Raw genomic sequence first — 283,298 nt, 5'->3', positions numbered from 1 at the left:
TTGACTACTACAGCAATGTACTGATCTGTCGCTTTGAAAAATCTCTTTAACAAAATACGGCCAGGGCCGGCAGGTGTTGGTGCCTGTGTGGGCCAGCCCTACTGTCTGGGGCACCTGTCCCATACCAGACCAAACCACAGCTGATGCTGATGTGCTTGCAGGAACTGGTGGAGCGTCTTTAGTGCACTTTGATACTGCCTGAATTTGGCATTTTTGTGGAAGAAAACGAGAGATTCCTGTCAGATGCTCACAAGAGACCCTGCGCTGGTGCTGAGGCAGCCAGGCCTGTGCGGCGCTGGTGTATCAGGGAACAACGTGGGTCTGCCCTGAGCAGTCCGTCCTGACTGGGAGGACCCTTGCTAATATAAGGAAGGACTCTTTATATTATATTATTTTATGGGGTTTTTTTCCCCCTCGGTTCCCGCAGGCACGGCCCGGGATAGAGCTGCAGAGGGCACTGTGGGAGAGGGAAAGCCCGCCCAAGATGGCGCTGCGGCCGCGCGCTCCGGCACTAGAGGGAGATAGCGGGCTGAAAACCCGGCTTTTTGGGGTCGTTTGGGCGGCTTTAACCCTCGCACGGATCCTGCCTGCCAGGGCTCCTCTGCCGGCTCTTCTGCCGGCTCTTCCCGGCGGCAGCCGCTGTCCCCCGGGCGGCCGTGCCTCGAGTTCTCCACAGGTCTCGGCATCTCCCGCTTCCCATGTCAGAGCTGCGCGGTGCTGGGGTGGCAGTCGGGGTGGGAGTCGTTTTGATAAAGGCATCTTGAGAAACACCTTGAGAAACGCAGCAAGTTGAAGTAAAGGATGGGAAAAAACCGCACCGTCTGTAAGTTCATGTGTCGCCTGAGGTGATGGGAAAATTAAGTGGGAAAAGGAGCAAGTGCGACAGACTGGGGTTTACATGCGTTCATTTACTTGTCATAAAATGAGTCATCAAACTCGTTTCTTTCTCTGCCAGCACCTCTGAACGATGGCCCCGGGCTTTGGTCCCTGGTGCCCTCGGCCCTCGGAAGGACAAACGAAACGGCGGCAGAAGAACAGGGGAAGGTCACTATCGTGGGCTGCAGCTCCACATAAATCTGGTTAAAAGTAAGAATTAAAGAACAGAAAAAAGCTTGTTTAGGGAGGGGAAGGAAACCTACAAATCCTCTCCCTCTTTTGGAATTTTTGTCACCCACATTCACCTTGTGGGTGAATGCCTTTTCCTCAATAACCTGTGTAATTTCCCACTTTTAACTTAAAAAGAAAGCAAGATGCTGGGGCATAAGGGAAAACCTGTGAGGATTTATTTCTCCACCTCAGTTGTGTTTCGTTAGAGAGGTTTGAGTTGAATTTTTTTTTTTTTCCTGAACACCATCCTGACACATTCAGACAGTACTCCTGGGCGTGCTGTGACTCTTGGGGATGGTGCTGAGCAGGGCAGGATTCTGATTCTTGTGGGTCCCTTCCTACCCATCAGATTCTGTGAGTGTGTATTAAAGCCTAATGGTTTGCAACCAAAATAATTACTTATATTTGAAGCTTGGGGGTAACTGGTTTTTTGACTCTTTACTGTAGGAGCTGAACTGGATGATCCTGATGGGCCCCTTCCAACTCGGTGTATCCTGCAATTCTGTGACAGGGACTCAGCAGCTGAGGCAGAGTGTGGGGCTGGGTGGGCAGCAGGACAGCAGGAACAGGCAGTGGTCACTCATTTCTGACCCAGGCTGGGCTGTATCCTCCACCTGGGGTGGAAGAAACCAGGACCTGCAGCATTTTTGAACAGAAAATTGTGTGTGCCCCAGCGTTGTGTACATTTACTGTGATGGTGGGACTTGTGAGCACTGGTATCACGGGGATACAGCCAGACTCTGTGGAATTAGACATAAAATTTGTTCTCACTCCAGTTGTGAGGAGGTAAATTAAGTGTGTATTGTTCTGTAGTACGTTTATTCGGATGATTGCATGTTTTAAAATTTGATTTCAAAGCAAAGGACCAGAGGCTTCAGGTTTGATATCTGCTTCTGTCTTAAGAGAAATATTGAGAATCTGTGCTTTTGTTTTTTTTCCTCTGATAAGACTCTCCCCCCGTTTCCTCTTGTTAAAACTTTTCCATCTATTACTAGGAATTCTACATGAGAGGTTTAATCATGATCTTTTTGGTTGTTTCTTTTTTTCCCCTCAGTTACAATTTCTAATGCTCATTAGCAATGTAGTAAGTCTATTCTGGAGATTATTTAGTTTCATCTTGAATTTGGAGGGATTACAATCAAAGTGGGCTTCGGATTTTAAGAATTATCCTGTAATGAATGCAAGAGCTCTATATCACTGCTAATTCTAAACTCCATCAACTTGTTCCCTGTCTCTGTAGCTTTGGCTTAGCAAACTTTGCTCTGAATAGTCCCATGACTACTTGATGAAACAGAGAACAGTCTATTTCTAGTAAATCTCACATAGAGTAGCTGGATCTCTGTCTAACTGATCATTTACATGAGTTTCTATAAAATTCTGACATCTGGACTACTGTGGGATCAAACTGGGCTTTGTTTTTGTGCATGTCCCTTTGACAACCTTCTCCCCAAATGTGCAGGACTGAATTTGCCTGTCACTGAAGGGCTAAACCAGGAATGCCCTTGACTTTCCCTTTCAATATACCTTGCATACAAATGCCTGCAACATTCTGGTGTGTGAGCTCAGCACTTTGCCAAACCTGGGAATCCAACTGAAAAATTAGAAGACAGCTCTGCAATGCTACACTTGGTGATTCATGCTTTTGATTTTCATTTTAAATGTATCCCATCAGGGAAACTTCACACCTAACTCATCAAGATAGCAAAAGACCCTCACAAATATATATTGGTGGGGACAGAGGACAAAATGTGATGATTAAGTTTGAAATTGTAGGGTTTTCTTTTATCTGGAATACTAGATTCGCATTTTGGCTGTATAAAGGAAGATTGCTTTGCTGTTATCTTGTCTTTTTGGCATGAGGCTGTCTTCAGGAAGTTCAGGTGGATTCTTTGGATGGATTTTCTGTTGGCAAGTACAGAGTTAGCACCTGTGTAATATCTGATGTGTAAAAAACCAGTGCCATAACTTTAGCCCAGGGAAGATTTTGTGGGGGGATGTTTATGCTTCAGAGGAAGGGACACAGGATGGAGATGAACAGAAGATCTAAAAGAAAATTAATGGGGATTCAGTTGTAAAATAAAAAGGTTTTCATGTGAATTTTTGAACCTGCAAGTGTTGTAAAGACAGAGGCTGATAGTGTGTGTTGATCTTTTCTTCCTGTAGGTAGCTGGAAACCTGTTGAACGTAGTCATAAACTTTCTCCCTGATGAACATCAGAGAAATCCCAGGAGTTCCTGAATTTGTCACAGGTATGGAAAAGTTTATTAGATATCTTTTGGGAAAAGTTAGGGCAAAATCATCTGTATAGATTGATTCAGTAAAGCTGAACAGGCTGTCTGGCAAGGGCACCATTTTGGGGTTGTGATGCTCTATTTTACCTTTGCAGCTCAGTAAGAGACTCTCAGATTTACATTGTTTTTCCAGTACCAAAATGAGCCTAATTATCCAAATTTCCTCATGTGTATTATCCATTGTGTTATATCTCCATCCTGCAGATCTATGAAAACAGTAAACAAGAAAAGTCACTCTTCTGGGTGGAGAATGATATTCTCCTGATAATTTTTAAAGACTAAGCAGCAAATGTCATTTTGAAATGTTTACCCAAAGTGAAGTAATAGTTTCTATTGCCCCAGCACAGCCACAGTCTGAGGTTGTTTGCCAACAGGGCAAACAGAGAGCTGGGACCGTAGCAGCTTCAGGAAGCAGAGCTCAAGCTCTCTGTGGATCCCAGTTTTCCTGACTGTATTCCAGAGCAAGCCAAGCCTCTCTGGGCTGTTAAGTCAAGAGCTGGGTCTTTGCAGTAACCAGACTTTGAGGTTCCCAAAATGCTGACATGTATCAGTCCAGAGGATCCCAAAGAAGTTTCTGCTGAGAGCATTTTCCTTTGAATTATGACCAAAGGCTCCCTTCTCATATTTTCCCTGAAGGGTGCACAGACCTTGAATTTGAAAGTTCTGCCAGCTTCAGTAGACACAACTTTCCTAAGGCTGCTGGTGCTGTAGAGTTAAACCAAAAGCCCTTCAGGTGATTTATGTGTCTGCTCTGCCTGTGATGTTGTGAAATCCCTGCAGCCTGAGAGTCTATGGGGAACTGGCCCCTGTTGTTGGGAGAGAGTACATTCCAGGAAGCATTTTCATTTTGGTTCATTGCCTTTTTCCAGTGTTTTCCTGGAAAATTTTCATCAGCTCTAATTCTGCCTTGTGTGCTTTGGTGGCAAACACCTCAGGGCCCAGCCTGGCACATGGAATGTGTGCATGTGGCACTCTGCCCTGGTTTGGGCAAAGCCTAAAGGCCACCACAGAGCTCCAGCTCCTCAGAGAGCCCAGTGTGCCTGGCTGAGGGTTGTCTTCCACCACAGGTAGCACATCATATCTAGCTGAAAGGGTTTGGTGCTGTGCTTAGGCTCACAGAGCTGCAGAAATGGGAGGTGAAGGGGAATTGCTGCCTACCACAGCAGGAGGGGGCTTCACCCCAGAGCAGCTGCTGCATGTTGTGCCATGGTGACCTCAGCTGTCCCTGTGGAGCTATTGGATTGTTTAGATTTGCTTGGTTTGGGGTCTGGGTCAGCTGTGCTGGGTTCTGTAATGCAGGAAAAGGTGGCTCACTAACCAGGTAGGGAACAGCCAAGACTGTGCAAAGACAAGGGTACAGCTGTGTCGTAATGGGATGGGCTTTGGTGCCAGAGTTTTTTCAGTGGTTTAAGGGTTGCAGTTTTTTCAGGCAGAAGCACTTTAGGGGGGGATTTGATGGATGCTCAAACCAATAGCTTTCAAGGGAGCTTCTCCCACAGGTGGAAGGTGATGGTAGGGGAGGAAGTGTGCAGGTGTTTGCTCTTAGGCTGCAGTTCAGGCTTGGAGGGAGCGGGGCTGGGGGGTTTGCTTTGTTTCTTCTCCTCCTCCAACCCTCCTAAACCAGGCCAGGGTACAGTTGAATAAATTTAGTATCTCACTGAACCAGGAGAGTAGTTGAAGCCTTGCAGGTACACACTGAGGACAGAGCTTTGTCCATCTTGTGGAGAGTGTTTTTATTCCCAAGAGTCCGGTAGATCATGGGCTTTGCCAGTACCTTGTGTGTGTTGAGCTGATTGTTTAATGGTCAAAGTGGCCCCTGTTTGTTTAGTATCTCTGTGTCTCACAGACTAAAATATTCTTTGGTTGTTTAGTTTGTTTTGGAATTTGGTCATGTCGCTAAGAGCAGTTTATAAATGGGGAACCTAGTCACAGAAACATGAAGTTACCAGAGCTGGTAAAGGAGGAGGGGATGAGCCCTCACCTGTGGTTCCCCCAGGCCATCCTTGTCACCAGCCTGGCTGGCACCACTGCAGTGTTGATATTTTAAGTACCCAGATGACTCAGGAGTTAGGAAGGAGAGGAGGGATGCAGAGTGATGGTCCAGCCCCAGAGCTGGTCACTTCAATCCATGAATGATTTTAGCATTTGAGGAATTCCTTCTAACACTGCAGGTGCTTAGGCTGCTCTTTACAGGAACAAAGACTTATCCCTTCTGGGTTGCACTGTAGCATTTTTGCCTGCCCTAAATTCACTTAATTTTAACCGAGTTGCTCTGTATTTTTTGTGAGAGTACCACATTGCTGTCTCAGCAGTAATAGTGAGGAGTTGAAAGGAGTTAATCGTGCTGTGTAGCTTAATGCCTTATGGTTTATTATTGAGAATAAAGACAAGCGCTCCACTATTTTATCTCTAATGTGCAGTTAACTTAATTCCTAATCCTCTGAAGAGATGGTGTTCTTGCCAGCACTTTGGCTTCTGCCTTGCTTTCAAGCTGCACGTGAAACTTAAAAGCTGAAATGCTCAGTGCAGAGAGAATTTTAATACGTGCATGCATAAATCAGTCTTCATTAGCTTGCCCTTAACCTAGGGAGAGTTTTCCTTTTCCTCTGTGCTTACTTGGAATTATTGCTTAGCAGGCTGCTGTCCTGTTCCTTTTGTGTGCAGTGGCCACTGAGTCGTGGTGCTGTGCAAACATGGCCATGGACTGCTGGGATGGTAGCTCAGTTCTTCTCTTTCAGTGTTGGGGACGGTCTGAAATTCCCCTTCCTCCTCGGCTGCGAGTTCTGTGCTTAGCGTGGCTGCTGCCTCCTCCCCGTTATTTCCACAGTTCCTTGCTCAATCCGACTGCTGGAATATTCACTGAGGACAAGGGGGCTGTGCTAGGAATTAATAAGCTTTTGCAAGCAGCTACAGTGTTACAAGGATGGTTTTATTCCTTGTCAGTGTATTACAGTGCAAAGGTATTTAGCAAACAGTTTAACAAGCAGAATTTTGGCATTCTCCTGTTTTCACTTGTGGAGAAACTTGTCCCTGCTCGCTCTCTGGGATAAGCACTCCAAAAATTCCAAGATGACGTCTGTGCTTAGGTTCAGTTTTCAAACTGTACATAATCACCAAAGCCCATTGTTTTAGAGGATTGTTTTCACTGCCCCTCTCTTTTGGGTACATTTAATTTTAGTCTCTTGCAATCTTTCTGTTGCACCAGCACATTGATCTTGTTCCACTCAGATAATTGGATTAACTCATTTGCTGTATTTATTGTACAGTATTGATTTGATAATACCAATCTTCCATCTCAGTGTAATCTCATATTTTCTCTGGCCTCAAAGCGCCCTGCTAAATGCCTCTCCTGCCCCACCTTTGCACTTGGACTTCATATAAAATCACAGCAGCAATTTAAAGCCCTGAGACTAATCATACTCTTCCCTGCAGGCCTGGTGTGCCTTGCTGCCTTCATAAGCACTGAAGGCTGAGATAAAGGTGTTGGATGATGTTCCCCCATCTCTTAGTAGCTGCTCCATGCTGACAGAAGTGATCTCCCAAAATCTTGTGTTTCTGCAAGTGTTCAGTCACTTGGGTGCTTAGCTTTGGTACCTTTGGGGGAGACTAAATAGCTCAAATATTTGTTTGCCTGTGCTCAGTCCTTAAGTGTTCAAACTTCTGGCAAGAGCTCAACATCCAAGTTCCCTGGTGACCTGTGGAAATCTCCCGGTGTCTAAAGCATATAAATCTTCAGCTTTCATAAAGTCAAGAAATGTTAGCAGTGAGGCAAAGTTTGAATCACTGAAATTAGCAGCAGCTTTTCAGGAATTGTGGCAAGACAGAATCTGTGCAGATCCTCTCTGTAAAGAAAGGATTTTGCTGCTTGACAGGTGAGCAAGTTCAAGTACTTATGGATTGTGCAGAGTTTGAAGCTTCATGTGCATCTTTATTTTGATTCCTGAAAAAGCATGTTTGTTATATAGACTGCATGCTCTGAAAGCCTGGAATTGTGCTCTGGGCTGGTCGGTGAATTTTCAAATGAGCTGAGATTTTCTCCAGCCTAACCTGCCTTTGCTTGTCTTTGGGTGGCCTCATGGTGTGGGAGGCTCCAGCCACCTGCCCCTGGTGAGGTGGGGACAGTGAGCCCAAGGCTGATCCTTCGCAAGGAGCTACCTGGGATCCTGCAGTTCTCCTGTGTCTTCCAAAACAGGACTGCAGTAATGACTTATTTTGGCACAGGGGAAATGGTCTGCCTGTCCCTTTTTGCTGTTGATGTACAGGGCTTGTTCCCACCCAGACTGGCTGTAAAATCCAGAGCAGAGGTTGATGTGCTCACACACAGGGACTGCAGTCTGCAGGTGTAGGCAGCTTCATTTTCTGTCTCACTTTGCAATTGTCACAGGGTTTTAAAGAACATTTTCATTATTCTCTGGCAGTTATGAGACACTTCCATGGTTTGACAGCTTCTATGCCAGATCACTGCTCATCACACAGATGAATTTCTCTTTCACGTTCAGTATCAACATTTCACTTTCGTGAGATGCAGAGCCTCAGCTTAAGCAAGGAGAGGACAACCATCAGAAAGTAACAGGCTGTAGACATGAGGGGTGTGTTGATGCTGTCGCAGGGTTGCCAATAGAAGATGTGATTGTGAGGGACTGAGGGGTTTTTTGTGCTATTTGACATTACGTTGACTGAAATTTTGGTTATTGCCTTTAGAGCTTGGGTGAAAACAGCTATCCTGCTGAGAAGGGTGGGGGAAACACAGCAGAAAAATTGCTAGTTGTACCTGCTCAAACTTAGCCATTCCTTGAGAAAATAAACCTTTTTCACTTCCTTCCCATGTACAGTTTATCTCTGACTGAGGTTTTACTTCTATTTATTAATAAAGAAATAACCTTACACCTCAGAGTAAAGGATTATTACTTACTACTCTAACTTGCTAGTCCCTCTCACTTCTTTGAAGAAACAGTGCAGTAGCTGACAGGAGGTTTTGGGAGGCCCAGCCCTGGGCTGTGGCTGGCTCAGGGACTGCAGACAAAAGTGTGTTCAGTCTGGGGTTCTGTCTCCAAACATCAGTGCAAGGCTCTTGAAATGGGAATAGAAGTTATCTAGGGCAAGACTTAAAAGGAGCAGCTGAGGTCTCTTGTCTTGGTGAGCCTGGATAGGAGAAGGCCGAGGGGGATTTCCTGGCAGGCTGCACCCTCCTCGGGGGTCAGTGGAGGGGAGGTGCTGATCTCACTCTGGTGACCACAGCAGGACATGAGGAAGTGGAGACTGGACACTGGGAAAAGGCTCTTTGCTGAGGGGTGCTTGGTGCCTGGAACAGGTTCCCCAGGGAAGTGCCCATGGCACCAAGCCTGCCAGAGTTCAAGAAGTCATGGAGGACGTGTCTTCATATGGTTTAGATTTTGGTAGTCCTGCAAAGAGCAGGGAGTTGAGTCATCCTTTTGGGTCCCTTCTAACATGAGCGATTCTGTGATTAAGGAACATCCCATTCTTTTGTTTTATGGAGTAAATACTTTGCCAGACAAGCAAGCACCTCAGACCAGCTCAGCTGCCTGCACCCAGTGCAGGTACATTTGGGTGGAAGTGTCAGTCAGGTGGTCCTGAGCTGTGTAGAAACAGCTTGTTACGGCCTGGCAACATTCACATCATGAGACAGAAAGCCTCTGCTAAGCAGGTTGCCATGCAGTGGGTAACTTTGTTTTAAAAAAACCTAAGCTTGTGAATTTGGGTTTGTTTCTCATAGTAGCTTCTCTAGAATTAAGTCCTTCTTGGCAAATACCTGAGAGGCATGGATGTCCTCTGGTACAATTTAGCCCTGTCCAACACAGCGTGACAGGGGACTATTACTTCATCTCAGAGCAGCTAACAAGCAGAGAGTACTTGGCAGTGTTTGATCAGGGCATTGGTGTTAAAGGCAGATTGTTATAAAAATGGGGAAAGTTTTATAGACGTGGAAGTGTCTGCTTGAGCCAAAACAACAGCTACCAGGTGGCTTGTGCTAACCAGGTAAATAGGGCTAAATTATGGTTTCGATGCAGAGCTTGTGGAGGATATCCAGCAATTTAATAAGCTACAGGAGCACAAGAAATTCCTAAGGGCCCAGTCTTGCAATGCACTGTGCAAATGGACTTAATTGAGTTGTAATGAGGCCAGTTACGGGCAACTGTTCCACCTACATGCAGCACATTGCAGGACTAGGTTCAAACTCACGAGTGTAACATATGTTAGAGCAGTGTTTAAAAATTTCAAGTTGACAGAAAGCATCAGAACACCTTCTTTCTGCTTTTAATTCACATTGCCTTGAAATGAACCTCCCTGCAAAGGGACAGCTGAGAGGAGCTGGCTAAACCCAACCTGCACTGGGAACGTTTGGGATGAATCTTCTAAGTTGTTCATGTTATGATCTGGCACAAAGTGATCCTGTTGAGAAATGAGGTATCAGTCTGTAACTAAAAATTACCTGAGAAGGAATTGCCATAGGAAAAGGTTTGAGGGGGGCTTCTGGTCTTCAAAAGCCACGGAGCCAGTGGATTACTGAAAGTGTGGCACACTTGTGTGTTCCTGCTGTAAGCAACTGGTTTTATTAATAAAAAGTAACATGTTCTTACATCCTTAAATATTAATAGCCAAATTTCTAAGTATAGGAGAGAACATTCTGATGAAGATTTAATTTTTTTTTTAATTCCTGACAGCATTTACACACTGACAGTTGAAAAGAACACCAAATCCCTTCAAACGTTTATTTAGAAATAAAATTGGTTATAGGACTGACTAATACTGCTGAGGATTGGGTTCCAATTATGGGACATATCAGAGGGGCTGACAGGCACAATTCCCTGAATGGATCTTGGAGGAAAGATGTGCTGCTGCAGTGATAGCTTGTGCCTTACAATTTTCATCCTAAGATGCTTCCTCTGGAGGTGAGAGAACCATGTCTGACTAAAATGCATGACTTGATTTCATCACATTTGGGGTGGAAGGTAGGCAAAGTTTGAGGTTTCTTTATTAAAAGCAAGTTGAAGTTATTTAAGCTGCATCCCACACATCACATTCGTCTCTCCACACTGTACTTGTCCCATTCTATTGAACTTGCCCTGAGGCTTACATGTAAGTCTCTGCTGAAATATAGTAATTGCTGTCTAACCATGTCTTAAATAGGTAAAAATGATCTATCGATACATAATAAACAGAGATAACAAAATATTTTATTCATGTTTTCTGAAAGTCTCAATTATTTATATTTGGGTATCAATTAGAGTTTGCATTTAAACAGAATTGAGAGTAGTAGCATTCCATTCACTTACTCTAAATTAGATGGCAGTATGTTTCACTTAATATAAATTGTGTGTGATTACTTACAATCAGTTTAAATCAATAAGTTTGTGATGGATTTTTACCCAGTGCTGTGGTTTCTCAGTAATAAATTCCTTGTTTAGTCCAGAAGGCACCGCTTCTTTTGGCAGCTTTCCATGCATTTCAGTAATGAGTATTGGATAGGCACAGTTTCAGCAAATCAGCGTTTAAGAAGGAAAAAAAAAAAGCCCCTGTAGAGGATAAACGCATTAAAAAAATCAATTTACCTCAACTAGTCCCAATTCAAATTAATAGAATACTCAGCTCTGAGAATCTTAGAAGTCTGTTCCTTGTAGCAGAAATTTGCGTATATCCTGGCTTAATAATGTGAAGGCAGGGAATGGGAATGTACGTGGTCTGTGATTCAAGGGTTGGAAGCTTTGTTACAAAATCCTCAGAGGACAGGTGTAGCATATTATGTTGTTTGGCTGAATGGAGTCACAAGCTGGCTTGACTTGTTGCTGAGGTCATGCCTCCCATGTGCAGAAACCATAGTCTCTGCCCAGAAGAACAGACTCCCCTGGACTACAGAAGGATGCCCTGGAGAATTTGCATGGTGGTCACAATGAGCAGTAGAAGATATCCCAGCTTCAAAGCTGTTTGTGGTTGGTTTTTAACAGGAGTAAGGAAAAGAGCCCCAAGAGGTGGTGGCAAGGCAGCAGGCACTTTGGGATGGTGACATCCTTCCTGGATGTTGCTGATCACCTTGAAATACGGCTTGTTGCTGAGATGGGTATGGAGGTTGTTGGTGAGTTCCTTGAAGATGAAGGAAGATGTCAGAGAAGAGATAAGTGAGGGGGGACCTCAGCAGGGAGGGCTCAGGGCAGGGCCCAGGCTCTGCTCCGGGGCCCGGCAGTGGCACCAGAGCACCGGGCAGGGCCTGAGCCCAGCAATTGCCCTGCCCAGGAGGCAGAACTGCTGCCCTGGGCAGGGCCCAGCCCTGAACAGGCTGCCCAGGGAGGGGCTGGAGTCTCCCTCAGCGGGGATATTGCAGAGCCCTCTGGGCACAATCCTGTGCCCTGTGCTCTGCGATGGCCCTGCCTGAGCAGGGAGGTGGCACCAGGGACCCTCTGGGGTCCCTTCCAGCCTGGCCCATGGGGGGATTCTGTAATGTGGGCTCTAGGGATGATGGAGCCCAGTGACAGCCAGCCTGGCTATGGCACTTCATGGGTACAAGGGACAGTCTTCACCCCACTTACTGGTGAACTTCTGACAGAAAATCTCTTAGTCTAAAGCATCTCCTCTACTCAATCTCATGGGGATGGTGGCAGTAATTAACTGAGTCAGTGTGGAGAAATTGGTTTTCATCTTCCTGAATGGAAAACTGCTCCTAGGCCAGGAGGCTGTTCCCCATCTCTCCTGTGAGCTCTGTTCCCCACCTCATTCCTGCTCAGGTGGGAGCATCTGGATGGTTGGGCTCTCTCCCATTTCATGCCTGAGCTCCCGGTTAGAAAAGGCACACACACTGACACAGTGCTGCTTCCTGAGCCTGAGCAGGCTTCACAAAGGAATTCTGAGAAGAAATAAAGCATGAAAATTAATTAGTGAAATCCTGAGCTTCAAAGAGTGCCAGAAAGTCAGGGAATGTCAAGTATTGCATGGGGTGTCAGCAAGGGAGGAGCGTAGGGAAGGATCTGTGAGAAGAGAGCAGTACAGTGTAAAACAAGCCTTTGTTTTGGTGCAAACACAGTAGTTCAGAAATGACTTGCACAAAATCACTGAACTTTGATGCAAGCCTTGGAGTTAAGGGTATGTGCTGTCATTTGCTGGGTGCTCTGTTTTTGTGTACAAATTGTCTGTTTTCGTTCTTTTCTGGGTTGTTTGGGAATCAGGTTGGCAACTGTGGGGCTCCTGCAGCCAGAAGGGTGGTAAAGGGATGTTTAACAGCATGGCTTGCCTTTTGTTGTTTCAGGTTCTGCACATCTGCTGTCATTTTGGTAAGAAATAGCAGCAGTTGGTGGTTATTGCTCTTAAGCAGGACAAAGTGTACTGGGATGGGTGTGGTGGTCCTTCCCCTGCTTTCTCTGTGATGGCACAGAGGTGCTTCAGTCATGTTTGTTAACGCTGACCTGTGACCTCCATGTATATGCTCTGTGTGTGCTGGCTGGACTTGTGCCCCAGGCCTTTCCCTGCTGCTTTTTCAGAAATAACATTATTAGTTCCTAAAGGTGAAAGATTATTTTGTGTCTGGGCTGCCTGAATACTTCAATTTTTAAAGTCATCTCCCCTGGATGCAGGCCTTGCATCAAGGCTGGCACCAGAAGAACTATTCAAGGTGTGCACACAAGTGTGTGATTTTGTGGTTTAAATTTATTTGCTTTAGAAGATCATAGAGTGGTTTGGGTTGGAAGGGACCTTCAGGATCATCAAGTTCCATGTCCCCACAGCGTGACCCAGGTGTCCCCAGTCAGTCCTTCAGACTTGCAGTGTGGGAGTCAGTCACTTCCACTGCAATGGAAACTACTGAGAAATCCTTGCCTGTGAGCCCAGCTGAAAGTGTAATTATAGCACTGGAGAGACAGGGTGCTGTAATTGAACTGTTGCTGATAGGCAGTGAAAAATGACTGTCCTTTGAAGACTGTGCCCATCCTTTTCTCTCTGTCATGGTATCTGTTTTGAGATCAGTTTGTGGTAATCAAACAGTTGGCATTTCTCATCCCTGGAGCCTTTCAGATCTCATCCCTTCAATGTCATCACTTGGACTTCTTGACCTGTGCTTTAAGCCACTCTGAGGTGCTCCAAGGAGACACTTTAGGGAAGAAGTATGTTCACTACAGTCACTAGCTCCCTTTTCTCTGCATGTGGATACCACAGCAATTGCACAATAGCAGGAGCTGCAGATAAGGTGCCCTGTCATTGTGAGTGAAGGCTCTGATGTTCCAGTGCTGGGGCACACAAATTGCAATGGTGCCTCAGGGTCTGTGGTTACCTCCAGCATATTTACCACATCCAAAGCAGGGCAGATGGAAATGGCTTTCTGTGAGGAGTATTGCTCTGGCACAGAGCCATGCACCTTCATCTGATATGTATTACTACTAAAGACCATTTGCCAGTGCATCACAGTCCAACATGCTTTTTAAATTTTTTTTCCTGCTTTTTAGACAAATATTTGGGTGCCTGCAAAGATTTTGCATAACTGCTGGCAAAATCCCTCCCCATAACCACCTACACTCCTGCTGAAGCCTCTGGCTGAGCAATCCTACTGTCTTTAGTAGGAAAGGGTGCTGCAGGCAGTGGCTGAATCCTGGGGTTTGTGGGGTGGTTTGGGGTGGGGTAGGGAAAGACATTCTCAGCAGAAGCAGTTCCTAAACCTTCCCCTCAGGAATGGGAGCTGGTGGTGCAGGATGCTCTGATGGAGCATGGGTTTTCTCTCCCATCTCCCAGTGCAAACTGGTGCAGAGCAGTGTAATTAGCATGTTGCTAATCACTTAAGTCACACACAGCTGGTCCTTCGCACTGTAAAGCTGTGTGAACAGACTTGGTTTTCCCCCAGCCCTTGCATGTGAGGTGTGGGTGGTTGTGGTGTAGGTGTGTTTGAACACCTCGAGGTTTGCCATTTGGTAGTGTGGTTTCTCCCTGCCTGCTAGGGCAGCAGTGCTTTCCTGCAGTCATCTGTATGCTGCTGTGTCACCTCCCAGGTGCTTTTCATCTTTGGGTAGCTGTGCCCTCTGCTTCAGCCTTGCTGAACGTCTTTGCCACTGTTAGAGCTGATTTGTATTCCTATGGATGATGATGATGCAGTTTAATGTTGTGAAATTTTGGAGGGGACTTTGACTTACCTTGGCCTTACCTTGGCCTTACCTTGTGCTCCTGAGCAATTTCTGAGAAGATACTGACTGAATGATGCTGAACCCTGACAGGTAATGAGGCTGCAATCAGAGAAGGCAAAAAATGTTCTCTGCAAAACTCCTTCCCGTTGTGCTCATTTCTCTGAGGAAAAATGTGTGAGTTGATAAAACTGAACAGCAGAAAGTTTTGCTCCCTCTCCTCTCCTTGAGAGAACGGGGAGTGTCAGTCCAAACTCCCCTGGCTTGCTGGGGAGTGGTATGCAGCAGCCTGGTGTCACAGGGAATCCACCCAAATCCTGCTCATCACATCATCTGACCTGAAGTGTTCTTGTAGCTGAAGTTTGTGTGAAGGCAAACTGCCTGCAGAAAGGACTGGGAGCAAATGGAGGTGTTGCTCCACCAGGACCAGGAGGTCCCCACTCACTGCTTTTATTTCTTTTATGTTTTCAAGGAATGGACAGGGAAAGTGAGTGAGAGAGAGGGACACACTCCACTCATAAATAAAACCCTGCTGTAGTTTGGAAACCCAGACAGTTACAGGTGGATTCATTTTCTGCTGGGCTACTGAAGAGTCAGAGAATTAGTTGCAAGTGCATTCAGATTTCCCTCTCTCCAGTGCTAAGCTCTTTCTTCTCTCTCCATGAAGACCTGGAGGCAGTAGCTTCTCAAAATACCTGCTGGTGAACTGAGCCATCTGCTAAAGACAACAAGTTTCTTTCACAATTCTATTTTCCATCTTCATGTACTGTTGTGTCAGACTGTTTTCTGCAAAGAACTTGTGGTTCTTTTGGCAAGAGAGGACCCAACAAATGTGCAGTCATCTTCAACAAAACAGCTTTTTAGAAGCTGAAGACTTTCTATGCATAAAGGGACAGATTCCCAGCCCGCTGCATCCCCACTGCATTCTTAGGTTAAGGGATCAACCATGGACTTCGAGCAGTGTATACTAAAAGGGATTGCGAACATGTTTCTTTTCCTCTCTCTCTCCCTTTTTCCCTTTGACTCCCTGTCGAGGTGATGGTACTAAATTTCTATAGCCAGTAAAGATGTGGCAAAGGACTTTACCAGCATGTAATGACCAATGAACTCATATTGAATGCAGGAGCTTTGGGAAGCTCAGGTGGGAGTTTGTAGGTTATCCACAGACAAAGCTCCTTTTCATAGCAGCAGTGTGCTCAAATAAGATGCTGGGGGTTTGCCACGGCTCTGCTGCTTGACATTTAGCAGCTTGTATCCCATCCCTGCCCCCTGACTTACAGAAAGGGTTGTCTGCATGGTTGCTGCTGCAGCCTGGCTTCATTTCAATTGCAAACGGGGGCTATTAGTATTCCATAGTATTCCACAAATACCCAGTTAGGCACTTGTGTTTCTCAGCAGAAGGGGAACTTTAAACAAGAAGAAACAAGAATGGGCATGAGACTCGGGATAGATGTCTCCAGGAGAGCTCGAGGCTTTGCCCAGAGTGACCAGATTTTGTCACTGACCTGGGCTTACTTCAGAATTGCCCCCCTCTCTTCCCCCCCTCTCCCCCCCCAATATTCTTCCCACACGTTCTTTCCCTTTGTACCAGAGGCAGGCTTTGAACTGGTGTTTTATTCTACGCCTCTTTTCTCTGCTGGGCACAGGGAGGATTCCTCTGCTGCACTCCCAAAAAGCAGAACAGAATGGAGAGCTGTGTCCCGAAGGAGCTGAGGCAGTGCCGGTGGGGACTCTGGGAGTGAGCTGGGTGTGAAGCGGGGGGTACTGGGAGGGATCCCGCTGCTCTCGGGGAGCCTCTGGCTTTGTCCTCCCGTTTTCCCTCCATCCTATCTTTGGCTCCACTTCAGTCATGTCAGATCAGCAGAGATAAAGCTGCAGTACCGAGTCCCTGGACCGCAGCAGGGTTGGGATGGAGCGGCGAACTCTGCCGAGGAGAGGAGCGGTTGGCTCTTGCCGCGGCTGAGTGCAACTGAAGAACATAAAGGATTTGGGATGCACAGCCTGTGATGGCTTTCATCTTGCCAGGGGATGACCCTGCAGTGTCCTTTCTGGGTGCTTTGAAAATTTTCAGCATTAAATGGTGCTCTCCTCTCTCTTCACTTGCCCTCCCGTTCCAGTGAGTGAGGGAATTTTGGATCTCTGGACCCTTAGCATGACAATGCTTTTCATGCAGAAAAGTGGCTTGATTTGGTTTTTTCCCTTTCTGTTTTCTTCTGGTAGTTGATTTGAGCTGGTTCCAACCTAACTGTACCAAAGCCCTTCTCTCTGTCCTGAAGGGCTGAAGGCAGAACCACTACTTTCGCATTTAAATTTTAAAATTACCTTTCAAATCTTACCTTTTCATTTCTTTTTGTGAAGTCTTCTCTGGCCTTTTAAGGGATGAGCAAACACAGTTTCAGTAGTGCAGGGTGGGTAAAAGGCTAGAAATCGCTCCCTGCCATCTCGACACAGAATTTACATAATCCCAAATTGTGGCATTGCGGGTAACTTTTGACCTCTAACTACATGGAGCTGTAGAGTTGGTTCCGTGTCCAGGGAGTGTCGGTGGCTCAGACTGGGGGATGTGGTTTGCTTGTTCACTCTTCGTGGTTTGTTTTATTTTTGGGAGCTGTACTTGGGCAAAAGAGAGCAAGGTACCACTCTGTGTCCGTTCATCCCTGGAGTGATCTGAGCCATGGGGCTGATTCCTGCCTAGAGAGCTCAGCTGGGAGAGATGGAGGTACAGGGCAGCCCCCCCTGAGCAGCAACAGTGAGGGGAATGGGGAGCAGCTCTGCAGCCCAGCCCCAGAGTGGGGAGCACTGATCCCCAGAGAGGCTGAGAGGGGGATAAAGAGAGAGCTGGTTTATCCCTGCCTCCCTCCCTGCATGTTCACCTGGGAATGGCAGGACTTGTCTCAGACCCGTTTCTTTGGATCGGGCACACCTGCTGCGTTTATGTTTTTGCTGTTGCAGCATTTAATCTGCTTTGGTTTGTTTTCTCCTGAGCCAGCTCTGGAGGTTCAGTGTGCTCCTGGTATTTTTGCTGTGCTCGCTTGAAAGGGAAGGTGCAGGCAGCTCCATCTCCCAGCTCTCACTGACGCAGGATCTGTCACATAAATCCAAGCATCAAAATGTGTTTGCTGTGGAGGCAGGCCTGCTTTTTGATTATCCACCTTATTACCAAATCTATTGCTCTCAGGCAAGTGTGGGGAACCTGTTCCTTGCTAAAGGCTGTACAGACCATTCAAATAGCTTTGACAAACTATACATTAAACCACACAGTTGTGGTTATTGCCCCTTCTGCTACTGTTGGATAATTTTGCTGAGGGCTTCATGAAATAAGTAGATAGCTGTAGTCAGCCAGAGGGCTGCAGATTCACCACATGGGCTTCACAGGCTAATAAGCTTTCTCTTAATGGTGTCATAAAGCTGATGCTGCTGGAGGTGTAATGTCACTTCTCAACTTGAAGTCAGATACTTTCAGACTTGTTTCCCAGCTGAGTTAGCCCCTGCCAAGCAGCTGTACCTTGTGGGAGATGCTGGTAGCTGAGGTTGTCCTTTGTAGGAAGATGACCAGAAAATAGCCCTGGGCACCAGTCCACCCTGTGTCCCAAGGTCAAGAGCCAGGTTCCAATTGCACACGTGCATCAGGGTTTGGAAACTGGGAAAAGCAGGCATTCCTTTGTGAAGAGAAACTAAGTTTTGGCAGGTATCCTGTGTGCCTTGGAAAATCTCTTGAAAGAATTAGATTTTAGGGTTTTTTAAGAGAGTCTTGAGCAACATCAAAGGACTTAAAACATGACAAAGCTTATCTGTTAATGGCCAAGTTAATGAGGCCCTGAAATGATTTGTCTTTGGAGGTAGCAGCATCTTCATCACTGGTGGCTGCTACAGTCACATTGGGTAAACACCTTTTGGGAATGGTGGGGATTCCAGCTGACCCTGTCTGAGGCAGGAGGACAGATGAGGAGGACTTAGGGTCTTTCTGCCTCCTTGCTTAGTATGCTCCAGGAGTTCAAACTTTGCAAATGAACCATGGCCTAATGCACATTTATTGTGGTACCTGCTGGCCCTGACCCTCAGCTGTTTCCCCTTCCCAAATTGGATTTTGAGCAGTGGCAGTCCCTGCTTGTGGTGGCTGGTGCTTCATTGGGAGGGCATCCCAGGGCACATGAAGGTCAGCAGTGCTGTTTGCTTTTGGAGAGCAGTGCTGGGAACACAGGTCACAATCTAAGACTCTGAAGGGACTCCTCTAATTCTTTGAGGTTTGTGGTTTATGGGTGAGGTCTGTGTGAACCTTATCTCCCGCAAAGTTTGAAGAAAACATCCCTGAGCAACCTGGTTTAGTGGAAGGTGTTCCTGTCCATGGCAGAGGGGTTGGAATGAGATGAGTTTTAAGGTCCCTTCCAACCCAAATCTTTCTGGGATTCTGTCATCTCCCTCCCTCAAATTAGTGGCAAGTTATATAAAGGAGGGGGTGTGTAGGAAAAACCCTAATGAAAGCATATAATAGTTTTTGCAAGCAATTAAGTAGGAATAGCTTTTTGGCTCTGGAAGGAGTAAACAAGTAGAAAATTATGGTCATTTGACAGCAGGAAGTCTATTTTTTGTCATTACTGTATATTGGAGACATCAGTGAATGAGACTGTTTAAACCCTGATCAGCCACCAGCCCACACAGGATCACTTTCTTCTTTCCTCTTTCTTTTCATTTAATTTCATTGCTGAGATTGACAGGTTCAAGTATGAAAGGCTTTAAATAGGTGATCATTCTCATCTCAAGGCTTTGCCTGGCTTTTTAGTTTTCAAATCTCATTTTGGAACACATTGCATTAAATGACATGAAATTACCAAGCACTTTAATTACTTTTTTTAAAAAGCCCAAGCCATTCTTATCTACTGCTATTGCTTACAGGCTGCAGCACAGAAAAGTGATTTGCTGATGCAATACCACGTCCCCTAATTGTGTTGTGCTCCAAGAGATGAGCAGGAGTTCCCCAGCTATGGCTGTGTGAACTTTGGGAAGCACAGCACCAGAATTACAGCTGCTGCAGGACTCTGCCTCTGACAGTGAAGGGCCTGAAGAGCCAGCTGTGTCTCTTGAGCTGCTTTTGCAGAAGAGAAGAAGCCCATCATTGATTTGGAGATGGAGATGAATGGGTTGTTTTATCTTTTTAGGTGTTGCTCCTAATGCTGTTGACATTGCTGTGCTGCTGTAAAGTTTTGTTACCTGGAAAGGAGAAGTAAAGAAAAGCAGAGCAAAATGGAGCAAGGGATGAATTTACAAAGCTTCTAATTAAAAAAAATAGCAATGGGGAAAGCATTGTTGTTTGTAATTGGAACGGACTGTGGGATCTTCCCATACCAATTACCATTTCTAATTGACTTGTAGGAGAGTGCTCTCTGTGGTTTTCCTGCAGTGGTGTTGCTAGGAAGTGTTGCTAGGCAACTCCTCAATGACTGAACCGACCTTTAAGATAAATATATGTATTTTCTCCCCATTTTGATGCTGGAGAGCAAACCTCTATTTTGTCTCTGTGCTGGCCTTTCTCTGGGCAGTAGGAGCTCTTTGGGCATGGGGGTTGCTAAATAATGGTCTGCTTAAGATTTGGCAAAGCTTTTTTGTAGGCACAACCTTTTTGTCTGTAACACTCTCAGGAGCTCAATTTCTTCCTTGCAATGTGAGCAGTGAAAGTTGACAATATCTTGAATGATTTATCTGATTAATGTAGTGATCTTTATTGAATAAATCATTGAAGAAACATTTCTCACTGTTCCCTCAGGTGAGCAGGAGCAGGCAGGGCAGAAGCAGAGCATGAAATGGCTGTTGGTGCAGTGTGACAAAGAGGATTTAAACCTTCCTGTGTTGCTCAGGCCTTCTCCTAAGAATCCTGGTGGCAGAGTGCAAAGCAGCCACGGGGACCTTGTGGGAGTGGTTTGCTTTCACCAGCTGTCTTTGAAGCAAATCTCTTGGTTTATTAACATGTTCAAATGAATCGTGCTCATAATTTTTTGGAATGCTTTGGCCTCATGGAAAATGTGTCACCTGTTTTAATTTTTTTCTTTCCAGGGGAAGAACTGGAATAATCTGTAAGGCTCTAATTTAGAAGTACCTCTAGTTAAAGACAGCTTGCAGAAAGGTATAGAGACGTTCTGTGTTTTTCCTTGGATAAGGCTGACATATCAAAATGCCAGCGCTTGCTGAGGGAGTGTTGAGTGCCAGCCATGTAGGAGTTCTGAACTTTGTCTCTGGTCCTACCAGAGAACTGATATGGAGCTTTTGCTCCCCAGAATGCCCAGGCAGAGGTTGGCATCCCTTTGGGATGGGTGTGTGGTCCCTCTCCAGCTCAAAGCAGGGAGGAGGAGCAGGGTCCTGGGCAGACCAAGCTATTACAGTGCTGTTCCTCGTCCAAAAACCCTTGGCTAAAAGAAGAGAATAGAAATCAAGGTGATGGGAAGCATGAAGCACCTGCAGGTTCTGAGAAGGAGGGAGAACAGAGGAGCCATGGGCTGCAGGGAGGCAGGATTGGCTTGGCCAGTGCTCAGCAGCCACAATCTGCCACGTCCTGGGTCCTTCTGTCTCTGGCTTTCCTCCTCCAGCCAGGCCTGCGAGTAAGAACATCTCTAAACTTCCCAGTGACTTCCCAACTGTCCCTGGGCCCAAGTGTAACCAGTCTTGGAGGCTGCTGTGCTTGCTTTTTGAACTATTTCTGACAACCTGCTGAACTTCAGATCTCCTCTTCCCCATCCTTTGCCCCCCACCTCTGCTCTGTGCAGAGGAGACCCTGGTTTCTTGCAGTGTTACAGGCACCCAGCTGATTCAATGCTTGTTCTGAAATAAACCCAGTCCAAATTAAAATAAGCCCTGGATTTTGCTTTTCTAGAATTTAGGCATTCAACCACTTTGTCTCAATGTATGAAGGACAGACTGTTCCTGATGGTGAGTTATCCATCTTTGTACAACATCTCCTACAGGGGGGAGGGAGAATTCTCTCTTTCTGCTCTGGCTGCAGCCAGGTTGGAGTAGCTGTGTCTGAGACAGCAGTGGAGGTGAGAATGAGCCTGCCAGGGAGGAGCAGCAGAGCCTTGCAGTGAATAATTTCTGAAAGAAGGTGGCTTTTGCAGCTCTCTGTGCATGTAGGACCTGTTCTTACTACATGTAGCAAGGACATGGGATGATTAGCATGAAATTGAATTTCGTGTTAATCAATCTCAGGCAGGAGTTGAGCACAGAAGTGACTAGTCTGTAATTTCATTCCTTTCCATCCCTTAAATAATAGAGCTGCAATCCCAGCTCAAAGGGGAGCAGCCACTCCTGGGTGGTCATGGGAGAGTCAATGCTCTGAGTGCCCTTTGCAAGGGAACAAGATTCAGATTCACTGGAGCAGCCCGGGGCTCTCCTGGTGATGAGCTGGAGTCTGGTTCATTAGCACTTGATTTTTGTCCTTGCTCTTAGCTCAATGTCCAGGAACAACAGTTGTTTTAAATTAGGCTGGAATGGAAGTATTAAGAGGACTGGGACAGGGTATTGTATGTATTCTATTGCAGGATTTAGAAGTCTAATAAGATAGTAACCTGATTGCAAACAAAAAAACCCCCAGAACACCAAAAAAAGTCTTGCATCAGATGTACAAATAGGTATGTCTTATTCCTTGTTAAGAGTAAGTATCAAGGGTTCATGCAGCACCTTACAGAGGCATGAAGGTGGTTTAAGTTGTTTGTGGGAAGTCCAGATTCTGCAAATACTTCACTTTGGCACGTGTGTAGTCACAAAGAAATTAGGGGAAGTCATAGAATAAAATCATCTAGGTTGGAAGAGACCTTTAAGATCCTCAAGTCCAACCATTCCCTTAAAACTCTCAAGGCCACTACTAACCCATGTCCCCAAGTGCCACATCCACAAAGCTGTTAAACCCCTCCAGGGATGGTGACCCCACCACTGCCCTGGGCAGCCTCTGCCAATGCTTGACCAACCTTTTGGTGAAGATGTTTTTCCCAATATCCAAATCTAAACCTCCCCTGGCCCAGCCTGAGGCCGTTCCCTCTCCTCCTGGCCCTGTTCCCTGGCAGCAGAGCCCGACCCCCCCGGCTGCCCCCTCCTGTCAGGGACTTGTGCAGAGCCACAAGGTCCCCCCTGAGCCTCCTTTGCTCCAGCCTGAGCCCCTTTCCAGCTCCCTCAGCCACTCCTGGGGCTCCAGCCCCTTCCCAGCTCCATTCCCTGCCCTGGACACGCTCCAGCCCCTCAGGGTCTGTGTTGTCCTGAGGGGCCCAGGACTGGAGGTGCCCCGGCAGTGCCAGCACAGGGGACAGGCACTGCCCTGGTCCTGCTGGATACACTGATGCTGGTCTGAGCCAACTTACTCTTCTAAAATTTAATTTCTGGAGGAGAGAGGCTTTCACTGTTTTTCAAGTGTTCAATGCCAGTGAGTTGCTAAACATTTCAGCAAGCATTTCCAGTTGTTAACAAGCATTTCCAATTGTTTTAAAAACTATGGAAACATAGTTGATTTGAAGTTTTGGTTTGGATACTCCTATAAACTTGGACATTACTAGTAAATAAAACATGGATTTATATTTGGCTTTACAGTGTTAAGTACCTCAATCCTTCCTGCAGGCCACTGTCCTCTAAAACAGGAGGTGTTATTGTGGTGGTGTTCAGAAATCACTGAACATTTACTGTGTGTTATTCAAAAATTACTTTTAATTGAAATAGAGCAAAACTGGCAAAATTACATAGCTGGAGAAAATATTCCAAATTCCACAGCTTGCCACAGGCTACCACAGCTTTCAGAATATATTGATTTTGCCACATTAAACACGATATGTGATGCCAGGGCCTAGACTGAGAACATGTAGCATGAATAATTTACCACCTAGGTGAGTGAGCCTGTCTACAGGAGTAAGGAGAGAAGCAGCACTGTGAGCTGAGGCTCTGCTCTCAAAGCCGAGAGCTTTCTTGGAAGTTGGAGCATGTGATGCTGGAAGGCCTCTGGAGGGTGAGAAGTTGCACACAGCAAGCAAGAAATGTGTCTCACTCATCTCGTGGCTTCTCTTCCCTGCCTGAGAACATGGGAGGTTCTACAGATGCCTGACCTGGGCAGAGTTCCAGGTGCTCGTGCTTAGAGAGGGCAGAGTGCTCTGCCAGCTGCTCTGCAGGGCAGGGCTCAGCCAGGAGGGATGGAGGCTGGCACAGCCCAGGAAAACCTGGTGTACCCGGTGTCTTGTTTAGTTCTGTCAGGCTTTGGGTGCAGGCTGTTCTGCAAGCAGTGAGGAGACTGTTAGAGAGCCTTCTGTCATGTCCTGGTGTTTGGGTTCAAGGATGGATCTGGAACTGAGGGTTTGCTCACACAACTCTGACCTAGGGATTCTTCTACAGAATGAATCATGAGAACTACAAGTGCTTCCAGTTCTGTGGAAACACTAAAACTTGGTACCTCACAGGATTTCCCCAACAGAGATGATTTTCCACAGAGCTGTTCACGTCTTCTGTTTTCTGAGAGGTTTCTGACTTGCACATTTAACAATGCCAATTATTTACAATGTAACAATTCCTCTGTCCCTTTCCCTCACCCAAAACACCCAATACTCTGCCTCCCTCCATTATTCCTTCCCCTTTCTTAAGGGGAGGACAGAGAGAATGGAATCAAAGCAGGTGAAAATGCACAACTAACATAAATTTTGAATCAATCAGCAAGTTGTCACTTAGTATGACAAGTGGAGGAGGAAATTGGAAGTTGATAAACATGAATTGTTAACACTTTTCTACAAGGAAACTATGAGAAGATAAATGGTGGAGAAATGTTATTCCTTCTTTCCCATCTTCCCTGTCTCCTTAGCCTCCCTTTGCATGGGTTTATATGAAAACTCGTGGTTCAGAAGGTGTTGCATGTTCCCGATCAGATCCCCAAACCAAGGCATCTGCAGGCCTGGGCTCGTCCCCTGCTCTGCTGTTTCTGAGCACATGGTTTCACTGCCCTGGGCCTTCAGTTTCCCACTCTCTGTAAAAGGGTACCTCACACATCTGTTCAGATGCAGACCTGCTGAAATTCATAGAAAGAAATTTCTGTTAGTAAATTGTGTTTGAATCCCTGAGTGGGAACCTGACAAAATTTTTGAGGTTTTTCTAACCACAATTTTACAAAAATATTGCTGTCCTCTGAAACCCAGACACAGTGTGGGAAATTAAAGGGCCATGAAACTCTGGGATGTGTAGCAATGCTAATAAATAGTGATTGTATGGAATGGTTCAGCTGTTCCAGAATTAGCCCTGCCAACCTTTACATTGATTTGGGGTTGGTTCTAAGGTACAAGTTCTTTGTCATAACATCAAAGCACAGATTATTGTAATTACTGTTATCAGTGTGAAACTTGAGTTCATTCTTTTCCTAACTTGAAGGAAGCCTCAAATAAGTTGAAGTTCTGATCTAGAGTCATGTTCATGCCTGGATACAAAGAGCCTCTGGTTGTATCTGTTCAGCAAGAAAGGAGTCCTGACTGTGGTGAGTGATACAGCAAAAAGGTGGGATTTAGGGCATTATTCTGACAGAACAGTTTAATCAAATATTATCTTGTCAGGGCTGTCAGATTTTGTAATTTTCCCTTCACATCAGAAATCCTTGTTTTTTGGATTTCTTCCGTTTTGCTCTTCCAACCCATCTGAGAGGACAAGAGCAAAAGCTGTGCCGGGGAGGCTCAGGTTGAACATCAGCAGGAATTTCCCCATGGAAAGGGTGCTCAGGCCTTGGCAGGGGCTGCCCAGGGAGGTTTGGAGTGCCCATCCCTGGAGGTGTCCAAGGAAGGGCTGGAGGTGGCACTGAGTGCTCTGGGCTGGGGACAAGGTGGGGCTGGGGCACAGGGTGGACTCAAAGACCTTGGAGATCTTTTCCAGCCTCAGTGATTCCATTTTCCAGAAATTATTATATTTTCCATGTTTCCACCTTGGTGCTCAGTACAGGATCTCTCTCGGAGTCTTTTGAAGATGCCAGGGAGAGGAAGCTGTTCTGGGGCTGACCTGTGTGAAGCCACCCACAGAGTCACTGCTGTGTTACTGGTGGTGGCTTTGCTGCCTGGGAACAATACATGGGGCTGCCCCAAGGAGCTCTGTGGCTCATTTTTGCTCAGATTTTGAACACCCAAACCCATAACCCACACTGGGATTAGTGAGGGCTTGCACGACAGCGCAACCTTTGCCTTTTCATTTAGCCTCGGACCCGATGCAATCTCCATTCCAGCAAGGAGGTGTGTTCTGAAATTAAAACAAGCTGGTGATAAGTTTAATAAGGTGATAAGTTTAATAGGATTCATGAGTTTAATCTCTCCTGCCAAACTGAATTCACCATGATAGGGAAAGAGAGGTGTTACCAGGCAATTAAATTGTTTTAGGTTCCAGACAGGGTCTTTAATGGATGCCTGATACTGTGTTTTAATACTAGATGATAAAATTATTTCCTGTCAAAAACTTTCTAAATCTGGGAAACAAGAAAATATCTTCAAGTCTAAAAATGTTATTTATATGTTCATTTAAAAATATTGGAAAAATGCTAGAGAGCATATTGCTAACTCCACTTTTCTTTTTCAATGAGAAGTCTTGTTAGTTGGAAGACCAAGTATTCATTTTTCTGTTAAAAATCAAAGAGGCTTTTCCACATTGGATTAGAGAGGCTTCTGATTTTAGAAGTCCTTGCTGAAGCATATACTGGTTAAAACGAAGGAGCTGGCTGGGTCGAAGAAAGAATAATCGCCGTGAACAAAGAGGGAGATAGGATTCTTTAATTGCTGAATGGGACTTTTTGGTACCACAGTCACCACAGTAACATTTGAACAGTCCCCAGCAGTAAATTCAATAATGGGGCTAACATCTGTACTCCCTTATCTGCTGTCAGATTGCAGCAGTTCCTGTGGCTCGCACGCAGGGCGCTGGGTATGGCCTCGCTGCGCTACGGCCGAGGCTCCTCGCAGCGGCCTTGGGCTGCTGTTTGCTTTTGATAGACTTGTTCACAGCACTGCAGGGAGAAGGGCAGAACAAACACCTGAAGTCTGTGGAGTTCAGAAAGCACACGGGGCTGGGGCTGCTTGGATGTAGGTCTGCACCAGCCTCTGGCTCTTACCTGAGTGGCTCCTCCAAAAAGGATCCTCTCAGTAATGTCAGAAACTTCGTGTTCAAGCTGCTCATAGACACAGATCCTTGTGCTCGGGTACACAGAGAGAAGAGCACAAATGTGGGCTAAAAAGCAGCATATTCTGTGATGAGAGAGCTGCAGTTATGTCAGGCTCTGAGGGGAGAGCAAGGGTGATGCCCCCCAATGTCTTCAGTAACCTACTGAAATGTCAGTGGTGTATGGAGCCACAGCAGAGCCAATTTACAGCCTGCAGCTTCCTCCTGAGGGACAGCTCTGATCTCTGATCTCTGCTCCCTGTGACAGGGACAGGACCCAGGGAACGGCTGGAGCTGGGCCACGGGAAGTTTAGGTTGGATATCAGGGAAAGGCTCTTCGCCCCGAGGGTGCTGGGCACTGCCCAGGCTCCCCAGGGAATGGGCACGGCCCCGAGGCTGCCAGAGCTCCAGGAGCTCCCAGGGATGCCCAGGGTGGGGTTGTTGGGGTGTCTGTGCAGAGCCATGAGCTGGACTGGATAATCCTTGGGGGTCCTTTCCTAGACAGGATATTCCATGATTCTTCTGCTGTTTATCTGCCATTGAAGTGTAAGAACTTTACATTGCTTTCTTTTGCTTCCTCTTTAATCCCCAGGGAGACACATCAATGTACTGTATCCCCAGTGTATATAATAATTTACTATAACACATCAGATTCATCCTCTGGAGTCTATATGGAGAAATATTCTAGGAAGCTCTGCTTCCTAGAATAAGGAAGTTACACATGTTTTTTTCTTCTCCACAAGGGTTTCTTTGGCCTCTGGAGAGGATGCTTCCTGGGTTAAAAAAGAGACATTCTTTGGATGTATTTGGATAACGTTCATTGCATAGACTCTGTGACTTGCTTGTGAACGAGCATGAAAATTAATCTCCTTCTTAAGAGATCTATAGACAAGGGGAAGCTTGAGAGATTATTACATCCTGTTTGAGGACACAGCAAGTGAATAGAGCATAATATTATCCATAATGATACATTTCTATCTGACATTAGCATATTATACCTGTGTAGAGACTTAAAAACCTATTGCTTCATTAGTGCACATTTGCTGTAATGCTTCAAACTGTCACTTTGGGCTGTGCCTAAAAGGACAAATTAGACAGTTCTGGTTTTGACTGAAGGCAGCTGAATGTATTGTTCATAAGATCTGGTGTATTAATTTGTCACTCTGAGAATCATCCAGGGGTGCTGTTTTGAGGCCTCAGGCACACATCTGAGCTGTGGGTGGAAAAAGCAGGATGTGTCTCTGTTTGCTAAGAGGGGCTCCTTGGCTTCATGAATCAACAGAGGCTTTCTCTTAAGTAAATTGAGGATGTGAACCTTGGGATAAATGGCCAGATTTACTCCTCTGTCTATGAGAAAATAACAGGGACAGCCATAACCTTTGTCTTGTGCTCCATTGTTTGTCATTGTGGTGGTACTGTCAAACAGCCCTGAAAAGAACACCAAATTAAGAATTGCTCAAAATGCATTTGGTAAATGTTGAGGCTGTCTTGGGTATTCTGCCCTCTTTCCCAATACTGAGCTGAAATATTAATTAGCATCTCCATTCTGCCTTCCTCTCATAATTAAGGGTTTGCGTAGCTGGGAATCCACAGTTGTTGGGAAAGCAGCCCTTAGAATCCCTCAGGATTTCCATTTTAGAATCATAAACAATGTTGGTGTTGACCTACATAGCCTCTGATTTTTCTTTTTTTAACCTAAATTGCTGCAAAGGCTACTAATTAGAGCATACTCAAAAGTAAATTAGCAAGCCATCAGTAAAAATTACATTAAAAGCAACATTATTTCCCATAACATTAATAAGCCCTTTTTGGGTGTGATTTATTTTTGCAACAATTACTGTACAGTCTCCTGGAAGATGTATTTCTGTGTAGTTAATATAATATACATGTATGCAATTTTCCATTTTAGTGCCTATTGATTGCTTCATTTTTCATCTGTATTAGGCTATTCTTATAATTTCCTCTGGGCTTTCAGGAATGGCAGACATCAAGGGAAAATTGGAGTGCTGTGTCCTGTGGGAAATGCAAAAAAGCAAATAGATCAGAGTCGAATGGAAAGGACCGAGTTCAAGTGCACTTGCATCATGAGAATTTAAACTGCCTTCCAACCTTTTAGAGATCTGAAAGTATTTTACTGAAGGAACTTTGCTTTTATGTATTTTACTGGGAAATGAATTCTAATTGTGAGCCAAGTCCTTGTGCACGTAAGAGAAGCGTGTCCATTCTGCTCTGTTCGACAGTATCCAAGCTGACAAGGTGAAGATGAATGTGTTTTGTTCTCAGCTGTATCATTTGAAAATCATTTGAAAACTTAGGTTCAAGTTACAGTAGCTCAGGAAGTTTTATCATACAAGCCTAGTTCCTAAAATTCAGATTAGCTACTTCAAATGTCCAGGGTTGCAAGGCATACTGGTATCAAAATATAAGAGAAGGTAAATTCACTTTTATCCAGTACATGTGAACTGAGAAGCATCTGGTTTAGTTCAGATCAAGAATGTGTGCAATCAGAGTGAATCCAGAGGAGGTCACAAAGGTGACCTCTGCTATGGAGCCAGGCTGAGGGAATAGGGATTCTGGAGAGGAGAAGGCTCTGGGGTCACCTCATTGTGGCAGTTCAGTACCTGAAAGGGCTCCAAGAGAGCTGGAGAGAGGTTTTTAAAAAGGGCACGGAGGGAAGGGGTAAGGAGAGTGGCATCAGACTGAAGGAGAGTAGGTTTAGATGGGATACTGGGAAGGAATTGTTCCCTGGCAGGGTGGGCAGGCCCTGGCACAGGGTGCCCAGAGCAGCTGGGGCTGCCCCTGGATCCCTGGCAGTGGCCAAGGCCAGGCTGGACATTGGGGCTGGGAGCAGCCTGGGACAGTGGGAGGTGTCCCTGCCCATGGCAGGGGTGTGGAATGGGATGATCTCTAGGGTTCCTTCCCACCCAACCCATTCCATGATTCCATGGACTGCAGTCATGGTCCTCGTGGTGAATTGCTCCCCTCTGCTGTCCCCTCAGGCCTCCCTGTGGGGTTGTGCTCACAGGGACAGGCTCTGTCATCAGTCAGTATTAATTACAGATGTGAATTTATCTTCACAGCTCTCAGTGAGATAATTAAATATCATCTTAGTAAATAGCCTGAGTGCTGCAGTACCTGTTTATAATACAGTCTGGGATAATGGAGTTAATTTATGTTCCACTGGCAGGGGTAGCTATAACTTTTTGCTGGTTTAATGGTTACTTGTGCTTTTACAACCACTTGACAGAGAGAATCAGGCACAGGATTTGGCTGCAATTGCAGAATGCAGGAACAAAATTGGAGCAGAGGAGCTGACACACAATCTTCTAAGACCACATTATTCTTCTGAAATTGAAGGTGTTGAGCAGAGACATGGATGAGAGAACACCCAACCAAACTCATTCAGAGCTCAAGTTAAATCTCCATCCTAAGCCAAGTCACTGACTCCAGTCGGTACCTAGTGGGGAGAGAAGTGTTATACTGGATGGTTCACCCAAACTGTTTTAGAAAGTGCCCAGACTGGGGTGAGTGAGAGCCAGAGAGAAATCCAGTCTGTCTGTGTCCAGCTGGGCACCTCTGTAAACTTCTGGAGTTTTGTTACAGAAAATGGTAGATTTTGAATTGGTAAATTGGTCCACTTGTAAGGAATATTAGATTTTCAGAGGTGCCCATGAAAGAGTTACCAGATACCCACTTAGCCTTTTTGGAGGGATTTGCACAGCTGCCTTCTTTAGCCTGCAATCCTGGGAGCTGTGACCATTCCACAATGAAGACCTGTGCAGGTTACCTGGAGCAGGTCTTGTGCCTTTGTCATTTCGTGCATTGCTTTCCTTACTGCGCAGAGCACAACACTGTAAAGAGGTGTTTCCTTGGGAACATTTATTTGAAGGTTGTATTTATGCCCTTCCAGAAAGGTCAGGTTAAAAACTCCTGTGCAGGATTAAACACGAGGTCAAAATTGGGTGTTGAATAAATACAAAATTTAGAAGTTCAGCTCTTTTCTTTGAATGAATTGAAAGCTCCTGATTGAATTCTGTTCTCTGCTCAAGATTTGGCACTCAGTGCTTTCTACCTTTGCTAAAACTCTTCCACTGGCACTTCAAATTCACATGGGTCTTCCAGGGCCACCAGCTCCTGCTGTCTTGAGGGGGGAAAAAGACTTCAAGCACTGACACCTTCCAGCTGAAAAGGAAAAAAATACAATCTTTTTTTACTGTGGGCTCATCTTGTGTGAAAGATCCTTTTCTCCCTTTATCATGCTCGGGCCCTGCAGAGATTCTAGCAGGCTACTACCTCGGCCATTTGTCAAAAAGGATTTATTATTAGATGTTACAGCTTTTGCAGCTACTCCTCAAAAGTGTTTTGACCTGGTTTGTAGTGCCTGTACAGTCAGCCTGCTGGACTAGTACAGGTGCTTTTTATTTGAGGTACAACTTCACCTCTTGAAGCCTCAGTGAGGTGTCTTTACATAACCTTTCTGCCATCTGCAAGGATCTTGCTCTTTGTACTTCTGAGGGTTTTTTCTGAGCTTACTTCGAGTTGTTCTTGATTGCAGCACAAGTCTCTCCCTTTTCTGTTAATCCAAGATGGACCTTAAACACCAAGGGATCTGCACGAAGAGCTGGATCCTCAGTGCTGGCCAGGGCTCTGTCAGGGGTTGCTTTTCCTGTGGCTCCCTAATTAACTACTTAGTGGAATAGTCATTAGTGATATGGAAAAATCAGTCTTGGCATTACACCATTAAATATGACATTTACTTGATGCATACAGGGGTATTGGATTCTCCCTTTACAGCTGCAGGTTTTGGTTCTGTGTTTCTGTGGTCTCTCTGAGGCAGTTAGTAACAGAAATCTGGTTTGTATTTCTCTTTCTAAGGCCTTAAAGATGCTACTGCTGCCATATGTGCAAGAGTGAGTTGGTGCTGAGAACTGCAGCTGGGACCAGGGGCTGCCCAGCTCTTGGGGCAGTATCTGTGTACAAAGGATTTCTAACTCACTACACCTGAAACTTGTTCTTCATCCAGGTCCGTCAGTGCATGTTAAACACAAGTTCGTACAAAATATCAGCTGTCTTCAAGGAGAGGGATCTTTCCAGCTAAGACTGGGAGGGGTGAAGCACTGGAGAGCACATTTTGTATGTACCAGCTTTGAAATCCTGATCAAAACTCAGAATTCCTCACTCCTGGATCTCGCTGTGCCACGCATGTGATGGAGCTGGCACCTGACCCTTTTGGCTTCACCGACTCTCCAAACGTTCCCCACCCCTGCTGCAGGGATGTGCTGGTGCTCACTGCTCAAACCTGGCTCCTGTTCCCAGGTATGTCACCCTGTCCCTGCCTTGGGTGCACATGAGGAGCTTCCTGGTTTCATTCACTCCGTGGTTGGCAAGCAAGTCTCCCAGAGAATCTCACATATGTCCTGTTTGCTGAGGTTTTGGGGTGTGATACAAGTAAGGAAGGGATTTCTGCTGGGGAGGAGATAAGCCCAGAAGACCTGAGGATTAGAAACTCTAATTACATTCTGCTGCTGCTCAGCATAACCTGTTTAACTTTCAGTCACTTCCTCAAAGGTGACTACAGGTAAGAACCATGAGTTTGGTTACTTTACTGAAGCAACCAGGGCTATCAAAGCCTGGCTGGCCTCTTCATAGGCTACTGTTCTGTTTTATAAAGAGAAAATATAAATTGTCTAAAAATTTAATATGTAGGACAAAATTGCTTAACTAAACTTGGAGATAAGGTTGGAGTGTTTTAGTGATGAGTTTGGAAGAAGAACTAAAGAGGAGGGTAAGACACAGAAATGTGAGCAGGCAAACTGAGTCTTGGCTGAGCTGATGCTGCTCCCAGGAGTGCCAAGACTTTCTTTTAGCATATGGGAAGTTTTATAAGGACACAGACTGAGGCAAAAAGCAGCGCAATTCAAAGATCATCCATCTCTTCTAGTGCTAATAATTTCTTAGCTTTTATCTCTCTGTGAATCTAAAAGCACTTACACAGGAATTGGTATAAATTTTCCCCATTAGCCTGTCGTCACCTAATAGCTGAACTAGAAATTGAACTTGAGTGCTGGCTTGTCGGTCTGGTGAAACACTGGGGTCGGGGTGTGTGCCAGGCTCTGACTGACAGAGCTGTGGGGGTGGTGTTGCTGTCACCTCTGCCTGTTGCTGGGCCATTCAATCTCAGGCCATTCCAGACTGGTGTTTACAGCACACTGCCAGGGAATACAAGGAGGACAGCAGGTCTGGGGCTTTGCAGCCAATCTGCTCATTGTTTTTGGTCTGGGCAGAAGAGTGAGGGAGGCAGGTTTTGTGCCTTGGGAAAGCAAGGCAGCCTGGGAGGTGATTGTCTCAGCACTGTTATTGCCTTCCGATGGTGTAGAGTGGAAAAATCTAGGGTTTGGGGGTGTATTATTATTATTATTATTATTATTATTATTATTACTATTATTATTGTTGTTATTTTTTGTCTCCTGAATCCATTGTTAGAGCATGGATTCCTTTTAGAGGTCCTAAATGTATTCAAGAAGTCTGTAAGGGGGCCCTTGTAGCTACTCTTGTGTGTCTGGGGCGTCGGCTGGCTGGTTTTGAAGCAATGGAATATGACAGTCAGAAGCCAGTTAAAAACAAGTGATTTCAGTACAGGAGCCAATGTTCCAGTGACTCCAGGCTGATCAGCTGTCTGCTGTCCTGGGTCAAATTACTTACCTGCAAGTAAATAATTTCTGAGCCCCCCCCAACAGGTTCTGATATTATCAGAGGATTTAGCCAATGTGAAATCCTCACAGTGATCATGAAGGAGGTGTTCTGTCTGCACCCAAGCAGCAGATAAAACCTTCCCACAAATGTGTGTCATATCTGCTTTCCTTTTATATCTTCTCATTCCAGTTGACAAGAGTCAGATGTACCAGATATGCTTAATCTGGAAAAGAGTGTCAGCAGTATCAGTTTTTTCTCTGCTTTCATATTTCCTGCCCTTTTAATACTCAGAGCTGCTGATGTGATTTCTCCTGGCCATAGTTCTCTGTGTGCTCTTTTTCCTATTTCTGTTTCTCTGACTTTGGGCGACTCACTGTGAGTAACTGTGTATAAACTTGGTTCTTCCAGGAGGTACAATAATAAATGAAGTCTGGTAAGGTGGCGTGAAGGTGGAAATAACGTTGCAGGGAACATCCTGTCTGTGACTGTAGGGCACTTTGTGAAGGTCTGTGTTTATTTTAGAAGTCTCTTGGTTACTGCTAGCTTGCTTTTGCTTCTTCCACATTTAAAAAAACACACAAAGAATTTTCATGCAGTAAACAGAAAGGTGGCACTTTAATGCTTTACATAGAGATTGGAAGAGAAACCACAAAGAAAAACCACATTTTTCCACAATGCAAATATTTCATAATGACAATAATTTCATCAGAAGTAACAGTTGAGATCACAAGACTTCGATACTTTTGAGAGGAAAAATTTGTAATTTAAAATGTTGCATTTAAATTTTCCTTCTACATTTAATGCGAGAGCCTTGGTTTCCAGGTTGCTGGTTGGTGGAAGGCTGGTGTAACACCATCTCCGCTCCTGGAATTTATTCTCTTTGTGCTCTTTCAGTTAAATCTCACGTGTAAGTGAGTCTGCTCCTCAAACAGGTGTCAACCACACAGCTTCCTCAGGTGTGACTTTGCAGCAGCTTTGTGAAAGGGTGCAGGGACCTCTGCCAGGGTTGGGAAATGGGAATTGCAACAGGGAGATGTTGGTTGCTGGCCTGACCAGAGTTTCAGCCTCACTAGTCTGTCTCCATGGTGATATCCTGAGATGTGGCTCAGCACTGGGCTGTTTTCTGGAAGGTCAAACTGAAGCTGATGGCCAAGCCATGAGCCTGGCGAGGCAGGGTGGGGAGGCTGGGGTTATACTTCCAGTGGAAATGGGTCTGCCAGTCTGGGTCTGTGCTTGGAAATGTTGTCAGACAGGGAGGTCAAGGCCCAGGTCCTGCTGTGGGAGGGTGCTGGCCAGGAGTAGAAAGCAGTTCCAGAGTTCAGTGGAAGGAATTGATACTTACCAATATCTCTGCAAAAAGAGAAGCCTCTCGTGCTGATGGGCTTTGCATAAAGACACGAGACACGGCCAGAGATGCCCTAAAAGAGCAGCCCCACAGGGGGTGTGTAGGACCCCCAGCTCAGCTGTTTGGCTTGGGCAGGTTGTGCCAAAGCTCCCAGAGCAGTGAGGGAAGGCGAGGAGAGCTCCAGGCTTGCCCAAGACACCCTGGCCCAAACTGCAGTGTCACAGAACCCTCAGCAACACAACCTCCCCTCATCCCTTCCACCAGTGCTTGCTTGTTCTCCTGGGCTTGGGAATGAACCAGCACGAAAAAGGAGAGTGTTATTTTTACCTCTCTGAGCGTCTCCCCTTTTTTGCCATACTGAAGCTGGTACAAGGAATTCAAATCATGATGAATTGAGATACTCACTTCTGCTGAGGGCTGAGCTATTTGTTTCTGAATGGAGGGGAGAGGATGGATTTTTGGGGACAACTTTCTGTTGTACTGGTTTATAATGAAGCAGAACTCCTTATTTACATGAGGAGAAGGAACTAGAGCTGTTTTAACAGTGGTATTTTGTTTGAAAACTAATTTTTCATGTTAATTATACATCTGCAGAGCAAATCTTATATATGGCACTTGGTGTTACAGATGGCACAGGCTGGCCCCTGAGAGCCCTGGTTTGAGTCATTGCCCCTCTGTAATAGACTGTGAGCCAACCATGTGTGAGATTCCTGACAAGGATAAACCCAGCTGGCTCATAGTGGCAGAAACCAACATTTATTTCACTCAGCTATTGAGTGATAGTCCTTTCAGTGTTGCTCTTGTTGCCAAGTTTGCTTCCCAAAACCCCTAAGGACACTGCTGAATATTGTTGGGAGCAGTAAGTTTTTCACACTCCTGCATTTTGCCACCATCTCACACTTACCTTTACTTTCCAAGTGTAAAACTGTTTTCTTCACCATTTAGCAAGAACATTTTGACTGAATTCATATGGTTAAATAAAACTGGCCAGCTCCTCCTGTCTGTTCTGGAAAAAGCTGCATTCCAGAGGTCGTGGGATGGATATGTGAAAGGGAGAGTATTTTGCTGCATGTGATATGTTGGGATTGTTTTTTTTTTAAACAGCTGAAGAAAGTACATGAACAAGAATGTAGAATTTCAGCTCATGAGAACTGGAAACTGACATGGCTCCAGGATCTGGGTCAAGAGGAAAACTTGGTGAACTTCTGCATAGAACAGATACTTTCCTAGTGCTTCACAGTGCTTTTCAGAGAGTGCAAGAGAACCCAACATGTGCAGGGACTCTAAGGAGAAAACAGAGTGAGGTGAAGGGTGGGGGAGTCAGCTCATGTGGGCAGGGAAATGCCAGACCAGACTGTGAGGGGACAGCAGCACAGCCTGGGCTGGGCCACGAGGGCACTTCAGCCCCTGTTGGAGAGCTTAGCACTGTTGATCTCACTTGAGATTAAGAGGTGTCTACCAAAAATTCTACAGACTTGAGGAAAACGTTTTTTACAGTAACACTGAGGTATTTCTCTTTTTAAAAGGAATTTATTTCTTGAAGCAATATACTTAAATATGTAGGTAACAGTAAAATAAAGAAATGTGTATGAAATAAATATATGAAGCTTGATTTGCCTATGAACTTGTTAAATATAGGCTTTGTTTTGTGAACGTAAGAACATTGATACATTAAAGTTAGCTTAGTTGAGTTTGTTATTTCCCCTTCCATTATTGCCTGGATTTTTGTTTTCCTTACTGACACTCAGTGTCTCATTCGTTCCTTCTTGTTCAACCCCCATGATCTGTGAGCACATTCAGGTTTTATTGTGCATGCAGAATTCCTGGTTATTGCATTTGAAACACATCCTGGATGGAGCCACTGGAAATGTAAACCAGGTGCTGAAAGCTGAATTGTAGATGGAACGGGTGAGGAGTCTCTGAGCCCAGGGACATAAATCCACCCCCAAAGAGAAAGGAGCAGGATTGCAGAGGTTGTAATTGCAAATCCCAGGCTCCCTTCCATCTGCAGCAATGCTACAGGCGACAGGACGGGCAGGATGATTTCCTCTTTATCCTTCGTTCCTGTTAAAGTCTTTGCTCTTTCCTTGATGTCTCCAGGAGCTCCTGTGTGTAAAGCTGACGTTGTCTGGCTGCCAGAGGAAACTTCTGCACGGTGTCAATGTTCCTTACCCAGAGGGGAGCACTGGGGCTGGGAGCAGAAACCAGAGGGGGCAGCTGGGTGTGAGCTGAGCTCGTCAGGCACCCACCCCTGTCATTCTCTGTCCCCAAATGGCTGCTGTGGCTGCCTGGCACAGCCCTCCTGGTGCAAGGTGCATGTCCAAGTGCCAGACCTGGATGCAGCTGGCTCCACTGGGCTATGCTTCCCTAGGAAGTGCTGATGTAGTGCACCCAAAATAAATGACATTCTGCTCACTGTGAAGTTACTGGAATGGAGAAGATGGCCAGAGAAGAGTAGCTGGGAAAGGAACAGAAGCTTGGGGGGTTTGGTTAATAAGGAAAATCACTACAAGGTGTGGAGGGTGGCAGAGAGAGGAATGGATGTAATCCACTATAAATATTTGAAGACAATATTCAAGACAGAAGCGAGGTGAAAGTAGAGAGGTATGAAATAAATGCAAGGAGGAGGCTGGTGTCTGACAGCGAGATGTTTCAGGCTCAGTAGTCAATACCTCAGGGGGACACCTGACCAATGGCTTGTCTAAAAACTAAACCAAAGAGACAAGGAATGACACCTCAAGCAGGCAAGCCTTTGTGGTGAGGCAGGAGGAGATGGAGTGGCTTAGATATTCCTGTCAGGATTCAGTACTGATAATGTGGCTGGTGCTCTGATATTTCAAAGTTCAGGCATCATAAATGGGCACAAGAAAGTTGAGCAGTTTAGTGCACAGACCCTGTGGAAGGGAATAGCTGGAACTGTCAATCGTGAGATTTCTGGAAAAAACAAATATTTCTTCTGATTTCATCTTGAATTAAAGAAATTTACTCTTGTGACATATAATGGATTTTTTATTGTGAATTAGGCAGCTCTGATTGTGTGTTAGAGCTGCCCCAGTTGCTGCAGCTATGGGAGGCGTGCAAGAAGTCCCAAAAACATGCTGTAGGAGGAACCCAGGGCTCGGGTGTTTCCCCGGTCTGCAGCAGGACAGGACTAACAACCACTTGTGTCTGCTCAGAACGTGAGCAGATAAAAAAAACGATAAAAGCCATCTTTTTAAAGTGACTCAAAACAACTTCAGCTTGCAAACCAGCAGGATTGCCAAGGATTGAAACAGAGTTATCTGGCACTGTGTAACTTCTCTCGAGGGTTCGCTGCTCCTGGCTGGGGAATAAGGGCTCCTGCTGCCCTGAAGGGCCACATCTCTACTCTTCCCTCCTTTCAGTTAATCCCCCATTATCAGGGAACCCACAATGAACTGGAGAAACTCAGGTCTCTGTGATAGGTCTCTATATCAGAATGTTTCCCAGTTGTCCGAAATCCTCTGCAGGAGCACATCCCAGTAGATCTATATAACTGTCTTCTATATTTAGTATAAGTTCAATATTGTCAGCAAGAAAGATCACTTACAGCACTCCCATGGTATTTTAGTTTTAGTGAAGCCATTACTGGAGTCGTGTCTTTTATTTATATTAACATGTTGTTAACTGTAAGCTCATAAAGATGTAAAGTGCATGAAATCAATTAGGTGCAGATTTAAGGAGTGGACATAAAGGAAATTTTCTGATTTACCTTCCCATTTGTTGAATATAGACCTTGCATTACTTTGAACATGAAAGGAATCAATTGACTCTGTTTAATTCCCTTACTTAATTTCTGTTATCGTTTTTCTTGCCTCTTTACTTCCATTTAAAGCTTCCTGGATCCCAGTTAGAAAATTCCCCGAAGTCATAACAATTTGAAATTAGGAGGTTTATTTAAAAATATCATTTGAGCTCTCAGAGCTTATTAGTTAAAAGCTATGTTCCAAGATAATCTTCAACTTCACAGAAGGTTTTAAATTTTTAAAAAATATTTTTACATCTGCTTTTCATTAAGTTTTCTTTGCTTTTTTTATTGATTTGTAACTGGAGAAGTGTGGAAAGCTTCTTTCTCAATAGAAAGAACTTTTCAAATATGCCCCAGCCCATGGTTTGTTTTTTAGCAAGGCAAAAGCCTATCAACTTATTTTTTGCAGTATTTTGTCCGAAATACTGAGAGCTCTCTATATAAATGCTAATCAAATTAGGTTTGGTAGGGATACAGTTTTTTCTGTGCTGTCTACTTGTGAACCAGATTTCCATAATGCATTTTTATATCAAAAGCTGCTGCTGAACTGTAGACCCTCAGGACTGCAAATAGCAGCAACCACAAAGCTGTTGGGAAACTCTTTTGTTGGGTGGGCTTGGGTTGGTCGGTTTGGGTTTTGTGCTGACCATGGACACTGGATAAATTTGGTAACTTTAGTGACAAAAGAAGCATAAATGAGTCAATAAATCATCTGGAGATCAGCCCTGTAAGTTGTGTGCGAGGTGCTGCTGCTGCTTTGCCGCTGCTGTTTGGGTTTCGATGTAACAGGAGCAGGCTGGGCTGTGGTGCTGGGTGGTTAATTAACCTCTTACCCATTACCCAGGGCTAATGAGCAGAGCTTGCCCAGTCTGGGCTCCTGGGGCTTTATCCCTGCTGCCCCCAGGTACCTGCAGCCCAAGGGCCCCCCTGTTCCCCATGTGATGGAGCTCACTTTGCAGGAGCCTTGCTGTGCCACTCCTGGTGTGACCTTGGTCACCTTTGGAGCCAGGCTCTGCTCCGGGGCCCGGCAGTGGCACCAGAGCACCGGGCAGGGCCTGAGCCCAGCAATTGCCCTGCCCAGGAGGCAGAACTGCTGCCCTGGGCAGGGCCCAGCCCTGAACAGGCTGCCCAGGGAGGGGCTGGAGTCTCCCTCAGCGGGGATATTGCAGAGCCCTCTGGGCACAATCCTGTGCCCTGTGCTCTGCGATGGCCCTGCCTGAGCAGGGAGGTGGCACCAGGGACCCTCTGGGGTCCCTTCCAGCCAGACCCAGCCTGGGGCATTTCTTTCAGGTTCCTGCCCAGAATCATTTTGTGTCTCCCCAGATGAAGCCCCTTGGTCCCTGAGGAAGGAGTGTTGCTGTTGGTGAGCAAAACTCGACACTCTCCCAGCTGTCCACTCCTCAGGGCTGTGTGGCCTTTGTGTGTACAAGATGTGGAGTGAGGGTCAGGCCACTGGGACTTGGAGCTCTCAGGAGCCTTTTAATAAAATCCTGGAAAACTTAGATCTCTAAGGCATTGGATACTCTGCCTGAATCTCAGAGCACCTGTGCAATGTCTAAATTTAGGATGTGAGCACTTGGTTCCACAGGCTTCCCTGGAAGTGTTGAATTTAGTAAATACTTCAGTGATTGGTTAGGGGCTTGGAAACTGGGAATCCTGAACAGTCCAGCATTGAATCTCCAAGACAGCTGACAATCCTACACCACATAAGGGTCGAGTTTTACAATTAAAACCTCAAGTGCTCATGAATAATTTATGTGGGCAAATCAGTTAATCACAGAAAGGGAATGGGCTGTGTGCTACCCTTTAGTGTTCACTGTTGGGAAACAGAAGGGGAAGAGGCCACTTCTGTTCATTCTTTGAGAGGAACAAGCAGCAACAGCAGCTGGAGTTGGCTGGGGCAGAGGCTTGTGCTCTGAGATCACTCTGGAAAACAGAATTAGTTATAGATCAAAGTTGTAAAGTTGTCATCTGACCTATGCTTGTGTCACCGAGCTTTGCAAGGGAAGTGTTTTCAGATGTGCCTCTAAATGCTCATCATCTAATGAGACAGAATAAAGAGTAATTCTTTAGATTGACTGAATGGAAAACAGCAGCTATGCCCCAGCACTCAAATCACAGTACTTGGTCAGAAAAAAGGGGGTTTCTAAAAAGCACTGGGGGGCTGTGTGTTGGTGAGCTTAGGTGGGATGTGCCATGCCTGGCTTTTATGTCCCCTGGGGCTCTGAACTGGGTGAACTCTTCAGATGTTACAATGGGAACAGATTTAAGTGGGGGGTTTTGTGCGTGGTTTGGGGTTTTTTGTATTTTTGGTTTTCGAAGCTAAGTGGATTATTGGGGCTTCCTTCTGGGAACAATTTTCTAGGTAGATCTTCTTTACACTGTGACTACTCTTGGGGCCAGCTGAAAGTGAGGAACCCCACAGCTGTGGATGTTGTCTCCCATCACAGCTGGAGGCAGGGAAGTCTTTAGGGATTAAGAGAAAAATCCCACCGGGCCCTGGCTGCATCTTACAAAACCAGGCTTTAAGTGACTTTCTCAGCTTATGACTGGAAGTCCCTTGGCACAGCAGAGTTGTCATGGATACTCCAACTCCAGGACTCTAAAGCCCATCATTCATTACATTTATGAAATCTTCAACACTTTTCAATCTGCTCTCAGTACCATTGCAAACCTACATCAAAGCAGATGGTGCAGAGCTGCAGGAATAACCTCTTTACCTCCTCAGGCTTGGAGAGGGCTCTGCTGCTCAAAAAGCTCCAACAGTGCCAATAAAGTCATCACCTGAGCACCACTGGGGCAGCCTTTAATGTAAATAAAGGTACAATTTGTCATGGCTTCACTAGAGATCCCTCACAGCCGTGGATGTGGGGCTGCCTTTTGCAGCCCAAAGCTTTCTGTGCTCTCTTAATCGAGGTGAGCTATTTTGGATGTATGACATCAGTCAGCGAGCACAGACCTGCTGACCTAGAGCTGCTTGGTGGATTTTGGAAGCTGGGGCAAGTGCTGGGATAAAAGGTTGACTCAATTATTTCTTTCTTTGCAATGATGTGGGGAGAAACATTCTTCATGTTCAAGTTGCAAACTGGAGAACACAAGGAAAAGTTGAAAATAAGAGCCATCGTTAACCTGCCTTGGCTTTGGAGTGGGTCTGGATTTCAGAGTCTGTCAGACTCCCCTTATTTCCCTGTTTAATTGCCAGTTAGTGCAATAGATCTCTGTGTACCTCTTTAGAATTAATTTCAGCCGGGTGCTGAGCCAGGTGAATAGAGGAGGAGTCTTGAAAGGCAGCTTCTTCCATGTTTCCTTAATTACTCCTTCAAGGAGCTGCCAGCAACAACGCCTCTGTTATTGCTTTGTTGAGCAGATATAGGGAAACAAATACTTTTTTTTTTTTTTAGAAAACTGAGCTTTTGGGCCTGGTTCTAATAAATTATTTAAATTGACGTAAATGAGCAAGCTGTCAAGTGCACCAGTATTCACATGATTCGCCCTTTCAGTGCTAAAAATAATTAATTGTAACTTTTGTGGAGCATGGCACTGATGCTTCGTTGGCTTGAGTGAGGCAGCCAGTGAAGGGCTGCCTGAAAACTGAGAGCTGATGATGCCAAGGGCTCCTGCCTGCAGCAGTGGGGTGATAAATCTGTGAGTGAAGGTGCTGTGCCCTTCCCCAGGTGCTGTGTGCCACTCCAAGGAGAAATCCGGCCTTGCCTCTCCCGGATGGCTCCCAAGGCATCTCCAGCTGCCAGCAGCTCTTTGCTGAGCACATCTGGAGTCAGAGCTGGCCGTGGGCAGCTGCTAGGGCAGGTCCCACTCCATGTCCTGGGCAGTCGGGAGCCTCCGGAGCGTTGGTGACACGGACAGAGAGGAAGGAGCGTGTGAGGGTTTTCCTGCAGGAGAGCTGGAGCCCTGGGCTGGGCTGGGGCCCTGCTGTGGAGGGAAGGGAGCAGAGGGGAGGGATTAGTGCACAAACCACACCAGTGCCCCAGCCTGGCCCCGAGCCAGCGCTGCAGGCACAGGAGGCTGCGACCCCGCCGTCCCTGTGTCCTCAGTGCTGGGCAGGGACTCCGGGGACAGCCGGGGAATCCAGGGACAGCGTGTGCTGCAGAAACCACTGAGAACAACCACAGCCCGCTCCAGGGCTGTGCAGGGAGGTCTCACCCGGGGCCTGTGAGAGATACGTATTTTTTGTGCCCTCACTGCGTTGGGCCCTTGCTCTGTCCGTGCAGTGCAGGCGTGCACGAGCACTCCCTTAGTTCTGGCTTTTCCCATTTTCCAGCTGTTCATGGTGTGCTGTTCTACACTTTGCTTCACCTCTTATGCAGAACATTCTCCTGATCTGTTTCTTTCAAGTGAAGCTACAATATAATATTCGAGAGAATTAAACAGGGGGAACCTCCCTTTTCAAAAAGAAAGAAAAAAACCTCAAAGGTCTTGGTGGTTTTAAACTGTAAGTGCAGGAAAAACCACAGGAAGTTAGCATTTCTTTGGATCAATGACCAAACTGAAATTGGATTGAATCATTGATTTTTTTTTTTTTTTGGTGTGGCAGAGAGGAACTAAATTGTATCAAGGAATGCCATAACTTGGATTTAACAGGTTTGTGTGTGTACTTATGGAAAATGGTCTGTGTTATTCAGGAGGAGAGTAATAAACACTGACAGCCATACATCCTACCAGGAGAGATGACAGCCTGTAAAAAGAACAGGGATGATTTGTAGGACCTGCTATAAACCTGCTTTGGTGTTTGGTGGGACCCCTGAGAGCAGGAGAGGTAGAGCAGCGCTGCTTTCAAAGGGGATCAGGTTCTCAAGGGTTTGGTGCAGATGTTGGCAGCATCCATGGGAATAAACCAGTGCAGAGTGCAGGACCCTTTTGTAAAGCAAGAGGAACCTTTCTAACAGCAGTAACTTTAGGAAATAGTTGTGTGGTTTGAGCTGTCAAGGGGCTGCAGCTTTATTTATTTATTTATTTGTTTTTGTGAACATCCAGGAGAAACTGTAAAACCATCCTTGTGATGGGGATGGGAAAGTGACTGTGGTAAATCTCTGCTTCAGTGGATCTCCAGTCATTAACGTCAGTCTCGGGTACACTAACCTTGCAAGGAGAATAAATCAAAAATGCTTAAAAGGTTTAGCTACAACCCCCACCCAGCAACACCCACCTTCAGCATAGTTAAAACATCAAAAAGGAAAGAGGCCTTGATAGTAATGAAGTTTGGGAACTCAAGAAATTAGAGGTCACTTCAGATCCCATGGCCCCTGAGCAAAACCATTTCAAGGCATTTTACTTTTCTGACCTTCTTTGTACATATTTGAAAGCCACAGCTTTTTACCTAAAGTGCTCTAAAGAAGATTAAACAGCTTTTTAACATCTGCTGTTTTCAGTGTGTGGGAAGAGCTCAGTTGCTAGCAAGATAGATGGGTTTTTGCGTGATTTGGAAAAGGTGTTTAAACATACTTTGATTTATGTTTTTGCATTCTGTTACACTCTGAGAAGGGGTAAAGAAATACCTTGCTTTAATTTGGTGATTTTCATTCAGAAGGAAAGAAATGCTTTAAAAACAAAGCACACCCACATCTAGAGGTCAGTTCTGCTGCAGGCGTAAAAAGCAGCATCTGTTTAACAGCAAGTGGTGGCTGTGGGTAATGATGTGGTACAGAAATGCAGGAGTACAAAGGGAACCTGGAGAAGATGGAGGATAAAAATACAGACTGAGTTGAAAGAGAAACTCATATTTAACAATTGTGGGACAAGTGAGAGATTTGGCAAACGTGGTGTAAGAAATCTGCCTTTTTTACTTTATATGATAAAATATCTCTGTGATTTATAGGGGCGTATCTTGCCTGCTGTGGTTAATCAGGGAGGACAGAGCTACTCAGGGTGGAGAGGGCTCCGAGGATGTCAGGACTTGGAATGTCCATACCTGTCCCCATGTTGGGTCTGACTGGGATTACTGGACTGGGAAAGGTGTTTGAACTGGAAAGGAGAGCAAAGTGGGGCCTGGCCCAGGCCTGAGAGAGGCCCCAGATCTCTGGAGGGCCAGGCTGCCTCGGGGGCTGAGGGAAAGGCTCCTGGAGGCGCTGGTGGTGTAGCTGAGGGGTCTGCACCCAACACACCTCAGGGACAGACACTCGCCTCTGCACAAGGGCATCCTCAAGTCACAAATACCTGTCCTGAGGTGCTGGCTCCTTCCCAAGAAGTCTCAGTAGAGGCTCCTCCTGAAAAAGGTCTCAGTGAAACACAGCTGCACCTCTGACCTGAGGAAATTGTGAATACTCAGAGTCTGTGATTGTTAACAGGATGTTCCTGGAGAAAATGCCACACACGGGACAGGCAAAAAGGACTGGGAAGAGTCCAGAACTACAATTCTCAACCTCTTATTTTCATTTTTCCACTCTGGTCTCATTTTTCCTTAATTTTTGGTTCTTGGTGTGACCTCAATCAGTAGAAAACCCCTGGCTGCTCGTAACATTTGGAGTCCTCCTGGAAGCTCCCTGCAGCTGCCAGGTGATCCTAACCCTGGATGCCTCCCCTAAAACAGAGCTCACAGCACACCATTCGGACCTGTGGGTGTCACTGGCTCAGATCCAGCAGAGGAACGGGGCCAGCAGCAGTTTCCAGCATTTGGTGGTTTTTTTCTCTCCAGGAACTCTCCTTCCGAGCACACATCTGAATTCAGGGCTGTACTCTACTCAGTCTGTGCACTCCCCAGGGATCAGCTCTTAGGACAGAGCAGCAGCAGATGTGGAATGGGAATGGTGTTTGCAGTCTGCTCTGGTGCTGCCCACTGCAGCCAGAAATGCAGTGCTCTGCACTCAGCCATTCCTTGATGTTCCCATAAATTCCCTCTTGGGGTTTACACCCTGGGAATTCAGGCTTTCTGCTTGGAATAGCCTCACAGACAGATCTGGAGAAGCTCCTTTGGAGAAGTAACTGTGGATTTTTGAATTTTGGATGAAAAGCCAGGTGCTGAATTTCTTATTTATCAGAATTTCCCTTGACATCAGTAAGAGATGGAGCTGAGCAGAGGATGCAGAGGTTCAGCCTCAGATTTCTGGAATTCACATTTGCTGTTGCCTGATACACATTGCCTTGCATGAGTTAATTAGCCTGTATGGAGGACCATTTTTACTTTATTTTATATTTACATGCTTTGCTCAGAGCTTCTCTGCTGGGATGAAGGAATTTCACGTTGTCAGTTCATCCTGAAACTGAAGTTGAGCAGAGCTTGTTTGATGCCTGGGCTCTGATAAAAGCATCTGCAACTTCCAGCTGTGGTTCTCTGAGCTTCTGGTGAGGAGCAGAAGGCTCTGTCCAGATGCTTTTGTATCCCACAGTGTCTGGGATGGGTTTAATGGATGGGATTTTGAGCGCAGGCCTGGAGTTAGAACGTTCCAGGATGAACTTAAAGCAGCCTTTCAGTACCTTAAGGAGGCCTCCAAGAAAGGTGGAGAGGGGCTTCTACAAGGGCTGTGTGGTGACAGGACACAGGGAATGGCTTCCCAGTGCCAGAGGGCAGGGCTGGATGGGATATTGGAAGGAATTGTTCCCTGGCAGGGTGGGCAGGCCCTGGCACAGGGTGCCCAGAGCAGCTGGGGCTGCCCCTGGATCCCTGGCAGTGGCCAAGGCCAGGCTGGACATTGGGGCTGGGAGCAGCCTGGGACAGTGGGAGGTGTCCCTGCCATGGCAGGGGTGGAACAGGATGGGCTTTAAGGTCCCTTCCAACCCAAACCAGTCTGGGATTCTGGGATTCTTACTGTGGGAACCAGCAGGACTGATCATGCTTCCCTCACCTCTGTCTAATGAATCTGTGTATCAGGGTTTGATGTGCTTTGTCCCAGGCACAAAAGCTTTTATAGCTCAGCATATTTGCTGAGATCTCCACTGCTCTCTCAGTAAAGAGACTAGTTGAGGAAATAAGTTTTGCTCCCTTGGGAGCTGTGATGCATTGCCAGTTTGTAAATACACAGATGCCATCACAAGAAAAAAAATCCAAATATTGTATCAAGCTGTGATGTCTGAAACATTGTTTTATATTCTAAAAGACTCTTGCTTTGATATTGAAGACTTAGATGTCACAAAAGGGAATGTGTATGATTTAATTTTTAAGAAGGCTACAGCTAAAGAGAGTGATAAAATTCTAATGGTGTTGCTCTTTTAGGGTATTTGCAGGGAAAACCAAACATCTTCCTAAAGTAAACTTCATGCTGTATTTTCTGGAGTAGGCAAGTCACAGTATAACAATCTTCACAAGAGGGGAAATAGGAAATAACCAACCCTCTGTAGCCTGAGACTGGCCTTTCTAAGTGCACATCATCTCCTTGTGCTTTAGCTCTCAGCTCGAGTGTCCCAGGTGATTTGAGTTCTTACATTGAGCTGGAGGAGAGTGAAGTCGCCAGATATTTTATTGTAGCTTTGTATTTGTCACAGGAGATGTTTGGCTCAGAAAAAATCGATTCCACGCTTTTGTTTTAACTTGAGAAAGGAAAACCTTGCAGCCCTGGGTGTGCCATGAATAGGCTCCAGTTCTTTCATGCTTGAATTTTTCACACTGCGCTCTGCAGCTCTCGCTGCAACTCAGTGGGAGGTTGGGCAGTGGGTGCAGGAAATGTCACCTGGCCCTGTGGTCTGTAGGACCTTATCCCCTGCACTTCAGCTCCCCTCTCACACAGAACTGAGTCACTGCTAAGTTGTCTCTGGCACTGCTTGATCAGCTTCCCTGGTTCACCTCATTTTTCTCTGAACTTACAGGGAGAAAGATAACTTGCATTAGTTAGCAAGAATTGATGCAAAACCCCGGTGTTGAGATGTGAAGAAATGCAGCTGTGAGCAGCAGTGGCGTGAGCCTGCAGTGGATTGCAGAGCAGTGATGGATTTCACAGCCACTGTCCCTGCCCCAGCCAGGGCAACCAGGTCCCTGCTGTCACCTGCTTTGAGCTCTACTGCCTCTCTCTTCTCCCTGTGCAGAGCCAGCTCTGCAGGGATCCCTGTCCTGGTGGCTGCCAGGCTGATCCAGGCCAGCGAGTGCACCCAGCGTGCCACCACTGGCCACAGACTCTGCCAGTGCCACTGCGCCAGTGCTGCTGTTTGTCCCCAGCCCCAGGGCCAGCCCTCCTGCTCAGCTGCCCCTCACTGGCACAAAAAGCCCAAACACACCAGGTCTGTGCCCTGCAAGGGGCCCTGCTGCTCCCTCCTGCTCCTCCCCACCCAGGGGCACAAGCCCAGGCTGCCCTCGCAGCCACAATTTCATATTCTCTCAGGATGCTCATCAGGAAATGCAGCTTGGGGAGAAGAGAAAGCAGCTTTCTCTGTGTCACATTTTCAGAAGCTGTAAATAGAACAATAAACTTCCCCAGCAAGCACTTTGTGCAATCTGAGCATTTTTTCACCCTAATTTGTCATCTCTGTAAAGTGTCCTTTTTTTCTTACAGATTTATTGGTTTTGTTTGCCCAGTGGTTCCTGAAGCCTGTCAGCATCACTTTTTAAAATGCATATATAATAAGGGGCTTGGCAATTAAACAAACAGAAAAAAAGACACCCAGAAAATGCTTTGGAATTTGGTTATTTAAATAACTACCTTGTCCCTGCAGAGTATCTTCAAGCGAGACAAATAAAATCTCTCAGGTTTGATTCCTTCCAGTACCCGAAGGAGCCCACAAGAAAGGTGGAGAGAGACAATTTTCAAGGTCTGGAGTGAAAGAACAATGGCAAGTGGCTTCAAACTGGGAGAAAATAGGCTTAGATGGGATATTGGGCAGGAATTGTTCCCTGGGAGGGTGGGCAGGCCCTGGCACAGGGTGCCCAGAGCAGCTGGGGCTGCCCCTGGATCCCTGGCAGTGCCCAAGGCCAGGCTGGACATTGGGGCTGGGAGCAGCCTGGGACAGTGGGAGGTGTCCCTGCCCATGGCAGGGGTGGCACTGGGTGGGTCCATAAGGTCCCTCCCAACCCAAACCATTCCATGGTTCTCCATCACCTTCCTTCACACTGTTGCCAACACCATTTTCTTTGGGCACAAGCCTGTTTTCTCCTGTTGTCCTTGCCTCTAGTTCTAAGATGTGCCAGGAGCACAGGGATGTGCCAGGATATCCAGAGGGGCAGGTGAGACTGCTGCAGCCTTGAGGCACTGGGACACAAACTGCAGGCCCAAAACATGAGCTGAGCTGGCTGAGAAGCACAGCAGGGGCTGAGATAGTGATCCTTGAGCTGTGTGGGTCAGGATTTGGGAGAGGGCTGAACCTGCTGGCTGTTAATCACTGCAATTACAGCTGATTCACCAGGGAATGCTGTGTTTAATATACACAGAGGGGACCAGGCTTTGCTATTCTAGTCAGATACACATGAACAGGTACTTGGAGATCTGTTCCAGGATATAAATAGGCTTTAGCAGGTAAAGCACTACTATGGAGTTGTAAATAAAGATGTCAAATGATAGTCCATAACAAAACTGCAGGTACTGGGTGGAGGGTGATGGCTTTTGCTGTGTTCATGGCTATCTTATATCTAATACCCCATAAAAGTGCTGTATTTTATAGCCAAGGTTGTACTAAAGTGAGGGATGTTACATCCCAGCCTCCAGCATTCCCTCTGAACGTTCCCTGTTCCCAGCAACTGCAGAGCCCAGTGAGGTTTTCATTTAAGGTCCATATGGGAAGCATATGGAAAAATATCTCTTTGACCTGTGATTTATTAATGGCACCTTATGAAATCTTTTGTTTGTTTGTCTTTGCTGAGGTGTTCTTGCCTTCCCTTGAAATACAACTCCCCTCCCCTGGGCAAGCTGCTGCTGTTGTTTAGTTCTGGGGAGGTGAAAAAGATCCCTCTGCTGTGCTGGGGTGACCCTGGCTGGGCACCTGGGCACCACCAAGCCCCTCTGTCACTGCCCTGCTCAGCTGGGCAGGGGACAGAGGACACAGGGAAAGGCTCTGCATGGGATAAGGGCAGGGAGAGATCCCTCAGCAGGTGCTGCCATGGGCAAACAGGCTCAGCTGGGAGAAATCAGTTCCATTTCTTGCCCATCAAATCAGAGCAGGAAACTGAGAAATAAACCCAGATCTTCAAACCCTTCTCCACACCCCTCCCTTCTTCCCAGGCTCCACTTCACTCCGGATTTGTTCTCCCTCCTCCCCCTCAGAGGCTCAGGGGATGGGAATGGGGCTCTGCTCAGTCCATCACACGTTGTCTCTGCTGCTCCTTCCTCCACAGGCCTTGGACTCCTCCCACTCTGCCCCTGCTCCAGCCTGGGGTCCCTCCCAGGGCAGATTCTCCAGGAACTGCTCCAGTGTGGGTCCCTTTATCCATGGGGTCAGTCCTTCAGGAGCTGCCCCAGTGTGGGTCCCTTTATCCATGGGGTCAGTCCTGCAGGAACTGCCCCAGTGTGGGTCCCTTTATCCATGGGGTCAGTCCTGCAGGAACTGCTCCAGGGATCCCTTTATCCATGGGGTCAGTCCTTCAGGAGCTGCCCCAGTGTGGATCCCTTTATCCATGGGGTCACGAGTCCTTCCAGCAAACCCACTCCAGGTGGGCTCGTCTCTCCACAGGATCACAGGCCCTGCCAGGACCCTGCTCCAGCAGGGGCTTCCCACGGGATCACAGCTCTCCCAGGCATCTCCTGCTCTGCCCTGGGCTCCTCCAGGGGCTGCAGGGGAAAGTTTGCTCCCTGTCCCCTCAGCTGCCTCTCCAGGGGCTGTACCCTGGAATCTTTGGGGAATCTCAACTCTGGCACCTGGAGCAGCTCCAGCTCCTCCCTCTTCCCTGACCTTGGTCTCTACAGAGTTCATTCTCTCAGATGTTCTCACTCCTCCCTTCTCCAGCTGTACTGGGGCAGTTTTGGGATTTTTTCCCCTCCATTTTTACCTCAGTTACCCCAGAGGTGCTACCACAGTCCCTGATGGGCTCGGCCTTGGCCAGCAGTGGGTCTGTCCTGGATCCAGCTGGAATTGGCTCCATCAGACACTTGCAGCAGCTTCTCACGGAATCCATCCCTGTACACCCCCTCCATCCCCCAGTCTAACCCAAAACTCTGGTGAGGGTTAAACTTCAGGCTGGGGAATAAGCAGCAGCAGCAGCAGCAGAGATCCCTTAGAAGGCTCTCGCTTCCCTGAAAGTGCCCTTGATGATGCAGATTGAAGGTGGATCAGTATGGAAAGCATGACCTAGATGTTCTTTCAAAGCAGAATGCTTCTATGTACACATAAATATATATATAAAAATATATATAACATAATCATCTTGCAAGCACTGGCAGCTCTTTAAAGCAGCAGCAAAAGCTCTTTTTTTCAGAAATCAACATCAACAGCCTCGGCACAGTCCCCAGTGATTAAAGCTACACCTACAAGAAAAGCTGGAAGCTCTGCCAGTAAACCTTCCTCCTGCTAATGCTGCTGAAAGACCCTTCATTATCCCACCCAAGGCAGAGCTGAAAAACGGATCCTTTCCAGCATCCCTGCATCAAAAAGGAGAGATTCAGGCAGTGGCAGCAGAATCAAATACACAGAAATATTCTACCTTTTCTGCAGTGATTTGCAGACACCCCTAAGGCCCCATTCCATGTACAGACACTCTGTGCTTCCCAGGAGTGGCCATTTGATTGCTTATTCAGAATTTATCCAGAAAGCTGTTTCGCAGTAGGAGTATGTTTTAATATGAAATCTAGTAGCTGGATAATTGATAAATTATGGCCATGAATAGCTTAAATATAATTAGTTATTATGAGGTAGAGAATTGTCATTTTTATAAGGAGGACTATCAAGTTATTATTGTAGAATTTTAATAACCATTTAGTGGACATTAGCATAGTTCTTATTAACCCTTTTTGGGTCATTTCTTGTATCTGTCAAAATTTATTTTGTTCCCTGGTAGGCTTGTAGTCCAAATTAATGTTGAGACCTTGTAGCTGTTCATCACAAATGATCTCCTAAACCAAGCTGGAACTGAATAAACAGAAAGGCAGCTCAAAGGTTTGTACTGGACACTGATGTGATCAGGGAGCTACTGTGGTGAAATTTAAAATATGGGGTTTAAATGGGTTTGAGTGAGGGGCAGGTATTGCCCTGGCCATTTGCACAGGGATGGCTCTAATACACCTTCAGGTTTCCAGTGCACTACTGAGATTCTTCACACTAAAGAAATAAAATGTAAGACATGGATGTGAGAATTAAATCCAGTAAATGATGTTTTATTCACTGAATTGTGCCATCTGAGTAACTTGCCCCAAGCCTGGTCAAAAGCTTTATCCCAAAACCCAGTTCTTGGGATCCCAGTTCTCCCAGCATTTACTGGTGGAGCACATTTTGTCTAAATGAGCAGCATCATTGACTTCCCCAGGGCTGTCCGTGGCACGGCCCCGAGGCTGCCAGAGGTCCAGGAGCATTCAAACACCACTGCCAGGGATGCCCAGGGTGGGGTTGTTGGGGTGTCTGTGCAGGGCCAGGAGCTGGACTGGATGATCCTTGTGTGTCCCTTCTCTTTTAGAATATTCTGATTTCAGCTGGAAGGTGTAACTGGGAAGCTTAAGGCCTGAAGTCCTTCATTTCGGTTATCTCAAGAGGTGCTCCAGTCAGACTGCAAAATAATTGATATGTGGCCCTTGTGTGGCTGCTAATCCTGAGCAGTGAGTGCTCTGTGCTGGGTGCACTCTGAGCCCATTGACGTGAACCTATTGAGTGGCTCCTTGTGATCCCAGCCTTGATTCCTCCTCCATCCCCACTGAACCACCACAGGCCACTTAGTGCTAAACTGAGCTGAGGGCTTTTCTCTCTGTTTTTTTAAATGTATATGCATAGATATCATTTCAAAGTGACCTGCTCAGTTTTTACTTCATGCAGTTAGGTACAGGAAGAATCCATCTGTGGAATTTTTCTGTGCAAGATGACAAATGCTCGGTTGGAAAGGAGGCCTCTTTCCCCCAAACAGGGACAGTCAGGTGAGTGTGAGTGCTCAGAGATGTGCCACGTTCCCCTCGCTCTCCAGAGGCCTTTTCCTTGGTACATCTGCCTTTTTCCATGTCCAGCTGCTGCAGCAGAGGATGCACATTATCAGAGGTGGAGATGGCTGAAATTATGCCAAAGAATCCTTGGTGCTGCCCTGTTTCTGAACACCAGAGCACTGAATGCTGAACAGGTAAAACAGACACCCTCTATTAGCTGCGCTGCTGGAGCTGCTGGGATCTGGCCTGGAGGAGTCGCGAACAGCATCTCCAAACCCTGTGACTTTTCAGGGTGATTTCTGGAAATGGGGAAACGTTTCCCAGGGAGAGCAGAGCAGTTTGGAAAGCTGCTGGTGGGACATGTCCAGCCTCACAGACCTGGGGTTTTGTGCCTCCTTATTTCCTATCACCTCCGTGCGTCATAATAACCTTTCTTTCTTTTCTTTCCTGAAGTGCCTCCCCTGTACCTCAAGAATTTCCTGTAGGAAACTTAGAGACTGCTGGTAGCAGCCACATGGAATGAGTCAGCTCCATGCTGCTTTCAGGCTGGTGAATGAAAGGGTTCTGGAGGCATAATTTCCTTATTACTGAACCCTGGGTTTGACAGAATTGTAGGATTCACTGCTTTCTCATAGGTATGTGTGTCTAATTGACAGAAAGAAATCACCAAAGCCTCATGTGAATCAGAATCCCAGAATCATTAAGGTTGGAAAGAAACCTCCAGGATCATCGAGTCCAACCTGTGACTGACCCAGCCCAGAGCTCTGAGTGCCACCTCCAGCCCTTCCTTGGGCACCTCCAGGGATGGGCACTCCAAACCTCCTTGGGCAGCCCCTGCCAAGGCCTGAGCACCCTTTCCATGGGGAAATTCCTGCTGATGCCACCCTGAGCCTCCCCTGGCCCAGCCTGAGGCCGTTCCCTCTCCTCCTGGCCCTGTTCCCTGGCAGCAGAGCCCGACCCCCCCGGCTGCCCCCTCCTGTCAGGGACTTGTGCAGAGCCACAAGGTCCCCCCTGAGCCTCCTTTGCTCCAGCCTGAGCCCCTTTCCAGCTCCCTCAGCCGCTCCTGGGGCTCCAGCCCCTTCCCAGCTCCGTTCCCTTCTCTCAGGCCTGGATGTGTGCAGACCAGAAGCACTGCTGTGCTGAGAAGCTGTTGTGTGCCCCAGCTTTTGCCAAAGCAGGAACACAAGAGCAGCAACGCTCTGGGTAATTATTCTGATACCTCCCTTCTTTAAGAGGCTCTGAGATGAGTGTATCTTTGAAGGGGAAAAAAAATTAAGTCTTGTATCCAATAGGTTATTTTCCAGAGAAATACCAAAAATATCCTTCCACTGAACATTAGCCTTTCTGCAGTAATTTCTCTGTATAAAATGCAAATCCACTGTCCAGGCCCCAAACAAACCCACACTGGGATGGCATCACTGCTGGTGCACAGTCCTGGCTGTGCTGCTGGGATTCTTCAGCCATTTCCAGTTCCAGCACTCAGCCACAAGCCTGAAATGCCTCACCTTAGTCCTGCTCCTGTTTTCCCTTTCTGTGAGGATTTGAAGAGCTTAAAGATCACCTCTCTCAAAGTACTTGACAAAAGTATCTCTGCTCTGTGAGAAGGTAACTCCTGCACTCCTCATGTGAAGCATTTTCCCATCTGCCTGATCTTTTCATGTCTTTTTTTTTTCTCAGAAAACTCACCTTCATCCTCTTTTTTTATTTCATGACCTGCATCCTACTCGTTTGTGGCTTACTCAGCCCCAGGGGCACCTCTGGAGCCGTGTCCAGCTCTGGCTCCTCAGCACAGCAGGGACAGGGAGCTCCTGGAGCGGGGCCGGCGCCGGCTGTGAGGATGAGGAGGGCCTGGAGCAGCTCCGTGCCCAGGACAGGCTGAGGGAGCCGGGGCTGCTCAGCCTCGAGAGGAGCCCCAGCTGAGAGGGGCCCTCAGGCCTGGGTGTCCCTGGCTGCAGGGAGGGCTCAGGGCAGGGCCCAGGCTCTGCTCCGGGGCCCGGCAGTGGCACCAGAGCACCGGGCAGGGCCTGAGCCCAGCAATTGCCCTGCCCAGGAGGCAGAACTGCTGCCCTGGGCAGGGCCCAGCCCTGAACAGGCTGCCCAGGGAGGGGCTGGAGTCTCCCTCAGCGGGGATATTGCAGAGCCCTCTGGGCACAATCCTGTGCCCTGTGCTCTGCGATGGCCCTGCCTGAGCAGGGAGGTGGCACCAGGGACCCTCTGGGGTCCCCTCCAGCCTGGCCCAGCCTGGGATTCCGGGATCCACTGCCAAGACAAAACACAAGAGCAGATATTATAAAGACCAGGGAAAGAAACAAGGTATGAAACCCATTTAGTCTTTGGCTTTCTATGTGGCAATCTCAAACTCTATTTCCCCATTGCATTCCCCAAATATTTCCTCCCTGTCTCACCATCCCTGGTCATCCTGGCTATCCCTGTCCCAAAGCCCTTCAGAACTGACCAGGGCGTTCAGGATTAATGGCTGAGCTTTAGTGTTTCCATCCACAAAATGGATATTGCTCATCTGGAGGTTATGGTCAGAGCTGATGGCTCTAAAGCTCCTTAAAGATATGATGCTGTAAAAATTGTGAAGGCCATTGATGGTTTATTATTTTTTATCTGTAATATTTATTGCCTTTCACTCCCTTCTTGCATAACATAGCAGATGTTGTTCTGCTTCCTGAAAATGTGTGGTAAATCAATTGATCCCCTGTTTTTTTCAAGTGTCCTTACTTAGTGTTAGTTTTCATGCACATGTTGTGGAGTCTATGTAAACTATGCCTTAAATAGCTGAATAAAATAAATGCCAGGGCTCTTAACAGCTTTTTCCACCTGCTTTCAATGCAGAGCTGCCAAACAATTTCAGTGGTTTATAGCCTGTTGCCCAAAATCAAATTCTCTGTTACTTTTGGTTTAAGGGCTAATAGCTTTTTGAAATATATTAGTGTTTTCTGGTGACAGATCCAAGATTAGCTGTTTATCCATTGTTCCAAGAGGTATTCTATAATCCTGTGGCACAGTCAACTTTATGAGGAATTTTACAACCTTTCATGAGCACATTGTGTTTTAAAATGCTAAAAAAGCAGTTCAGGAGAGAGGAAAACAAAGCACTGCAGTGTGTCCCTCTGATGTTCCATTGGCCTTTGAAGTGCAGTGCTGGGGCGTGGGGAGGGATGACTGCAGGAATGACTGCAGGAGGAATCACTTTGCCCAGACAGACTGAGGAGCCAGCCAGCCGAAGGCTTTAAGTGCTGCAGAACTGCTTTACTGGAGGAGTGTTTGCCTTTAGACAATGAACAGGGAAAGTGAGGGAGCCCAAGTCACTGCCAAACCTTGAGCTTGTCCTTGGGAGCAGCAGGATTGAGAGAATGGCATCTGCTGGATTGGTGTCAATCAATCCTGATCTTTTCAAGTGATGAGAGCAAAACAGCGTGAGCAGCAGATTGAGGAGGGGGATTGTGTCCCTGTGCCCCTGTGCTCAGGTGAGACCCCACCTGCAGAGCTGCCCCAGCCCTGGCTCAGCACAGGGAGGAGCTGGAGCTGCTGGAGGAGCCCAGAGGAGGCTCCAGGGTGATCCGAGGGATGGAGCAGCTCTGCTGGGAGGAGAGGCTGGGAGAGCTGGGATTGTTCACCTGGAGAGGAGAAGCTCCAGGGTGACCTCACTGTGGCCTTGCAGGGCCCGGAGGAACTACAGGAGAGCTGGAGAGAGACTCTTCACAAGGGCCTGGAGGTTCAGGACAGGGGGCAGTGGCTTCCCAGTGCCAGAGGGCAGGGCTGGATGGGATATGGGGAAGGAATTGTTCCCTGGGAGGGTGGGCAGGCCCTGGCACAGGGTGCCCAGAGCAGCTGTGGCTGCCCCTGGATCCCTGGCAGTGCCCAAGGCCAGGCTGGACATTGGGGCTGGGAGCAGCCTGGGACAGTGGGAGGTGTCCCTGCCCATGGCTGGGGTGGCACTGGGTGGACTTTAAGGTCCCTTCCAACCCAAACCAGTCTGGGATTCTCTTCTATGATTCTGGGATTTGAGGCAGTGCAAAAGCAGGATTTTGGGAGTGCATCCACTGCTCCCAGATGGTTCTTGCAGGGCAGGGCAAAGGCAGAGCGCTGCTGTGGGAGGGCAGGGCTCAGGACACCCCAGCTTCTTGCACCATTGCAAACCGTGGGTACAACTTGGATGAATAGCTCCATAATACTTTATTCCTCTTTTACATGGAGACAAAGGGAAATTCCCAAGTGCTGCGATGAGATAGACTAGAGGAGGGAGAATTGGATGGGCTCAGCACAGGTTTTTTCCTTTAAAAGCTACTCTGTGAGACCTTCAGCCCTAGATGCAAATGTATATTCCTTCAGAATTATTTCAGAGGCAGGGTCTAGCACATCATTTTCTCTCCCTGCCTCCTTAAAGATGTCATATCCTTCCCCCACAACAAATGCTTTTGTTGGAAAGAAAATGGAAAATCTTTCTGGCCATTCTTGTGAAATGAAAGCAGCAATCTTCAAAGCTAAGAACAATCCCTTCAGGGTAGCTGAGTAACTACTCAGGCTATACAAAAACAGCCAATTTGTACTTGTGAAGTATCAAGACTCAGCTGTTCGATCAGGCTGGAGATGTTTGTGCCTGGCAGTGGCTGGAGTCGTCTGTCACTGGGGCATGGTGGGCTGGGCTTGGTCGCTGAATGGTGCTTGGAGCCTGGTTTTGTGGTGGGGGAGAAATCACAGCCTATTTTGGGCACCAGTTTTCATTGGATGGAGGAAGTCACAGGTTTGACTGAGCCTTGGGATCTGCTTTCCTTTGCAGCTTCGCCATCCAGTGCCTGGTGGGAGTGGAGCAGGCTCAGCCCCCCCGGTTTGTCCTCCCAGCCAAAACTCTGCTTTGTTTTGTCCCAAATCTCCTACTGCAGTTTCACCTAAACATTAAGCAGGGTTCTCTGTGAGTGACTCCCCAGCTGAGAATATTTGCAGTAAAAAGGAGATTCCTACCTGCAAAGAGCTCCTTTTGGGGGCCTCCACACTGGGATTGGCAGTTTTGCGACCCCACCTCCCAAACCAACCACCCCCTGCGGCTGGCACCAGTGCTGAGCTGAGGAGCTCGGGCTGTTCAGCCCTTCTGACGCTGCAGCCTTCAGCTGAGTGTCTGAGTATTTGACCCATGAGAAGGAGGGACAAGATAATCAGAGGGATGGAGGGTTGCAGCTCCTCTCTGAGGAAAGGCTGAGAGAGCTGACAGGAAAGGTGGGGACAGAGGATTTATAAAGCCCTGGCACAGGGTGCCCAGAGCAGCTGGGGCTGCCCCTGGATCCCTGGCAGTGCCCAAGGCCAGGCTGGACACTGGGGCTGGGAGCAGCCTGGGACAGTGGGAGGTGTCCCTGCCCATGGCAGGGGTGGAACAAGAAGGGCTTTATGGTCTTCTCTAATCCAAGCCATGCTACAGTTCTGTAACTACCCTGAAAACTCAGCTCTGGGCATTTTGCCTGGACACAGCCAATGAATCAACAGCAAATCTGAAATAAAATCCAGTTTGGTTTTGTTTTTCCCACTCTACCTTTCATTGAACTCTGCAAGGGTACACAGCACCTGTGAGGTTTTGCTGAGACAGGCACTCGGTGTGTTTTGGGAACTGGGAGCACAGTTCATATATAGAGTCCCAAAATAAAACAAAAGGCTGCCTGAGAGGGAAGTTCAGTTGTTTAACTCAGAGTGTAAACACATATATGTCTGTTTCTTGACCTACTTGATTTTCTAAACATTAAGAACTGCTTTGAATTACTGTTTTTTCTGGGATGCAGACCTCTTGAAATATTTATGAGAAGCATCTTCTAAATTCTGCAGCAAGAATTTATTGATGTCAATCAGTGATACTTAATCAGTGTGGTGCAGTTCACACTGGCATTTGTCAAGCAGTTGTTGCCATCTGTGGTTCCTCTTTATAGGGAGGTTTAAATTTTTTGGGTTAAACCAGTGTGTTATTTGCAGATGGTCAGCCCATCATTCATAACCACAGCAGGATAAACACTGCCCTGGCATGACTGGGATACAGTTTAAGCACAGTGCAAGAGACATCTGAGTGCTGCAAAAGAAGATTTACATGAAAAGACATAAGCAGGCAAGTGTTTGTGCAAAGTGGCTTGTAAAACACACAGGATTTTTTTAAAATTTGCTTTCTTTAATACAACACTTTGTATTTTGAGATCAACACACAGAGGGTTCTCATGGATAAGGAATAAAGCAAGGTGTCAGTTTCCAACTGGCATCTGTGGCTGCATTATGGTCAAGTCTTGGATTTGTACCTTCAGTGCCATCTCCGTGACTCTGGACTCTCATCCTGCCCAGCACTGTCCTGCTGGAGGGAGCAGGAGCATGGGCAGAGCCCTGCAGGGCATCCCCAGGAGTCCATGGGCTCAGAAAAGGCTTTGAGCCTTGACCTTAAGCTGAGGGCTTGGTCTAAGTCACAGGATAAGAAGTCCCTCTTGAGCATGAGCTGTAGCATCCAGAAGGTCCTCAGAGCCAGGCTCAAGTAGCAGCCGAGAGGGGATGCTCCATCTCTGGGCTCTGCTCTGCTGTGCGACAGGCCAGATTGCTACAGGAGGCAAGACCAGGCTTTTGGGGAGACAGCTGAGCCCTGAGGGGCTTCCTCCATCCAAGCACACTGACTTCTGATCTTTGTCTTGATACTGACTTCTGGGCTTTGTCTTGGCTGCAGTGGCAGATCTGCCCTTCTGACAGCCATGGAAAGGCAGTCCCGATGTTCACAGGAACAGGGATGCTGCCGTTTGGCCTTGGGATCCTTCAGCATTTCCCTGCTCCCCCCTGGCATGGCCGTACTGCAGTGCTGGTGAGTGTGTCAGCTGAGTGTGTCAGCTGAGTGTGTCAGCCTGGGACTCAAGGGTCTGGTGACAAAATGACCTCTTGTCCTCAAGGCTCCTAAAGGCTTTAGTCCTGGCCAGCTCCTTTGTGTCATCTCTTGGTTTCCTTGGGAGTTTAAACCCCAGGGGAATGGCTTCCCAGTGCCAGAGGGCAGGGCTGGATGGGATATGGGGAAGGAATTGTTCCCTGGGAGGGTGGGCAGGCCCTGGCACAGGGTGCCCAGAGCAGCTGGGGCTGCCCCTGGATCCCTGGCAGTGGCCAAGGCCAGGCTGGACACTGGGGCTGGGAGCAGCCTGGGACAGTGGGAGGTGTCCCTGCCCATGGCAGGGGTTGGAAGAAGACGGTCTTTAAGGTCCCTCCCAACCCAAACCAGTCTGAGATTCTGTGGTTTTCTTTCAAAGGTCTTCAGGCATCTTTTTCTTTGCTGGTGTAACGTGAAGAAACAATGGTATTCCCTGGCTCAGGGACTATCAGGTGATGATTAGGTGCTGAAATAACTTAGGCCATATAAGTATCTTCTGTAATGAAAAAGAAATAAGAGAGAATTTATTTTCTAGTCACACAAAAAGTCAATATTTAAAATGGATTTTCTGATTTTTTGATGATTTATCGAAATTTCAATGAACCTGCTCCTCTTGCTCTTCTCCCTTCCCCCCTGTTTTTCAAGAAAGAAGCTGAAGCTTTTCAAACCAGCTCTAATAATAAAATGATTTAAGAATTAGACTCTGGTCATCAAGATGAATATTGAAGTTCAAAGCAACCAAACTGAAGAATAGTTGACTTTAAGCTATGATTTTGTTTTTTTGGGAGTGAGGTCCTTAATTTCTGAAGTCAGCCAAGAGCTGAAGCCATTCTAGAAGCTTTATAAATGCTGATCCTGAAAGATACTTATTGATAACCATAGCAAAGATCTTTTTAATATCCTTGAGGGAGCCATAAAGCAATCTCATAAGCTAAAAGTACAATAAGTTGTTTGTTTTTTCACAGCATTTCCCCAATATATCAGTGATGAGCTGTCCATGCTCACAGGCTGAACTTAAACATTCATGAAATATGAATGGAGTTATTGTAACGGGGAACTAAATATGTTCCCAGCTTTGAAGATAACACTGAGGAAAGTTACTTTTGTGCATTAGCTGTTCCCACAGTGGAGAAGAACGTTAAGGCTGGAGATAAAGGGTTCACTCCTGGATGTTAAAAACGTGCCTGAAGTACTGTCAGAAATGGCTCAGAGAGAGCAGAGTGAACCATCAGCTTTGGAATATTGGCTTCTGAAAATGATAAAACATCTTTCTATACAAGTTTCATTCATTTCACCAGCCTGGGCTTCACAGCAATGTTGGTGACCCTTGCAGGGAGCAGATTCTGGCATGGAGAAAACTCCAGTGGGAAAAACAGAGTTCATAGGCAACATGGAGGCTTGAATTCACCTACCTGATGGACGTGGGGCTTTCTCAGAGGTGGTTTTGAGTGGCAAAGCAACAAAATGAAGGCTGAATAATCAGAAATTCTTGAGAGCCTGAGAGAAAAAAGGGAAGATGCAACTCCTGAGCACCACCTGAAGCCCGAAAACAAAGAAATAACTCAATTGCACTCACAGCAAGATTCTGAGGAAGCAAAACTGGCTTTAAATTGAACCTTTTCTGCAGATTTTTGTTCGGTTTTGTTTGTTTTTTTCTTTAGCCGATTATTGTTCTCATACAGGGAGTTGGTCACAGAAAGGCTCATTTATGCAACTCAAGGAAATTTAGCTAAAAGAGCCAAGCATTTTTTTTTTTTTTCCTTTGTGCTGGTGCTACAAGGCTGGAAATGTAACTGGGTGCAGGGCCTGGGATCAGCTGGGAGAGAGCTGAGCTGGTGCTGAGGGAAGGCACCCGTGCCCTGCAGAACCCCCAGCACTGGCAGAAGCTCCAGTGAGTAACAGAAACTATTTTTTCTGGCCTGTTTTACATCTCGCAGATTGTGAAGACAGTCTGCCCCAGATCTGTCATGGTATCATGCTACCATCACACACTCCTGAAGCGATCGGGGGATGATAACTTCTGCAAATCAAGTTATTTTTGTATTTTTAATTCTTCTTGTAACTGGCAGCTCGTGTTGGCTGTATTTTAAGGAGCAAAGATTTCAGCTAAACCATTACTATGTCATTAACCAATCCATTGAATATTCATGATTTAGTGGATTTTTTTCCCCCACAGAAGGAGAGAAGTAATTATTTTGGCTAGCACTTGAAAAGTGCGTGTGTGCTTTTCACAGAACTCCACTGGAATGGGCAAAAATAGAATTTTTCTATTAGACATGCAAACTGATCTCTGCCCGATACTGAGCCATGTCCTTTAGTTCTTCCTCTGTATTTAGTAACAATGTTTCAAGCCTTTTTTTTTTTTTTTTCCCGGTAGGAATGTAATGAAGATGGAAAAAAAAAGAAAGGATGAAAAATAGAAAAACCCCTCCACGCTCTCCAGTGGAGGCTGAGCTATGCCTTGGTTGAACCCTGATTTAGAGAGTGGGGTCTTGTCAAGCATTTTCAAGCTACCATTTTGGATTTGCTGTTGAGATTCAGTTCACTGTTCTGGGGGTGCAAAGCTCTAAGGAAATATGGGTGGGGAAGCCACTCTCAGGACTGGAATGCCACAAAGCATAACTTCTCCTGGTCTCCTACGGCCATGTCCTGTTGGTGTCCATCTTCAGGGCAGGGTGACAGGAAACAGCCTCAAGCTGAAGTTAAATTAGATATTAGGAAAATTTCATCTCTGAAAGGGTGGTCAGGGCCTGGCACAGGCTGCCCACAGCAGGGGTGGAGTCACCATCCCTGGAAGTGTTCCAAAAGTGTGTAGATGTGGTCCTTGGGGACAGGGGTTAGTGCTGAGCAGGGTGGTGGGGCTGGCTTGATGTTTGGACCTGGTGATCTTGGAGGTCATTCCCAGCCTCGGTGATTCTGTGAGTCTCTGACTCAGCGGACTCCTGGATCCTGATTGTTGTTTGTTATCTAAAGCATTCGGCTCTCTTGTTGCTGTAGGGGAGGTACACAGGGATCTGTTTGTGGATAATTCTGCAGCTCTGGTGGCACAGGTGGCATTTGGCTCCTTGGCAGTCCCAGAGAGCTGAGCCTCGTTCAGAACATGCTGGGGGGAGCTTCTCAGGACACACTGAAGGGAATGTGATGCTTGGTGTGAATACTTTGGGGTTTGCTTGGTCCTCAGGCCACAGGTGATTGGAGTACAACTGAACAAAACCAAAATAACTTCTCCCACATGAAAGAAAGGAAGGGAAAATCATTACTTCTGAGAGTGGCACGGCAGAAGGGGCCTGTGGAACATGGAATGCTGCAAACCAGTTCAGGAGGGGGAATCAGATTTTCCTCAGGCTGGTTCCCGTAGGAGTTCTGCAAAGGGAAGCACTGCCCAGCTGCCCCCGAGGCCAGCAGCAGGGCCAGCTCTCCTGCAGGCAGATGTAGCTGGGCTGGGGACAGTCCCAGGTGATGGGATCGTTGTCAGCCAGCACAGCTTCAAGGTCTGCTGCTTGCCTCTCCCCCGAATAAAAGAACAGCAGCAGCAACAACAGACACCTGGGGAGCTTTTGGAAGTTAATCCTCCCGGATAGGGCAGGGGGGCTGTTGGCACATGTGTATTCTGAATTTTTTGCTCTCATGTTATTTCCCACAGAGATATTTTTTTCCTTGCATTTTTTTGGGACATCTTTATTTTCTCCTGCCATGCTGTCTTCCCCGGGACCACACACACTCACGGTGCCAGGTGTCCTGTGGCCATCTGTCACCCTAAGGGCAGTTGTGGCTTTCTCCCTCCCTCCTGCTTTTTTGGGGACTTAATTCTGCTCCTTTCTTAAAGAAACTGGTGGCAAAAAATGCTCACCTTGTGCTTCAGCAAGGAGCTGCTTCAAATTCTTGCATTCTCTTTTTTAAGATCCTAAGATTATTTTTTTTCCATTGGGATCATCTGTAACAGCCACGTGCCAAACGTTTTTAAATCCAGCTTTTCCCAAACTGGTTTATAATTAAAATAGATCTTGCTGCTTCTGTGTAATGCACCAGCCTGACTTCAGTGGGAGCAGTGGTAGTGAAGGACAACGGGAACGAGTCTTTATCCCAGACTGCTTCAGAATAAGCAGCAGGTACTTTTCTGTTTGCACAAGTATTTCTGCTCCTGGCAGTTGAGGCCATGTGGTTTCCCTTTTTGGTAAACTACTCTGCCAAGTTGGGGTGGTGTTTGTTTATTTGTTTAATAAAAAGTGCTTTTATTTATAGAGAAGAAAAATCTCAGTTGTCAGCTTTGGAAACAAACCTTCTGTTTATCATGTGCCAAAACACCCCTGTAGAACCCCCAAACCAGCTTCCCCTCCGTGCCTGCCAAAAGCTGGATTTCAGCAATTTCTGAGGTACTTCTAGCTTTATGTCACGCACACCATTCACATTTTCACTGTCTTAGCAGAATAATAAACCTGCTGTGGATGATGGACTGACCACAGTATTTTAGGGTCTGACTATGGGTTATGTGCCTGTCTCTTCTCCAGGTTTGTAGAAGGATCCTGGGTCTGAACACAGAAGCCATAAAAGACTTCATGTACAGCTAGGACAAAATTAAAACTCCAAATCCTCCAAGGCAATTTTAGGTTTGTTTCCATGGCATTGATTTTTTTGTTTCTCTTTTTTTTTTTTTTTTTTTAATTATGGCTTGAAGGTGAGAGGGGTTATTCTTACCTTTTGAAAAGTTGCCTTGTAGGATACAATGACTCAAGGTTGTTTGAATTTCTAATCCGTGTTGGTGCCATCTTTCTGAAAGGCAGGGTTAACTGTGGCACATGGATAAAGCTCGGAAGAGGGGGGTTACTGGGGTTGTTCAGTAGTGGCTGTGCTCTCATGAGAGGATTCAGCTTTCTGCCATTAAAACGTTGGATGTGAATTGTAGTTTATGATGTTTATCACTTTACCTCATGTCAGGGTTTGAGGTACTGACGATCCTTACTAAGGAGAGTGGTGACAGCTCTGAAGTCATTCCCTCGCTCCGGCTCGGAAGGCCTGGGGAGCCTGAGGAAGCTTTCTTTGTCATTCCGTGCCGGGGTCGGGAAAGCCAGGGTTCCGAGGGAGAGCACAAAGCTTCCATCCGGGAACGGGGGGAGCAGTATCCACGAGAGGGCCACGCACCGGCCCGGGGGGCTCAAACTTTCTGTGACACCGAGCAGCCCGACCGCGTTACCGCGAGCGGCCCCATCTCCCCCCGTTACAGCCCCGCGGCCGCATCCCCGCACGGCCCCGGCCCCCGGCACCCCGCAGCCCGCGCTGCTCATCCCCGCACGGCCCTGGCAGCCCAGGCTCCGCACCCCGCACTGCGCATCCCGACACGGCCCCGGCACCCCGGCACTCCGCATCCCCCGCACGGCCCCGGCGCTCCGCACCCCTCAGGGCCGGCGGGAGCGATGCCCGGCCGCGCTGCCCGCTCGGCCCCGCCGCGGCCCCCGGGCCCCCGCGCCGCGCTCGGGCCTCCGTGCCGGGCTGTGGCGGCGGCCGGGCCGCTCTCCGCAGGCGCGGGCGCTGCGCGGGGGCTCTGCCGCAGCCGCCGGCCCTGCGCGGGGCGGGGGCTCCGCCGCGGCCGCTCCGCCGCCCCCTCCCCGGCGCCGTGAGGGGCGGGCGCCCCGCGCCCCCGCCCGCCCCCGGCCCCGGCCCCGCTCCGCCCGCGCAGGGGGCGCCGGCCCGGCCCGCGCCGCGCAGCAGCGGCCCCGCGGGCCGGCGGAGGCGGGAGGCGGGCGGGGGTCGGCGCTGGAGCCGGCGCTGCCGCCGCTGCTGCCGCAGGGCTCCTCGGCCCCGCAGGGCTCCTCGGCCGCCCTGCGCGGGGCATGAAGTTGCGGCGGCGGCAGCGCGGCGGGCGGAGCGGGGCGGGCGGCCCCGGCCGCGCCTCCTTTGCGGGGCCGTAGTCCGGGGCGGGCTCGCCGCGCCTGGGCGAGCGGTGCCGCTGCTCGCCAGCCCTCCCGCTCCGCTCGCCGCCGCGGTCGTGCGGCCAGCCCGGCCGGCCGGGACGCGCTCCCCGCGATGTGCGCGCAGCGGCGGGCGGCCGCCTGCCCGCTCCCATAGCCCTGCCGGCAGCGCGGCGGCTGGCGGGGCCCCTCGGGAAGTTTGATGGCTTCTTTGAGGAGAGTCAAAGTCCTGCTGGTGTTAAACCTGATCGCCGTGGCTGGCTTCGTCCTCTTCCTGGCCAAGTGCAGACCCATCACGACCAAGAGCAGCGACTCCTTCCATGACATCCATCCCAGGGCAGAAGTGGCCAACTTGACAGCCCACGGCATCAGCTCCATCCAGGATGCAGTGCTGAAGAGGCTCTCGCTCCTAGAAGACATTGTCTACAGGCAGCTGAATGGTAGGAATAGTTCTCCTGCTCTTTAATGTCTTTGGGGTAGGGTCGGTGGTGAACCGAGGCTCGGAGCAGGTGCCCGCCTTGCCTGAAGTTTGCATGACGGACCCCTGCTCTCCTTTCTGTTGTTGTGCAAACGGGCTCTTGACGCACTGAATCGATTTAGCATCTGATTTCCAAGTTCCGTGTGTGTTTAAAGCCCGGGGTACCTTGCACAGGATGGAGGGAAATGGTAATAACAGAATGCTGCCTTTCGGATTTACAGCGGCGGTCAGAAAATGACAGTGGCACGATTTCTGCATCAAACGAGCCGGGTGTGCAGTGGGCGAACACGGGTTGGAGCAGCACAGTGTGTATCGATCGAGGGAATGGCTTTTACTCCTACAGAGCTGGGTTTGGAAAGGAGTTTTTAATGGCTCAAGTGTGTTGCATCATTTGAGTGCAGAAGGTCAGAAAGCAAAAGGCACTTTCTCTAAGAAGTTAAGCAAACTATTCAGTATTTCCTATGGCTCAGCACTGACAACTGCTAATTAAAATCTCAAGTAATGCTTCTCTTTATAGCACAGAAAAGGGATTTCTATTAAAATCTCACCAGGTTCAGTAGTTCTGAGATGTGGAAAGGGAGTTTTAGAGATGCTGTGCAGGATAGAGAAACACGTTGTAGAGATGTAAGAAAATCTAGGTGCGGTATCTAATTAAAACACTCACTGTGGAAGCTGATTTTTTAAAAGTTGTTCCCCACAGATTCACAACTGGGGGTGCAATTTCAATCCAGGGTCTTGCTTATTGCTTCCAATCTCCGTAGTTTTAATGCCTGCGAGTTTCTGTGTGTCGGAATGAGCAGAGTTGGTGTTTCTGGCAGTGTCAGTGTGATTCCCTCTCTGAGTTTGGAATATGGAGCTCATGCCCCATTCTGTGCTGTGCTGAACCAAGAGCTGGTGTGTGCTGTGTCTCTGTGCTGAACCTGGGCTGTAGCTGGTGTCCCTTTGCACCAGGAGGAGAGGCAGGTGCAGGGATGCAGCGTGGCTTTCCCGGAGCACTTGGCTCAGGCAGTGGCTTTGGGGACAGCACTGGAGCACTCAGCTGAGGAGGAAAGTGTTATTGATATTCCTACTTTATACACTTGTGTGAGAAACCTGTCCTGCCTGTGCCTGGCACCACGAGATGTTGAAGCAGCACTGGTGGGTGATAAACAGAGGTGGAGCGTAAGAATAACAAGGAATAAGGTAGAAAGTTGAACGTTATTTGCAGTCACACTGTGAAATTGCCTGCTCCTGGATCCTGCTAGGGCATAAGTTTCCAGGAGGATTTAGGCAGTTATTTGGGCAGTAACTGCAGCTCAGGATAGGACCCTTACACCAGGGCGTTGGACTAGGATAGGACAAGGGATCATGCAGCAGTCTGCTATCCCTGCACACACGGAGGGTGAGCTGAGGTTATCGGTTATTGCCCTTCTGTGGAGGTTAACGTGGGCTCCCTGCCCTGCCCTGGGGGCTGCTCTTGGCGCTGGCCGGGGCTGCTGAGAGGCGCTGCAGGGGCACGGACAGCTCAGTGCTGTCCCCAGGCTGCTGTGGGCACGGGGAGCGCTGTGCTGGAGCCTGCTCAGTGCTGAGCAGCAGTCATGCACCTACACACCAGGGGAGGCAGAGAGGGAATAGATATGTTGGCATATCACAAACGTTTTCTCAGGGCAGGCGGAAAGCTGAGCACATAAATGTGACATCTTGTCTGGCCTCTGCATCCTGGGGTGATTTATAGCAGCGCTGATCAGTCTGGCTGAAAAATAGCTCTGGCACGGCGCTTATGTAACTTTGGGTCAAGTGTATATTTGGTACATGTGCTTTTGAGAGAAGCTCAGCGTGCTCAGTGCTCTGAGGGGTGGCTGTGAGCCGTGCTTCAGCAGGGCTCGGGTTTACAGCAAGATGTGGGGGGCCAGGTGAACCCCACCACCACCCACCAGCACTGAAAGGAAGCTGTCAGGGGCACTGGGACAGTCCCAGGGACTGAGGATGAGGAGCAGCTGGGTTGGCTTCCCCTCCAGGAATTTTCTGTGCCTTGATCAGCGTTCATCCTGGGCAGTTGAGGAACACCTCTAAAATCTCCTGCCTGCTGGAAGTGTGCAAATAGGAGCTCACCACTTCTCCTTGATTTTCACGTGGGTAGTTTTGTGCTGGTGCCTCACAAAGCCCTCCTCAGCTCTGGGCCAAGCTCCTTGCACAATGACCCACTGAGAGATTTCTCTTTTGGTTCTAAAAGGTCATGTTTCATTTGGTTCTAAAAGGTCATGTTTCTGACCTGTGGTTTAGCAGCTACAAAATCGTGGAATAAAGTATCTCGTAGGGTGGCATGTGGAAAGCCTGCACCTCACAGAGCATTGGGAAGTGTTTGGCCAAAGAGAGAAGCTACAACCCAGTCTGGGTGCAGCCAGCTATGGATTTCTTCTGCATTATAGGACTTGGCTGGATTTCAGTGGGAGTTGAAGCCATCTTTAAAAACCTGAATCTCTTCAAAAGCTCCATTCTGTACAGATGAAATGAGCAATCTGATCGTACCGTTGCTGTGGGTTTGGTTTGTGAGTCATGTAGTGTAAAGCAGATTGGAAATAACAGCTCTCGGTGGTACAGCAGCCCTCATGTTTTATGTCTGTGTATTTATTTATCTCTGTAAAGGTCAGCCATGAAAACACCTAAACAACACTGCCTTGGCGCTGGGAAAGGAGGGATTTGACACAATCGTAGTGTCTGAATGACGTTTCTCTGCCATGCCACTCTGGAAATAACACCAGGCTCCCTCTTACTCCTCTCTGGGCAAGGAGAGCTGTCCCAAACGTGGCTCAATCTGTACATTTGCTCTGTTCATTTCTGAAAGCCCTTTAACTCGTTGCACAGGTTGTGTGGGGTTTGCTCTTCGCTGGTCTCTAACTGATGGCTCCCACACAGAGAGGTACGAGGGTGCCCTTTGGAATGGAGGGCTTTGTATGTGCAGGCACTGATCTGGGAGTTCAGAGAATTTGTAATTTCTGCAGTCACTGCTATGGATGGAATTCTTTTGTCCAGCAGATGTCCAGAGAAAGCTAATGAAGGTCAGAAAGGAATGTGTGTATTTTACTCCGGGTGTTAACTACAACTTGTCTTTCTGATCCAAGCCTGGTTTTTTGTGTGCTGACATTTACATAAGCACAAATTGTGATCCAGATTATTTCAACGTCACGGAGATTTGCACAAATGAACTTTTCAGTTTGTCTCTGTGCTTACAAAGAGGGGGTTTCTGTGCTATGTGACCAGGTGAGGAGCTGCACGGAGCAGAGACTCAGAAGGGAGCATTCAGCATTTTCAGGAGCTGTGTGCTGCTTCCTGGGCAGTGCTGGGCAAAGTCTTCCCATTAGCTAATGCCATTCTTCTGAGGCTAATGTATGTATGACTCAGTGATGACCATGAGGAATTTGAGGAATTGGGCATTTATAGGACTTTGAGACAGCAAATGTGGGCCAAGCTTTAACATCACAGTGGCTGTAGGGTGAGTGACATGGCTTGAGGACAGCTGGTGTTTGTGTCCAGTGTCCAGAGGTACTGTGAGACCCTCTCAGTGGGGTGGTCAGTAAATGGTGCTGCCACTGGTAAATAGGGGGTGCAGGGGGGAGAGAGCACTAAATAAACCCTGGTTTTGGGTGTGGGGGGCCATCCCCTGTACCTGCCATAGCTGAGCACCTGGAAAAGATGTGAGCAGGTCACTTGTGCTGCTCACTGGGGACCTGAGGAACCTCCCAGGCAGCCACCTTCCAGCTCTGTGTCCAGCAGAGGTCTGGCTCTTGGATTAAAGCCTCTGAGCAGTGCAAAGGCCACAAGCTCCCTCCCTGGGGCTTTGGATGCTGGTGGATAGTGGTGGGTTCACAGCAGCAGCAGACTCCAGTAAGTGCTCAGCTGCCTGGAAGCCAATGACACAGGGATGATGTGGCATCTACCTGAGTAGTGAGGGAAAATAGTACAAAAAGTCTGAACTTCAAGCTAAATACTGGTAAGAGAGAACAGAAGGGCACTGCTGACTCATCCAGAGCTCTTCTGTTACATTTTATTTTAGAGTCTCTCAACAGATCATAGAATCAGAAAATGGTTTGGGTTGGAAGGGACCCTAAAGACCACCCAGTTCCAGCCCTCTGCCAGGGGCAGGGACACCTTCCACTATCCCAGGGTGCTCCAAGTCCCATCCAACTTGATGTATAAGATCAGGGAGAATTACAGCTCTTTGTAAATTGCTGTAAAAGAGAGAGCAGTGATGAAGGAGTGCTGAAGTGAAGCTGGCCAGAAAAGGGGTGAGCAGAGAGGGCTTCTTCCCCCATGCTAAAGAAATGCACAGGTTAAACTGATGCTTTTACCAAATGTTAAATGTTGAAGAGGAACTTTACATTCCTTGGGGGTGAAATAAGCCTGTGTTCATTTTTTAAAGCAGCCTGCATCTGTGCTTTTGCACATGGAGTAATGTGAACGTGCTGAGGTACGGCCAAGCGCATGCCAGCAGCCTCCTGTGTTCTGGCTGTGCTCTCATCTGCTTATCCAATTAGGAAATTAACTTTGGGAGGGTTGCATATGGACATGGAACTGACACTGAACCACAGCCCTCAGCACGGTGTTGCTATCCTTGTAAAGTGGCACTTAATTAACTTAAAACACTTTGGAGATACGTGGATTTGCTTCCCATAAGGATAAGATAATGCTTATCTTCTCTAACACTTATCATCCTCCAAACACATTACAAACTTAGCTAACCACTGAGTATAGAAATTATATATGTAAATAAGTCAGATTAAAAGTGGTTTTTATCAGCATTTAGGAGAATGTACTAGCACTACACCCACAGTCTGGTAATATTAAGGTTTTAACAGGTAGGTAATATATTAACTTAAATGCTAAGAAATCCCCTGATTAAGATAAATAACTAAGTGTAAATAACTGAGAGCAGGGAAAAGCTGTTTGTAGGCAGAAGGGCCCAAACTTTAATGATGTTACTGAACTAAAACAGTTCTTCATAGGAGCAGAGCCTTGGTGGGTGAAATCCTTTGATATAATGAATGGTGATGTGGAGATAAGTGATAAAGGATGGGGATGTGGCTGCTGTGTTAACTGATGGTTGTCACAGAGCAGCTGGGATGGTGCTTGCCTGTCTATTCCATTCCCAGGATGTTTCTGAAGTAGAAAATAACTGTATTATCTTGTATGGCCTTTACATATTATATAGCAACTTGATGAAAACTGCCACTTTAACGTTTAGGATGTACCCAACAGGTTTGGTTGCCGTATTCCCTAGTAGGAATAATGCAAATTATGCATTCAGTACCTGCTTTTAGAAGTTCTTAGCCTAAACTTCCTCACAGCAGGAGAGAGGTCTGCACAGGCTCAAGGCACCTGAGAGCTGCTGCCTGTAAATTATTCCTAGCAGGTTCCTGAGAACTGGGTTTGATACCGATCAAGGAATGAATAAAGGAAATACTTCTTAGAGAAATAACAGAGTTAAAAGATGAGGCTAAGATAGACATTTAGAAGCATCTGGAAGCTCAGACATGAATGTGACATTTAGTTTGCAACCCATCTGACAAGGAACTGATAGATAATTTGGGGGTTTGATGGTTGTTTGGCATCATGATCCAAATATTCCCTGTCATTGACAAGGAATGAGTAATAAGCCAGTAATGCATTTGTCGTGCAGAGACAACACAGGGTTCATGGGCTGCAACAGCAGTGACCAGAACACAGTGACAACAGTGGTGTTTTAGTTTTGCATATTAATTCAGGTCTCCCTGAATGGAGAACAGAAGCTTACCTGGCTGGCAGAATTCACACAGGTATATTAGATTTACACTGCCTGTTCAGCTGTGCAGCTGTGAGAAATATCTCCCCAAGGATACAAAACACCTACAGAGGTGCTGTAATTATGTGAATAACAGTGGTGTTTGCAAGCCTCAGTCTGGATCAGCCGTGTCCTATTGTGTCTCCAGGGAGAGAATTGGATGTATTTGGAGAAGCAGGCACATCTAGAGATGTTTCAATGCCTACAGGCTTCCAGCTGCCATTCCAGAGGGCAGGACTCTGCCTGGGTGGAGGTCTCCCCTGCTGGGCTCCCAAAGCATCCTGGATACCCTGAGGCCTTTGTAGGGCAGCAGGAATTGCTGAGGAGCAGTCCTGTGCTTGCTGTCTTGGAGATCTCCCCTCTTGACCAGGCAGGATTGACGGATGAAGTTGGCTTTAGGCATGTGCTGTCCATGTGCTTGGATTCTGGGGAATCTTCTGGTCCATTCCAGGCCACCATCCTCCCTCCTTACCCCCTCCTGGCAGAGAGCACGAGTGTTGCTGATCAGAAAATGCAGCCTGTGAGAAACCCACCTGTTAACAGGGCACAACAGCAGAGGGAAATGAGCCTTCTCAGGTACCCAAGGAGGCTTTACTGATTTTGTGATTCACACCACTAATCTTTGCCTAAAATGGAACATCTGTTCCAGATGTTGCTGGCAGGCTGCCAGCTTCCAGCTCCTCCAGACACGCCTGAGCCGTGGGGTGTAGCTGAGGGCATTCTGCATGTTGATAGATTAAATTTAAAAGAGAGGCTTATTTTTGGTAAGATGTCCTTATCAAAGTCTGCAAAGGGCTGTTCAAGCTGAATACTCGGGGTATTGACCCTCCTGTGAGTCAACAGCAGTGATTCAACTCCAGAAATGGATCCGAGCAGCACGGAGATTATTTTTCCTAAACAGTTCTGGGAGTACAAGCAACGGTATTTTCCAGCCCCCAGTCCCCACGGTCAGATTTGTTCTAGAAATTGTTGAGTGCTTTACACCTTATAGTTACAAGCCTTGCTATTTCTGCCTATAAATCTAATAGCTATCGACCCACATTCTGACATCCCCTGACGGTTATCTAAAAATAATGCAGGAATGATGCAACGAGACGTAAAACTGTGTGAGGAGAGGGCTGTGCTGAGCCGTCACAGCCTGCTCGGGGTGCAGCTCAGGGCTCTGCTGCTCGGGTCCCTGGGGGGATGCAAAGTTGCCTGAAAAAGGAATAAAATTCCTGGTCAGTTGGATAAAAACCACAGTTTGCGTTTTCCTTTTTAAAATCTGATACTCGGCACTCGCTGTGTAATGAATCCCCGTTGCTGTGATCCTGCCCTCCCAGGGGCTCCTCCCTGGGATTCACTCTGATCCCTGATACCCCAGAGAGTGATGCCAAGGGCTGTCTGCCATGTCCCAGCACTTGTTCTGCCCTGGAACAGGAAACACCGACAGCATCACTGGCTCTGCTGGGGGAGTAATCTGAGAACTCTGCTTTAATGGATGTGTTAAAAATAGGGATCTCTCTGGGCTCTGCGACCCAGGCTGGTGTGCAGGAGCACCATTCTTCCTGCTGGCAGGGAAAATGAGAGAGCTCTGGAGCTCTGGGGCTGTGTCACACACAGTCAGTCAGCACATCTTCCCTCACAGCTGGTGTGCCATGGTGCACATGGGGACTTAATTCCAGTGCAGTGAAACCAGTGGTGTGGTGGGATGCTCGGGAAGGAAGGAGGGAAGGGGAGGCCTTGGTCCCTCTCCACTTTAGTACCCTCAGCTATGTGCAAGTGGAAATGACTTAGAATCACAGAATGGTTTGGGTTGGAAAGGGATCTTAAAGCCCACCTAGTGCCACCCCTGCCATGGGCAGGGACACCTCCCACTGTCCCAGGCTGCTCCCAGCCCCAATGTCCAGCCTGGCCTTGGGCACTGCCAGGGATCCAGGGGCAGCCCCAGCTGCTCTGGGGACCCTGTGCCAGGATGAGAGGGAAGAATTCCTTCCCAATACCCCATCCATCCCTGCCCTCTGGCAGTTTAAAGCCATTTGGTCTTGGGTCTCTTCCTGTGGTTTGAGGTGTGAGTGCCCCCAGCAGTTCCCTGGCTCTGGAAGGGGAAGGCTCAGGCTGGGAAGGGCTGAGCTGTGCCATGTGCTGCCTCTGAGCATCCTTAATCCCTCTGACTCTGTTCCCCAGCACCCAAATGGGATACAGGGCTTCCTTTGCTCCCATCTCCTCTTGGAACAGCAGGGCCTTTCTGTGTTGTGGGCACTGGAATCCAAATTGCTGTTCCTTGGTGTGTCCAAGTGCTGCTGAGACACAGAAAGCAGAAAAGCACTACAAGAGAGAAATCAGCAGTGGATTAACAGACACCAGCAGTGCCCCAGCCGAGTTACTCTGGCTGTTTCCTCGAGCCTCAGAGAGCCAAGCAAAGCTTCTTACCTGCTGGTTCAGAATTGACTTTACCTTAGTTTTAATCTTCATGAGCTCATGCACTATTTTGGGTAGGGTTGTGGCCCACCGTGGTTGTGCCTGTTCTCAGAGCATAAAGGTAAAGTGAGAGGTTAATTTTAAGATAAGAATTCCTTTCTGGGTCTTTGCCTATATTACACTTTAAATGAAATCATGAGGGCACTCACGTTTGCACCAAATTACTACTAATTCTTCCAAAGCAGTTGCTTGATCACACTTTACAAACACGAAGCAGAGGAGGAGAATAAAAAAGTGAAAAGCCATTTAATGAATTTTAAAGCTCGCTTATATTCCATTATTGGATTTTAAATAATTTTTGTTGACCTTTGTGTGTTTTTAGTATTTGCTGCATTCAGTGAGGTGGGCTGGAACACTGAATGCTTTAAATATCTGGGAACATAAACCCCCTGTTCTGCTGGATTTTATTTCAGTTTTCCCTATTTGCTCTGACAAGACAATAACAGTAATAACCATTACCCTGGTGTAAACCATGTCGTGCCTTTCCCTTTGCTAAGTGTAGCCCAAAACCCTAATGTTGGATTTCAGTCTGCTGGAAGTTGCTGTTCTTGTCATCAGGGGGGACTGGTGTCACTGCTGAGGGCAGCAGGATCCAGCAGGAAAGGCTCAGGGCTCAGTTTTAACTCTGATGTTTTGTGTGATGCTCCACCAGTCACACAGAGTAGTATTAGGAAAAATATGTAAGTTCAGGATTTATGTTCCCTTATGTATTACTGAAGGGATGTCTCAAGGATGGGAAGAGATGAGGTTTTTATGTGGGGAATGATATGAGAACAAAGAAAACCTTGCAGAAAAATTTTGGTTATTTGAGGATCCTTGGAGCTGGCATCAGAAAGGTGGGAACAGAAAAAGTGAGGCAGGAGAGATGCTGGGCTTGCTTCTTCCTCCTTGGGGAATCCCACAGAGTGGATCAGGCTGTGGGACCCCAGAGGGTCCCTGGTGCCACCTCCCTGCTCAGGCAGGGCCATCGCAGAGCACAGGGCACAGGATTGTGCCCAGAGGGCTCTGCAATATCCCTGCTGAGGGAGACTCCAGCCCCTCCCTGGGCAGCCTGTTCAGGGCTGGGCCCTGCCCAGGGCAGCAGTTCTGCCTCCTGGGCAGGGCAATTGCTGGGCATCCGTACCCAAGGGCTGGAATGGCCCTGGATGAAGTGATCCCCCCTCCCTTAGGCCGTGACCTTGCCCAGTGGCCCTGACTGGTTCCTGTCCCTGATACTTGGTTCTCTAAACCAGTGAGAAATGGGCTGTTCCCAAACCACTTAACAATATAAATCATGCAATAGAGTGAGGCAGAAGATTGGGAGGAGGGAGAATTAGACCTAAAGTTGTGTTAATTCCCTGTCACTTTTATATTTCAAACTCCAGTTGGTTTAAATCTGTATTAATTGCATGTTGATTAGGTTGAAGGGGAGATATGTTAGAAAATGAACTAATAGAATCAGAGAATATCCTGAGCTGGAAGGGGTCCGCAGGGACCACCCAGTCCAACTCCTAGCCCTGCACAGGACACCCCAGCAATTAATAAACTAATTAATAAAGGGACACACAGAGGGACCCTGGCTGTGGGAAGCTGGGGGAAGCAGAGGTGTCAGTTTGGAGGAGCAGGTGCTGCTGGTGGGGCAGGGGCTCTGTGGATGAAGTGGCAGGGTGGACCCTGGCTGTCTGGTTTTCAGGCCCCTCAGGTGAAGGTCAGGAACAAACCTTCAATCTCTGGAGAAATAAATGATTGATTTACCCCGTGGGATGGGGGAGCTGCACTCTCTGGCACGAAGAGGGATGGTTCAGACGTGGGGCTGTTTGCTCAGTGCTGTGTTAGGAGGGGACAGTGAGTGAGGTGCATCATGCAGGTGATTTAGGGACGTGCAGACACCTCCCAAACCTGCCCTCAGGAGTGTCTGGAGGTAGCTCGGGCCTCTTGCAGTGTCTGATATGGGAGGTGTTGTAGGGTCGGGTCATATTGACTTGAGTTGCCTTTGGATCAAGCTCTGAATCAATAATGACTTTCTGGGGGAGTTTAACTGGTGTTCTGACAGACATGAAAGGGGCTAGGCAGTAAAATGGGACTTTACACTTTTATCAGTCTTTTCCTAGTAAGTTGCTCAACTTCCAAGTACTAATTAATGCTATGTTCCTTCCACAAATTTCCCTTCCTACTGATGCTGTGTGTTTGATCGAGAGCAGCACCAGGCCTCGCAGATTAGAGCTGCCTGCCAGGCTGCGGTGGGGACAGAGAACAGGGAGGAATAAAACTTGGACATCACATCCCCATTGGAGGCCTTCAGAATAATTTATGCTCTTTGTGCAGCTGTTTGGAAAATCCTGGAATTCCCTTCAATGTCCAGCTCTGCATATCCAGAAACACCCAGCTCCAATTCCAGAAATTCCAAAGAAATTGGATTTGGATATCGAAATCCACTCCGAAGCTGCAGACCTGGGTGGAGACACCTCTGGTAGCGTTTTATTCTGAGGCTGCCCAGACTTTTCCAGCATGAGAAACTGCTTTAATTTGTTTATAATTTTTCCCATTAGACTGAGATAGTCAGGTAGTGTCAAGTTCATGTTTATCTTCAATTCCATCAAACTGGTCCAGATGTTTCTGGAAGTGATGTGTGAGAAGAATCACAGAATGTCCTGAGCTGGAAGGGATCCTCAAGGATCATCCAGTCCAACTCCTGGCTCTGCACAAACATCCCAACAATCCCACCCTGGGCATCCCTGGCAGCGCTATCCAAACACTCCTGGAGCTCTGGCAGCCTTGGGGTCGTGCCCATTCCCTGTTCCATGTACCAAGAACAGGTACCATTGTCTCCATGGAGGGACAAAAGAGGCTAAAAAGGGAAAATGAGTGGAGTGGTTGAACTGGCAGCTCAAAAAAAATAGGGCTGAGAAACCATGGGAGCAGAGAAGGGGGGAGATGAGGAGGCTGAGATGGGTGGGGACCTTCGGAATTGACAGGGAGAGAGGTGGGAGGGGATGGGACAGGGTGTCCAGGCAAGGAGCAGCAGCCCTGGGGGCATCTCTGGATTGCTCCAGGAGTATTTGAATGCTGTGCAGCTGCTTGTTTTGTCACAAATAGTGGGAAAAGGGCTCTCTGCAAAAAAAAAGTGTATTTTCAACTTGCTACTCTATATAAATGAAGTATAACTGAAAGGAGAGGTACTTCCAGAAGCCTTAATGGCAAATGTAGTCCTTGGAAGTTTGTTCTGGTTTGGTGATTCCAGCGTCAGCCTCGCTCAGGAGATGAGTGGGTGCAAAGCAGGGCAGGTATTATTAGCTGTGCAAAGCAAAACAATACAGTTGCTGTGGAAAAATTACAGGGTTTGTGCTGAAGCAGATATTTAACCTTTGTTTTTACAACTCCAGAAATGAAGCAGTTTGTTTCTTAATGTGGGTTTAATGCTGCAAGTGTGTGCTGACTGGATTTTCACACGGAAGGGAAGAGATGCTGGGCGATTAAAGTCTGCTTTAACGATCTCTATTCCCATAACTCCTAATATTTGCCATTTACTAATTATGATGTTCTGAAGCAGTTTGCATTTGTAGTAGGTGTTTTAAATGCTGCTGCTGTTTTAGTTTCAAGCTAGTGACTTTTTGCTTTAAGGAAGTATTGTGTATTATTGGTGATTTTTGGAGGCTAGCATGAAGAGCTCACCTCAGACTGTTCTTTATTAGGAGGTTTTTGATGTCCAGGCCCCCGGTGGAAGCAAAAATAGATGTGGCAGAGGAACAGCAGTGCTGGAGAACACGGGAAGTGTCTGTGAGCACTGTTTTGTGGTATAAATTCCTGTGAGTCAGCGAGGGTGTGTCCAGGGGCGGCTGCTGTGGGGCCCTTTGTGATTTGGGACTTACTGCTCTGTTTGTTTGTGTTTTTTAAATCCTTGGGATTTTCTGGCAATTTTATAATAGCAGAAATGTGGCTGACTGAGAGGTCACAGCCTGGGCAGCAGCTCCACAAGGAGCCTGTGGGAATGAAAAGAGTAGAGTGGTTTGTTCATGGCCCATTTTGCTGCTCGAGGGGACAGTGGGATGGGACCAGGTGATCTCATTTAGGGCCCCGCAGGTGTTGTGAGGACACTGACCTTTGTGTGGGGTTTGTGTCACCAGGTTTTGGTATTGGGGAGGCTGCTGGAAGCTTCCCCCATGTCCATGGGGCTCCCAGGGGGATCCATGGGGGAGCAGAGATCCACCTGCAGCCCCTGGAGGAGCCCAGGGCAGAGCAGGGGGGTCTGAAGAGGCTCTGATCCCGTGGGAAGCCCCTGCTGGAGCAGGGTCCTGGCAGGGCCTGTGATCCTGTGGAGAGACGAGCCCACCTGGAGTGGGTTTGCTGGAAGGACTCGTGACCCCATGGAAAGGGATCCACACTGGAGCAGCTCCTGAAGGACTGACCCCATGGATAAAGGGATCCCTGGAGCAGTTCCTGCAGGACTGACCCCATGGATAAAGGGACCCACACTGGAGCAGTTCCTGCAGGACTGACCCCATGGATAAAGGGACCCACACTGGAGCAGTTCCTGCAGGACTGACCCCATGGATAAAGGGACCCACACTGGGGCAGTTCCTGCAGGACTGACCCCATGGATAAAGGGACCCACACTGGAGCAGTTCCTGGAGAATCTGCCCTGGGAGGGACCCCAGGCTGGAGCAGGGGCAGAGTGGGAGGAGTCCAAGGCCTGTGGAGGAAGGAGCAGCAGAGACAACGTGTGATGGACTGAGCAGAGCCCCATTCCCATCCCCTGAGCCTCTGAGGGGGAGGAGGGAGAACAAATCCGGAGTGAAGTGGAGCCTGGGAAGAAGGGAGGGGTGTGGAGAAGGGTTTGAAGATCTGGGTTTATTTCTCAGTTTCCTGCTCTGATTTGATGGGCAAGAAATGGAACTGATTTCCCCCAGCTGAGCCTGTTTGCCCATGGCAGCACCTGCTGAGGGATCTCTCCCTGCCCTTATCCCACACAGAGCCTTTCCCTGTGTCCTCTGTCCCCTGCCCAGCTGAGCAGGGCAGTGACAGAGGGGCCTGGTGGTGCCCAGGTGCCCAGCCAGGGTCACCCCAGCACAGCCTTTTTGTGTGAGTGACCTCCCTGCACAGCAGAGCTGAGAATGCCAGAGAAGTGGTTAAAAAACAGCTTGTAAAGTGTGAGTTAGGCTGGGGCTGTGCTTGAAGGAAAAAGGGAAATGTGCGACTCGGAACTGTTGGGTTGCTGTGCGAGCAAGGCAGGCCTGTTAGCTCAGCCGTCTGTTCCCTCTGCCTGTTATTTTACCTTGAATTTTACTTGTTGTGTTGTTTTTTTCCTTAATCCCATTTCTCAATCACCTTCACCAGAGGCAACTCCAGCTGTGACTTGACAGCTGCTACTGTCTTCTCCAGCATGTGCTGCCAAAATCCCAGTTGATTCTAGGGCTTAAGGCACAGTGCTGTCTATTTTCTGTACTTCTGCCTACTATGAAATCATACTTATTAATATTAATCATGCTCTTTCCACATTCAGAAGCCTCCAGGCATACTGCAATTATGGGTTTTTTTTATTTAGTGTTTGGCAGGTGTGCCCAGGCAGTAACACAGCTCATGAGCATGGCCCAGGGCAGAGCTTTGGGGCTGGGTGGACTCGAGTCTTGAACTAAATCCTTAAACTCTTAAGGAAGCTCGAGTGTGAGTGAAAACTTGGAATACACTCTCTCCACTTGACATCCTGTGAAAGAATTCCTTGACTTGGCAGAAAGGGCTGTGATGCCAGGGGTAGGATGTGCTGCAGGTCCTGGTGCTGGGCATTGGGTGTGGTCCTGCTCACACCTGCTGTGGGTACCTTAAACTGAGCTCATTTCCTGCTGCTTTCAGCTCTAGGCTCCCTCTCTGCAGTCTAGAAGGCAAAATGTTGCTGCTCTTGGAGGCAGAACCCAACCTGCAGCCCCTCACTCTGTCTTCCAAAAGTATTAAAAAAGAAGAGAGAGTTCCCCTTTCTCACCTGCTCCTTCCTTGGCATTTCCCACACCTCCACGCTGAGCCTTGGCTTAAAGCCTTCGGAGTTGAAACTCAAGAAATTGGGGAGGGAGGAAAAAAAGCTGATCCAGGAGTCTTCTGCCTGGATCAATGGAGCAAAAGAACAGGCTGAAGCTGCACAATTGGGAGTCAGGAGAAGTTTGCTCGTGCTGTGTCAGGAGCTTGTACAGGCGATTATCTTCAGAGGTGCATAAGGCAAAAGCTTTTCCAGTCTAAGGAGCTTCCTTTTTACTTCAGTTTTAAAATGCTGATTTTTAGTTTACTTTTTAAAACAAAGTTGCTGATAGGGGCATTGAAATAATAATGAAATTTTTGTGGTTCATTTTCTTTGACTCGTTTTTGAGATGTTGCTACACAAAACCTTTCCAGTACTTGCCTCCTGTGAGCCCTGGGATTCCTTTTCCTGCCTTCTGTGCATTCCCTGCACTCTGCACACTCGATCCTGTCACGCTCCCAGAGCTTCCCAAAAGGAGCTGGGTGGGAGCAGCCCGGGGTGCCTGGCCTTGGGGCAGAGCTCGGCTCCCCAGGTGTCCCTTGTCACCTGTCCAGTGACCAAGGCTGGAACTGGGAGCAGCAGGAACGTGTTCTGTGAGTGCATGGGCACAGCTCAGGAATTCCCTTATTCCTTCAGTATTGCCTGTTCCGTGGAGCCAGGCTGGGAGAGCTGGGGGTGCTCACCTGGAGAGGAGAAGGCTCCAGGGAGAGCTCAGAGCCCCTTGCAGGGCCTGAAGGGGCTCCAGGAGAGCTGCAGAGGGACTGGGAACAAGGGCTGGAGGGACAGGACACAGGGAATGGCTTCCCAGTGCCAGAGGGCAGGGCTGGATGGGAGATTGGGCAGGAATTGTTCCCTGGCAGGGTGGGCAGGCCCTGGCACAGGGTGCCCAGAGCAGCTGGGGCTGCCCCTGGATCCCTGGCAGTGGCCAAGGCCAGGCTGGACATTGGGGCTGGGAGCAGCCTGGGACAGTGGGAGGTGTCCCTGCCCATGGCAGGGGTGGCACTGGGTGGGCTTTAAGGTCCCTTTCCAACCCAAACCATTCCAGGATTCCATGGAACCACTGGTAGGGTTTAAAACCCTGCAGCCCAACCTGTAAATTTTTCTGAGGAGTGGGCCCTGCCTGCATCCCTTCATGTGGGAGGTTCGGAAAACCCAAGCAACTCTGGTTTCATCATTGCAGGTATAAGCTCTGCTCTTTCCAGGGATTTCAGCAGGGCTAGGATCAGGCTTTGCTCCTGAGCTTTATTAATTGCCAGGACGAATTGGAATGCTCTGTGCTAGGCTAACAAAATAAAAAGGTAGGGCCTAATTTTCAGGCTGAAACTGATGTAAGCTGGGCTTCTCTCATGTGAGTCCCCTGAGCTTTTTCAGTCTAATTCAAGAGATTTTTCTTTCTTCTTTCTTCCCCTTGCTAGGTCATGAGGAGCCTTTGTATTCCGTTTGCATTGTGTTACCTGTCAGGGACACATAGCTGCAGGCCACAAGCAGAACCACCTGTAGGGCAGCCACCTTCCAGCTGTCCTTCATGTCTGTGTCTCAAGTTGGTTTTTCTGACAAGTGTGGACACTTTCATATTTATACCCGTGACAGAAGTGAATCAAATTAGTCTGAAACCACCCTTTGCTCTGACAATGCTCTGCACTTTCCTTACATTGAGGAGATAAGGAGACGAACAAACCTGCTTTGAAGATGAGCTGATTTCCATAGCAGGCAGAGTGACCTACTTAAAGGGAGAGGGAGAGCGAGCGGGGCTGGGAGTGGGCTCTTTATTTATTTATATAATCTCCAAGAGTCTGCGTCAGCTCCCCTGGCTGAGCCCTCTCCTGACACTCAGCTGCCAGTGGTGGGGAACGCAGAGCTGAGCAAATGCCGTGTCCTACAAGGATCTCCTGTGTGTGCCCAGCCTGGCATTGGGCACTGGGGAGTGGCACCATTCACACAGGGCTTTGGGGAACGCTCATCTTGGCTTCATGTTGTGGGAAACCTGCGTGGTTGCCTCACTTAAATGAGGAGGAGGGGGTGCCTCGCTTTGAGGTCTTGGGGGTCACGTTCAGAGCACGGGAACGTCCCTGTGGGGAATTGCCAAGGGGCTCTGGGGATCCGGGGATGCCGCAGGGGATGGCTTGGAGCAGCAGGTGGCTGGTGAGATGTGTTTGCTCCTGATTTTGCACACTCCTGGTTTGGCAGCCAGGTGATGCATGGAGTCACGTGTGTGCCATCAGCGAACACTGCCTGGGTGGGTGTGGGGTTTGTGGCCTGTTCTCTTTAAAATGGGCTCTCTTAGTAATAACCTGTGTCTGGCTGGGGTCAGGTGCCACCCCAGTGGGGGACCTGCCTCTGCAGAACAGAGTGCTGTCCCTGGTCCTTGTCCTTGGAGTGAAGTCAGTTTGTCACAGAGTCATCACAGGGGGCTTTGGGGACAAAGGGACTTAAAGCCCCTCAGCCCTGGGGTCACAGAATCACAGAACTGGCCAGGTTGGAAAAGACCTTGGAGATCATCGAGTCCAACCTATGACCTGACACCACCTTGTCACCCAGACCATGGCACTGAGTGCCACATCCACGCTTCATTAAACACTTCAGGGATGGTGACTCCACCACCTCTCTGGGCAGCCCCTTCCAATGCCCAGTGTCCCGTGGGCAGGGACACCTTCCTCATGTGCATCTGGACCAGAGTGACCATGGTCACACCAGCCATGGAAATGCATCATTTGTACCCTAAGAGCTGATGTTCCTGCCCCAGTGGGTTTGTGACCACCCTTCTCTCAGTGGCTGAGGGCTGGCTGTGCCCTGCCAGTGCTGCTTCCTGGGGTTGTGACTCAGCTCCCATTGCATCACCTGCAAAATAATTTCTATGTCCAGAGTTGGTGCAGCTCAGGCATTGCATGAAGCTGGGATGATGGGAGCTTTCACAGGCCCAGAACTGCTGGACACTCCTGCATGTCCAGTGTGATGTCCTGAGTGTCCGGGCTGTTGGTTGGAGCTGCTGGCTGGGACAGTCTGGTCTGAGCTGATCGTGTTTATGAAGAGATGAAGATTTGTTCATTGAGGCAGACAAGGCACTAAGAAGTTTTCTTTGCCTACCCTGCAGAGGGACAAATATTTAGTAAGAGCAGCGTGTCTGGTTGTCTCTGCCTGGAAGCGCCTGCCCTGTGGGTAGCTGCGTTTCACTGGAGCCATCTGCTGAGTTAACAAAGCCCGTCAGGAATTTGGCAGGATCTGGGAACTAAGTTAAAAATTAAGCACCGACGAGTAGGTGAAAAAAGCGTGTTCACAGCCACCTCGGGGCATCAGTGCTCCTGTAACAACTTTGTTCTGTGCAATTACTGTCCCCTGTTGCTTTTTAATAACATTTCTGTTTCTCTGAGTCAAAACTCAGCTCTTTTAGGCTTCCATCCTTCACTGAGAACAGCAAATCTGCGAAGTCTAGAGGAAATCTGTGGCCTGCTTGAAGTAACATTTATAAAAAATAAGTTTATTGACTCAATGCAGAGAGGAAACCTCAACAGGATGAAGAACTTTCCATGGAGGGTGGCAGAGCCCTGGAACAGCTGCCCAGGGAGGTCATGGAGTCTCCTTCCCTGGAGACATCCTGAGCCCACCTGGATGTGTCCCTGTGTCACCTGCTCTGGGTGACCCTGCCTTGGCAGGGGTTTGGACTGGGTGATTTCCAGAGGTCCCTTCCAACCCCAGCTATTCTGGGATTCTGTGAAAATGTGTGAACACCTCCCCAGATGCAATGAGGAGCTGTATCTTGCTTTTTTTGCTTTTATTCCATTCAGCATTGCAGAGTTCTCCTGTCCTCTGAGCTCATCTGCCTTTCTCCCAGGGTGGAGAGTCCCAGTTTATTTCATTCCTCATCTAAAAAAGCATTTTTAAAATCTTTGCTATCCTCTTGCTTTGTGTTGCTACATTTTTTTTTTCTCTCTCTCTTTGTTTGGTTTTACCTGGAGCTGCCCAGGGCTGCACCCAGCATTCTGGGTGGGAAAGGGGGGGATACTTGGGCCAGACATTGGCAAAATGGCACCAGTAATTGCTGGAAATTCAAAGACATTCCTGTATCCATAACTCCTGCTAGTGACGTAGGAATTTCTGTTCATTCCTGCTCTTAAAGGGCTCCAGGGCTCAGATGGACAGGACAGTGTCTCACAGAAATGAACCTGAATGGCTCCAGTGCTTCTCGGTCCTCCTTGTCCCACCATGTCTCCTGTCCAGAAGGAAGGGCCGGAAGATGTTCCAAATCCTTGAGCTGCATGGCAGGGTCTGTCGAGCCTCAGTGTCTCAGAAAATCAAAGTAAACTCTGAAACCCAGGCCCAGAATGACATGGCCTTGGGCCACTTGTGGAACTCGAGGCCATTCATGTTGTCACCATCAGGATTTATGGAGATCTTAGGAGCTGGGGTGACCCTGCACCCCCAAGGATGTGTTTTACCTGTGGTCAGTGGGGCTGCAGAGGGATCTCCCCCCTTTTCTCTGAACGTGCACCTTGTGGAAGTTTGGGAGCTCTCTCTGGGTAGAATTTGGCAGATCTGCCCCCGTCCCCGTCTCCATCCTCAGCTCTTCCTCCTGCTCAGTGATCCTTGCAGCTTTCCCAATCCCACACTGGCCTCTGTTGCTGATGGCAGACTTCAGCAAAGCTGTGATTTATCTTTGGGGGCAGTTGTGTTTAATGTGTGTGTCGATAGGATGCACTTCAGATCTGCGTGTCCTGACGCTGGGGAGTGTAAACAACCCAAACAGAAATGGAAAACCTCTTACAGCCTCGTTCTGAGGCATTAAAACAAGTGCTGTCTATGGGGGAATTTAATGATTCCTTTCAGAAAGATTTATTTTGATATAATATTTTTCAAACCTCACTTTAATCTGCTCAACTGTTGGAGAGCAAACAAGACAATGCCTTCCTTAGACGTTTTGTCATTTGATTGAACAGTAAAACAAGTAGGTTCTATTAAAAATCTAATTTTTGCAGAGCACTTAGAGAACTAAAGAATTAAGAAATACCAATGAAGTCGTTCAGGCGTAGCCCTGGGTGGTCTGTTAGAGGGGTGTAAAGTGCAGGGGAGTGTTTGATGTCCATGACTGGAGTCTCAGGGTGGGATTCAGCACTGAGGTCTCTCTGCCCTCAGTGCTGGCCCAGTCCCTGCTGTGAGGTGATGCTCAGGGCCAGGGTGTCACCCTGAGCCCCTCTCAGGACAGCAGAGCCTCTGCACAAGCCAGCCCCAGCAGCAGGATGGATGTGCCAGGATGCAGAGATAACCCCTGCTGCTCCCAGGGTGCAGCTTCTGTCTGCTCGTCAGCCTGGTGTCAACCTGCCAGGGCTGTCAGAGCCAGCAGGGAGATGGAGTGGGAAGCAGTAATTCCTGCAGGGAAGCTCTGTGGCTCTGTGTATTCAGGAGTATCCTGGTGGGATGCAATGAGCTTGCACCGGGCAAAAACATCTGCAGGCAAAATATTGTTACACTGGCAGTGTCTGCCCTGCCCAGAGAAGGGTCCAAAAGCTGCTCAGGTTCACTGGCAGTGAGGGAAAGGAGAGGTTGGGAAAGGCAGGATATTGCCCAAATACCCAGCGTTTGCCAGTTCCCAAAACAGGATGTTTTCAACTCACCAGAAAGCCCCTTGGGAAGAGAGAGGGAGGAAGGGACTCTGGCCCATGTCAGGATTAACTCTGGGAAAGGCTGTCCTGAAAACAGGACTTGGGGATTGGTACGAACTGGGGAATACCCAAAAAGAGAATCAGAAGTGAAAACTGGTTTATCCTTTGTTGTTGTAGAGCTGTCTTCAAACAGGTGGTAATCCTTAGATTAAATCCTTAGATTTAGGATTGCAGCCTCTTGCCTGGAGCTGAAGGCAGTTTGCTGTGGATAATGGCTTTGGGTGGCTGGGAGCCCTTTTCCAAGTGTTTGTGGCCCTCAGCCAGCAGTGCCAGCACAGTGATCCGGGATCAGAGGTACCCAGGGTACTGTGGGACACTGGGAGCTGCTTCCATGGCACAGCTGGACTGAGGCACTGGCGAGGTCTCTCCTAGGGCTTGGCACACATCTGGATGGAGAACCCCCCCCAGCTCAACCCTTGCTGTGGGTCAGCAGGTCCTCTGCTTCTCACCATCACTCAGCTCAGTTGTTCTGCTCTGTGGTGAGATTATAAAATCCAAGGATTCAGCCTGGGGCTTTGAAAGCTAAATTGCCGTTATCAGTTGGTCCGTGTGGATGGCACTGGACAAATGAAGCTGCTGCTGAATGCCCAGTTCCTGTCCTCAGAGTCGGGAAACTGGCAGGGCTCAGCTCCAGGGAGGGAAAGAGCACAAACAGTTGAGCAGGATGATGACAGTGTCCTTTGTGAGACATGCTTGTCTGTGCAATAGGATAAAGCCATTCCCGTGGGGGTGGCAGTGCAGATCCAGCCAGTGGAGCTCTTGGATGCAGTTGTGGGAGATGGAACAGATGGGCCCTTGTGTGCAAACCGAGCGTGTTCCGCGCCCGTCTGTTGTGGGAGTGGAGCTCCGAGAGTGCCAGGCCCTGGAAACCCCTGGAAATCATCTTTTCTTGAGGAGATTAATTAACTAGATGTTTTTCCTAATATGTGTGGACTGACAATTTGTGCTGTTGCATATGGAGCTTCTGCATCACTGAGCCTTTTGATTCCCTCTCTCTTGCTCTGGTGACGCTCCTGTAAAGCTCCTGCAATTCCCTGGGGCTGGACCACTGCTGCCTGCAGCCTCTGCTGCCTGCCAGAGCACTCAGCCTTGCCTTGGGTACATAATGACGAGAGTTCACAACCTTCCAAAGCCATGGAATGGATAAAGAGACACAAAATGACTTAGATACCTTATCCTGGTAAGGAAAAAGGTTGGATGCAGCCACTTCAAAAGGGTCAGAGCCACTGGGATGTCTCTGAGCTGTGCAGGCTGCAACTGTACCCACCTGGGCCTCTGGAAGAAGGGAGGGCAGTTTTAAAGGCTTCACTCTGGAAGAAACTGGGATTGGAGAGAACATCTCTCTTAGGGGCAAGAGGAGAAGCAGGTTTGGATTTTGAGAAGAAATCCTGGTGGGTGTTTCTGCCCTTCAAACAATCTGAACTGCACTTTGTGCAGCTGGATGGGTCCTTGCTCATGTGACCCTCCAAGGAGACACTGGGACTGGTGTTCCCAAGAGATCCCAGAGCCAGCAGCAGGGACTGACACCAACTGAGTGCCTCCTGTGGAGGTAAAGGGGCAGAGGCAGCTGAGCCTTCCTGAAGTGTAAAAACTGAGGTCTGGAACATGCAGACCTCCAAGAGGAAGTGAAGTGAAAGATCTGGGATGCAACAGTGTCCAAAATCCTCTCTGGGTTTGGAGGTGAAGTGATAAGGAGCATGTTTGTTCTTTAGGTTGGAGTCTGATTTTTTGTCCAGTTTGGGGTTTTTGGCTGGTTTTGTTGCCATTTGTTGCCATTTTGTTCAGTTTGGGGTTTTGCAAGCCCTGTAGCCTGGTGTGCAGCAGTGATAGAGGGAGTCAGCAGGGGTAGGTTTCACTTGAACATCTTGGAACCTCCTTGTTTAAAAAAAATGCAATCTCCTTGTTAAAAAGCCCAGTAATCTATAATGGTAAATGATGTACCCAGTTCTGTACAGAAGCAAATGGGGAAAGCTGTCAGAAAGCAAATCTTCACTTAGGGGCTGTAAAATCAGGCTTTTTACATTTTCAAACGTCATTAGTACCTGTTGTCCAAGCATGCCTTGGTAATTGCTGAGGTTTTTGTTGTTTACATGTGGCATTTCTGGGAGCTTTCTGTACCAAGCCTGTGATAAGCAGCTTCGCTTCGGCAAGAGGTCCCTGCATCCCTCCCACTGCTTCCCCTTTATGGCTTAATTCCCTGGGCTTTGCCACACTTTGATTTTATTTCATGCCCTGCAGCACGAGGTCTCCAAATCGTTTACGTCTGTTAAGCAAACATCTCTTTCTGGGATTGAGGTTTTAATTTAATAAACCACTTCCTAATGGGGGTCAGCTGCAGCTGTGAATTTGTAATGAGAGTTTGTTGGGAGCCCTTTGGAGTGGCAGAGCCTGGAGGTGCCAATGCCAAGCCTGTGCAGGGGGATGTGGCAGAGGGATTCACACAGTGTGAGCTCCTTGTGTTGGATCAGCTGGTGCTGCCTGAGCCCCCGTGGCTGCCCTTCCATGGAATCCCAGGAATGATACAGGGCTGACATAAAGGTGGATCCCAGGCTCAGTTTGGATCCAGCTGGAAACAGCGACTATGTGTGCAAAGGGGTTGTGTGTTAGAAGCTACAGGGAGCTGTTTCGAGGAGCTTAACTAAGGGATGCTCTTTTGTAGAGCATGTTTCACATGTGGGAGATTTTGCCCTCAAATGCTTTGGAATCATGGAGTTGTTCAGGTTGGAAAAAAGCCTTAAGTTTGTCACATCCAGCCCTCAACCCAGAGCACCACCATGGTCCTCAAGTGCCACACCCATGTGTTGTTTTGAACACTTCCAGGGAAGGAGATTCTGGCATTTTCTAGGGCAGCCCCTTCCAATGCTTTACAATTCCTTCAGTGAAAAAATTTTTTCCAGTATCCACCCTGAGCCTGCCCTGGCCCAGCCTGAGGCCGTTCCCTCTCCTCCTGGCCCTGTTCCCTGGCAGCAGAGCCCGACCCCCCCGGCTGCCCCCTCCTGTCAGGGACTTGTGCAGAGCCACAAGGTCCCCCCTGAGCCTCCTTTGCTCCAGCCTGAGCCCCTTTCCAGCTCCCTCAGCCGCTCCTGGGGCTCCAGCCCCTTCCCAGCTCCGTTCCCTGCCCTGGACATGCTCCAGCCCCTCAGGGTCTGTGTTGTCCTGAGGGGCCCAGGACTGGACACAGGATTCAAGGTGTCACCAGTGCCAGCACAGGGGACAGGCACTGCCCTGGTCCTGCTGCCACTCTATTCCTGGCACAGCCCAGGTGCCATTGGCCTTTTTGGCCACCTGGGCACCCCTGGGCTGATGTTCAGCTGCTGTTGACCAGCACCTCCCACCAGACCCATTTCCAGCCACTCTGCCCTGCCTGGAGCATTGGATGGGGAATGTCCGGGTTCAGGTCACACAGATGGAACCCCCAGGCAGGGCAGGTGCTGCCCTACACAGCCCCCAGGAAGATTCCCAGACCAATTGCTTGGCTCATGGAAGCAGGTCCAGGGCAGGAAGTCAGATATTCCCGAGGGCCCCTCACAGCCTTGGGATAATTCCCCTGTTGCTGGGCATCAAACATTTCCTCCTCATTTCAGAGGTCAGAAGAGCCCCCAGAGGCTGATTGCTGCTCCGTGTCTGTGTTTATCCAGGGGGTGTGCAGGGGCTGTGTTGTGCTCTGTGTCTGGTAGAGTTAATTGGGGTCTTGTTTGTTTGCCAAAGCAGCACAGAAGGATCCCAGGCCCTCAGGACACCACGCAGAGAGATTTTGTATAAATTATAGAAGATTAATATATTAGTCAATGAATTCTTTTGTATGTCCTTTCCCATCTTTGCTGATCTCTAATAAATCAGTGTTTTGGAGACCAAACAGAGGCATGAAAAATCTCACAGTAATAGGTTTATAATAAGTTTTCCCTTGAGCTTTTAATTTAATTTTTCACTTTAACATGCCCTGTCCTACTGCCAGTCCCTTCCCTTTGGTAACACTTTAAAGTGTACTTCCTTTGGCAGACTTTTCCAAATGGATTTGGGATGGATCATTAGGCATCTGATTAAAGTTTGTTTTCTTTCCCCCCACATCCTCCAAAGAAAATTCTGACTCTTTTTCAGAAGATGGGCACGAATTTCTATTACAAGTCAGTGAACTTCATTTACCACTGCCTTGAAGTATTTTGCTTTGCTACCTTCCTGCCAGCTCTCACCAGGGCATCTCTGGTGAGACTTGCAGCAGAGGAAGCAGCTCATTTCTTTGGCAGTGCTGCCTTCTGGGGTGTAAAATTCCCTATGACCTCTGGTTTTATTCCATGATGGCTGTCCTGGACCCATTTTTGTGTTGAGTTTCCCCTGGGGGCTTTACCTGGTGAGGTTTTACACCTTGCTAAGGCCCTGGGGGTCGCTGCAGTCATTGTTGGGGTGGGTGAGGCATGGAGCTCAGCTTGCTCCTGGTCACACCCTGCAGCCTTGAGCTGCAGTGCTCCCCTTTACATCTCCATTCTTCACTCTTCATGTCATCCTCCTTTTCCTTCCTAGTTCTGTTGCTCTCACTTTCTGTTCTTTCATTTTTATTTATATTTTTTGATATTTCTCCCCTTTAGTACAGTGCCTGTTGGAGCTGTGCTGTAGCACAACGTGGCTGAAACTTCAGCAATGGGCCAGGGGTGCCCATCCTGCAGAGCTTCACTCTGTCTGCAGGGCTGGCAGGGAGCAGGACAGGAGCAATGGGATGGCAGAGCTCAAGTTAAAACCAGCTCAATCCTGACTGGAAGACACTTAAACCAAAACTGAGCTTGCAAATATGTCATAACTCTTTTGATTGGTTTAACTGCTGCTGGTACCCCGAGTTATGGAAAGGGGTCTGGATGCTTCGTGTTACCATCTACTGACCCCCCCAGGCAGCTTTTCTTCTCTGGAACACTGACAGATTCCAGTGAGAATTAGGCTCCACTTGGGGCTGGAGCTGTGCACTGAATAACTTGTTCAGAGCTGAGGGAAAGCTCCTGCTGTGACCGTGATCCTCTGGCTGCCAGGAGCTGGTGTTTTCCTGGGTTCGCCTTGTATTTCTCTATTAAGGACCTGTGATTATCCTGTAGCGAGAGGCATTGCTGTGCTGAGAAATCTCTGCTCAGGATCTCCAGCTGGAGCCATTATCATGAGAAGAATGGATTTCTCCTCTTCCGAGTATTAGGGATGTGTTGTGACTTTGTGGAATCACTGCAGGAGTAAATGATGTATGAAATGAGAAATCTCTGCTCCGTGTGTGCAGGCACAGCCAGGGCTCTAAAACCTTCAGCTCAGAGGCAGCCAAAAAAAACCCCTGAAGTGTCCAACACAACTCCTGTGGTAAAGCACCTTCCACCAAGTTTGGTTTAATGTTTTTCCTGGTGCACTCACAAGTCTTGAATGATCATTACAGGGAGAGATGTCCGTGCCCAGTGTGGAGAGCACACTGTGTGCACGTGAGGAGGCTGTTTCCCTGGAAGTTTGTAGCCAAGAAGGGATGCTCCTCAGCCTGGGAGGAACTTCTTGTTCCATCAGAGCCCCTTATCAAGCCCTTTTATCAAGCTTCCTCCTGCAGACATCCCACCTTGCTCCTGCCCCAGCCAGCGAAGCTGCACACACTGAAGCTGGCAGGTCTCACATGGAATCAGTGCTCAGAGGAGACCTGGGAAGTTGTGCAGCTTCCTGCTTTTTATTGCCACGTGTGGATAAAGCCCAAGGCTGAGGTTAAATCTGCTCACTGACACTCTGTCCTTCCTCGGCCCCCCCGCCCTCCTCCCTTATCCCCACAGGAGAGCCTTGGGTGGATGGAGCAGCCAAAAGGCAGGAACTCCTCACACTGAAAAACATCAGCAACAATCTTCAGCTTCTTACAGGGTAGGTTCATGGAGCTAAAAATACAGAACTCCGTGTGTTTTCTAAAATAACCTCACCTCCTCACAGGTAATTCAGCTGGAGAACAATTTGGAATTGATAATAAAGGACATTTTTCTTCCTACCTTTAGCAAGGAGGCAGAATGACTGAGAGATAAGTCCCTTGGACTCATACCAAAAAGCTGCATCAGTGTTCCTGGGAGAGTGCCTGGAACTCACAAAATGCATCATCTGTTTAGCCAGGCTGGATGAGTTATCAGTTCAGCACTAACTGTGCCTCTCCTTGCTGCTCTCCATGGGTTCTTCTTCCCCCATGGCATTTGAGATGAGCCCTTTCCCCTCTTCAGACTTCCTGTGTGACAGACAGGTGACATTAACCCTTAGAGTGCCTCAGGTCTGTATCAGAAACCCTCTAAACAGCACTTTTCTCCATCAGAACTTCAGATATGGATAAGATGAGCATGGCTGACCTCCTGCAGTCCTGCAGACACCCTGACCGCTGGTTCTGACCCTGGTTTCTTGGTGCATTTGTCAGGTGTAGGGAAAATTGATGTCGTTCTGTGCCATCAGCTCCTCAAGTGTCACCCTCACTACGTCTCTGCCAGGAACAAATAAATCTAAGGTAGGGAGTGAGGAGAGGTGGAGGAAAGGCAATTTTTTTGCAGCACTGATGTGGCCCTTTCGCTTTGCTGTGATTTCAGCACGTTTGGTCCGCTGGAAGAGCTCTGTCAGTGACTGCAGAACGTGGCTGCTCACGTGAGACAGGGGCAGCAGGGGTACCTGGAGCCCTTGTGGGGAGTTCTGTCCCATTTTGGATCACAGGTCAGTAGGACCTTTCTGGTGACAAAACTGCTGTATCAAGCGTTCGTTTGCAGGCTCTGAAAACTGATTAACCTGGATCCTCCTGGCATCTGACCTTGAACCAGGGACTGCTTCAGAGCTGCAAGAGTGGCTCTTACATCTTAGAAACACTGGGAGTGTGTCTGTCCGTGCAAGTTCATCTGGAGGGTGGTTTGCTCTCTGTGGGGCACGTGCTGCTCTTCAGATTTTTGTGCTGCCATTGCAGCCTTGACATTTCAGTGGAAGGTGTCCCTGCCCATGGCAGGTGTGGAACAAGATGATCTTTAAGGTCCCTTCCAACCCATTCTGTGATTCTGTGGCTCTGTGAAGATTTCTCTGCCTTTGCATGTTAAACACTTGCTTCTCCTCCAGCTGCTTTTTCTGTGCTTGAATGCCTGTTTTGCTCCTCTTGAGTGAAACCCACTTTAAACCTTCATCAGTTGTCTCTGCAGAGCTTTCACCAGCACAGCAGCAACTGGCTCTAGGAAGAGCATCTTCAGGACTGCTGTGGTTGTCCTCAGGGCACTCTGCAACAGGGCTGTTCATGGGATCATGGAATCATTGAGGTTGGAAAAGCCCTCCCAGCCCATCCAGTCCAAGCTGTGCCCAATCCCCACCTTGTCCCCAGCTCAGAGCACTGAGTGCCACCTCCAGCCCTTCCTTGGGCACCTCCAGGGATGGGCACTCCAAATCTCCCTGGGCAGCCCCTGCCAAGGCCTGAAATTTCCATGGGGAAATTCCTGCTGCTGCCCACCCTGAGCCTCCCCTGGCCCAGCCTGAGGCCGTTCCCTCTCCTCCTGGCCCTGTTCCCTGGCAGCAGAGCCCGACCCCCCCGGCTGCCCCCTCCTGTCAGGGACTTGTGCAGAGCCACAAGGTCCCCCCTGAGCCTCCTTTGCTCCAGCCTGAGCCCCTTTCCAGCTCCCTCAGCCGCTCCTGGGGCTCCAGCCCCTTCCCAGCTCTGTTCCCTGCCCTGCACACGCTCCAGCCCCCCAGGAATTTTTGTCATGAGGAGCCCAAAATTGAACACAGCACTCAAGGTGCTTCAGCAGTGCCAGCACAGGGGGACAATCCCTGCCCTGGTCCTGGCACAGCCCAGGTGCCATTGGCCTTTTTGGCCACCTGGGCACCCCTGGGCTGATGTCCAGCCGCTGTCACCAGCATCCCCAGGGCCTTTCCCACTGGGCACTTTCCAGCCCCTCTGCCCCAGCCTGGAGTGTTCCATGGGGTTGTTGTGACCCAAGTGCAGGACCCAGCACTTACAGGTTTATGTTTATGAGAAATGGTTAAGCTGGGTCTTTGGTTGAGACTTTTCATCACAGTCTAAAGGTTTTAGATGTGTGTTTTATAGCAAAATTAATAGTCTGCTTTAAAAACCCAACCACAGAACTTGACTGTGGTAATCCAGCAGTGTTCATGGAGAAAGGCAATAATGTTGTGGTTGAAACCACCGTGCCTGGGAACCTGCAGAGGTGGCTGGGACTGGGAGCCTTTCTGAGTGGGTTTGAACTGAGGAGGGGCCGTGGCTCTGCTGAGTTCTGCAGAGTGGTTCAATAATCCTCACTTTGTGACACTGGATAGGAACACCTCCATCAGAGCAAACTGATGGTGCTAGAGGCTTGCAGGCTCTTTAACTAATGCACAGGAGTGTTGTGTGGTCTGAAACTGCCCAGGCCTCCCAAGGAAATTGATGTTTTTCATAAGTGTAGCTCACAGAGGGTCGTTTTTTGTGCATGTGCAGGCTTGATTCACCTAATAAACCCAGCTGTGTTTTGGGCTGTAGTTGTAAATCCTGGAGATCAATGCATTTCCTTTCCACTTAACAGCTCGTGAATGAATGCAGCGCTGCACAAAGGGGATGGTTAATGAGGGTGGTTCTGCAGGGTGTTCCAGGCAGGTGTGGTGGTGACATGAGCAGCAATCCCACGGGAGAGGCTCAATCCTGATTAATATCACCCTCTGCCACCCGCTGAACCTTGGCTGAATCTATATTATATGCCCAGGACATTTGGGGCAGTTAGGAATTGGTTTTGTCTCTGTTTTCAGGAGGGAAATGTGCTGATCCCCCACGTTCCTGGAGCAGAGCATTTGAACTGCCTTCCTCCCTGATGGGAGGGAGAGGAGGGGCAGGCAGGGCCTGGCAGCTTCACACTCCGCTCTGGCTGCTGGGGTGCAGACAGACCCAGTGGGGCCCAAAGGCTCCCTCTGTTCACACCAGCCTGCATGCTGCCCTCCCCCGGAGCTCCCCCAGCTCCCTGTGTCCTTCCCTGCGGGATGGCCTCACACTTCACCCTGGGAAGGAGGGCAGGGTTTCTCCAGCTCAGGAGCTGACGAGGGGAACAATCTTTACCATGTTGGTTTCTGCTGGCCACACCAGTGCTCTTTTCAGTGCTCCAGCCACGGGTGTCTTTGCTCTGGCTCCTCTGCCCCTTGGGAACCCTCTCAGCTTTCCTCTGGTGGCCATCTCTGCCTGCAGAGGAGCCTGCCTTCAGCCAGGGTGGCTGCTGGAGGGGTGACCCTGCATAGGGACAGTGCTGTGGTGGGGTGTGAGCTCCCACATTTCACAGAGTCATCCAACCTCAGACTGGTTGGTGTCAGAAGGGGCCTAAAAGCTCAGCTTGTTCCAAGCCCCTGCCATGGGCAGGGACACCTTCCACTATCCCAGGTTGCTCCAAGCCCTGTCCAGCCTGGCCTTGGGCACTTCCAGGGTACTGCATTTACACCTTTAAAGCTTGGGGAGCAGAAGGTGTGCACAGAGCTTGGCTTGTGCTCTTCCAGATGGGGCTGGAGCTGGATTGAATTGTTTGGCTCATAATTTAAATTCTGCCTGGGCTGCCTGATGTTCAGGACTGCCGGACAAGGGATTGTTTATGGCCACACATGGACAGTGCTGCACACCCAGGGGTCATTAGGGACCCCCTGTGCCTGAGGAGTCGATTTGTGCTTGAGAACTTGGGCCACGTAAAGCTCCTCCTGCCCCACAGGGGCTGTGTCACCCCTCCTGATTTGTTGTGCTCTTGTTGATGCTGATGTTCCACTGTTTACATTAACATAATTACATTAACATAAACAAAATGTTTATATTAAAGTCACTGCGAGGGAAAAATCACTTTCCTTATCCTGTCTTGCATCTCCATGTTGGTTGTTTTTCATAACACACCTTTTAATCTTCACTAATATTCTGATTTAAAAAACCACAGAGATCTTGCAAGTGCAGCTGGTAAGGAATATCACAGCTCATGCTGGAGGAAGAACAGGGTCAGTCTTTCAGACACACAGAAAGCAGGATTTGGAAGTGGTGGTTTGGACAACGTAAGGAAGAGATTTTCAAGGGCACAGCATTAGATGACATCAAGAGGAATCAAAGGCTACCTTTTCCAAAGAATCTGTGTGGACCAAAGGCCAGATTTTACCAGAAATCAGTGAGAGTTTTTTACAGAAGTTAGGCTCAGTTGCATTTCCTTAAATGAACTTCATCAGTAGAGCTGCTGAATCGCACCACAACCGGGCCAGGAGACACTTGAGAGACAGAGTCAGAGAAGTGGGTATTTGCTTTATTCGGCGTGCCGGGTGTGTGGGGATCGCTCCTCCAAACACACGCACCTGGTGCTCTCTGCAACACAGTGTTAAGGGTTAAATGATGAATTTTCATCACATTCCTTGGGACAGGTGTGGTTATACAAATTATTTCTTGGAAGTCATTAATATCATTAGCATCCGGGCCGCTCATGCGCTGTACATGCGCGGTGGTTGCACTGAGGAAGGCTCCTCTTCTTCCTCGGGGGTCTTTCTGATGAAGGCCAGTAGTCATCCTTACAGTGAACTTTTCACCTTTCTCCCTGGGCATGCATAGTCCTTTGAGGAATGATTCAGCAGTCTCTGAGATAATCCTTGTCCCCTCTATCTTGACAAGATTAGGGTGAATTCAGCTTCTTAGGCTGTGTAATTAACATCTGCTGTCTGAACTAACATTTGCTGTCTCCCAATAGTTCACTTGTGCTTACACGAGTTAGCTATTGACTGCCCCTTCTTCAATCCCCCCTTTTCTTTGGTTATTTGTAATTCTTCACAAATCTCACATGTCTTTAAAGTAAGAACCCTTCTTTATCTTATTTCTAAGTTTATGCTTGTGCCATTGAGCATAGGCATTGCAATTCCAGGTACATAACATCATACAACAGTAACTACTAATACAAACAGTAAGTAACAATGCAATAACACAAATAGCTATTACAAACAATTGTTTAAGCCAGGATAAGTTGGGTAACCATGCTGTAAGTTTGTCCCATACCTCTTTAAACCTTCAAGAAGTGTCATCTAAGGTGATCTGATGCAATGTTCATTTTGGATAAATAATTTTAATAGTTTTCTGGGTATGATTATGAGACCCTTTAGCCTAGCCCACCCGTCTGTGCTTATTTGTTTCTTGTCTTCTTGTATCTAATTTAAATAATCAGTGTCGTATGGTGGGTTTTTTTTTTTTTTTTTTGGTTATAAGGATGCTAGAAGGGATTAGAGCTAGGGCTTGGATCTGAACCCCACTGGCCACTGCTTTTGCTGTTTTGTCTGCCATAGCATTTCCCAGTTCAGGGATGGTGTTACCCTGGGAGTGTCCCTTACAATGCATTATAGCCACTTTTGAAGGTTTTACCACTGCTTCCAGTAACTGCATGATTTCAGTAGCATGCTTGATTTCTTTCTTCTGTGAGGTTAATAAACCTCTTTCTTTCCAGATAGCCCCGGGAGCATGTACCACCCCAAAAGCATACCTTGAATCAGTCCAAATGTTGATAGGTTTTCCTTTGGCCAACGCCAAGGCTTGAGTTAGGGCTGTTATTTCAGCCTTTTGAGCTGATGTCTCCACAGGTAACAGTTTTGCCTCAATGACAGCGTCTGTGGTTGTAACTGCACACCCAGCGAGCCGCTCACCATCCTTGTCATAACTGCTCCCATCAGTGAACCAGCTGTCTGCATTTTCTAGTGGAGAGTCCTTTAGGTCTGGGCGGCTGGAGTAAACTGCCTCCATGGTTTCAATGCAGTCCTGCTGTCCAGGCTCCTCAGCAGCCTTGCCCTGGAGGTAAGCTGCTGGGTTTAAAACGTTGGTTACTTGGATACTCACATCCTCTGATTCTGCTAGGACAGCCTGGTGTTTGAGAAAGCGAGATGGGCTTAACCAGTGATTTCCTTTCTGTGTGAGCACTGCTGACACTGTGTGAGAGACAAAAACAGTTCTCTGCTGTCCCAGAGTGAACTTGAGGGCTTCCTCTATGTTCAGGGTCACAGCTGCCACTGCACACAGGCAGGTGGGCCATCCTTGGCTGACCACGTCCAGCTCCTTGGAGAAATAAGCCACTGGCCTTTTGTATGGTCCCAGCTTCTGTGCCAAAGGTCCCAGTGCCAGTCCTTGTCTCTCATGTGAGAACAACAGAAAAGGTTTAGTGATACCTGGTATGCCCAGTGCTGGAGCTTGCATCAACTCACGTTTCAGAATTACAAATGCATTATTAGTCTCTGGTGTCCAGCATAGGTGAGTTCCCCCAGTCTCTTTTAGGAGTTGGTATAAAGGTTTCACAAGGAGTCCATAGTTGTAGATCCATAATCTACACCATCCTGTCATTCCCAGAAAGGTTCTCAGTTCTTTGGTTGTGGTTGGCCTGGGCATTTGACAAATTGCCTCTTTCCTGTTGTCTCCCAAGGCTCTCTCCCCTCCTGCCAGTTCATACCCCAGATATGTAACTTTCTGGGGGACTAGCTGAGCCTTTTCAGGGAGACTCTATATCCACTTCGTCCCAGAAAATTTTAAAAACTTACAGTCCAGTTCTTGCAGTCTTCACAGGTCCTTGTTGCTATCAGTAGGTCATCAATGTACTGCAGAAATGTACCTTCTCCAAGTGGCGGTGTCCAGGCTTCCAGTTCTTGGGATAATTGACCTCTAAATATCATGGGGCTATTTTTGAATTCTTGTAGCAATACAGTCCACGTAAGTTGGCTTTTTCTCCCTGTTCTGGGGTTTTCCCATTCAAAGGCAAAAATTCCTGACTGCTTTCAGCTAATGGCAGACAAAAGAGAGCATCTTTTAAATCTAAAACTGAAAACCACACCCAATCACTTTGTAATTTTGTGAGTAAAGTGTAAGGATTGGTTACTATGGGATGTAGTGGTTTTGATACTGTATTTATCGCTCTCAGGTCTTGAACTAATTGATCCATTTGGCTTTTGCACTGGTAGAATTGGGATGTTGCAGGAAGATCTACACTCTCTCAACAACTTCTGATTAATAAATTTAGTAATTATTAGTTCTATTCCTACTCGTGCTTCATGCCTTAGTGTATACTGTTTAACTGACACTGGTTGTGCCCCTTCCAGTAGTTCAATAATCACTGGGGGAGCCCATTTTGATCTCCCTGGAATTTCAGTATCTCCTACTAATGGGATCACTTGATTTGTTATTTTACTATCTATGGGTATTTTTCTTTTTTCAGTCTTCTTTGTTTGGTCGGTTGGTTTTTTTTTGGTTTGGTTTGGTTTTTTTTCCTAGGCCTGAGTTGATCAAAGAATGGGTTTTCCCTGTATCTAATCTTAGTGGTTTAACTTACACTTTAAAGTCCTAGTCAGGTATCTTCAGGAGGCTTCTTTGGTTGTAGCTTCTTTATACAGTTTTTGTTATAATAATATTCTTACTTTGCTGTATAATTCTATACATCATGAAGGATTAGTTTTTATGATACAAAACTAACACACAAAACATTTTCATACAAAATGTTCTCATGCAAACATATCTTTATGTCAGGGCTATGCTCTGTTTTCCAGGAGACAGATTATAGCACTCTTGTCATTTAATCTTGACACAAACTACAAACTGTGGCTTTATTTTTGGTGGGATTAAAAATGAAATGAATTCTCTTTCAAACTTAGTTTTTTGGTTTTTTGGGGTTTTTTTAATTTTTAGTGAATAAATTGCCTTAATCCCATTCTGCACCTACAACTGAGATTGCAGAATGTGCTGTAAATAGGAGGGGTGAGGAAAAGTTAAAACACCTTCTTAAGACATATGGCATGAGATTGAACAGCACTTTAGTTTGAGAGCTGGTAGAGGCTTTTCTGTATCCCTCTTGGTTTGGGAAGGGGGATTCAATCATTTCTCATGTAGCATTTGCTTGTGTTTTGTCAAGATTCTTTAATTCACTAATTAGAAAATTCAAAAAATTTAGCCAGATTATAATAATTTGGAAGCCTTCTGAGGCAGAACTGGGAAGGTTAGAACATATTTGTAGGATTTCAAATATGTATCAATTCTTATACCAAGTCTCAGGATAATGCTGGTTGAGACAAATTATACATCTATAAGACCTTAACCACACCATTTTTCAGTAAAAAGACAAAACAAGTTAGACAAAAATTAAACTCGAGAATATGTAGAATGCTTTAACTTCTACTTGATCTCTCACCAAGTCACTTGCAATGAAAACACAAACAAATTACAAACATTAACCAACTGACAATGCAGGCAATTATGGTGACACTTTAAATTTCATTGGTTTTCACACAGCTCCATCTCATGTGTTGGTAGATTCCTATAAAAGAAAAGTGAAAATCTGGCCCACTAGACTGATTATTAAAAAAGAAGTAAAACTTTTTGGGGCTAACACAAAGTGACAGTGAAGCAATGATTATCACATTTAGGTGTGACTTTGCTGCTTGCAGTTTCCTTGTTCTCAAACTGCTTTCTTTATCTTTGATGTTGGGACATTTGACATTCGTAGAAAAGAAACAAACTTCCCAAAAAAAAAAAAAAAAAAAGAAAAATATGTCTGAGTGAAACAAGAGTTTAATTGCATTAACTTATTCAAGTGGAATTTTAGTTTTTATTCTGTGAAGTGCTTGTTGCACCACTTTTATTGTCTCCCACAGGTTTTCAGTGGGGTTTCTTCCAATTGATTCTTCAGTGGAGGGAGTGAGACTGCTTTTAAAAGTTTTGCAAGAGTTGCAGTCTGTGACTCAGGAATTTGAGTTGCTTTTTTTTTTTTTTAATAACCAATCACATTTTTAGTAATCAATCATCTTTTAGTAACCAATCGTTCCTTATCTCAATTTTTTTTTTTTTTTTTTTACCAAGTCCACCCCAGGAGTAGAGAGGTGACTAACAAATTAACCAAGGAAGGACAGCAAAACATTTTCCCCATAGGTTTCTTTACAGCTCCCGCAGACGAGGCTGCATGACAAATACCTGGGCCTGCACAGGGACAACACCATCCCCACAAGGCTGCAGCTGCAGAATTGGCTGCAGGATTAGAATCTCCCAATTCTAGTTCTCCACAATAAACCACAGACTGGTGGCAGGGGAGGGTTCCCCACAAGATACAAGCTCCGGATTGGCCTCAGAACTGAAACCTGCCAATTTTGGCTTTTCACAACAAAACGCAAAAGGCACAGGGGGCACGGATCCCCTCCAAACAAGAGCCTTTCAGCTCTGCACAAGCACCACATAACAGGAGCCTTACAGCTCCACACAAAACACCAAGCAGAAAAGGGAACTAAACACCCAAACATATTAACCACAACGTCCACAATTCTTACAACCTCTGCCATCACCTTTGTCTTTGCTTTTGCCTTTTCCTCATCTCCTCTTACATACACTTGCTGTACTTTTCTAACCAGTTCCTCTCAAATTTCTCACTATTCTCTGCCACTCTCCCCTTACTCTAACATTATCTGCACCTTCATTTTCTGCCAAGTTCTTTATTCCTGCTCTTTCTAGGGCAGCAGTTCTGCCTCCTGGGCAGGGCAATTGCTGGGCTCAGGCCCTGCCCGGTGCTCTGGTGCCACTGCCGGGCCCCGGAGCAGAGCCTGGGCCCTGCCCTGAGCCCTCCCTGCAGCCAGGGACACCCAGGCCTGAGGGCCCCTCTCAGCTGGGGCTCCTCTCGAGGCTGAGCAGCCCCGGCTCCCTCAGCCTGTCCTGGGCACGGAGCTGCTCCAGGCCCTCCTCATCCTCACAGCCGGCGCCGGCCCCGCTCCAGGAGCTCCCTGGCCCTGCTGTGCTGAGGAGCCAGAGCTGGACACGGCTCCAGAGGTGCCCCTGGGCCTGGGCAGAGGGGCAGGATCCCTCCCTGACCTGCTGGGAATGCTCTTCCTGATACCCCCAGGGTATCATTGGCCTCTTGACCCCCGGGACACTCTGCTGGCTCAGGGACAGGTCATAGTACACCATGAGCTCCCAGGTCCTTCTCCTCAGAGCTGTTCCAGCAGGTCCCCCCCAGCCTGTGCCAGGTGCCTGGGGCTGTTCCTCCCCAGGTGCAGGACCTGCATTTGCCTTTGTTGAACTTCAGACAGTTCTTCTCTGCCCTTCTCTCCATCCTGTCTAAAGGTTGTAGTAATTACAATTAGTAATAAAAATAGTATCAGAGATTTCTTTCCTATTACTCTTTGCTACCTCTGAAGGATCTCTAATAGAGTTGCTCCGAGGCAGAAGCTGGTGTGTCAGGCTTCCCCCCAGGGCAGGTTCATGTATTCAGCTGGCAGGTGGGGTGCTGAGAGCCCTGCCGCGGCACGGCTCCGGCAGGAGCGCGGATAACACACGGCAGGCTGCATCTGCTGGGACGTTAATCTGTGCGAGGGGAGACACGGATTTGATAAGGCCAACTACACCACTCACGAGTTGTTTGGTCTCTTTCGTGTCTTGAAGATGAATGTCAGGAAGTACCCAAGGCAGCCCATATTCTTTAGATTTTCGCCCTGAATTATTTAAGCATATTCATGTCTGCTTTTGTACCAAATTACATCTGCGGCCCTGGGACAGATACTATGGTTTGTAGGAAGCACTGAAGCAAAAAAGCAATTTTCCAGCAGCAGTCAGTGATGCTGGTGCCTTTATTTTGTCCTTCTGTCTTACCCTTGGTACCTTGTTAAAGGCCACATTTTTTCATTTGCTGCCCTTCCCCTTAAAGCAGCTCTTGGTGTTTTGTTTGACCCTGTTACCGTTTGAGGTTTTTGCTTGGTTCTTTGTTTGGTGTTAATCCTGCTCTAAGGGATGGGTTTGAGTGTTTCATGCCTTTTGTACAAGGTATCTGTGTCCTCTTGAACAGACATGTGGCCTTTTAGGGACTTTGATTCCTTGTTTGCAGTTGAAGTCCAGGGGAAGATGTTGTGTCGAATGCCATGGGAATACCCATGGTTTTGAAATCAAACACAAATAAGCAGCCAAAAGCAGCTGCTGGACCAGTGCTTCTGGTGCTGGTCCTGCACAGCATCTCTGGACACTGACTTTGGTGTCAACACAGAAGTCTGGGGGACTTGTGGGATTCACCCACCAGGGCTGGCAGGGCTGGAGTCCAGGGTGTGGGCAAAGGCAGTTTGACTTAAGTTAGAGAAGAAAAGCAGGGACAGAGGACCAGTAGTGACACCTTGGGTCATGAAGGAGCCCGGTGTGGCCTTGGCCCTGAAGCTCACATGAAATCTTGGCCTCCTTTTAGACTGCAAACCTTAAAGGACTTACCATTGCTCCTGGGTTTTATGTCCTCTCCTCTCCCTTTTTCACCCTGTCTCCCTTTCCTCCTCCTTTTCCATTTTTCCCAACTTTTCCATTTCCCCTCCTTTTCTCTTTGACCAGAGCAGGAGAAAGTGCAGCTGCAGTGAAGCCCTTCCACACAAGTGAGCATTTTGTCATTCAGGGTGAGCACATCCCAGCCCTTCAGTCCATGGCTTTGCTCCCCCATTCCTTACTTATCCAACTGTCTTCTTCAAAGTGCAGATTTCAGCCCTGACAAGGGCTCCTGGGACTGTGATTCAGATTTCCAAGAGTGTCAGTGCTGTGCCTTCCCTCAGACTTACAGTCACTTCAAAAACCCATTACAGGCTGCAATATCAAGGGCGCAGTTAAACCCCTCCAGCATCCATCTCTTCAGAACATGAATGGAGTGGATGAGCTATTTCCAGTCTGACACCATGGATCACAGAGCTGCAGGTATTTCCCTGCCAGCACTCAGATCCTGCCCTTGATTTGTGAGGATGCTGAGCACAGGAAGTTTCCCCCAGTGCCAGGGAATGTTCTGCGTGCAGGTGCATGTGGTGTGAGCATGAAGCAGCGCTGGATTGTGTTCTCCCATGAAAAACTGTCAGCCCTCACTGAAAGGAAAGGAAGGGGTGCCTGTTCCAGGTACAGCAGGAAGCAGGTACCCATCCATGGGCCTATCTTTCAGCCAGGCACTGGCTTTCCTTTCTTGCCTGTACAGATGTGTCCCACTGTTCGTTTCATTGGTCCACAGAAGTGGTTTAAGACCCAGACCCATTTAAGCACATCTGCAGTGTTAAGTTCATTAATTAGGGCATCTCCGTGCCCAGGACAGGCTGAGGGAGCCGGGGCTGCTCAGCCTCGAGAGGAGCCCCAGCTGAGAGGGGCCCTCAGGCCTGGGTGTCCCTGGCTGCAGGGAGGGCTCAGGGCAGGGCCCAGGCTCTGCTCCGGGGCCCGGCAGTGGCACCAGAGCACCGGGCAGGGCCTGAGCCCAGCAATTGCCCTGCCCAGGAGGCAGAACTGCTGCCCTGGGCAGGGCCCAGCCCTGAACAGGCTGCCCAGGGAGGGGCTGGAGTCTCCCTCAGCGGGGATATTGCAGAGCCCTCTGGGCACAATCCTGTGCCCTGTGCTCTGCGATGGCCCTGCCTGAGCAGGGAGGTGGCACCAGGGACCCTCTGGGGTCCCTTCCAGCCTGGCCCATGGGGGGATTCTGTGACTTGATACAGGAAAATGGCCCAGCCAGGCAAGGACCAAAACAGGCTGGGCAGGATGGGCACAGCTCATATTAAATATGTTTTAGTGTTTAATGCCAGGCTGGATGGGGCTTGGAGCAGCCTGGGACACTGGAAGGTGTCCCTGCTTATGGCAGGGGGTGGCATTGGATGGGCTCTAAGGTCCCTTCCAACCCAAACCAGGGTGGGAAAGGCATCCAGAGCTGTGGGGTCGGGTGCAGCCAGGATCCCCTGGCAGTGGGACACAGATGGTGTCTGAAACATCTCCTTTTGTGCCCCAAAGGTCTCTGATGTGCCAGGAGGAAAGATTGTCATCAGTTAAGTTTGCTGTGGACCAAACTGAGGTTCCGCCTCTTTCCACTTGTCTCCTGTGACCTCAGGCAAGTCATTTGGCTCAGACCCTCACAGATCACTTGTCTTTCCAAGTACAGAATCAGGGAATCTCCTGAGCTGGAAGGGATACACAAGGATCATCCAAGTCCAACTCCTGGCACTGCACAGACACCTCAAGAATCCCACCCTGTGCCTGGGAGCATTGTCCAAACACCTACTGAACTCTGGAGTACTTGTGATTTAAGTTAAATATGATTTAACTTGTAGTGAAATCAGTGGAAATCAGAGTCTGAATACCCTTAAACACCTGGCTGTGGGTGCTTGCCTGGAAATTCTCTCTCTAAATGTAAATAGTGTGTAATAGGCCTAAACCAGAGCTCTGATTTGGCCTGAGGCTGGGAAACCTTTTTAATGTGTTTCTTTATCAGAGCTGGGAACATGCAGAGGTGGTCAGTAAGAGGAGAGAGCCCCTGAGCCCCAGCTGGCTCTGGCTCTGGCTCTGTGTTTTACACACAGCCAGGCTCTCTGCTGTTCACACTGAGCTCCAGCCAAGGTAACAAACCCATTTGTGCTGCCTCAGTGGGAAGGAAAATCTGTTGCTTCGAGGAGTTGCTGTGGCACATGTGAGCATCATGCACAGGCCGAAGATGGAGCAGAGATGAGTGAAGAGCTCCCAGGATGACAGATGTGCTGCTGGAGAGACGTGGAGGCTGTGCTGGGAGTGTGTGACAGGCTGTGATGTGCTGCAGCAATCTGATGGGGCGATGACATGGGAGATAGCTGGGCTGTGATGCTGCTGGATCCACTCCAGCAAACACCCCCGGGGCTGCTCCTTCCTCGAATCTCCGGGGTTTCTTCACCTTTCTTATCTTAATCATGGCTTGCTGCCTGTGAAAGGCACTGCTCTAATGTTATTGGGGTTTTATTTAGTGTTTGTGATAGCACTGCCCCGGCTGGATCTGTTGGATGGCTGGATTTTTAAAAGGGTTGCACAGATGTATTGAGATGTTAGAAAACGAGCAGGTTTCCAGGGAAAAACTCATCCTGTGAAATCACTGATTCTCCTTCAGATTCCCTCAAAGTAGCATTTAGCTGTGTGTGTTTTATAGCAGGACTGTTCCTCCTTTGCCATCACCTACATTATATTTATACTTGCACTGTAAGGCCTGAAGTGTTCGTGCCTCAAAAGACAAAACCCAGAGATCTGCCACTAAATTTATTGCTGGATAACCTTACAGTGGGAGAATTGCCAGTGAGCTGTGGAAGGCACATGTTTTCCCCTTGCTTGGAGAGTCTCCTCAGCCTCCAGCCTGGCTGCTCTGTGTGCCTGCCTGCTGCTTTTCCAGCAAAAGCTGCAGAATCCAAACTTACTGCAGAGAGGGAATAACAGCATTGTTCTTGCCTTTGCTGTGCAGCATCCTAACTCCTATAAATGTTTTATAGCCAAGCCCAAGTCAGGTGCTCAGAAAGATGCAAGAAATCTGTGGTTCCTCTTCCTGGCTTTGTTGCTGCTCCAGCTGGCTGCCTTCAGTGCTCACAGAATCATGGAATATCCTGAGCTGGAAGCGACCCACAAGGACCATCCAGTCCAACCTGACCATTCCTCTGAGCCTGTTCCTGTTCCTGGGTGCATTCCTGGTTCCTGGAAGCGCTCCTTCCCAGCAGTGAGGGAACTGGAGATGTGTTCCTTAGGGTGGACTTTTGGGGTGTGACTGATGTCATGTTTGGTGGGGCTGCTCTGCTGGGGACACTGGGGAGTGACACTTGTGTGACCGGAGTGTTCCTGTGCGGGGCTGTGCTCCCACAGTCACAGCTGCCCAAAGCTTTGGCTTTTGAGGGGTAAATTCTCCAAACTCTCTGTTTTTCCAGGCCTGAGCAGTCTTAGTGAGTCTCCAGTCTAAGAGTGATGTAGGCTATTTCTCTGTATTTCTGTAGCATATGTGACACAAAGGACTTATAAAGGTCATGGACCACTTGCCTCTAATTCTGGTGGTGGTGCAGGGGGGAATTCCTTCTCTGCCTTTACCTTAAACAACTGGTGATTAAAAACAACCTCTGCTCATGAAACAAAGGATCCCAGGTGGGACTCAGAGTTGTCCATCCAGAGGTACCATCCAGCCCTGATGGAAAGGAAGGGACCACCAGACTCCTTCTCAGCCAGCCCCATGTGCTGGGTAATGCTGAGCTCCGAACTTGGAGAGTTTTAATCCATGTGATTGCAAAGAGCTTTGGGCTCTCCCAGCTCAGCTGGCTGCACCCAAATGTCAGCTTTTCCACCTGACCGTGGGCACAGCATCCTTGGGGAGTGATTTCCCTCCCTCCTCTGTTGACAAGGTATTGCAGCCACGTGTTGCTGCTCCAGTGTGGCTTTGCAGAGGAGATGGCCTGGAAGGGTGGCGTGCTGGAAGGAGGGAAGAACTGGCTTTGTGGAGTTGCTGGTGGTGGTTTGGGCCATGAGGTATTTGGTAGCTGCTGCCAACATATGGATTTTGTTTAAATTTCACAGAACAGGGAATTATGTGAATGAAAACACGATGTGCTTATTTTAGGCACGGCAGCAGTGGCCACATTACTCTGAATAGAGAATCAAACCTGAGAAGAAAAGTTACTGATTTTTTTTCCTGGCCATTAATTGTGATTCCCTGAAAACTTTTACCAGAATCACACTTTTTTTCCGTTACTAATAGTAGGAAATAGGACTTAGTACTTGATTACTAAGTCTAGGATATAGATTTATCCTTAAGATAGGATTAGGCCTTGTGTAATGATTTTCAGCTGTTTATTATTTCATTTGACTAATGCATGGCCTAACCCAGCATTCACAGAGCCAAGCTGAATAAAAGCCAGAAATATGCACAGCAGGGTTTTGGTGGGTTTGTTTTTTTTTTCACATAAAGAGCAAGTTACTTTCTGCAGACAATTACAGGCATGTAACATATGGGGAATTATGGGATGAGGTATTTATTTCAGGGCCCATATGGGAAGCATTTCTCCTGCTGCTCTGTGGACAGACATTCCTGTGCAGCACGAACACCACGGCACTGAGGGGCTGGCACAGCCCACACACAGCCCCGGTGTTTGGGGTTTCATTGGGGTTTCATTGCCTCTGCGAGGGAAGAGCTTGATGGAAATGTTGGGGGTTGTAGGCATTAAGGTGGAGAATAAGAGGAAGTTGTATTTACAGCACAAAGTGCAGTCAACTCACATGAGGAAGCTCCATGAGCTCTTAGAGAGTGATACCAAGAAATGGGCACGGGCTGCCCGTCAGGTGCTCCTAAAAGCATCCTGCTGGTGATTGATAGAATTATCCAAGTTGGAAAAGACTCCAAGATCAAGTCCAGCCTTTGGCTGGTCCCCACCAGCCCAGAGCTCTGAGTGCTCAGTGCAGTTGGATCCCCCAGGCTCTTGCCCTGCCTTCCTCCCACGTGGTGGATCCCAGGAGCTGCAGCAGATGGGGTTTGCTCCTGGAGGAGGAGCAGCTCCTCTCCCCAGCCTGGGGAGGGGAGGGATGTTCATTTTATAACACACTGGCAAGTGTTTAAAAATAAGTCAGCGTTGGCTGCAGATCAGAGTTTTGACACTGCAAAAGATAAAAGCAGATTTGGTAAAATTCCGTTCAGTGCCTGCCGTCTGAGCCATGCAATAATCCCAGTCTCAGACCCAGGGGAGTTTGTGGGGCTCCTTGGCTTTGCTGTGGCACGAGCACACAGAGCCCCCAGGCCAGGCTCACCTCCCTCCTGAGGGTGATAAAGTTGTGCTGATTAACAGAGGCTTGCCCCAGAGTCTTGCAGTCACCTTAAATATATTCATTTATTGCTGTTGTCATTGGTTATTTGTGCCTAGGTGGTGTTCAGGAAACCCAGTCATGTATCAAGATCTCATTGAGTACAAAAGAACAATAAAATAACACGGTGCTTCACAGACCTTACAGTTAATGACTTAACTAATGACTCTAATTAATCTGTGCAAAATTGGGCAATTTGCCCTAGGACCTTTTGAAACATTAGTAAACATATATTGTCTTTTTTCTGTCAGATATTCTCATCCTGAGGTTTTTCCCTCTGCTCTGGGTTACAGGAGAACAGCCGTGCTGGGACATCAAAGCACAGCCAGAAATGTCCATTTAGCCTTCATTTGTGCAGAGTATTTTCCAGTTTCCACTCCCCTCCCAGGCCTCTCCTTGGGCTGGCAGGGTCTCTGCCTGTGCTGGCAAACGGGGTGGGGATTTTGGGGGGTTTGGGGTGTAGCACATGTGCTGTTTCAAAAGCCTTGGTCTGAAAACAATTGATTTTTGAGGCTGCTCTAGTTGAAATGAGCAGCGCATCCCTTCCAAGCATGTATTGAAAATATGACAAATTGCTTGGCCTAGAGGATGTGATACTGTCCTTCTAAATGTATCCTCCTGAGAATCTGACCTTTAAAAAGGATGTTCTGTTGTTGTTTTTTTAGCAAGATAATTCCTAGTACCACAAACTCCTGCCAGCCCCAGTTTGGAGCAGAAACCTTGAGCAGCACAAATACATTTATTACTTCTGTGCTGTATTTTTGTGTGTTCTATTTGCCCTGCCCTGCCCCCTGCATAAACAGAGGAAAAAACCTGGTTCCAGCTGCTCCTTCTCTGCCTGGTACCGAAATTAGGGAAGTGATGATGGACACAAGTAGGTAATGGGGGTGATGTGCCACAGAGAAAACTTTTCCTGGGTCTGAAATGAGATTCAGTAAACGCTCCCCTCCAAAAGCCCTGACCTGCAGCAAACTGGCCCGTTTGAGATAAAAGGGATGTGTCCTGGGGCTCACTGAGGCAAGAGGAAGGACTCCCAGGAGGTCAGACTGATCCAAAGCCTTTCAGCACCTCGGGTTCAGGAGTTCACTGCTTGTTTTAATCCCCAGCAGAAGGTGTGCAGAGTAATTGCCAATGCTGCAATGCCTTCAGGTGCTGTCCCCCTGCACCCAGGACTCCCAGCTGTGGGTTCTGAGGCTCAAAACTTACTTTGACTCATGCAAATGAATCTAATGGCTCACTTTGAAGTTCCTGCAGAGCACAGCAGTGCATCAAGTTCACGGTTCTTCCTGCCTTTCCTCCAGGGAAGGCTCTCACAGACTTAGAAAGTTCAACTCCAAATTTCAGATTTCAAAGTCCTGCAGTCTTTGTTTCAAGGCTGAATTGTAGTTGATGCCAAATCAGCACCAGCCCCTGAAGATGTTCACCTTGGTGGTTTGGATTCTGGGTTTCTGAAGGCAATGTTTCCATCAATAATTTGAAAACTGAAGACAAATGTATCCAGAGGAATAAAACCTGGATGTGCAGAATAAAAGGGTTTTGGTACCCAGGGTTGTCTGCTGGTAGGGTGAAGTGAGAAGGATCAGTTTTGAGGAAGAGGGGGATGAATGCTGCCATTAGATGCTTTAATAACCAGAAATACCAATATTCCCTCTCTGAGAGGAAAAAGGCAGTGGAGCAGGTCGGTGGCACTGGAGGACGTTCCTGAGGACCTCGAGCACGTGTAGGGATGAGACAGCTGAGGCAGGAGGGTGGATCATGGCACAGAAAGTGTAGGAGGAGAGGGGGAGGGAAGGAAAAGGAAGGAAAAGGAAGGAAAAGGAAGGAAAAGGAAGGAAAAGGAAGGAAAAGGAAGGGCTGGCTGGTGCACAGGGCAGGATTTGTGCATGGGGATGGGCTGGAAGCCACTTGGCTGTGGAGATGCCGGAGGGCTGTGAGCACAGGGTGACTGTGGGAAAGGGGAAGCAGGATGGGAATTTCTGGTGTGATGGGAAGCTTTAGACTGGAAAAGCAGCACTGAAGAGCAAGTGCAGTCCTGCAGTCACCTTCCACTGTGAAAGTGTGTCCAGGAAATGCAAGATTTGAGCCCAAAACTTGCCTTTCCTCACTTCCTGCTCACCATTTATTATTCTCTTTGAATTACAGATCCAAGTTGCTCTCAGGTGTTGTCCAAAAATGGGATTTCCTTAATAAGTAAACATGGAGAAGTGGAAGTAATGCTTGTGGTTTCTCTCTTGACGCCCATCTGAAGCAGGAGCTGCTTTGCTCAGAAGGGAACGATTTCCCCAAGGACAACACAGTCTGCACACTGGGGGTGTGGAAGGCTTGGCCAAGGCAAGAGGGAAGAAAAAAGCGGCAGATCCTGGAAAGATGTCTTTAGTAAAGAGTGGGGGAAAAGAAATGATCCCCTTCAGCCCTCGAGTGAGTCAGGGGAGAGAGTGACCTGTCCCCACAGAGGAAGGTGTCCCCACTTCAGGTCCTCAGCTTCTCTGGTCTATCCCATGTTCCCAGTGAGGTCAGATTTGCATTCTCTGCTTGGATTTGTTCTCATTCTGGGGATTTTAAGCACGACTCTCCTCTTTTTAGGGCATCTTTTCCACAGCAGCTCCTGGGCCTGCTTGAGCAGGGAAGGGATGGGGCTCAGGGTTTGGCAGCTCCGTGTCCACTGAGGCTGCATTTTCCAGAGAGCAGCAGATTCCCTGCTAAACCTGACCTGCAAAGGCAGGGAGCTGCTAAAGGAGGTTGCTGACCCTGGGTTTTGTACAACAACACTTTTTGTTGCCCTCTTAACTCCTTCAGTTTGCTGCAGGGTGAGGAGGGTCAAGCTTTGGCAGGTGGGTGCTGATTGTGTTCCTCAGGGAGGTGGAAGAGGGAGGGGAGGATATAATTAACTTTGAGCTGTTGCAAGATACTTCCCAAATTGTTTAAGATTATCAGTTTGGGAATTAATTAAAATATGGCCTTAACAATTTGGATTTCTCCCTGCCTGTCTAGGACAAGCAATGGGAAGGCATTTAGAGTTTTTTTTTTAAACTGTAAGTATTGACACAAAAAGAGCAGTCACTGCCTGTGATCTGGGCAGCTGCAGGGTTACTCATTAGCACGGGTTTTAGGGGGAATTAATTAGTACTCATGGCAGTCTGGGTGGGAGTCTCAGGCCTGATCTTGGCTGCTCCAGGGCAGGTCAGAGGATGTGCAGTGCTGGGGACAGGAGGGGACTGTGGGGAGCAAGGACTGAAGTGTTCAGGGGATGTGGTGTGGAAGGAGACTGGAACTCAGAGGGGTGGAAATGAGATGGAGGCAGGATGGAATGACAGAAGAAGGAGGTGTGTGTGTGTTGGAGGGCTGGGAGGGTGGGAAGGAGAATGGAGATGAGGACTGTGCTGGCCTGGGAAGTCATGCAGCTCCTCCAGAGGGAAGGATTGGCAAAGGCCACGTTTTGTGAGTCCTCTTTGCCTTCTGCTCCCCAAGTAAAAAATGCAGTGGCAGGGGTGCACTGTCCTGGCACTGGTGGCACTCCCCAGGACATCTGGGAATCCCTTCCACAGGGCACGAGGCTGAGGGAGGCCCATGGGGACACCACACACCTGGGTGCATGATCCAACTCAGGGGCTTCTTCTCACTGAACACCTGGCTCTCAAAAAACAGCTCCAGACACTCCTCTTCGGCTAAAAATGGGATCCTGTGAAGTGCTGGAGTGGCCAAGGCCCTCTGGATTGATCTGGTCCTTCCAGATCAGCCACAGAGCCAGGGGTTGGCAGTCAAAGCACAGTGGTCAGTGCTCAGGTGCCACCTGTCACTTGGTGTGGTCACTCCAGAGGGCAGGGCCTCTGGAGGAAACCCCCTGCCATGGCAGGTTCTCGAATTTCCTTTCTCTAATTTCCTAAGAGATCAGGTTCTGTCTGTAAACACTAATCCTTGGCTAAGTCACCTTGGATAAACTATTTTCTGTGTTTGACACCTAGATAAGGAGTGAGGTGTGTTTTCCCCTGAGTTCTCTGGGAGCCTCAAACACAATGGGACCGAGACCCTATTGTACTGTGAATTGTACCAAGAGTTCTACAAAGGATCAAGGACAGTCCTACTCCAGGTAGCTGAAACTCCCACTCCTATATTTAGCTGCCTCTCAGGAGTGCTTTGAGCATTAATTATGGTTTTAAAGCACTTAGTGTCTATCATCAGAAGCTCTCTACAGAAACACCGAGTTAAACAGTCACAGATCTGGGGCCTCCGAGGAGCTGTTCCCAATGCTGAGCAGTGTAACCACTCTCAGGTGTGCGTGGATGGTGGCGGGTGAGCTCCGGCTCACTCCTCGAGGCAAAGCAGTTCAGCTCATGCTTTCCTTGAGCACTTAAGTGGTTTCAGCGAGCTGGGTTTGGTAGCAGAGTCCTTGAATGCACACAAAGCCCTGCCTTCCCCACACAGAGACTGGGTGGCACTGGGACAATGCCAGGTTTGTGTCCAGGAGGCGTCTGCTGTGCTCATTCCAACAATGCATCCCTTACATAAAGCAGCCCGGCTCCGTGGCTGCTGTGTTTGGCAGGAGACTGCAGATGTGTGCAGGGATAAAGGCACTGCAGTGGAGAAGATTTCTCTCTAATGGCCAAATTAGCTCCTTTATTTCTGGCTTTGGCTGTGTCACCCCTACGGCCCATTGGCAGAGCACAAACAGACGGAAGGAGCTTGAAGAGCACAAGCACTCTCTGGGGTGCTCTGTGTGTCTGAGAGCACTGAGTGCACACCCCAAAACCAGCAGTAAATGGGCTTGGGCACTGAGTGAGGACAGTGCCTGAGCACAGAAGTTAAATGCACCAAGCAAACCCTTGCCAAATGGACTTTCTTGACCTTAAAAAGTAATTAGTGCGTTCACAGCTCAGTAAAATGCCATGAGTGGGATGAAGCTTGTACACACTTGCTGATGATGCACTTGTAAAACCTCTCTCTGCAGCCATGCTCACATCAAAATTACATTCTTTTTTGGGGAAAGCCAATTTTGGGCAATGTCATCCCTTCTCTGATCTGTTGGTCTTTAAAGAATGAGCACATTCGAGGTAGCCCAAGGAGGGATTATTTGGACCAAAGGGCCCCTCTGGAGAAACCTGGCAGCATTCTGAGGGTCCCTGTGCAAGTGGGGCTCTCAGGGTACAGCCCCACATCCCCTCTTTGTCCCCTGGTGCCCAGCCTGTCTCAGTGACCTCGAACTCTGCTTGGGCCTTGGGTTACAAACACCACCTGCGTTTTCCTCCCTTCCCCACACTTCAGGAGTGGGAAACAGGGAGGCCTCTGTAAGGTGCTGTAGCCTGGGAGGTGTTTTGGTGACCATCTGCAGTTTCTGCCTCTCCCAGGGCTCTGTGGAGGGGGTGCCCTGTGCATGGGGCTCACAGCGTTGTGTAACCTCCCACCTACCCACAAAAGTCAGCCCAAAACCTGAGCAGCCACTTTTGCACTGATGACATCTGCACTTCCACTGTGGGGTTTCTTCATTTCTTATCCTGCCAAATGGCAACGATTTTCCCCTTTCGAAGAGGCCAATCTATACAGAGAGGAAATGTTTTCAGAAGGAAAACAGGCACATGCATTGGAGGAAAGCACAAACACTAACAGCTTGCTATAGAGACACGATCTGGAAATCACAGATTCCTTGTGAAAATAAAAATGCTAAATATTATTTATAACCTTTGAATGGGGTTCAGAAACTGTTGGCTTGTGTTTTTGTGGGTTCTGTTCTTTCCCCGCTTCCATGCTTGTTCCCGTGGTTCTGCTCCAGTTCCTGTGGTAATCCCATCACACTGCAGGTGCAACTCCACTCACAGTTACTCTGGGAGAAGGTGGATTTAGGAAATCCTTGTTTCTCCACCTTTGGCTGTGTGGTTTTGGGCTGGCACTGAAGTTTGACATCTCTGTGCCCAAGCAGCAGCTCTGCCTGGAAGCAGAAGGGTCGTGATGGTCGGGTGGGAATGGGCTGCGTTACCCAAAGAACTGAAATTTTGCACTGGAGGATAAAAGCAGCAATGAAAGCTCAACAAAAGGTCTGCCTGAGCCCGGAGTGGTGGTGGGAGTGACTACCTGGGGATGAACAGTTTGCAGTTTGGCCTCTGAAATCACTGCCTGAGCACAAATGTGAGGGCTGATGTTTTGCTGCTGAGGATGGAAGAGTTTGGGAACTTCTGAAACTGCCTGTAGTAAAGAAGTTTCCAGACTCTTCCAACCTCAGCATGGAAAGGACCTGTGAAGATCATCTTGTTCCAATGGTCACTCAAAGCCCCATCTAGCCTGACCTTGAAGACTCCCAGTAATGGGATGTCTGTGATTTCCCTGGGCACAGAGCTGCTCCTGCCACGGCCTCTGAGCAGCCTGGCACGTAGGAGAGTGTCCTGCCAGAGCGATGTCCTGGCAGCTCAGAGATGAGAGCAAGATAAGTTCTCTCTTGCTTGAATTGCAGCCTGCCTCCTAAAAATAAAGCTGCAGGTAATTGCTTAATTCATCACCCAAATGGGCCCTTGGCTGCCTGGTGTAAATGTGCAAGGTTGTTTTTGCCCTTGGCCTTACTCCCTTGCGCTCCTGTGTCTTGAGCCACCCGCAGGCACCGAGCCAGGCACATGGCTGGGAACGGTTTGGGGGCTTCAGCAAAGCCCACCCTTCAGCAAAGCTTGCACTCAGGTGTGTGGAGAATCAATACCCCATTAGGTGCCGGGACCAGGGACCTTGTCTGTCTTTGGAATGGTGACAGGCCCTGGATTGATCTCCGAAGTTACTGGAACAGTGTCAGATCTGTAGCGTCAGGCCCTGCCGTGGGTTGTGCTCTGTGGCCTTGGTAGTTGCTAATACAGACTCCCCTTACAATATCTCATCAGGTTTTAGCTCCCTGTGGGTTCCCTCCCAGCAGGTGGATGGCTGGGCAAAGCTTTTAGTGTGGCTCTTTCCCCTGGCTGCTGGCAGGGTGAGGAGAGCCTGGCATAATTCCCTCCATCCTCCTCTCACGGAGCATCCACAGCAGCAGCCGTAGGCCCAGAGCCCCTGTGGTCCTGGAGCCTCAGCAGGTGACCCCAGGCTCAGGCTGGGCTGGAGCAGCCAGCCCTGCTCCCCCAGCATGGGCCTGGTGTCTGAGGAGGGGGAAATGGCCCAAAGGCTAGAGGGAGGAGCCTGTGGAGTGTTTTGTCTGCCGAGTGACAGTGGTGGAGATGAAGGTCCTGGAATTGCACTGAGCCCAGGCTGCTGATGGCAGAGGTCTCACCAAGGGTGCTCCAGCCTTGCAGATGTGCTTCTGGTGCCTTGGATGAAGCTGCTGTCCTGGTGGGCTGTGCTGGGGGATGTGCTCTGCTCTGTGGGGCATCTCTTCTCTCCCTGCTTGGGTCTCCTCACTTGTCCCTGGCTGTGCTGGGGAGCCCTGGCACAGAGCAGCTGGGGCTGCCCCTGGATCCCCGGCAGTGTCCAAGGCCAGGCTGGACATTGGGGCTTGGAGCAGCCTGGGACAGTGGGAGGTGTCCCTGCCCATGGCAGGGGTGGGGACGAGATGGGATTTAAAGTCCTTTCCAACCTCAACCAGTCTGGGATTTTGTGTTGGGTGTTCTTCACAGAGCTCCCTCCCCTCTCTGAGGGTCCGCTGTGCTTTCTCACTGCTGCCTGGGCATGGTGGTGCTTTGTGGAGATTTGTGCCACTGGAACAGACCAGGGAGAAGCCAATGGGAAGGTTACTCTGGACTGTTTTGACCAGCTCATGGAAATACCTTGCTGTGTGTTGGTGGGGAAATGCTTGTGCCTGAATCCCAGGAATACTGAATCCCTGAAAGCAGCCCTTAGGCAGGGCTCACTAAAGCCAGTTCTCGGAGTTCTCTGACATCTCAAACCCAGGTGTGGTGTAACTGGAGTCAGCTGTCTCACTAAATGATCTTAGCGATGGTTTTAACCCTGATTTTCCTTTTTGTTGCACACTGTGATCTGCTCTTTTTCGCCTCTTTTTCCTCCCTTTCCTCCAGTATTTCCAGAATGTGATGATCCCATATGTCAGTCCGAGGTGTAAATTTGTATTTGTGTCATGACATGCAGGTGAGATTGCTGCAACAAACTCTTTTCTTTACCTTTTCTGCCAGCACCCTTCATCCCTCCCTGCTCCTGGATCCCAGGCTGTTATCCAGAATTCCCAGGCAGCTGCCGGTGCTGTGAATGTGAATGAACACGAAGGGCAGCAGGGTATAACTGGTCATTTTGGGACAAACCTGTAACAGCTGGAAGGGATTGGCTTCCTGAGTGGGATTTCCGGGAGGGGCGGTCCAGCAGCAGGACAGCTCCTGGGGTGCTGGTGGCTGTACCCACAGGGAAGGGCATTGCTCTCACATCGCCAGGAATGCCTCACACGTGTGCAGGCTTTCCCTGGGATATGAATCACCTCCAGTCTCGTGTTTTGTGTCTGAACAAGGTCTCTCTGCCTGAGACTCCCGTGGCAGCAGTGCTGAGCTGCACAGAGCTTTCTTTAGCTGATGGATTTCTGCTCTGCACCAGCTCTGCTGCCAAGTTCTGCCTTTTTCAACAAGTTATTTCATCAATGTGAACAGAGTGGTAAATGCCACTATTTTTGGACTTTCAGGGAGGACAGAGCGATGTCCAAGCTCTTTTACTAGTCCCAGGTGCTGGAACCAAATAAATCATTCCTCAGAACTAAATAGCCTCGGCCTGTGGAAGGATTTCTGTTATTTTGTGCCAGGGGCAAATCTTGATTGGGAAATGATAATTTGGAAGCAGAACTTGGTAGTGTAATAGGCTAAATAGGCTTTGACATTGTCCTGATGACTGTATTGTCCTTGCTCTGGGTGCTCATCCTCCCTCTGGCTCCAAAGGTAATTTCCCTCTGTTTCCATTCCCATTTGATAAGAAAACTTCTTTTCTGAATCCCTGTGGGTGTGGATATATAAATGTATATTTGTGCTTAAACATTTCACACGAGACTTCAAGCCTGTGCAGTGACTGTGCTCCCTTCTCCAGCCTTTCCAAGGAGTGCAAGGTGGGGAGAAACCTCGATGTTTCTGGCTGTTCCCATAATGATTTAAGCACTGCTGGGTTTAAAACATTCTTCTACAGGTCATCATTTAATCTAAGCTTAAATCAGAGAATCCCAGAGTGGTTGTGTTGGAAGGGACCTTAAAGCTCATCTCATTCCCCCCCCTGCCATGGGCAGGGACACCTTCCACCAGACCAGGGTGCTCCAGGCCTCATCCAGCCTGGCATTAAAAAGGTTGTATGATTAAATATATTTAGCAATGAGCTGTTCCCATCCTGGTTTTTGTCCTTGCCTGGCTGGGCTGCAAGAAAATGGGTTCAATTCCCTCACCCCCACCTGTCACAATTATTTAAGTGAAATCTTAATGCTCTGTTGGACAAATTCATTTCAGCCAGCATTCTTCACATTATTTTTCATAGGCAGGAGCTTTTTCAAGATGCAATATGTTGGAGTACAGGTAAAATATGTTCTATTTCCAGTCTGTGTCTGCTAAAATCCCTGCTTGCCAAGCCTGGGCCCATTCATCTGCTGCTTTTTCTGAGTTCCCATTTGTCATTCAGCGTGAAGGCAGAGGGTGGGAGTTTTCTTGACCCCCCCCCACTTTTGAAAGTCACCATGCTCATGGTAATCTCTGCAGCAAACCAACACATCGTTTGCAGGGTGAAGGACAGCAGGCAGCTCTGTGCCCTGGGGGAGATGTTCTGATATGCTAAAATCCAGCTCCTGGAAAAGGACTGTCCAGTGGAAGGGGAAGCACTGACCCTTTAGCTGCAGCATCTGATTTGGGGGATAACCTTTTGATAAGTGGTCAGCCCTGGAAAAAGTCAATTTAGCGGGTACAGTGAATAGAATTGTACAGGGTTCAGGGGAATGCTGGCTTTTCACTGGGCTCTACTGTTTAAGCTCATTTTAAAACTTTATATATATATATTTTTTTTTTTTTTCCCCAGGAGAAAGCAAACTCTCAGCTTGTGATCCCTTTACTGCTACTTTTAATTTCCCCTGCAGGACTATAAGGATGCTTTGGGGAGGCAGTAACAGCAAGGGAAGCTGCCAGGCTCAGCTGTGTTTGGTATTCCCTGCCCAGTTCCCACAGCCCTGTGGCAGCACAGCGTTCCCTGGCACACAGGTACAGCCAAAGGAGTGGGAGTTATTTACCCCAAAAACAACAGCTCTGAGCAAAGACCGGCTAAAATGGTGGAAAAACTTCTGCAAGGAGAGAAAATCCCATGCCCCAGGTTCCACCAAAGCTGCAGAGGAAAGCTGGTGCCTGTTCTTCTGCCAATGCCCCTTTCCAGCAATGAGCCCTCCCTTTAACAGCCTGTGTTGCAGCGATCAGCAGCACAGCACTAAAAACTTCAGCAGTTCCCATCATTTGCAGCCTTTCCTGGGACATTGTGCCCTTTGTAGCTGGTTCTCATCAATGCCCTGAGAGCCTCTCTGCTGTGTCCTCTCTCTCTGTGTCCCCTGCAGGTCACACACTCCCACATTGGGCCATTTACCTCCCAGTTTGGCTTTTTCCCCACGCCAGAGATTGCCTGGTGGCCTTCAGCTCTGTGGCTGACTTAGGCCAGGAACAAACACCCCTGTGAGAGCTCTTGGGGCAGGAAAATGCACTGTGCTTAAGTGAGTAAGGGCTGCACTTTGCAGAGACATCTGCTTTGGTTTTGTTTTTATGGTTCCTGTGCTTTCCTGGACTATTTCAGTATTATTTATTTATTTCTTCTGGAGAAGGGGGGCTTTGTGTTCCTCTTCCCTATTGGAATGTGGCTTTCACCCTGAGCTGTGTGTGCTCTGTAGCTCGTGCTGCAGGAGATATAAATACAGAAGGATGCAGCTAAAAATTTTGCTTTTGCAAATATCTTTCCTTTATTAGAATCCCAGATTGGTTTGGGTGGGAAGGGATTTGAAGGTCATCCAATTCCACCCCCTGCCATGGCAGGGACACCTTCCACTGTCCCAGGCTGCTCCCAGCCCCAGTGTCCAGCCTGGCCTTGGGCACTGCCAGGGATCCAGGGGCAGCCCCAGCTGCTCTGGGCACCCTGTGCCAGGGTGAGAGGGAAGAATTCCTTCCCAATATCTCATATAACTCTGCCCTCTGTCATTTTTAAGCCATTCCCCATGGCATGTCCCTCCAGCCCTTGTCCCAAGTCCCTCTCCAGCCCCCTGTGACCCCCTTAGGCACTGCAAGGTTGATGTTCTTTTCCTTCCTTGCCCCCACTCAGCACCTGTTTCTCAGAAATGCCTTTTCATTTCAGGGCTCTTCCTTCTTCCCCAGCCCCCTCAGTCACAAATTTCCTCAGCTGAGGGTTGTATGGGAGGGTTAATGTTTTCCTTCATCCAGGCTGATGTGGAGCAAAAAGCTTTTCTCCCCCTCTAGCTCCCGGGGAGCCTTTGGAAATGAAGGCTGGGAATCACATTAGATTGTATTTCACTAAAGGTTTTCTCTGTCCTAGAAAACTCCTGGCTCCTCCTGAAATACACTCAGCTTGAGAAGAACCTGATATATTTACTCTAACTGTGCTCAGTCTAGGAATATTTTTGCTGTAGAGATTAAATTTTCATATCATCTTGAAGAAAACCAACTCCTGCCAGTCCCCAGGGATCCCCTGTCTCAGGGCCCTTTCAGCAGGAGGGGCTCAGATCTCGGCAGCTCCAAGTGGTGTCGTGGTTTTTCTTTTCCCTTCTATTCCTGCAGTACAATAGCAATATATTCTATTTGTTCCAAAATTCTGAATTTTTAGGAGATGCTGAAAAAAAAAAAAGTCCTGGTTTTGGTTTGGGTGAGTGGGGCTTTGGGATGAGTGGAGCTCGTGGCTGCTCAGAGCTCGGATCTGCACCAAGTCCTCATCTCCATGCAGCCCGTTCCCATCTCCTGAGCTTGCAGAATTCCCTGGAGGCTGAATTCACTCCAAAGATCAAGAGTTTTTGTGGGGATTAGTGGTGTTTATCACTAGAGATAGGCTGGAGCAGGCATCAGGAGAGACTTCCTGGCAGAGGTTCAGCACTCCTGCTTTGTGCCTGCCCGGAATGACAAAGGATTCGCCCTGTGACTTGGGAACAGCCCTGGCTCTGTGCTTTCAGCCCTGTTCTCCCAGGAAATGAGCTGATGGCACCATGCTCTTGCTCTGTTTCGCTCATGGTGTCTCTGTGTGTCACATCTGGCCCTTCCAGGCCAATTTCAAGCAGGTTTCATGGAATCCCAGAATATCCTGAGCAGCCACATGGGCTGGGCTCAGGGCAATTCCTGACATCACAGCAGAGGCACCTCAAGTTCACAGAAAGGTGCCCAAAAATGTGGTGAATAAAAGCCAGTGAATGGATTGACTGGATGAGGATGAGCTGTCACCATTTGTTTTCAGCTCTGCCTCTCCTGGGGCACCTTTTCAGCCAGCTGGAAACAAATCTCCTGTTCTGTTTGGACATGGATTATCTTCTTGGCCAAACGTTCCTTGATTCCTGCTTTGAGTGCCACACACCAAAGTGACATTGCTGAGCCCTCCTGACAGCCTGGACTGGAGAGGAAATGTTTAACCAGCACAGAGACAGCCAGAGGATCCTGCCTGGCACATCCCACCTGGGAATATTCACCTCCATGACTCTCCCTGTGGGCCTGTCCTGGTGCTCTCCTGGAAGGGAGGATGGTGGGCTCGAGGTGAGCCCTGCCCAGCACAAGTGGATCCATTTGATTGATTCCTTTGGTTAAATGATGTTGGTTTATCAGCATTTACTGACTTGGAGTAGTAAAGGACAGAATATGCAGAAATCACCGAGTGAGCAGAGAGAAATGTGTGCTGGGATCTGAGTGTTGCCCTGATTGTGGTTTGGAATAAAGCAGTTAATGGCATTACAGGCTTGCCACTCAAAGCTGGTGGGTATAAAGTCATGTTTGGCCTTTCTCTGGTGCCTCTGTAGGGAGCAGAGAGGCTTCACTTCAGCAGGACCCTCACACTGAGCCTCCCACCGAGCCTGGGAGCACGGGTTGGCTCTGCCCGTGCCTTGGCTGTGCTTTGGGAGGCACAGAGTGGGCACTGGGGTACCTGAACTGTGTGATAAAAGCTCAGGTGGGCAGGGCAGGTGTCCTGGGCTGTCCAGCAGCTCCCATCCCTCTCCTGGTGGAGCAGGATTGGAGTTTAGCTGCTTGGAGAGGGCACCCAGCCTGTCAGTTTGAATTGCCTGGCAAAGACATCCCTGCTCCAGGCATCTCCTACTGCTGCAAAGGGCAGCTCAGGCCCCCAGGCCGGCGTGGCCTCGGTGGCTGGTGGTGTTGTGAACAGAGGGAGGTTCCTCACCTCGAATTCCAGGTCCTTCACCGAGGTGCTGTGGTTGGGAGCACAATTCCCTTAGCTGAGCCAGAGATAAGAACCTCTGGAGGCGGACTGGGATCTTGTGGGGGATGGATTAGCCTTGGAGGGATCATCTTTCCCTGCTGGCTTCAAGTGTGGAGCTCTGGGAGAAGCACTGCCTTGGTGTCTGAATTAATTATCTGTTATTAGTGTTGATAATAACCAGAGCTTGTGTTTTTAAAACCTGCTCTAAGCAGAGCCAGGTGCTGGGATGTTCCTGGTTCCCACATCCCACTGAGTGTCCTCCATGCATGGAGCCTCTGCCCCCCTCAGAAAGTCCCCACTTCCCTGCAGCCCAGAGGGTGTGCCTTCAAAGCACCAAAAGCAGAAGCACTGGGGCAGTGAGAAATGGGTTCAAATGAATCAAGAAAAGTTAAATTAAGCTTTAAAAGCAAACTGGGAGATGCTGAGGGTTCCTGGAGTGGAAGCATTTGGGGTTGGGAAGTTCACAGAGGGATCTGCTGACCTTCTGCAGGCCACAGAGTGCCTCCTTTCCCAGCCTTCCTGAGTGATCGCTGGCTCCTGCTGAGCCTGGAGCTGGGAAAGGCAGCTTGGATGTGGGATCCATCCCCACGTCACAGCCAGCAAACCCTGGCAGTTGATTTGTTGTTACTGTCCTCAGACAAAACCTAATCAAGCCCAGTGTGGTCAGAGGGGCTCTGTCAGCTCTGGTGGAGCAGGGAAGGATGTTCAGAGCTTCCTTGTCAGAAGGAATAATAGTAGTAATAAAAATAATTAATAATAATTCTTCAAACTGTGCTTCTGACTGTGATTTACATTCCCAGCTGATTTTTTCCTGCCTCTCAGTGCTACTTTTTGAGGAAAAAAGTGTTTAAATCTGTGGGGAGGCAGGAATGTCTTGTCCAGGACAATGGAAGTCAGTGGCAGGTTTGGGAGCTGGACCAGCCTCAAGGTTATTGTTCCTTCAGAAGCTTCGGAGGTGACAAAACCTGTCCTGTTCTGTCAGGCCTCTGTCATTGAAACAATGGGAATATATACCCTGGTGTCTGTTATGAAAAAAACCAACCAAACAGACAAAAAAGCAAAACAAAATCCATCATTATTATTTTTATGTTTCTGACAAAAGGAGACTGAATCTCTGCTAATGAAAAATATTAAAATTCCAGGTGTTCTGTCTAATGAATAATAACATGAGCATGGACTCGGCTTCCCACAGGCACCACAGATCATCCATGGAGTTCTTTATGTGCAGCTCATTTTGAACTTTGCCTATGTCCTTCAGCTATGCAGATATAAATAAATAATTCCCCTTGATAAGGGTCTGGGAATGCTGTACTTTAAAAGATAAGAAAGCTTTGAGGGGAAATTGTTTCTAAATCCGTACCATTTGTATGCTGTTCACTGTTCACACTGAGCAAAAATTCATTCAGCAGGCACTTAACCAACCCTATTTTATTCCTGCTCTGTGTTCAACCTATCCTTCTCCTGGGGACATCTAACCTTCCATGTAATTACCTCTCCAAGAGTGGGAAGGAGGCCTGAATCACCTCCCCACCAACTGAATAAATACACAGATCCTGGGACAGGTTATCAGCTGCCCGCCAGGGGCAGGGCTGGCAGGAGCAGCGTGCCTGAGCCACGAGGAACTGCAAGACTTGAGTCACTTCTGTTCCAGCACTGGGCCAAAGAAGGAGAATTTGGAATGTTTGCAGAAAACCAACCCAAAACACCCAGGAACCCAAACACCCAGGAACCCAAACACCCAGGAGTTTTGGAGTAGTCTTGTTTCTTTGGGAAATAACAGCAGTGGGTTTTAGCAGGGATGGGTTTTACCTGTGATGGGTTTTAGCAGGGATGGGTTTTAGCAAGGGTGGGTTTTACCTGTGATGGGTTTTAGCAGGGATGGTTTTTACTAAGGATGGGTTTTTCCAATGATGGGTTTTACCAGCGATGATGTTTTTGTTTTCCCTCAGGTCTGTCCAAGTCCCTTGGCCTCATTGAGGGCTATGGTGGCCGTGGCAAGGGTGGCCTCCCAGCCACCCTGTCCCCCGAGGAGGAGGAGAAAGCAAAGGGACCCCACGAGAAGTATGGCTACAACTCCTACCTCAGTGAGAAGATTTCCCTGGACCGTTCCATCCCGGATTATCGCCCAACCAGGTGAGTGCCAGGTGCTCCAGGAGGGAGTGGTTGTGTTCAGCTGTCACCTGAGCACCAGCAGTGCCAGTGGCTTTCACACTCAGGTTTGGTGCTGTCGGCTCTTCCCTCATCGTTCAAACTGGGGTGGCTGGGCTGGAACTGAGCTCGTGGAATCACAGAACCACTGAGGTTGGAAAAGCCCTCAAAGATCATCGAGTCCAACTGTTCCCCAGCACTGCCAAGGCCACCACTGCCCCATGTCCCCTGGTGCCACATCCACAGGGCTGTTAAACCCCTCCAGGGATGGGGACTCCACTCCTGCCCTGGGCAGCTGTGCCAGGGCCTGACCACCCCTTCTGGAAAAAATAATTCCCAATATCCAACCTGAAGCTCCCCTGGCGCAGCTTGAGGCCGTTTCCTCTTGTTCTGTCAGTTGTACCTGGGAGAAGAAAGTGATCCCCACCTGGCCCCACCCTTGTTTCAGGTAGTTGGTGAGAGTGAGAGAGTTCATCAAGATGATTTATCAGGGGAAAGGAGTGAATTTCTTCCCAGTCTGTCTCTGTTTTCCTAAAGCAGTACAGGATTTTGGGTGGAATTGGTGCCATCAGAAGCTCAGCTCTTCTTTCACTGAGCTTTTGGTGTTTATTACCCTGTAAAAGTGTGCAGAGATTCTCCCTCCCTCCTTGTCAGCTCCTTCACATCCCTGCAGGACCTCTGGAGGCCCTGGGCTCCTCTCAGCACAGGGATCCTCCTGGGACACTGGGATCTCCAGCTGGAGATCTGGGCCTTTAAAGGGAGTTTTTACAGTGACAATATCCTTCCTCTCCTTTTTTTGATTGAGCTTTTAAGGTGCTGGTGGTGTTTACCTGCCAAGCAGCACAGAAGAGGCTTTAAAAGAGGTGACACATCGTTTTGTTAAGGGGAGGAGGAAAGACATGCTGCAAGTTTATCTTTGTGAAGGTTCATTTTAGATACGGCTGCCAGAGTGTTCCTCAAAATAGGAAAGTGTCAGTTTGTCCAGGCCTGGAGTGAAATCCCTGATAAAAAAATGAGCTGAGAGAGGTTTCAATTGTGAAGGATCCGTGCCCAATCACTGTGCCATTGGGGCAGTGACAAAGCTGTTGCCTGGCATCTGCAGAGCATTGAAGATCATGCAGCCAGGGATGCAGCTCTGTGTCCCCAGGTGCTGGCAGCTTGTCCAGGCCCTGGGAGCAGGGGCAGCTCTTGTTCCTTCTGTCCCCAGGTGCTGGCAGCTTGTCCAGGCTCTGGGAGCAGGGGCAGCTCTTGTTCCTTCCCCTCTCCAGGCGCTGCCTGAATCCCGAGCAGCCCCTCGGAGCATTCCAGGCTGTCAACCACTGACAGCAGAAACCCTTGGATGAGTTTCCAAAGGAATGGAGGCCCAGCCTGCATTTTGCTGCTGCAGCTCCTCCAGGCACGCTGAATTGCAGGTGCAAATTGCACCTCTGCCTCTCTGATATGCAAATCCCAGCACCATGCCGAATCCTTGGAGTGAGACCTTCTCCGGCACTTACCTGAGGCTGAGCTGCTGATTTCCATTTCTCATCCACAACTCTGACTTCCAGCAGAGCCAGCATTACTTGGCGGGAATTAATTTGAGAAGTAATGTTTCTTTTCAGATTTTGGGGGAAGAAAAGGATTAATTCTGACATTTTTAGGCTCGCGTTGTATTTTTCCTCAGTTCCGCTATCCATCATTCCATGGGAGAGTGGGGGAGAGGACAGGGCACAAGCAGTTCATTAAAAATGCTTCAGTTTGGAGCTGGGCTGAGACTTGGGAGAGAACTTGTGGGTATTGACTGCAGCTGCACAACTTAGTGCCTTTTATCTGTGTAAGAATTTCAGGAGTGTGTTTTGTTTATTGGTTTTCTTTTTGTTTTGGGGATCAATTGTCTTGATACTGCAAGAGAACAGTTGGTTAGGCTGGAGTTTGCTGGAGAGTTTGGAAAGTTTCAGCTTTTCCTACTTCTGGCTTCAGGGCTCCCTTGCTATTTAGTGCATTCAGGTTTATGGCTGATTTTATGAAGGGTTGAACACAAACCATTTAAGTCAAGTATCCTGGTCTCTGATTAAAATAGATTCAAGTAAAGGGAAATTAGCCTAAATGGCTTTGAAATTGCAGCATTAGTGGAGAAAAACTGTTGAAAACCCTCCAGCTGATAAGCATTACAAAGCATGTAGTAGTTTTAAATATAATAGTGAAGCCTGTGTGGTTCAGCTAAAGGCTGCTGAGTGTCTGGAATGCCAATGGACTGAGCCTGGTCCTGGCACAGGCTGGCACTCCCCATCCTTTCCTCTGTTTTCCCTGTTTTTAAGGAAAGATTCACTTGGCCAGGTGTCCGTGCCCTGAGTGCTGGGTCAGAGCTCTGAGGCCTGCTCCTGCTCCCTCTTTGTGCCTGTGGCCGAAGGGAAGCAGAGCAAGGAGAGTTTAGGGGAAGTTTGGCACATTTTGTGTGTATTTCTGTGTCTCCAGGCTCCCTGCACCTCGTGGTCAGCAGCACTGAGGGTCCAGGGACTCAGATATGCCTGCTCCAAGGGATGTCAGGTGCTGTTGGTGAGGAGGAGCCAGCCCAGCTCACAGCTCAGGGCCTCTCAGTCCTGCCCAGAGGCAGAGAAAGGAGGGAGTTTCCCTGGGGAAAATGGTCCCAGAGGTGTGAGGGTGATGTTCAGGAGAAGGTCAGGTCTTTCCCAGCACCAGGAGCTGGGGCAAAATACCTTGTTTGTCCTGATTTGGGGAATTGTGGTGTCACTTTCTAGTTGTTTGGGTTATCATCTTTGCTTCAGCTGAGAGATTTCCTTCCCCTTTCCCCTTCCTCTTTGTCCTTCCTTACCTCTTCCCCTCTCCCCTTCCCTTATCTGTTTCCCTTTATCCTCTGCCTTTCCCCTTCCCTTTTCCCCTCTCCCTTTCCCCTTTCTCTTTCCCCTTCCCTTATCCCTTCCCCTTTCTCCTCTTCCCCTTCCCTTTCTCCTTCCCCTTTCCCTTTCTCCTTCCCTTTTCATCTTTTCTGTTTCCCTTTTACCTCCCGTCTTCCTTCTTTCCCCTTTCCTTTTTCTCTTCCCCTTTCCCCTTTCCTGTTCCCTTTTCTCCTTCCCATTTCCCCCTCCCCTTTCCCCTCTCCTCTTTTCCCTTTCCCCTTTTCTGCTTTCCCCATTCCCCTTCCCCTTACCCCCTTGCTGCTGGGGCTGCTCACCTGTGCTGGGAGGTGGAAACTCTTCCCTGCTGTTCCCCACTGAGGGGACTGGGTGTTGCCCTGGGCTGGTTCCCAGAGCAGTGGTGCTGATGCTCTGGATCCATGGAATGACGTGTGTGGAGCTGATTCCAAACAGGAGCTGTGCCTGTTCACACTTGGACCTCACTGATGTTCCTGATCCCGACCCTCTGCTAAGCAGGAAGGGCTGTGCTGGGTGTGCATGAGATTTTCCAGTTAATCAAAGAATAGATTCCAGTTTGGATGGCTGGGAAAGCTTGTCCTTGGGCCAAATAAGGCAGGACTGGTGTTTTGGGGTGAGTTAACCCAGAACTTGCTGCCAAACAGTGCCATAATGAGAAGGGCACTGGGAACACATTTCTGTGGTGCTTGATTGGGTTTTGTCGCTTTAGGATGAGATTCCTGTGTGTACTAAACTGCTTGTACTAAAACTGTTAATTCTTCATTGCAATTAGCACAAACAATGGAAGGAAAAGCACAAGTCCCAAAATACAGTTTATTTCCTTGCCTATAATCAGGAAATCTTGTTCTGGTAAACAATCTCTGCTTCCAGACAGGAAGTACCCAAGGTGCTGCCTGCAGCCTGCAGGACTTCTACACAAATCTCCACAAAAATGAGCTGGAGAGATTTCCTTCAATTTTCTGCAAAACCCTCTGAAGGACAAGGCTGCTGAGTGAGTTTTATTGTTCATCCATTCTCAGCACACGCTGCCTGCCTGGGGAGGATAGGGGGGTTAGGGAGATGTGTTGTTTTCTATATTGAAAGTGAAGCATATTTACATGGGATCCCAGGGCCTGCAGATGTTCCCTGCTTGGAGACAGCATTTTATGCACCTCTGTTTTATCCTATGATACAGGATTTAATGGGAACCTCTCCTGTGTGCAGCCAGAAAATAAAATTGCTTTGTTAGATCAGCCTGCCTGTCCATCTTATCCGGTATCTAATCTCTGATAGTGGAATTACCAGATGCTTCAGGTTGAAGAAATCATATTAAGGAAAACTGTGAGATAATCTGCCCATCTGGTATGTTCTGCCTCCCCCGTTCTCTCCTTTCCATCCTATCCAATATAAATGTGGAGTTCTCATTATCTCTTTAAAAGTCTGTTCCTTTCTGGAATCCTGCTAAGCTCTGATTCAGTGGTATTTTATGGCATTATAGGATTAAGGGGTAGATTTAAGAGAAATAATACCCACAATTGTTCGGACTATTGGATCATTGGGTGGAGATGACACATTGCTGCTGCTGCAAATCTCCTGACAGCTGTTCTCAGCAGGAGATCCTCGAGGTATTACAGTGATGATCAAGGATGGTGTAAGAGATAAGCAACTCCCACAGTTTGATTTTTCAGATGTTTTGAGGGCTTCCCAGCCTGGAGACACAACCCCTTCCCCTGCCTGCCTCGGGGTCCTGCATGTGGGGCAGGAAATGCATGGAGAGGGACTTTGGACAAGGGGGTGTAGTGATAGGATGAGGGGGAATGGCTTAAAAATGCCAGAGGGCAGGGCTGGATGGGATCTTGGGAAGGAATTGTTCCCTGGCAGGGTGGGCAGGCCCTGGCACAGGGTGCCCAGAGCAGCTGGGGCTGCCCCTGGATCCCTGGCAGTGGCCAAGGCCAGGCTGGACATTGGGGCTGGGAGCAGCCTGGGACAGTGGGAGGTGTCCCTGCCCATGGCAGGGGTGGCACTGGATGAGCTCTGAAGTCCCTTCCAACCCAAACCATTCCACGATTCTGTGATGGAAAAGCTTTGGAGGTGTTGGGAGCCTGATGTGCTGCTGTGTTCTCACAGCACCCGGTCTGTGGTTGCCGTGGGCCCCCTCGGCCTGGAGAGGTGCCCTGGGCAGAGCCTTCCCATCGCCATCGGCTCAGGAGGGAGCAGCTCCTCACGCTGGCTTGGTTTAACTGCGGCATGTGTGGGGCTGACTCAGAGCTGTCACACGCCTGTCTCGAGTGCCTGAATCACGCGTTTATTTCCGGAGCTGCTGCCACGGGAGCCCGGCAGCAACTGGGCCTTTCAGCACCGTCTGCCTTCGGCTGCTTTGTTACCAGGGGCCTGTGGAGCAGCAAGCTGAGAGCCTTTCTTTGGGATATGGTGCAGAACATGGAGAGTTTCGGCTTCTGGGTAGACTTTGGGTGGTTGGTTGACAACTTAACTTGAAGAAACGAAATCAAGCCTTGATTTAATTTTTATTTAAAGTGGTCTGTGTGTGGCCTCTGTGGGCTCTCAGTGTGCACTTGCTGAGTGCTAGAGCACACTGTGGGGTGGAGGGAGGCCCTGTTCCCCTTGGGGTTTCTCCCCATCCCTGCAGGGCCTCCTGCCTCTGCCATGGGGCTGCTTTGGGGCCTCAGCCTCCCCTCACCTTGCAGGGCCCAAGAATTCCATTTTGGCTTTATAACCACAACAGAATGCATCTTTGGAGAGTGGTGAGTGTGGATGTGACTGACACACATCAGGACTGCCCAAGAGGAGACCAGGCATTGAGTCTCCTGCCCATGAGACTACTCCTGCTTTCCTCTCTCCTGTGCTGGATCCAGAATGTTCCTGCAGAGCCCACCCTGGCCACGGTTTGTGCCAGGGGGTTTGTGCCCTCTGGTTGGCTCTGATGGGGAAGTTTCATGTGCCATCATATTTATTTTCCTGTAGGGAAGAGCAGATCTCCCCTGCTGTGGCAGTAACTCAACTCCCTGGCTTTGCAGGTGCCTTTGGCTCAGGTTTCTCTGGTACCAAGGCTCTGAAATGAGGTATTTTCTCGGCACCTGCCACAGCTTGGGCAGGAGGTGCCCCTGTCACTGCTCCATACATCCCATCTCATTTCCTCCCCAAAGCTGAGGTTACACAGCCTCCTTTAATGAAACAAAATGCTTTTTGCCTCTCCCCCCCCCCCACAGGACCATGTTGGCTTTGGCAGAAGTGTCTGAGATGTGCAGATATTACTGCAGCCAGTGGGAGAGCTCAGAGATGGTCTCCTCAAGGACCTGGGACATCCCTGAGCACACATCTGTGGGGATGGGCTGGTCACTCGTGTCCTGCCCTGGGCTGGGCAGCCAGGCTTGATGCAGTGAGTCTGAGGAGAAGGACAACGTTTGAGCAGACAAAAACAAACTACTTGAATTATGAGAGTGGTATTTGCTGGGAAATAGAGTTTCTTGCCTGTTTATTTGTTGTGATTGCTGCTTATTGCAAACAAAGGAGGTCAGAAGAGCTCCTTCTCTCTTGCATGCACAATGTGTTACTGCAGTTCATTATTTTACCTTCTGCAAAGAGTGCTTTGATGGGCTTCAGCCCTACATCCAGACAACAGCCAGGAAAAGAGAGGCAAGATGTAGGGCTTTTTCTTCGTCAAACAGCTGAAGGCAAAACTAGAGAGGAACCAAGACAGTGGAAGAAGGAAAAAAAAATTACTTTCTCAGATGTGAAATTCCCTCTGAATCACATGTGGGAGTGTATTAAAAGATCCTTACAGCTCTAGGAAAAAGCCAGGACTGGTTGTGCACATTCTCTCCTAATAGATAGCTGTGGGTTTGATCCAGCATTGTGTGAAAAACACTCCTGCCCTTGGCTTTTTATAGCTTCAGCCATAAAAAAAGGAAAAGTCATAATTTCCAGTACTTGGAAAGGTGCCACCTGAAAATTTTCTGGGAGAGCAAGTAGAGAAATCAAGCAGTGAGTATCAGTGTCACAGCTCTGGCATGAAGGAGCTGTGCCTCAGAGCAGGGCTCAACCACAGTCAGAGCAGATTTGCAGTTCAGGGATGGATTGTTGGATATTTTCTGTCCATGTGTTCTGTCCTGCCCAGTCTGTCCCATCTCTGTGTGGTCCAGGCAGGTTTATTCTGCCAGGCTGCACAAAGCCATGGAAACCTCCTGAGCTGGAAGGCACCCAGCTTAGGAGAATCCAAGAATCCCTGAGGTTGGAAAATCCCTCCAAGACCATCGAGTCCACCCTGTGCCCGATGCCCACCTTGTCCCCAGCCCAGGGTACTCAGTGCTACCTCCAGGCATGGGCACTCCAAACCTCCCTGGGCAGCCCCTGCCAAGGCCTGAGCACCCTTTCCATGGGGAAATTCCTGCTGCTGCCCACCCTGAGCCTCCCCTGGCCCAGCCTGAGGCCGTTCCCTCTCCTCCTGTCCCTGTTCCCTGGGAGCAGAGCCCGACCCCCCCCGGCTGCCCCCTCCTGTCAGGGACTTGTGCAGAGCCACAAGGTCCCCCCTGAGCCTCCTTTGCTCCAGCCTGAGCCCCTTTCCAGCTCCCTCAGCCGCTCCTGGGGCTCCAGCCCCTTCCCAGCTGCGTTCCCTGCTCTGGACACGCTCCAGCCCCTCAATGCCTTTCTTAAAGTGAGGGGCAAAATCACCCAGCCCTGCCCAGACCCCCCAACAACCCCACCCTGGGCATCCCTGGCAGCGCTGTCCCAACGCTCCTGGAGCTCTGGCAGCCTCAGGGCCGTGCCCATTCCCTGGGGAGCCTGGGCAGTGCCCAGCACTGCTGCCCAGCCTGAGCCTCCCTGGCCCAGCCCCAGCCGCTCCCTGGGCCCTGTCCCTGTCCCCAGAGCAGAGATCAGAGCTGCCCTTGGGAGGAGCTGCAGCCCAGTGAGGTCCTGGTGGTCTCACTCGAGGCTGTGCCCAGGCTGTCCCCTCCCTGCTCTGAAGGTCACAGGGGTAGAAGGTACTTCCAAACCCAGCTCCAGACAAAGTCAGGTTTTTATTTCTCCTGCATCAACAGGGCCCTGAGCTCTGAGGAGCCGCTGCTGCTGCGCTGTGTGTGCAGGGGCTGCTGGTGCCCTGTGCCCCTCCTGCCCCTCCAGGGATGGGGCTGCAGCTTCTGCTGCCTTTGGGGTGATCTGCAGACAGGAAGAAGCCTCTTTGCTGCTCCACTGCTTCTCCAGCACTAATACAAACCAGCAGGCTGTTGAATAAATACCAGTATTGATCTTTATTCCTCAGTGTGCTTGGACATGCTGCTCCTGACTTCCAGCAATGCTTTTTCTTGAAAACTGGGCAAGTAAAGACTCTAAAGACATGCTTTTGCAGCTGTGCTTTACATTTGGTGGTTATTATTTGAGCCTGCTCCTGTGACCTGCAGGAGCAGCCTGGCTCCTTGGACATGCAGGCAGCTGGAGCTGGCTCCAGGGAGCTGAGAAGTCCCCGTAGAGCTGGACCTGTCAGACTCCCTGTGGAAAAGTTCAGGGGTTTGTGCTGTGTTTCTGTTGTGGGTTTAGATGGGGACACAGGGCAGCTTTTCCCTTCTTTTCCTTTGGAAGCAGCGGTCACTGGAGCACACTTGGGCAGCTTGTGCGGGGTCAGGAGTGTGTCAGAAGCCTTTGGTGCTTGAAGCCCCAATATCTTCTGGAACCCCAGTGGGGAAGAAAGTGCTCTGGGGAGAGCAGCTGGAGTCTGTTTAGAGGCTGTCAGAGAGTCTCTTATTTCCACTGTGCTGCTCAGTGTCACCTGCAAACACTGTGACCATGGATTTATAGCACAGCACCTCGGGGTTCTTTATGCCACACATCCCACTAATTGTCAATTTTCCCTTCCTGACTACAAAGTTATTACCTGTTCTTGTGAGTTGGGAACATGGTGCTTCAGGGAAGACTTCTGTGGCAGGAGCGTGCTATAAAACATTTCCTAACACAAACACAAGTATTAAATGATCACTTTGGCAGAGGATGGGATTAGTGTAATTTAACAACTCGCTTTTGTGCTCCTCTGAACTCCACTGCTGAAAAATACCCGTGTTATCATCAATACTTCTGACTAAACTGTGCTTATGAGAATAAATGAACCAATTTAAGCTTTGGATATGCTTCCCTCCAGCTGGCTTCCAAGGAAATCAGGGCTTGTGTGTTTGTTTGTGCCACCAACCTGCTCCCCTGGACTGCCCAGAGCTTTTCTGTTCCAAACCAGCACATTCCCAGCCAGACCAGGCAGAGGGGGAGTCAGGCTCTGCTGCTTTGACAGCCTTGGTCCTGCAGCCGTTTGTGCAGTTTTCCAGCAGGAAAATCCAAGAGCAAGGAGGTGTCAATGACTTATTCTGTGTGTGTGGGAAAGAGCTGGGCACAGGCAGAGCTGGGTAAGTGGATGTGACACTCGGAATTGCTCTGGCTTTTATCTCCCTTAGATCTGCCTGAACCTAATAACTTTATTACAAGAGCCTCTCGCCAGAGTAAATCCCATTCTCTACATCCTGTTTTTACAACTTTGCAGATAATTTCTTCTTAGGGCTTGCCAAGTAATGTGCCTTTAGAAATGTCTGTATGTCCCTAAATTGTGATGCCTATTCTTGAGACCCTAATTCTAAAATAGAGCTGAACATTTCTGAAGAAGAATTACTGGGAATAAAGTCGATGCTTTAAAATTGAGTTTTCCAGGGAAATGTGAGGAAGTTTCCAGGCTTTGCAGTCAGAAATAGTTTGAGAACCTGGATCTGTAAACAATGAACTGTACCAGACAGCATTAGGTGTTTTAAGATGGTTGGGTCACAAAAAATGTACATGATAGGATAGACACAATAGATTTAATGTTGTCAGTCCCTTTTGCAAGCAGACATGTGCACCAAATCAGCAAAATCCAAACTAGAATAAGCAATTAATGAATGGAGCATGATGAGGAAGTGGCAGGATGAATAGCAGGCTGAGCACTTGCTTTCTTTTAAGCCTGTTCATAATCTTTACAAAAGGCAAATGGAGATCAATTCATTTCCTGGTGAAGCTTTATTTTGGAGCACAAACTGAGCTTGTTTGGTACCAGTGGGTTTCCTTTGTGGAGTTCTTTGTCACCAGAAGGACAAACCCAGAGGGTTTTTCCTCTGCTGCTGAGGTTTTCAGGCAAAAGCAGCACAGATGTGTAGGGAAGAACTGGGAAGCAAAGCCTATGGATTAAAGCATCCAGGGAGCCTGACCCTGCCTGTGCTGGCACAGCAGAACATTGCAGTGGGATTTACAGCATTTTGTGCTTCAGCCACGATGCTTTGCAGCCCAGCCATGGGGAAATCATCCAGTCTTACCAGTGCCTCATGCATGGATCAGGATTTACCTCCCAGGCCTTCAGCTGCAAAGTTCCTGTGGGTTCTCTGTGGGCCAGGAGGGTTCCTGAGGAGCTGCAGGCAGCAAAGCCAAGCCTTGGGTGTGCATGGATGTGTTTGGCTGTGCAGGTGGTGGGAGCTTGGGAGCTAGGGCTGGTGAAAAGCAGGAAAAAGTCCAATGGCCTTGGTAAGGTGAGGGTGAGAGGGAAGAGGAGTCCAGAATTCCCCACTTTTCAGGTGTGCATCCAAACCTCTGGGGCGTGCAGGTGACAAGGATGTCTTGGGCAGGTTTAGAGTTGCGTTCATCAGAAATCACTTTTAAGCCTTTAAAGTTCATCCTGTACTTCTGCACATATTTTGATATGAGTTTGCTGTGCTTTGTCAAATGTGTTATGGAAATATTTAGGTTGGAAAAGCCCTCCAAGGTCCAACCCAGCACGGCCAAGGCCACCACCATGTCCCCAAGTGCCACATCCACGGCCAGTGCTCCTCCAGACACAGCCAGGCAGGCAGAGGGTGCTCACAGCCACGTCTGGCTCCTGTGGGGCTGGGCTGGTGGCAGGGTGACAGAGGAGCTGTGTCACTGTGTCAGGCTTTCGGTGCTCCTGTCAGCATCTCTGGTGTGGCAGAGAACAAATCCCCAGTCCCAGTGCTGTTCTCAGGGATGGAGGAACAGTGCAAAGCATCTGTGGGAGGGAACTGTGGCTGCTGTCCTTGGATCCCTGCAGGTAAAGGCAGGCACAACGAAAGGGTTGTGAAACCAAAAAGGATGGGGCATCCAGCCTGTCACTAAAAATCAAGAGTGCTCTGGTTTGGGGTGTTATGAGGGGACAGGGAGGTTGGGGTATTTTTATTTGTGGGGGGTTTTTTCTGACCCCTGTGGTAATTCAGCTTTTGTTTGACAGGCTGGGTTGGGTTGGATCCCTCCCTCCCCTGCTCTGAGGGATTTAACGGTGTTGCAGTTTTGCACTGGGTTAAACTGGGTGCCTGTGTGTGCTCAGGCTCTGAACTGGTCACCTTTGTCTCCCAGTGCTGCCTGTCGTGTATTTTGTTTGGCAGAGGTGGAGAATGCAGCCACAAATCTCTCCACAGAAGAGCAGGGCTGGTGTGGGGCTTCCTCTGTGGAGTGAAGGGAAACTTCTGGCACTTTGGAGTGAATGCCTGTGTGTGGTCTTGTGGTTTGTTAACCTGATGGCCCCTGCATGAGGGGGCACCCGTGTTCGTGGGCAGTTAATTGCCTTCAGTGAATGGGTACCTGACATTGCAATGTGAGCAGAAAAGCAAATCTAAATCAGCCCCACCTGCTGGTTTGACCCTTTTCATAGTGCCTGGGATTGTTTTTATTCCTTTCCACCCAAAGCAGTACAAATGTCTCACCAGTGTGTCAGCGTGCCCTGGTGAGCAGCCTGTGCTGGGGCAGGTTGTGCTGGTGCCAGCTCTGGGATGTTGGGATGGCAGAGCTCTCCCTGGAGCCAGATCTGGGATTCTGGGATGGCAGAGCTCTCCCTAGAGCCAGTTCTGGGATGCTGAGATGGCAGAGCTCTCCCTGGAGCCAGATCTGGGATGTTGGGATGGCAGAGCTCTCCCTGGAGCCAGTTCCTGGATTCTGGGACGGCAGAGCTCTCCCTAGAGCCAGTTCTGGGATGCTGAGATGGCAGAGCTCTCCCTGGTGCCAGCTCTGGGATTCTGGGATGGCAGAGCTCTCCCTAGAGCCAGTTCTGGGATGTTGGGATGGCAGAGCTCTCCCTGGAGCCAGTACCTGGATTCTGAGATGGCAGAGCTCTCCCTGGTGCCAGCTCTGGGATTCTGGGATGGCAGAGCTCTCCCTGTGTGACACTTGCTGGGATGGCAGAGCCCTCCCTGTGTGGCACTCCCCACTCAGGAATTTGGCAACCAGGGCTGAGGGGCACCGCTCTGCCGAGGCCGATCCCATTCTGGCAGAGGCTAAACAAACTCACCCGGTGATTCTGTACGTAACGGGAAAGGTTTAAAAACCTCTCCATCTTCCAGTTCATAAAGCCGTCAGCAGCGTGGCTCTGTGATCACAGGGAAGAAGAGCTGTCTCTAAAATTCCATTGAGCCTTTCAAGTTCATCATTTTTATGCCAGCTCTTCCAGCAGTGGCATCATTCCACCTTGTTCCAGGCAGCACAAGTGGTGGCCACTTTTCTTCTTCATTGCCCCAAGTCTGTCCTGGGGATGTCAAAATCCTGGGTTCCCATGAGATATATTCGAGTGAAACACTCCCACCTCAGGCTCTGTACCAAGGATTTCCTTTTCAGTTTGAGAGGGAAGGTTCACAGCAGTGCCAGTTTTATCCCCACCTGCCTGAGCAGAGCTGTGACGTTTGCTGTGGGACTGTCACCCTGGAATCCCCAGCTGGGACACGAAGGGCTCCCTTCCCTCACTGATGTGTTTGTCTGAATGCTCAGCCTGGGGCTGCCTCTGATCAGGGGAGGAAAAAGGCATTTTCACCCACCCAAAAACCAGCTTCAGTGACATCCCTGACAGAAATATACCTGGGATGGAGAGGTGGAGTGAATTGTCCTTTGGCAGTGGCAGTGTCACTTCACTGACCTTGAAGGGAGCTCTGGCTCCTGCCTTAGCTGAGATGGCTCTGAATTGCCTCATCCAGGACTGTGCCTAATGTGAGCAGGTACAGAGCAGCAGCTGCCTCTAGCAGAGGCTGTCAGAACATGCACTGGTAATTTACAACTTATTGGTAATTTACATTTGACTGATAATTTACAGTTTTACATTGCTGCCTGTCTTGGTTTGAAAGACAGGTGTCTGCTAAGGAAGGCAGGAGCCTCCCTTGGAAGGGAAAATGTAACCCCCTTCCCTCCAAATTATTATAATTTTTGAAATGAAGGGGCTTTCAGGCAAAGATATGAGAAATAGGAATAACAGTTCTTTACTAGTAAATATAACAAGGCAATAATACAGAAACACTGGCTTAACCTGACAGAGTCAGGCAGGCTGGGTGGTGGCAGCAGTACAGTCAAGGGGTGGCTGCAGTCCTCTTTGAAGTGATAGACACGGTTCTGTTGAAGCAGTGATCCTGTAGAAGGGTCTGGTCTCCTCTGAAGGTCCAGGGGTGGTTATGTAGCTCTTGTCCTCTGGGAATCCAGTAGGTCAGGGCTGACTGCGGTGTTCCAAACCTCAGATTACATCCAGGATGGAATGCTTGGTTCCTCCCCCTGGGTGGAGCATCTCACAGTGGGATGATGTAATTTTGAGAGTCATGCAGTGAGGCTGGATGGCTCAGTAAGAGAAGATTTCCCTCCGGAGGGAGTTATCAGGGATGTGTCACTGGAGAGATAAAGAACCCTGCCCCAGCTGGTTTTAACAGCTGGTGACAGAATACACACTTTTGGTTACACCTTACATTGTAACCTGGGACACTGCCTTTCATCCCTGGGCACTCACTCACCCTCTTGCCAGTGGCCAGGATCTGGTGCTGTCCCTGGGGAGCAGTCAGGGCTCCCTGCCTGTGCCTTCCCTGAGGGACTGCTCAGCACTGGGTGATGGAGTCAGAGCTGCCCTTGCCCCACAGCTTGGGATCCTCACGGCAGAGGAGGCCAGGGTGCTGCTCTCTGAGGTCATGATGGTGTAAAATGCTGCAGACACGCATTTCAAAGCTTGCTCCTTCAGTCCCTGCCCATTTGGACATCATTCAGCATTCAGCTGTGTTTGCAGGGCACTGTTTTAAAACAAACAGAATTTAAAATGGTCCTGAATTTCCTCCCTGCCCAATCTGACTTGCCTGGGAGGAGAGAAAAGCCAACAGCCAGGCAGCAGGACCTGCAGGCTTTGCTCCTGAGCCCTGCTGACCTCCTGTCCCCCCGGGGCTGACCACTTCATCCCTGAGCATCATAACTTTGGCATCTTGTGTTTGAATCCCTGATGCCTTGGTTAAGGGGACAGCGGCCTCCTTCTCCTGAGGACTTGTCAAGCTGGGAGCCCCCAGACATGGCCAGGTGTGGCCATGAGGAGACCTTGGAGCCATGTCCTGCTCTGCCTTGTCCTGCTGGGACTGATGAGGAGCCAAGGGCTCTGTGCAAGAACTGATACAGTGGATGTCATCACTTGTGCTGTCCTGAAAAGTGACAGGTGACAGGGACACGCTGGCTGGCTCTGGGCTCCTGCACCACGCCATGGGATCCTGCTCCTCTGGAAGAGTGCTGATCTCTGCATCTGTAATGGGGTAAAACTGCTGGGACTTCATATCTGAGGAGTGCTTTCAGTTTTGGGAACCTCAGCACTGAGAGATGTAGTGGTGACAGTTCCAAGCTGATGTTTCCCTGAAGCAGCAATCTCTAGGACGGGAATTTTGGGGAGAATTCCACTTCTTGTGCACTAATCTGACTGAGCTGTCCCTCACACATCCTTGGCTTTACTGTGGCAGCTCCACAGCTCATTGTAGAAAAGGCATTTAAATATGTCTGAGCTGAACTCTCTCTCTGCTCCTGAGCCATGTTTTACAGGAACAGCTCCACAACTCCGTGGAAGCTGTGCCAGCAGAGCTGAGCACTTCCATGATACTCACGGTGTCTTTAAGGAAGGAAGTAACAAGAATCATTTGTTCCGCTGATGGAAAGAGTATTTGCCTGTTTAAATATGCAAACCCTTGAGTCTGATACAAGACTGAAATGTCAGGAAGGGATAAGCTCCTGATAAGCACGTTAGCGGGATTTATTCAGTGTGATGGCCAAAAGAGAAATTATTAATAAGTCAGGATCCAGACTGGGGAACTCAGAATTAAAAATAAAGAGGGGGGGGAGATCTGGCACTCTGATATGGAGGAGAGGAGGAAATCTTGGAACAGCCATCATCAGGGTCTGCTTTCATAAGGCGCTGTGATGTCCATAATCAGAACCAGCACATTCTTTGTCTGCCCTGTGCTCTTCCACAGGTGCACAGGATCTGGATGGGCTGAGATGATCTTTAATATCCTTCCCAACCTAGCCACTCAATGATTCCGTGATCTGGGTCTGTTTTGTGCCAGCTGGCACAGCTTTCCATGTCTGACTCTTCATGTCTGCTGAGTGTCTGTCATGGCTGATCCCACAGAGATGGAGATGGTGCAGTAGGACCCCATTAGGAGCTGTAGGAATGACTCCAGAGGATGTGGGAGCAGCACAGAGCCCCAGAGCCCTGGGTGTTGTGCAGACCAGGGATGTCCAGCCCTCTCCATGGTGGCTGCTGCTGGTGGCATTTCAGGACAGGTAGGGGGGACATTTGTGTCCTGACCAGCCTTGAGGGACATCCCTGGGAAGATGAGGGGTGGTGCAGCATCAGAGCTGATGGTGCTGCAGTTATTAAATGGACACTGAGGTCATCGATCATTCTGAGCAGACTCTGCTCCTCAGACCCTCGCAGTGAGGCAGCACAGAGCAGGTCCCGCTCCTGCAGCGGCCATGGATGTGTTCCCTAAGAGCTCAACACAGTGCTGTGTGCTCCAAACGATCTCACAGCGTGCTGCCCATCCCTGCCCGTGCCGGGCATCAGTCAGGCCAGGGGAGTTGTTCCAGGGGCTGCACAGAGCAGGCTGCTGTTTCCCTGCTGCTTTTTGTTGACCTTTTCTCCTGGGTGTGTTTTCCTGACCTGACATCCATCCGAAGCAGAGCAGGGCCTGCCCATCCTGTGTGGCACCTGCTCCATCCTGTGTGGAACACGGACACTGCACAGGGTGTCCTTTGTGTCCTGGGTTTGAGGGATGGACAATTGTAGAGGCTTGAACCTGACAGGAGGGAGCAGCCGGGGGGGGGTCGGGCTCTGCTGCCAGGGAACAGGGACAGGAGGAGAGGGAACGGCCTCAGGCTGGGCCAGGGGAGGCTCAGGGTGGATTTTGGGGGGAATTCCTCACTGAAAGGGTGGTCAGGCACTGGAAGGGGCTGCCCAGGGCAGTGGTGGAGTCCCCATCCCTGTGGATGTGGCACTTGGGAGCGTGGGGCAATGGTGAACAGGATGGTAGTGCTGGGGTAGTGCTTGGACTCAGTGACTTTAAGAAGGCTTTTCCAAGCTCAGTGATTCCATGATTTACACCCAAGGAAGGACAGGAAGCCCGGGAGCCCTGTGTGTGACTCTTCCCTGGGGTTGTAGGGCACGTTTGAGCCCTTCCCTGAATGAGAGGGTTCCGATTTCCATCGGCATTTCTTCACTTCCCATTTGGCTTCCCTGGCCTTTGCCTTGGCATCCCAAGGCCTTGGCAGCAGGGGCCAAGCCCAGAGCGGGGCTGGCAGTGACCTCTGCAGGGGGGACGGTGCTGCTGGGGCTGAGCTGGGCCCAGCTCTGGGCTGGCTCTTTGCATGGCCAAACCTCCCAGCAGAACCTCTGCTTGAGCTCCAGCTGTGGCACCAGCCTGGATAAAACAGCTCAGGGCAAAACGTTCTATCTGTGGTTCCATAAAATGCACAAATACATCTCCAGCCAGAGGGTGGGACTGTTGTTCCTGGTGTTTAAGGCACAGTGAGGGTGAGGTTGGGTTTTTCCTACCTTGTTTATTAGAACTGTGGTTTTAAACCACCATCAGTGCTCTGAGACTGAGCCACAGCCACTTTTCCTTCAGGGGTGTTCTTCTAACACCTCTTTACTTCTTCACCCCTTTGCTCCTCCCAGTCTGTGTCCCTCTGGATCTTGCCAAGCTCTGCCTGTGCCCCCCATCCCTCAGATGGAGAGGTGGCTCCAGAGGGCTCCAGGCTGGATTGATTAGAAGGGCGTCATTAGGAAAATCAAATTACTGCTGGATAATTTCAGATGGCCTGTGGCAGCCTGGTTTTTGTCTGAATCCAAGTATTCCCTTTCAAACATTGGACATATTTGAAAACCAGGGAACACTGACCAGAGCAGGCTTCCAGAGGAATGGAGTGCTGCCCCCTCCCTGGGAATGGGGACAGCTACACCTAATGGGATTCCATCTCCTCTTAAAGCTTTGGTAGATTTTATGTTGGCACTGGGGGAAGGGGCCATGCCAAAGGCACAGGTTAAGGGAATGTGGCAGTCTGGAAATGCTGAGTTCCTGTGCAGAGTAGATGTGGGAGCTGTCAGGAGTGGATGACACATCATGGCACAGCATGGAAGGGGGAAGACAATTCCTGTGGCCAAGGGTGGATGTAATCTTTGGTGCAGCCTCTGGGATTAGAGATTCCCAATCTCTCAGCATTAGCAGGATTTCTGCTCAGTGCTCTGAGGGGCAAAGCAAGCTGCAGCCTGACTGCCCAGCTCCTCCCTGAGCTCTGTGTTGTTCAGGGTATCACAGATCCATAAATACCTGAGCTGGAAGGGATCCCCAGGGATCACCCAGCGCAGCCCCTGGCCCTGCCCAGACACCCCAACAACCCCACCCTGGGCATCCCTGGCAGCGCTGTCCCAACGCTCCTGGAGCTCTGGCAGCCTCGGGGCCGTGCCCATTCCCTGGGGAGCCTGGGCAGTGCCCAGCACCCTCTGGGGGAAGAACCTTTCCTGATATCCAGCCTAAAGCTCTCCTGAAATACTTGAATATATTATTGTGTCTTTCCTTAAATTGTTTTCTTTCTGAAAGGGGCTACCTGGGGGAGGTCCCACCCACAGCACAGACATTCCCTGGCAGCTCTGTGCAAACCTGGCCTGATGTGAAGGCCAAGGAGTGAAGACTCCTTGAAGCCAAGGAGTGCCTCTGTTGTCCTGGAACAGTCCACACTCCAGGCTGTCCATAAGCTGCCTTGATTGGTGTTGATCAATGGGTTATATGGGCTAGGGAAGGTTAGAAACCATCGGGTTTGGCTGGTGCCAGGCAGTGCAGTTCCAGGTGGTTGATGGAAATGGCTCTGTGCCCCAGAGAACAGGTGAAAGGTGTTAATTGGGTAATAGAGTGGATCTCGTTAAGTCCCTGGGCAGGAGGAGGTGCTTTGTAACTGTTAGCTGCCACTTTGTGCCTGTGTTCCAGGAGCCCTCGCTGTGATTCCAGGTGATTTTTCTGCTGAGGGATCATGAGGCAGTAAATGCTGGGTTATCCCTTTCCTGGTACTGAGACAGACAATAAACATCCTAATCTGACTCACTGCTCTGAAGAGTGGATTTACAGCTGTGTGCTGAGCAGAAAACAAATGATCTGAGGATTCAAAGCAGGCTCTGCAGCAGACAAACACGCGCTGGAGCAGAGCTGGGGGTTTGTGCTGTTTTGTCTTTTGAATTTGGCTGTCTTGATTAATCCAGCCTGATGTGTGCCAAGCTGTTCAGCAGAAACTCAGCCCTGCTTCCCCCTTCCCCCCGCTGCCCTGCTCAGCCTTCCTTTGTTTCGGGATGGTTTCTTACATAAAACAGGAACTGCAAAGATTCAGGTGAAAAAATGTTCTCCGTAAATACATTTGGTTTGTGGGTTTCCTTGCAGGTTCTCATGTTTGCAGGCCTGGGCTTTAGGTAGAGTAAAGATCTTGGACCCAAAAACGTGGTGGTGCTCACAGTCCAGGAGCTGTCACCTCTGCACCCATCCAGCCCCTGTGTCCCTGGAGGAGGGGCTGGGGAGGATGTTGGGAGGAGGTTTGTGCAGAGGCTCGTGTCAGTCATCAGCTCCTCAGAGTTCTGAAGTGAGGAAAGTGTCCTGGAAGGTCCTGAGCTGGAAGGGACCCCAGGGATCACCCAGCCCAGCCCTGGCCCTGCCCAGACACCCCAACAACCCCACCCTGGGCATCCCTGGCAGCGCTGTCCCAATGCTCCTGGAGCTCTGGCAGCCTCGGGGCTGTGCCCATTCCCTGGGAGCCTGGGCAGTGCCCAGCACCCTCTGAGGGAAGAGCCTTTCCTGATATCCAGCCTAAACCTCTCCCTTCATGCCTGAGCCTTGAACCAAGGACAGAGGAAACCCCTTTTTTTTCCCTGTTTAAGGCCAAGATCATTTCTCAATGAGACCTTGGCGAGGTCCTTAAATTAAACCCAGTGCTGAACATGGGGAGGTTTTCCCCAGCCTCCTCAGACTTGGAGAGTTTTGTGAGCATGATTTAATGGAACATATTCAAGCATGATTTAATGGGACATAAAGTGCCTCTTTGATATCCCGTTGATCTAAAGGAGAGACAAAAGTCTAAGGGGGCTCTTTCTTTCTGCTATTGATTCACGATATTTGGATATAAATCCTACGAGCAGGTGCCAGCCTGGGTTTAATTGGAGAGAGCAGGACTTAGTGGGGGAAAATGTAATTGTGTAACCTGCACTGATTCGTTTCCAGATGCTGGCAGGGGCTCTGTGCTGGGCCAGGGGGATGCTTCTCACCTGGCAAAGCAGGGATGGGGAGGGATCACCTGTAGCCTCCCTCCGTTTTCTCCAGTTAGGCCCTGCTGCCAACTGGCCCAGTGCCTGTGTGCTGCAGATGTGGCAGCACCTCTGCCTTGGGGCCAGCTGCAGCTGTGCACGTGGCTGGAGAGCACTGGCTCCATGGGCAGGGAGAACTTTCTGAGGCAGCCTTTGGTACGGATGGAATGATGGTCGTGGGCTAAATGGAACATCAAATGATGGGCTGGGCCTTAGCTGGGTAACTGATCACTGGTCCTGGAGCGTATCGTGGTGGTCTGTCCCTTGTATTTAATTTAAATTTAAAAGTTTTGAAGTGTTTGGAGTGTTCCCTTGAACATTCAGCTTCCTGGAAGGAGCCTTGCTTTGGGCTGGCCAGGTACAGCATGAGCTGGGTGTTTGAAACAGAATCTGAGATTCACAGGATCCCAGAGTGCTTTGGCTTGAAGGGAACTCAAAGCCCATCTTGTTCCAGGCAGGGACACCTTCCATATCCCAGGGTTCTCCAAGCCCCATCCAGCCTGGCCTTGGGCACTGCCAGGGTTCCAGGGGCAGCCACAGCTGCTCTGTGCCAGGGCCTCACCACCCTCCCAGGGAAGGATTTCTTTCCAATATGACCCTCTTTGAGCTTAAAACCATTCCCCCTTATCCTGTCACTGCTTGTCCTTGCAAAAATTCCCTCTCCAGCCTTCCTGTAGGCCCCTGTTAGGCAATGGAAGGGGCTCGAAGGTCTTTTGAAGTATTTTGGCCTGGGATCTGAATTCCAAAGGCCTTGGCTGGCACACAGCCAAAGGCTGAGGGGGATAACTGTGGGCAGAGGGTGTCAGGTGTCTCAGGTGAGGTTTGGTGCATTGCTTGGGACTGTCCCTGAGCCTCTGGAGCTCCTGCTGGCACCTGGGCTCGGTGCTGGGTTCTCTGTGCTGTTCCTCAGGGTTGTGCTTGAAACTCTGAAGGCAGCAGGAATTGCCCATCTTGTGCCTTCCCCCCTTTGCAGGAAGGGCCTCTCAGGGTGGGCAGGGTGTTGTTCCCGAGGGTGCAGGTGAGGAGGGAGGTGTGGGGGTTGCAGCCTCACCTGTCCCAAGACTCAGCAGTGAGTCCTCCCTGAAGGGTCTGAGTGTTCCCAGAGTAAAGCAGCCACACCTGTGCCTCTGCCTGCACATGGGCAGAAGGACGAAGCATCCAGATCAGCCCTTTTTCTGGGAAAAAGCTTTAAAAGAAGAACCCCAAACCACCCAACACCCCAAACCCACCCCTTCCCCCCACCTGTGCCCCCACCATTCCTGCTGTTTCCCACAGCTTCTCCCCTGGCCTTTCCAGTGATGTTTGAGCTCAAGGGTTGCTCTCCCCTTTTCCCCTCCCTGCCCCAGGAGAGCCCAGCAGCTCCAAGTGTTTTCCTGCACACTTGCAGGGATATTTGCTGGCTTGTCCACAGGGAAGAGCCTGGTGGAGCCAGAGGCTGTGGCAGAGCATCGCTCACCCCACAGCTTTTGGCACCAGCACTGAAGGGACCCCGTGGGAGGAATACAACAAACTTGACGTGAATTGGGCTTAAAATTGCTGTTTTCTCACCCCTGTGGGTGCAGCCAGAGCCACCAGAGCAGGGTGCTTATGCAAAGCCTCTCCTGCCCTTGGAGAACTGGGGCTCTGTGCCCCCAACAATGCGGGGTTTGCCTTTCCCACTCCTCCTTTCCAGGCTTATCTCCTCTCCCTGGATCTGTGTCCGCCTGTCCTCGGAGACTGGGGAAGGAGAACCCTGATAGGAGTGGCACAGGGAGAATGCCAATGAGCAGGAGATGAACCTCAAAGAGCTGGGTTTGGATTTGCCTCCAAAGCTCTTTGATCACAGGCTGAGCTCTTTATCCCCCGCAGCATTCCCCGGGGGAAGGCTGCCCAGAGGTGAGCAATGATTAAAGGAAATGCTCCTGCTCCTGTGACAGCCTTGTCTTCATCGGAGCAGGTATCAACATCTACCAAAAGCTGGTTTTAATGTCTGAGTCAGTTTACTTTGACTTTCTTGGCAGGATTTCAGGGTCCCTTGTCACTTTGCCCCATCATGACTGTTCTTTCATTCATTTTAAAGAAAGTTTCCCTTTGGAAGATACTTTGGTTGCTGTCTGTCGAGCTCTTGGCTTTCTGTAGGGAAGGCAATAGTTAAATCGAGAAACACAACCATGTTTTCATCCAGCAAACTTGTTTAACTAAAGGAGACTCATAAAGAAAACTGTGTTTCTGTGGAAATCTTTGTCTCCCAAGTCTCGTTTTGGAGTCTGAAGAACGCCTGCTGTTGCCTGAGAAACCCCCAGGACAATGCAATGCAGAGGCATTGCTGGGGAGTTGAGGAGCTGCTGGGATGTCACTCTGCCTTTGGTTTTTCTCTGCTGATCTGGGCAGGGTTTGTTCTGTGCACGCTCATTGTAATTCTGGGAACTCTGCTCCCATGTCTGATCTGTCATGGATGTGGGGAGGCTCCTTCTCTCCTTCCCCCTGTGGATTTATTGAAGGGGAAGCTGGAGAGTTGAATTAAATTGTTGGAAGTGGTTCAAGATCTCCTGTTTGCCTTCCACAGTTGCTCTGTTAAGAGGAGGTGTCTGGCTGATATGAAATGTGGCAGAGGAACAACACCCATGTCCCTGTGCTCCCTGGAGAGCTGGGGGTCACCCAGAACACTCCTTCCCTTGGAGCTGCCCCAGCCCTGCTCCAGGGGTGTCCCTCTCTCCAGGTCTGTGTGTCCATGTAACAGGGACCCGCTGCTTGCCAGGGATGGTGCTGGTGGAAACCTGGGAGCTTGGGCTTTTGTGCTGCTGGGCAGTGTGTGTGAGCAGAGAGCCAGCCCCAAACCCTGCCCGAGTTCAGGAGTGACTCCTGAAACCCAGGGGGGTGATCACCAGTGTTTGGGTTTAACCATCCTGGCTGTGGAGTACAAAGACACCAGGTCACATGAAAAATGCTTTAAAGAAAAAACCCAAATCACCCAATACCCCAAACCCCATCACTTCCCACCCCACACCCTCACCATTCCCACTGTTCCCAACAGCTTCTCCCCTGGCCTTTCCAGTGATGTTTGAGCTCAAGGTTGCTCTCCCCTTTTCCCCTCTGCTTCAGAGACAGGAGTGTGCTCAAAAGTATCTGCTGAGGGAGAAAAAACATTTATTGAGACTATTTAACCAAGGCTCATTTTACGTTCATTTCTTTCCAAAGCAAATGGGAAGAAAATTCCCAAGTGCTGCTTAAGCACAAGGCTCATTTCTGAGCACCTGGAAACCTTGGGACAGAGTGGGGCTGGGGAGTTTCCCTTGAACTGCTAAAGGCATCTGCTGATTTCTGGAGGCCACTCCTGGTCCTGCCCACCAGCACAGGAACACAGCCTGGGTCAGGTGAGCTCTGCCTGTGCTCTCTGAGCCCGGGGAGGCTCTGCTTTGCTGCTGTGTCTTCCCAGCAGCAGGGATTCAAGGATGGGTTTGCAGGCACTGGGGGTCCCTGGCTGTGCACAGCTGGGAGCTGGCAGCCGTGGGCTTCCCCTGGGTATTTCCCATGTGCCTGGCTGGAAGCACTGCCCTGTGAGCTCTGCTGACCCCGTGTCTCTCTCTGCCCTTTATGTTGCAGGTGCAAAGAGCTGAAATACGGGAAGGACCTTCCACAGATCTCCATCATCTTCATCTTCGTGAACGAGGCGCTGTCGGTGATCCTGCGCTCGGTGCACAGCGCCGTCAACCACACGCCGGCACCCCTGCTCAAGGAGATCATCCTGGTGGATGACAACAGCGATGAGGGTGAGCAGTGCTGGCAGCTCCCAGCTCCACCAGGAGGGGTTTCATCTCTGGGAATCTCCTGGAGGGTTCTTTGGGCAGGGGCACGTGGTGTAAGGGGTGGGTGTGCTGCTGGCACAAAGTTCTCTCTAGCTTCTCTGGCGAGGAACAAGATCAAACCACAGGTAAATCTGAGAGAGCTGTGGTTTGAAAGCGTAGCTGAGAGCTGGGAGCTGAAGGAAACCAGAGAGCCATCTGACCTCTCCCTTCAGTAGCATCCAGGAGTTCTGGTTTCAGGGTATCCTTGTTTCTGATAAGAACAGTTTGGTTGTTGCAGAGATGCACCTCTAAGTATTTGGCAGGACCAGAGCCTGGAGCCCTGAAGGATTTCTGCTCTGGCACCTCCCAGTGTTAACTGAGGTATTTCCTCTGTGTGTGCCTTGGTTTCCCTGTTGTAAAATACCATCCTGGGCTTTATGGATGGCTGGTGCCCTGCAGAGACCCTCCTTCCCTGAGTTCTGCTTTTGGTAGGAGAAGGAAAGAGGAAGAGGAGGAAACAGTCCCAGCCCACCTGTCCAGGTCAGGCCCTGCCACAGCCTGGAGGGGATGTTTGGTTTCCCACATTGCACATGAGGGTCCTTTGGTTCACTCTGCTCTCCGTCACTGTTCTCATCCCTTCCCTTCTGGCTTTTGATAACACAGAACTGCAGGGAGCATTTTCACACCAGATTCTTCCAAGGTCTTTTTTTCTCCCAAGACCCCCTTGGACAACATAACCAGGGCAGTTAAAATCCTCGTGAAGGACAGCAAAGAGTTAAGTGACTTTGTTTACTGCCTTCTTCAGCTGTGCTGCCTTTTCCTCCTTTCAGTGTTATTTGAAAAAAATTAATCAAGGAGTGCTGTGGACGCAGTGATTGGAGGGGAGAGCAGGGCAGGGTGCAGGATGTGGAGAGCTCATTCCAGGGGGAGCTGAGAGGTTGCTCTCTGTCTGTGAGCAGAGGAGCTGGTGCACTGCGAGCTGTTCAGGCTGTAAAAACAGGCACTCAAGCACCACAGTAATGAGCACCATGGAAAGATGATGAGTTCTAATTACCAGGAGAAGAATCAGGAGGGCAGCTCCTCAGCTGGTGGGAATCACAGCAGCTCCAGGGCAGAGCTTGGATGGTGTCCACAGTGCAGCCGTGGGATTTCAGAGCTGGAACCACTTGGCTGGTGAAGGGGAAGTGCAGGTGAGGTGCTGCTCACAGTGCTCAGGACTTGGAGGGCTTGAAATACCAAAATGAGAGGCTCCTTCTGCAAATTTTATCCTATTAATAGGGCAAAGGGAAGAACCCTTTCACAGAGAAGCCATTGGTGCCCATCCCCGAGCTTCTCCCCTCATTGCTGTGCACAAAGAAATGTCTCCGAACAGCCTCTTCCTCATTCACTGAGGGGCTGAGGTGAGCCAGGTGCTCTGGAGACCCTGGAAAGGCACAGGACAACAAAACAAATCCTTCCAAAAGCATCTGCCTCTTCCACAGGCCGAGGCTGCAGCTGGCAGTGAGGACCAGGATGGAATCCCCGGATCCACTGTGGGATTGCAGGGCAGCACCGTCCCCGGGGTCTGCCAGTGCAGGGGCTGGGTGGGGCTGGGGGGTGGCAGGGCAGGTAGAGGGGTGGCCAAGGACTGGGCTGTGTTCAAGGGCTTCCAGCTCTGGGGTTTCACAGAATCCCAAAGAGGTTTGCGTTGGAAGGGACCTTAAAGCCCGCCCAGTGCCACCCCTGCCATGGGCAGGGACACCTCCCACTGTCCCAGGCTGCTCCCAGCCCCAATGTCCAGCCTGGCCTGGGACACCTCCAGGGCTGTGTTGGAGCATTGTACAGCACCAGGGAGGGAGAGGCAGGGAGATGACCCCAGCTGATGGATGAGTTCAGACATCCTGGGCACAAGGTGGGAAAATCACAGTCTCCTGGCACACCTAGGCTGCATCCCACCCTGAGGGTGCTTTGATTGGCATCAGGTGCATCCAGGGTCCCTCATGCTGGCCCAGGGCTGTGCTGAGGGTTGGACATCCCTGAGGGGTTCTGTCCTCAGAAACATTGGGATGGAGGTGCACAAGGTGAGCGGCGTTGGGAGCGAGGTGGTGCCATCAGCTGGGAGGGTGAGTTAATCATGCCAGTGTTTGCTGCTGAGGCTTTGCAGGCCTCATGACAAATGAGATTTTTAAGGAGGGATTTGAAGGAAGATAATGAGGTAACTTGGCAGATGTTTATGAAGAGCTCCTCCCAAGCGTGTAATAATCTACTTTTCTCATGTAAAAGAAATGATACAAACCAGAACGCAGCTCTGGGATCGTGTGCTCCCTCTCAGCATCCTCGAGGAGCTGCAGTGACAGGCAGGAATTATTAATGGCAATAACATTGTCACAGAGTTCCCACTAATGGTAGGCAATAATTTTGAGCAGCAACAGCAACATCGCAGAGTTGATGCTTTGGATATTACAAACAAAGTCATCATAATAAATAGATTTGGGTTCTACAGGAAAATAATTACAGGAAAATAGTTCCTCATGAGCTCTCAGATTTAGAGATGAATCCTGGAGGATCAAGCAGAGGATGGGGCTGTGTGGGTGTGACTTTGGAGGCTGTGATTGAGCAAGAGAAGGAATTTCTTCAGCCTCTTTGGGAGCAGCCGTGTGGGTGTGAGTGAGGGACAGTTTCTGTGGGGATGTGGTTGTAGCCCAGGAAAAGCCTTTGGGGGCTCAGCTGTGTAACCTGAGAGAAGATTGACTCCAGGGAGCAGTGCCCAAGCCCAGGAGCTGTGCTGTCCCCTGGGTCACCAGAAGCAGCTTCGGGGCAGTTGCTGAAGGCTCAGGACAGTCCCTGGCTGGGGTTTGTGTGGGTTTGTCAGGGGGAAGAGGAACCACAGCAGATCTGGGTAATTGGAGAACAAAGTTAGCAGAGATTTCCAAATCAAGGTTAGCCCCAGGGGTAGAGGCAAGAGCCACCTGCCCTGCCCACCTGGCTCTGTGCCCTCCAGGCAGAGCTGTGCCACAGCCACTGCAAAGCCTGGTGCTGGTGTGAGGTTTTCAGGCTGGAACAAAGAGCTCCTGAAGCCTCATTAGACACTCCTTGCTCTCAGCTTTGTTGTACAACAGCACAGCACAACACAAAAAGTGTGCAGTGAGAGATTAAATTAATGAACACAGGCATTCTGATGCTTTATGTCTGAGCTGTAAATAGATAAAAGATGTCAATGTATTGTAATGGGGGGAAAAAAAAATCCCTCCTTGAAGGAGAAAGCTCGGGGAGTTGTAGTTTGAACCCCGTTCTCCCCTGAGCTGCACATTACACTTCATAAAGACTCCTTTGGAGGCTGCTTTTGTTTGTGCTTGTTGCAGGGCTGCAGTTCCACAGGCAGTGTGCAGGTTGTGTTTGGCGGCGATAACGAGGTTCCCGGGCTGGTGGAGGATGCAGCCACGTGCCCCTGAGATGCTGTGTTATCTCACAGCTGCACACTTTGTCTGAGTCTCTTGTTTAATCATCACCTGCTTTTTTTTTTTTTAAGTTGTTGTTGTGTCTTTTAGTGTTTTTAATCTGGGATAACATCTCTTTGAAAAGCAAACCTCTCGGAATAAAGGAAACCCTTTGGATAAAAGGCTGCTTAAAGGAGCTGGCTGCACCAGGGGAGACACGCTCAGGGTTGTAATTTACCTCGGCGTTGCACATTAGCGAGACTTGAGGGATCCCTTTCTTGTTCTGCAGCTCATTCCAGCAGCAACAGCAGCGCTCTGTGCCTCGCTCTCCCGGGACCTGTCTGGGTGTTTGTGCTCAGAGGAGGAATTGCAAGGAGCTGAGTCCCATTCCAGCCTTTCCCAGTGCTGAATTACTCCAGCCTGAGGATGGGGTGTTTAACTGGAGCTGACCTGGGCTGTCCCACTGGTGTCCAGCTCTGAGGCTTTCGGGGCTCCATGGGGAAGAGCAGCAGAGAGCACCGGGTGGGGTTGTTGGGGTGTCTGTGCAGGGCCAGGAGTTGGGTTCCACGATCCCTGTGGGTCCCTCCCAGCTCAGGGCATTCTGTGATTCTCTTTGGGTTTTGCTGAACCCAATGACCAGAGGCTTGAGCTACATGCCCTGACTGGGAGCAGCTTTCTCTGTGAGGACTGATTCCTCCCCCTGCTCCCCCTGTCACAGTTTCCTCTGGTCCAGCTGCAGGTAAAAAGCTTCAGAAACTCCCCTGGCTCTGAGTCTCCCTGAAAAATGTTCCCATTTATTTATTTATTGCCTTTTGAATGAGCTGTTTTAGTGATTTCCTGCAGAAATCCCAGCCCTGATGGCTTCAGAGGTTCAGGCAGGTAAGAGTTTGGGACAGGGGTGCCTGGGGTCTCCCATGGCACTGGAGCACCCCCAGCCCTGAGCCCTCTGGTGTTTCTGATAACACCTCGGGCTCTGTAGGCCTTTCCCACCCAGCTGAGCCTGGCAAACACAGGGGTGTTTTCCTTAGGGGTGTAGAGGAGGTGTGGTCCTCGCCCAAGGACCGCCTGCCCAGTGCTGCACAAGGAATTCCCTGCCCTTGGTAATTCCTTGAGCTCCCTGGTGCTGCTGGCCTTTGCTCCTTTCTCTGTGTGCCTACAGGCAGCTCCCACCTTTACTTCTGGGGGCTACCATGGGATTTGGAGAGGTTTGGGCAGGGATTTGGGGTGGGCATGGAGCAGTGGGTGTTTCTGTGCTTCCAGCTGGGCTGATGTCCATGGTGGGGTTACTTTCCTTGGCATCAGGTGGTTCCATTTCCCTGGCAGCCCCATTTCCCTGGCAGCCCCATCTCCCAGCCAGTGTAGGTGACAGAATAGTTTGCAATAGGTAACATAAGTGATAGCAGCTGGGGTTTTAATGGAGCAACAGGTCCATTGGATTCGAGTTCCTTGCTCTTGTCCTTCAGGGAAGATCGGCAGGGACAGATGGAGAACAAAAGGCAGCATTGCAATTGAACCTGCTGGCATGTTCAGGAGGCTTTCTCTCTGCAGATCTTCCCAGGCAGCAGCTCTGTCAATGGCAGAGATCAAACCCTCCCAGACTGCACCCTGAGTGAACAGAGGTGCTGGGGTGTGCTCTGGGGGATGGTCCAGCTGGCTTCCTCAGAGGGGGCCTGGGGGTGTGTGGGAGGAGGGCCATGGGGTGCAGGAGAGAAAGGAGGCTCCAGGGGCTGGGGCAGTGTTGGATTGGAGGGAATTGCTGGTGGTGCAGCCCCTGTGGATCCAGCCCTGGGAATCCTCAGGAGTGCAGGCCTGAAGGAAGTGCTCCTCTGCTTGGGGGGGATGAGGGGAGCTGGGGGCCACTGCTCTGCTCCCATCCTGGCTCCAGACCTCCTTCACATCCAGAGTCCCAGTTTTTGAACTCCAGGCTGGTTATTCTGCCTCAGGATCCTGTGGATGTTCTCTCTGTCAGCCCTGTGAGTGCAGCACCAAGGCCCCGTGCCAGGCAGGGGTGAGGATGGAGCAATGCCCTGAGCTGGAGACGCTCTGGCCCTGCTGTGGTTTGTGTGGAGTCCTGGGAGGAGCAGATCCAGGGGCCAGGCTGCCCCTCTGTGTGACAGCCGCTGTCTGCTGCTGTCCCTTGGTGCGAGTCACAAATCCCTGGCATTCTATTCCAGGCCTCCCAACCTCCCTGGGGAGGAAACATCTGAGCTGACAGGTCAGATGAAGAGCTTCAAGGTCAGCAGCAGCTCTGCAGGTCCCGAGGCTGGAGCTGGGTGTTCCTCAGTGACTGCTGACTGAGGGAAACATGGGGTAAAATTAGGGATAACTTCACCTGACTTGGAGTGGGATGAGATTTGTGAGTCAGTGATGGTTTCCAGAGGTTTGAGCATGTGTGGTCCCACAGGATCAGCATCCCCAGGAGCAGAGGAGCTGTGCCAGTGCAGCTGTGCAGGCACTGGGGTTCCCACTGATGCTTTTCCACACAGCCACATCACTGACAAGGGGCCCTGGGCCAGGGCTTGCTGGAATTTCTCAGAGAATTTAATTGTTCAAGGCCAGGCTGGACAGGGCTTGGAACAACCTGAGCTATGGAAGGTGTTCCTGCTCATGGCAGGGGTGGGATGAGATGGACTTTAAGGTCCTTTCCAACCCAAACCATTCCAGGATTCTGGGATTCCTGGAGACTGGCACTTCGCTTTTGTTAGCCAACACTGGATTTTCCACTCCTGCACTTCTGGATGTTCTGGGAAATGAGATACAGAGCCCACCCCATCGGAGTGCCAGGGATGTATCCCAGAATATCACAACAGTGCTGTGCTCTGTGCCCTCTCCTCACAGAGCTGCAGGACAGCTCAGAAGGGTGAGGCTGGCCCAGTGCAGGGGTGCAGCCATCCTCTCCATAAGGGCTGCTCAGGCGTGGAAGAAAAGGGAGTTCTCCCCAAAAGCCGTGTGCTGTGGGCTGAGGGAGAGAGCAAGCCTGAAATCTGTGGGAGGCTGTACAGGAAACCCTTGGTGGAGAGAGGGCTTGGAGCTGCATTTCCCACAGCATCAGTGCTTGTGTCCCTGGAGTGTAGCAGTGTGGGGACACCTGTGTCACACTCTGTGGGCAGGAGAGGGGCCCTGCCCCCTGCCAGTGACCAGGGGCAGAGTGGTGCCAACCATGGGCACCTTCCACATCCCCTGGTGCCATTCCCCAGGTGCTGCTCTGGCTCCCTGGGGACATTCTGAGGAGCTGCTGTCACACAGCAGGGTGAGCACAGGGGTCTCTCAGGTCTGACCCTTTGCTGCCTGTGAGATGTGACATCACAGCTCTTCTGTTTCACTGCAGCTTTGCTCTGCTTTGAGCTGCTCAGACAATTCCCCAGAGGAGTTTCTTGTTTTCCTTCCACTGAGATTCCAGCTCCAATGTGAAAGTTGTTTTAATCACTCCGTGGTGCAGTGGTCTGCTGCATTAATGACTTACCTGCTGCCAAAGCCCCACGTGCTGTGCTTGTGGGGCTTCATCTGTCAAAAAAATCGGTGTCTCTGTCTTCTTAAAACCATTTGGGAGAGTTGTTGTCTCCATAAAATCCTGGTTTTGCTCCGAGTGGCTCAGCACGAAATGGAAGTTGCTGAGTTATGGATGTGTGTGATGCAGATGCTTTGAATTGAGGAAGGGGCTCATTTGCTTTATTCTTTTTATTCCCACTTCAGCATAAAAGAGAAAGGAGACTTTGGGGAAATGGAGATATGAGGGGAAGCATCCCAGAAAGGCAGTGTGGAGAAAGCACATTTGCTGTGCCTGGGAGGAGGCGTGGTGGGGAAGGGAACAGATAATCCTTCTCCTCTGAAGATTTCAAAGCAGATGAGCCTTGCTGTTTACTCCTTTGCTCTCCATTGTGTGTTTCCTTCATGTGGGAGCCCACGTGTGCTCGTGTGTCTTGAGGATTTCACCCTGTGGGTGGTTAATGGTGACTTTTTTTTCCCCTCTTTACCTTTTGTCCTGAAGACAGAGTGCAGTGGAGGGCAGTAGACTATAATCTGAGGTCACGGATCATGCCTTAATTTTCTGCTGTCCTGAAGCCTCATAGGGATAAAAGATACTCTCAGGAACTGCTTTCATGGTGTTGAGAGTTTGTTTTGGTGCCCAGTGGCTTTGCTGAGCTTTTAGTTCCTCTCTCCAGCAGAGCTTTGTGCGCTGAGCTGGTGCAGCAGGCACTGAAAGGACCAAGGTTTCTCTGGCAGAGAGCTGGCACTTCTCCAAAGGGCTGAAAACCACACTCGTGTTTATCCTTTATTGCAACCTTCCATCTGCTCCCACCTTCAGAGTCCTCTGTGTCTTTTATGCTCAAATCTCGTACTCTCAAGAATTTCTGTGCTGGGGGTGGCTGAGGGCTGCAGGTCCCTGAGGGTGCCAGGCACTGCACACACAGGCCTGGGCAACAGAGGGACATGAGCTGCAGTGAACACGAGATATGGGGTGGGAGGATCTCCTGAACAAAGCCCAAATCCCTTTCATCCCCTCATAAAAGCAAGGGGAATTTCAATTTTTCTGGTGGCAAAACAAACAGCAAGTGCTGAGGCTGTAGTGGTGAGGCTGGGAGAAGAGGGCAGTGAAGCTCCCACACGGTTTTGATGTAGTTTGAGTCACTTCAGGTGGGTTTTGCAGCATTTCTAGCAACGCATTCAGCTCAAACCCCCATCAGGAGTTCAGAGTGTTTGCTGTCCATGGGTGCCTTCTTTCTGTCCTCGTGTTTCAGCTCCATTTCCCTTAGTGCAAAGGAATGTAAGCATCCCCTCGCTGCCCTGCTCTGAGGTGGCCTGTGGGCTCCTCACTGGCCCAGCAGCAGCGTTTTGGGCCACCTCGAACTCCTTCAGTGTGGGCTGTGCTCAGTGCCTCTTGTGCAAGCCAGCGCTGCCTGAGCGCGTGGGCAGGAGGAGTTCGGCCCCACTGACGCTGCTCCAAGCCCTCCCTGCAGTGCGTTGGTTTCTCTCAGGTGAGAGCTCAGCTGTTGCCCTTTCCCACGGCTCTGTCCTTGTTCCCAGAGGAGCTGAAGGCGCCGCTGGAGGAATACGTCAACAAGCGCTACCCAGGGCTGGTGAAGGTCGTGAGGAACCAGAAGAGGGAAGGGCTGATCCGAGCCCGCATCGAGGGCTGGAAAGCGGCCACGGGCCAGGTCACCGGCTTCTTCGATGCCCACGTGGAGTTCACGGCTGGCTGGTAGGTGCTCAGGGGCTGCAGTAACCAGGCAGTGTCCATCCTTTTGTAGGGATGTGTCCCTGCGGAATGGCACACAAGTCCTCTGCCTTGTTAATCCTTCTCCAGGATTCCTTCAGGATTCCTTCTGGATGGAATGGGAACCTACGAGGAAAACCTGTCCTTGCCCTTGGTCCTTGTAATCCTTCTCTGTTCCTTGCCTTTATGCTTGCACTTTCCCTGCTCCCTACTTATATTTTTCAGGATGATTTCTTATTCCCTTAGCCTTAAGTAATTCCTGCAAGTTTAAAAAAGCCCAGGCAGCAAAGGAATGAAGGAGAAAGTGTTTCCCACTTCTGTGCCCTTTGCTGGATCCCAGTGGGGAAGGCTCAGATGCTTTGGATTGATTTGTTTCCTCTGCTGCTGGGAATAAGTGCAGAGGTGCAGAAGCAGCAAGAGGTGTTTCATAAGGATTTTTTTTCAGAGAGATTCAAAATATTTGAGCTCAAGTGGCTCAAGTTTGAATCTATATCATGACAGGAGCCTGAAAGGGATTTCTTCTTTCTTTAACCAAGAGTAAAAAGTAAATGGTCCATGTTTAGAAAAGTGGAGGTGGAAGAAGCTAAGCTTGTGTTGAATTTGAACACAACAACAGCCACAAAAAACCTGTTTGCAGCTGTTAAAGCCAGAGTTCTGCACAGCTACTGAATCCTTTTTAGTGCCAGTGCAGCTGGAGGGGGTCTTTCAGGAGCTGTTTGTTATGTTGGGATCTGTATTCCCAGAGGAACATTCCTCTCTCTGGTCACTCAGTCCTCACACCTGATTCACTGAGGAGCTCCCACTGACTGAGCTCTTGGAGCTCTTTTTTAGGGATAGACAGGAGGCATTTCTGCACTGTGGGCTTGGCTCTCTCTGTGTTTCCCACCTGCTGCTGTTACTGGGGGCACTGGGAGTACCAGTTCCCCCAGATTCCCCCTGGTGTGGGCACACTGAGCCCAGCTGGCTCTTGGCTGCAGAGGTGAGGCTGAGCACATCCCCTGCTCTGAACACGTGCAAATGGCCCAGAGATGACATTTTTACCTATAAAGCCATCAAACTGCATCCCAAAGATGAATTTTTTAGCTGTATATCATCAAACTGCATCCCAAGGGAAAAAAAGATCCTTCCAACAGTCCTGCTTTCAAGAATTTACCCTGTTCTGCCTGGGGTTTTGGGATCTGGGGGAAGTCTGGGAGAAGTCTGGACTAGTTCAAGTGTGGTTTAAACCAAGCAGACCCTTCCTGGCCTTGCTTTACAGAAGGGAATGTTTCCAGCCAGGCTTCCCAACCCATGGATCATGTTTGCATCCAACACAGGAAGGACATGGAGCTGTTGGAGTGGGTGCAGAGGAGGAATGTGAAGGGCTGGACCACTTCTCCTGTGAGGACAGGCTGAGAGAGCTGGAGTTTTTCAGCTGGAGAAAAGAAGGCTCTGAGGAAATTCCAGAACCAAAGGGAGCCCTCAGGAAAGCTGGAGAGGGACTTGGGACAAGGGCCTGGAGTGCCAGGACACAGGGAATGGCTTCCCACTGCCAGGGGGCAGGGATGGATGGGATCTTGGGGAGGAATTGAATGGAAGCTGCAGAGAACTGACCCTCTCCTGCTGTGCTTTGCCCCTGTCCCCCCAGGGCCGAGCCGGTGCTGTCCCGGATCCAGGAGAACAGGAAGAGGGTGATCCTGCCCTCCATAGACAACATCAAGCAGGACAACTTCGAGGTGCAGCGCTACGAGAACTCTGCTCACGGCTACAGCTGGGAGCTGTGGTGCATGTACATCAGCCCCCCCAAGGACTGGTGGGACGCTGGGGACCCCTCACTGCCCATCAGGTACAGCCAGGGCTGGGGGCACTCACTGACCAGCACTGGGGCAGGGAGGCACCAGGGCTGGGGGCACTCACTGACCAGCACCGGGGCAGGGAGGCATCCAGCTTCTGTGGGAGAGCTGGAGAGGGACACACAGAACCCTGGAGAGACAGGGAAAAGGGGAATGGCTTCAGACAGAGCAGGGTTAGATGGGATATTGGGAAGGAATTGTTCCCTGGCAGGGTGGGCAGGCCCTGGCACAGAGTGCCCAGAGCAGCTGGGGCTGCCCCTGGATCCCTGGCAGTGTCCAAGGCCAGGCTGGACATTGGGGCTGGGAGCAGCCTGGGACAGTGGGAGGTGTCCCTGCCCATGGCAGGGGTGGCACTGGATGGGCTTTAAGGTCCCTTCCAACCCAAACCACTCCATAGTTCTATGAAAATGCAGGAAGATGAAGTGAGGCAGCCACCTTGGAGAGGCAGGGATAACGTCATAACCCCCACCAGCTGTGTGACATGAGCCAGGGAGGGTTTGGAAGGGTTTGGGGTTTGGAAAAGGGTGTTGGTAACAAACACACTGGGGAGGTGCAGAACTGTGCAGGCTTGGCCAGTCTGGTGTTGCAGTGCAGGTGACAAAGCGGTTTTGCCTCAGTTCCAGTGTTAGTTTGTGCAAACCATGAGGAATGGGGAGGTTATTCCCATGGGATGGATTGAGTGTGGATCCACGAAACACAGCACTGTGTTTTCCTGAATGGAAAGTCCCTCTCCTCCCAGGGCAAGCGTTGGAGAAATGTCTCTCAGGCTGTTGTAACACTCCAGCTGAAGGGTTGGCAGCTCTGAAATGCGCTCCAGCCCTGCCAGGCTTCAGGGGTGGGATGAGCCCAAACCCAGAGCAGGAGGGGAGGGGAGAGCTGGGTGTGGCTGGGAGCTGGGGCTGCTCTGTGTACACAGCTCGCAGGTGTTCCCTCCACAGCCCCCAGAGATCACAGGTGAAGCTCTATCAGGAGTGGGGTCTGGCCAGCAGGGTCGGATCCCCCTGGCTCCTGGCGTGGTTGATCTGGAGAAGCCTCGTCCTGAGGCCCAGAGCAGCTGCACGGAGCAGTCCCTGCCTGCTGGGAATCCTGGACCCAAGCAGCTCTGCTCTGCTCACTGCCATAATCCCTGGGAGCTGGAATTAGGTCTATTCCCATTCACACTGAGACTTCTTGTTATTCCTTTGGCTCCCTTGTTCCAGGCAGCTCATTCAGCCCTCAGAGGAGGAACTGTCAGTTTATTCTGGACAGGAATCAGGGCTTTGACAAATAAACAGTTATTTTAACCAAATTCAGGCTGTTGGACTTGTTTAAGGATGGCTGGGCCATGCAGAAGCCAAAGCTGAGGAATCCAAAAGCCTTTGCAGGTGAGGTGTGAGCAGTGTGGTGCTGGCAGCTCTTGCTGGAGCCTCTGGAGGGTGATAAAAGGGGATCAACACTGCTGGGATAAACCTTTCTCAGCCAGTAAATACAGCAGTCAAGGAAGAACAACCTCTTTTATTAAACCAAAGTGGTGCAGTTGGGAGACCCAGGAGTGTCCCCTGCGACTGTGGCACCACCCTGGGAGCTGTCTGGGCTTCAAAACCTGTCCCTTGAGGTGACTGAGGCAACTGGACCCCCCAATGTGACATTTAGAGATCTGCAACACCTTCTGCTCTGTTGTGCTCACAGAACGGGGTTGGAGTTTGTGTCAGTGCACTCAGGGGTGCTTAAGGAGAAGCTGGGGCAGAGCCATGTGGGGAGGGACAGCTTTGGTTCGGGGAAGGTGTTTGGGGGCAGGGGAGGTGAGGTTTGGTGATCTGGAAGATGTTTGATGTTGGTTTTTGGAAGGTGTTTGATGTGAGGGGAGATGAGAAGGCAGAGAGTGCTGAGCTCAGGAGTTTCTGAGCTGAGACCTGAGGGGAGCTGGAGGGTTGGGTGATCATGAAGGGTTGGAATGGGGAGGTCAGGACCTACACAAGGAGGATTTGGGTTCTTTAGGATGTGGCTTTGCCCCAGGCTCCCCAGATATGAACCAGTTTGGGGTTACCAATGAGCCAGGAGTAAATGGGGTCACAGGGATGTTGGACACTTCCACAACACATTTCTTGTCCTTGGTTTGGTGCTGATAACCAGAGGTGCTGCCTGGGGATGGATCTGCTGCTGACCCACAGAAGGGAAGGGTTTTCTGTGGAAGTTGGCTCCTGCTGGCCAGAAGGTCCTGTTGGGTTTTTCTGGTGCCTGTTTTATCTTTAAAAAATGTAGGCATGGTGCTAAAATCTGGGCAGGACACTGAGCATCACATCCATGCATTTAATCTGATTGCAAACAGTCACTGACAGGAGGAGCTGGGAGAGGTTTTTATCTGGGGTTCCTACAACCCTTTTGGACAAAACCCTGGAGCAGGGGGTGCCCCATTATCCCCAGGGCATCCACAGCCTGGTAATCCCAGGGATCTGCCCGCTCAGCTCCATGGAAAAGAGATGAGAGGAGGGTTCTGGAGACACCTGGATTTGTTAAAGGCATCTGAAATGTGGATTCTGCTGCTGAGGTCTCAGGGGTTTAAGGGAGCCCGGGCAAAGGACACAGCCCTGAGACACCCAGGAACCTCCCAGCCGTGTTGGATAATCAAACACCTGAAATATCATTGCTGGCAGGCACTGGGGCAGGATTAGAGAAGATAAATGGGCAATGTCCCCAGCAGGAGGCTAATGGCACCTCTGTCCTGTTGTGGAAGCACACACAGACCAGAAATAACGACAGCAGCTCTTTCTGTGCCACACAATGCTGTGAAAATCTGCACTTTGCAGCAGTATTTGCATGGAAGGGATGCCAGTGCAGTGCTCCACGTGCCTAGGCATGGGATTAGAGGAAGTTTGGAAGTTACAGCATACAGAGGTACATTAGTTTTTCAGAGATATTTTAGGATGAAAGGATGGGAGTGAAGTAAAGAGTTTCTCCCTTATTTTTGGGTTTACTCTCGGTGCGTGGGGACTGTGGCAGCCCCAGAAGTTCCCTGCCCACCAGAGCTGCTCCAGCCCTGTGAGCCCACAAGTGACCAAATTCACTCAGTGGGGACTGGAGACAGAACTTGTGGCTATGTTTGGGGCAGTTTTCTCTCGTGGCTAATTCCCAGATATGATTATCCAGGCAGAGAGCTGATGGCCTCTTTGAAATGAAATTCATCTAAAATATGGCCCAGTCTCAAACTGGCTCCTGCTTCACCCAGTAATACCCTGCAAGAAATAGCCTCACTGAATCCCTGGGGGGAATTCTGCTCTAACACCTGGGGTCTGCAGTACATCTTCTGCTGTATTTTTGTCACATTAACATTTAAAATGCTGATACACCAAAGATCCCCCCAGTCTCAGCACTAGCTGCGCCTGATTTCACAGCCAGGCTTGCCTTGCCAGGCTCTGCCTACCTCTGTGCAGGAGATAAAGCTGTGATTCCAGGGTAATGGATCGTGGCTGAATTAGCTCTCCCAGAAGAGGCAGACAGAAAATGACATCGGAAATGGTCATCACAGAGATCCTGATCTTCACCACAGCGAGGTGCAGGGCTGCTGGGATTTCCTGCTGAGTGCTAGGAGGGAATCTGTGCCTGCATTCCGTGGCTGGATGTGCTTTGCTGTGGAGATGTAGCCAGGATTGATCCAGTTATTGATGACAGGTGTTGATCAGAGTTTGCTGAGGGCTCAGAAACCTGTGAGGCCACAAAAAATGGAAGAAGGCTGATGCTTTCAGTGACCTGTGGGAAATCCAAGTGAGATCTTTGGAGATGCTGTGAAACAGAAGATTGATGACCTGGTCTTGGCATATCCCATGGTGGGACCCAGCTTTTTAGCATCCTCAGGAATGATTTATTTCCCCCTGACAGAACATGAGCTTTTTTGAGGTTCATTGAGGTCTGGAGCCTGTTGTTTCACTGGTGTGAACCCCAGAGCCTGACCTGGTTTGGTTGTGTCGCATCAGCTTTGGTCCAAAAGCTGCTGAAATCTGGGAGGTTTCTGGCTCCATGTGCTGATGGTGCTTCAGAGGCAGCCCCAGGATTTGTAATTACAGGTGTGAGACACTGATGGCTCCAGGGGTCTGGTCCAGGAAAACAATGAAAAGCTCTCCTACCCCTGGATCTCATCCAGGAGCCACATGAGTGAACACTGAGCAGCCCTGGGGCTGAGGGACACTCACCTGAGCGTGGAAATGGGGCTGGCCACACCTTTCTGCTGGCAGGAGTTGTGCAACCTGGATCTTTGCTGCCTGGGTCCCTCAGTGGTGAGGGGACAGGGCAGTGAGCCGCTGTCACTGGCATCACAGAGCCTCTGAGGGTGGAAAAGCTCTCCGAGACCCTCAAGGCCAGCCCCTGAGCAGGTGCCCCCCTGCCCAAAAAACCACGTTGTGAGATGCCAGGTCTGCCCATTCTTGGAACACCTCAGGGCTGCTGACTGCACCCTCTCCCTGGATAGATTGGATTATTTACAACGTGATGGATTTCCTGACTTTCTCTTTGCCTTTTCCACACGTGGCTGTGCGGAGCCTCAGTGGCTCCCTTGGTGAGCAACCCCCATTAGGTGTTGGGGCTGGAGAAGCTCTCAGGTGGCTCCAGAGGTGACAAGAAGCCTCTTTCCAAGCCTGCCATGCACAGATGGCAGCTGGGAGCCAGCTTTTAGGTTGAACTGGGCTTCAGACAGGGCTTTGCTGCAGATGTTTTATGTGGCACTTCATCTTTACTGGTGCTGGAAGACAAAAGCTCATTTAATTAGAATGAAGATAATTGTGAGGAGGAAATGGGGTTTGAGAGTTATGGATCAGGAAAGAATAGAAGGGCTGATAGGTTTGGGGTTCTTTTATAAAGATGAAAATAATGTTAATTAACCCACCCAATTACCTGCTCTCTCAGCCTCACAAATGTTAATGAGTTTGCTCTTGCAGTGTACTTAGGAAAGAGCAAACTTCATCCCAGGTGTGGGAATGATGCAGGGGTGGAGAAGGGAAAAACAGAGGGGTTTTAGGTTATTGAGTATCGCCCAGGAGCAGGGAGAAGGTTCTGCTGCTTAACAAAGAGTTTGTGTTTAATTAAAGTGTTCCTCAGTCACAGAGCTCAGGGGGTGCCGAGCTGCCCCTCTCTGGTGGCTGGGCTTTCACTGGACCTTAGGGATTTGTGGTGGGATCATTATCATATTTATTTATTCATTCCAGAAACCACTAACTATTGATTTTTCCGTGGGGCTTCCTGCAGCCACCATCCCATGATGGCATTCAAAAGCCCAAAGGTGTTTTCTTCGTTTTAATTAAACAAATGCTGTTTCTTTCCTCATTTAGTCTAATTCCTAGGAATTAGGAATTCACTGTAACAGCCTGAAACTTCTGTGCACACAGGATTTGCACAACCTCTGAAGTAGCTATGGGCTCTTGGGAATAACCTCTACTGCCATAAAATGATGGAAGAGGATCTCCGTGCCTGGGACAAGTGGTTCCTGTGGCACATCCCACATCCACACCCTTGCAGGGTGAGCAAGGTGCACATCAGACCCTCAGTAACAGATTCAGACAGGTTTGCTTAAACTCTTATAAATAATTTCATCACCACTGAGCTGCTCAAGGTGGCAGAAGGCATCTCAGGGATGGTGCCTGGACACAGGTGTGAGGAAAAGGCAGGATTTTCAAGATTTGTCCTGGGTTTCTGTTGGTTTGTTTTGAAAAAAACTTGAGGCATTTGTACAAAATGCTGAATATTTTTTGAATTGGTTCTTTCTGGCTTTAACATCTCCAAACTGCAGGAAGGTCCCTGATTCTGTGTGAAGATGGTTTAAAATGTTCTCACTCTTCTGGCATTTGGAAGTTGAGGGAAAGATTTCCATAGGAGCCAGATGTGGGGCAGTGAAATGAGAATTTGTTTTTGGAAACCTCATCTGGAATGTGTGAGAAGATGGTGGTGTTTGCTTAGAGGGATGGGATGGGATGGGATGGGATGGGATGGGTGGGAATGTTCCAACAGCTGCAGAAGGCTCATGGAGCTCTTCAATGGCTTCATATGACATTTAAACAGATAAAATTTAAATCAAACAGGAAGATAAGATGTTGGCACTGGTGATCCACCCCAGGCTCTAAAGGCCAGGCCCTCTCCTTGAGCAGCTCAAGGAGACCAGAGCTCTGTGTTGGCCACCCAAAGGCTTTATCTCCCTTGAGGTCTGGTTCTCCTCCATCCCTGCACTGGCTGCAGTTCCATGTCAGGGCTCAGCATCATTTCCAGCAAAATCCCTGGAGCCCCAAAGGCCTTTGGGCCAGACCTTGGTCCAGCATGGGAACAACCTGGCAGTGTCCAAGGCCGGGCTGGACACTGGGGCTGGGAGCAGCCTGGGACAGTGGGAGGTGTCCCTGCCCATGGCAGGGGTGGCACTGGATGGGCTTTAAGGTCCTTCCAACCCAACCCATTCCATGATTCTGTGATTCTTCCCCAGGCAAGGCTTTGTTGGTGCTTCTGGAAAGAGCTGCTGCAAACATCTTGTTGTGTAAACACCTGAACAAAATCAAACCCATCCATCCTGAGCTCCTGGAGAGCTGTGCTTCCAGGGGTGTGAAGCTGAAACCCAAGGTCTGATCACTCCTGGCTGCCACAGAGAATGAAGCTCTGAAAACTTGAAAACAAATAACAGAAGAATCCCAGAATATTTTGGGTTGGAAGGGACTTTAAAGCTCACCCAGTGCCACCCCTGCCATGGGCAGGGACACCTCCCACTGTCCCAGGCTGCTCCCAGCCCTGTCCAACCTGGCCTAGTAGAGAAGAAATGGAGGGATTTTTTTTTGTTTAATTAGTGTCAGTCTTGTTTGGGCTCGAAATGTAGGAGAGGGAAGATTTAGGTCAGAATCATGACCTCAATAACTTTGTCATCCATCTCCAGATTAAATTAAAACCATCAAGTGCTTTATCAGCTTCTAAAGTACTCCAGCAAGAACCTCTTCAGTGCTCTCAGTTTGGGTTTTCCTTTTAATGCTGAGGGTTTTTTGGGGATGATTTGAGGCCACATAGTAAAAAAAATCTTTTAATTGACTTTCTCAGTTTTTATGTTAACGGTACTGGGAGAAGTGCTCCTCAACTGGCTGCACAAAGTGGCCTTCACTCCCTGGTGTGCTAATTTGAAGCTCTTAAACTTCCCAGAGATTCCCTGTGGTGTGAGAAAGCTGCCACGGACGTGTTGGAGCTCAGATTGCTGCTGTTGGGCCCCTTTACGAGGAATTCTTCATCTGCTGGTTTTTAATGTCACCTAATTTAGTGCCAAGTGTAAAGAAGGCTCTGTAATAACTTGTAGTGGTGTCAGGTTTTACAAGATGAGCAGATTGATGTCACTGCCTGGAGAGCCTCTGCTGAGGGGGCACCTGAGCTCTGTGCACGTGGGGCTGGTTGGCAGCAGCCCGTGGGATGAGCAGGCTCTCCATGGATGTCAGTGCTGGATCCTGGTATTCTTGGAAGGGAATCTCCTTGGGATTGGCTGCACCCAGAGCAGAAGATCCTTGCTGAAACCCAGCAAGGTCCCCACCAAGCACCAGGGTTTGGGGGATGGCCCAAAGCCATGTGATTCTTCTGTGGGTTAGGGAGAAGCTTCTGGAGTGGAGGACCTGTGTTTGTGCAGCTTCCCAGTGCTGGGGGCAGGGTTGTCCCAGGGCCGTGGCAGAGGGACCCAGCTGGGCTCGTGCCTGGCTGGTTTGGCCAAGTGACCTTGCAAAAGCAGTGTTTGAGCACCCTTGAGGTGGGACATTTGGGGGCATAGAGTGGGATTTGGGTTCAGTATGAAATACCTGCCCCAGGGAAGGAACGGGGGAGATCCATCTGTGGGGGCTGAGCCTCCAGGCCAGCTTGGTGCAGATGGAACCCCCTGCAGCCCTGCCCAGCCTTGGGTGGGGCTGCTTGTTGTTGCCAGGACATTTCCCTGCTTTGCCTGAGAAGTGGCTGGCTGGAGTCAGTAATTTGGGGGGCTTCTTGGTTGTTTCAGTGATTCCTGGATGAAAATAAATGCAGGCAGTCTTGATGATGGTGCAAATTCCATCATCGTTCTGGGCATCCTGGGACACTTATAAAAGCTTTAAGGCTGTGATTGTCCCTCTCTGCTCTGCGCTGGGGGCAGTGTAAGAAAGATCCAGAGTTACTGGAGATGATCCAAGGGAGGGACAGGGAGGTGGTGAAGGGCCAGGAGGGTGGGATTGTTGGGTGTCTGTGCAGAGCCAGGAGTTGGATCACTGTTCCTGTGGGTCCCTTCCAGCTCAGGTTATTCTGTGATTCTACAAAACCGCCACTCTAGGCCAAATTAAAGGTGTTACCCCAAGTAAAACTGAAATCCCTCAAGCACCAGTCAGCCCAGCTTCCCCCTGAGAGGCCTTGGAAACTGGGCAGGGACACTGAGCCCCTGGCTTGTCCCTTCAGGGGGGGAACAGAGCTGCAGGCAAGGGAGCAAATCCTCCTTCCTGAAGGGAGCTGTAGTTTATTGGCAGGAAATGTTCATGTAATCCATTTTCATGAAGAAAACCACACTGGCCATACTGGAAGCATTTGCTTTTGTGTTTTTAGAGCTTTGCATAAGAGAATTATTTTGATTAAAAAGAAAAAAAAAATTGTGCTCCTGGTTGAAAAAATAAAACTACTTGCACTGACAGAACTTTAATCTGAGCCCAAGTCACAAAACCAGCCTTTATTGATGTCAGAGTTGCTTTAGAAATGGAAAGAGTAAACAGGATTTGGCCTTTAATTTGTGACGGGTTTTGATTTTTTCAGAGGCATTAAAGAGACAGAAAAGATGGGTATTAAATTATTTAACAATTGCTAGGAAAATTAAGCTTCAGAGAGCCTGTTTTCACTGCAATAATCTTATTAATAAAAACAAAACAATCTGGGGCAGCACCAATATTCGGAGCTCATACCCCGCTGCCTGAATTGTTTCCGAGTGGTCCATGAAGTGATTTTGGAAGCCAATGCCAAGCTGAGCCTTTTCTGTGGTCTGTTCACACTTCCCAGGAGAAAGCTGCCATTGATGGATTATCCAAACATATTTTCCCTCTAAAATCGAAAGCAGAGGGGAAAAATATGCGAGGAGGAGTTGGGGGAATTTGGCTTTTTGAAGTTATTTTTTTTTCACTGGCAGATGGCTTTCAAGTGATTTATTGGCCAAAACCAATCCATTTTCATTAGAATGCAAGTATTTAATGACTTTGGAGGTGGGGACTCCAAACAAAGCAGTGATAATGGAGCCTAGGGGCGCTCGGTGACAAAGCAGAGCAGCCCTTCATCAAACAGACTTTAGAGAGCGTTTGAGAGCCAGGGCTGAGGGCTGTGATTTCCTTTCATGTGCACTTTAATTCACTGTCCTTTGCAGCCAGCAGTGCATAAATAGGCCTAGATTAAATTAAAGGGGAAATGGATCCTTGCTCTCATCCTCACGGGCTGCAGCAGTAAGTGCTGGATGCCCTGGGAGCTCCCGGCCCCTCAGCCTTGGAGCATGGGAGGTTTTCCAAACTCTCCCGTCCCTCCGTGCCCAGAGCCCCTCCTGCTGCTTTGTGCAATCTCCCCGAGATTCCACCCTGGAATGTCTTCCTGGTGCTTGTGGAGTGTCTGCCCAGGGATGTGAGCAGGGCCCTGGCAAACCCAAAAGCCAGGGGGGCACCTCCCTTCATCCCGGGTTCCCAGCACAGCTTTGGAAACGTGCAAATGGGAAATCTGAGGGAGAGCAGTTGGGAGGGTCCTGATGGTCTGTGAGACCCCACCTGCAGAGCTGCCCCAGCCCTGGCCCAGCACAGGGAGGAGCTGGAGCTGCTGGAGGAGCCCAGAGGAGGCTCCAGGATGATCCGAGGGATGGAGCAGCTCTGCTGGGAGGAGAGGCTGGGAGAGCTGGGGATGTTCAGCCTGGAGAGGAGAAGCTTTGGGGTGACCTCCTTGTGGCCTTCCAGGACCTGAAGGGGCTACAGGAGAGCTGGAAAGAGACTCTACAAGGGCCTGGAGGTTCAGGACAAGGCAGGTGGCATTAAACTGAGAGTGGGTTTAGATGGGATATTGGGATGGAATTCCTGGGTGTGAGGGTGGGCAGGCCCTGGCACAGGGTGCCCAGAGCAGCTGGGGCTGCCCCTGGATCCCTGGCAGTGTCCAAGGCCAGGCTGGACATTGGGGCTGGGAGCAGCCTGGGACAGTGGGAGGTGTCCCTGCCCCTGGCAGGGGTGGCACTGGATGGGCTTTAAGGTTCCTTCCAACCCAGCCCATTCTGGGATTCCATGACACCTGTGGGTGCCCCCACCCTTTCCCCACCTCCCCTCTGGGGATGAACAACTCCAGAGTTGGGATTTGCTGCCTTCTGCACCCACACCAGCTCTTGGTGGAGTTACTGCTGGGCTCTTTCAAAGCACAGCTCGAGCACTGCAGCCTGCACTGTTGCCAGGGAATTTTGGCATTCCTGGAGTGAGTGAAGTCACCCAGGAACATGTTTTAGTTGCTGGTTTTGATCCTGTCAGTGCCTGGAAATGATGTCCATGGGGCTGGCTCTGGGCTCCCTACCCACAGAAGCCCATTTGTAGGAGCTTCACAGGTGAGCATCAGCCCTGCTCATCCTGAAGGGCTTGGGGAGGTGCTGGATCATCCCTGCTCCCCCTTCCCCACCACGAGCTCCTCAGCTTTGGCTCAGGGGTACGAACCCTACCTGGACACACCTGAGGTGTGGAGGAGTCCTCAGGGCTCATTAGGATTTCTGGGGTCTCCAAATCAGAAACCCTCTGTGCTTGCAGTGCTGAGAGGGCCTGGGCAGAGCCAAAGTCTGTTGCAGGGGGATGGAGGCTGGGAGCAGCTGGTGGGAGCAGCTCTGGCTGAGGTTGTGCTGTGACAGCTGAGGGAGCCGTGGGCCCCGTGGTGCTTAATGAACACCTTTTCCAATCCCTGGTGCCTTGTAGCTGTGGTACTGTCAGAAAACGAGCAGGTCCTTGCTAATGAGCACAGCTTGGGGTTGTTCTGAGCCTGATCTGACTCGTGCTCGCTTTGCTCTGATCAATGCCTGGGCACACTCGCCTCTGCTGGGGACACGGAGCTGCTGCGAGCCTGCCACAGGACACAGAGAAATCAGGTGTCTGCGAGGGGCTGGGGCTGCTCCGGGCTCATCTGCCCTGGGGAGCAGCCTTTTACTGCCCTGCAGCCCATCCCCTCCCTTCTTTAGGCCTGGTTTAAATTTGCAGGTGTTGAGGCATTGGTACTGGGCTGGCACGCTGCCAGCCACAGTTGTGGGCTGTGCTGGGTTAATGCCGTGCCAGCCCTGCCTGGTGTGTCCTTCCCCCTCCTCTCTGCACTCTCTGTGCTTTCCCTTCAGGAAAAAGTACTTTGGGAGGGGAAAAGAAAAGGACACGAAATATTTAGGTGAACATCTGCCAGCATTTTTGAGTGCTGCCATAAGACCTCAGTGGCTGCAGCAAACTGATCTGAATGGGAGACCCGGGCTTAGGAGGAGGGTTTGGTGCTGGGAAAAGGTGGCACAGGGTGGGCTCCACACCCAGAGCAGTCTCCCCAGAGGCTCCTCACTCCCTGCAGAGAGGCAGGCTCAGGTTTGCTCTGTCAGTCCTTCCCGAAGTCACTGCTGGGACTGTTTGGAAGGAGCTCTTCCCTCTGCTGAGCAGGGGATTGGTGCCTGCAGAGGCCCTGGCCCCCTGTGACCAGCACTGGCAGCACCAGCACAGCTCTGCTCTGCTGGCAGTGAGGAAAGGCATCAAACACAGCCCCAGATGTGCACCCTGATTGCCTTCCCGGGCTCCCCGTTTATCACTGCTGCTCTGTCAAGCCCAGGCCTGGGAGGAAAGAGCAGCTGACAGGTTTCCAAGATTCTCCACAGATGGGACTTAATGGCCACGTGATCCCGTGGTTCTGGCTTCTTTTTTAGGGAAAAGTTCTTTTTTTTTTTTTCCTGTTGCAATGACAGAACTTTTTCTTGAGGTGTGGGAAGTCAGCTAAGGCAGGGTGCCAAGGAATTGTGCATTTCTCTTGGTACAAACTCCATGCAGGCAGAACTAAAAACTTGGAGAGCTACAGGCTCCAGGGAAGGTGCCACATGAGATTTTGAAACTGTGGCAGTCCTGAGTGGGACTGCAGTTGAACCATTAAATGTGTCAAGAACATTTGCAGCCAAAACAGAGGCAGGAGCAAAGGCTGGCACTGAGAAAGGGTGTGAGGATGAAGTTTGATGCATTTTGCTCCAAGTTTGGAGGAATTGGGAAGCTCTCTGGTGGGCTGTGTGCACTGGAAGGGACAATAAGGCAGATCATGATATGAAGCTGTTGGGATGGAGTAGTCGATACAGGAAAATGGGAGTGTTAAAAGCTGCTCTTCCCTGCATGTGGTGGAATTTCACAGAGGGATCAAGCCTTGGTCCTTCCACCATCCCAGGGTGCTCCAAGCCCCGTCCAGCCTGGCCTTGGACACTTCCAGGGATCCTGGGCAGCCTCCCAGGGAACAATTCCTTCCCAATATCCCATCCATCCCTGCCCTCTGGCAGTTTGACCCCATTCCCCTTGTCCTGTCCCTCCAGTTCCTGATGCAGGGTCCCTCTCTGCCTTCCCTGGAGCCCCTCCAGACCCTGGGAGGGGCTCTGAGGTCTCCACACAACCTCCTCTTTCCCAGGCTGAACAATCCCAGCTTTCCCAGCCCGTCTCTCCATAGGGGAGGTGCTCCAGTGTCCCCACTAACCTCATACAGCACCTCCCCTGAGCCTCCTTCTCTTTCCCAGGGCATTGGGATGTCTCAGTGCATTGCTGGCTTCTTCTTGGGGAAGGAAAGGGATGGGAGCACTTCCTGAGAGCTCTATCAGCCTCATGTTTAGGCTTATCTCTCTGCTCCACTTGACAGCTGTGTGGGTATCATCTCCAGAGCAGAAACCAAACAAACTCCAGGAGCTGTGAGTTCTGTATTTTCCCTGTGTCCGTAGGCAGCTGCACTTGTGTGTGGGCAGTCATGGGTTTGTCACTTTTCTGAGAGGGAACAAAATGAAAAATCTGGTTTTCTCGGAGATGACAAAGTCTGCTGAAGCTCTTTGCCCGTCCTCAGTGTGAATTTCAGGATCTAGGTCTGTCTAATCCACAAGATGGTTTGTTTTCTTTGTGTTGCAAAGCTCTCTGTCCACTGGTCACCAAACATTTTGTGTCCACTAGAATATTCCTGCTGGAAGAACACTTGGTTGGAAGGAGAGAGAAGCACACAGGGTGCAGTTTTAAGGGTGGGGAGCTGAGCTCTGGCTGAAGACGCTCTAAAAATAAAGTGGAAAGGACGGAAAGGAGCGATCCCAATTCCTTTTGGAACAGGAATGAGGAGATGGAGGAAGCAGATGGCTGCTTTGCTGGATTGTTCCGTCTGATTTGGGGATGGGAACCTGCAGTTACTGCCAGGAGAAATCACTTGGGAATTCATGGGAACGAGGATACCACAGGATTAGCAGTTTTTGTGGGCTGTGGCACCAGGCTGGTGGTGCCTCCACATCTTCCATCCAGAGCGGCTCTCAGCCCTGTCCAAGATTTCCAGGCAGGCCTTGACACAAAGCAAGGGGCTCTGCAGCCCCAGCAGTGCTCAGGGCTTGCAGCAGAGCCACGTTTTCTGTTTTAGCAGGGCAGACAATGTCGTTTGAGTGCTTATTTTCCAGGCAGCAGTGCTTCCCTTGGCCTAGCTGGCCATAAATCAGCCCGCATTCCCTGTGTGCCTGCAGAAGTGGCTTCGTTTCAGCTCTGAGGGAGAATTTGCTGCCCCTGCAGTCGTTTCTTTTTCAGCTTTTGTGAAACAGGCTTTAATATGGAAATAAATCATCAGAGCATTACTAAATTAAAAATAAGCATAGAAGCAGACAGAGCTGCCAAGTTAAGGTTAAACTTGGAGCAGGAGATCAGATTTTGGTTTCATCAGTCTTTCCTCCCACTCTTTGCTTAATTTGGTGCTTAAATGAGCCTAATAACTGCTGCAGAGCTCTGCACACCCAGCTGCTTTGGAGAGCAGTCTCCTGGTCCTCATGTTCTTATTTTGGGTCACACACATCACTGCACTGATGTGCTGGAGCTGTACTTGTAGATGCCACAGTTTATTGGGATGCAGAAGGATTGCACTTGCTTGGAGCAGAGATTAGCATCAAGTTTACCTCCTTCCCTGGGAGCAAAGAGGAGCATTTCCAGTCCACTGACAGGTTTTGGGTTGGCTTTGTTTGCTCTCATACCTGACCCCAGCTCACTTTTGAAGAGTCTTGAAGCAACAGCATCATCAGGGGGAAAAGTCATCGTCACTGACAGGGAACTGGGAACTTCCCAGGGACAGACTGGCAAAGGGATGGAGGGGCCTGATGGTCACTGGTGCTGCCAGGGATTTACAGAAATGTGCCCAGAGTAGGGGAAGGTGGGGAGGGGCTGGCAGAGAGCAGCTGGGGCTGCCCCTGGGTCCCTGGCAGTGTCCCAGGCCAGGCTGGACGGGGCTTGGAGCAGCCTGGGACAGGGGAAGGAGTTCCTGCTGTGGCAGGGGGTGGAACGAGCTGGTTTTTAATGCCCCTCCCAACCCAAACCATTCCAGGATTCTGTGTTTCATTCCCAGGCTGAGAGCCCTGAGCTGGTGTTTGGAGCAGCCTTGAATTTCACAAACGCTTTGTCCCTTTCAAAGCCTCTTCCTTAATTCCTCTCCCCCTCCATTCCCAGCACTTCAAGGAATGGGATGATATTTTCATCCCGTTTTTCCTCTTTATTTTACTGAAAGTTCACTGTGGCAAAATCCTTGAGCATGTTCCTGCCTTGGAGAGCTAAAAGGAATCTCCAAATGGTGCTGGATATGATCCGTGGGATCCATCCAGGACTTTGCTGAGTGCTGGCCACTGTTTGCAGTGCTCTGTACAGGTCCTTTGCTCTTGGTTTTCCATAATCTCCATCGGTTGTGGGATGCCATTGCCAAACAAATGAGATGGTAATTAGCATGGCAACATCAGAGGAAGTTGATTTTCCGTCTGTAATAGGGATGATGATAATTAAACATGCATGACCTCATTGGGTTGAATAGGAATCAATTCAAATTAAAGCTGGCCGGGAATTCTTTTCCTCCTGTGAAATTTTTTGGAGAAAGCAAGAACAACATAACAAGTCCTAATGAAAGGAAATTGGGCTGATTTGCACCCTCAGTATTAAAAAATGAAAAAGCTGGGAGATTTTTCAGGGATGGAACGTTTGATGGTACCTGCCCTGCCCTGCCCCAGCTGTGTGTAAATGCCCATTTTGATGAAGTTTTTCATTTGGAAAAACAAAGTTCAGAACTTTCCAGCTGTTTCTAACACTGTTTAGAAAAACTCAGCTCAAACACGTGGAAATGCTTCCCCAGTCTGTGTCCAGAGAGGCTCTGTGGCCAGCAGGGCACATACATTAGTTCTGTAACATTGTCTTGATTCCTTGTGCATGAGTGAACTCATCTCCAGTCTCACTAGAGCAGCTGCTTTTAAAGGGAAAAGATTTGTTATTGTGGAGATGGAACAACAGAGGGGTTAAAGTTGGAAGCCCAAGTCTGGGGCCCCAGAAAGGAGCTGGTGTTGGCCTCACCCTCAGCCAGAGCAGTGGCACCTGAGAGGCTCCTCTGGAGCGCAGGTGGGAAAGTGTTGGGTTAAATTCCTTCTTTTTGCCATTTTTTTTCCCAAATGAAGTTTCAGTGGTGCCTCAGCAGCTGCAGCCAAGCTTGCCCAGAGCTCCTGGGTTCGGCTTTTGGGAGAAGTGTGAAACCTCTCAGCCTGCAGGCTGGTTCGGGCCAGGGCAGGGAGCTGAAGGATGGGAAAGCAAAGCTTGGGTAGTGCCAGGTCTGTGTTCTGCATTTTGGGTTTGCTTCCAGGCCTTTGGTAGGAGCCCTTCGAACCTGTGGGATTCATCAAACATGGGAAGGGGCTGAAAGCAAGATCCTCTCCCAGCCACCAGGGTGAGGCTGCACAGAGACCTGCTGGAAGCAGCTGATGCTTCCCATTTTTGATCAACATCCTGAACAAGGTACTGCACGTGTTTGCTCTGGGACAGTGCTGTCCTTTGGAAAGGGCCATTGAGGGAACGGCCTCAGGCTGGGCCAGGGGAGGCTCAGGTTGGACATCAGCAGGAATTTCTCCATGGAAAGGGTGCTCAGGCCTTGGCAGGGGCAGCCCAGGGAGGTTTGGAGTCCCCATCCCTGGAGGTGCCCAAGGAAGAACTGGAGGTGGCACTCAGAGCTCTGGGCTGGGGACAAGGTGGGCATTGGGCACAGCTTGGTCTGGGACAGCTTTTCCAACCTCAGTGATTCTGGGATTTTCTCATCCTTCCCCCTTCCCTAGGGAAAAGCCAATAAATCTTACATCCAGTCAGAGTGAAACAAATGCTGAAATCCTTCTTTCTTCTCCTCTTTGGAAAAGTTTTGTTTCTTCCCTGTCCCCAGCCATTGGTGTCACTGGGTGTGGTGGGAGGTGGTGGCTTAAATTCCAAGTGTGGCCCCTGGTTCCTGTTGGGATTTGACACTTTTTTACACCTGTGATGGGGCCATTTCTGACTCAGATTCTCAGATTGCCCCATGTGTGATAAATGACATAACACAAGGTCGTGTCTGTGCAGGTGACACTCAAACCACAGCGTGAGAGGTGAGCACACCAAATGTGTGGCCAAATACTGCCGTGGCTTTGGTTTGGATGCATCCACTTAAACTTCCATGTTTTCCACATGGATTTTTTCATCTGCCACAAGCATCCTTGTGAACACGGGGAAGTGCTCCTGAGGAGAGATGCAAGATGCATCTCTGACAGCTTAAACTAGCAAATCCCAGCTTTGTCTAGTTTTCATCTCATCCTGGCTTTGCCTCATTTAGGCTCCGTTTCTGCAAGACGGGGCAGTCAGAGCTGGGTGTGATGGGTTTATTTTCTGTATCCTCATAGGCTTGGCTGGAAAGGCAGGAAGTTCTATCCACAGGCATCGGCTAAAAGGAGTTTCTGGGGCTGCAGGGATCCCCCCACTGAGTTCAGATGAAGGCAGCACAACAGGCTCAGTCCCTGATTGGAACATTCCTGCTGCTTTTCCCTGTGCCAGCTTTCCTCCTGCATTTGGCCATGGAGCTGCACAGAAGGCAGCTCCTGCCAATGGCTTTCCAAGAGGGAAGAATGCAGCCAAGGCTCCTTCAGGCACTTTCTACCCAGTGGTTTTTATCACACCCCATGGAGTTGTTCACTGAATGCCCTGGGTTGGGACCTAGGCCTGTGGATGCAGTGGGGCTGTGTGTGCTCAGCACATTGGGAGATGGGTCCTCTCATAAAACAGTCACTGGACAGAATATCCTGAGCTGGAAGGGACTCACAAGGATCAGCAGAGTCCAGCTGCACTGGACAGCCCCAAGAATCCCACCCCGAGCCTGAGAGCGTTGTCCGAACGGTGCCATTTTCTGGGCTCATGCACGGTTTTGTGGGGAAAAGGAGCTAATGGTGACTCTGGAGGGTGTTTCACTGCCTCCCTGCTCCTCATCAGGTGGAGCTCTCAGTGCTCCCTGTGGAAGAAGGATTTCTCCTGGAGCAGCTCCTCCCTCAGTCCCCGGGAGCTCAGTACCTGCTGCCATCCCACAGGTGTGGGCAGGGTCCCTCTGCCTGCATGGGGCTCATGGGGCCAAGGGAGGATTCCTGGGGGAGTCAGCACAGCTCCCACAGGTTCCTTGGACTGACAGCAGGGAAGAACCCTCCTGTGGTTATGTCCATGCATTTGCTTTTGTCTCATGTGAGGGCAGTGGGTGAATCCCCAGCTCGGGCTGGGCTGCTGCCATCACGTGTGACCTCTTCTTGGGGTGGAAAAACCAGAGTTGAGTCAACAGGAGAAGATTTGCTGTGCCAGTGGTTAGGAGAGGTGGGGAACCACAGGCTGGGCCAGGCTGGAAGGGACCCCAGAGGGTCCCTGGTGCCACCTCCCTGCTCAGGCAGGGCCATCGCAGAGCACAGGGCACAGGATTGTGCCCAGAGGGCTCTGCAATATCCCCGCTGAGGGAGACTCCAGCCCCTCCCTGGGCAGCCTGTTCAGGGCTGGGCCCTGCCCAGGGCAGCAGTTCTGCCTCCTGGGCAGGGCAATTGCTGGGCTCAGGCCCTGCCCGGTGCTCTGGTGCCACTGCTGGGCACTTTTTAACTCCTGAGCTGCCCTGGCCTCGCTGCAGGAGCTGCAGGAGTTGTGTCCACGAGGTGTGCTCACCATCCCACGGCGTTTTTCTGGGCAGGGGAAGTTAAACTTGTCCATTTGAAGTGAGATTTATAAAACACAACGAATTCCATGAGAGCTGAGAGCTGTGCTGGGCTGGAGGATCAGAGGACGTGGTGTAACAGGACCTGGAGCTGTTCATTAGGACAGATCTTGGAGAGGAGTTCTCTCTTCTGCCTCTTAATTGCCCAATCAAGGCCGGGACCAGAAAGGCAGGATGCAAGTGAGTGCTGCTGCCCAAGATGCTGCTCTAATTAGAGCAGTCCCTGAACCTCATCCAGACTTACAGTGTAGTATCAATTCAGGTTAAATTGGGAAACTGAGCAGAAAATTGCTGTCTGGTGTTTGGAGTGGTTTCTGCATCTTAACATTATCTGATATTGTATCATTATGTACTGATGCAAAATGCCAACGAGTAATGGCAGAGCCCTGCAAGTAATGACACCGGGATGGGAGAGCAGGAAATAGTGAGAGAAATTTAATTTCTTATGCAGTTTCATGAAATAAAGTCAACTCAGGTACACACTTGTTCAGATTAAATATAATGATGTGTGTCTGCAGCCCGGGTCTGCCGGGAATGCACATCCAGAGGCTGGGGATGCAGGGGGGAGAGTTGCCATGGAAATACAGCCAATGTCACACTTGCAGCGCGTTGCAAATGGCTCATGTGTCATGGCTCATTTTCCAGAAGAAGCAGGGAAAACTGAGAATTAAGGGAAAACATCTTTAAATGTTCGCAGCAAGGCACGGCCGGGACCGTGTGGGGACAAATGTTGGGAGCCCTGAGTGTTTGTGGGGAGAATTTTTGTTTATCCCAGAGAGGTTTGGGTTGGAAGGGACCTTAAATCCCATCCCATTGCACTCCTGCCAGGGGCAGGGACAACTTCCACTGTCCCAGGGTGCTCCAGGCCCCGTCCAGCCTGGCCTTGGACACTGCCAGGGGTGTGGATACCTCTCCCTGTCCATCTGAAGCGGAGCACAGCTCCATGGAACAGGGCTCTCACCCAGCACCCAGGCAGCCCAAGGATGTCTGGGATCAGCAGGACAAGAGGAAGGAGGGGGTGGCTCTGACCCCACAGCTCCTGTTCCCGGGCTGGGGGCAGGGAGTGATGGAGCCCAAAGCACAAAGGGAGCCCAAAGCACATCTGTGGTAGGGCTTTGCAGCATTCCTGGGATCCTGCCTGATGCCTTCTCCTTCCTCCTGCTGGGACAGCACAACTGGACACACCCCTGGGCTGGCTGGGCTTCCCCTCCCTGCCCTCACGGGACTGCACAGGACGTCAGCTTTCCCTCAGTTTGCTCCTTCCAAGTGCTTGGCAGCCCAGTTCCTGCAGTTGCCTGTTCCTTCCTGAGTTGCCTGAGCTGTGCCAGATGATCCAGGGTTATTGCTGGATCTGTCCTGTAATCGGGAATTCAGTTGCTGGCTCTTGTGTGGACTAACCCAGCTCTCGCTTTAAAATTGGATGAAGTGCTCAAGGATATTTTTCTTATCTTGTTCTGATTTTTGGGGGGGAATAATGGTTTTGCCATGCAAAAATAAATGAGGCTGCTAGACAAACAGCTTGGGTTGTTGAGCCTCCCTCCAAGTAATTATGGTGTAATTCAGGCCTCTGAAATAAGAAGCAAACAATAAATAAATGATTAACTTGTCTTTAGAGTGTTGAAATCGCTATGTATTTTAAGGCTGAAGTGGGTAAATAGGAGCAAATGTGTGTTTGAACAGGCAATAGAGGAGGGACAGAAGGATCAGGGAACCAGAATCCACGAGAATTCCCAGCTCAGGACCTGCCCAGCTGCTGCCTGGGGTCAGTTATCTGTTCCTGCTATCAGCTTCCCTGTGGGATGGGTGTAACAGCCCAGGGCTCAGGTGTGTTTGAGGCGATTTTTGGGGTGTCACCTGGGAGTTCTTTGAAGGACAGAGCCATTTCTGTATGCAGAGAAATGAAGGAGCTGGCCAGTTCCTCCCTGGTGGAGAAGGCACTGGTGCTGAGGGAGAATTTGGGCTGTTTGACAGGAATGGGACTCAGTCCTCACCCACACGAGGCCCACACTGTGCCTTTTACAGACAAAGTGCCCCGGGGCTGAGGTCTGCAGAGCCAGAGGGTCCCTGGCACAGCCCATGGGTGCTCCTGCTGCAGGAGGGGAGGCAGGCACAGAGGCACATCCTCCCTTTCCCTCCATCCTTCCCTTTTCCTCCATCCTTCCCTTTCCCTCCATCTTCCCTTTCCCTCCCCTCTCTACCACTCCAAGCAACTTGTCACCTTCAGCCCCCTGAGGTGAAAAGTGACTCAAATTGGAATGTAAAGCTGGGGGCCCTCACTGTGGCAGCAGAGCTCTGTCAGCTGCCAGGTCCCGCCTGGGTGTGAGCTGGGCAAGTGTCCCAGAGCTACAGCTCCAGGGAGAGTTTCTTCTCTAAAGGAAGGTGATGCTCCTTAAAATGAAGTGTCATTTCTCTCTTCTTGCTGATATATTTCCTTGAACAGCAAAGAAAGGCTGCAGAAGAAAATTGAGTGGAGTTCCTGCCGAATTCAAACACACTGTAGTGATAAATATGGTTCTGAATAAACCTCCTTGTAGTCACAAATCAATTAATCTTTTTTTTCCCCGTGTGCTCCATCCTAAGGATTTACTTTCTCATTGAGCTTTCCAAGCTCGTGCAGTGCCTAATTCCTCACCTGGATAAATAACTGGTGGCATTTTTATTCCACAGCAAACCAGCATTATCTTTCTTGCTGTGTACAAGCAAAGGGAATTTTATTTATTTGTTTCTTTATTTTCCCCAGAGCAAACTCTGGGAGCTGGGGCTTGGAATAAAGCAGAGTTCAGGGCTTGCTGAGGAGCAGCTCTACCACGGTTCAAGGAGCATGTGGACAACACTCTCAGGGACAGGGGGGGATTGTTGGGGTGTCTGTGCAGGGCCAGGAGCTGGACTGGCTGATCCCTGTGGGGCTTTTCCAGCCCAGGATACTCTGATTCCATGAGCAGCCTCAGAGACAAGGGGTCTCCATCAGTTTACTGGAGCCCTTTGGTTTGCCAGACCCCTCGGCTGAGGATGCACCGTGGATTTTTAGGGAAGGGCTGTCCCACAGTTTGGGCAGAGCCCTTTCCTGCTCTTGTCCTGCTCAGAGCCAGCCTAAGGCCCTGGAGGGAGTTCAGCTCAGGGCTGGGGTGAGCAAGGACAGAGCAGAAACTTCCCACCTTGTGTGGCAGGAGCTCCTTCTTCAGCCTTCTGCTTCTCTGGGGGTGAGTTAAGAGATTAAAGAAGACCAAGCACAGGATTGAGTGTGAAGCTCCCATGTGCTCGGTGGCACCTGGAGCTGCAGCACATCCTCAGCCTGGGCTGCTCTGCAGGGACAGAGACTCTGGAGGGAGCCCAGAGCAGGTGGCTGAGTGTCAGATCCAGAGTTCTGGGCAGGGGCTGGTAGCAAGGCAGAGCTGACCTGGGAATTCATCAGGAATTGGACTGGAACTGGAGAACTGCTGGGTGTAAAAAGAGCAAAGGAGCTGGGAAGGGGCTGGAGCCCCAGGAGCGGCTGAGGGAGCTGGAAAGGGGCTCAGGCTGGAGCAAAGGAGGCTCAGGGGGGACCTTGTGGCTCTGCACAAGTCCCTGACAGGAGGGGGCAGCCGGGGGGGTCGGGCTCTGCTGCCAGGGAACAGGGCCAGGAGGAGAGGGAACGGCCTCAGGCTGGGCCAGGGGAGGCTCAGGGTGGATTTTGGGGAATATTTCTTCATGAAAGGGTTGTCCAGCAGTGGTGGAGTCACCATCCCTGGAGGGGTTTAACAGCCCTGTGGATATGGCACTTGGGGACAGGGGGCAGTGGTGGCCCTGGCAGTGCTGGGGGTGGTTGGACTCAATGATCTTTTACAACCCAAAGAACTCCATGATTTTATCCTGATCTCTCCTGCCAGCACTACCTAGTGCCAGAACACGTCCTGAGTTCCAGCAGTACAGGATATCCCTGTTGGACTCTTTCAGCTCCCCTTGCCCACGCCCTCATATTGAGATGTGTGACAGCTCTGCCTCTGCTCCCTGCAAACACAGGGGAGACATTATAGGAAATAATCCATGGTCTTGTACTTCTGAGTGAACTTAAAAAGCTCATGCAAAGGTCTGCTGGATGAGCAACTCACTGAGCGATGCAAACATCCCTGACTGGCTCCTTCAGTGCTTCTGCAGGATGAATTTTTCAACTCTTTTCTGTTGTCTTTAACATGTGAGAGGTGGGATGAGGGTGATCAACATCCTCATCCCACAGCCTAAAAATGGAGTGGCCATTGGGTTCTTCCTTGCCCAGGTGGTGAAGGTGAAGGATGCTGCACAGAAGGGGACAATCTTTGGGAGTGCTATGAGACTCTGGGCAATGGTAATGGGTGGTAGAGAATTTATATCCTGAATTATGAACCCCCTGCATGTTGCCACTGGGGTTTGCCTCACAGAAATGTTTCTAAGAGGAGAGGGACCAGAGCAGGAAGCTGGAAGTCAGCTTTCACAGGCCCCATGAGCTTTCCTTTCATCCCTTGTAGATGTGAAATATTGACTCAAGTTCTGAAATCCTGAGACATGGATATTTAAAATCTCTGAGGAGCTCTTCTGCTCTGAAAGATCATCTCTCATTAGCATCACATCAAGGATGCTCCCTGAAAAGAGGAATCTTCCCTGGGTATCAGCACAGAGGGCCATTAAATGCCCTGCTTGGTTTTTGTCCTGGGGTTTCTGAAGGAGAGGGTTTTTTCTTTTTGTCTGGTTCTGTGTGATAGAGAAAAAAGGCAAGAGAGTATTAATTGTGTGCAAATGCTCTTTCAAAAGTCATGGAAAGGGTGAGCTCCTGGAAGGGGTCTTTGTGGAAGGTTTGGTGTTTTCCACCACAGGATCTGGGCTTTAACCAGGAGGTGAGAAAAGCCTTCTTCTGCCTGTAGATGTGGCAGGGAACAAGGTGGGGCTGGGATGAGGCAGAAGGATGCCAGGGGGTGGCCGGGTGCCTCCTCTGTCTCGGAGAAGTGTCCTGCTGCCAGGATATCCTCTGCCAGCACTGAGAGTCACCAGGCCCAGATAAATTCACAGCAGTGAGGAACTGTCTGGAAATGACAAAGTTTGCCAGCTGCAAACATCAGTTACAGCCAGCAGCAAAGGGAAGCAGGAGCAGATGGTTCATAAAGCATAGTGGCTCTTCTAGGAGTTACCAGTTTAATTTACTGGTGGCAATGGCAAGCCCTTGTTATCAGCTTGGCCAAGGGAGTCTCCTTTTGGTCCACAAGATCCATCTCCTCATCCTCCTTTTTATGCTTTCTTTCCCTGGGAGGAAGGAGGGTGTTCAGCATCAACCCCAAGCCCTGGTTGTGTTACACATTCCCTCCTTGACCTGGTGATACCCTGGTGGGAGTTTTGTCTCTCTCTGTATCACAGGACTTCCCAACAAAGGTCCCAAAAGTTTGAGCAGACGTGTGTGGAATCCACAGCAGGAGCAGCCCGTGGTGCAAAGGCCTGGGAGCGGGAAGGGCTGGAGAAAGGTGTTCCCAGGTGCAGTGAGGTGTCAGAGGTCCCCCAAGGCACCCATCTGATGCCTTGAGGGGCTGCCTAAAAACAGAGGGCAGACAGAATTACGAGAACACAAGCGGTTACATTTACTGAAGGGCCTCCAGGTACATTTAGAGCACTCAAAGTCCCCGGGGGCTACACCCAAAATGGACCACGGGGTGATGGGTTTTTCATACTTCTGTAAGTTTGGTCCATTTGCATATCGGGGGTTAATCCTCCGATTACAGCTTCAGGTAATGAGTCATTTACCCCGAGTTTGCTCCTCCCCAACTCACTGTTGTTTACATTTCTTGAGGCCTGAGGCAGTGAGGTGCCCTCCAGTTCCAGGCATGGAGAGGAATTGTTTTGTCTGACCAGGATGGGAGAACAGCAGCTAACAGGCTGTGTGGAGTTTAGAAATACACACTAAAGAATCACAGGATATGAAAAATATAAAAGCGAAAGTCCTAAGGCATCACGTCACATCAGGCTGGGTGGCAGGACTGCAGCCAGGCTGTGCCTGAGAGCCAGACTCCAATTCCCAGCCTCTCTCAGCAGGTTTCTGTGCTGTAGCTGCCTCCTTTGGGCTCAGCTCGCTGCAGGGCTGGGCTGAGCTCTCAGTCTGGCACAGCGTGGAACAGAAAACAACTGATCCCGCTGGGAAAAGTCTGTTGTGGTACGTGACATCCCCTGGAAACCCTGCCAGGGGTGGAGGTGTCACCCACAAACCTTCCTGGCGTACCCAGAGCAGCACCTTTGGTGTCCTAAAACCTGAACAACCCCAGGGAGTGATGCAGGAGGGCCCAGGAGCCCTCAGCACTGCAGTGAGGGTGCCCTGGTGACCCCCAGGCATGCCAGGGGACTCAGTGGCCCAGCAGGACCCTGCTGGCCCTGGCAGGGCACTGACAGCAGCAGGGGAGGGACTCTGATGTACAATCCATGAGGCTGGCTTTCTGACAGCCCTGTCACTGCAGAACCAGGTCCCTGGGGCTGTGTGTCATGAGGAGCTCCAGGGAGCCCTCCAGGGCTTTGGCAGAGCTCGGCTCTGGCTGCTGCTAAAGAGAAGCTGCAAATGTCACAGGTGGGACATTTTCTGAAAGCTCCTGTGACTGCTCCTGCAGGGCCTCCAGGGGTGCTGGGTGTTGGTGTTTCCCACCTTTTGCACCTGAGGCACCAAGGGAGTCCAGCTGTGGAGAGATTTCAAGTTGTGGAAAAGTTTATATAAAGAGTTTGTAGTGATTTCATCCAAATCAGAGGCTGATGGGACAAGCCACGAGGACAGCCTGGCTTTGGAAAGAGGGACTGCAGTGACACTGGCTTCCCCAAAAAAAGTTCTTCTTTGGGAAGGCTCTGGAATATCTGTACTTCCCAACAGCAGGGCTGTGCTGCTGTATGCCCATAATGGCTCCAAAATCCTGGCACAACCACAACTGGCTGCTGGGTGAACAAACTTTGGGATTTAAGAGCAGCTTTGGAAAGGCTTGGGAGGATGGAGTGAATGTGGCAGGGGACACGGTTGGGATTTCTCCATGGCCTGAGTGGCCTCGCTGCCACCACTGGGAGCTCCAGCACACGAGGAGCGCCTGAGCTGCAGAGCTGGGCAGGGGCTGGTGAGTGTGGGATGTCAGTGCCCAGCCCCAAGGGCACGAAGAGCAGGGAAGACACCTGAAAATGCAGGTTGCTGCCCAGTTCTCTCCAGGTGTTTTCGTGGGAAAGCTTCCTGCTGCATTGCTGACAACACCTAGGTGACCAGCTGAGGGAATTTGTGGGGTAACACCTCACTAATATTAAGCTTCTCCTGCAGTATTTGGGAAGCTAGTGGGATGGATTTCAGAGCCATTTTTGTCAGAGCAGTCAGCGAAAAGAGGGATCTGCCCCAAATCGATGAGGTTCAGCATTGTGGGTGGCCAGGTCACCTTTGGAGATTGGATTTTGGTTCTGAGCATCTCTGAGCACTGCTGAGTGATTTGCTGCAATGAAGAGCTGAGGTTTTGGGATGCAATTGCTCTTCCTCATGAGCCAAAACTTCACGAACTCCTGTAACTGTCGCTCACTGTCAATGGAAACATTTACAGGAAATGAACTTCTCGATGGACAACTGCTCCTGCCCCCAGAATTCCAGCAGAATCCCTTGGTTTTCTTACTGAGATCAATATGTACTCATCCAGCATCACCCTGCTCAATATTCAGCCTCTGAAAGGAGAGAGGGGGGCAGAAGTGAGACAGTGGAGTTGCAAATGCAGGTTGTCAAGGATAAGGAGAGTTAAACTCTCCCAGAGCTGAGCTGGAATCCCGCTGGACATGAGGTGCTGAGCATCCTCATCATCCACGAGATCCAGCTCTGGGATCTGTCTCAAAAAAGTTTCTGGTGCTCAGCACCTCACAGGATTTGCCCCTTTGTGCAGGAAGAAGGATCAGACAAATACAGGCATATTTATCTGCTGAGTTTTCAGCAGGAAAATGGATGAGTTTGGAATTACTTGCCATATGTTCCCCTTTGGGCATCAGGCTCTGCACTCTGTGCCTTGCTGCTGGGGACTGGAGTGATGGAGCAGGGGAGGATGTCAGACCTGGCTGCCACAGCCCTCCTCCTTTGCTCAGCAGCTTTGAAACACCAATATTTAATGCAGTGTCTTCCCTTCCTTCTGCTGCAGCTCCCCCCGGACCTTTCCACCCACTCACGCACTCAGCATGTTCTGCTCCCCCTCACATATGGCACGCAGAACTTTCCCTGGATTAAAACCCTAACCCGGGGAAGATTTGATGCTCCAAAAAATGTAGCAGTGAAATTAGAAACACGAAAATATGAGGGCCACTGGAAGGGAAAGGGATTCCACCTGGGAAATAACAAAGAGATCTGTCTGCAGCATGTCCTGCTGCGTCCGTGAACAGGGGCTGGATGGAGCTCTTGCAGGAGCTGAGTGTTTAATCAGGGTGACTTTGAGCACCTGGCTTTGGGAGAGGGGGGCAGAGCCCGGGGCTGTTGGCAGGTGTGTGTCCCCGAGGCCGTGCCCTCCCCAGGCCCGCCCTGCTCCCACAGCCCCTCCTGCATCCCGGGGACCTCTGCTGAACCCACTGCCCTGGGCTGGGCCTTCTCTCCCATCACAGTCCCTCTGGAGGGCGATCGCTGCTCCTGGAGAAGCCACCTCGGTGTTAACCAGGCTGGGATGGGCAGCCAGAGGTGTGTGGGAGAGTCTGGGGGTGTTCAGGGTCTCGGGGAGCAGTGCAGAGGCGCTGAGGAAATCCGCTCTGCTTCCCTGCAGGGGTTGTGTGCAGCTGCTGGCTGAGGGTGAGCCCGGCGAGGATGAGCCCGGCTCTGTCCTGAGAGTGAGCCCGGCTCTGCCCGGAGGGTGAGCCCGGCTCTGCCCTGAGGGTGAGCCCGGCTCTGCCCTGAGGGTGAGCCCGGCTCAGGGACTGAGCCCGGCTCTGCCTTGAGGATGAGACCGGCTCTGTCCTGAGGATGAGCCCGGCTCTGCCCTGAGAGTGAGCCCGGCTCTGCCCTGAGGGTGAGCCCGGCTCAGGGACTGAGCCCGGCTCTGCCTTGAGATGAGCCCGGCTCTGTCCTGAGGATGAGCCCGGCTCTGCCCGGAGGGTGAGCCCGGCTCAGGGACTGAGCCCGGCTCTGCCTTGAGGATGAGACCGGCTCTGCCTTGAGGATGAGACCGGCTCTGCCTTGAGATGAGCCCGGCTCTGTCCTGAGGATGAGCCTGGCTCTGCCCTGAGAGTGAGCCCGGCGCTGCCCTGAGGGTGAGCCCGGCTCGGCCCCGAGAGTGAGCCCGGCTCGGCCCCGAGAGTGAGCCCGGCTCTGTCCTGAGGGTGAGCCCGGCTCGGCCCCGAGGGTGACTCCAGCGCTGCCCCGAGGGTGAGCCCGGCTCAGGGACTGAGCCCGGCTCTGTCCCGAGGATGAGCCCGGCTCTGTCCCGAGGATGAACCCGGCTCTGTCCCGAGGATGAACCCGGCTCTGTCCCGAGGATGAGCCCGGCTCTGCCTTGAGGATGAGCCCGGCTCTGCCTTGAGAATAAGCCTGGCTCTGTCCCGAGGATGATCCCGGCTCTGTCCTCCACAGGGCCCTGTGCCCCTGCCCTGCTCTGTCAGCCGCTGGCAGCCCATCCTCCTGCAGAGCTTTGGCAGCGAGGGCAAAGGGAAGCTCCTCAGAGTTCATCCCCGTGTGCAGTGCACACTGCCCCGAAGGACATCAGCTCGGAGATCTGCTCACTCCTGTCACCGTCATCTCCGCTTCTGAGGTTCCTCAGTGCACCCAGTCCCTCGGATGGGCTGCCAGCATCTGCCCCTGGTGTCCGAGTGCCCTGTGTGTGCCCCGGGAGCTGTGCCCAGCAGCCCTGGCTCCCGGAGTGGCAGCAGGAGATGTGGGCACACAGAGGGTTCCGTGCATTCCTGGGAAGGCTGATGGGATTTTCAGGTCAAATGTCTGGAGTGAGCAGCTGTGCTTGGTCCTGCTGGCACTTGCCCATGTGTTGAATAATGGTTTGTGTTAGTGCTGGGGCAGGAATCTGCTGTGCCCCAAAGTGATCCTGTGGTGACAAGGACAACAGTGAGCTGTTTTCTGAAGATGTGGTAAATTTATTGGCTGTGCGTGGCCCTGGATCCAGCCTGCCTGCAATGGGGCTTGCAGTGCAGACAAATTGTTTTTAAAATTTTGCCTCTTTATTCTCAAGGTCCTGAGTGTGAATCACCTTTAACCAGCAGAGGGGAGCTGTTGCTGCCATGCTGCTGCGCAGGGAATGGTGTCAGAGGAAAGCAGAGCCGAGATGTGATGGGGATGGCATCACCCCTGGCATTAATGTCACCTCTGGAGCTGAGCCTCACAGAATCATGGCATGGTTTGGGTGGAAGGGACCTTAAAGCCCATCTTGTTCCATGGACAGGGACACCTCCCACTATCCCAGGTTACTCCAACCTGGCCTTGGGCACTGTCAGGGATCCAGGGGCAGCCACAGCTGCTCTGGGCACCCTGTGCCAGGGCCTGCCCATCCTGCCAGGGAACAATTCCTTCCCAATATCCACATTTCCTTTGTGCTGATCCTTGTGCTGAGTTCTGTCCAGTTCAGCCCCACATGGAGCAGCACAGGGCTCTCGAGCTGGCTGGGAATGTCAGGAGGCACCATCTGGATGCTGGGTTTGACTGAAATGTTGTATTCAGGCAGAACGAAGGCAAGGTCCTTTCCAAGAAAACAGTGCTGGAAACCACCCTGGATCTGTCTCTCAGCCGTGATGTTGAATGTTTTGATTGTCAGGGCATCAGGGCACTGCATGAAACATTTAATATGAAAATAGATCAGGAAATTAGTTACCCGAATGATGAAGTTGTAGAAGATTAACCTGTGCTCTGTGGCAGTGCTTCCCCAGCACCCCTTCTATTTCCTGCTGGGTTTCCATCTTTTCTTTGTTGCTCAGGAATACAGAACTGAGACGGTGGAATTTGCTGGCAGCTCTCACGTTCCATAAAGAATTCCAAGGATTTTAAATCCCTTTCCTGAGCCTGGGAGATGCAGTGCAGATGTGGAACAGCAAACTAAGGGAGTGCACTTGGCTTCTGCAGGGGGTTATTTTCACAAGGGCCATTCTCCCTGTCTCAAACCTGCATAAATTTTATTAATAGAGGTATTAGAAATCGCATTGCCTTTCTTATCCTCTTTGGTTGATGGAAACAACCCTTACACCACCAGTTTAATTTTTCTGAAGTACTGCACTAAAGTGATTTCCGTGTTTGTACAAATGAAAATACCTTCTTTTAAAAATTAAATTGGAGCCGTCTGCTTGTTTTGCAACCAGAATCCCTGATCCCTCTGTGTTGATCATCCCCATAATGAATTATTCTCTGCATTGGGGTTAAAAATTACCCAGCCCCAAAGGCAGTGCCCTCCAACCCCACTCTGTTCTTGACTTGTGCCGAGCCATTAACGTGAGAGAGCCCCAAGCAGGTACCTGTGCTGTGGGTGACCTTGGGGACAGGATTCCCTGCTTTGGGCAAGTGCACTTTAGTTTTGCCTGGATTGCTGTGGGCAGGAGAACTGCTGTGGGCAGGAGAACTGCTGCTGGCAGCTCCCGAAATGGCAATTTTGAAGCCTGCATCATGTTCCAAGGCAGCTGTTCAGTTCTCAGTGATTTTGGTCAGGGATTTTGGTTTCCATCATTATTTGGTGGGAAGGACGTCCCCTGTCTTTGTGCAGCTGAAGGGAAATCAGGCATTGATGTCACCTGAAACAAAAATGTCACTTTGGGGGTTTTCGGGGGGGTTTATCTAATCAAAGTTTTCAAAACAGGAAGTTAAGAGAGAATTGTTAAGAGAAAATAGTTAAGAAGGCTGCAGGGGCAACAGGCAAAGGGTTGTGGTGGCTTTGCGGTGGGTAAAATAAAACCAAACTGGTCGATAAAGAGCTGATAAGGGCTTTGTGGTGTGTCTGCATCCTGATTCTCACAGGGCCACCAGAGATCACGGCACAACCACAGCCCTGTGCGTCCCTGTCCCGGTGCTTGGACTCTCAGTGGGTTTGGCCCTCATGACAGAGAGGGTTGTAGTGGCTTTTTCTGCCACAGCACCACCCTCTTTCAGCTCTAAACCCTTTGCCATCTCTCTGAGCAGGGGCTTTTTGACTGTTTACCAGTGGCTGATAACCCTGTGGAAAATCCCAAAGCAGCTGGTGTTGAATATTGGGGCTTTGCAGCCCAGAGAAGAGGAGAGTGTGCAGAGACCTCACAGCACCTTCCATGGCCTGGAAGGACTCCAGGGGAGCCAGAGAGGGACCCTGCATCAGGAACTGGAGGGACAGGACAAGGGAATGGGGTCAAACTGATAGACAGGAATTTAGGTTAAATATAGGGAAGGAATTGTTCCCTGTGAGGGTGGGCAGGCCCTGGCACAGAGAAGCTGTGGCTGCTCCTGGACCCCTGGAAGGCCAGGTTGGACCAAATCAGCTGAAGCTGATTGCAAAACCCTTTCTCCTCTTGAGCCCAGATTTTGCACTGACTGGAGAGGGATGGGTCAGGCTCAGGCCTGGTGTGACCGATTGTTGTGAGAGCTCTGCTGAGGGAGCAGCCTGCCCTGCCTGTTTGCCTGTGCACATCTCCCAGCTCCAGCTCCTGCACACCCTTCCAGCCAGCACACAAAGGCACTTTGTGCCTTGCCCCCTGGAAGCAGAGCTTCCAATCCAGCACTGGGATGAGTCCCCGAGCCTCCTCCGGGCCTGGATGCGTTTCAGATTGGGATGGCTGTGAAGAAATCCAGGAGTGCTGCAGCCTGGACAAGCTTGGGCTCAGAGAGGTCAGGACGTTCCCCTTTGGATCCATCCTGTGGCTGCTCCACAGGCTGGGAATCAGCTGGAGCCAGCAACCATCCCTTAAAGGTGTCCTGCTGCATCCAGGAGGAGGGCCAGGGTGGAAGGGCCAAGTGCTGCCCACTCTGGAAAACAGGGAAATCATAAAACCAAACAAGGTTTTGAGGTCAACCCTGCAAGGATAATTGTGATGTTAAATTCATGCAGTTCTCACTACAGACCTACACAAATGTCTTCCCATTAAGGAATTAATCACTCTTGCAGGTTTTTCCAAAGCAGTAGGATGAGAATTTGCTGCTCCGGAGTCCAAATCTGGTGGATTTGGGGGCAGCCAGGCAGTGGTGAGGCACTGCCTCTCCTCCTGCATCCTGGGATCCATCCTGGGAGAGGATGTGATGTTTTTCCAGTCAAAATGGTCCAAATCAAACAGTAAGGATAGGTTGGAACAAGTGGAGAGCAGGAAAAGAGTCTCATTATAACACACAGGGCACGGAGCCTGGCATGGGGAGCAGGAAGCACACACGGCTGTTAGCCAGGGCACCAGCCTCTTTCTCTTCAGTTTAGCTTCAGCTTCCCTTAAAATTCTTGCTGTTTATCCACTTTGCCCACACGGGAGCCAGAAGCTTTCCTGCTCGTTTCTGTCAAATTAAATTAATGGGGAGAAAAAAACAACCACACAGATGCTCCAAATCCCAGGCTGGAACTGCAGAGTTTTGGCTCTTGCAGCTGACTCTCAGTGTGGTTTAAAAGCAACTCTGGAGGCACTTAGGGCACTCAGAAAAGGCAAAAGAGCAGCAATTTTTGTGCTTGAAGGGAGAGCTGAGTTTTCCAGCCAGCTCTGAAAGGTGAGCTGTGGAATCTGGGGGTGTGCACGTGTGTGATGGGCTGATCTCCTGTGGCAATGCACGGGGCTTTTCCAATGCCTGCATTGGCCAGATAAGCTTTTCTGCTAAAATAATTGTATCAAAAAATAGCTGGGAAGCTTCTGGGAGTGTGAGGGAGGTGCCTCCCCACCTGGAGCTCCCAGTAAAGCACCTGGGAGGGGCAGGGATGGAAACCCAGCCGGGGGCACAGAGCCCTGCATGTGTGCTTTGGAGATTTGGGGCAGTTTGACGTTTCTAACATCACTCAAAGTCATCTCCTTCCTTGCAGCCAGCACAGGACCTGGAAAGCAGCTGCAGATCCAGTGGCCCCAGTCACAACTGCACTGGGATGAGCTTGTGCAGCCACCCAGGGGCAGAACATGTGGGTGCAGATCCCAGTTTTGTGCAGGGAATGAGGAAGGCAGAGGGGGCAGCAGGCAGGGCAGGGCTGGGCAGCAGCCAACTGCTTTTACCTTCTGCTCCTTGCACTGCCAAGGACCATGAGCCAAGGGGAGAGGAAATGAATTGATGGCTTTAACCATGTCTGAGAACCCAGACTGTCCTTCTGGAAATGGCTTTGGTTTGGCTTTTTATGGGCAACTCAGAGCTTCTCCTGCCACCTCTCCAGAGGCCCTTTCCCTTTCCTTTCCAGTTTCCAGGGATGCTCCAGATGAAGGGCTGGAATCCCATGTTACCCCAGGAATGCTCCATCAGTGGTGCCCTGGGCATGGATTTCCTTTGCCCCCTAAAAACTGCTGGAGGGTGGGAGGAGTTCCCAGACCCCCAGGTGGAAGGCAGCAGTTTTGTTTGTCAGTGTTAATTAGAATGAGCTGGTTTGGTCTCAGTGGAAGCAGCTCTGGAGCAGGATTAGGCTGGAATGGATAAAATCAGGGATGTGAAGCTGTTGGAATTTGATGCCAAGGATGTGTTTAGAGTTTTGCTGAGTTGAAGAGAAGATCAGGAGTAAGCACTGATCCTGGAGAAAATACATATTTTGGGGTTCTTTCATATCTTCTAATTGCAAACATCAGGTGCTGTTTGCAAGATTAGAACCAAAATTGGCCAAACTGTTTCCAAATGCTGAGGGACAGAGAGCTCTGGGGTCCCAGCACAGGGAGGAGCTGGAGCTGCTGGAGGAGCCCAGAGGAGGCTCCAGGGTGATCCGAGGGATGGAGCAGCTCTGCTGGGAGGAGAGGCTGGGAGAGCTGGGATTGTTCACCTGGAGAGGAGAAGCCTTGGGGTGACCTCACTGTGGCCTTGCAGGACCTGAAGAAGCTGCAGGAAAGATGGAGAGAGACTTTTACAAGGTCCTGGGGTGCCAGGACACAGGGGATGGCTTCCCAGTGTCAGAGGGAAGGAATTGGGAAATTGGGAAGGAATTGTTCCCTGGCAGGGTGGGCAGGCCCTGGCACAGGGTGCCCAGAGCAGCTGGGGCTGCCCCTGGATCCCTGGCAGTGCCCAAGGCCAGGCTGGACATTGGGGCTGGGAGCAGCCTGGGACAGTGGGAGGTGTCCCTGTCCATGGCAGGGGTGGCACTGGATGGGCTTTGAGGTCCTTTCCAACCCAAACCAGTCTGGGACTCTGTGATGGTTCAGGGTTATTGATGAGAGCAAAGTTTTGGGTTGGTTTCTCCCCTGCTTGGGAGATTTTTCCCCAGGATAGGTTATTTCAGTGCCTTTGCTGCCCCTGCTTCCCTTTAGTGCTGCCCAGCTGCAGGCAGGGAGCAGCACTTCCTGGGAATGTGAATCTGGGCAGGGTTTTTTGGGACAGAACTGGATTTTTTTAAAACTTCCAGGCAAGAATCTCTAAAATGGATCACAAGCCCTCAATTTGGGGTTTAATGGTTCCCTTAATTCCCAGTGAATTCCTCAGCGAGAGCCTGCCAGCCACAATTTAGTGTCACCTGTGAAAATGTCAGTGTCACCTCTCAGAGCAGGGGGAGCTGGAGGAGGATGTTGTGCAGCTCGGCAGCAGCACTGAAGTGCTCAGATGTGTTTCAGGTGGGGATTAGGAACCTTTCCATGGCAGCCCTCGTGCCATGGAGGTTGTGTACACATTTATCCCACAGCTCCAGGAGAGCCTGAGGTTGTCTCAATCCCCTCCTTAACATCTCCACCTCCTGCCCCTGCATCTGGCACCCAGATGTTGCAGCTTCTCCTCGGCTCTGCCTTAGGCTGTTAAATCAGCACCTTTTTTCTGATTAAAATTCCTGATTAAAAGCTGGAGTGGAGTGAAAGTGCTCCTGGCTCTTTTGGCACGTGGTGCTCTGTAGGAAAAGGGCACCGAGGGCAGAGCTGTTCCTCCCTGCAGTAAAACCAGCAGTGGTTCCTGGCACAGGACTGGAGCTTTTGTGTTGGTTTCCCACAAGCAGGAAGCCTCTGCAAAGACACAGCATAAATGCAGGTTAGGTTTGTCCAAGAGCCAGAGGGCAACTGGACTGGAATTCTTGGAGCATGTCCTTAGGGAATGAACTCACGGCAGCTCCCAGGTTGGTTCCCCAGCCTTTGATGTGCAGGGCTCTGCAGGTGATCCCCTGGCAAAGGTTCCTTGCCAATCTCACTTCCTTTCAGGACTTCAGGCACTGACCTCCCCCTCTCCAGTCCTTCCCAGCCTGTGGATTCCATCAGTCTGGATTGGTTAAAGGCTGCAGCCTGTTGGAGCTGTGCCAGGGCAAACTGCAGATCCTTTCCCTCCTGGAATCTGACACTGCTCAGCTTCGACGCAAAACACGAGGAGGACTCAGCCCTTCGGCCGCAGCACTCCTGGAGCGTGAGGCAGATCCTTCCTGAGCCACATGGGAACGGTGCAGCCCTTGGGATTCCCCGGGCCACGGTGTCACCTTGCCCTAGGAGGTGGGAGCAGCTCCCTCTGCTCCCAGCTGCGTTTTTATCCCTCAGGCTCCAAACCTGCCCTGCAGAGCTGGGAAACCCCCCCATGCACCCCTCACAGCAGGACTGGCTGAGTGACAGGCAGGTCCCTCCCGTGCTGTGCCAGCCCTGGGACTGGGGAACCAGGACTGCCTTGTCCCGCTCCCTCTCAGCCCTGGAGCTTTGCTGCCACGTTGGCCATGAGTTGCAAGGAAGCCCTGCAAGCACAGGAAGGAGCATTGCTGCTGAGTGCTGTGTGTGCAGCCAGGGAATGGGGTTCTGCTCCTCGGGACCACAGCTGGAGGGGAAAGGGCCCCGTTTCCTGCATTCTTTTGCTCCCTGAATGCTGGCAGCAAACCAGCTCGCCTCACGTGCAGTGTGGAATTAAATCCTGGCTCTTCAGCTCCAGTTCTGCCTGGGCTGATGCCACCTGGACACATGGCTGAGCCCCTTCATCCCAACTTGGCACCTCATTGCCAGGTGACAGAGGGCAGGAGCTGCCTGGGGACGGCCCCTGGCTGCTCAGCCTGTGAGCCAAACATATTTTTTTACATTTTTCTTACATATTTCCTACAGGAAGGTGAACTCTTGTCACCCAGGAGCTGGCTGAGGGTTTTGCCAACAACTTTGAGAGAGCCTTGAATGCAAGTCTCCACTGGGAGAGGAGGCTCAGCCTCCAGAGGGCTGGAGTTCCTCTGCTCTGGAGCCAGGCTGGGAGAGCTGGGGGTGTTCAGGATGGAGATGAGAAGGTTTTGGAGAGAGCTCAGAGCCCCTTGCAGGGCCTAAAGGGGCTCCAGGAGAGCTGGAGATGAACTGGGGACAAGGGCTGGAGGGACAGGACACAGGGAATGGCTTCCCAGTGCCAGAGGGCAGGGCTGGATGGGATATTGGGAAGGAATTGTTCCCTGGCAGGGTGGGCAGGCCCTGGCACAGGGTGTCCAGAGCAGCTGGGGCTGCCCCTGGATCCCTGGCAGTGCCCAAGGCCAGGCTGGACATTGGGGCTGGGAGCAGCCTGGGACAGTGGGAGGTGTCCCTGCCCATGGCTGGGGTGGCACTGGATGGGCTTTAAAGTTCCTTTGAACCCAAACCATTCTGTGATTCTATGCTTTTAAAAAAATCAATGCATTTGGTGATTAATGAACCCCACAAACAACGAGCCAAAACAAACTAAAAAAGCAACACCAGCACCCTCCCCACTCAAGAAAAGAATGTAAAAGCCCCAAGCAGCTGTCCCAGAGGGGGCTCATGGTGAGTGTGCCCCAGGCCAGCAGAGGTCAGCCAGGGCTGTGCTGGTGCTCAGGGTTTGCAGTCAGGAGCTGATTGGCAGCACTCTCCTGGTTGCCCTGTGCTCAGCACTGCTCCACTCTGCCTGTGCAAAGAGCTCTTGCATCACTTTGTGCCTCCAGCCTGTGCAGCTGAGGCAGGAAACACAGATTTCCATGGGTCTGCTGGTATGCTCAGGGTACCTGGGATGGGGTTCCTGCTTTGGGAGCTGCTGGCTCTGAGTTGCCTGACCCTAAACAAGCAGTTGGGATAAATCTCTGTGCAAACATCGGGCTCTGTGCTTTGTGGATGGGTGGATCTGCACGAATCCAGGTGGAGGTGAATCCCAACCATCTTCTCCACCCCCGAGTTCCCTTCCCTGGCAATCATCTTTACCAAGCTTGCATTTCCATTTCGCTGCAGTTTTGCCCATTTTCATTTTTCTTTCCCATCAGCTCCGCTCGGTGCTTTAAACAAAACAAACCCAGCGCTGAGCAATGAGAGTGACATTTGCTGGTAAAGGCTGGAGGCACAGGATGGATCTGCTGTGTTTCCCTGGAATTGTGCTGCTGCGCCAGGGATGCGTGAAGGGTGAGATGAAGCTGGGAGCTGCCTCCCCAGAAATAGCTGCTATCAAGGAGGTGTCACAATAAATGCATCGCTCAGCTCCTCGAGGTGCTCACGGGGCTCTTTCGCTGCTCCCTCGTTTCCCAGCGAGTGGAGCTGCTCCAGCTGTCAATAACCATTCCTCACACCTCGTGATGTGCATGGAAATCGCTCACCTAAACTCTGTCTGCAGGAATATACCTGAAATTCCCCAGGACTGAAGGCTTCTGAGTCTTTCCCAGCTGTTGCAGGGATCCTTCAGAGAGCACCAGGGGCTGTGCAAACCCACTGCTGATGGCATCACCCACCACAAGCTTCCAGCAGCACCTGGAACGTAGAGCTGAGGAGGAATTGGTGTTCAGGAGCTGCTGCTGAGGGTTTGAAGGGGACTGGGACCAGTGGGTGAGGTGTGGCTGTACTGGAGGTTTGAATGTAACCGTGCAAAATCACCCCAAAATCATCCTGTGGTGGCAGAGGGGCTCTGGGGCTGCTCCCCCAGCACAACCTGACTGAACCATGGCCTCAGCCTTTCCCTGCTCTGCTGTTCCTCTTGGTCCTAGCAGCTGACAGGAACTTGTGCTCTGTTCTACCTGTCAAGGGAATTACTTCTCAACTCAGCTTTGTGGCAGGCCACAGTTCCTTTGTGTGCTTGTCCCCAGATGCACAGCTCGGGCTCGCAGCACCTTTGTTCCAGGCAGTGATTTGCTCAGGGAGATTCCTCTCCTGATTTCTGCAGTTTGGTTTGAGTGTTCAGAGATTAAAAATGGTGTTTCAGCCGTAAACAGAGCGGGTCTGTTCTGGAGAGATGCTCACCCGAGCCCATCTTCACCTTTACAAGTCAGTTTATTGTAGTTTCTTTCAGCTGATGTCACTTGGAGCAAGTGGAGGAGCTGCAGGAGTATTTCAGTGGAAGATAGGTCAGAAATCACTGCCCAAGTCCCACTTTGGGACCAAGCTCAGGCTCAGGGTGTTAACCGTGATCCTTCAGCCCCAGCTCGGTGCTTTAACCAGGGCACGGTTGTTGTTGTGCCTGAGACAAAGGGAACTTTGTTTATCTGTGAAATTTGCTCATTGTGATTTTTATGCTCAGTGGAGAGGAAGAACACGCCTGAAAATCAGCTGCTCGGCTGCCCTTGAGAGAAAATACATTCATGTTAAAAACAGCAAAGTAAATAACACGTCCCTGTTAAGTGCCTGATAGTTATACATATTACATCCCAGAGTAATTACCATTTAATTAGCACTCTGGCAGCAGTGCAAGGAGATGGAGTTACAGCACAGTTACTGCTGAAGGGTCGTGCTCCTGATGAGGAATTCCTGCATTCCTGGAAGGGCCCTTAAGGGAGTGTGAGCAGCACCAGGAGCCAGCCCCCCAGGGCAGCAGAGACCCCAAACCCGCAGGGTTCCCATTGCCTTGGCCACAAGGAACGAGGTGCTCCCACCTGAAAGGCAGTGGGAGTGGATTTAGGATTAGATTTGGGATTAGATGAGCACGTGCAGTCTTGGCCACCCAAACTCTGGTCACCATATGAGGGGTTTCTGAGGAGAAATGTTTGGTCCCCTTTTTTCTTTCCCTTTTGATGTACTTCATTTTGTTGTCGGTCAGGTTGTAAGTGCCAAGTGTTAAAGAAATCAGTGCCATTCCTCTTTGAGTATTTTTATATTCAATACAAATATCTGTTTCTTTTCTATTGCACCTGATCTCTAGGGTTTGGCGAGGAGAGGTTGAAATGAGATGCTCTGCAAGGTTCCACCCTGAACCATTTTGGGACTCTCAGAAATAAAAGGCCACAAAATCTTTGCCCTTGCCAGAGGTGAAATCTCAGCACCCACGTTCTGTCACTGGGGGGTTCGAAACGGTGCGAATCCAAATCCTTAATGTGGGATTTATGATGAGACTTCACTGTCTCTCGAGGAGCTGGGGACTGGTTGGAAGGTGCTGCGAGTGTGAAAGCCCGGATCTGGTGGGGCCCAGAGCTGGGCCAGAGTGGCTGCCAATTGTGGGGTATGCCCAGCCCCTGCCCTGGAGGGATCTCTGCTGGGCGATTGCAAATCTCTTATCTCAGCAGAGATCCCTCCAGGGCAGCCAATTAGCACAAATGAGCTTCTAAACTACTTCTGGGGGAACTTTGAAGCCACTGGCTGATTTTATCCTCTTTGCATAGGCAAACACTGCCAGTTTAATGGAGAATTCCCATGGGATTGCAGCCCCCAAGGAGCTCAGAGGAGGTGCTCTGCTCGGGGCTGGGTGCTGATGATTCATGGTTGCTGAGGGTGGTTAATACGGGGGTGTGCTCTCCTTACCTGCCAGGCCCCCAGAAGTAGTTTAGAAGCTCATTTGTGCTAATTGGCAGCCACTCTGGCCCAGCTCTGGGCCCCACCAGACCCGGGCTTTCACACTCGCAGCACCTTCCAACCAGTCCCCAGCTCCTCGAGAGACAGTGAAGTCTCATCATAAATCCCACATTAAGGATTTGGATTCGCACCGTTTCGAACCCCCCAGTGACAGAACGTGGGTGCTGAGATTTCACCTCTGGCAAGGGCAAAGATTTTGTGGCCTTTTATTTCTGAGAGTCCCAAAATGGTTCAGGGTGGAACCTTGCAGAGCATCTCATTTCAACCTCTCCTCACCAAACCCTAGAGATCAGGTGCAATAGAAAGGAAACAGATATTTGTATTGAATATAAAAATACTCAAAGAGGAATGGCACTGATTTCTGGAGCAGCAGCTTTGCTGAGCAGGGATCCCCAGGTGGGGACACCTGCATTTCCTCACCTCCAGACTCAGATCAGAATTTCAAACTGCCCGCTTTTGTCAGAGCTTTATCTCCTGTTGGTGACTACGTTTTAACTGATGAGACAGCAGCGAACATCCCTCTCCTGGTGGAGCCCAGGCTGGGGCTCAGCTCCTGGGGCTGCTCACAGGATGAGCTGGATCATTTCTGTGTGGGGCAAAGAGAACAGCGATTTCCAGATCTGCTCTGAGGGGCACAGCTTTAGGGGACCAGTCACAGAGGGAAAATAAAACCAGGTTTACCAGGTACTGAGCCTTCCTGACTCCTCATCTCTGCTCATCTGGGCTCCCTTTGTGTCTTGCCTTGATCTGCAGTGCCTTTCCAGGCAGGGGAATTGTTTTTCTTGCATCTTTCAGTGGCTTCCAGTATGAGCCAGTGCACAAATGAAAATCTGGCTCTGCTTTATCTCAGCCCCAAGCCTGAGACTCTGTGTGGCCTCTCCTGTGGGAGTGTCCCTAATAAATCCCAGTGAGTGATCACAGTTATTCCCCCAGTTCTGCCTTGGTGGATAAATGGGGCCCATTAAGGGTCAAACCCTCGGCATGCAGATGTTTGCAGATGTGCTGCAGGGGCTGTGGGAAGGACCCTCAGCCCCCTGAGTTCTGGGGAGGCACCTGGACCCATCCCTGTGTGCCAGAGGGTCCCCCCAGAGTGAAGGACAGAGTATCCCCGAGTGCCTCCTGCAACTGCCAGGAAATGGGCTCAAACGAGCAGCCCTGTTCCAAGTTCATCCCGAGGGACAATCCTGGCACTGCAGCTCTTTCCTCTGTTTCTCAACAGCACCATTTGAAGGAAATTATCAAATTGACTTTGGCCAAGTTCAGGCAAAGCATTTAACTCCCTTGTGCCTCTGTTTCCTCCTCTGGCAGGTGAGTTTAACACCTGGCTGCTCGTGAGAAACACCATTTCTAAATCAGTTCAGTGCTTTCCCCACTGGAGCTGCTGAATTCACTGCTGATACTGCTGATACTTGGCCAAGGTGGCTTCTCTGGGGTTTGTACTCTGGGACTCAGAGTGCAGCCCCCAAATGCTGCCCCTGCTGGGACAGAGGGGACAGGAGCACCAGGAGCACTGGAGATGTCACCTGGGGCTGTTTGCAGTGATGGAGAACAGCCCCAAACACCTCCTGCACGTTCTCCTGGCCCTGGGCAAGGCTCAGCCCAGCTCATGGCTCTCAGCCTGGAACGCTTTTCCAGGTTGGTGCCTTTTGTGAGGTGGATGGATGTGAGAGCTGGATGGGATTTGGCATGAGGGCTCCTGCCGTGGGAATGGGATCAGCCCTGATCCTGGGGCCGGAGTTTCACTTCAGGTGACAAAACACAGAGAGCTGGGGACAGCTGCTCCCTGCACGTGAGCATTTTGGCAGCCTAGAGCAGCACATCCATCGGGGAGCTCCTGCAAAAGCACCTGCGGTGTGAAGGAGGTGTCCAAGCATCCAGGGATCCTCAGTGCTGGGCCATCCTTGGGGTTTTAGAACACACCAGAAAGGAAAAGGCTTTAGGCAGTGACTGAGGCAGCAGTTTTCATCTTGGAGGGGAAATTTTGCTGTTGAGCTTGGAGGAGGAAATCGAAATCAGCAGTGGTTCCCAGGCTGTGCCTGAGCTCGGGGTGGGCACCAGTTTTGGATGCTGCTGGGGTTGGCAGCAAGGCTGGGAAACAGCCAGTCCTTGCTCAGAAGGTTGTTACCACCAGTGCTTTTCTCCCCAGAGCCTGAGGGGTCTGGCAGCCACGGCAATATCAGCAGTGAATTCAGCATTCCAACAGGGAAAGCACTGAACTGATTTAGAAATGTTTTTTCTCACGAGCAGCCAGGTGTTAGACTCACCTGACAGAGGAGGAAACAGAGGCATAAAGGAGTTAAATGCTTCACCTGAAGTCCCAGAGCAGGCAGAGAACATGTGTGTTCAGCAAGGTCACAGGCATGGGTAGATGTAAGAGGTTTTTTAAAAATCCAGTTTTCACAGCCTCCTTGCCATTCAAAGTTTAAGTGGTATTAATCTCCAGTAAATTCAGCGAAGCCATTCAATCCAGCATCTCTTTTATGTGGTATCTCTTATTTTTAATTTGTTTCACAGGTTGTGTGGTACTTAGCAGGGAAATAAACCCGCTGGAAACAGACAATTAACCCGGGGCACTGGGGCGGGGACACCGGAATCGTTCGGGGAACAGCTCTTGGAGATGCTGCCCTGGGGATGGGATGAAGGAAGCGACGCTGCTGGGGCTGCGATGCCGTTCCCTCAGGAACATTCCTGGCAAACAGGTCCAGCTTTCTCCATTCCCCTGGCACTGAAGGGGCGCTGGGAGCGTGGCTCTTCCCAGCTCCTGCTCTGCATGGACATGTCCCACAGTGGAGGCAGAGGGAAGGTGTGATTCCCCTTTGGACACGTACTCTGTGTGTGACGCTGCATTCTGGGCTTTTGCCATCAGGCTCCTGCCTGGGCAGTGCCAGCAGCCGCCTCCTGCTGCCGCCCTGGGCTCGGACACTCAGCCTTTCCCGCAGAAATCCACAGGCTGAGGTCACTTCCAAAGCAAACCCCGCTCCACGGAATGCATCCTGCCTGCCCGGGGTGTTTGAGATTCAGAGGAGCTGGGATGGGGTAAGGAAGAGTTGGGATGGGGGCACCACTGTTTAGGGTTGGGAGGAGCTGGGATGGAAATGAGGAATCACAGAATCACAGAATTGAATAGGTTGGAAAAAACCTTTGAGATCATCAAGTCCAAGCTATGACCCGACACCTCCTCATCAACCAAACCACGGCACCGAGCACCACGTCCAGCGACGGTGACTCCACCCCCTTCCTGGGCAGCCCATTCCAGTGCCTAAGGAAGGGTTGGAATGGAGGCACTGTAGGTCTGGGGTTGGGAGGAGCTGGGATGGGGTAAGGAGGGATTGGGATGGAGGCACCACGTGTTTGGGATTGGGAGAAGCTGGGATGGAAAAGAGGAAGGGTTGGAATGGAGGCACCATGGGTTTGGGGTTGGGAGGAGCTGTGATGGGGTAAGGAAGGATTGGGATGGAGGCACCACATGTTTGGGGTTGTGGCTGAGGAGCCCGTGGGGAGAAGGCTGAGAGGGCCAGGGCCAGGCAGGGGCGTTCTGCCTCATCCTCACCCTCTCTGTTGCCTCCTGGATGTGGCCCAGCCCTCTCTGAGGACAGGGAGTGGGATGAAGCTGAGAGGGACAATGGGCAGGGCCAGCTTTGTCTCTGGGTCTCTGGTTTGCTCTGCTGGACCCCATTTCCCTGTGCAGGAACTTCTCTCAGTCCAATCCCATTTCAGGGAACAGGCTCACTCCAGCTCCAGGCTCTGCCCGACCTCTCCCATCCCAGCCTCCCCCTCCAGGGACCACAGGGGCCAGGTCAGGCTCTGCAGGACAGTTCCCAAGGGAGTGGATGGTCCAGAAGCCAAGTGCCACTGGAAACCAGGCCTGCTGCTTCCCAGTGACTTTTAAATTCCTCCAGCTCCTCTCCTCCTCCTTTCTCTGCCCCAGGCCCTGAGGGAGCAGAGCTTTCCTTCGTGGCTGTGCAGAGGGCTTGGCTGCAGGTGCCCTGAGCACAGGATGTCACCTGGGCATGGTGGCAGCTCCAGCGTGTCCTGGGGACACTCAGCAGGGATACTGCCCCTCAGCCCCCCCCAGAGCTGTCCTGCTGAGCTCAGACTGGGCCCAGTGTGGTGCTGCAGTGGCTGGACTGGTCAAGGAGCAGTCAGAGCTGGAGGCTCCATCCTGGCATCCCTGATTCCCAGGACACAGCTGGCTGCCAGTGGAGCAGAGGGTTTGGATGGATTCTGCCTGGGGCAGGCTCTGGCTGTCCCTGTTTGATCAGCAGAGGGGTCAATCCCTAATGCCACATCCTTGTGTTCCATTTCCACACAAATAATTCCCTTGTACAAACCTATGTTTCTCATCCCAGGCTTTTTAAATATTTATTTATTCCCTGAGCACAGAGGGGACAGTACTGGCAGTTGTTTCTTTTGCAAGCAGCTCCTTAATCTTGCCTCTGGCCAAGAGAAAATACAGTGTTTTATCCCAGAGTGTCACTTGAAAATGGAGGTGGTGTTCTTCCCTTCCCTGCTGTCAACAGGGAAATCATGGATAGGCCACTAATTAAAGCCAGGGGCTTTAATCTGATAATTTACCTGATGTTTTCTACATATTGTGAGTTGGTTGAATTTCAGCCCTGGAGCTCAGAGGCTCCCAGAGTTTCCTGCTGAGATGCTGGGTCCCACCAGTGAGCCCCAGCTGGATCAGGGAAGTGCAGAGAGGCAATAGGAGTGGGAAATCTCCAAATGGAAAATGGGATTGTTCCCATGAGCCCCCAGCTGGAGTCCTGCACAGTTCTGGTGTCCCCAGTGTGGGGAGGACATGGAGCTGTTGGAGCAAGGCCAGAGGAGGCCATGAAGTTGATAAAGGGACTGGAGCACCTCCCCTATGGAGATGGGCTGGGAAAGCTGGGATTGCTCAGCCTGGGAAAGAGGAGGTTGTGTGGAGACCTCAGAGCCCCTCCCAGGGAAGGCAGAGAGGGACCCTGCATCAGGAACTGGAGGGACAGGACAAGGGGAATGGGGTCAAACTGATGGAAAGTGGGTTTAGATGGGATATTGAGAAGGAATTGTTCCCTGGGAGGGTGGGGAGGCCCTGGCAGAGGTTATTCCATGGATTCCCCATCCCTGGCAGTGCCCAAGGCCAGGTTGGACATTGGGGCTTGGAGCAGCCTGGGACAGTGGGAGGTGTCCCTGCCCATGGCAGGGGGTGGAATGGGATGAGCTTTAAGGTCCCTTCCAACCCCACCCATTCCAGGATTCCCTGACTGGAATTGTGTGAATTGAGTGTGTTAAATTAGGAATGGCAGGGTTGGGAGAGGGACCAAGAACTTTCTTCTGGGCAGGTAAAGGACTGTCCCAATGTCCCAACTGTGGGGCAGTGCCTTGTGGTGTGGAAGGTGAGCAACTCCATGATCCAAGTTTATTAAAAGCAGCAGCAATTTAACAGGAATTGGACACCCTGGAAGTTCTTCCAGTGTGTTCTCAGCCTCTTGCAGTCAATGGTAAAACCACTAATTACTTTTTTAATATCTCTTTTCTACATATTTTATAACCTGCTCTTTAGTGTAAAATCGGAAACCAAATCCAATTGTGGGGGAAAATTAATTTCCTCAAATTGAAGGAGCAATCTCCTTGAGACTTTTTAATCATTAGATGATAACTGTGAGCTAAAGAAAGGAAGAGCATTAAAGTAACTTAATAGAGCAGGATAAACGTTTTTCCCTGTATCTCCATCATCTTTATTTAGAGATCCATGAGGAGGATATTTCATAAAAGCTGCTCTTCTTGACCTTCCTTCACTTGTTCTACAGAGGAACCAACCAAAAGAATGGCAAGGAAGGAACACTGTGGAGTTCTGGATACAAACCCAAGAATTCTGCCCGACATCTCTGCTCTTCCTCCCTGCCAACTTCTGCTTTTCCTTTCTCATTGCAGGGAGAATAGCTGTGGGGACAAATAAAAATACATTCGGCTGAGCTGGATGATTTTTAAAAACAAGCTCTGTTAATGCTTTTAATTAAGGGGCAGAGGAACAAGAGGCTTTATCAGCTCTTTGTCTGCAGGCCATTATTTCGTTGGGGATGAGCGATCCGTTATTGTCAGCGGCCACCTTTTTGAAGGATTTACCACCAAATCAAATGGTGTTTTTATTGAAATTGTTGAGCGCTGCTGGATTCCTCATTTATTTAATGTGGAGGCATTGTTAGAGAGGAGAATGGAGCACTTAATTTGGATTGCTTGAGGGACCAGGAGCGGTGCCTTGGGAGCTTCCCGGTGTCCTGGGCTGGAACAAGATGTGCAGCACAATGGGAAAGAGGAAAACGTGAAGTTGCTAAATTCCAGTTAAGCTGCTTCCAGCAGAATTTTAGGAAGGATTGGTGGCTCTGTGCTTTATAAAGTGAAGTCATGTTGTGAAGTCTCAGGAAGGAATTGTTCTCTGGGAGGGTGGGGAGGGGCTGGGATGGAATTCCCAGAGCAGCTGTAGCTGCCCCTGGATCCCTGGCAGTGCCCAAGGCCAGGCTGGGCATTGGGGCTGGGAGCAGCCTGGGACAGTGGGAGGTGTCCCTGCCCCTGGCAGGATGGAATGGGATGGGCTTTAAGGTCCTTCCAACCCAATCCATTCCATGATTTATAAAAACAATGAGAGAAGCCCTCTCAGGGTACAGCTCCTGTTCATGGCTCCTGAGCTGTTTCCAGCCCAGAAAAGCTCATTTACCTGGTTGAGAGTTCCCAGTGATCCACATTATTGGGTCCAAAATGCAATTTCCTTTGTCTGAAACTTTCACCTGGATTCTTTTTCTGGCTTTTGCCTCTTCTCTGAGTGCCTCTAACAGGTTTTGACTGGAGAAGTCAGAGGTTTCCACACCTATTCCTGGTGGAAGAGATGAACTGGGTTGTTCATACTCTGGAAAAAACCAGAGCAATTTTCCCTTCTCTTAAATTCCAGGAGGTAATCTAGGATAATGGAACTATTAGATTTGGCATCTGTAAGGTGGTTATCATTTCAGAAGGAATTGTTTCTGTTAATGGCAGTTATCTTGCTACAAATAAAGCAAGAGAATTGAAATCTTAAGTACCAGCGTGGCAGCAAACCATGAAACATTATCCTGCTCCATGGAAGGAAGGCTGAGCCAGCTGTCAGGGAAGAAATCTATTGGAAAAACCCTCTGATGGATTCCAATTGGAGCTAATTTAACGTGGCGGCAGCACCCAGCTCTTCTACTTTCTATTAGAAGAATTAAAATGTCTATAAATAATAATATTAAAGTGGGCAGAAGCTTTCATCCAAAGAGCTCATGGTTTGCACCAAGGTGAGTTTGGTGGCTCTTGGTGGAGCTGAGCTGTGAAATCCTTGGAATTACTGAGCCCTGGGCTGCCCCGGGGACCCCAAGAACTCCTGTGGCAGATTTGGGCACTGTGTGAGGTGCAGATGGAGAGCTGGAGCCTGGGCCTTGCTGTCTGTGAGCCAGGGCTGGGTGAATTTGGGGCTGTTCTCCACCTCTGCAGGCCAGACCTGCTTAGTCCAGCCTTGGACAGGACTGGAATGGGCTTTGAGGCAGGATTTGGGGGCTGCTGTGGAAACACAGGATCCTATTGCCCCGTTCCTACCTCTGCAGCTTCCCTCTGGAGAGCAGGCATTCCTGGGTGGTGGGGGATTGCCAAGGGCCATCCCATCCCCCTGCTCAGAGCTCGGAGCTCAGGGTGGGCAGGGGAGTCCTGGAACTCCCCAAAAAAATCAAACTCTGGCAGGACCTCGCTGTAAAATTCATTGGCAGCTCGCTGCTGGACTCGGTGGATCCCTGGGTTTTCCCTTTACAGCATGGATTCAGAGAGCAGCCGGCAAACGGGAGAGTGCTTTTTGTTGGGGAGGATGAAAGTTTGGTAAGAAAGTTTCACAGGTGTGTAGGCTTGACAGAAAGATCTCTGAATGTAGAAACTGGGGATGAGGTAGAAATGAAAGCAAGTTTTGATATAGAATAAAGGATGTTTTGCTGAAACAGAGATCGCTGAGTAACTGAGAAGGCAAAGGTTGGAGATGAGTTGGAAGGAGATTTTTATGATTAGAACAAAGGTATGTGACTACAAACAAAGACATGTTTTTCACCAAGTAAATAAGTCTCAAGAAGAGCATAAGTCAATAGAAAACATGTCTTTACCAAAAAGAAAGATATGGCAGGCAAACAAGAAATGTTGATGTAGCAAGAAGAAGAGAGGTCTAAGAATTTTCCACTGGAAGCTTAAATTGTAACTTACTCTTGTGATTGGATAATAATGACTATAATATGGTGATGATAGTAGCTATGATAGGCTCTAGGCAAATGTAAAGGTATTGTGTGTGGTGCTTATGGGTTGTTATGTGTTAAGACACGCTGCAAAGAAAAGTATCTGATGCTTTGTAACTTGAACAGAAAGCGGCTTCAGGTCTGCCCACAGCTGGAGCTGGCAGCTGTAGGGCTGGCTCTGGATACCCACTCCCTGAGCTGCTGTAACTTCACCTATGCAATAAACAGCTTTCAAGGGAGCCACCTGAAGTGCAGACATCCTTCGTGAACCTTTCTCCTATAGCTTTTCGTGTTTCTGTTTTAGCCCAGGGAACATGCCAGGGGCAAACTCTGCACAGCAAACAAACACAGACCACGGCAGCAGCAGCTGAGTGCCCCCGAGCAGCCCAAGCAGAACCGCTCGGGATTGTTCAGCGCTGGGCTCTGGGCAAAGTGCAGTTTTAGGGAGAGGGTTGGCAGCCCTCTGTGATCTCAGAGTGTGTGAATCACAACTGCATCCTCATCTCAGGGCAGCTGTGGCAGCTGGAGAGCTGGTCCAGGGGCTTGCAAGTAATGAGGGTCATTAGGAACCACAGCCCTCTATAACGTCCTTAAAATCGCACAGTTATGACAGATTGACCCCAGCACTGTGTGTGTCCTCCCTCTGTGGGCTATTCCATGGGTGCTCCCAGCTTCCTCACTCCTGCAGTGTGAGCTGAGAGCTCTGAGCTGGAGCACACGAGGTGCAGGATGGATGTGACACCTTGATCCCAAACCCAGAGCCCTGCTGGTACTGGGGCAGCTGGGAAGTGACCCCACAGATGGTTCTGCAAACAGTTCTTAAAGGATTTGCTGCTGCAAATCTGCAGCGAGCTTGTTGCTGGCAGTGATGGCTCCTTTGTGATTCCAACTGGAAACCCTCTTTCCTGGAATACCCTAAAAAGTAGATTCCATCCTAAAATCTACTCCATGCTGGACGTCAGAGAAAGGAAAGGGCATTATTGTATTTCCCTTGTTTATGGGCAGAGCTTGTGCCCTTGCCCACAGACACCCCAAGGGATTTCCAGCAAAGCCACAAATGAGTGCTCCTCCAGAATTTAACCCCAGGAAAACCCTTTCTCCATTTTGAAATGCGCTTGGATTTTGGGCAATTCATGGCAATGGTAAAAATTTTGGACAATTTGATTGCACTGGTAAAATAATGTCTTCAAAGGCACAGAGCTCACTCACTTCCACAAAGTCTTTGGGATAACCAGTGGTGGGAAGCACCTGAACCCAGCAGCTTTGCAGAAATGAGCCCAGTAAGGGCTGGGAAACGTCCCTGACTGTGCATTCCTGTGGTTTCTCCCGGTGCAGGACCCCGGCCATGATCGGCTGCTCGTTCGTGGTGAACAGGAAATTCTTCGGGGAGATCGGGCTGCTGGACCCCGGCATGGACGTGTACGGAGGGGAGAACATCGAGCTGGGCATCAAGGTTTGTGCCACCTGGGCAGCAAAAATGTCACCTCACAGTGTTGTAAGGAACCCAAAGCTCTTACTGAGTTGGCCTGAACAGTTACTGGAATCCTTCAGGGGAGCTGGGAGGTGATGGGATTCACAGCATTTTAATTTCACTTCAGGGGAGAAAAATGACTTGGTTTTAGGGGTGAGTTTAATTTTTTGCCTTGGATTTTAATCTGTCTGACCTGACGCAAAAAGCTGCTGAAATGAAAGGGCATTTCCAGCTTGAACCTGGCTGTGCTGCCACAGTGTTGCTGGAAGTTGCAGGGATCTTAAATACCAGGAGAAACACGGTTGGGTGAGCAGCGTTTGGGGGTGCTGAGACTACTGTGAGTGTCTCAGGAAGACACAAAGCCTGCAGATCTTTTCCAGGCATTTAGCATCTGCAAATAAAATGCGTTCACAAGCACAGAACCTGCTTTGAACAGCTTTGAGCAGTGAAACTGATGCCATGAATATTTTTGCCTTTTCTTTTATACCCCTGTTATACCTTTTTACAACTTCTGTATTCCTGGTGCTTTTTGCCTACATTCTTGGACTTGTTTGTCAAGCTAAGAGACTCAACATTTTAGAAGCTTCGTAGCCAGGGATCAGTGTGCCTCAGAGCCCAAGGTGCTCTCCAGAACACATTCTGTAAACCAAGATAGAACCATCCAGGGGAAGGTTCCTTGGGGAGGGGAGCTCACTTGAGCCTCTCACTGGGGAATCTTGGATAGATCTGCTAATTAGTAACACCTATAATGTTATACCAAATGTTGGGGGGGCACACACACTCGGTGGGCTGCATCTCGATGCACATGACCTGGACCTAAGGATCCTTAAAATAAATACCAAGGTAAAATCCCTTTTCGCCTTCTAACTGTGTATGACTCTTGATTTTAACACCAGGAAAAGGCATCAAAACTCTACGAGCCAGGATTTCAGAGCTGCCTCAGTGCCGCCGCCCCGACACCATCCCTTGATTACTGTGTACAGTATTAGATCTGGCTTAGTGATTCGAGTGTTTACACACACTGAAGTGATTCATCAGCGATGAATTCCGTGTTCAGAGCAACCCAGGATGGCAGAGTCTGCCGAGATTCTCCCAGGCATGGTTTGGAGTGCAACACTCGTGCATTAACGAGCTCACAGGGGGAGGCTGGAGACTTCTAACTAGGGAAATTGCATTGATTGTGCTGTTGTAAAAATGAAAAATCATTGTTCAGCTCCGAGATTTACCAGAGGATATTTGCTTTGCTGGCAAGGCAGAGGAACCTTCAGAAATCTGTTGTTGTTGGCTATGAGGAGCAATAACCTCACTTAAACAAGGGAGTGGAAGTTGAAGGCTCTAAATGTGCCACAGAGCTCCTCTCCTTGTGATTCCTGCTCATCCTGCAGTGGGGCTGGAGAGATCCCTCTCCAAACCCAGCTCCTCCTGTGGCTCTCCTGGTTTGTGTGGATTTGGGATTTTTGGTCTCATCGTGGAGCTGCTCTTCTCACAGTAATTCAGCTCATTTGCCTGGTTTGGGGGCATTTCACTCAAGAGTGGCTTCTTAACTGGAAAAATCAGATCGATGTCTCAGAGAAAGTGGTGAGCATTTGTCCTCTTCTTTTTCACGTGCTGGATTTTTTAATAAGGCCAATAAATATCCTTTTGGAAAAAAAAGAATCCTTCTCTTCCCCAATTTGACTTTTCCCAAGCTTGAGTTTCTAAGCGATACCTTTTCCCACTCTGGCTGTGGGTTCTGGTCAAGGTTTTTAAATTATGGGTGGTTTTGAGAGCCAAAATACTTAAAAACCTGCCTTGTAAGACCACACAGAGTAGAATTTTAAAGATTCTCGAGCTCCAGAAATCAGTCTCTGTGTAAGTGTCTCCTTTAGTGACCAAGATCTCGTGGCACAGTGGTAAAGAAGGACTCTTTATTAATAAAATCCTTTTAAGGATCAGTGAATAGAAAATTATGAAGCCTTTTTGGGGGTGTTTTGCTGTTTTGCCTGAGAAGAGGCTGTCTAGAGTCCCAGAAGTAATTTGGGGGTTCCTTGGTTGTTTCAGTGATTCCTGGATGAATATAAATGCAGGAAGTGTTTCTTTGCTTGTATGATGGAGCAAATTCCATCATCGTTCTGGGAATCCTGGGTGCTTTTTAAATGTTTTGTGGATGTGATTGTCCCTCTCTGCTCTGCACTGGTGCAGCCTCACCTCAAGTCCTGGGAGTGGTTTTGGCACCAAAATATCTAAAAAATCTAAAGCCAGAACTGCCCAAAGAACAAAAATGAAACAATGAATTCATCAAGGCCACAAGAAGGAGGTGGAAAATGTGGAGTGTTTCAGGCAAAAGCAGAAGCTAACCCTGTCACAGGAAATTCAATCAAGGAATCTGAAAACCATAATGAGATAAAGAATTGAGAGGGTTGGGCTGGACTAACCTGGAAGGGCCAAAGCCCTGTAAAGGGTCCTGTTTTATTAATGTGCTTCAGGGTGGGGGAGCCCCCATCCCTGAGGGGTTTAACAGTGGGGATGTGGCACCTGGGGACATGGGCCACTGGTGGCCTTGGCAGTGCTGTGGGGGCACGGTTGAACTCAAAGACCTCAGAGGAATTTTCCAGCCTAAAGAATTCCATGATTCCATACATGGTGTAAAATGAGCTGCACTGTGCCTGTTGAGGGGAAACACCTGGGCCTTGTGTTTCTGTCAGTGCCGAGTTCAGTGAGCAGAATGAGGAAAGTCCTTGCAGGAGCCTCTTAAAACCCCCTAAAAACCCTTAAAGGAAGAGCCCTGTCGGTCCCATTCGCAGCGTGGCTCTGGGCTCTCTGCGCTCTGGGATTCCACAGTTCCATTGCTCGAGGCTCCCCTGCCCTCCTGGGGAGGCTGTGGGGTCACTGGGGTCTGTGGGTGCCGTGGGTGCTGCGTCCCCTTCTCCTGGCCCTGCTCCTCCTGCTCTCTCTGAATGAGCTTTGGGCCAGCTCTTTAGCCCTTTTCTGTTTGAAGGGGTTTCTGCTCTGATTTCATAAACCTGGTGCCCAATTCTCATGGCTTGACAGTGCTGCTGCTGCTGTGGGTCCCCAGCAGCTCCAGGTGGGAATTCTGGCACAGAGACTTCACTCCCCATTCCTGCTCCTTCCATTGAAAAGTTGTTGTTTCTTCCAGAGCTGTTTGTGGTTTTCAGTGTGTGATTAAGGGGGGAGGCAGCCTGTGCCCTGTGCCTTGGCTGTGCTCTGCAGGGAGCAGCCGTGGCTCTCCATGGTTACTTACAGACATTCCCTGAAGATGCTCCATGAAATTGTGTGTATCTGCTGGACTAAAGATGCCAAAGTCTGTGCCGTGGCTGCTGCCACGATTTCAAGCTCTGGGATGGGCTGCAAGGTTCTTTTCAGAGCATTTCGTGCTGGTGTCATGCATTGCTAATTAAAGTTATTTGAGTTGTCTTTTCGAGATTAATTTAATCAATAGGGATATTATTACTACTTTGATGGTATCATTTGTACAAATTGTCACTTGAAGAAAGCAATTAACTGAGAATGCTTATTAGCTGATCCATCCCACACCTTATTTGTGCAGCAGGAATCGATTATTGGATTCATTAAGTCAAGCACAATTCAGGGATCCCTTTGAGGTTTACGACTGACTTGAGCTGCTTTTACTGCTGCTGTTAAATGGGCTGAGGGTCAGGGTGGATCTTTAGAAGTATTTCCAGAAGAAAAGTGTGGCATCTCCTCTTTATATCCCAGACTTTTCCCTCGGAATTTGTCCTCTAGATCCAACAGGGCAGATCTCTGGTGCTGCCAAGCCAGGGGATTTATGTGCATGGAGCAGATGCAGTGGCATTCCCAGGCACGGGAATCATGGAATAATGGAATGGTTGGGTGGGAAGGGATCTCCATCTCATCCCACCCCCTGCCATGGGCAGGGACACCTCCCACTGTCCCAGGCTGCTCCAAGCCCCAATGTCCAGCCTGGCCTTGGGCACTGCCAGGGATCCAGGGGCAGCCCCAGCTGCTCTGGGCACCCTGTGCCAGGGCCTGGGCACCCTGCCAGGGAACAATTCCTTCCCAAGATCCCATCCAGCCCTGCCCTCTGGCACTGGGAAGCCATTCCCTGTGTCCTGTCCCTCCAGCCCTTTCCAAAGTGTCTCTCCAGCTTTCCTGTAGCTCCTTCAGGTCCTGGAAGGCCACAGTCAGGTCACCTCAAAGCTTTTCCTCTTCAGGCTGAACAATCCCAGCTCTCCCAGCCTTTCCTGAGTGCTCCATGTGCAGCTTTGGAAATAAAGGGGTACAACAAGTTGTTGTTAAAGGTGATTTCAGCAATCAGAGCCTCCTCCTGCAGCTCTTCAGGCAAAAGTGACCCCCTGCCCTGGCAGGGACATCGATCCTCCCAGGAGTACTGCGGCTCTGTCCTCTCAATTTCAGAAACCCTCAAAAGAGATGTAGTGGCATTTAAATGGGACAAACCTCCTGCCTGTTTAGTTGGTATCAGTATGATTGTTCATTGTTGAAATATTGAGAGCAAAAGAACAAAAGCAAAGCTGTCAAAAAGTGTGTTTGAATTCCACACGGGATCCTGACTCTCTCCGCATCCAGAGAATCAAATCCTTCTCTTCCTGCTTGTATTCTCCATAAAACTCTGCAGTCTCTTCCTGGGAAGAAACCAAGTGAGGGTGTTCAGGGCAAGCAGCTCTTCCAGCATCTGGGGGCCTGAGGTGAGGGCTGGGCAGCCCATGGGAGCAGAGGGTTCCCGTGGGTGGGAGCAGAGGGAGGACAGCAGAGCTGCCAGCTGGGAGAAAGAGGCTTTGGTTTTATTTGGGTTTTTTTCTCCTCTGTTTTTATAAAAGTAAATGCACTGCAAGCACAGACTGGCCTTGCCAGCCTGACTGGGAGCTCAGGCTCCATGAGGCTTTGCATGGAATTGCCATGGAGAGTGGTGGGTGGGAGTGTAATGGGGGCACTGTTCCATTGTTGGATGGAGGTTGGGCTGGGTTTGGGCTTGCAAGGAACTTATATCTAAAAAATAGGGAGTGCCTGTCACCAAAATGGAAGAAACATCCCTGCTTAGGGTGGAATTTATTTTTATAATGGAGGCACTTTCTGCCTCTGCCACATGTCCGTGGAAATGGGGTTTGTGGGATTTTGATCATCCTCCAACGTCTCCCTCTCAGTGCTTCTGATTAATGAATTCAAGTCCGGGTGCAGGCAGAGGGAGCTGACACAGGCTGCATCCAGAATCCCTGTCCATCAGTGCCTGGTGTGAATTCCAGCATTCCCAGGGACTGTCACCTCTCCTGGCACGCTGGGGGATGCGGGATGTGGAGCGTGGTGGGATCCAGGATGATGCATTGTTTGAAAAAGCCTGTAATTTATTCATGAGGCTTTATTAGGCTTTCAGGGTTCACAGGAGGCAGGGATGAATCCAGTTCCTCGTGGGCTTTTTGCCCACCTCACTTTGAGGAGACTGAATTAGTCATGGAATTGCGGGTGCTGCAGGAAAGGGCTTTTCTGGGGCGTGTGGGAACAAATCCGCTCCGGTTTCCGAGGGATGGGCTTGGGGCAGCACAAGGGGAGTTTGCTGCAGGCGCCTCCCCAGCTCTGCTCTGTGGTTGGCTGCAGGAGGTGTGGGCACCCCTGGCTGCAGGGAGGGAGGGAGGGAACGTGCCCTGGGCCAGCTGAAGGCTTTGGGTAGAATTCCCGGGGATTTTGTTCTCTGGGGCCCATGTACTGTTCAAACATCCACTCTTTGGACATCCCTGAGGAGCTGTGGTCTTCCCAAAACTGGCCAGGTGGAGATGAGGCAGAGCCAGTGGAGGGGATGTTCAAGTGGGGCTGTGGGCAGGAGGGGAATCCCAGAATTCCAGACTGGTTTGGGGTGGAAGGGACCTTAAAGCCCATCCAGTGCCACCCCCTGCCATGGCAGGGACACCTCCCACTGTCCCAGGCTGCTCCCAGCCCCAATGTCCAGCCTGGCCTTGGCCACTGCCAGGGATCCAGGGGCAGCCCCAGCTGCTCTGGGCACCCTGTGCCAGGGCCTGCCCACCCTGCCAGGGAACAATTCCTTCCCAATATCCCATCCAGCCCTGCCCTCTGGCACTGGGAAGCCATTCCCTGTGTCCTGTCCCTCCATTCCTTGTTCCCAGTCCCTCTCCAGCTCTCCTGGAGCCCCTTCAGGCCCTGCAAGGGGCTCTGAGCTCTCCCTGGAGCCTTCTCCTCTCCAGGTGAGCACCCCCAGCTCTCCCAGCCTGGCTCCAGAGCAGAGGTGCCCCTTGGGCTTCCCCTGGACTTCCTTCCTGTGCTGGGACCCCCGAGCTGGACTCCCTCCAGCAGGGAATGAAACCCTGTGCTCACCTATCAGGGAAAGAAATGCTGGAGTTGGAGCAAGATGTGGGAAAAGCAACAGGGGAACCACTAAACCTGGAGAAGTTTTATTTATCAGCCATGGGAGTCGCAGCTGGCCCGGCCTGATCTGTGGGATGAAGCTGTGTGGGAATGGATCAGCTCTCCCTCCTCCATCTCCAGGCACAAAGGGCATGGAGCAGCTACCCCAGACCTGCTGATGCCTTGCTGGGACCTTGCAGATTCCTGCAGATCAGCAAACATCAAAAAAACCCCATCAAAAGAGGTTGAAACAATCAAACAAAAAACCCCACAACCCAAACTTGCCCACGATATAAACTCAAGACCAGTATTGTGTAAGTATTTTATCTGTCAGACACCAAAATCCACTTAGAAATTGGGGCTTAAGGATGTTTCCAAATAAAAATCAAGTTAATTTGGAGGAAAATCAGAGTCAGGGTAGGACTGACCTTGGAAAAGCTCCTAGAAACACTGATACACCAGGAATACACAACCTCCATCTGTTTATTTGTACCTGGACCCCTGTTAGAGGAGATTTTGCTCTTCAGACTGATTGTGGCGTGGTTGGAAGAAATATTTCCACCCCTGAACAATATCCAATCACTGCCTGCATTTATTTTAAGAGCAGGAATCAGCACAAGTGTGAGTTTAGCCCCGAGGTTTGGCATCTGAGCTGTCAGCTCAGGATTTACGGTGGGTGCTTGAGGGTGCTTGAGCTGAAGCTCTGCTCTCATTTTCTAAACTGGTAAAATGCTTTTCATCCCAGCCTTCTCCATGGAGATGGAGCCGTGTTTGGATTGTTTCTGAGCAGGAGGAGCTGGGGGTTGTGGCTGTCCCTCCTTGGGAAGGGGATGGAGGAGGCTCCCGGCTCGCTCCCTCCTGATAGCAAAGGATTTGTCACCCCTGTTATCTGCTGGCAGATGGGATGGGGGGGGAGGGAGAAGGGACTGATATTTTCACCCCAGCTGATTCTCCTGTTGTCCCTGACAAGTTGATTTTTATGCTGGGAAGACACTGATCATCTTTGCTGGGAAATGTGACGGCTCTGCCCGTGCAATAACCGTGTGAGAGTCACTGGTGGGTGAAGAAATCCATTTCAGGACTCAGCCATGCCTCGTTGTCACTTGAAACTCTGGCAGGTGTCAGCTTCTTATGGATTTTCATGGGATTGGTGCCTCTGGCAGGCAGTGGTTGGGGTTTGTCAGGGGTTGGTTTAACACTGGGCCATGGTCAGAGCCTACCCAGGGGCCTGGGTGGTGAAATCCAGATGTGCAGAGCAGGCACAGCATCGCTGTGGCTGTTGGGCTGTGGGGAGCAGGACGAGGGGCGGGCAGGTTCCTGGCTTGGCAGAGTTTGGTTTGTTTGTGCCCTCTACCAGGGGTTTCAGAAAATGGCACCCAAACCCTGAGGGAGCTCCCACCGTGCTCAGCTTTGCTCGGACTCTGCTCCTCCTGCTCAGCAGAACTCATCCAGGTTGCTCTTCCCACTGAACTTTGGGGAGGTTTGAATTTCCCCTGCTGGAGGGTTTGGCTCTCACTGACTCTGCACTGAGGTTGCTCCTCCAGCAGGTGCTGTCACCCCTGCCCACACCCAGGCTGGGGACACCAAAGGCACCTCCAGTGCACCCAGGACAGTTCATTTTTGGTTTTCCATCCCATGCTGTGTTTCTTGGGCATGACTTCCATCCCTTTAACTTCTCCTGGGCTTCCAGCTCTCCATCCTCTGTGGGGAAGGAGGTGGCAAAGGAGGTGCTGAGTCTGCAGTTTCCCCCAGAGTGCCACGTCCTTGGACACCTCCAGGGATGGGGACTCCAAACTTCCCTGGGCAGTTCCAGTGCCTGGCAGCCTTTTCCAGGAAGAAATTCCTGCTGATGTTCAAGCTGACCCTCCCCTGGTGCAGCTTGAGGCCATGTCCTTTGTTCCCTGGGAGCCGAGGCTGGCATGCTCAGGAATCCCTCCATCTCATCCCCAGGGATCCCTCAGTGCTGCCCCTTCCAGGACCTGTCCCCAGCCGCTCCGTGCTGGTGTGGGGAGGACTCAGGGACTTCCCTGCAACAGGAGCTGGCACGGGGGGTGCCAGCAGGGAAATAAATCATTTCAATTCCATCCTGCCCAGCATCCTGCAAGGCACACTGCTTCCCTTCTTTATCGGCCCCCTGGGCCAGCCCTTCCTGTCCCATTGCCTGGGCCACGGCCCCATTTCCAGCCCTGAGATCTCATTACTGCAGGGATGATGCATGAGCTGGAGCAGCCCTGGCTCCCCAAGTGCCTGGAGGCTGTGATTGGGTGAGGAATTGCTGAGCTGCAGCAAAGTTAGGCCCTCTGGAAGGTGTTTTATAGCTGCTCTCCCTGGAGAACAACTGTCCTCCAAAGCATTCCTGGGTGCCTGGAACAAGCACTGAAATCTGCCCTCACTCCTCCCCATGCAAGGTGAGCAACAGCACATTCACTCTGTGCGTGTGCTGCAGTGTCTGGGATAGAAATTACCCCAGAAACCAGAAAAACCAGGCTTGTCTCTCCCTAAAATCCAACTCCCAGCAAAACTGACTTTTGTCTTCTGACAAAAAACCACTCTTGGGAAATGCTGAGGAAAATGTGACATGGAGCTACCCACCAAGAAATGAGGCTCGTAATGAACTGAGGGGAGGCGTGAGGCATTTTTTCATCCCATTACATTCCTAAAGCCTTTGGAAAGCTCCCTGCCTGGCATGACTGCAGAGCAAAGGGAATTTTTTGTCTCTTTGTCTGTCCTTTTTTACAAGCAGACTCACTTGTGATGCACCTGCTGGGGCTGTGGGACACACAGGTCTCTTCCCACCTCTGCCAGAGCCACTAAGTTGGTTTTATCCCTCTTCTGGTGTCTGGTGACTCAGGCAGGGCAGGAGCAGCCCTGGCTCATTGAGTGCTGGCTTTTTCCAGGGATGAGAGTCTCTCTTCATTGACTCCAGATTTCTCCTAAGCTTGAGGATTATCCCTGGTAAGATGTAATCAATGCTGTTCCACTCCTGTGATTTTCAACCCAGAACCTTGGAGTTAAAAATTCCCAGGCAGCTTTTGGTGTGTTTGGGGTCTCTGTGAGGCTTTGCTGTCGTCCTCTCTCAAGGACTTTGAGGTCAAACCTGTTCATTTTTACAAACAACCCCCTGTTTTCCACGGGCCCTCGCTGCAGTCGAGGCTCTCAGAGCTGGCTAAGCTGCGTTTCCTTCTCCTCGGAACTGCCCCTGGCCAGGGGAACGCAGCTGGAAGGCTGCTGGGATGGCAGGGAACAGACTGACAGCATTTCCCTGCCCACATCCATCCCAGCCCTGCGGAGCCAGCGGGGAACGACGGTGACACAACAGTCAGACAGTGACCAGACACTGCCCCGGCCCTGGAGCGAGGCAGCTGCGCTCCAGATTCAGGGAGGCCTTTCTGCCTCCTCCACCATCCCCTGCGGCTGCAGCACCCAGCAGCTCCTCCTGCATCCCCCTTGGACACCCAAATCCCTGGGTTTGGGGTGCTTTGGAGCCCTGTGTTTGCTGTCAGCCCAGGGCCAGGCTGGATGGATCGTGCCACTCCCAGCCCCCAGCACTCCCCAAACGCAGCCCAGGGTTTGTGTTCCAGTCCCTGCTCCTGCCCTGTGCCCGAGGTGTGGCTGGGCATGCTCCCACTGCTGGCACCAGCTCCACGTGCCTGGAGTGCAGAGCAGGAGTTTAACTCTGGCTGCACAATCCTGCCTGGCTCCAAGGCTTCAGGAAAGGCTCTGGAAGATCCCTGTTGGATCATGCCACGTCCAGCCTGTGGCTCCCTCTGATCCAGACAAATCCTTGAGCTTGCTGGGCCTGGTTTGCCATGTCCAGGTGGATTTTGTGTGCCTGAAGCTTGGTTGGGGTAGGAATTGCAGCACCTCCTGTGTGTAGGGAAGGCATTGGCATCCTTGGGCTCTGCCAGGATCCGTGGCAGTGCTCAGGAGCAGCAGCTGCTTGGTCCTCTCACATTCACTGGCTCCCTTCTCCCACAGTTCTCCCAGACCTGAGGGACTGCTTCAGTGCAACAAGGAGGAGAAAATTCCCAGCCAAATTTAGCAGGAACTCATCCCTTATCTCCTCCAGCCATCCTGGAAAATCCCCCCTTCCCTTCCATGAGCAGCGTGTCCCTCGATGTGACACCACTGAGCCTTGCCCTGAGCACCCCTGAGGTAACAGTGGGAACAGCTGGACAGGATTGGCATTTCCCTGTGCATTTATCCTTGTCTGGAGTGTCCTCGTGATCCCAACGGAGCTCTGTGGGAATCCTTCCAAGCAGCATTCCCAGGCGGAGCTCCCTGGGAAAGGAACTCCCTCACAGCGGTGAACTTCCTGTGCTCTGAGGTGATTCCTTACTCACAGCCAGACTGCTGGCTCAGGGCTGATCTGATGGCTCTGATGCACCTCTGCCTAAGGCCTGAGAGGTGTTTAACCTCTTTTATCCCTCTCCTGACTCCAGGGTTTCCTCAGCAGTCCCTCAGCTGGGAAGATGCTGCCGCTTGACCTCCTCGGCTGCCTCCTCCTGCTGGAGCTCACCCCCCAGCCCTATCCTGCCTCAAATTCCATAAGGACTCAGTGGTTCACTCAAACTTCCTTGGCTTTGCCTAAAAACTCGACCACTGAGGCACTGGATGCCATGGAACTGAAGGATCTATTGGGGCTTTTCTGCACTGGGGTTGGAGCAGTGTTTCCTATCTCTGCCTGAGCTGGGTGGAAGCTGCTGGTGCAGGAAGCAGATCAGAAAATGAAATTGAATTCCACCTCTGACTGCCCAGGCTGGGATCCAGCAGAGCACTTAACTCCCAGGCACCTGGGCAGCCCTTTCCATTTTGGGGCACTATTTCACCTGCTTAAGTGAAGTTCTGGATCGAGGCCTCTGGACTGAACCTGAGCCATAAGGGTTAATATTCCCAGAATTAAATTCTCCCTGGAAGAAGGTGGTATTGCTCATCCCCGTCCCTCCAACGAGTGCTTCCGTTTTATGAGCTAATTAACTCATCTGGCTTTAAAATACAAGTACATCCTTCTTGGCTTTTGTCATGTGTCACCACCTTCCAGGGAGTTATGATGTCTTATTTACACAGGAAATACAGAAGGAGGGAAGTGAACCTGTTCAGTGCTGAAATTTATACCCAAAGCCATTATTCCATATTCATCTACAGACACAAAATACGTGTTAATTAACCAAAGTGCTGCTAGTGGGCATATGCAAATGAAGTGGCATCAATCAGGCCACGATCACCTTTTTTTTTTTTTTGAGTTTTTCCTTTATCAAGAAATACAGCTTTGTGCTGACTGCAGCTCCTTAATACCAGATCTGTGCCTTGAAGCTCAGCCTGCAAAGAGCCTCAGAATCTCCCAGCACTGCAGAACCCACTGCAAATGATGCAGCTGATAATGAAGAATTCCTGTGTAATCCCAGGGAGGAGAGAACTGTCTGGGCCTGCCTCAGGCACAAAGAACTCCCGTTTGTTTTAGTAGGAGGTGTTTCATTCTGTCAAAGCAGCAGAGTTAAATTGAGAGAGACAGTTAGGCATAAATTCACATTTGGACTAAATATATCTAACATCAGATGGAAGATGGGAGTTCTGAGTCTGCAGCTCTGCTTTTCCAAGGCACATGGTGACAGCAGGACCCACAGGATCTGCCCTGGAGGTGTGACAAGTGCTCAGAGGGGGATCCTGGGTGGTCTGTCCCTTCCCTGCTCCCTGGCTGCCACTGCCAGAGCCACTGGGGATGCTCCTGGAGCCTCAGCTTTGAAATTCCTCAGCTCTTTGCCCAGCACTCTGCACACCCCTGTCCTGCACAGCTGCCAGGCCAGGGCAGGGGGTCCTGCCTGCAGGAGGAGCTTTGGCAGTGGGCAGGCCTGGGGCTGACCTGTCTGCAGCAGCTGCTGCATCTGGTTGTACCTCTGGCATCATTCCAGCACTGATGGTGCTGAGGGCAGAGCAGGGTTCTCAGAATCGCTTGGTGGGATGCATTTTGTTTCCTTCCCAAAGGAAATCTTGGATATTACTGATGAGCCAGGACGGGGGGAAGGGGCTGGATGGAGCCTTGTAGAAGAGCTGGCAAATTGTGAATGGCAAAGAAACTTCTTGCTCTCTGGTCTTTTCCATCCAGAGATGTTATCCCCCCACCAAAGGGACACAACTGTTGATTTTCACCTTTCAGGTGGCCCAGGAAGGTTCCCAGTGTGAACCCCAGCTGCTCTGGATTCCTCCTGTGCCTGCCCATTTTGTCCCCAGAGCTCTGGATGGGGGGAATTGATCCAAATCCCAGGACTGAACCGTTCCCCTGTGATTTTTTGTGCTGTCTGGACACATTTCCCTCTTTCCAGTCCCCTCCAATCAGTGTGAGCTCCAGGAGAGTGAACCCAAACCCACAGCTGGGGCTCAGCTGTCACCCCCCATTCAGTTGGGTTTGGTCGACTCCGCAGCTGTAGAGCTGCAAACAAACACCAACTTTGCATCTGGAAGTTCAATGCTTCTCCTCTCCTTCCTAGGATTTTGGGTTTAAATCCATCTAAATGTACAGAATTACACCTGGTTTCTATTCAGCATTTTGGCTTTGGCCATTCTGAAACCCTGTGGGTCTGCAACAAGCTCGTGTTCCTCGTTGGATTATTCCAGGATCAGGAACCTGGCCTTTGGCTGCGAACATTAAACCCCAGCATTCCGCAGCATTTGGATTCTGCTCCAGATCCTGTAACCTCTCACCATCCTGGTGAACTCGGATTTTGGCAGGAATTGTTTTCTCCTTCTCTGTGCTTGTTCCAGAGGGTGCTCGGAGGTGGGGAGGCACAGGAGATGGCCCAGGCTGTGGCCCAGGGGTTCCTGCTTCCATGGCCAGCACAGATGTCTTCATTCCACCCTTGAAAAAAGCAGAGCTGGAAGAAAGCTGCACTTTCCTGATGTTCCCAGCAGCTCCTGCTCCTCCAGCCACAGCCCAATCCCCGAGCAAGGGGCAGAGTGTGGCTGTGGCACCTGGGCACCCAAAATGCTGCTCAGCCACGTTCCCCACACCAACCTCCCTCCACAGCTCGAGCTACCCACGGGATCCAGGGGCTGCAACCACGTTTCCAGTCCAATTTCATCACAGCCACCGAGTCCCCGGGAGTTTTCTTGGGTTCCTGCTGCCTGCACAGGGAGGAGCTGCTGCCCAGCACTGGGGACCTTGACACTCCACTGTCCGTGGTGCTGCTCAGCTGCCCCCTCATCCCACACCATCCCATCAGAGCACGGCATCACTTTTCCATGGCTTTGCTTTGCTAAAGGCTCTCCCAGCCCCGTCACTGACCCCATCTGCTGCAGCTGGGCTGCACCTCCTGGCCAAGGGTTTGTCTCCTGTGCTGCCCGGAGCTGCATCTCCACTGCTTCTAAGGCCACGGAGCAAAAGCTTCCAAATCAGGCTTCCAAATGGCTCAGGAAGCAGACCCAGGTCCCCGTGGCTCGGGCTGTGTGGATGGCAGGAGCAGCAGGAGCAGCAGGAGCAGCAGGAGCAGCAGGAGCAGCAGGCAGACCCTCTCCAGCAGGGCACCTCACTGGTAATTTTTGCTGACAGCCCAAAAGCAGCCAAGTGAACCATTGTAAAAGCCCTTCAGAACTGTTCATTTCCATCATTTGCTGCTTCTGTCAGGCACACGGAAGTGTGTCTTGTCATGTCTTTTGTCTCATTTTTACAAGAGTTCTGTTGTCTATTTAGATTAAACTACAGGAGCAAGCAGTTGCTCAGGGATTAGCACTGGTGTGATCCGAGCGGTGCTCGGGAGCAGGAGCAGGGTGGTTACCTCAGGTGGAACTGTCAGGAAATAGATTTTTTCCTGCTGTATAAGCTCAGATGTGGCAGCTGAAGCTGCATCCAGCGTGGATGGATCCCCAGTGGAAGGACCAGCCCACGGAGGGGGTGTCTGGTGTCCCCAGGTGAGGTGAGGGACTGGGGACAGGTTTGGATTCAGCTGCTTCGGGGTGTCTGGGAGCAGGTGCTGCTGCTCTGATGGGTGCTGGGTTTGAGGAGCTGGTGCCAGGGGAGCCTCGGGCCCTGGGGAGGTGAGCATCCTGCTGGGAACCACCTGGGCAAGAGCCAACTCCCTCGGGAGGGAAAAGCTCCTGACAAAAGGGGTAGGAGGTGGATTTGTGTCATCCCTGCCTCCAAAACCCTCTGGTGGAGATTTGCACCCCAGGATGGGGAGCTTGGCCCTATGTCCTGCTTCAAAGTGCCTCTTCCTTCTGAAATCTCTGTTATATTTAAATTTATAAGCATTTACAGCAGCTGTATTTTCATTTTTTGGGAGGAACACGTAGACACTGAATCTTCCTCACCTGTTCCCACACCTTTATGTCCAATAAAATTGAGAAGTATCTTCCCAAAAATGAGCAGCCAGGGGAGTGTGAGCCTGGGACACCTGATTTCATTTGCTCCAGGGGTAGCACTCGCTGTGTTTAATGGATTTGCTTGGCTTTCTGGGACACATTTAAAGGGGAAAATGTGTTTATTGGCATCAAATTTAGAAGACCTGTAACATTTAAGAGGGAGATATGTTTGAAAATGTGATATGAAATGGGGAATTGTCAGTTTTGCTGTCTTTGCAGAAGTTCTGGCAGCTTTACTGACCACGTTTCTGTGGTGCAGATAGAATCTGAGCCCTAAAAAACTGAATGCATAATAAAATACCTATGGCATGCCATCATTTCTGGTTATGTTACTGTAACTGGGGTGTATTTCTAAAGGCAATCATCGCTGGAGAGGAGGGAGGAAAACACAGAGAGAGCTTTAAATTTCATTAGACATTGAAACATCTGAAGGAGGAACTCTAATGGTTATATATAATAAACCTCTTTTTTTATCTTCCCATAAAATTGTATCTCTTTTCCTTTTTCCCCTCAAGTTGATCTGCCTTGCAGTGTGCAGGGCTCTGAAATAAACCGATGATTAACTAAACAACAGGAATTCATAAACCTCCTTATTTTATAGCAGCGTTTAAGGTAGTGCACAGTGCGTGCTCCCAAGCTGATCTACGCCCTCAGGTCCATTACTGGAGCTGCAGATAAACGAGGTGTGTTTTACCTGGTGGAGGTTCTGCTCAAGCAGTTCTCACCCTGCTGGTGTAAATCCAGGGCTTTATGGAAGGAGAGGAGCAATATTCTTTATAGGTACAAGGAAACGTGACCCAAGGCTGGAGATCTCAGGGGATGATGTTGCTCCTGCTGAGCTTTTCTCAGCACAACCTCAGGAAGTGCAAAGAAGATTCCTTTTCCTGGGTTTCCGTATTTCCGTTCCAGTTAGGAGCAAGTCCTGGGGCTGCTTTCCTTACTGGGAAGCATCACTGGGAGGGAGAAAGGAGAGCTGTGCTCTAGAGGAGCAGCTCAATTGTTGTCAGGGAGAGCATTTAGCTCCTGGCAGATAATGGAAAAAGAGCAGAGTGAAGAGTGTCTGATGGAGGCAGCTGAAAGGCGTGGAAAGCACTGTACAGATGCTGCTGGTGATCACCTGGAAGGGCTGTGGCTCTTGGAGCTGAGCAGGTTTCTCTGTTAGAATTGCTCCTGGGCTGTTTGCTCCCTCGGAGGTGGAAGTTTTGTGATGGTTGAGCCACGTTTGATGCAGGGTCCTGCAAGCCCCATGGATTTCCCTGCCCGTGTCCCTCCTGGGCCTTGTGAAAGTCTGTCCCCTCCTCTGCATGGAGGTGTCACCATGGCAGCTCCTGCAAGCAGCACCTCTGGGTCAGTGGCAGCAAAGCCACAGGGATTTATCAGGAAAGGAGCTGGGAATAAACTGCTCTGGCTGCCCACACCCTGCCTGCTCCAGGACTGCAGGCTCAAAAGTGATTCCAAGCTGGAAATGGTTCAGAGGAGGTGATGGAGGGCACAGAAGGGCTCCTTCATCAAGGGGGGAGTGCTCAGCAGAGAGAGTCCGGAGCCTGGAGGGAGGAGGAGGATGTGGGAAAGCTCTAAATCAGAAGTGATGGGAAAGCAAAAAGAGGCATTTCCCTGGGCCCTGCTTGGGAGCACAGAGGGGTTTGGAAACACCGAAGGTGCTGCTTTACTCTGTGCATGGGTACTTGGCTGCTGCTAAAGGTTCATTTGTTCAACAAGTTCCTGCATTAATTCCTGGAAAAGCCCACTGAGGGCTATTAAATGCAGAGAAGGTTGCTTCTGGCTCTAAATGTCACCCCCATCTCTGCCCAAGGCTGTGAGTGAGCTCTGGGGTGGCAGAACTGCACGTTCCTCCTCTTCACCAGGCACCAGCTGTTGGCTACATCCAGCACCACTTCCCAGTAAAAAACCTGGGCTTGGATTTGGCTGAAGGCAAAGAGAGAACTCCAGGATTTTGCCTCTGCTCAGCCTCTTCCACCCTGCCCTTTTCCCCTCATTTTGCTGAGCACGCCTTGCAGTGCTCTGGGCTTCTTATTGAAGGGTCTCCTCTTCCAAACCTCATGGAAAAATCCTGGACTATTCCTGTGCTTTAAAAGGAGAAGAAGGAGTTGGGCCCGGAGTGGTTCCTCCTGCTGAAGTCTCACTCCTGCTCTGGGAGTTTGGATAAGGGCCTGAGGGTGGCTCAGCTCTGGGGATGAGGAGGGATGGATCTCAGTCCTTGTTTGCCCTCTGCCTGTGTGGCCTCACTCCACAGCTCCTGTGTGTTTGCAGGACAGCTCCGGGAGAGCCCGAGAGCACAGGAGATGCACACAAGTTTACACAAGTGATTTCCGAGTTGTTTGTGCTCCCTGCCGCCAGCTAAACCCTCAGATGGAGGGAAGTGCTTGGCAGTGGGAAGGATTTCTTCTGACAGAGCAAATCAGCTCAAAATCTCCTTGCAGGAGAGGTTAAGCACAGCAGCCCCAGATCTGTCACAACTACACTCACTTCATCATCAAGGCAGACAGCGTTCTCTCTTCCGCAGTGAGGAGTGTGCTATTTGTTAACCCTTTACCCCCTTCCCTTCTCAGCCGCTGCCCTTTAATCACCTGTTAATCAGATTAGGGGGCCTGACTGCCTCCTTCTCACTGTGTCCCTGCTAGCCCAGCCGAGCCAGTTAAAAGGCAGATGCTACAGAATTTTCTATTTGATTTTTTTTCCTGCTGTTGCTCCTCGTTTGACCCTTCCTTTGTGGCTCTCTCGTGGAGATGCTGGGAGATGAAATCTGTTTCCTTTTGTGGGTGCTGTGTTTGGCACCGGGGCCCTGCAGCGAGGCCCGATGCATCAGCGCTTCCATTAAGTGACTTCAGGGAGGTTTAGCTGGGCCATAAAAGCCGGGGCTGGGCTGAAAGCCGAGGCACAGAGGCTGCAGGTACCCCGAGGCAGCAGGGATGGGCTCTCTAGCTCGATGAGCTGGGGAGATGCAGCTGACAGAGCAGAGCTCAAATCTCTGTCCTGAGCAGGGCCAGGAGCAGGACTGGATGATCCTTGTGGGGCTCTTCCAGCTCAGGGTACTCTGTGATTCTATAAAATGCTTTTCTGGCACTGCTGTTATTGCCAGGATTTGTTCTTCCACACGAACAGCAGGTTAGAAAGGAGATGAACAGAATCGATGCAGCAGCAGAGCTCAGATAAAAAAAGGGACTGCAGGACACATTTATAGTGCAAAGAAAAGCAGCTTTGAGTCTCCACCTCAGAAAAGATGTTTCTCTTCTAGGAGTGATTCAAACGCTGCTTTTAAAAGGGAGAAAGAAAAAGCATTGAGGGTGCTTGAGGCTCAGTGGAACAGCTGGTGTGTCCATGTCCCGGGGTCGGGTCAGCACAGACACAACTCTCTGGCCCAGCAGGGACACGTGGAACGTCTGGAGACGTTCAGCAGAGGTGACACCAGAGCCGGAGCCATCAGTGGGAGACAGCTCCTGCCCTGCAGTGAGCCCTGACCATCGGTGCTCTGTTCTGGAGCATCCCAAACACTGTGGGAGCCACACCCCTCACACCCAGCAAACCCTGCCCGTGTCTATCATTTCAAAGTCCGGCTTTCCCAAGCCCGACCAGCCTGTGCTGTAACTGATTCCCAGGCTGGCCTGTGCACAACCAGGAGATGGCCTCGATGATCCCTGGGGTTCCTTCCACCTCGGGATGGATACTCCGTGCTGCATCAGCTGTTCAGGGAACGGGCTCCGGCTCTGGCCAGGCACCGAGCTCTGGGGGATTGTCCTGTTCAGGGCCTGCAAAAGCCTCATTCCCAGACTGTCCCTCACTGTGCCTTTCCCTGCTCCATCTCGGTTCCTTTGGAAGGCACTGCTGTTTAAAGGCAGCAGATGCTCTCCCGGGCACGTACAGATATCAAACACTTCTCGCCACGTCTCGCGCTTCCTGCGCGGTGCCCGGGAGCTGCTGCTCCAGTCCTGGAGCTGTCCTGGCAGTTACAGGGTCAGATCTCAAAGCAGGTGCTGCTCTTTCCCCATGAACATGTGCAGGGCAGCAGGTAACAACTAAAGTCACCGGAAAATGCCCATTTTTCTGCTCTCCTGCTTTTTGAACCGATCCATAACAAATTCTCTTGGAGGCAGAAAGTGGCAGCTCCGTGGTGTTTGCTAAGGGGAAATCTTGAAATAGGGTAAACTCACCTGAATTTCTGAGTCTTGCAAGCATAAAAAGGCAAAAAGGCAGTCTTTAGTCTGGCATTTTCCTATTTCTCTTGGTTACTATCAGAGGAGGTAGAAATCTTCCCTTGGAATGGGATGTGGCAGTGCCTGTGGTAAATGGAGCCCTGGGGTCTTTATGGGTTTTTTTTAATATATTTTATTATTGTTTATTATTGTTATTGTTGGCTGGTCCTCAGGGCAGAGTATTCCTGAATTTAAGGAACCACAGAACCCAAGTTTATTGCTGTTTGATGATGAAGTAAGGGCTGCTGAACTGATGATGAGCACAGTGTGTCCCTAAGCATGGGAATGCAAGGCCTTGGGCTGTGCCAGAAATCCTGGGAGCACCCAAAAATGTTAACAGGTATCGCTTCCAGGGCATCCAGTGGCACCCTCGTGGCTTTGCTCTGCTGTTCCCCTTTCTGGATGATCCAACAGGCAGCAGAATGAGGGGCAGGCTGTCCTTTGTGATCCAGCGGGCTCATCCCTGTGGGAGTTCTTCTGGCATGCTGCTCGTTACGGTATCGATGTTCCAGTAAATGCAGTCGTGGGACTCAGCCCTGCTCTGCTCCCAAGGACTTTGGGAGATGTGGGACTCTCCCCCTCACAGCACAGCAAACGCTGCCCTTGGCTGAGGGGGGTCAGTGCAGGACTTGCAGACGTGTTTTCCCTGAGCGTGTGTTCGGGTAGCCGCTGCTGCTGTGGGGTGCTGCTTGTGGCTGGCGTGGGAGGGAATCCAGCAGTCCCAGCAGAGCTGAGCCTTCCTGCTGGCTGTGGGATGGGTGCTGGTGACAGCAATCACACTGTGCACTGCTGGCATCACGGTTCCACAGCACAGTCCCTTCCAAACCTGGGATCTGCATACAAGCAGGGATTGAGCTCAGGCCTGGCTGAGCTCTCCTGGTGGTTTACGAGGTTTCCCTGGGCTCTGTCCTCCCAGATTTGTATTTCCCAGGATCTGGGCCTGCTTTCCGTTCTCACTGTGTCTCTGGAGCATGCTCCTGGTGCTCTGGGAGGTGGCCAGAAGCCAGTGAGGATCTCCAGGCTGCTGGGAGGGGTTTGTGAAGGGATTTAGTGCGTGGCCTGATGTCCCCACGGGGCTGCAGCTCGGTGGAGGTGGCTGTGCCCACAGCTCCCTGCAGCACAGGCACCCCATGCCCCTGCTGGGGCTCCCCTGGACTCCTGCTCCCCCTGCTCAGAAACACAGCTTGGGCACGTGTTCTGAAAGCAGGAGAAGATGTAACTTGGGTTATTTCAGCAGGAAAAAAATGCCAGAGAGCTCCAGGTGAGAGGGGTGTGTCAGGGGAGAGCCACGGTGTCAGGGACGGGAGGTTTCACTCCCAGGAGCTGTGTGTGAGTCTGAGCCAGCCCGGCTGTGTCTCCAGGCAGGGCTGGCCCACTCTGCAGCAGGCGTGCAGGGTGGGTTAACATCAACACCACAGTGCCAGATCCTCCCTGGCTGAATGTGGCTTGCACCAGCACCATCTCTTCATTTCCATCACCAGGTAAAATACGCTGCAATGATGAATATTGCCTCTTCGTTTAAAAATGACATGAAAAAACCATCTCCCTCCCTGGGCCTGCTCCAACCTGGAAAAGTCTGAAGGAGAACAGAGCCTTGGTACCTTTGTACATCCCTCTGTTAACCCGAGTGCCATGAGAGCATCACCAGCCCCACTCAAACGAGGGCTTTTTGCTGAGGAGGAGCCTCAGGTGACCTCTGTGACCTGGCAGTGGCTGGGACTGCCAAACCCTGCACATTCTAAAATAATTCCGAGAGGGAAGTACGGCAATGCTGGCAGTGGGAAATGAGCAGGGCAGGGCTTTCCTGAAACCCTGGCTGCGCTGGACAAGGTGGCTTCTGGTGCCTTCCTGCAAAGTCTGCCTTATCTCCAGGGAAGGAAGATTCCTGATTGAGGAGCTGCATGCTGCACCTTCACCCCCAGCTCTGATTTATGTCTGCTGCTGCTGGAATACATATTCATGACAGGTTTTGCATAGAGCAAAGCAAATTATTCTTGTGGAAATATATAGGGCAAGGATCCTTTCCGTTTGTTACCTCCTCGAGTGTCTCTGGTGATTGGAATGAAAAGCAAAGTGGTGGCTTTGGGTCTGCATCAGTCTGGGAGGGAAGCGGGGCATTCCTTCGGGAGCAGTGCTTTGGAAAGGGATGTGGAGGATTCACAAATGCTGATGGACCCTGTCATTCACACTTGGCTTTATCCCCAGATCACTCCTGTACATCACTACCAGAGAATTCTGGGATGGTTTGGGACCCTGAAGCTCATCTCAGGGACATCTTCCACTGGTCCAGGTTGCTCCAAGTTCCATCCAACCTGGACACTGCCAGCGATCCAGGGGCAGCCACAGCTGCTCTGGACACCCTGTGCCAGGGCCTTCCCACTCTCCCAGGGAAGGATTTTTTCCTCATACCCAGTTCAAATCTGTGCTCTTTCAGCTCTTTCACAGCATCACAGAATGAACCAGGTTGGAAAAGACCTTTGAGATCATCAAGTCCAAGCTATGACCCAACACCTCCTCATCAACCAAACCACGGCACCGAGCGCCACGTCCAGGCTTTGTTAAACCCCTCCAGGGACGCTGACTCCACTCCCTCCCTGGGCAGCCCATTCCAGTGCCCAATCACTCTTTCAGTGAAGAATTTTTTCCTGTATCTAACCTAGACTTCCCCTGGCACAGCTTGAGGCTCTTTCTTTATCAGATCTATTGTTGGAGCGGGATAAACTGCTCCCCACGCGCTGCTGGCTCAGCCTGGAAGTGGCCATGTCACTGAGGGTGAGTTACTGGGGTGTGGGCACCTTGCCCTGTCTGCCTGCCCACAAATACCAACCCCTCGATCTTCCCCAGCACTGCCAGGAGCAGGCAAATGCCAGAGCCCAGGGAGAGCTGCTGCTGCTTCCTGATGGCACATGAGCTTTTAGCATGCTGTGGAGATGAGATCTCCCACTCAATTAATACACTGTGAACTCCAAATAATTACTGAAGGAAAGAAAGGGCTCCAAGTGATGGATTATGTCCACAGCCGAGTGTGTCCTCAATGAAGGCAGGTTGGGACTGCTCCTCTCCTGGAGAGAAAATGCCTTTAGAAAGCCCATGCCTGGGTCTGTCTGTGCAAATCCAAGCTCCTTCCCTTTTCCACTTGAATTATAAAATGTTTCTGTTTGTTTTATACAAGCATTCAATTGGCTTTGATAAGGAACACGATGTTATTTACTGTGCTTTAGCCTTGTACTTTAATCTGTGTTTTAGCAGCAGAACAAATTAACTGCTTTCTCCATCTCCAGGCAGAGCTTTCTGGTCCAGAGCCAGCTGAGCCTCCCAACAAAGGATGCTTTTAGTGCCTGCATCTTCTCGAGCTCCCATCTTTAGTGGATTATTTTATTATTCTGCTTCTGATTGGAGATCAGAAGTGGCTGTGTTTAAAGCTCTGTATTTACACTAAACCAGCGTAAGCCCCCGAGCTGCAGCAGCCTGGCTCTGCTCCATGAAGGGCACCCCGTGTTATTCCCTATCCTGGGCTCTGCCACAGTCACAGGGATCTGCCACACGTGGAGTGAAGTGGCAAATGCTGCCTGGGCAGCCAGTGATTATTAATCCTGGGAATTAACAGATGGGGAAATTTGGAAGCTAAAGAAACCTCCCTGAAAAGGAGTCATCTTCTGTAGGGTGGCAGCAGGGCCAGGGCAGGGTTTGTCCCCTGTGCTGGGCACTGCTGTGGTCACCTGGGGTCAGTTTTGTGCCCCTCAGGACAACACAGACCCTGAGGGGCTGGAGCATGTCCAGGGCAGGGAACGGAGCTGGGAAGGGGCTGGAGCCCCAGGAGCGGCTGAGGGAGCTGGAAAGGGGCTCAGGCTGGAGCAGAGGAGGCTCAGGGGGGACCTTGTGGCTCTGCACAAGTCCCTGACAGGAGGGGGCAGCCGGGGGGGTCGGGCTCTGCTGCCAGGGAACAGGGCCAGGAGGAGAGGGAACGGCCTCAGGCTGGGCCAGGGCAGGCTCAGGGTGGGCAGCAGCAGCAGGAATTTCTTCACTGAAAGGGCTGCCCAGCCCTGGCACAGCTGCCCAGGACAGGGGTGAGTCCCCGTCCCTGGAGGGGTTTAACAGCCCTGTGGATGTGGCACCTGGGGACGTGGGGCAGTGGTGGTGGCCCTGGCAGTGCTGGGGGTGGTTGGACTCGATGACCTCCCAGGGCTTTTCCAACCTTAAAGAAGCTGGAATTCAGCATCCTCTTCCCCAGCCAAAGCTCCATCACTCTGGTGCTGCAGGAAATCAGGGAAAGCCTCGTCACTGGTGACCAAAGCCTCTGTGTCCCTGAAGGTGTTACCCCGGCAGTTTGGGGTGGAAGTGGTGGAGAACTTCAGGCTGTTGTGGCTTTGGATGAAGTTTTCTGACCAGATCCTGCTGGAAGGGATTCCAGGTCCTAGTGAAACAGCCACTTTCTTCTGGCCAACATTATCACAAAAATCATTATTTTTGTGCTGGAAAGCTGCTTATCCAAACCTTGCCCAGCCCTGATTCTATCTCGGTTCTCTGGGGAGGATTTCGAAGAAAATCGTGTTATAAATTCACTTGCATTTTCTCCCCCCACCACCTTCACAGTAAAAAGCTAAAACCTCCCATAAAATATCTGGTTTTTCCCGGTCCTCCGTTACAAATCACTGGATTTCATGTGCTTTCCCACTCGTCCTGTTCAAATATAGATTGTGCCATGCATAGAAATGCAGAATTATTTAAGGCTCCATTAAAAAAGGGACTCTAAAGCTCTTGGTTTTTCCAGGTATTTGTGTCTTTGGGCTGAATTCAGGGGGAAACCACTGGCAGCAGAACTCCGATTCCCTGTCCAAAAGGATCATTTGGACCTTGCTGAAGCTTTCCAGAAGTCAGAATAATCATACTGCAAATTCCTATTCCCATCCCATGTCCCAGTTGTGACACTTGCCAGACAGAAAATCCCTGAAATGAACCCAGGTGCTGCAGGAATTGTGTGGAACAGTTTCCCTGAGGAGAGAGGACACCTGGAATATTATTTACCTGACCACGAAAAGGAAACAGTGTTTAGGAGATGAAGGGTTTTTCCTGTTTAAGAAGAAGGAAGGCACAGGGAGGCAGAGCTCTTGTGGTGCAGGTTCTGTGTGTTGCCCTGAATTGGCTGCAAAATTCCTTGGAAGAAAACCCTGAAACTTTCTCCTTGTGGGAATGTTTTCACTGGTTTCACACAGCTGATGGAAAGCTGTGCTGCTGAGAAATCACCTGCCTCAAAATAGAATGTAGGACAGGATTTTTATGGCACCTTGAACTCTTGCTGGAATGCCATGGGATGATTCCAATGATTCCACAGCTCAGGATACAGGGAATTCTCGGTGCTCCTTCCCTGCTTCCCACCACCAGTGGAGCAGGGGCTGGATCCACCTGCCCTTCCTTCCCAAAGAGTTTGCAGCAGCTCCAAGTCTAAGGAAGTCTCCTCTTTCCATGTAACAGCGCCACAACCCCACATGGATATGGAATATCTGGATCCAGCTGGGTGAGGAGTTACCATTGTAGGCTGAAGGTGTCTCCCAGCTTCTGTGTTCTCATTTCCTCTGGAAAAGCCACAAGTGCAAAGCTGGGAGAGCCTTGCCCACACTTTTCCTTCAGCTTCGGTGCCTTTGGCTTCTCAGTCGGCCAACCTGGACAGCTCCCACTGTCCCCAAATTCCACAGAAACCCAGGGACCTGGGAAAACGCTTCCCTGCGAAAATACTCCTGCAGAAATGACTTTCCTGGAATTTCCTGTATACATCCAAGTCCCAGCCTGGCACTGTGCTAATAGCTACGAGCAGAATTAATTAAAATATAATGCACAGCCTGGGAAATGAAACTCAATTTCACATCGGGTCTGGAGCCGAGTTATTCCGACATGAACGTGGTAATAAGTGTTGGGAATGCAGGTGAATATCCTGCAAATTAAAGGGGGAATGAAGTGTTCTCTAATTTTATCTGGAAAAACACACGAAGGATGGCAGGGGGGCAGCTGGTGCAGGATTAATCACTTCCCAACCCCTGTGGCTGGGCCTTGAGGACACTTGAATGGCTGCCTGCTTGATCAGGGAAAAGAAAAGGAATTCTGGGCATCCTGCCCAGCACAAACAAAAGGTGCCTTTAACTGCCTGCTAGTGCCCACTTTTTTCCAAGTTAGTTTTCCTTAAAGACTTTTATTGAAGCAATTATTATCTATTTTTCCTCATTTAGAAGAATCCACGGGAAGAGCTGAAATGTTTGTGCAGTTGCTGCTCATGATCTTTATGGAGTTTAAACCAGTACAGAAAATTATTGACTTGTGACTCTGAGCTGGCTACAAGAATTTGTTCCTTCCCAAGCAGCAGCTACGGAGAAATCATCCTGGCTCTTTCTATTCCAATTTTTTCCATCATTTTCTTGTTATGGATCTGAACTCCCGCTGACTCCCAGGCTTGTTTTTGCCAGGAAAACAGGCTCATGCTACTGGCGCTTGTGGAGAGGGGTGAGGGACAAAGGAAAGATGTGGCCTGAACTGGGGGCTCTTGGATGGGTGGAAGCTGCTACTGAGGAGAAGATGCAGCAGCTCCCTGCTTTTATAGCTCCTGTAAATCCTTGGATCTGCATGGAGTAAAAATGCTCCAGCCCACCACAGACAGCCCTGCTGAGGTACGAGCTGTCTGCAAGGCTGGGGTGGCTGTGGTCACTGGGGCTCGTGGGGACCCTGCAGGAGGCCTGGAGGTTTGGGACCCCCCCAACCTGAGCTTACCTACCCTACTTACCTTCCCTACCCCACTGAGCTCCCGTCATTTGGGCCTGACTCTGGGGAGCAGCTGAGGGAGCTGGGAAGGGCTGGAGCCCCAGGAACAGCTGAGGGAGCTGGAAAGGGGCTCAGGCTGGAGCAAAGGAGGCTCAGGGGGGACCTTGTGGCTCTGCACAAGTCCCTGACAGGAGGGGGCAGCCGGGGGGGTCGGGCTCTGCTGCCAGGGAACAGGGCCAGGAGGAGAGGGAACGGCCTCAGGCTGGGCCAGGGGAGGCTCAGGGTGGGCAGCAGCAGGAATTTCCCCATGGAAAGGGTGCTCAGGCCTTGGCAGGGGCTGCCCAGGGAGGTTTGGAGTGCCCATCCCTGGAGGTGCCCAAGGAAGGGCTGGAGGTGGCACTCAGTGCTCTGGGCTGGGGACAAGGTGGGCATCGGGCACAGCTTGGACTCGATGATCCTGAAGGGCTTTTCCAGCCTCAGCGATCCTGGGATTCTGGGGTGATCTCTGAAGAGGCAGGAGGGTGCTGGAGTGCTGGAGGTATGACCAAGGAAGGGGTTTAGATCACCCAGTTAAGGTTTCAGAGATTCAAGTCCCAGTTGTCCAACGTCCCTAAAACCACATCTGCCTGCGAGCTCTCACTGCAGGTGGGGCTGCAGGGCTGGCCTTGGATTTGCTGCTTCCCTATATTGTCATCAGACTCTCAAAATTATTTGGGTTGGAAGGAACCTTAAAACCTGTCTCATTCCACCCCCTGCTATGGGCAGGGACACCTCCCACTGTCCCAGGCTGCTCCAAGCCCCAATGTCCAGCCTGGCCTGGGACACTCCAGGGATTCCAGCCACATTCCCGGGGGGATTGGTGGCTGTGCTCTTCCTATGGCCCATTAATGCTGCTCCAGCTCTGGCTGTGCTGCTCCTCCTCTGCTTTCCTGGCCTGGCTGTTGTTCAGAGGAAAAAAAAGTGCTTCGTTCACCCTCTTCTTCTCTTCCCTCCCTCCTGTGCAGCAGATGAGAGCAGGGCTGAGCCCACAGGGCTCACATTCTGTTCCTTAGAAGGAGTAAATGGAAACTGGGTCAGGGCTTTGGCTCAGGCTGCCCTTGTCTCCCTCCAGCCAGCATGTCCTAGGGGTTTGTGGTGTTGGATGAAATCACATCTGAATCCAATATCCTTCATCAGCTCTGTTTTCAGGATGACAGGGAGGGGATGTGTTGGAGTATATTTGATTTTATCATTTTTGCCTACTGTGGCTCTTCCATAAGCTCTGAGGACTTGCCCAAGCATTTTTCACCTGCAGCATTCGGTGTTGCCTTCTAAGGGTGCCCTCAACATCTCAAGGTCTCTTCAATGCCCAAGGGAAACCCTGGGCTGGCTGTTCAAGAAGGAAAGCTGTTGGCTGGGGGGTACCACAGCTGTTTCACCACACCCCTGTGCCTGAATTTCTACCCCTGATGCAGCTCTTTCAGGGCAAACTTTCCCTGCAAAGTGGCCAGGAGACAAGGCTGAATGAGTCCTTGGTGTGTTGAGGGCATGGAAGGAGCCTGGAGGAATCCCTATGGAGCATGGCAGGAACAAATCCATGCATCCCATAATAAATCCCATCATAAATCTGGGATATCTGAGTGTGGGGCCTGCCAAGGACATGGCAGTGACCCTGCCCCAGTGTGGTGAGGGGGAGCTGCTGTCCGAGCTGGGATTTTCTGGGAACAGCCGTGTCCGTGCAGTTCTGTAAATTTGGATGAAATTCCACGTGGCAGTGGATTTACGTGTTCAAAGTACGAGCTTGGAAAATCGTGGATGCTTCAGAGTTTAATTACAAACTGAATTGTGTTTGCTGTCTGCAGCAGATTGAGGAGGGGGATTGTGCCCCTGTGCCCCTGTGCTCAGGTGAGACCCCACCTGCAGAGCTGCCCCAGCCCTGGCCCAGCACAGGGAGGAGCTGGAGCTGCTGGAGGAGCCCAGAGGAGGCTCCAGGGTGATCCGAGGGATGGAGCAGCTCTGCTGGGAGGAGAGGCTGGGAGAGCTGGGGGTGTTCAGCCTGGAGAAGGATGTGGGTGTGTCCCAGGCCAGGCTGGACAGGGCTGGGAGCAGCCTGGGACAGTGGGAGGTGTCCCTGCCCATGGCAGGGGTGGCACTGGGTGGGCTTTAAGGTCCCTTCCAGCCCAAACCGCTCTGAGATTCCATGAATTCAAACAATTAAAAGTGGGAATTTGTCAGGGGGAGCAGAAGCTGTGGATTCTTGGAGCACAACCCAGGGGAGGAGTTCACTTCCAGGCTCTTCAGGACACTCAGTTATCAGCAAGACTGAGAAAAGGAAGGAGGGGCCCACCAGACTTTGACACTGCTTGGAAGCACCAAATAAAATCAGTTTTGTGATCTGGGTGAGATGTTTAACTCAACATCTCACATTATAAATGTGATTATAATCAACATTTCACATTATAAATGTGATTATAGTCAACATTTCACATTATAAAAGTCACTGCATAAAAGGACATTTTGATGAGCAGCCTTGGCTCTGGTGATGTCTCATAAGTGAAGCAGCAAGATCAATGACTAAGCCCTGTCTCTGCTTTACCTTTTCTCTTAATATCACAGTTGATGAGTTTTAATAAGTGCAGGCAGCTAAGAGAGGACAGGACAGGGTTTGTCCCAGCAGTGGCAGCGGGGGACCACAGTCCTCTCCCTGTCACCAGGAATGTGTTTCCCAAGTCTGGACTGAAGTCAGAATGACTGGAGAAAAGGACAATATGACAAGCAGGACAGTAAAGAGAATTTCAGTGGCTGAAGAGCAGGGGTTTGGAAAAGCAAGGGAACAATTTCCTGGCGTCGCCCATCACAAGGAAGGGGTTTGTCCTCAAAGCTGTTGAGTCAATCCCATTTTTCCTCAGGGCCTCTGTAACCTGCCACCACTCTGCTTCCCACAGCCTTTCTGTTCCTCTCTCTTGTCACTTTGAAGCTTCCCCTGGTTTGAAAAGCAGCTCCAGCCTTTCCTACCCTCGGTCCCCTCCCAGTGGCTCCGACACGGGGGGAGATTGACAGTGGCCTTTATCTGAAAGCAGAGTATGAATTTTAGTCAATAGAGAATGAGGGCTGCTCTCAGCTTTCATTTTGTTTTCTCAGCCTGGTTAATTGTGGGCAGGAGTTGCTGTGCCTGTCTGGGCACAGCGCTACGAGGAGCTGCCTTTCAGTGCCTTAATTGAATTCCTGCGTGCGGGGAACCTTTGGGATGCTGGGGATGCTCCCACCCAGGAGGGACTGAGCAGCCCTGCACCAGCAGGATTATACATCAGTGCTTATATATTGGGTAGAAATGTTATTATAGATATTATTATGTGGATTAACTTCCTTGTGAAAGTCAGGGCTGCTTTGTTTTTGGGGAGAGGGAAACTGTGGCAGCATTAATGATTAATTTAAATGCCATGAATTTCTTTGAGGATGAAGATTCCATGGACCAAGCCTTACACCAGCTGAAACTGCTGAATTTGGGAGCCTGAAGGCAGAAATGCTGAAGCAGCATAACTTATTGTTTCCCCGTTTCCCTCCTGCTCGCAGCTGGGATAAGTTCAGAGCATGAATTGAACCCCAGCCTTTTCTCCTGCCTGATGAGATTCAGGTTTAACATCCTGGCCTGGTCCAGGCTTACATTCATTCCAGGGATTTCATGAATTTCACCATCTTTGCTGCAAAGCAGGGCTCAAAGCTGCAAAATGACTTTTCTGCAAAGTGAATGTTGTCAGTTTGAGCTTCCTGATCAGGAAAAAAGATCCATTTCCAAGTCCCCTCTGAGTCTTTTGTAGGGAATTTGCCCATCTGGCCGTGGTTCTTTGCAGTCTCCTGGGTGTGAGCAGGCACAGAGTCTTCAGCAGCACAGATTGGGGCTATAAATAAGCAAAGAGCAAGATTTTTTTCCTTTTTCCCCCCTGAATTCTTCCCATCCTCACTTATTCTCTGTAGCAAATGTAATATTTCACCTGTTTCCAGGGCACTGGAAAGGTCAGTCCTTTGCACAAACCAGCACTGGAGTTGTGGCCTGGCTGTTGCAGGTTCCTTCTGGAATTCTGAACAACTATTTTATACTTTGGTTCCCCGTCTTTAAAATGGGAATCAGGAGTCTTTTTCTGTGCCTTTTTATGCAGCAGGGAATATATTTGGCCACAATACTCTGCAAATCCAGCTCCCAGTGAATTGCCACTAATTCCAAGAATAAAAGTCACGTGGTACCCTGAGCTGATGGTCATGGAATCTCAGAATATCCAGATTTGGTGAGTTTAAGAAATAAAGGAACAGCTTCGTGAGGACCTTAGTGTATTTTCATGAGTCTGAGCTTTGAGGTTTGTTGAAAATGAGGATTTTTCGAAGGACTCAGTAGGCAGTGCTGCACCAAAACCCATCACAGCCCTGGCTGGGCAGTGGTGGGAGCAGCTTGTGGGGGTATTTTGGCCTGTTTGCCATCTACTTTTGAATATTCATGCTGTTATCAAACTGATGTCAAAGGAAATCACTGAAACATTAAGGTTGGAAAAGACTTCCAGTGTTTAAGTCCAACCTGAACTGCTGAACCACATCACAAAGTGCCACGCTTTTGAACAAGAGAAGTCCTAAATATGACAAAATAGGCTTGAGCTGCTCTTCAAGCAGCTGGGAAGCCTTGGCAGGGCAAGCAACAAGGTAAAAACTCAACGTCCTGAAGATCAAACCCTGGAGATGTCGTGACTGACGTGACTTTGCAGGGTGCTGGCGTGGCTGGGAGCCTGCGCTGGGCCCGTGCACAGCCCGGTGCTGCTCCAGGGGCTGCCCATTAATTATGCAATCACTCATCCTGGGCTAATTAAGCAGCTCTGTTTGTGAAAGGGGCATCGGGGGATTGGCTCCAGGGCATTTGTTTGGAGAGCACAATGCAGTGTTTGGGTTTGGGCAGCCAACCGTTGTGGTCCCATTGTGATCCCATAGCAATCCCATAGTGATCCCCTTGTGATCCCGTAGTGATCCTGCTGTGATCCCATAGTGATCCCATCGTCATCCTGTTGTGATCCCATCGTGATCCCATTGTGATCCTGTTGTGATCCCCTTGTGATCCCATAGCGATCCCGTAGTGATCCTGTTGTGATCCTGCTGTGATCCCATAGTGATCCCACAGTGATCCTGTTGTGATCCCGCTGTGATCCCATTGCGATCCTGTAGTGGTCTCATAGTGATCCCATAGTGATCCCACAGTGATCCTGTTGTGATCCCATAGTGATCCCATAGTGATCCTGTAGTGGTCTCATTGTGATCCCATTGTGATCCCGTTGTGATGCCGCTGTGATCCTGCTGTGATCCCGCTGTAATCCCGCTGTGACCCCATAGTGATCCCATAGTGATCCCACAGTGATCCCGTAGTGATCCCATAGTAATCCCATAGTGATCCTGTTGTGATCCCCCAGTGATCCCACAGTGATCCCATTGTGATCCCGTTGTGGCGCCGCTGTGATCCCGCTGTGATCCTGTTGTGATCCCATACTGATCCTGTTGTGATCCTGCTGCGATCCCATAGTGATCCTGTAGTGATCCCATCATGATCCTGTTGTGATCCCGTTGTGATCCCATAGTGATCCCACTGTGATCCCATAGTGATCCCACAGTGATCCCATCGTGATCCCACAGTGATCCCACAGTGATCCCATCGTGATCCCATCATGATCCCGCTGCAATCCCGCTGTGATCCTGCTGTGATCCCGCTGTGCCCTCGGAGCCAGAGTGGATCCAGGAGTGTGCCTGGAGCCAGCAGGGTGGGCACGGGGTACCTGGCCCCACCTTCCCTTGGAGCTGAAGCGCTTGGGGAGGGGGAGGAAGTTCTTCTCTGCGAGGTGACGCGGCGCCTGCTGGCCTGGGCCTGCACCGGGATTGCCCCTTCCCATCTCTGCTGGAAGGTGTCGGACAGTCCTGCCCATGGCAGGGGTTGGCACTGGATGAGCTTCAGGGTCCCTTCCGTCCCAAACCACTCAGAGGCTCTGTGATTCCCTGCTGCCAGCCTGGTGAACGCAGCTGTTCCTGCTGGGAACAGCTCCTCTCTCAAAGGGCTTTCATCACCCTGACACTTTGTCACTGAGCTGGGCTCAGGTTGCCTGGTTTCGGGTGCATCTCGAGGAGACCAAGATGCCACAATTCAACCCTTTTTTCATATAAAAACTGTCAAAGGGATGGAACTGGTCACAAGGGGTCTCAGTGTGACCCCGAGTCCTCATCTGAAAGGCAAAAGAAGCTCTTGGAGGAAGCGGAATTGCCAGCAGTTCCCAAGAGCTGGGCTGGTGTATCAAACGCCCTTCGGATTGCTTGGGTCTGCTCATCTGGGAGTGTTTGGGGTGGCAGGGCAGGGGAAAGAGAGCCCCATGTGGGAGCAGCCAGCAGGAGGGGAAAGATGGAAGCAGGAAGGTGAGATCAGAGCAGAGACTCTGGGACAGGGAAATGCGGCAGCCGAACAGGAGAGGCTGCTGGTGCCCACTAAATCGAATGAAACCAGCCCTTGTGAGGCTCAGAGGGGTCCAGCAGAGACTTTACCGCTGTCCTGACAGCTGCTGAGCAGCCACAGCCCTGCTGCCGCCTTTATCCCTCTCCTGGTGCCTCCGTGGGAGCAGCAGTGACGCTCTGTCTGCTGTGTTGTCTCTCACACTCGTCCCGTGGGCGTCCTGTGCAAATCACAGCTTGTTTACCTACCTCGTGTGGAAACTTGGGATGAAGTGTGCCCACAGAATGAATGAAAAGCTTAGTGAGCAGGAAGGTAAAGTGGTCCTTTCCAGGGAAGACATCTGGGATGACTGGCAGTCCTCAGTGTGTACCTGCGCTGCGTCGGGAAAATATTTTGACAGTTCCAGCTGAAAGCAGATTTTGGAGTTTGGAATTTTTTTTTTTTTTTTGAAAGAACCATGGTGTGGAACACAGCTTTGATGCCTTAATGGAATCCAGAGAGCTCAATAATATGTTTCAGGTTTGGATAAAAGAGAGGAAAAATTGCTTCCAGCACTTTTATGCTCAAGAAAAACAAAGCCCAAATCATCTCTCTGTAGTGTCTGATCTGTAGTAGTTTAGCAGTGTGATATCTAAGTGCAGCTTTGGTAGAGCTTGCTGGGACTTCTCAGCTCAGGGAGGAGATCCAAGAGGGCTGGGACATGCTCTGAGTTACTTTAGATTGGCCTTTCTTTAAAATGAAAAACACAAACTGCAGCGAGGCCCAGGTGGATGGGCTGATTTTCCAGGATCATGTGCCCGTGGCTCATTGATACATGCAGGAAATCAAGCAAAGGTCACAGGAGTCTGTGTGGGTGAAGAAGGAGCTCCTGACACATAAAAAAACCATTTCAAGGGTAAAAGCAGATCCAGATCACTCAGAGGGAATCCAGACACTCTCCAGGCGTGTGAGGGTGGGATTGGGAAAGCCAAAGCCCACCTGGAGTTGAATCTGGTGGAAGACGTGGAGGGCAACACCAAAACCTGCTGTGGGTCATTCTGAGGTGGAGGAGGACCAGGAAAAGTGTGGGGCTGCTGCTGGATGGGGCTGGGCAGCTGGAGAAGGGTCAGGTCCCCAATGCCACCTTCATCTTGGTCAGGCTGGTCCTGGAGAACCCCCAGGTCCCCAGGACCAGAAGGAAGGTCTGGAGCAAGGATGACTTGGAAGAGTCGTGTTGGCTCTGGAGTAAACAAGATGTGCAGGAGGGTTGTGTTAGGGAACATAAATGAACTGGACACACACAAACCCCTGGGCCCCCAGGGATGCTGAGGGAGCTGTCTCATGGCATCCAGAGGCCACTCAAGTGTCTTGGAAAGCTCCTGGCAACTGGGAAAGGTTCCTGAAGACTGGAAGAGAGCAAATGTCACCCCTGTGTCCCAGAAGGGTGGGAAAGAGAATCGGAATTACAGCCAGTCAGCCTCAATTCCATCCCTAGGACGGGATGGAGCAACTGATCCTGGGAGCCATTTCCAGGTATCTGAAGGTCAAAAAGGCCACGAGGAAGAGCCCACATGGATTTATGAGTGGAAGTCATAGGTGACCAAGGCTTCTGTGCTGAGCTGTCAGGCTCAGGGGTGAGGGACAGCAGGGCACAGGTATGGACACTGTCACTGTCTCCTGTGACACCCCCGCTGGGGAAGGGGACGCTCAGGAGCTGGGCTCAGTTGGGATCAGGGCCACTGCTCCAAGCAGGCCAGTGGCTTCTGTACTCCCACAGGACAGGTGGGTGTTTCCAGTGCTGGGCTTTCTGAGGGCAGACACGTGGAATTGCACAGGGAATCAGCACAGTCCTTGCCTGGGCTCTGTCTCATCCGTGGCACATCCCTGTCCCTGCTCATCACAAGGTGTGGGTTGGCTGAAGGCTGGAGCGAGTTCAGAGGAGGCCACAAAGCTAAAAAGGGAATTAGAGCATCTTCCCTATGGATACAGGCTGAGGCAATTGGGGCTCCCAGGGAAGGCAGAGAGGGACCCTGCATCAGGAACTGGAGGGACAGGACAAGGGGAATGGGGTCAAACTGAAAGGGAGTAGGTGTAGATTGGATATTGGGGAGAAATCATTCCTTGTGAGGGTGGGCAGGGGCTGGGATGGAATTCCCAGAGCAGCTGTGACTGCCCCTGGATCCCTGGCAGTGCCCAAGGCCAGGCTTGGATCATGCTGGGACAGTGGAAGGTGTCCCTGCCCATGGCAGGGGTGGGATGAGATGATCCTTGAGGTCCCTTCCCACCCAAACCATTCTAGGACTTTTAAGGTACCCAAGCTGTGACAACGAACCCTTCAGCCCAGCAGGGCCGTGCACGGCCAAGTGAGCCAAACGTGGAGCTGAGATTTAATCTTCAACCCCCCCTTGCTGTAGCTGCTGCTAATTCCATGTTCCCGCAGACTCCCAGGAAGAGGCCCCAGGAACTCGGGCTGTGCATGGCACCTTCATAATCCCAGCTCCAGGAGTTCATCTGTTCCCTCTCATCCCCCCTCCTGTGCTGCTTCTCACCAACAGCTCTGGAGATTTTTGCCTCTTTTTTTAGCATTTCCCCCATCTCTTTATCTGCTTTTTACCCGTACATCCTTATCCTTTTTGTGGAGACAGCCTCATCTGCAGAGACCGTGCTGCAGACAGGGAGCAGCAGCTCTGGGAGGGTTAAGGAAATAGTTATCTGCAGATTAGGTAGGGATGGAAACAGCCAGCTCCAGTTTATCTGCTCTTGCTCCTTGTTAATTGTCACTGGAGAGGAAAGGGGTTTTATGGTTCCAGTGATGGAGAGCCGATAACTGTTTTAATTTTACAATCTCACTTGTTCCAGGCTCATGACTCACATTGGAAAGGGAAAAAAATTGTCTAAAAGATCATGAGATAGCAGCTGAACAGCTGCTTTCTTTGGGCCAGGCTTCGTCCCCTCATTCCCAGGACAGGATGAAGCCAAAGACACGAATTGTCCTGCCAGCCTGAGCACTGGCTGTGGGTCAGACACCCCTCGAGCTGGTTCCTTGCTGGCTCTTTCTGTCTGGTGTGGATGGAGCTGTGTCAGCAGCCAGAGAATCCCAGAATCCCAGAATGGTTTGGGTTGGAAGGGCCCTTAAAAACCACCTGGTTTGGGCAGGGACACCTCCCACTGTCCCAGGCTGCTCCCAGCCCCAATGTCCAGCCTGGCCTTGGGCACTGCCAGGGATCCAGGGGCAGCCCCAGCTGCTCTGGGCACCCTGTGCCAGGGCCTGCCCACCCTCCCAGGGAAGGATTTCTCCCCAGTATCTGATGCACTGCCCTCTTCTGTCAGTTCAGTCGCTGCTCTGGGGAGGTTTGGGGTGTGTTGTACTCATGCAGACTTTTTCTGTTCCTTTTTTGCTCCCCTTTCCCCTCAGCTTTGGAAGTGAACACGCTGCACCCAGGTCTTTTCTCCTCCTTTTGGCTGATGGTAAAAATTCCTGTTGGAAGGAGCTAAGGAATTTCTTCCTCCTCTTGTAGCCGTTTGCACTTAGTTATTTTTATGAAGGAGGAATAATGATTTGCAGATGGCAGAGCAGAGCTCTGTAAGAATGTGCCTTTCCTTTGAATGTGTCTTTTTACCTTGGGCTGAAGCCAACAGATTTAAGAGTCAGAGTGAAATCACATGGGGCTGATCAGAGACTGCCAGATTTGATCTGCCCAGCTCTGGATTTTTGATTTCTCCTTCATTTTGGTGGCTCTTGCCATGGAGAGTCTCAAGAAGTGCCCAGTGGTCCCTGGACCTGCCCTTCTCAGGGGTGTCAGTGGGTGCTGCCTGAGGGCACCCCCCAGTCATGTGAGTCATGGATTGACAGCTCAATCTCTGAGACTTGGGGCTCATTATTCTGTTTTTTAATCCTCTCATCATCCCAGTTCTCACCAGTCCTTGCACTCCTCAAGTGAGTCACCGCTTGAGTTTTCAACCATGTTTTCTTCCTGTGTTTCTCTGCAGGTTTCCTGCTGGTTTATAGATTTGATTTGATGGTGTAGATGAGCTCAGAAAGCTGTGAGTGTTTGGCCAGCAGTGGCTGTGACAGTGTGACAGTGTGACTGTGACAGTGTGACTGTCACTATGACTGTGTCTGTGCAGTTTGGGGTTGTACCTACAGGTTCTACCAGGGGTGGGACAGCCCTGGGCCTGCACTCACAGCTCAGTTCCCTGGGTTTATGGCAGGCAGAGTCTCTGCCGTGGCATCTGTTGAAACAGAATTGTGTAGAAATTAGCTGTTTAGTCTTAATTAACCTAATTAGTGAAGGGGGGAGCTGAGTGCTCCCCTGGGTGCAGCTCCAGCTGTGCCCATCCCTCTCCCTCCACAGCAGGGAGACCCTCAGGGGCCTTTCCTGTGCACAGCCAAGGCAAACCAGATCAGCCTGGCTTAAAACTTGTTCCAACAAATCTCTGTTTTCGGAGGAATTTGACTCTCCTGCTCCCACCTGCCCCCGGGATGGTCCTGCACAGGACAGGCCTCACATCCTCACTCACACTCTGGCTGTCTCCAGCCTGCAAAGACAAAAGCTTTTAATTTGAATTTTTTTTTTCGATTAATCCGTTTATTCTGCTTAATAAGGACTTAACGACAGCTTGAGCTTCTCGCTGGTGACTGAATATTTTAGTCCTTATTCAGTGTCTGGTGAGGTTTGTAGGAATTTGGTATTGATTTTGATAGGCATTGCCTTAGGCCTAAAAAATGCCTCTTCCACCGGGCGCTCACAGGGGTGAAGGCAGAGACCCAGGAGGGTGGGGATGCCAAACCTCAGCTCTTCCTAAGCAATCCCACGTGGGGATGAGCTCTGTAATACCCATCTCACCTCTCTGGAAATCTCTCTCTGTGTCTGGCCCCACTGCTGGGCTGTCTGGGGGGGTGGGAGGGATCCAAGTGGAAGGAGAGGTTTGGGTTGGAAGGGCCCTCAAAGCCCACCCAGTTCCACCCCTGCCATGGCAGGGACACCTCCCACTGTCCCAGGCTGCTCCCAGCCCCAATGTCCAGCCTGGCCTTGGGCACTGCCAGGGATCCAGGGGCAGCCCCAGCTGCTCTGGGCACCCTGTGCCAGGGCCTGCCCACCCTCCCAGGGAAGGATTCCTTCCCCATATCCCATCCAGCCCTGCCCTCTGGCTGTTTAAAATGCTTTATTTCCAGAACAGGAAGGGAAAATGAGAAAAAGAATTGTTTTCAGCTTTCTTTTCCTTTTTCGGGGTGTGAAAACTCTGAGGTTTGGTTTTCATTTAGAAAATGCAGAAAAGGGGAAACACGACCGGTGTGAAAATGAGATACAACAATGGGGTTTGGGCAAAGCAAAGCACTTTTGAGAAAAACAGCAACTACAGTTTCATTGTCCTGAGTAATTGCTGCTGCCTTTTGGAGGGAGTTGAACACCCCTTAATTATGGATTGCAGATGATGTGGGCTGTGACCCCTGACAATGAAGAAATTAAATGCTGCCTTTGAATCCCCCATTTGTTTGACATCTGCTATTAGTTCATTTGAAGGGATTTTACAGGTCTGGGACTAGGCCCAAGTCCCTCTGCCACCGTCACACGATGCCATTGGCAGCACCAAGGATTGCTGTGCTTTGAGCAGTACGTGTGGGACCCAGCAAAATCTGCTTTTAAGGCAGGTGGAGTGGAATCCTGCCTCTGTCCTGCATGTGTGGAGCTGAGGGGAAGTTCAATCAGCTGCTGTGAGGCTGATTGCCACCACATAGGGTTCACTGCTGCTGTGGGTGTGTGGGTCTGGTGAGCAGCCTCCACAGTTTAGCCTGTGTGTGTCCTCCCAGTGCTCCCAGTAAATCCCAGCAGTGGGCAGACTGGACAAGCTCCAGCAGCGCAGTGCCTGTGCTTGTGTTCTGCTCTGGTGTCCTTGTCTGGGACTGGTGAGGATGAAAAGGAATTTCTAGATTGTGTTTTCAAGGAGAGGGAGTTGCTGGTGCCTGGTGGGTCGGCCCTGACTGGGCAGAGCCTTGTCCATGGGATTGCTGCTGGGACCTCGCTGAAGCCAGGCTGGGCTTGGACTCCTGGGCACAACAAAGCTCAGGACAAAGGCTGGGGTTTGGGCAGCACAGCACCCCAAACACCCTCATGGAATCCTGGAGTGCTTTGGGTTTGAAGGGCCTTAAAGCCCATCCCATTCCACCCCTGCCATGGCAGGGACACCTCCCACTGTCCCAGGCTGCTCCCAGCCCCAATGTCCAGCCTGGCCTTGGCCACTGCCAGGGATCCAGGGGCAGCCACAGCTGCTCTGGGCACCCTGTGCCAGGGCCTGCCCACCCTGCCAGGGAACAATTCCTTCCCAATATCCCATCCATCCCTGCCCTCTGGCAGTTCAAAGTACAAAGAGAAGTTTTTTCCTCCTGTTTTTTTCTGGAGCACGGGAGTGTGGGTCCCTGGGAAGCTGAGTCACGGCTCTGTGCTGGAGACATCTGTCTCAGCAGTAATTAGAGGAGATGAAACCCATCAGTGACAAGCTCTGTCCCAGCAGTTGGAGCTCAGATTCTCATTTCATGCTGCAGAAGGATGAGTAATTCTAAATAGCTCTGCAGACGTTTAAAAGCACCCAAACCATGACAGACAGCAGAGAGCAAATGAGAACAAGGTGAGTTATTAAATGCCTGCTGAGCACACACAAAGCCCCATTATCCCTGAACACTGGTACAGGGGCTGTGTGTGTTGTGCCTGTGCTGTGCTCCCTGGGTTGGGGCAGCTTTGGGGACACCACACCTCAGCCTTTGTTTCCCAGCAGCTCCCTGAGCTCTGAGCTGGGCTGGAAACAGAAACTCAGCTACTCTGTCCTGGTGCTTTCAGCAAGAAACTCCCCATTAAAAACCCAGGGGAACCATTAGGTGGTGGAAGGAGTCTGTACCCTCAGACAGAAGGCTTGGAACACCCCGAAATTCCAGGGAGGAGCAGGAGAACCCCAGCCTGTCTGAGCTGTCCATGGCAGTGAGGAAGATGTGAGCTCCAGGCAGGATTTATCCCTGCTCCAGCAGGATGTGGATAACTGTGCTTGGCAGGGCTCCCTTCCAGGGGAGATCAGTGAGCAGCCTCCAGTTAAACCAGTGAAGAGCTGAGAGGCGTTTCCAGCTCCAGGGCCTCGGAGGAGCAGCTCCTTTTGCACCTGAATGCAGCTTTTTAATTAAACAAAACTTTTGCCAGCATTTTGTGCCAGGAGTGCCAGCCCTGGTGGGGGGTGCTGATGGCATTGGCACTGCCAAGTTCAGGGGCTGGGATGGTGCCCAGGGCTTTTGGAGGGGATGGAAGTGTTTCCATTTGCCTTCAGGAACATGGCTCACACTTTGGAAGTGTAATTTGAAGCGGAGCCAGAACATGGCCCAGGTCTCATTTTAAAGGGAATTTGGTTGAAGGCTTTTCATTGCTTTAAGTCCTGCAGTGACTTTAAGGCTGCCTGGTGACTCACAGGGAAAATAAAATCAAACATATAAAATAGAATAACCTTAATGTGCTGGTGTGGCTTGCAAAATGTGAGCAGTTCTAGAGAAGTTTGTCTCCTGTGTGACTTTGAGGGAGCAGAGGGATGCAGCAAAGCCACCCCTGAAGCTGCAGCAAAGCAGCTTTCTCCAGCAGAAAAATTTAGGGATAAATCTGGGAGCAATCAAAGTGGGATCTTCTGATTTTCTGCTTTGTTCCCATCTCTTCTGGTTTTGTGTGTTCACAGGAAATTTCTGTATTTGTCATTTTACGCTCGTGCCAAGCCCAGGGATGCTGATGAATTAGGAACTAATAACAATTAGTGTTGAAATCTAAACAAATGAGCAAGGAATGAGTCACAACTTTGGTGTGACCTGAGGACACAGCACTGCTCATTGTCCCTTTTCCTCTGCCTTGTTCGCTTTCTACATTCTGCTTTCCAAAATGCATCATTTCTATTTGGGTTTGCAAATGCATTTCAGCAAAAAGCCTGAGAAGTTTCCAAAACTGCAGCTCGGAAATGTAGAGTTGATGAGGATGTTTGGTTGCACTAAATCTGAAATTTTGCTCCACTTTTATTTTTATTATCAATTATTTCGAGTTTTGAACTTCACACAAACCCAGGCATGCAGACACCCTCCATTCCAACGAGCTCTAAATGCAGCTCCATCCATTCTGTTGAAATGCTCCCTTTCCTTTCTGGCAGAATTTCACTGGAACCACCACTTTCCAGATTTTTGAAGATAAAGCTTTTAGATGCTCTTGACTCATCTCTGTTTTTCAGACATGGGCAGTCTGAATTCACAGCAAATCCCTGCCAGGGAAAAGTGTGAGACCAGAGCAGAGATGTTCATGTCCTTTGTTTTCAGGGTGCAGTGGAGTCTCACAAACTAAATTATAGGATAATGGAATTTCCCGAGTGGGAAGGAACCCATAGGGATCATGGATCCAGCCCCTGGCCCTGCCCAGACACCCCAACAACCCCACCCTGGGCATCCCTGGGAGCTCCTGGAGCTCTGGCAGCCTCGGGGCCGTGCCCATTCCCTGGGGAGCCTGGGCAGTGCCCAGCACCCTCTGGGGGAAGAGAACCTTTCCCAAAATCCAACCTAACCCTGCCCTGAGCCAGCCCCAGCCCTTCCCTGGGGTCTGAGCACGTGTGGCTGTAAATCTGTGCCTGAGGATGAGTCCTGTGCCACCGCTCTGGGGTTTGGAGCCTCTGTCGTGTGTTTGAAAGGAATCAAACAGAAGGAGTTGCTTCAGCAGGGAAGTTATTAGTGCTGGGCGCCCTTGAATGGCAAGGCTCGGATTTGGAGGGAAAAGCTGAAATGAGACATTTTCCATTTTATGATTTTGTCTGTGGAGAAAGTCCTTTTAATCTCAATTTAATGAAAGTCGGCTCAAGACGTGTGAGTGACTGGGAGTGCTGGGGAGAGACAGGAGCAAAGCTTGACGGGGGCTCAGAGCAAGATGGAATTCTGCTTGAGATGAGGCAGAATTTGGAAGGGGCTGGGTGACCCCCATCCTCCTGTGTGGAAGGACCTGGTGCTTCATTTTTCATTTCTTTATTCATTGGGGAATTCCAAGCCGTTTATACCGGAATGATTTCCACAGACGAGATGGCAAACGTGGCAGAATGAATTAATCTGGTGACAGGGACATCAGGAGCTCCCACCTTTCCCAGCCTCTCAGACCAAAGTAAGGGCACAGTCTGGCCCTGTTTGCTGTATGGGGGATGTCCAAGCCTCCTGCCCTTGTCCTTTTCCCAGTGCCTGTTCCCACAGCCTTTCTCCTGCTGCAGAGTGGGAAAGGCTGGGGGTGTGCAGAGCACCCATCCCACCAGGGCAGGAGGCTCCTCTGGGCCTCGGTCTTCGCCTTCGCTGGTCCCTCACAAAAGTCCTTCAGAGAGCCCCAGCCAGCCTTGTCCTGGCCCATGGTGACTTCCAAAAGATTGGTCCAGCTGAGAGAGGGGACAGGAATGTCCCCTCTGTGGGCCTCACAGGGAGAAATCTCTAGAAAGGTTTGCACCAGGAACTTGGCCAGGTGAGAGGGTGACATCACAAAGAGCTTTAGGCTCGCTGCTTTCTGGGGACATCACAAATGTCAGTGGGGCAAAGCCACTCTGTCCCACAGTCAGCCCAGGCTGTTGTCCCACTGTTCCCAGTGCCCTGCTGCGTTTGTGCCCTGCTCCAGAACCCAGCGCTTGTTGCCTTGGGGGGTTGGTGTCACCAAGGTCCTGCAGATGGGCTGGGGGTCCTTCTGTGAATGGCTTCACTGGGGAGGCAGAGCCTGGCCAGACACCCAGGAGCTGCCAGGGGTGCTGTGCCAGGGTTGCTCTCCCAAGGGTGCTGTGCAGCTCCACCCACACCACCTGGGCTCCCGCTTTGTCCGTTTTTCCCTGTTTGTTCCTCCTCTGGAAGCTCTCACTCCCCATCCTCTTCCCATGGCTCTCACTGCCCACACCTCAGCTGCTCCCCAGGAGCTGCTGGGGCACAGAGAGCTGCTGATGTGGGAGAATCCAGAATCCCAGACCAGTTTGGGTGGGGAAGGACCTTAAAACCCCCCTCTTCCCACCCCCTGCCGTGGGAGGGACACCTTCCACTGTCCCAGGCTGCTCCAAGCCCCATCCAACCTGCCTTGGATTCCCTGGGTGAGGAATCCATGATAAGAAATCCATGCCTTTCCCTGCACTCTCTGCTCTCTGGCTCTACCTGAAAGAAGGGAGAGCAATTCTCCTCCTCAGCAGCCTGACTCCCTTCCCTGCCTGCTCCTCAGCCCTCCCCAGTCGTGGAGCTGAGGGAAGGGGAAGGGCTGAGGAAATGCCTTTTCCCCGTGTGAGAAATGATCTGTGAGAATGATCTTCCTGGAAATGTCTGATTAAACAATAACCATTTTCCTGTTCTTGGTGGGTTTTGAGATTCTTTTCCAGGGAATGGCAATGGATCCCTTCTGTTCGAATCAAATCTCGGAGTGTGTGAGCTCCTGTGAATGGACACGGAGAAATAAATGGAAACAGTCGCTGTTTTTATCAACAGGCTCCCTTGGGAAGAAGAATTCCAGAGGAGCTCCTTTATGGCCCTGTAGTAGCACTTTGGGTGACAGTCTGACTGCACTGGGGGGCTGGATCCCTTCCACTGCTCTTATCCCTAATTGGGAGATCCAGGACAGGAGGAGGCAGGGAAAAGATGAGGCCTGGGCTGCTGTTACTGAAATGGAACCTTGAAGTTACCCAGTGCTGGGGGAGATTTGGTGCTGCTAACCAGGCTGGCAGGGCCGAGTCAGGGAGTCAGGGCATCGTTTATTTATCATTTATATTTATTTTTTTATTTTTTTATTATTGAGGGATACATTAATTAGTGATTTTTTTAAAAGGGTTGTGTTACGGAAATAGAAAGAAATGGATGTTGGGTGACCTTAAATAATGACTATGCAGTTGTGGACTTAGAACTGAAATTCTTAAAATGTGTTTGATATTTAGGGAGACTTCCACTCAGAACAGAAGGAGAGGAAGCCCAGCACTATCCAAGGAGTAAACAGAGTCCTGTCAGATAAATGCAGGAAGGTTTTCCTGTCTGGTTTTCCCACAGTCTCTGTTCTGCACGTTTCACACAAAATAAGTAATATCAGGTCCTAAACCTTGTGAATAAATCAATGAGCTGAGTCCATGACCCCTGCAGAGGTGGCTTGGTTTGCTTTGATCCAAGCCTCGGGATGCAGCTCGTGCAGAAATGACTGTTTGCACCAATATCCAGCACAGTTTAATTCCCCCCAGGGATCTGACTGCTCAGGAAAGCAGGGCTTTTATTGCCTGTCAGAATTCCTTAAGGTCTATCCCTCCCTGCTTGGCAGTGTGCCTGTGCTGCTCAGCTCTCCTGATTCAGCTCCTCTGGTAGAGCTTTATTGGAAGTCTTTGATCAGTAAAAGTAGAGATTGAGCTTCAAAAGCCTCCAGTTTGTCACCAGCCTTTGTTCTGAGAGACCCCGAGCACAGTTCAGGTCCTTGTGTGCTGCTTGCTGCGTGACCAGAAGGAATTTGTCTCCTGATCCATCTCAGCATCACACAAAGGATGATCCCACCTCCTCCATGCTCTAAGGAACCTGGAAAACTCCTCAGGCCAGGTTTTCACTCTGGCACCTGTGGCACCGACCCAGGAGTTATTTCACAGTGTCTGGGAAGAGGGGGATTAAAGAGTTCTTAAATGGGGCACAGTAATCTAACCTGGAGGAGTTTCCAAAGGATCTTCTCCACTGGAATAATGCACAGGACATGGAGATGGAGATTAGAACATCTGGAAAACATCTGCAGCAGATGCTGAAGTTTAAAATGTGCCTAAAAGAAAAATCCCTGCTGTTGCAGTACCTTGAGCAGGCCCCAGCTGGGGTGGGACTGGCAGTGCAGCAGGAGCCATCCTGTGCTGTGACAGCTCCGTCCTGGCTGTGCCTCGGGACACCAGGGGCTGGAAAAGGAGGGGACAGGGTTAAAGAGCACAGAAAAAACTTGTCAGGGTGCTCAGGGGAAGAACCAAGGCAGGATTTCACACCTTCCCTCCTATTCCTCCCTTCCAGCTCAAAGCTGGCCAAGCTGCAGCGGTGGATGAGCTTTCCCAGGACCAGCTCAGCCAACCCTTCCCTGTCATATGTGGGGACACATGAGCAGGACTGGGCCCAGCAGGAGGGGGCAGAGGTGGCTGTGGCTGTGCAGGGCAAGGGTGGCTCCTCATGGAGCTGGCACTGAAGGTGCTCCTGTCCCCGGGGCTTGGGTCATCCCAAGCAGGGCAGTTTCAAGTATGTTCTGCCTGCCGTGGCTGGGGTGGGCTTTTGTTTAGGGGAGGGCCCGTGAGGCTGCTCTGCCACAAACCCTGAGTGTTTTCTGAAGGTCTGTGATCCTTTAATTGTGATAACTAATGCAAACACATCAATTCACTGCCGATCGAGAAGGGGATGAATTGACCGAGATCCATTTGCATTTTCATGCCACCAACAAAGGGTCCATTACAGTGGGGGATGTCACACCTGGATGTGCCGGGGTATCCACCACAGCCCTCCCCAAATCCCTTCTGAGGCCAGCACAAAGCTGTTGCTGCTCTGCTTAGACAGGGAGGCTGAGCCCTGGGAAGGGCACTGGGAGCTGTGCTGGCCCTGGGAAGGGCACTGGGAGCTGTGCTGGCTCTGGGAAGGGCACTGGGAGCTGTGCTGGCTCTGGAAGGGCACTGGGAGCTGTGCTGGCTCTGGGAAGGGCACTGGGAGCTGTGCTGGCCCTGGCAACAGCACTGGGAGCTGTGCTGGCTCTGGGAGGGCACTGGGAGCTGTGCTGGCCCTGGCAACAGCACTGGGAGCTGTGCTGGCTCTGGGAGGGCACTGGGAGCTGTGCTGGCTCTGGAAGGGCACTGGGAGCTGTGCTGGCTCTGGGGAGGGCACTGGGAGCTGTGCTGGCTCTGGCGAGGGCACTGGGAGCTGTGCTGGCTCTGGGGAGGGCACTGGGAGCTGTGCTGGCTCTGGGGAGGGCACTGGGAGCTGTGCTGGCTCTGGGAGGGCACTGGGAGCTGTGCTGGCTCTGGGGAGGGCACTGGGAGCTGTGCTGCTGGCCCAGGGAGGGCAGGAATCGACATCCAAACTAGGCTTAGATCCAGATTAGATGGAGAGTTAGTACCAGTAATAATAAATTAGGACTCACCTCTGGTTTTAATCAGTTCTGTGCAGAACAGGAGATAAAAAAGTCATTTTGCATCAGATGCATTTCTGCTTCCAGCCCTTCCAAATCTGTCTCGGTGCTCTGGGCTGTTCCCTGGCTGTGCTGGTGGAAAGGGTGCATTTCTGGCTGCTGGGAGATATTGGGGGCTCAGGAATCAGTGGCCACTCAGCCAAAGTTTGCCTGCATCAAGGAAATGCCATGGGCTTTGTTAAACCAACATCTCACAGTGGGCACAAGCCCTGGCCACTGGCTCTGGGAACATCTGGAGATGAAAGGGAGAGTCCAGATGGCCACCAAGGTCTTGGAGTGTCCCATGGACAGATTGGCTGTTGTAACCCTGAGCACTGCCCCCAAACACAGGGCTTCCAAATTTCCCAGCAGAACTCCAGCTCAGAGGCTGCTCTGTCCTGATGGGGGATGTTTCAGGGGTTGGCCACACTTGAAGGAGCTGCTGGTGCCACCAGGATGGGAGGAGCAGCAGTTGGGAGGTCATTAACCTGAGGGAGCCTCTGCCCAGGGCTTTTCCTGGGATTGATGGGAATTTTACATCCTGTGTCAGAGCTCTGTGACAGTCACTTATCGGGGAGTTTGCTGATGGGACTTTCAGAGCCACAGAGATTGCTCAGGTTTTCACCTCCATACTCTAAACTTTGCTGCTTGCAGTTGCACAGTGTTCATTATTTCCAAGGACGTGATGCCTCTGCCAGAGAGGGGATTTTAACTCTGCCAGGGAACACAAGCAGATGGCGCAGAGAGTGGCAAAACTGTGGCAGAGCTCCTGGTCCCCAACCATCTGGTCTGGAGCTTGGCTGGACGTTTCCAGCCCGCAGCTGGGCAGTGGCAGGAACAGCCCCCGGATATGGATCTGTCCTGGGCAATGGCCACATCCTGGTGCCCCTCTCTATTGAGGGGTCCCAGATCCCCCTGGCCCTGCCTGGGCATCACTGCAGGGACAGCTGGTGGCAGTGCAGTGTCCCTGGGGCTTGGCAGGACACCAGAGCAGCTTTGGTGCTGGCTCCCTCTGGCTCTCCTGGGCATCAGCACTGGGCATTCCCTCCTGTCTGACCCACTCTCAGCTGGAATGCAGCAATGGGATTCACAATGTCCAGCTCCAGAGGCCCCGTCACAGCAAGGACCTGGAGCTGCTGGAGGAGCCCAGAGGAGGCTCCAGGGTGATCCGAGGGATGGAGCAGCTCTGCTGGGAGGAGAGGCTGGGAGAGCTGGGATTGTTCACCTGGAGAGGAGAAGCTTTGGGGTGACCTCACTGTGGCCTTGCAGGGCCTGAAGGGGCTCCAGGAGAGCTGGAGACGGACCGGGGACAAGGGCTGGAGGGACAGGACACAGGGAATGGCTTCCCAGTGCCAGAGGGAAAGAATTGGGATATTGGGAAGGAATTGTTCCCTGGCAGGGTAGGCAGGCCCTGGCACAGGGTGCCCAGAGCAGCTGGGGCTGCCCCTGGATCCCTGGCAGTGGCCAAGGCCAGGCTGGACATTGGGGCTTGGAGCAGCCTGGGACAGTGGGAGGTGTCCCTGCCCTGGCAGGGGTGGGATGAGCTTAGGAAGCACCATCAGTGTGGCTTTGAGCACTGACAAGGAGTAAAATACCTTGGGTGTGTCCCTGGGTGTCCCTGGGTGTCCCTGCTCACAGTCCCTTCACCCAATCCCCACACTCAGACCCTGCCTCTGTCCCTCCCTCTGCATTTTCCTGCTCTAAACTCTGGAGCTGCTCTTTTGACAAGTTCCTTGAGCAGTGTTCCAGCGGGATGGGCAGAGTCACAGCCAATGTGATCCATGCAGGAACATCCATGGAGGAGCCTGGCTCCCTCAGCAGCTTCCCCATGGGGAGTGGTGGGAATATCTGCAGTTACAGATCACAGAGCAGTGGGCATGGAGCTCCAAGGGCTGGCAGCAGCTCCGTGGAGCCGGGCACTGTCAGCTCAGGAGCTGCTCCATCACTCAGCTGCCTCTCTGTGCATCAATAATTCTGTTTCAGAGCCACCTCCCATGGTTCCAACACTCCCTGGCACCTTCCCCATCCTCCTGCCACTCCCCACATGGAATCCTGTTAGGCTGAAGAACTGGCTGTGGATCATTTCCTCCAAAGGCTTTTTGTGCATGAAAAATAGATCAAAATCCCGGGGAGCTATTTATGCTGGTTTATTTTTACAGCTCTGACAGAAATGGTAATAGGAAAATGAGATCAAGATGCTTTTGCTACATTACTGGCAATAAAATAATAAAAAAAGAGCAACCTCCAAGCAGATCAGGGTCAGATCCTGCAGGTAATTTCTGTGCTGGGAGTGCACAGAGCCCAGCATGTTCGGCTCCTTCTGCAGGGCCTCCAGGTATTGTTGATGCTGGTTTTGAGGCACTTGTCTTTTATGAGTCTGTAATAATCTTTGCATTATGCTATTACAACATAATCAGGTCCTTGTCACGCTGCCAAGCTGAGCAGATAACATCAGAGCACTGAGGAGTTTCAGCTCTAAACTCATTAGGAGAGACCCAGATTTGTTCCACGATCGTTCCAAAGCTCTCTGGAGCTCCGTGCTCTGCAGGGATGTGCTCTCAGCCAGCTCGGGGCTCAGGAGGCAGATCTGGGCTCCAGCTCCAGCAAAGCCTGCGAGTTCAGCTGGGAGAGCATCTCTCCAAGATGGGATTTAGAAATACTCTGCTCCTCCTTTTTAAAAAATTAACTTCTGGGAGCACGGAAATGACAAAGCTGCAGCAGCTGTGGGTGCTGTGCTTTCATGTTGCAGAAATTCAGGTATCGCTCCTGGTGCACTGGGAGGTGGAATGCTGCTTCCCAGCAGTTTTCCCGAGCCAAGGGGATGTGGACATTCGTCACTGCAGAGGATCCTCCCCGTGCTGTACTTTGGGATCGGAGTCTCTGAAATGCAGCTTCCCACCAAGCCCCTTCTTACGGCTCTTTGCAGGTGCTAAGGTCAGATCAGTCCCTTCTGCAGCCAGGAGCGAGGCACTGTTCAAAGCAGGCTGGGTTGCATTTGTCAGAGTATCACAGCGGAAATTTGCCATTGGAAAAGCCTCCAGTCGGGGCAACCTCCATGGCAGTGTGTGGGAATGTTCTCCTGGAGAATCCCTGCTCTGCACACGTGTCTTGGTTTGAAGGATGTGTCTGCTAAGGAAGGCAGAAGCCTGCCTTGGAATGCCAGATGCGACCCCCTTTCCCTCCAAGTTATTATAATTTTGAAATCAAGGGCTTTTAGGCAAAGATGTGGGAAATAGGAATAACAGTTCTTTACTATATATCTATATATATATATATGTATATAACCAGTCAAACAAAACAACAATAACTATGGCAGTAACAGCAAACACAAACCCAGTCCCAGCCTTCTCGGCTGTCAGGCCCTTTCCCCTCGGGTGCAGTTCCGCTCGCAGCCGGCAGGGGCGCTGGCGGCTCCCGGTGAGCAGGGCAGGTGCGATGGTTCCCCCGCGGCTGCAGGGGGCGCTCCGGAGCGAGCTCGGGAAACACGCGGCACTGGCGGCCTGGGATCCCGGGAAGGGATGGGACAAAGGCTTCACAAACCCCTGGGCAGCCGATCCCGGGATCCCGGGAAGGGATGGGACAAAGGCTTCACAAACCCCTGGGCAGCCAATCCCGGGATCCCGGGAAGGGATGGAACAAAGGCTTCACAAACCCCTGGGCAGCCGATCCCGGGATCCCGGGAAGGGATGGAACAAAGGCTTCACAAACCCCTGGGCAGCCGATCCCGGGATCCCGGGAAGGGATGGGACAAAGGCTTCACAAACCCCTGGGCAGCCGATCCCAGACTCTCAGGAACAGCAGGCTGGAACGGCAGGCTGGAACGGCAGGGATGAGCACAAATCCCGGGTGGCAGGCGAGATGTATCCAGATGGGAGAACCCCCCGGAGGTCTGGGCAGGCAGGGCGAGCAGGGCTACAACGCAGCGAAGGCTCGAAGCAGCGGCGGGGCAGGGCAGCCACAGCCCGGCCTCCAGCGGGGCAGGGAAGATGGGCCGGGGGTCCTGGGATCTTTCTCCACAGAAAGAAAAACAGCCAAAAAAGAACCAGCAGCTCCTTTCTCTGCAGCTTCTCTCTCCAAACACCGAGAGTGAACTGACCTCACACCCAGGTGAAACAAAAGAGTAGCCAGGTCTTTTGTTTTCTCTTAAGCACACAGCAATTTGTATCTTAGTAACAGAATGGGGGGAAATTCCTTTAACAGAAAAAAAACCTAGACCTCTTAAAACCCCAACAACACGTGGAGATCTGGCTGTATTCTGCCCTCTCAATGTGTCAAATTTAAAGTCTTTATGTTGCTTGAGGATGAAAAGTGGTTATTACCCATTTTTGCTCCAGGCTAGGGGCAGTGGAGTGCATCTGATTCCACTCTCCTTTGGCATTTTTAGATGCCATTACAAAAGGAATTAATTTAGGAAAGGTTGGACATTTGGACACTGGACAATTGGGACATTTCTGTTATTGGTCTGGCACAAAACAGATGGGAACCTGTCCAAAGTGGTATCATCCATGAGGATAAAACAGGAGAAAAGGAGAGCCAAAGAAGAGAAGAATTAAGTTTTTAAAACGTGTTCTAACCCTCTCCTCCCAGTTCCATTCTCTGCTGGAATGGATGTGGGCTGAGATGGGCAGGTCCATTCAGAAATCCCACTTTAGGGAGATGGCACATCTGGATGGATCCTGGGCCTGATCTGGCTGCTTCTGAGCCGCCCTAAAGGTTTTCTGTGGCCTCAGGAAAGAGGAAAGAAATCTACAGGTACAGCAGTGAAATTCCTTTTCCTGTTCCAGCTGCAGGACGTGGAGTCTCCTTCACTTCTCCCTGAAGCTCTCCAGGACAATTCCTCAACTGTTCAGGATGGAGCTGTGCAGGGATTTGCAGCAGGATGTTCTGGTGGGCCCACCCAGGGCTTCTGCCTCTGCCAGGGATGTGCCAGAGGGTTTTTGTTCCTTCTCCATCCCCCGGCTCTGGATGTGGGGCTGGATGTGACCTTTGCTGAGCCTGGAGGAGCACCCAGTGATGACTCAGGGTCCAGCTCCCATCTCTATGGAAATGCACCCATGAGAAATACCAAGTACCAGCCAGCCTGCAGGCTGAGGGCTGTGGGATGGGATTGGCACCCATAAAGGGCCACCAGCTGCTGATGGGGACGTGTTTATCTCCCCAAACTGGGATTAAGCTGGCTGGGATGGGGGTGTCCCACTGCTCCATTCCACAAGCCTCGTGCCAGGGAAACCGTGGAAATAAAGGTTCTGCAGGAAGCACAGAGGTCTGGGGAGCAACTTCTTCATCCCATTGCTGACAGCATGAGCCTGGCCCTGGGGAGCTCCTGCCCTGGTGTGCTGTGGGGACGTGGGATGGGGCACAGCCAGGGGGAGCAGGAAGGATGGGAGTGCTGGCAATGTGGCTGTGCGTGTTGTTTGTTCCCACAAAAGCAGTAACTTGGAGAGGTAAAGTCGCTCAGAACTTGACAGGAGAAATTCTTTCGTTGCCTTCTCTGCTGTTTCTCAGTTGGATTATTTAGCCCTTTGTCCTGGCACATTGGGAATTATTTCAGCTGCCCCAGTAATTGTGTTTCCCCCTCAGCTTTGGAAGGCACTTGTCAAAGGAGGAAGGGGAGCAAAGATAAGGCAAAGCTGGTAAATGGGAAATCTATGTCTAATTAAGGCAGGGGCTTGCTAATCACCTGAGAAATGAAGTTATCAGCTGAAAAGCCAGGAGTGGGTGGAATCAAAGTTAGGGAAGGCTTTCCCCCATTTCCTTCTGTCACAATGCATTGGGAGATGCAAAGTTTCCCTTGCTTTGCATCAACTGCAGAGCTCCAGCTGGTCCACGATAGATTTCAGTCTGAATAGTTAAAATTCGGCCAAGCCACAGGCGAGTAAAGGCAGGGTTTCATTGTGGGTGCTCATCGTGGGTGTCACACCACGGCCAGCACCCAGGGTGGTCACTGTCCACTCTGTTCTCTGGGCACCCTGTGCCAGGGCCTGCCCACCCTGCCAGGGAACAATTCCTTCCCAATGTCCCATCCAGCCCTGCCCTCTGGCACTGGGAAGCCATTCCCTGTGTCCTGTGCCTCCATGCCTTGTCCCCAGTCCCTCTGCAGCTCTCCTGGAGCCCCTTCAGGCCCTGCAAGGGGCTCTGAGCTCTCCCTGGAGCCTTCTCCTCCCCAGGTGAGCACCCCCAGCTCTCTCAGAGCACTGGGAAAGCAGCTTTCCCTTTGCAGCTGAGGCCTGGAGTGTGCTGGCAGAGGAGATGCTGGTGCTGGTGGGAGCTCCCCGTGCCCAGGGAGGTACCTGGGCTTCCCCTGGGGCTCTGCTGCCCCTCGGCATCACCGCTGAGCCCTGTCCCAGCCCGGGCTGGCCCTGGGCAGGCCCTGAGGTTCCTCCCATTGCACAAACGCTCTCACACGCCCACAGCAGCTCCGTGCTTCCAAAGGGTGGTTGGGAAGCAAAGCTGGCTCATGCCATCCCTGGAGCACATCCTGTCACAAGGAGAGCTTGTCATAACCAAAGTGTGCCTCCCACAGGGAATCAGGAAGTTGGAGAAGGCCCCTGAGTCCAACCATTCCCCAGCACTGCCAAGGCCACCGCTAAGCCTGTCCCCAAGTGCCACATGCACGTGGTTCTTGAACACTTCCAAGGACACTGACTTCAGGGCACTGCCCTGGGCAACCTCTTTCAACGACTGACCACCCTCTCAGGGAAGAAATTTTCCCAATATCCACCCGAAGCCTCCCCTGGCACAAGCTGAAGCCCTTCCTTCTCCTGTCCTTTGTCACCTGGGAGAAGAGACCAACCCCCACCTGTCTTGAGACTCCTTTCAGGTAGAAACCAAGAAGGTCCCCCTGAGCCTCCTTCCCTCACGTGCCGAAGCTCCTGGAAAGCAGATTTAGCAGTGCAGTGTCAGCTGTGCTGGGGCATCTCACTCCTCAAGACAAGGCACTGCTTTTCCATGCTGAATCCTGAGGACAGTCACATTTTCCTTGGAAAAGAATTACAAGTTATCCCCCAGCAGCTTTCTGCAAAACACATCAAAGGTCTCTGGGTGATGGATTCGGTTTCTGTTTGTTCCTCTGGGGTTCCTTCACTAGAGTTTGCCATTATCTGGTTGTTTATAAATCCCAGTGTTTTCCACGGCTTTGATTCCTCCTGTGTGTGGATCGATGGAGATGTTATTGAGTCACCCTCCTTTTCTGAGGGCAATGGGTCTGGTTTTAGTTCTGTATCACTTCACGGGTGAAGGAGTGGCAATTTAATCATTGTGTGGGAATGGGAATGTCAGAAAACAGGGAAACCTGGAGACTTGCTCATCAAATGTAACCCGCTGAGCTACTGTACCCTGAGCCTCCGAACATGGCTTTGTGTGAGAGGGGTTGGGGACAAGGGCTGGAGGCACAGGACACAGGGAATGGCTTCCCAGTTCCAGAGGGCAGGGCTGGATGGGATATTGGGAAGGAATTGTTCCCTGGCAGGGTGGGCAGGCCCTGGCACAGGGTGCCCAGAGCAGCTGGGGCTGCCCCTGGATCCCTGGCAGTGCCCAAGGCCAGGCTGGACATTGGGGCTGGGAGCAGCCTGGGACAGTGGGAGGTGTCCCTGCCCTGGCAGGGGTGGCACTGGATGGGCTTTGAGGTCCTTCCAACCCAACCCATCCTGGCATTCTGGATTCCATGAACAATGTAATAGGATTCTTCAGTAGGAAGGTACTCCAGAGGGCTTTCCTGGGATCAATGGCTGCTCCAAGGTTCCCAAAGAGCCTCCTGCCCTCAGGGCTGGGTGCCCTGGGGGTGAAGTCAGGGCTGGGACATTGGAGCAGGTGCCTCCCCTCCTGCTGGGAGGGTTGGTATCCACTGGGCTCTTCTGGCTGTGGAATTCTGCAGGAATTCTGTGCCCTTGAGCCTTGGTCAGTGCAGGCCTGGGGCCTCACACTGAGCTTGTGGGGCAGGCACAGTTCCAGAGCCTTGGGGGGTTCACTTGGGTTGCAGCTCCCTGTGCACCTCTTCACCTGCAGTTTGGGTGCAGGAGGGGCAGAAATTCCTTGTGGGGCCACGTGGGAAGAAGCAACTCCTTCCTGGGACAGTGATCCTGTGGGACTTGTGTGGCCATCCCTGGGCCATGGCTCTCTCTGCTCTGTTGTTCCCAGCAGAAATATTTCTAAATACCTTCTCAAAACAGGGATTTTTTAGTTCCTAATGCCAGCTCAGGCTCCGTTTAGGAGGTGATGTGTGCTCTTCCCCTGGATAATTCCTGAGTTAAGTTTGTATGGCTCCCTCTGGGCCAGGCTGTGGATGTGTACCCAGGCAATGCCCTTTGCTCAGTGCCCAGCTCTCTGCCCCCACAGGTTATTCCAGTGTGTGAATTTCCAGGTGGTTTGTACAGATATTCCTGAAATTTAAGGAAGCTGCCATGAATTGTTTAACTGAAGCACAGCAGGACAATGGGGTGACTTGGGGCAGGCTGCTAGAAAAGCATGTTAATTATGGTTTTAATAGTTTTAAAGTAATTATTCTCATTTCAAATCAAAACAAAGCCTAACAAATCCCCAAAAGTACAAAACTGTGAGATGCTGGGGGTCACTCTGGAGTGGAGGGTTTATTCAGTGTAGTGTTTGAACCCAGCAGCTCTGGGAGCACCCAAGGGCAGAGCTCATTCCCCTCTTTCACCAAGGTGTTGAGAAATTAAAGAACTGAGCAGAAATTAAAGAACCACGGGAAGTTTCTGCCTACGGAATGTTCCTTTAAAAATATTTTTTTTGTCCTTTGGGGTTGCCTAGTTCAGCTCTGGTTCACTTTGCCTGTTGCAAAACTTGAGTGGCCCTTGTTGACTTGGGGCGGGAGGAGGGAGGGGAGGGACAGGGAGGGGCAGGCAGGTCCCTCTCCCAGAGACCAGCTCTGAATCCCCGCTGGGGCATGAAATTGTCTTTAACGTGTCCTGAAAGGTCAAACCACAGAGCAGGAGCAAAATGGGATTTTTTTTCTGCATGTTTATGCACCAGCTGACACAACAGGCTCAGGTTTTGGGGGGGGGGCTCCTCTTCTGCAGCAATCCGGGTGGGAACAGCACGAGGAGCAGGGGAAGGTGTCCCCTCGCTGTCCTGTCTCTGCGGTCACCTGGGCACGTGTGGCTAAAGCCACCCCCGGGAGGTGACGCCAGGCGCTGCTCCAGGCAGGAGGCTCCTGGTGCTGCTGGAACTGAGCAGGGTCCATGAAGATCAGGGGCCGCAGATGGGAGGAAAGGTGGTGAGCCTGGAAGGGATCCCAGTCACGCTGGGTGTTATAATAACTGTGCCAAATGATAATGCAGAGCAGCCTGCAAAATAGGCAAAACTGGGATTATTAGGCCTGCTTGGAGTAGGGGTTTGGAATGATTGCCTGGGGGCTGCAGTCCTGGCTGGAAGGTAAATAATGTCTTGCTTCTGACAAACAGGCGGGGAAGAATCCAGGTATGGCAAGTGTTCCTGCAAATCCCCTGGGTGTGAGATGAAAAGAGCATCTTACAAGATTGTATTAACTTGTAAACCAGGATTTAAGGGAGTTTGAAGCAGCACGTGAAAGAACAATAGTGAACAAATGGTTTCAAGTGGGAGAAATCTGTCCCTGCCATATGTTTCACTGGCTCATCCCTTCTGCAGGAGGGGATCTTGGAACTGTTTGAACTATTCCTGTCACTAGTGCTTTGTATTTGGGAGGAACCGCAGGTCCTACACCAGCTGAGGGATAGACCTGATCCCTCTAAAGCTTTGAGCACAGGTTTTGCTCTGGGCACAGGTTAATCCAAGAGTTGCTTGAAAGCGGCACAGAGACCATCTCAACCCCCCCAGACTCTCTCGGTGCTGGGCAGAGGCCCCACGTGGCCGTGGGGTCGCGCTGGAGTTTGAGATGTGACGCTGTGCTCGCCGGGATGGTGTGGAATCCTCAGACCTCCCCTCTTTCTCTTACTGCCCTCGTGGGTCGTGCCCGTGCTGAGGGAGCTGTGGCTGTGTTGCAGGTGTGGCTGTGTGGGGGCAGCATGGAGGTGCTGCCCTGCTCCAGGGTGGCCCACATCGAGCGCAAGAAGAAGCCCTACAACAACAACATCGGCTTCTACACCAAGCGCAACGCGCTGCGCGTGGCCGAGGTCTGGATGGACGACTACAAGTGGCACGTCTACATCGCCTGGAACCTGCCCCTGGAGGTACAGCCCGGCCTCGTGGTCACTGCGTGCTTAAACCCTGAATTATGGAGCGTTTAGTGTCCTTAAGCACAGCCTGAAGCCCCCGGGGCTCAGCCCCAGCAGAGCTCCCTCGGCTCTGGGGGAGAGGCTCCAAATTCTGCAGGCTTTGGGGGGATTCCTGCTGTTCCCCCAGCCTTTTTTGTGTGGTTCTAGGAATTAAACCTGCCTTGTGGTGTTTGTCTCCCCACTGAGTGTTTGTCCAGTGTGAGGGGATGTCCTGACACTGCTCTGCAGATGGAGTCTGCCTGGGAGATTATTGCTGTCAGCAGCGTTAGAGCCTCGGGTTTATTCTGTGTCACATCCAGCCCTGCTCGGGTTCCCAGCTCATGGACACCGATCCTGCCCAGAGCTCCCCAGGGATGTGTGGCCCAGGGCTGGGGCTGTTTGTTTTCCCAGTGCTGGGAAGTTGAAAGGTAAAGGATTGGACGTTGGTGGCTCACAGAAGGGGATCCCCTTCCTTTTAAATCTTCTCCTTAAAGAGCTTTGCTGGATCCTTTTGTTTCTGCCCAGAAATGGTCAGGTTTTCTTGGATCTGACACAATAATTTTGGTGTAAATCCTGCCACATCACAGCTTGGTGAGTCTGGAAACCCATGAGGTGCCACCAGCAGCTCCAGGTGAGCATGTCCAGGGACAGGGATCCCTCCCTACAATTCTGGGAAAGCTCCACAGGCTCCAGGAGGAATTTCTGCAGGTCCAAAGCTGCTCCTTGGACTCTGCCCTCCCTGGGTCTCTAATCCTGGAAGCCGAGAGCATCTCCTGGCTCCAAACGCTGCCTGGAGCAGCCCTGGCAGGATCAATGCCCCATTCCTGCCCCTGGCACTGCCAGGGGAGGAGCAGGGGGCTGGGGATGGGGAGGCAGCGACGCTCCGGGGTTACGGGTGGGATGAGCAGGTGAACGAGCACTGGGGGCTGCCCAGTTTCACTGAGAGGTCAAACTGGTGCCACAAGTGTCCAGCCCCACTGTGAGCTGAATTATTTCCAGCCACCCCTTGGTGCTAAAAATGAGCACAAAATCTTCCTGCTTGGCAAAGGCCCAACGAGCTGCTGAGTCCTGGTGCAGCTGCAGGAGCATTCCCGGCTGGTGTCTGCTCCAGGCCTCTGGAAAACCAGGGAAACACAAAAACCTGAGCTGCTGCTGCAGCTTTCTGAGCAAAGGCTCCGTCTGGGGACAGCTGCTGGCGTTTGGAGCCGTGGAGTCACAGCTTTGTGCTGCACTGGGAGCAGCCTGGGAAGGGCCAGGAGCTGCAGGTTCGTGGTCCTGGGGTGGGGGGATCCAGGGCCAGGAGGTACGAAAATGCCAGGAAAGAGAGGAAGAGGGATGGAAGGAAAAGCTGTTCTCCCAGGGAGCTGCAGGAGGGCTCTGCCTGTGACAGGCACCGCTCCAGGGGCCAGGAGAGGAGGAGCTGCCTCCAGGACTGAGGGAATTTGGGTGTCTCTTAAAAAGAGGCTTCAAGATCCAAATGCTCATGGGCAGGCATCAGAAATCCTGATCCTTGGGCTGGTTCCTTTTCAGAGGCGAGGCACCATGCTCCTGCTCAGGAACAGCTTTGGAGCCTTGCAGAAAGGATTAAAATCCATCCTGTACAGCTTGGGAAAGGCAGGGCCACATGGATCAGCTCTGGGGCTGGGAACAGGCCTGGGTGACCCAAAATTAACTCGGGATTTTATGCAGATCTTCCCAATAGGTCTGGGTTCCCCAAAACCCATTTGAGATTTTTATACAGGTCCTTTCCCCATCAAATCAAGATTTAATCTGAGGGAAGCCTGGTTGGATGGGGGGTATTTTATGGATGTGCACTGGATTATTTTGGGAAGGCAAGGCAAAACCCTGCCCTGACTGTTCCAGGTGCTGCCTGCCTGGGCTGGGCCCCACCTCGCCCACTCAATCCCAGCCTGTCTCCACCGAATCATCTTTATTTTTACCTCCCAGCGACCAGTGGCACATTGAAACGGCGCCTCTCCTAAAGCTGAGTGAATAATTCATTAGGAGATCATTACAAGCGTTGTAATGGAAAATTGCTTCCCCAGCTGTGTTTAATGATCGCTGGGAAAGACAAGAGCAGGAGCCACAGCAGAGTGCAAGAGGAGAAGGGGCTGCTGTGGCTGCCCCGCTGCCTCAGCTCCGCAGGCTCCACGCTGGGATAAAGGGGGGCAGCTCTCCAGCCCTGCCCGCAGCTCCCGCAGGGTCATTCCCCAGGGACAGCTTTGTCTGCTTCACCTCTGCAGGAGCAGTGGGGCTCTGCCGTGTTTCCAGGGAGACCATTCCACCCTGGAACTGCCCCAATTGCCAAGAGGTTTCTCGGAGGTTCAGCCTCAACTTCTCTTCTCATGCAATTTTTATCCTTTCTTCTCAGCCGTCTGCCTCTGCTGTATTTGAATCTTAAACCTTTCTCTCTTTTCTTCGCTCTTTTCCCATTTATTTTACACCTTCTACCCCTCCCTTCCTCTGGGTTGTGTCTCAGTGGGGTCATGGTGGGCTCAGGGAAGGGTTTTGGTGCTCAGTGCCCAGCCAGGGTTTGCATTTCCATCTTTGAAATCCTGATCTCCACTTGCTGCTAAGCTCTCCTGGAAGTCCTGTGCCTCAGAACCCAAACAGGAGGAGAAATCTTTTAAAAACACCTTATTTAAACATCTCAGATGGATCCAAACCCAGGGGAATCGGGGAGAAGACTCCCCAGAGTTTCACTGCACTTCCCACATTTCTTCCAAACCTTTTCTTCTCTGTTTGGCTCCTCTTTTGTAAATCATCCCCCAGGACCGAAGCCTGTCCAGCACCAGCCTGTGGCCATTGCAGAGAAGTTGGTGTCCCCTTCTTGCCGTGGCTCTGGAACCCACAGCTTCCTCCTGATGATTTCAGCCCTGGACACTCATCCCAGAGTCCCTGGAATTACTCAGCCACTGGCTGAGTTTGGAAAGCATCTCAAAGCTCAGGGAAATACTCTGATTTTTACCTTTTTTTGGAAGTGTGACCGTTCAGTGACATCCTGTTGCTGTTTTCCAGAACCCAGGCATTGACATTGGGGATGTTTCCGAGAGAAAAGCCTTGAGGAAGAGCCTGAAGTGTAAAAACTTCCAGTGGTACCTGGACCATGTTTATCCAGAAATGAGGAGATACAACAACACCATTGCTTATGGAGAGGTAATTCAGTCCCTGAGCTCAGCCTGGCAATGTTTGCAGTCCCTGGAGAGAAACAGCCCCAAAGGAGAGGCGTGTGAATCAAAACCGACTTTCTGTGTATAATTATCCCAATTTGTAATTATCCCATCTGCTCCCAGTTTCTTCTAAAAACCAGTTTGGGGATTTATTGTTGATCCTGGAGACTGTATAAAGTAAAATATTTTAATCCATCATTTAGTAAAATGACAGAAATTATCCCCATTTCCCGTTGACTCCATGGATTAAGGAGCTGTATTTGTATTTTTAATACTCAGGCATCTTCTAAAACCTTCTGACTTCAACTCAGCCTAATGCCTGACAAGGTCTCTGGAGGATTCATTGCCTTGTCACAACAGCTTAAGGACAAGATAAAATAAGGGGACTCAATTCAATCTCTGCTGGCTTTGAAACCATTCTGGGAATATAGAAAGAGTCATTTATGGGAGCTAATAACAAATACTCTGCTGCAATGGAATTGATGGAGGAGTGGCACCAGGAGGAGGCTTCTTGAAGCCTGGGCACCCCAGATGGGTTATTCATTTTAGGAAAGATTTGTTATCAAAGTTACTGAATGTCTTCAAGCTAAAACCTCCCCAAAAATTCTATTTTCATTGAAAAAAGTAATTTCAGAAAGGTTTGGGTTGGATAAAAGCCCAGCTGGAACAAGGATGTGATGATTCCAGGGGGATCCTTGTTCCAGCTGGGCTTTTTTCCCTTCCTCGTTGAGCACTTTGAGATTTCACTGAGATCTGAGAGGTTCTGCATTGATTTCAGGCTCCTTGCAGCCCAAACCTGGGTTTGTCACCACCACCCGTGACCAAACACAAAGCCAGCTGTGTGCAAGGGCACTGCCCCTCGGAATGGGGGCTATTGTCCAAAACCAGTCATCATTAACCTGGATTTAAAGAAAACTGACAGAGCTCTAAACCTTTCTCTGCCTGGTTATTCCTGGTGATACAGCAGTGAGGGGTGGAGAGGATAGAGGGGGCTGTGTGGCACTTTCCTGCTTATCTCTGATAAGAGAGGGCCATAACTCCGCCCCTTTGTGGGCCATAACTCCGCCCCTTTGTGGGCCATAACTCCGCCCCTTTGTGGGCCATAACTCCGCCCCTTTTTGGGCCATAACTCTGCTCCTTTTGGGCCAAAACTCTGCCCCTTTGTGTGCCATAACTCTGCCCCTTTGTGTGCCATATCTCTGCCCCTTTTTTGGGCCATATCTCTGCCCCTTTTTTGGGCCATATCTCTGCCCCTTTTTTGGGCCATATCTCTGCCCCTTTTTTGGGCCATAACTCTGCCCTTTTTTGGGCCATAACTCTGCCCCTTTTGGGCCATAACTCTGCTCCTTTTTGGGCCATAACTCTGCCCTTTTTCCCTCTCAGCTCCGGAACAACAAGGCCAAGGACGTGTGCCTGGACCAGGGCCCCCAGGAGAACCACACAGCAATACTGTACCCCTGCCATGGCTGGGGCCCACAGGTGAGGGTGGCACTGCCACAGCCACGTGGCACCACAGGGGACAGGGTGGGGCCCTGCAGCTTGGCTGTGCCCTTCACTCTCCGGCGTTAAACACACCTCGGATATCACAGGGAGTTCTCCCAGCTGCTCCTTCAGTGTTTTCTGGATTGCCACAATCCTGCCAGAGCTGCAAGGAAAAGCCTTGGGGAAAAAAAAAAAAAAAATTGGAAATCTTTGTAATTTGGAAGTGTTGAAAAGTTGAAATTTTTGCAATTTGAAACAAACAAAAAAAAATTGAAATTTGTAATTTAAAATAAAACCTTCCAGACAAAGGCAGATAACAATAATCATGGACATGATCTGAGCATTTCTTTCCCAAGGCCAGCTTGGATGGGGCTCTGAGCACCTGGGACAGTGGAAGGTTGCAATTAAGATGATCTTCAAGGTCCCTTCCAACCCAACCCATTGTGGGATTCTTTCTCTTCCACCCAGAATGATAAACCCAGACCAATGGGGTAAAGAAAACAATTAGTGTGGAGGTAATGAGCCATTTCGCTTGGCTGGGAATTGTTTTCCAGCACTCCTTTTGCCTCTCCAAATGTTTTGGAGCATCTGGGGCCCAGCAGGCTCAAGGAGGTTCATTTTCAGCTGAAAAAAATGTACAGTTCAAGGGATGGAAAAGCATAAAAATCCTGTTCTCACTCCACAGTCACCCTGGACTAAGTGATCCCAGAGTTCATCTGAGCCTGGACTGGGAACTCACGGAGCTGGGAACCAGCTGTGGGGTGGAGAAAATCTCACTTTGGGTTATCCTTGCCTTAAGCAGAGCTCAGCCCCTGGGGCTGATGGAGTCCCTGCTAAACAGAACCCGCTCTTGCTCAAACAACCCCATTTTTCTCTTAAATGGCACAAACTGCCTTTTGCACTCTGTGGCTGGGAACTCGAACCTCTGAGTGCGTTATTGTGGGAGAAACTGGGCTGGGCTGACATTGGTGCTGACCCTGGGCTTTGGGATGAATGGCTGAGAATGGGTTATTTATTTTTCCCTCTGTGTTATTGAGATTATACTTAATGATGTTTTCTTTCCCTGCCTGAAGTTCTGAAGTCAAATTTTGCTGGCTGCCTGGAGCTTGCCCATTTCATCCTTCCTGGGCTTCCCTCTGCACATTGTCCCTTCCCTCTTTAGCTGAGAGCCAGTTCTTGGCAGTTCCTTTGTTTCATGATACATCCAATTAGTGAAACTCCTGGAAAATGCTGGTTTTAAGCTGCTATCAGCGAGTGCAGAAGCTTGGAAATGGCCTTTGTGACACCATGAAGGAAATTGGACTTTCCCTACAACTGTTTAATTAATGGGCTGCAGGTTGTAATTGATGGCTGGGAATGGAATTAGAAGTAATGCAAGCTCTGGTTTGTATATATATATTTAGTTTTTATTTATTTGTGTGTATATGAAACCCCACAAGGAGTTGTTGGGCTCCTGGGGAGTTACATCCCGAAGCACACCCGTGTGCTCAACGTGTCCCCCCTTCCCTCCTTGATCCTGGGGCCCATCCCAGACATTTTGGCATCCCAGACATTCCTTATTTCACACTGAAGAGATGGTTTCCCTGCCAGCCTTGGCAGGAAGGAGGGAGGGGCAGGCATGGGCTCCCTGCTGCCACTGTCACAGCACGAGGACAGCGGGATCGTGGCTCCCGTTTCCTGCCATGCCAGGGCTGGTGGGATTTCCCTGGAAGCCCTCCCTGTTCCTAAATGCAATCCCACACCATCCCTCAGCCTGTGGAGGAGCAGCCCAGCTGGGAGAGGGGGGAATGTTGTATCTGCAGGGGGGTGATTTGTGCCCTTCAGGGCAGGCCAGTTTGTGTCCCATCCCCAATTCCTGCTCTCTCCTGTGGCTGCCCGTGGGTTTAAGCTCAGCCTGGATGCAGCTCAGGGTGGTGCCTCTGAATGCAGATGAGATCTTGGCTTTACTCACTCATCCTTCAGTGAGGAAAAATTTGGGGGGGTTTTTCTCTCATTTTCCCTTCAGCTTTCCGTTCTCTTTCTTTCATTTACTTCCAGGTCAAATCATGATGATATTCCATCATCATCCCTTTATCCTGTAATTATATTGAGGCTGCTGATGGATTTTTTTCCTGCTTGATGGCTTCATCGTGGAGGCAATCCCTCCTGGAAGCACCTTGCTGTAATGATGTATGGCACTAATAACGCAGCAATAGCTCACTGCAGTGACACAGCCGTGCTGATATATTAAGGTGATAGAAGGCACTATAATACTATAAAACTTAAGATAATGTTCACCCAGCAGAGCATTTCATTTAATTATAGGATAAAATATGTTTTGCCCATTTAAGCAGCAGAAGTTGAGGACAAAGCCATCAATACTGAGCTCATGGGGGACACGGCAGGAGCAGGGGTGACCAAACAGCACCCTTTAATCAGATTAAATTGTGGTAAAAGGCAAATCCTGAACGTTTTACTGATGGCTGCTAATTGATGGTCTGCTCGGAGCAGAAGGGAAGCTAAACAACCCTAAATTATTTTCCAATCGAGTCAATGAAGGTCATCAAGGCTTTTATTTCCCAGGTGCTAAGATGTCTAATTAACTTTCTCCCATCCCTGAGATGCAGCCAGGCAGAAATTGCAATCACAGGAGATGGATTGGAGGTGCTGCTTTGCCGGGGGGATGAGCCCCAGCCCCGGGAAAGGGGCTCAGGCTGGAGCAAAGGAGGCTCAGGGGGGACCTTGTGGCTCTGCACAAGTCCCTGACAGGAGGGGGCAGCCGGGGGGGTCGGGCTCTGCTGCCAGGGAACAGGGTCAGGAGGAGAGGGAACGGCCTCAGGCTGGGCCAGGGGAGGCTCAGGTTGGGCATCAGCAGGAATTTCCCCATGGAAAGGGTGCTCAGGCCTTGGCAGGGGCTGCCCAGGGAGGTTTGGAGTGCCCATCCCTGGAGGTGGCACTGAGTACCCTGGGCTGGGGACAAGGTGGGCATCGGGCACAGCTTGGACTCCGTGGCCTTGGAGGGATTTTCCAACCCCAGTGATGCTGGGATTCCCCCCAGGGACACCTGAAGGTGGGAACGTGGCCACGTGCAGTTTCCTGGAGGGAATTTACTGGAAGGATGTTCCCAGGGGCTGAGGGTGTCAGTCAATGCCTCTGCCTGGGGATGTGGCTTTAACCCCATGGAGAGGTTAAAGACCTCATCAGTTTTAGCCACTTTGAAATGCTTGGCTTGGGAATAGTTTTCAACTGTTTTCATCTGGTCCTTCCTACTTGGTCTTTCCCTTGTTTCTTGTCCTGTCCCAGGCTGGGCTGGGTCCCCTGGCTCGCTCTGGAGAGGAGCAAAACAACAAAAGAGGAATTAAGGCTTGGAGCACCTCTCCTATGGGGAGAGGCTGGGAGAGCTGGGGGTGTTCAGGATGGAGATGAGAAGGTTTTGGAGAGAGCTCAGAGCCCCTTGCAGGGCCTAAAGGGGCTCCAGGAGAGCTGGAGAGGGACTGGGGACAAGGGCTGGAGGCACAGGACACAGGGAATGGCTTCCCAGTGCCAGAGGGCAGGGCTGGATGGGATATTGGGAAGGGATTGTCTCCTGTGCCCAGAGAAGCACAGAAAAGCTGTGGCTGCCCCTGGATCCCTGGAAGTGTCCAAGGCCAGGCTGGACAGGGCTTGGAGCACCCTGGGATAGGGGAAGAGGATGGGAAGAGATGATCCTTAAAGCCCCTTTTCCTCCCAAAGCACTTAGTGATTCTGTGATTCTCTGAAGACATCCCAAAAGCAGAAACTTGGGTCAGATGGGAATTTTGGGAATTACCCCACTCAGGGCTGGCTTGGAGGCTGCAGTGGGGGTTGCTGAGGCCCTGCTGTGTTTGGGGGGTGGCTCAGGCCCTGTGCTGGCCCAGCCCGTGCTGAGGCTCCCTTTCCCTGCTGTTCCCAGAGCAGATATCCCACCTGCCAGCTGCACTCCCTGCCTCGTGCATCCCATCCCTGTTTGTTCCCCAGCTCATCCCTGCCCCGCTCCCTTCCCGGGCAAGGATTGGATTCGTGCTCTACTTATTTTCCCCAGCACGTTGGGCAACAACGTGTCAGAGCAGAGATGCCAGTGCCCCGTGGGCATGGGGCCAGCTGGCTGGGGACAGGCTGCCAAAAGCCATCCAGAAGGGAAGAGCCTGGCACGCTCCTTCCCAACGGGCCGGGAACATCTCAGAGACAGGAGATGGCAGGGGACTGGCACTGCCCACTGGGGACATCTGGATCACTTCTGCCTCTGTCCTGGACAGGGTTTGTCTGTCTTTGTTTTGTCTGGACCTTTTTGCACCTTTTCCTTCCTGCAAGGCTGGAAGCATCATCAGAGAATCCTGGAATGGTCTGGATTGGAGGGACCTTAAAGCCCATCCAGTGCCACCCCTGCCATGGGCAGGGACACCTCCCACTGTCCCAGGCTGCTCCCAGCCCCAATGTCCAGCCTGGCCTTGGCCACTGCCAGGGATCCAGGGGCAGCCCCAGCTGCTCTGGGCACCCTGTGCCAGGGCCTGCCCACCCTGCCAGGGAACAATTCCTTCCCAATATCCCATCTAAACCCACTTTCCATCAGTTTGACCCCATTCCCCTTGTCCTGTCCCTCCAGTTCCTGATGCAGGGTCCCTCTCTGCCTTCCCTGGGAGGGGCTCTGAGGTCTCCACACAACCTCCTCTTTCCCAGGCTGAGCAATCCCAGCTTTCCCAGCCCGTCTCCATAGGGGAGGTGCTCCAGTCCCTGAACTTCAAGGCCTCCTCTGGCCTTGCTCCAACACTTCCATGTCCTTCCTGTGCTGGGGGCACCAGAATGCTCTGAATTCGGTGCTCAGACGCCAGTTCAGATGAGCTGCACGGTTCAAATCCCTCTGCCAGGCTGAGAGCACCGTGTGGCTCCAGGCTTGGCTTATTGAAGCATCCAGAGGCGGCCACAAGGATGAGGAAGGACCTTGAGGAGAAGCCACGTGAGGAGTGGCTGGGGGCACTTGGAATGTTCAGCTGGAGCAGAGGAGAGTGAGGGGAGATTCATCCCAGTTCCAACTTCCTGGTGAGGGGAACAGGAGGGACCAGGGACAGGGAACGGCTGGGGCTGGGCCAAGGAGGCTCAGGCTGGAGATCAGGGAAAGGTTCTTCCCCCCGAGGGTGCTGGGCACTGCCCAGGCTCCCCAGGGAATGGGCACGGCCCCGAGGCTGCCAGAGCTCCAGGAGCGTTGGGACAGCGCTGCCAGGGATGCCCAGGGTGGGGCTGTTGGGGTGTCTGGGCAGGGCCAGGGGCTGGGCTGGGTGATCCCTGGGGGTCCCTTCCAGTTCAGGATATTCCAGGGTTCTGTGATTGTCTTGCAAAGGGCTCTGGGGACAGAAGGGCACATCCTGCCCAGGGGGATGAGATGGGGCAGCTTTGCCCCCAGAGCAGCTGGGGCTGCCCCTGGATCCCTGGCAGTGGCCAAGGCCAGGCTGGACATTGGGGCTGGGAGCAGCCTGGGACAGTGGGAGGTGTCCCTGCCCATGGCAGGGGTGGCACTGGATGGGCTTTGAGGTCCTTTCCAATCCAACCCATCCCAGGATTCTGTGGTCAAGGTCTGGGCTGCTCCTGACCCCTGCTGTGGTGAACACCTGGCAAATGAGCATCAGGGAGATGTGAGGAGCTCAGGGCCTGCTCTGATCCACAACATTTTCACTCCGAGTGTAACTCCAGCAGCACCTGGGAGCAAAGCCAGGCCCAGCCCAAGGGAGCCGGGCACCGTGGCTGGATCTGGGGTTGTGAGCTGGAGTCTGACCCTGCTACATTGTTTTAACTTGCTTTCCAGTGTTTAATTATTCCAGCCCAGATAACCCAAACTCCCAGTGGGATTTACAGCCTCTTCCCTGGCATCTGGGTCACAGATATGCTCAGTTAATTAACGTGCTGAATCCTCCTTATTTGTCTGCTGGATAATGGCCTGATTCATAATTTAAATAAGCAGCTGTGGAGATCTTTGCCTTGAACTATAAAAGGCAGGACACTGGCATCCCTTCCTCCTCACTCCAGAATTTAAATGTGTTTAGGGAAATATTGTGGTGGCATTCCTTGAAATGGAGGAGTCCTTTGTGTGCCCGGTGTCCCCAAAACCATCATCCCTGCCTGGTGCTCCCATCCTGCACCCCTGGGCAGCCCAGGCAGCCCCTGGGAGCTCTGGGCAGTTGGATCTGGTGGGAATGGCCAGGGGTAGCTGCAATCCTGAGCCGTGGGACAGATCCAGGCTCCCATCCCAGTTCTGGTCCCTCTGGCCGGTGCTGGTGCCCCATTGGAGCCCTGGGGGCTGTGCCAGGCACCCAGAGGCACTGGCCCAGCCAAGGCTGGCTCACCCAGCACACCAGGAGCCGGGCCAGCAGCACCAGCCAGGCCAGCTGGCTCCAGCTGGAATCCAGGGAAAACCATCCACTGCCCCATCCCGCAGCGTTCCAGGAGGCTGGAGGAGTCTGCTCCGGGAGGGTTTAAGGCTTGGAATTATTCCTACCCCTTCCCGCGTCTCAGTTCCTCACCTGCATCTGAAGAAAACCACCCCAAACAGGGAGAAGAGGCTGGGGAAAGCTGGGATTTATTCCCTCCAGCTCTGCTTTCCCAGTGCATCCCCACGGAATTTTCCAGGGGCTCTGCTCCACCGCCCCGTCCTCTGTCCCTCTGTACCGGTGCTCTGAGGGTGCTGATGGTGTCCCTGCTGTCCCCTGTCCCCAGCTGGCTCGATACACCAGGGAGGGGTTCCTGCACCTGGGGGCCCTGGGCACCACCACGCTGCTGCCCGACACGCGCTGCCTGGTGGACAATGGCAAGAGCCGCTTCCCGCAGCTGCTGGACTGCGACAAGGTCAAGAGCAGCCTCCACAAGCGCTGGAATTTCATCCAGGTGGGTCCTGGGGCTGCTGCTCTGCTTCCCAAACCTGGCTGGGACACAGCCAGTGGGATGGGATGGGATGGGATGGGATGGGATGGGATGGGATGGGATGGGATGGGATGGGATGGGATGGGATAGGATGGGACGGGATGGGATAGGATGGGACACAGCCAGCGGGATGGGGTGGGACAAAAGGGAAATGGTGCCATGGAACAGCAAGTTCCAGCTCCTGGGGCAGAGGGAAAAGGTTAAGAGGGATCAGGGCAGCATTTCAGGACAATTTCTAGTCTCAGTTTTCCTGTCTGGTAGCAGCAAGGTGGATCTGGTTGTGTCTGGTCTGCCAATGACTTCCAGGTTCCTTTGTTGTGGATAAAGAGTGAAATTCATGAGAACACTTCTGCCCCAAAGCAGAGTGTAAATAATGCAGCTTTCACAGAAGTGCCCCACCCTGCCACCAGCTGTGGCTTTAAAGGTTACAGGTGCCCCTTGGGTGCTGCCAGGGCCAATGGATGCTCACTCCGTTTATTTGGGGAATTATTTTATTGTTTGAATTGCGTTCTCACCCAGCTGAGTGCCCCTTCCAGCAGTGCCCAGGGCTGCCCTCCTGCTCCTGGTTTGCTTCACAGGCCAATCTTGTCTTCATTTTTCCATCTTTTCCCCTTCCCTTTCCCTGCAGAACGGGGCCATCCTGAACAAGGGCACGGGCCGCTGCCTGGAGGTGGAGAACAGGGGCATGGCTGGCATTGACCTGATCCTTCGCAGCTGCACGGGGCAGAGGTGGACAATTAAAAACTTCATCAAGTAGAGGCTGAAAGAGTCAGGGGAGTCTGACCTGAGCCACGGCTGCCTGGGACTGATGCGACTGCATTCCTTTGGAAAGGATGGAATATCAACCAGAGCTTTACTCGTGTTCCTGGGAGAGGACCTGGGGGAGATGGGCATTCGTGGCTTTATTTTTATCGTATCTGAGTCTCCCCCAGCTCCCAGCTGTGTGGAGTGGCTTGGAACTGCTGTTGCCTCTGGCCAGCACTCCCAGAGGTGCCACGTTCCCTGCTGGAACGGCTCTAAAGCTGTGAGCGTTTACTGACAGGGAATTCCTGCTTTCCCACCCAACTCGCAGCTCTCCCAAAGGGCTGGGGAGGTTTGCACCACGACCTTGGACAGACCTGCCTGGCAAGTGTGGAAACTGAGGAGCTTGGGAGAGGAAAAGGTTCCCAAGCCCCAAAGGAGCTGAGTTTGGAAGATTTGGTGTTTTGCTGGGTCCTCGCTCTCTTTTCCCTTCCCTGCCCCTGCATCCAGCAGCCCTTTCCCTGAGTTTTGGAGCAGCAAAACGCACCTCAGTAGCTCCCAGGGATCTTTCCAACCCTTGATCACAGCAGTTATCCAACAAAACGCAGTGGAATAAACCCCTGATCTCCCCTTGCCCCCCTCCCCATCCCCCAGACTCTGCTGTTGGCCAGGCCAGCACCGCCCTCCATGGAGACCCCGAAGGGCTTCCCCTGGGAATGGCCTGGGATGTCTGCCTGCCCTGCTGGTGACAGCAGCAATGTTCTCCTGAGCCCTGAGCACCCCTGGCCTGCCTGCTCAGTCCTGGCCAAGTCCCCCCAAAGCTCATCACCCTTCCTGAGCTGTGGGAGGGGCAGGGAGGGAGGCCAAGGCACCAATAAATGGCAGCTTGGCCAAAACTCTGTGCCCTGAAGTCCCTTCAGGCTTGTTACTCTGGTGGAGGGATCTCTCCTGATCTTTTTTTGGCTCTCAATAATTCTGGCTACCAAATCTTGGCTACCAAATCCACCTGGGAGACCTCTGCTCGGGGTCCTGAGGTGTGGCTGCCTGGAGAGGGGAAACACGGTCCTGCAAAGTTGCTGTACGTGGATGGACACAGGCTCTGCTCAGCAGGGAGGAGAAACCAGCCCATCTCCTGTCCTTCTCCCAGAATAATCCTCTTCGTGGCTGCCCTCTGGCTAGGGTGCACTAAAATAGATTAATATATGAGATGTATGTGTAAATATGTTTCCCAAGCTGGGATGTGCACAGAGTCCTTTGCTGCAGAGCACTCATGCCTGTCTTCCATTTGCATTCCTAAACATCCCTGGATGTTTAACGAGCTGAATTTCCAATGCCATGCAGCAGGTTTATAACTGATGTTTTAGTAATTTATTGAACAGAAGCAGATCTCTCTCATTGTTCCTTCTACAGCAATGAGCATCACCTAGGACTGATTGTTCATTTAGGCTTTACAAGACTCCCTCAACCACTGGGGCCGTCTCTGATTTTTCCCTGCCTTCCTTAATGAAGTAAAACCTCTTAGTTGTCCTGACTTGCAGAGTAGAGAGTCAATGTAGAATTTTGCTCTCTTTTTCGCTGTTGCATCATCTCTTGTGTAATAAATTTGAGCACTTCCAAACCCGAAACGACCACAAGTCTGTGGGTGCATGAGCCAGCTCCCCCTGCCTTTGTTGCTGCCTTCCAAGAGAAGCAATTTCCTGGCGGATCCTGAGGGATCTGAGACCCCCCAGCTCTGGCCCAACTGCTCAAACGCCCTTAAACTGAGCAGATATCGGAGGGGAGAGCCTGAGTGGGTCAGGATAAGCAACCCACCAGCCCTGGGATGTCAGCTGTGCTGTGCCTGAGCGCAGCTCGAGCCCTGCCAGCGCCCAGGGTGGCAGCGGATGCCCTTGGCCACACGGCACGGTGCAGGGCCGAGGTGCCCCAGCGCTCCGGCTGCTCCCGCAGCGGGGCTGGACAGGACCTGTGGCCACTGCCTGGCCCCGGCCCTGGCCGTGCTGAGCTCTGTGCCAGTGCCTGCCTGTCCCTCTGGGATGGCCCCATGTCCTGGCACAGGCGCTGGGCCGGCGGTGTCCCCGTGCCAGGTGGCACAGGACAGGCGGGGGTGAGGATCCTGCTGCTGCTGAGCTCTGGCCTCCTTTGGAGTGTTAAGGGTCAGAGCTGCCTTTCCTTCGTGCTCCAGAAGGAAAAACAACCCCTGGCTCGGCACAAGGAAGGGACGGTGGAGATGAACCCCGGGCTCGAGGAGCCTCGGGTGGGGCAGAGCCCCCGGGGAGGTGTTGGCCCCTTCTCCCTGCTCCAGCTGCAGCTTCCAAGCCGCTGGAAAGAGCAAAAAGGAGCAGAGTCAGGAGCAAAATCAGGCTGAAAAGTGGGAGTTTCCTCTGCTGTTCTGTCCTGACGCCGTTTGTGACTGCAAGGTGATGCCGGGCTGCACCCCGACCCCGGAGAAACCTGTTTGAGATCTGGGCCTCATTGTTTGCATCTCGCTTATCTCTGATCATCTGTTAATTGCTTTAAGAAGTGATCTCCAAGTGGTTCTTATTAAATATCTGATTTGAGCCGTGCCTCTTGAGTGATTTTCAAAAGATTCTCGCCGCTGAGATGCAGAGGCAGTCAGTCCCGTCCCTTACTCATTTAAAAGGAGAGCGCTGCGGTTTTAATGAAACTTCCGTCTTTGAAAGAAATGGAAATGAAGGAGAGATCAAGAGAGATGGTGGGCACAGATTAACTCGCGTTCCATCCATCCCTGCTGCTGCCAGGATAACAGTCACACCCCACGGGCTGGGAAGAGATGGAATGTGGGCAGTAAAGCATCATTTGCATCCCTGAGCCCAGGCCGGGTGTCCCTAAATGTCCCCAAATGTCACCTGGAGCTTGGGGCACTCCTTGGACCCCCTTCTTTCCATCCCTGTTCTCCTGAACACCGGCTTGGTGCTGTCCTGGGTGGGGGGCAGGGTCTCTGTGGGGGCACCGTGTGACCAAAGGGAGCAGCAGCAGCAGCTCTGCCCCACCCCGAGCCGGGGCACAGCAGCTGAGGGGAGCCTCACCGGGGCAGGGGCACATCCAGCCCTGGTTTGCAGCCACAGGGCTCTTGCAGGATGGCACAGGATGGAAACCTGAGGCTTGTGGGGAGCATTTCACACCCCCAGGGCTTTTCCGGGGCAACATCCAATGAAAATGGCTCAATCCAAGGGACCTCAGAGCAGATGGAATCACAGAATCATGGAGTGGGTTGGATTGGAGGGACCTTAAAGCCCATCCTGTGGGCAGTGCCACCCCTGCCATGGGCCACCATGGCACACCTCCCACTGTCCCAGCCCCAGTGTCCAGCCTGGCCTTGGCCACTGCCAGGGATCCAGGGGCAGCCCCAGCTGCTCTGGGCACCCTGTGCCAGGGCCTGCCCACCCTGCCAGGGAACAATTCCTTCCCAAGATCCCATCCAGCCCTGCCCTCTGGCACTGGGAAGTCATTGCCCCCTGTCCTGTCCCTCCAGCCCTTTCCAAAATCTCTCTCCATCTCCTTTTTGGCTCCTTTAGGTCCTGCAAGGCCACAGTGAGGTCACCCCAAAGCTTCTCCTCTCCAGGTGAACAATCCCAGCTCTCCCAGCCTCTCCTCCCAGCAGAGCTGCTCCATCCCTCGGATCACCCTGGAGCCTCCTCTGGGCTCCTCCAGCAGCTCCAGCTCCTCCCTGTGCTGGGCCAGGGCTGGGGCAGCTCTGCAGGTGGGGTCTCACCTGAGCACAGGGGCACAGGGACACAATCCCAGTCCCTTTCCTGCTGCCCCACTGGGGTCAGCCCAGGGCTGGGGGGTTCAGGGCCAGGACATGTCCAGAGTCACCCACAGCTCCCCCAGGGCCTTCTCCCGGGGCTGCTCCAACTTCATCCCAGCCTGGATTGATCCTGGGGGTCACCCCAACTTGAACTTGGCCTTGTTAAACCTCCTGAGATTCCCAAGGGCCACTTCTGGAGCTGTCCAAGTCCCTCTGGATGGCCCCGTCCTCCAGGGGTGTCACTGCACCCTCAGCTTGGTGTCACCTGCTGAGGATGCCCTTGATCCCTTCATGTGTTGTCGATGAAGATATTTAAACACCACTGGCCCCAAAAGTGACCCTGAGGACACCACTGGTCACTGATGTCCAGCAGGACTCTGAGCCATTGACCACGACCCTCTGGAGGCACCAGAGACTCTTCCTCTGAGGAGCTTTGTGCTGCCAGGGCAGAGAGCAGAACTTGCAGAAGGTTCTCTCTCAGCCCTCAAATGAAGCCCAACTCTCACTTCAAAGCCAAAAGTTGAACTCCTGCACTCCCAGTGGCAAAGCCTCTGCTCGGGCACGGAGCAGTATAGGAGAAAGTTTCATGAAGGATGTCTGCACTTCAGGTGGCTCCCTTGAAAGCTGTTTATTGCATAGGCGAAGTTACAGCAGCTCAGGGAGTGGCTATCCAGAGCCAGCCCTACAGCTGCCAGCTCCAGCTGTAGGCAGACCTGAAGCCGCTTGCTGCTCAAGTTACAAAGCATCAGATACTTTTCTTTGCAGAGTATCTTAATACATAACAACCCATAAGCACCACACACAATATCTTTACATTTGCCTAGAGCCTATCATAGCTACTACCATCACCATATTATAGTCATTATTATCCAATCACAAGAGTAAGTTACAATTTAAGCTTACAGTGGAAAATTCTTAGACCTTTCTTCTTCTTGCTACATCAACATTTCTTGTTTGCCTGCCATATCTTTCTTTTTGCTAAAGACACCTTTTCTATTCACTTATGCTCTTCTTGAGACTTACTTACTTGGTGAAAAACATGTCTTTGTTTGCAGTCACATACCTTTGTCCTGCTCCTAAAAATCTCCTTCCAACTCATCTCCAACCTTTGCCTTCTCAGTTACTCAGAGATCACTGTTTCAGCAAAACATCCTTTATTCTATATCAAAACTTGCTTTCATTTCTACCTCATCCCCAGCTTCTACATTCTCAGACCTTTCTGCCAAGCCTACATACCTTACCAAACTTTCATCCTCCCCAACAGAGCAGTTTGGGCACTGATCCACTGCTAATGCCACAGAGCTGGGCACTCCGGGGTGGGACGAGGCACTGGGAGCTCTGCAGCTCCTCCTCACAGATGGGAAGCCATCCTTGCTCGGGTTGGGGCTGGGAAAAGCGTCTGTGGCCATTGGGAGTCTCAGCTGGATTGCCAAGGACACCGGGATGAAGGACTGAGGCCTCTCCCCTGTCACTGCCAAACTTGAACGGTCCTTTAAACATCAGAAAGACTTTGGGCCACTTCAGGGACAGCAATAAACCCTTCCAGCTGAGAAAGGTGGAGGGGCTGGGCTCCTTTTACTGCAAGGCCATGATCTTGTGGGGCGGCTGATCCTGAGTGTTGGGGGCAGGAGGTTCCTGGAATCACTGTCCATATCAATCAGAAACTTCCCCAAATTAATGATGGCTCGAAGTCTCCCTGCAGGCAGGAGCCACACAGCCCCTGGAGCCAGGGAAGCTCCTCAGCTCTCTCGGGAGTTCAGGGGACTTGGCACTGCTGCGTTGGGAAGCTCGGCCATGCCTTTGGACAGCAACACAACCAAATAAAAAACCAGCAGAAATGAGGAGCTTCAGAACCCAGCAACCTCCAGTTATCCAGGAAATCCTGTCAGGAGCAGGAGAGTTCCGTGTCACATCCCAGAGGACCAGTGTGACAAACCCAGTCTGTCTCAGCTGGAGCCATCCCAGCTCCTCCCCCCAGGAAGGGCTCAGGTGGGGATTTATGGCAGGAAAAAGGGTCAGTTCCCATTTCCTGCTGGTTCAGGTGACTCCTGCAAACCCCAGCCGGGAATTCGGCCCAGGTGCTTTGGATCCCATTGAGCTGAGCTTGGCTGTGCTCAGGGCAGGGAGAAGGAACAGCCTGAGGAGTGGCTCCAGGGGCTCCTACAGTGCCAAATATTCCCTTTTGAAGCCGTTCAGGACTCCCAGCCTGAAGCAGCCACCCTGATCCTCTGTGTCAGGAGTTCCTCTGACAGCAGGCAAAGAACAGGGAGAAAGATGGGATAACCCTGGGAGCTTTCCAGAGGAGGAATTCTTATTTCAGTCCCATCTGGTGGCTGGGAGTTGTGAGGGGTCACAGCTCTCCAAATGTCTTTGCTGGCTGTTGTAATCCCAGGTTTTATTGTTATGGGCAAGAACCCAAGCAGGAATTAATTTCTGATTGTGCTCTTGGAAATGTGGGAGGGAAAAAATCCAGAGGGGCACAAGGGGCTGAGCTGAGCTGCACAACCACAGCCAGCACAGGGATCCTTCCAGCCTCCCTGGGCTGTTTCCTGCAGGGTTCCCCACCATGGAAGAAGTGCCTGAAGCCTCATCCTTGGAAAACGGGCCCAGGAATGCAGCTCCGGGTGGCAGAGGGAGCCCAGGGATCCTCGGCAGTGCAGGAGCTTCCCGAGGCTGTGGAGATGCTGGGCTGGGAGAGCTGTGCTGGGCATGGCCTTGGCTGGCTCTGGAGAGCACCCAGCTGCTCCCAGCCACCCTCCACAGCACTGCAGGGGGAGGAAATGACATGGAAATCTCCTGGGGTGGGAGAAGCGCAGGGAGGTCACTCCCCAGGCACTGATTTGGGGAACAGTGATTTGATTTAGTGCAATTAAAAATGGGGTGGGTGGTGAGAGACAAACTGAAACCCCAATAACCCTGTTTTGCAGGCTCAGCCTCGCTCTGGCATTCCCAGCTCTGGCATTCCAGGCGGTGCAGGTGGATGGGATGGGGGTTGGTCCATCACACTTTGCCTGTGGATCCTTCCTCACACCTTCCCCCTGTGCCATCCTGGGGTGCCTTCCCGTGGGATAAATTCCTTCAGGAGCTGCTCCAGCGTGGATCCCCCATGGACCACAGCTCCTGAAAGAAAACCTGCTCTGGGGGGGGCTCTCCAGGGGGGTCTCTGCTCCCCTCTGGATCTCCAGGGCCTGCAGGGGCCCAGCTGCTCCATGGAATCTCGGGGGAATCTCTGCCCCTGGAGCAGCTCCTCATCTCTGCTGGGCTGGTTCTCAGCCGCGTCCCTCCCTCCTCTCTCCCACAGCAGCTGCACAGTGATTTTTACCCTTTCCTGGATGTGTTATCCCAGAGGTGGCAACAGCTCCAGTGCTGGCCTTGGCCCTGGCACAGCTGGTCTGGAGCCAGCTGGAACCCGAAAGCACACTGGGACCCCACATGGAGGAGGGCAAGGACAGGACTGGGGAGAGAGGGAGGGATCACGCAGAAATGAGGGATCATTGTGGAAAGGAGGGATCATTATGGAAAGGAGGGATGGCTGTGGAAAGGAGGGATCATTATGGAAAGGAGGGATGGCTGTGGAAAGGAGGGATCACTGTGGAAAGGAGGGATCATTATGGAAAGGAGGGATCATTATGGAAAGGAGGGATGGCTGTGGAAAGGAGGGCTCCATTTCTTGGAGCAGCTCGGAGCCTCTGAGGATGCTCCCCCTCGGAGGGGTCTCTTGGGCAGAGCTGTCTCCTCTCTGGCAGCCTGGGAGGGGATGGGACAGCCCCAGCCGGGCTCTGCCCTCCCCGGCTCCCTCTGTCCCCTCCCGTGCCCTCCCCACCCCAGGCTGTGCTGGGAGTGCAGGGGCAGCGCAGGAGCCGTGGCTGCGCCGCTGTCACCCCGTGCTCAGCTTTGCCCCTTGACCAGAGTCAGCTCCCCCGGACCTTCAATCCCTTCATGTTTCCACTTCGGTGCTATTTTTGTCCCGCTTTCCCTTTGTCTTCAGTGCTGTCTTGTCTCAGTTTTGTGTCTAGGGCTGCCTCGAGTCCCCTCTTTGTTCCCTGCAGGAGTTTGCTCCGTCCCTGTCCCCTCTCGCTCTGTGTGTTTTCCTTTTTTTGCTCCTTTTCCTTTGTTATTCCTTTTGATTGCTTATTTCCACTTCGGATTTTTTTTCACTCTTTCTCGTTCTTTCCTGTTTTATCTCTCTTCTTTTTTTCCCTCTTGCTTTGTTTCCCACTCAGTCTTGTTCTCTCTCCCGATGGTTTTGTTCTTTGTGTGTGTTTGGATTCCTCACCTCCTGCTTTCCTCCCCAAGTTCTCATTTTGGGTGGGAAATCAGCCTGCGTTTCTTTCCTTAAATTTTAATCAATCCAAATCCTTTTTTTTTTTTCTTTTTATTGCTAAGAAGGAGACATCAGCACAGCTGGTGCCCATCCTGCTGCAGTGCCTTGGCACAGGCTGGAAGGTGGGGATGCCATGGATTTTCCAGATTCCAAGACCCCCCTGCCATGGGAAGGTGCAGACCATGGGTGGATCCTGGCTTCAAGCAGCAGAAATCCCTGACGCTTGGGGACACATCTCTCTGAGGTGGTGGAATGAGCCTGTGAGGGTCTGGATCACCCGTGGACATCCAGAGGGGAAAGGGATGAGATGGGACAAACTCAGTCTCAGGAACCTGGATTTGCTACAGGCTGGGATTGTCTTTTTTTTTCTAATAAGGATAAAACCCCCAAAAATCCTCTACTGGTCTTTACACTGAATGAGAGGAGCAGAAGAAATGCCTGCCCAGGTGCCCTGTGGTGGTGGGAATTCCAGGGGAAACACCAGGAGATGTGGGGCAGGAAAAGGGGAATCAAGAAAGGGAAATGAAGGGATGAGAGCCAGATTTGGTGAGATGAGCACTGGGCTCATCCCTGGGCTGCTCCCTCTGGGATGGGTCTGGCTTTGGCCAGAGGACAGGGCCTGACCCAGCACAGGGAGCTGCGAAGGGCCAGCCCTGCCATGGCCACCAGCAGCACCTGGGGCTGGGCTGGGAGGTGCTGGGCAGCTGCTCTGTCCCCCAGCATGGCCAAACACAGCCCCTTCTTGGGGGATTTTCATCCCATCTGGTCCTGAGCTGCTTCCTCAGGCACCCCTGTCCTCCCTGGCAGAAATGGGCTTTGTGTGTCCAGGCTGAATTTTCCTGCTGGAATGGCAAACCCGAGCCTTTCTCCCTTCCCAGCCCTGACAGGGAGGCTGCGTGGGTTCTTTCCTTCTGTTCTTATTTCCCGTGTCAGGCTTCCTCTGATCCAGAAAAGATCAAGCCACAGTTCTTCCGCGTTTCCCCGTCCCAAACCAGCAGAACCCTCTGGTCATCATGGATCACAGAATCCCAGAATGGTTTGGGCTGGAAGGGGCCTCAAAGCTCATCCCACTCCACCCCTGCCGTGGGCAGGGACACCTTCCCCTATCCCAGGCTGCTCCAGCCTGGCCTTGGACACTTCCAGGGATCCAGGGGCATCCGCAACTTCTCTGGGAAATCCCTTCCAGCCCCTCACCACCCTCACAGGGAGGGATTCCTTCCCAGCATCTACGAAATAAATCCACGGCCGCTGGAGCCAGAAATCCTCCACGCTGGGTGCAGAGGGGCTTCGCCCATCCCGAATCCCGGCTGGGAAGCGCTGGAAGGGCCCATCCAACGGCCTGACGAGAGCCTGGCCCCGCTATAATAAATAATATAAATCATCAACGCCGTTAATTACCGCAGCCCGGCCGCGCTCTCCATTCACTTCCCCGCCCGGGTAATTTCCTCGCCTCCCGCGTTGAAGCGGAGCAGCTCCTGCTGAGCGCCTTTGCCGCAGTTGATAGCGCGGTAATTAGGACGCCATCAGTGGTTAAAC

General features: G+C 50.7%; 1 protein-coding gene across 1 annotated transcript; it reads left to right on the top strand.

Annotated features, from left to right (window-relative positions):
* The first annotated feature begins 65,176 nt into the window (after positions 1-65,176).
* On the top strand, positions 65,177-276,183 carry GALNT17 (polypeptide N-acetylgalactosaminyltransferase 17). The gene is made up of 11 exons (XM_082294376.1): positions 65,177-65,596; positions 123,353-123,536; positions 146,625-146,791; positions 155,248-155,422; positions 157,065-157,262; positions 205,803-205,920; positions 261,161-261,346; positions 264,389-264,526; positions 265,924-266,019; positions 272,725-272,892; positions 273,557-276,183. The coding sequence occupies exons 1-11, from the start codon at positions 65,359-65,361 to the stop codon at positions 273,683-273,685; spliced, it is 1,797 nt and encodes a 598-aa protein (XP_082150502.1). The 5' UTR covers positions 65,177-65,358; the 3' UTR covers positions 273,686-276,183.
* Positions 276,184-283,298: the final 7,115 nt, after the last annotated feature.

Source organism: Coloeus monedula (assembly GCF_965178545.1).
Source record: "Coloeus monedula genome assembly, chromosome: 20".
NCBI classification, from domain to species: Eukaryota; Metazoa; Chordata; class Aves; order Passeriformes; family Corvidae; genus Coloeus; species Coloeus monedula.
Note: the sequence above shows the minus strand (reverse complement) of the source record. Positions and strands in the feature narration are given on the sequence as shown.

Bases quoted from the DNA above. Each gene is read 5' to 3' on its own strand.
- GALNT17 (XM_082294376.1), top strand. From the start codon at position 65,359: ATGGCTTCTTTGAGGAGAGTCAAAGTCCTGCTGGTGTTAAACCTGATC. The intron at 146,792-155,247 runs GTGAGCAGTGCT...CCTTGTTCCCAG, and splicing joins GGATGACAACAGCGATGAGG to AGGAGCTGAAGGCGCCGCTG. The intron at 264,527-265,923 runs GTAATTCAGTCC...TTTCCCTCTCAG, and splicing joins ACACCATTGCTTATGGAGAG to CTCCGGAACAACAAGGCCAA.